The 273657-nt window shown below is 56.6% G+C and overlaps 70 protein-coding genes across 70 annotated transcripts; 40 read left to right on the top strand and 30 right to left on the bottom strand.

Moving 5' to 3' along the window:
- Positions 1-1276: 1276 nt before the first annotated feature.
- JKF63_07270 (uncharacterized protein) lies at positions 1277-3019 on the top strand (the record flags this gene model as incomplete). The annotated part of the gene is made up of 1 exon (XM_067903210.1): positions 1277-3019. One exon carries the CDS (start codon positions 1277-1279, stop codon positions 3017-3019), a length of 1743 nt encoding a protein of 580 aa, XP_067759765.1.
- Positions 3020-3910: 891 nt separating this feature from the next.
- JKF63_07269 (uncharacterized protein) lies at positions 3911-4435 on the top strand (the record flags this gene model as incomplete). The annotated part of the gene is made up of 1 exon (XM_067903209.1): positions 3911-4435. One exon carries the CDS (start codon positions 3911-3913, stop codon positions 4433-4435), a length of 525 nt encoding a protein of 174 aa, XP_067759764.1.
- Positions 4436-5982: 1547 nt separating this feature from the next.
- JKF63_07268 (uncharacterized protein) lies at positions 5983-6507 on the top strand (the record flags this gene model as incomplete). The annotated part of the gene is made up of 1 exon (XM_067903208.1): positions 5983-6507. One exon carries the CDS (start codon positions 5983-5985, stop codon positions 6505-6507), a length of 525 nt encoding a protein of 174 aa, XP_067759763.1.
- Positions 6508-7780: 1273 nt separating this feature from the next.
- On the top strand, positions 7781-8422 carry JKF63_07267 (uncharacterized protein; the record flags this gene model as incomplete). Its single annotated transcript, XM_067903207.1, has 1 exon — positions 7781-8422. The coding sequence occupies one exon, from the start codon at positions 7781-7783 to the stop codon at positions 8420-8422; it is 642 nt and encodes a 213-aa protein (XP_067759762.1).
- Positions 8423-9311: 889 nt separating this feature from the next.
- JKF63_07266 (uncharacterized protein) lies at positions 9312-11879 on the top strand (the record flags this gene model as incomplete). The annotated part of the gene is made up of 1 exon (XM_067903206.1): positions 9312-11879. One exon carries the CDS (start codon positions 9312-9314, stop codon positions 11877-11879), a length of 2568 nt encoding a protein of 855 aa, XP_067759761.1.
- A 509-nt stretch (positions 11880-12388) lies between these two features.
- On the top strand, positions 12389-14263 carry JKF63_07265 (uncharacterized protein; the record flags this gene model as incomplete). Its single annotated transcript, XM_067903205.1, has 1 exon — positions 12389-14263. The coding sequence occupies one exon, from the start codon at positions 12389-12391 to the stop codon at positions 14261-14263; it is 1875 nt and encodes a 624-aa protein (XP_067759760.1).
- A 783-nt stretch (positions 14264-15046) lies between these two features.
- On the top strand, positions 15047-17170 carry JKF63_07264 (uncharacterized protein; the record flags this gene model as incomplete). The annotated part of the gene is made up of 1 exon (XM_067903204.1): positions 15047-17170. The coding sequence occupies one exon, from the start codon at positions 15047-15049 to the stop codon at positions 17168-17170; it is 2124 nt and encodes a 707-aa protein (XP_067759759.1).
- A 2785-nt stretch (positions 17171-19955) lies between these two features.
- JKF63_07263 (uncharacterized protein) lies at positions 19956-22310 on the top strand (the record flags this gene model as incomplete). The annotated part of the gene is made up of 1 exon (XM_067903203.1): positions 19956-22310. One exon carries the CDS (start codon positions 19956-19958, stop codon positions 22308-22310), a length of 2355 nt encoding a protein of 784 aa, XP_067759758.1.
- A 1086-nt stretch (positions 22311-23396) lies between these two features.
- On the top strand, positions 23397-26582 carry JKF63_07262 (uncharacterized protein; the record flags this gene model as incomplete). Its single annotated transcript, XM_067903202.1, has 1 exon — positions 23397-26582. One exon carries the CDS (start codon positions 23397-23399, stop codon positions 26580-26582), a length of 3186 nt encoding a protein of 1061 aa, XP_067759757.1.
- Positions 26583-27666: 1084 nt separating this feature from the next.
- On the top strand, positions 27667-29946 carry JKF63_07261 (uncharacterized protein; the record flags this gene model as incomplete). Its single annotated transcript, XM_067903201.1, has 1 exon — positions 27667-29946. The coding sequence occupies one exon, from the start codon at positions 27667-27669 to the stop codon at positions 29944-29946; it is 2280 nt and encodes a 759-aa protein (XP_067759756.1).
- A 1802-nt stretch (positions 29947-31748) lies between these two features.
- On the top strand, positions 31749-32195 carry JKF63_07260 (uncharacterized protein; the record flags this gene model as incomplete). The annotated part of the gene is made up of 1 exon (XM_067903200.1): positions 31749-32195. One exon carries the CDS (start codon positions 31749-31751, stop codon positions 32193-32195), a length of 447 nt encoding a protein of 148 aa, XP_067759755.1.
- A 1139-nt stretch (positions 32196-33334) lies between these two features.
- JKF63_07259 (uncharacterized protein) lies at positions 33335-38424 on the top strand (the record flags this gene model as incomplete). The annotated part of the gene is made up of 2 exons (XM_067903199.1): positions 33335-33442; positions 38065-38424. The coding sequence occupies 2 exons, from the start codon at positions 33335-33337 to the stop codon at positions 38422-38424; spliced, it is 468 nt and encodes a 155-aa protein (XP_067759754.1).
- A 944-nt stretch (positions 38425-39368) lies between these two features.
- JKF63_07258 (uncharacterized protein) lies at positions 39369-43151 on the top strand (the record flags this gene model as incomplete). The annotated part of the gene is made up of 1 exon (XM_067903198.1): positions 39369-43151. The coding sequence occupies one exon, from the start codon at positions 39369-39371 to the stop codon at positions 43149-43151; it is 3783 nt and encodes a 1260-aa protein (XP_067759753.1).
- Positions 43152-44977: 1826 nt separating this feature from the next.
- JKF63_07257 (uncharacterized protein) lies at positions 44978-45970 on the top strand (the record flags this gene model as incomplete). The annotated part of the gene is made up of 1 exon (XM_067903197.1): positions 44978-45970. The coding sequence occupies one exon, from the start codon at positions 44978-44980 to the stop codon at positions 45968-45970; it is 993 nt and encodes a 330-aa protein (XP_067759752.1).
- A 1008-nt stretch (positions 45971-46978) lies between these two features.
- Positions 46979-47581, top strand: JKF63_07256 (uncharacterized protein; the record flags this gene model as incomplete). The annotated part of the gene is made up of 1 exon (XM_067903196.1): positions 46979-47581. One exon carries the CDS (start codon positions 46979-46981, stop codon positions 47579-47581), a length of 603 nt encoding a protein of 200 aa, XP_067759751.1.
- A 647-nt stretch (positions 47582-48228) lies between these two features.
- On the top strand, positions 48229-49248 carry JKF63_07255 (uncharacterized protein; the record flags this gene model as incomplete). The annotated part of the gene is made up of 1 exon (XM_067903195.1): positions 48229-49248. One exon carries the CDS (start codon positions 48229-48231, stop codon positions 49246-49248), a length of 1020 nt encoding a protein of 339 aa, XP_067759750.1.
- Positions 49249-52945: 3697 nt separating this feature from the next.
- On the top strand, positions 52946-56518 carry JKF63_07254 (uncharacterized protein; the record flags this gene model as incomplete). The annotated part of the gene is made up of 1 exon (XM_067903194.1): positions 52946-56518. The coding sequence occupies one exon, from the start codon at positions 52946-52948 to the stop codon at positions 56516-56518; it is 3573 nt and encodes a 1190-aa protein (XP_067759749.1).
- A 782-nt stretch (positions 56519-57300) lies between these two features.
- Positions 57301-57792, top strand: JKF63_07253 (uncharacterized protein; the record flags this gene model as incomplete). Its single annotated transcript, XM_067903193.1, has 1 exon — positions 57301-57792. One exon carries the CDS (start codon positions 57301-57303, stop codon positions 57790-57792), a length of 492 nt encoding a protein of 163 aa, XP_067759748.1.
- Positions 57793-61193: 3401 nt separating this feature from the next.
- JKF63_07252 (uncharacterized protein) lies at positions 61194-68936 on the top strand (the record flags this gene model as incomplete). Its single annotated transcript, XM_067903192.1, has 1 exon — positions 61194-68936. The coding sequence occupies one exon, from the start codon at positions 61194-61196 to the stop codon at positions 68724-68726; it is 7533 nt and encodes a 2510-aa protein (XP_067759747.1). The 3' UTR covers positions 68727-68936.
- A 283-nt stretch (positions 68937-69219) lies between these two features.
- On the top strand, positions 69220-70023 carry JKF63_07251 (uncharacterized protein; the record flags this gene model as incomplete). The annotated part of the gene is made up of 1 exon (XM_067903191.1): positions 69220-70023. The coding sequence occupies one exon, from the start codon at positions 69220-69222 to the stop codon at positions 70021-70023; it is 804 nt and encodes a 267-aa protein (XP_067759746.1).
- Positions 70024-70744: 721 nt separating this feature from the next.
- JKF63_07250 (uncharacterized protein) lies at positions 70745-71647 on the top strand (the record flags this gene model as incomplete). Its single annotated transcript, XM_067903190.1, has 1 exon — positions 70745-71647. One exon carries the CDS (start codon positions 70745-70747, stop codon positions 71645-71647), a length of 903 nt encoding a protein of 300 aa, XP_067759745.1.
- A 1411-nt stretch (positions 71648-73058) lies between these two features.
- Positions 73059-77840, top strand: JKF63_07249 (uncharacterized protein; the record flags this gene model as incomplete). The annotated part of the gene is made up of 1 exon (XM_067903189.1): positions 73059-77840. One exon carries the CDS (start codon positions 73059-73061, stop codon positions 77838-77840), a length of 4782 nt encoding a protein of 1593 aa, XP_067759744.1.
- Positions 77841-78563: 723 nt separating this feature from the next.
- Positions 78564-79427, top strand: JKF63_07248 (uncharacterized protein; the record flags this gene model as incomplete). Its single annotated transcript, XM_067903188.1, has 1 exon — positions 78564-79427. The coding sequence occupies one exon, from the start codon at positions 78564-78566 to the stop codon at positions 79425-79427; it is 864 nt and encodes a 287-aa protein (XP_067759743.1).
- A 6666-nt stretch (positions 79428-86093) lies between these two features.
- JKF63_07247 (uncharacterized protein) lies at positions 86094-90812 on the top strand (the record flags this gene model as incomplete). The annotated part of the gene is made up of 1 exon (XM_067903187.1): positions 86094-90812. The coding sequence occupies one exon, from the start codon at positions 86094-86096 to the stop codon at positions 90810-90812; it is 4719 nt and encodes a 1572-aa protein (XP_067759742.1).
- Positions 90813-92073: 1261 nt separating this feature from the next.
- Positions 92074-93408, top strand: JKF63_07246 (uncharacterized protein; the record flags this gene model as incomplete). Its single annotated transcript, XM_067903186.1, has 1 exon — positions 92074-93408. One exon carries the CDS (start codon positions 92074-92076, stop codon positions 93406-93408), a length of 1335 nt encoding a protein of 444 aa, XP_067759741.1.
- A 1082-nt stretch (positions 93409-94490) lies between these two features.
- Positions 94491-95789, top strand: JKF63_07245 (uncharacterized protein; the record flags this gene model as incomplete). Its single annotated transcript, XM_067903185.1, has 2 exons — positions 94491-94829; positions 94872-95789. The coding sequence occupies 2 exons, from the start codon at positions 94491-94493 to the stop codon at positions 95787-95789; spliced, it is 1257 nt and encodes a 418-aa protein (XP_067759740.1).
- A 558-nt stretch (positions 95790-96347) lies between these two features.
- On the top strand, positions 96348-99395 carry JKF63_07244 (uncharacterized protein; the record flags this gene model as incomplete). The annotated part of the gene is made up of 1 exon (XM_067903184.1): positions 96348-99395. The coding sequence occupies one exon, from the start codon at positions 96348-96350 to the stop codon at positions 99393-99395; it is 3048 nt and encodes a 1015-aa protein (XP_067759739.1).
- A 5015-nt stretch (positions 99396-104410) lies between these two features.
- JKF63_07243 (uncharacterized protein) lies at positions 104411-112264 on the top strand (the record flags this gene model as incomplete). Its single annotated transcript, XM_067903183.1, has 1 exon — positions 104411-112264. The coding sequence occupies one exon, from the start codon at positions 104411-104413 to the stop codon at positions 112262-112264; it is 7854 nt and encodes a 2617-aa protein (XP_067759738.1).
- Positions 112265-113276: 1012 nt separating this feature from the next.
- JKF63_07242 (uncharacterized protein) lies at positions 113277-114278 on the top strand (the record flags this gene model as incomplete). The annotated part of the gene is made up of 1 exon (XM_067903182.1): positions 113277-114278. The coding sequence occupies one exon, from the start codon at positions 113277-113279 to the stop codon at positions 114276-114278; it is 1002 nt and encodes a 333-aa protein (XP_067759737.1).
- Positions 114279-115765: 1487 nt separating this feature from the next.
- Positions 115766-116338, top strand: JKF63_07241 (uncharacterized protein; the record flags this gene model as incomplete). Its single annotated transcript, XM_067903181.1, has 1 exon — positions 115766-116338. One exon carries the CDS (start codon positions 115766-115768, stop codon positions 116336-116338), a length of 573 nt encoding a protein of 190 aa, XP_067759736.1.
- Positions 116339-117289: 951 nt separating this feature from the next.
- Positions 117290-117856, top strand: JKF63_07240 (uncharacterized protein; the record flags this gene model as incomplete). Its single annotated transcript, XM_067903180.1, has 1 exon — positions 117290-117856. The coding sequence occupies one exon, from the start codon at positions 117290-117292 to the stop codon at positions 117854-117856; it is 567 nt and encodes a 188-aa protein (XP_067759735.1).
- Positions 117857-119168: 1312 nt separating this feature from the next.
- On the top strand, positions 119169-121733 carry JKF63_07239 (uncharacterized protein; the record flags this gene model as incomplete). Its single annotated transcript, XM_067903179.1, has 1 exon — positions 119169-121733. One exon carries the CDS (start codon positions 119169-119171, stop codon positions 121731-121733), a length of 2565 nt encoding a protein of 854 aa, XP_067759734.1.
- Positions 121734-122341: 608 nt separating this feature from the next.
- On the top strand, positions 122342-123769 carry JKF63_07238 (uncharacterized protein; the record flags this gene model as incomplete). The annotated part of the gene is made up of 1 exon (XM_067903178.1): positions 122342-123769. One exon carries the CDS (start codon positions 122342-122344, stop codon positions 123767-123769), a length of 1428 nt encoding a protein of 475 aa, XP_067759733.1.
- A 767-nt stretch (positions 123770-124536) lies between these two features.
- JKF63_07237 (uncharacterized protein) lies at positions 124537-127116 on the top strand (the record flags this gene model as incomplete). Its single annotated transcript, XM_067903177.1, has 1 exon — positions 124537-127116. The coding sequence occupies one exon, from the start codon at positions 124537-124539 to the stop codon at positions 127114-127116; it is 2580 nt and encodes an 859-aa protein (XP_067759732.1).
- Positions 127117-131079: 3963 nt separating this feature from the next.
- Positions 131080-134208, top strand: JKF63_07236 (uncharacterized protein; the record flags this gene model as incomplete). The annotated part of the gene is made up of 1 exon (XM_067903176.1): positions 131080-134208. One exon carries the CDS (start codon positions 131080-131082, stop codon positions 134206-134208), a length of 3129 nt encoding a protein of 1042 aa, XP_067759731.1.
- A 4537-nt stretch (positions 134209-138745) lies between these two features.
- JKF63_07235 (uncharacterized protein) lies at positions 138746-139054 on the top strand (the record flags this gene model as incomplete). The annotated part of the gene is made up of 1 exon (XM_067903175.1): positions 138746-139054. One exon carries the CDS (start codon positions 138746-138748, stop codon positions 139052-139054), a length of 309 nt encoding a protein of 102 aa, XP_067759730.1.
- A 1033-nt stretch (positions 139055-140087) lies between these two features.
- On the top strand, positions 140088-141176 carry JKF63_07234 (uncharacterized protein; the record flags this gene model as incomplete). The annotated part of the gene is made up of 1 exon (XM_067903174.1): positions 140088-141176. The coding sequence occupies one exon, from the start codon at positions 140088-140090 to the stop codon at positions 141174-141176; it is 1089 nt and encodes a 362-aa protein (XP_067759729.1).
- Positions 141177-145786: 4610 nt separating this feature from the next.
- JKF63_07233 (uncharacterized protein) lies at positions 145787-147583 on the top strand (the record flags this gene model as incomplete). Its single annotated transcript, XM_067903173.1, has 1 exon — positions 145787-147583. One exon carries the CDS (start codon positions 145787-145789, stop codon positions 147581-147583), a length of 1797 nt encoding a protein of 598 aa, XP_067759728.1.
- A 2404-nt stretch (positions 147584-149987) lies between these two features.
- On the top strand, positions 149988-151064 carry JKF63_07232 (uncharacterized protein; the record flags this gene model as incomplete). Its single annotated transcript, XM_067903172.1, has 1 exon — positions 149988-151064. One exon carries the CDS (start codon positions 149988-149990, stop codon positions 151062-151064), a length of 1077 nt encoding a protein of 358 aa, XP_067759727.1.
- Positions 151065-151691: 627 nt separating this feature from the next.
- On the top strand, positions 151692-152642 carry JKF63_07231 (uncharacterized protein; the record flags this gene model as incomplete). The annotated part of the gene is made up of 1 exon (XM_067903171.1): positions 151692-152642. One exon carries the CDS (start codon positions 151692-151694, stop codon positions 152640-152642), a length of 951 nt encoding a protein of 316 aa, XP_067759726.1.
- An 8985-nt stretch (positions 152643-161627) lies between these two features.
- On the bottom strand, positions 161628-162689 carry JKF63_07230 (uncharacterized protein; the record flags this gene model as incomplete). The annotated part of the gene is made up of 1 exon (XM_067903170.1): positions 161628-162689. One exon carries the CDS (start codon positions 162687-162689, stop codon positions 161628-161630), a length of 1062 nt encoding a protein of 353 aa, XP_067759725.1.
- Positions 162690-164989: 2300 nt separating this feature from the next.
- On the bottom strand, positions 164990-171271 carry JKF63_07228 (uncharacterized protein; the record flags this gene model as incomplete). Its single annotated transcript, XM_067903169.1, has 3 exons — positions 164990-170343; positions 170374-170985; positions 171049-171271. The coding sequence occupies 3 exons, from the start codon at positions 171269-171271 to the stop codon at positions 164990-164992; spliced, it is 6189 nt and encodes a 2062-aa protein (XP_067759724.1).
- Positions 171272-173044: 1773 nt separating this feature from the next.
- On the bottom strand, positions 173045-173599 carry JKF63_07227 (uncharacterized protein; the record flags this gene model as incomplete). The annotated part of the gene is made up of 1 exon (XM_067903168.1): positions 173045-173599. The coding sequence occupies one exon, from the start codon at positions 173597-173599 to the stop codon at positions 173045-173047; it is 555 nt and encodes a 184-aa protein (XP_067759723.1).
- Positions 173600-174114: 515 nt separating this feature from the next.
- Positions 174115-176697, bottom strand: JKF63_07226 (uncharacterized protein; the record flags this gene model as incomplete). Its single annotated transcript, XM_067903167.1, has 1 exon — positions 174115-176697. The coding sequence occupies one exon, from the start codon at positions 176695-176697 to the stop codon at positions 174115-174117; it is 2583 nt and encodes an 860-aa protein (XP_067759722.1).
- Positions 176698-178274: 1577 nt separating this feature from the next.
- On the bottom strand, positions 178275-180191 carry JKF63_07225 (uncharacterized protein; the record flags this gene model as incomplete). Its single annotated transcript, XM_067903166.1, has 1 exon — positions 178275-180191. One exon carries the CDS (start codon positions 180189-180191, stop codon positions 178275-178277), a length of 1917 nt encoding a protein of 638 aa, XP_067759721.1.
- A 490-nt stretch (positions 180192-180681) lies between these two features.
- Positions 180682-181599, bottom strand: JKF63_07224 (uncharacterized protein; the record flags this gene model as incomplete). The annotated part of the gene is made up of 1 exon (XM_067903165.1): positions 180682-181599. The coding sequence occupies one exon, from the start codon at positions 181597-181599 to the stop codon at positions 180682-180684; it is 918 nt and encodes a 305-aa protein (XP_067759720.1).
- A 985-nt stretch (positions 181600-182584) lies between these two features.
- JKF63_07223 (uncharacterized protein) lies at positions 182585-183931 on the bottom strand (the record flags this gene model as incomplete). Its single annotated transcript, XM_067903164.1, has 1 exon — positions 182585-183931. One exon carries the CDS (start codon positions 183929-183931, stop codon positions 182585-182587), a length of 1347 nt encoding a protein of 448 aa, XP_067759719.1.
- Positions 183932-185623: 1692 nt separating this feature from the next.
- Positions 185624-191335, bottom strand: JKF63_07222 (uncharacterized protein; the record flags this gene model as incomplete). Its single annotated transcript, XM_067903163.1, has 1 exon — positions 185624-191335. One exon carries the CDS (start codon positions 191333-191335, stop codon positions 185624-185626), a length of 5712 nt encoding a protein of 1903 aa, XP_067759718.1.
- A 1020-nt stretch (positions 191336-192355) lies between these two features.
- On the bottom strand, positions 192356-193786 carry JKF63_07221 (uncharacterized protein; the record flags this gene model as incomplete). The annotated part of the gene is made up of 1 exon (XM_067903162.1): positions 192356-193786. One exon carries the CDS (start codon positions 193784-193786, stop codon positions 192356-192358), a length of 1431 nt encoding a protein of 476 aa, XP_067759717.1.
- Positions 193787-194641: 855 nt separating this feature from the next.
- On the bottom strand, positions 194642-195409 carry JKF63_07220 (uncharacterized protein; the record flags this gene model as incomplete). The annotated part of the gene is made up of 1 exon (XM_067903161.1): positions 194642-195409. The coding sequence occupies one exon, from the start codon at positions 195407-195409 to the stop codon at positions 194642-194644; it is 768 nt and encodes a 255-aa protein (XP_067759716.1).
- Positions 195410-196017: 608 nt separating this feature from the next.
- On the bottom strand, positions 196018-199908 carry JKF63_07219 (uncharacterized protein; the record flags this gene model as incomplete). The annotated part of the gene is made up of 1 exon (XM_067903160.1): positions 196018-199908. One exon carries the CDS (start codon positions 199906-199908, stop codon positions 196018-196020), a length of 3891 nt encoding a protein of 1296 aa, XP_067759715.1.
- Positions 199909-202610: 2702 nt separating this feature from the next.
- On the bottom strand, positions 202611-203582 carry JKF63_07218 (uncharacterized protein; the record flags this gene model as incomplete). The annotated part of the gene is made up of 1 exon (XM_067903159.1): positions 202611-203582. One exon carries the CDS (start codon positions 203580-203582, stop codon positions 202611-202613), a length of 972 nt encoding a protein of 323 aa, XP_067759714.1.
- Positions 203583-204897: 1315 nt separating this feature from the next.
- On the bottom strand, positions 204898-205677 carry JKF63_07217 (uncharacterized protein; the record flags this gene model as incomplete). Its single annotated transcript, XM_067903158.1, has 1 exon — positions 204898-205677. One exon carries the CDS (start codon positions 205675-205677, stop codon positions 204898-204900), a length of 780 nt encoding a protein of 259 aa, XP_067759713.1.
- Positions 205678-207439: 1762 nt separating this feature from the next.
- JKF63_07216 (uncharacterized protein) lies at positions 207440-208516 on the bottom strand (the record flags this gene model as incomplete). Its single annotated transcript, XM_067903157.1, has 1 exon — positions 207440-208516. One exon carries the CDS (start codon positions 208514-208516, stop codon positions 207440-207442), a length of 1077 nt encoding a protein of 358 aa, XP_067759712.1.
- Positions 208517-213808: 5292 nt separating this feature from the next.
- JKF63_07215 (uncharacterized protein) lies at positions 213809-217601 on the bottom strand (the record flags this gene model as incomplete). The annotated part of the gene is made up of 3 exons (XM_067903156.1): positions 213809-214073; positions 214170-214424; positions 215989-217601. The coding sequence occupies 3 exons, from the start codon at positions 217599-217601 to the stop codon at positions 213809-213811; spliced, it is 2133 nt and encodes a 710-aa protein (XP_067759711.1).
- Positions 217602-222354: 4753 nt separating this feature from the next.
- JKF63_07214 (uncharacterized protein) lies at positions 222355-223659 on the bottom strand (the record flags this gene model as incomplete). Its single annotated transcript, XM_067903155.1, has 2 exons — positions 222355-222948; positions 222979-223659. 2 exons carry the CDS (start codon positions 223657-223659, stop codon positions 222355-222357), a joined length of 1275 nt encoding a protein of 424 aa, XP_067759710.1.
- A 1258-nt stretch (positions 223660-224917) lies between these two features.
- On the bottom strand, positions 224918-225394 carry JKF63_07213 (uncharacterized protein; the record flags this gene model as incomplete). The annotated part of the gene is made up of 1 exon (XM_067903154.1): positions 224918-225394. One exon carries the CDS (start codon positions 225392-225394, stop codon positions 224918-224920), a length of 477 nt encoding a protein of 158 aa, XP_067759709.1.
- Positions 225395-226237: 843 nt separating this feature from the next.
- On the bottom strand, positions 226238-227236 carry JKF63_07212 (uncharacterized protein; the record flags this gene model as incomplete). The annotated part of the gene is made up of 1 exon (XM_067903153.1): positions 226238-227236. One exon carries the CDS (start codon positions 227234-227236, stop codon positions 226238-226240), a length of 999 nt encoding a protein of 332 aa, XP_067759708.1.
- Positions 227237-227991: 755 nt separating this feature from the next.
- JKF63_07211 (uncharacterized protein) lies at positions 227992-229008 on the bottom strand (the record flags this gene model as incomplete). The annotated part of the gene is made up of 1 exon (XM_067903152.1): positions 227992-229008. One exon carries the CDS (start codon positions 229006-229008, stop codon positions 227992-227994), a length of 1017 nt encoding a protein of 338 aa, XP_067759707.1.
- Positions 229009-230218: 1210 nt separating this feature from the next.
- JKF63_07210 (uncharacterized protein) lies at positions 230219-232000 on the bottom strand (the record flags this gene model as incomplete). The annotated part of the gene is made up of 1 exon (XM_067903151.1): positions 230219-232000. The coding sequence occupies one exon, from the start codon at positions 231998-232000 to the stop codon at positions 230219-230221; it is 1782 nt and encodes a 593-aa protein (XP_067759706.1).
- Positions 232001-232647: 647 nt separating this feature from the next.
- Positions 232648-238281, bottom strand: JKF63_07209 (uncharacterized protein; the record flags this gene model as incomplete). The annotated part of the gene is made up of 1 exon (XM_067903150.1): positions 232648-238281. The coding sequence occupies one exon, from the start codon at positions 238279-238281 to the stop codon at positions 232648-232650; it is 5634 nt and encodes a 1877-aa protein (XP_067759705.1).
- Positions 238282-239406: 1125 nt separating this feature from the next.
- On the bottom strand, positions 239407-239886 carry JKF63_07208 (uncharacterized protein; the record flags this gene model as incomplete). The annotated part of the gene is made up of 1 exon (XM_067903149.1): positions 239407-239886. One exon carries the CDS (start codon positions 239884-239886, stop codon positions 239407-239409), a length of 480 nt encoding a protein of 159 aa, XP_067759704.1.
- Positions 239887-240261: 375 nt separating this feature from the next.
- JKF63_07207 (uncharacterized protein) lies at positions 240262-241038 on the bottom strand (the record flags this gene model as incomplete). The annotated part of the gene is made up of 1 exon (XM_067903148.1): positions 240262-241038. The coding sequence occupies one exon, from the start codon at positions 241036-241038 to the stop codon at positions 240262-240264; it is 777 nt and encodes a 258-aa protein (XP_067759703.1).
- Positions 241039-242033: 995 nt separating this feature from the next.
- On the bottom strand, positions 242034-242837 carry JKF63_07206 (uncharacterized protein; the record flags this gene model as incomplete). Its single annotated transcript, XM_067903147.1, has 1 exon — positions 242034-242837. One exon carries the CDS (start codon positions 242835-242837, stop codon positions 242034-242036), a length of 804 nt encoding a protein of 267 aa, XP_067759702.1.
- A 2457-nt stretch (positions 242838-245294) lies between these two features.
- Positions 245295-246728, bottom strand: JKF63_07205 (uncharacterized protein; the record flags this gene model as incomplete). Its single annotated transcript, XM_067903146.1, has 1 exon — positions 245295-246728. One exon carries the CDS (start codon positions 246726-246728, stop codon positions 245295-245297), a length of 1434 nt encoding a protein of 477 aa, XP_067759701.1.
- A 1126-nt stretch (positions 246729-247854) lies between these two features.
- On the bottom strand, positions 247855-248358 carry JKF63_07204 (uncharacterized protein; the record flags this gene model as incomplete). The annotated part of the gene is made up of 1 exon (XM_067903145.1): positions 247855-248358. The coding sequence occupies one exon, from the start codon at positions 248356-248358 to the stop codon at positions 247855-247857; it is 504 nt and encodes a 167-aa protein (XP_067759700.1).
- A 3774-nt stretch (positions 248359-252132) lies between these two features.
- Positions 252133-253467, bottom strand: JKF63_07203 (uncharacterized protein; the record flags this gene model as incomplete). Its single annotated transcript, XM_067903144.1, has 1 exon — positions 252133-253467. One exon carries the CDS (start codon positions 253465-253467, stop codon positions 252133-252135), a length of 1335 nt encoding a protein of 444 aa, XP_067759699.1.
- A 528-nt stretch (positions 253468-253995) lies between these two features.
- Positions 253996-254217, bottom strand: JKF63_07202 (uncharacterized protein; the record flags this gene model as incomplete). The annotated part of the gene is made up of 1 exon (XM_067903143.1): positions 253996-254217. One exon carries the CDS (start codon positions 254215-254217, stop codon positions 253996-253998), a length of 222 nt encoding a protein of 73 aa, XP_067759698.1.
- Positions 254218-255257: 1040 nt separating this feature from the next.
- On the bottom strand, positions 255258-257504 carry JKF63_07201 (uncharacterized protein; the record flags this gene model as incomplete). The annotated part of the gene is made up of 1 exon (XM_067903142.1): positions 255258-257504. The coding sequence occupies one exon, from the start codon at positions 257502-257504 to the stop codon at positions 255258-255260; it is 2247 nt and encodes a 748-aa protein (XP_067759697.1).
- A 4453-nt stretch (positions 257505-261957) lies between these two features.
- On the bottom strand, positions 261958-264990 carry JKF63_07200 (uncharacterized protein; the record flags this gene model as incomplete). Its single annotated transcript, XM_067903141.1, has 1 exon — positions 261958-264990. One exon carries the CDS (start codon positions 264988-264990, stop codon positions 261958-261960), a length of 3033 nt encoding a protein of 1010 aa, XP_067759696.1.
- Between the last annotated feature and the right edge of the window lie 8667 nt (positions 264991-273657).

Raw genomic sequence — 273657 nt, 5'->3', positions numbered from 1 at the left:
CTCACTTTGCTGCCCCTCTGACCTTCTTTCGCCTCTTTGCTCGTGTATGTGGTGTGCCAATCTGCTCTCCCCGCACACGCGCCCCGCTTCACAGACAACGTCACATGTATAAACACCATCGTATCCGCGCTCGCTGTTGAAGCCTGAACTATATCCCCATTCGACTGCCCCGTGCCGACACCCCCCCCCCACCACCACCACACCCTTGGACACAGTAAAACGCGAGATATAAACCACCCGCCGATCATACCAGGGGGGGAGGGGGGGGGGCCTACGGATGCTCGCAAAGCAGAGGCGCTCACGTGGCCAACGACCAGTGGCGCGTTGGCGGTCGAGTTTGCTCACACTGTGCCTTCTCGCTCTCCTGGTCGGTGGGAATACGTGCGCCGTCGCCGCAGCGCTGCCCGCGCCGCGTCGCATCGAGCTCTTCAAGCGAGGCGTGACCACCGTGCCCTTTGAGAATAAAGGAGTGGTCACACAGCGTGTGGTCCACTCTTTCCGTATCCCGTCACTGGTCGAGGTGGATGGCGTGATTATCGCCATCGCGGATGCCCGCTACGACGCTTCGACTGACTATACCTTCATCGAAACGGCTGTGAAGTACAGCGCGGACGGCGGCCAAACGTGGGAAACGCAGATCGCCATCAAGAACTCTCGGGTCAACTCCAAGCACTCACGTGTGGTCGACCCCACCGTTGTCGTCAAAGGGAAGAAGATATACGTCCTGGTGGGGAGCTACAACGTTACGACCATAGTGTGGAGCCGTTAGCCAAACGGAAGGGACTGGGAACTCACCCTCTCGCGTTTCCACTCACCTTGTCTCCCTCCCCCCCCCCCTCCCCACACCCCTCCGCGCTGGCGGTGGACAAAGGAAGGCGGTAGGTACCGATGGGTTGAATGGCATACCCCATTCTCACGTAACTATGTTGTTCTTTCCAGGTCTCTGCTCATTCTGCTCTTCCTCTGTGTTTCCGCTCTCTCTCTCTCTCTCTGTCTCTCTCTCTGTTGTGAAAGCAAACATTTTGCTTGTGTTGCTCCGCATCATACACCTCACCGCTCTCGTACACCACCATCTGCAGACGTGTTGGCGTGTATTTTTTTCCCCCTTTTCCCCCTCCCCTCCCCCGAGCGCACCTCTGCTTCATTTCTTTTTGTTTTTTTTTTTTTGCAAGCGTCCCTGTGTGCACTTTGTTTTTTTTTTTGGTCGCCTTAGTTTGACGTGGGTGGGTGGGTAGGGGGGGGGTGAGGCGAGGAACCATCCGCTTTTGATGTACACATGATCCCTCGGCAGTCCAGTGGTGAGCTGTACGAGGTTCTCGGGCTCGACACGCATTGTACCCCAGCAGAGATCTCTCAGCGGTACCGCCTCCTTGCCCTGCGGTACCACCCCGATCGCAATGCTGGTGCGACCGTCGCGGAGTTTCAGCGCATCGAGGAGGCGCACCGCGTTCTCACCGATCCGCGCCAGCGTCAGCTGTACGACACCTTCGGCCGCAAAGGAATGAAACAGATTGGTGAGTGTGGCGGTGGCGTGTTGAGTAGTTTGCTGCTGCTGCTGCTGACCTCGTGCGGATTCGCTGCAGGATGTTTTGTCGTCGGACTCGTGGCTGTAGCGTTTTTTACGTCTCTGCTCATCAGCTGCTACAAAATTGACGCGCCAGACAAGTGGCCCTCGTGGGGTCTTATTCTACTTCCTGTTTGGTGTATCCTGCCGGCGCTTGTGCTTATCAGTGTCACGGTGTTGGTAGTGAGCCTGCGTCATGGCACATACATCCTGCTTATCCCCAGCGTACGTCTTCTTATCATCCCTCTCATCGCAACAACAACAGCCGCCGCACTTGACCATCGTATCACCCCTATAATGGCCTTCATTCCATGGACGATATGGTGCGTCTTGGGGTCAGTGAGTGACCTCGTCATGCTGGTGCCAACTGTCTACACCCGCACGCACTCCGCCTTGTTCAGTGAGGAGGAGGCAGCCGACAGTAGCGGCAATTACGGCACAGGCGTACAAGACAGCGATCCGCTGCTGCCACCGGGCGGCCACCGCGCTGGGGCTATGAGCACCACAGAGTCAGAGACAACGAGTCACAGCCGCCTCGAGTGCGGCGCGGGCAACGACACCGCTCACTCTCAACCTTGGAACACGGGGCGATACTGGCGTCAGGTAACAGGGCTGCTGTTCGAGACCGTGTGCCTCTATGCCTTCCTTGCCCTGGCATTCCAGCGCGCGCTTCAGCGCGAGGCACGCAGTGGTCTCGGGGGACCACGGCCACGAAGCGAGGTCACTCGTGACAGTGGCACTGCGCCTTCTGTGTTGAGCTTCTGGGTGGTCCTCACGCCGCTGATTGTGTACTTCGGCGTTAGTACGCCCATCGCCGCGCTGGAAGGCTACTTTGTGGACTCAAAGGTCGCCACGTCACTCTCCTCGGAGACGCCCGTCGAGGATGACACGGGCACAAACATGGCAACCCCATCGGCCTCGCAGGAGCAACAGCAGCGGGAAGAGAGGCACTGCCGCCGTTTAACTAGCAGGGACCGTCTCACAAGCGCCACTCTTCGTGCCCTCCCGGCGGCTTGTGGGCTTTACATGACGTGCATGTGGGCAGCGAAAGCGGAGTACGAGTACAACAAGCGCACCTCCGGACCTGATCCGTCAGCATTCCTGGCGTTTCTCCCACTGCTTCTATTTTTTGGTGTCTTGGTTTTGCTTGTTTGCTGTGTCGTGTGCGCAGTGATGTGCATCGGCACCTCGTGTGTCGTTGCAGAAGAAAACACTGCGGCCACTCCCGTTCCCACTGCGACGCCATCACCACGCACCAATCTTCGCGCAAGCAACACTGCCGCTGCAGTTGGCGACCGTCAGACAGAGCAGAAGCCCGTTGCCGGTAGCACTAGGGACAAGGGCTACAACAGCACTCTGACTCGAAGACCGTCGACGACGACGACGACGACGAGGCCTTTAAGCCTACATTGTGGTAAAGAAAAGAGGATGCCACAGATTGAAGAAATCGATTAGCCCTTTTTGAAGACAACGCAACGACACACACACACACACACGCTGTCACCCTCCCCAGTGAAGGAGCGCATTACTCACATCTTTTTTACTCGTGTGCGTGTGTGCACATATGGTTTGCATAGTAGACGTTGTTGTTTTTGGTCTAGAGGGGCGGGGGGGAGATGAGGGTGGGTGAGTGAGTGGGGTCTTGATGAAGATATCCCCCATCCAAACATCCTTTTGGCCTTACCCCCTACCCCACGTGTCTGTGTGTGCTTTTTTTTTGTGGAAGGGGGGGGGAGGGGGTGATCCCAGTGCGAGAAATGAGAAGGTGGCGGAGAGCGTGTCGAACTCATCTACGGCAGGCAGTAGTCGTGGTGACTGCTCCAGGCAGCTCACCTCAGGTACACCCCACACGATGGTTACGATGAGAAGGCCCTCTCGCCCAAGTGCCAATGTCTTCATATTCGATGTGTGTTGGAAGTCTCTGTGTGAAAATAAGCTCAGAGTGACTTTTCTGCAGGCGCGGACGTGATCCCCCCCCCTGCACCACCGCCGGTTTCTTTGGATGCCACCACACTTACACAAACACACTCTTTCCTTTTCGGTTTTCTCTCGCAGCGCCCTCCCCCCTCCTTGCGCATTTGAACGTCTGCTGGTCCGCTTCTTCCCCTCGCTCCTCCCTCCCCTCCCCCCGGTCTCCCACCACCACCAAGAAAAAAAAAGTACTTATGATAACATCGTCCCCCACCCCCTCCCTCCCCTCATCTACCCCGTCCCCAACACACGCACGTATCATCATTTAAAATCGTATCGACGTAGGATTATTCATATATATAATTCACCTGATCACACACACTCACACAGCACCACCACCTCCACTCAACCCACCCACACACGCCATATATCGCCATGTCTGTTGAAGAGGCCCAGAACGCCGCGGCGCTGAACGACGACGAGGTCCCGACGCTGGAGGCGGCCGAGGTGCCGCAGACGGCGAAGCAGTCGAAGCGCTACGCGAAGGCCATGGCCAAGATGGGCCTCAAGCCAGAGCCCAACATTGTCAAGGTCAACATCCGCAAGATTGGCTCCCTGTCCTTTGCCATGGTGCAGCCGGAGGTGTACCGCTTCCCCGGCACCAACACCTTCGTCATCTTTGGCGAAGCACAGCTGGAGGACATGAGCGCGCTGACGCAGGAGGCGGCGGCACGCGCTGCCGTGTCTGGCGCCGCGGCGGCGTCTGGCGATGCCGCTGCGTCTGTGCCGGTCGCGAAGGAGGAGGAGGAGGACGGCGAGGAGGTGGACGCTGGCGATCTGGATGAGAAGGAGATCAACGTGGTGATGAGCCAGGCGAACGTGTCGCGCAGCAAGGCGATCCGGGCGCTGAAGAACAACAACAGCGACATCGTCAACACCATCATGGAGCTGACCATGTAAAAGGGTGCGTGGGTGGGGGGGAGGGGACTGCAGCGTGGTGACCGGCGTGCTGTGAAATAGGACCGCACGCTTGCGCACACACGCAGAGGTCGCGCGACGCGTGCATACACCCTTCCCCGCCACCGATGCAGCTGTGCGAGATGCCATGTTCGCCACCGCAGGCACACCACCGAGCCACGGTTTTATGTTGTGCATCTCTCTTCTTATGACTGTTTCCTTCCACCTCTTGTTGTTCAGGTGGTGTGTAGCGCATGAAAGAGGGGTGCGCGAAGCGGGCGGGGGCAGAGAATTAAGGCGAATCAGAAAATGCCCACACGTACACACGCGTCCAAGAAGAAGCGAGGATCTAATCGAGATGTATGCAGCCAGCGCTCTGCGTGTGTGTGTGTGTGTGTGTTGTCTCATCTTTGGCCGCATCATCGCCCCCCCCCCTTCCTCTTCGGGTCTTTTCCAGTTTCCCTCCTCCTTTTGTGTGTGTGTGTGTGTGTGTGTGTCCTCCTCATGCCGCTCTTCTAATATATATTTATATATTTCGAGTCCTTCAGAATGTCATTTGCCTTCCTCCCTCCCCCTCATCCCCCCCCCTCTTGCCTTTTGTTTTGTCACTGATGCATGGCGCGTGTATGCACGCGCAGAACATGGTGCATGTATGTGCGTTCTGCGACTCCCTCCTCTCCCTGCACACATCGCCGCCGCTGCCGTCCCCCTCCCCCCTTACATATAAAAGTGCCTTCCCTCTGTGTGTACGCTGAAAGAGAGAGGGAGGGGGAGGGAGGGAGGGGAGGGGAGGGGGGACGTCGTGAGTCCCTTGAGCCTCCCTTTTTGAAAAAAAAATATATATCTTTTTTTTTTGTTTGTTTGTTTCAGGGAAGGAGAAAACAAAAGAAAAATGATCGGGAAAGAGACGACGACCGGAACAACAACAAAGAGGAAATTAAATTATAAAAAAAAAATTGAGGTACATAAAAAAAAAGCGCTGCCGCCTCCCCATCTCCCACCACCACCACCACCACCACTCTCCACACCCCACGACCACCCTCGTGCCTCTGACCCTCTCTTTTTTTTTTCTGTAGGTGTTTCGACGTCGTTCTTTCTTTTTCTTTTCGAGAGAGATGGCGATCGAACGTGATCTATAGAGCAAAGACCACAGGAGAGGCGCGCACACAGACACGAGAGTGATCATGCCTCCATTCCTCTCGAATGCCTTTCTTCCACCACCGCTTTTCCCACCAGCTTACCTGACGAGTAGGGAAATAGGGATGGTGTTGGCACGCGGGAGTGAGGCGCCAGTTGTCGTGACAAACATCTCGCTCCATAAAATGTGTGTGTGCGTGTGTCTTTGGTCTGCGTGAAAAGTGACCATGTCTTCGTTGGCCTCTGTCCCACCACGACCGCCGCCACCACCTATGTGCGCTCCCTCCCCCAATCCTCATATGATTCCCTCTCTGCCCCTGCCCCCCCCCTCTCTCTCTCCGCACCTGATCACACACACACTCACACAGCACCACCACCTCCACTCAACCCACCCACACACGCCATATATCGCCATGTCTGTTGAAGAGGCCCAGAACGCCGCGGCGCTGAACGACGACGAGGTCCCGACGCTGGAGGCGGCCGAGGTGCCGCAGACGGCGAAGCAGTCGAAGCGCTACGCGAAGGCCATGGCCAAGATGGGCCTCAAGCCAGAGCCCAACATTGTCAAGGTCAACATCCGCAAGATTGGCTCCCTGTCCTTTGCCATGGTGCAGCCGGAGGTGTACCGCTTCCCCGGCACCAACACCTTCGTCATCTTTGGCGAAGCACAGCTGGAGGACATGAGCGCGCTGACGCAGGAGGCGGCGGCACGCGCTGCCGTGTCTGGCGCCGCGGCGGCGTCTGGCGATGCCGCTGCGTCTGTGCCGGTCGCGAAGGAGGAGGAGGAGGACGGCGAGGAGGTGGACGCTGGCGACCTGGATGAGAAGGAGATCAACGTGGTGATGAGCCAGGCGAACGTGTCGCGCAGCAAGGCGATCCGGGCGCTGAAGAACAACAACAGCGACATCGTCAACACCATCATGGAGCTGACCATGTAAAAGGGTGCGTGGGGGGTGGGGGGGAGGGGACTGCAGCGTGGTGACCGGCGTGCTGTGAAATAGGACCGCACGCTTGCGCACACACGCAGAGGTCGCGCGACGCGTGCATACACCCTTCCCCGCCACCGATGCAGGTCAATCATGATCTTATGGACGCGCTGCTAGACCCTACGGGCACAACCTTGGGTCACCACGGCGCTCACGCACAGGACATCATTTTTTTTTCTTGCAGCAGCTACGCTAGCAATGAAGAAGCTAAAGCGAGTGGTGATGGCGTACAAAAAGCTCAAAGGTAAGGTGTGTATAGTTGTATATATGTGTGTGGTTGTGTGCGAGTGATCAGGGGAATCCCTATATTCCTTGCTCGCACACACACACACGCACATGCAGACATAAACGCACTTTACTGGGCATGGATGACAACAGCGACCACACCGAAACCCCCTTCCCGTATTCCCACCGAAACGGGGGGAGGGGTGGAGGCGGGAGCGCGGTGTTGTCTCATCGTTGTCAGTTTTGCTGTTGCGCTCTCCTCTCGTTCCGCTTCTTTCACTGCCTCCTCGTGTTGTTGTTGTTGTTGGTTCGTTTTTATTTTTGTTTTTTCATGTGTTTTCATTTCCGGCCAGAGAAAAAAAAGAAGAAAAATAAGATAATATATATATATATATTGGAATAAAGGTTATATATATATATATCTATATCCCCGACCAGGAGATGTAGGTATGATGTGATGTGCCTCTGCTGGACACCACCACGGTCACCGTCATCATATCGCTTGTGGGCATGTTGGTGGTGGTGGTGCGGTAGTCAGTCTGAAGGACAGCAACAAAAGAAGGGTGGGGGAAAAGGGGAATGTGTGTGTGTGTGTTGGAGGGGGGGGAAGGGGGGGCAGCGGCAGCGGCAGCCACCTGCAGTGCAAGGAAAGTACATGCTGGAAGCACCAAGCGCGAGGTTCGAGTGGTCTGTCATGGTATTGGTATGGAGGGCGCTCTCGTCGCAAACCAACCCAGGCACATCGTGGTGGCCTGCTAGTACACCTACTCTAAGACATGCGCCCCCCCCCCACCACCACCACCACCTTCGCCGCCGCCGACCTCCCCTCTCCCGTCCCTCCCCCCTATAATGTCATCCTCATCATCAAAAATTCGTCCCCCCCCTCCCCCCCTTTATGTCACCCGGATAGAGATTGTTCATCTCACACACTCTTGCGTGTACCTCCGCCCCCGCGCTCTTCACTTCTCTGAAGGCTCCGTCAAGACAGCCAGTTCCAACAATGGCCCGCCGTCCGTCCCGCTGCTACCGGTTCTGCAAGAACAAGCCCTACCCGAAGTCGCGCTTCTGCCGGGGTGTGCCGGATCCCAAGATCCGCAACTTCGACATTGGTCGCCGCCGCGCCACCGTCGATGAGTTCCCCGTGTGCATCCACGTTGTGTCCCGCGAGCTGGAGCAGATCGCGTCCGAGGCGCTGGAGGCTGCCCGTATCCAGGCCAACAAGTACATGGTGAAGCGTGCCAACAAGGATGTGTTCCACATGCGCATCCGCGCCCACCCCTTCCACGTGCTGCGCATCAACAAGATGCTCTCGTGCGCTGGTGCCGATCGTCTGCAGACTGGTATGCGCGGTGCCTTCGGTAAGCCCAACGGCGTGTGCGCCCGTGTCCGCATTGGCCAGATCCTGCTGTCCATGCGCACCAAGGAGGCGTACGTGCCGCAGGCCTACGAGGCCCTGCGCCGCGCCAAGATGAAGTTCCCCGGCCGCCAGATCATCGTGACCTCCAAGTACTGGGGCTTCACCACCATCCTCCGCACCGAGTACGAGGCGCTGCGTGACGCCGGCAAGCTCGAGCAGCGCGGCATCCACTGCAAGGTGATTGTCCCCAAGGGCAAGATCACGATGCGCAACGTGATGGCATAAGCGCTCGCAGCACCGTGAAGACGCGGAGACCCGGGAGAGGAGTGAGTGTGTGTGTGTGTGCTCCAGCAACAGCAAACCATGAAGAGGGAACACGAAGCCTCCCTCATCTTCCCCCGTTACAGCAACTCCCCTTTGTCAGATAGGCGCGTGCGCGCATGCCGAATCTCATTTCCTGTCCTCCGGTCTTGGGTGGAGGTGGTAGGTGGGAAGTGGTGAGGGGGGGATGGGGGGCAGAGTGTCCTCTGCCCACCTTTCTCGTCACTGGCAGCTCTTGAGGCGAGATCCCCCTTTGACGATCCTCTTCACGTGATCTATTGAGCTGTGTGTGTGTGTGTGTGTTTTGTGTTTGTGATCACACCCCCACATCCCTTCTCCCCCTTTTTCGTTTTTTATTTATTTGTTGTGCTTTCCCCTTTTTTGTTTCTTTTTTTCCGTTCGAAAAAAAAAGATAAAAAAAAATAAACCTGCCAAAGGAGAGGATGGAGAGAAAGCCAAGGTGAAAGGGGGTCGTGATGGGGGCTATGTTGTTGCTATCATCATCGTGACGCCATCCCCTCCACTCTCCCACCCACCCCATTATTTGTCTGCAGACACGCTCTGGATGAGTGTGTGTGTGTGTATATATGTATATATGAGTGTACGTACGCATGCAGAGACGCATGCCCTCCCCTTCCCCAACTTGTTTCCACTACGTTCTCGCACTGTTTTTATTTCGCAACATCCCCCCCCCCCTCCCAGAGACACGCACACACACACAAACACACAGTGCACCACTGATCTCCACAGGGGCGGAGGGGGGAAGTGGTGACGGTTTCGAGCTTCTCATATCCTTTTTTATCCATAGTGCAGAGGGGAGGGTCGTCGAGCTCGCTTGCCCGCGAAAGCTTTCATGGCAGCTCTAAGAGAAACACTGACGCCAGCGTTGAGCGACGTCACGGACGTTGGCAAGAGCGACAGCGACCGGACCAACAACACCCTGAATAGTCGAAGCAGCAGTATAGACTCCACACACGCTGTAGCAGCCGCGTGCGCCTACGACACGGCCACCATCGCCATTGTACCTGGTCTTGTCGTGCCGCTCACAAGCGTTTCCACAAAAGGTGGTTGCGCGGCTCTAGCATCTGCCATTGCCTCTCTAGAAGCGCTAGCTGACACGGTGGATACGGTGCTGGATCGGCTGGACAGAGCAACCGCGGCACACCAGCGACGTATCAACGCTGTTCAATACCGCATATGCAACTGCGCCGATTCTATTAGCCGCTTGCAAGGGCGACACACGTCAACGCTGTTGGAAAGCAAACCACGCTACCCTCAGCCTGTGCTTTTTAAGCCCAGCAGCAGCCGCAGCGGCGGCGGCGGTGTGAACACAAGGGCGACCAAGTCAAAGTGGGACGCACAGGACAAGACGAATGCCGCCCCGGCCGTAATCACTGGTGTCCCTTCAGCGATCAGCATGGCCCACACATATCGATTCCTGCGTCCACGTCGCTCGTCCCCGCTGCCACCAGTCGCGCCTAGCTCTTGTAGCGAGTCCTCCGCTGACGACTTGGACGACGACGACGGCCATAACGCAGTACAGCAACCCTCCTACCAGATGCCGATGCGCGTTGTTCCAGCGGTCTCTGCGATCGCCGACTTCGAGAATGCAGGCGTCACGCAACACCGCATGCCATCTCGTCGTGATGACAACCGCAATGCTTTTGGTGGACCTGTACCGCCCGTGAACGCTGTCGCTGCCATGCGACTGGCAGAGTCAATGCCACTAGAAACCGCCCTCCTGGACGGTGACGACAATAGCGCCGCGATAGCGGGGCATGGAATCTGGAGCGATGCGACTGCCTTACACGTGAATGGGCGGTGCCCACCGGCCAACGCAGCCTCGCAGCAGCAGCAGCAGCAGCAGTCTTCCTCCTCCGCACTTGCCTGGCAACCTCACTCGCTGCCGACCGTTCGGAGCGGGCAGACTATGCGTAACGCGAACGAGATGTCCGATGCGTTTAGCGCTCTCGTGAGCTTCCCGGCGCACAAGGTAGCCTACCGGCATCTCCTTGCACCAGCTAGCAGCAGCGGTGGCGATGGCGGCAACAGCAGGCGTAGCGTCATAGCGCCCACGCAGTGGGGCGTTCTTGTTCACAGGGACACGCACAGCACCAAAGGGTGTACGGTGGGGACAAAGCTAGCGACAACAACGCGGCTTCAGAACACCAACTCGGTGGACATTCAAAGCGACTTCACTACGTCACTGCAGACGCAGCAGTACGCCTTTGTGCCTGGCGGTGACGCGGCAGTGGCGTCATCGCGGGCTATGTTGCGAGACATGCCACGGAATCTGCCGCTGGGGCATTTGGCCACGGTGCGCCGATGGGACCAACGCGGCGGCAGCGATGTGAGGAGTCGCACTCCCCGCGACATGCGCACCCACGACGTTGGCGAAGAAGTCGAAGAACACGACAACGGACTGGGGCTGCAGCCTCACACATCACGTCAGGGCCCGCGCGACCTCGAGACCATAGCCCCTGGCCGCCAGCAGCGACGACGCCATCGATACCATCGGCGTCCTTCTCTCCGCGACGACAGCACCGCGTCAGAGGGGAGTGACGACGACGCAGAGGCCAAGGCTAGCGTCGAGCGCCGTGTGCATGAAAACGCCCGAGTGGAGCCAAGGCGCCACCGCCAGTCTCGCGAGACCAACGCCAAACCCACGCCCACTACGCCATCTGCATTGGCTGCCGCGCCTCCGTCGCTGGGACCACCACCACCACCACCACCACCAGGGGTGACACGCTCCACCACGGCGCCACCGCCGCCGCCGCTCCCACCAGCGGCGTTGCTCCAAGGCAAAGCGAACCCGCCAATGTTTCCATCCGCTGGTGCCGGTGTTGGCGTTCCGCGTCTAGCACCACCACCACCGCCGCCGCCACCACCACCACCAGGGATGACACGCTCCACCACGGCGCCACCACCACCGCCGCCACCACCACCACCACCAAACCCTCCATCAGAACTGAAGCCTGCCGCTGGAAGTCGTCCTCCACCGTCTCCACTGCCACCGCCCAGCTCGTCGCCGCTGACAGCGTGTGTGAAACCGGGCGGCGCCCCGGCAGCCGCACCCGTTGCGCCACGTGTTCCTCCTAGCTCTTCACCACCACCGCCACCACCGCCACCACCACCTCAGTCACAGAAGTCCGCCGCCACAACTCTCACCAGGATGCTAGGTGAGCGCCGTAGGGCTCTGCAAGGCGACGAATCAAGCAGCAGCAGTGACAGTAGTCTAGACAACACTGATAGCCGCGGGGCTCGAGGAAGACACGCAGACATCTCTGATTCGCTCTTCTTGTCATCTCCGCGTGCCAATGCAGCAGCGCGTGATCGTGAGATGGGCTCGGCGGCGCTGCGGTTGCGACCACCGCCACAGCTGTCCGGCAGCTCCTCATCCAGTGATAGCAGTGACTGGTGAAGAGTGCCACGAGCAAGCAAACTTCGGGTGGGGGAGGGAGGGAGGGGCACCTCTTAGCTCACCCGCTCCCTCCCCCCACCCCCCACTCCTTCTCTGGATTTCTGCCTCGGGTGTGCGAAACTTGGAAGCACGCAAGAGACTAAGGTATGGTAAAAGTCCGGAGGTCCCACCAAACAAATTTGTATGTGCGTACACACGTGTATATGCATATATAAATATATATTTACATATATTTATGCATATACACCAAAAGGGCAGCATTGGAGAGTAATATGCTTCCACTGAACGGCTGATCCACACCCATGCACACGCTTTGCGAGCTCAAAGGTGGTGAGTTGGGTCTCCCTCCCCCTCCCCCTCCCTCCCTCCCCCCACACACACTTCATCGATCCTCTCTCCATCTGCTGTGCACATGACCCACATACATTGTGTGAAACCAGAAGTGACAAAACATCTCCCCCTCCCCAATCCCTTCCGCTTTACTTTGACCTCCTCCAAGACAGCCGGCAATGAAGACGTCCGCGGCGTCCAGTCTTGTGACGGCCGCTACCGAGTCGCGTGCGTCTTCCGCGGCACAGCAAGGGCCCTCCAACGGTGCAACAACGACAAACGTCACCGCGGCAGCGGACGGCACAGTGATGCTGACGGCACCGCTCGGACTGCAGGCAACGCTGCTTTCTCAGCCCTTATTCTTCCCTTCATTCGGTGAGGATTTTGGTGACATCACGGAGGAGGGGGATATTCTTTTCTCCGTTCTTGGTGATCCCTGGAGCCGCGTGCGGTGCGGCCAGCCGTTGTGTGGTCGCTCTACGTCTCCGTCAAGCATGTCACCACAGCAACAGCAGCGGCCCACCCGCAAGGCGGCTGCCGTGGTACCAGTGAACCGTTGCTTCTCCACATCCCTGTGGGTGCAGCCGGTGCTAACACTGCCACGCAAAGTGGGCGTGTTGCTAGCCAGCGAAGTATTCCGCGCCCTCCTGTGCTTCCACAACGCTGCCAACTACACTTTGACGCAAGCACACTTTCACATCGGCGTGACTCAACCTCAGACACAGCTGCAGCGTGGCTTACTGCGCCAGACTGTGGCAACGCTCCCACCCAAGTCACACTACACTGTGGTGGCCTCTGTGCTGCTTAGAGATGTGAGCGCATACGCACTGGCGGTGGTGGTGGACTACGTTGACCCGAGCGGACGACAGCGGCAACTCACGTGGAACAGCTCGTTCAACACAGAGCAACCGATCAGGGAAGCACAGCCGAGGTGTTTGCGATATGTCCGGCCAACATGGGCGACGCTAAAGAACCAATTAGACGGCGCCGACGACAGCGGAGACTCCTCGCCGCGCTTGTCGACGTCCCTGGGCCAGTACGCTCTGTATCAGCTGAGCATTGGACTCAAGAACATGTCAAGTGTCCCCCTCTGTCTTGCTGCCTCTGAGCTGGTCCTGCCCAGCCTCACCCATCACTGCGGTGCGACCGTGTTTCGCGAGGTCGCAGCAAACGGTCGCCACACAGAAAGCGTCACCGCGCCAGTTCTCCTCATGCCGGGCGATACACACACGCTGCTCTTCACCGTCGGCATTCTCCTGGAGGAGCTGCGACATGCCACGGTGGTCCATGGTCGCGGCGGCACCAAGCGACGCCTTCTTAGCTCTCGACTTGCATCCCTCGGGCACGTGCGGTGGACGTGGTGCCGCGCAAATGGCGAGACGGGCACGATACAGAGTGCACCGCTGCGCGTCGAGCAGCTTTTCTCAGAGGCGGAGGTGGAATTGGGTGTGACACACATCACCGCTGGATCGGCAGACCACCCCGCGACACAGCCACCACCGGTGACGGCGTCAGCCTACGACGACGGTGGCGTTGCTTCAGCGGATTATCACCGCTACCTGCTTCACGAACACATGGCATCTACGCCTCTCATTGCTGGGTCGCCGGTGACGGCACACTTCAAAGTGCTCAACCACAGCCACGTGCATCGCTACGACCTGGCGGTGAAGGTTCGTGTGGAGCGTCTAGCACCGCATTGGCTCTACACGGGACCGACTGTGCGTCTGCTGGGTCTTCTAGGCTCTGCAAGCAGCCTATCGTTTTCTCTGACGCTCCTGCCCTGGCAAGCAGGATGGCTTCACATCACACGCGAAGCTATTGAGCTCTTCGATGCTCGCGCCTCGGATGTCGTCCGATGGCCGCCATCTGCCGAGGCCTTTCTTCAGCCTGTTTCCGTTGAAGGTGGGATCTCTCTTGGCACAGCGACCAGCGACACAGTAGACGGGAGCGGTGAGACGACGTTGATGGGAACCGCGCCGGCGATTGCTGCAGTGGCAATGAAGGCCCTCCCAGCCGTTGATGGGGACACACTGTGCAATGTGTTGGTTCTTTGAGGACGGACAGCGCACATGTCTGTTCGCTCGACAGGTTCCCCCGTGTGTGCCAGCATGCAGCCATGAAGCCAAGCAAGAAGGTGGACATATGTGTGTACACATATTTATACATATATGTGTATTCACCAGGTTAACCGTAGCGATCACGCGCATCGTGCTGAGACAAATTCGCATGTGTCGGCTCTCTCCGTGTGTCTGCCCCGCTCTATGACGGGCACTATTGCAGTCCATCTATTTACCCCATCCCCTACTCCCTCCCTCCCTGGTGTGTGTGTGGGGGGGGGGGGGGCTGCTTTTGGTCATCTTCGCCCGTCAGCGATTTACTCTATCGCTTCTGCGCCCCCATCCCTTCTCCGTCGGGGTGCACCTCTTGACCTTTACCCTGCTTACACACTCTGCCTAACTCGATATCGTCACCTCTTCTCCGCTACTCTCTCTTTTTGTGTGTGTGTGTGTTTTGTTTTTCACGCACTGCAGCTCATCCCCCACTTTGATTAACGTTCGCTTGAGTAATAGCAGCACCAGCAGTAGCACCCTCTCCCGGTACTATCGCTGGCTCACATCCACCGCTCACTGGTGCGCGACCGACAAGACGTTCCCGATCATCTTCGCTGTAGCATCGTCGCGGTTGCAGTTGGTGCGTCTTCTGCTGTTTGTCACAACGGTCAGGGTAGACGACGTCAATTTTTCTCGGCATTGCCACGGCGGCTGCAACAGCAGGAGCAAGGCGTAGTGACATCACAGATTGGGGAATCGCAAATAAACGGCAAGTCACGTGCGCGCATGGACTCCCCCACCTCAGTGACAACCCCCACAGTGGTCTCTCGCAGGGTCACCGAAGAACAGCGAAGACTTTCGAGCAATACCCCAATCCGCAGCAGCTATGCGAGGTCCGACACTGGTAGTAATGTTAGCGACCACGTGTACCACGGCAACCGACACCTGACGCCGTTCTCACCACCACCGAAGGAAGGCGTCACGGACAAGACGACACCAAGCAACGTCGTCGATGTCGCTACTAGTCTCTCGCTCGCTTCGGTGGCCGCAGCAGCTGAGCCGACTCAGCGGCGACACACTGTATCATTGTCGAACGGTCCTGTACATCGCCTGACCGTCTCGCCGTGGGACCACGTGGATGACGTCATTGGTGACTTTGTGCGGGAGACGACAAACGACGAGGACGTGCCACCAGGGCTCCTCCAGTTTCTTCAAAATAATCCGACGCACCGGGAGCAGCCGCAACCCCAGAGTGACCAACTGGCGTATCCGACGTCGATTTCTTCTTTCGGTAAGAACGCGACACGTAGCGCCTCTCTGATGGCGCCACCCCTGCAGTCATCCATACGGCCCCCGTGCGCCTTCGACTCCGCCTCCGCCTCCTCTCGCAAGCTGGACAAAATCTCAACGGCAGTATCGGCACCGATGGCATCCAACGGCAACGACGAAGCCCACCATAAACACAGAAGCAGCGGCAGCAGCACTAGTACTAGCAAGGGCACAAAGCCCTGCTGGTTAGCGGAGGCCGTCGCCCCAGGGCGCCCGAGTTGCTTCGCGAAGGGAGACGAGAAAAAGAGCACAACTCTCCGCACCATTGTCGGTGGTGGTGGTGGTGACGACGACGCCAATGCAGGGCTAAGGAAACCGACAGCGACGACCACAGCAAAACAGATTGAAGTACACGGCCTTCCCCCGCGTCTCTTCGGTAGCGACCTGATGACCAGGCCGTCAGGCCAGCCTCGGGAAGCAAAAGAGTGGCGGCAACCAACCGTCTCTGTCTTGCAACCTCGATACATTACTCTGACAAACGTAAGCGAGGACATCTGCGGCGTGGACGGCGGCGGTACTGCGGCGAGCGCAGGTGGATTTGCCTGTGGCACCTCCACAGCCTCTTCTATGACGAGGCCGCTACGCGCACCCCCATCGGCGCCTAGCATCACCATCCTAAGCAGGAACCCCTCGCCGGCCATCTTGAGCGTGCACAGCGGTAAGCTGTCCTCACCGCGGGATGGCGTGCTGCAGGCTTCAGATGGTGCGCGCATCCGAACGGCAAACGGCAACAGCAGCAAAGCATCTGTGGATCGCCTTCACGATGTGACTGGGGGTCAGCTGCACCTTCAGCAACAAGCAGAGCAAACAGATCAGCGGCGGCTCAGCACGTACAATCGCAACATGGACATTACTAGCGCCAATCGCATGGAGGCTGCAGCAGCGGTAGTTGGGTCCGGTGGGAGTCTCCTCGTCGCGGGAAAGGCTCTTCATCTGACCCTGTCTGCTCCCATCATCCGTTCACCCCCTATCTCGATGGGGGCGGTCACCTCAACAAGCGCGCGCTCCACCGCCCCCGTCCCCGCCGTGCAGCTGCTGCATCAGCAACAGTGCCACCACGAGGCGGAAGAAGAAGAAGAGGCGAAGAACCCCCCCGGCGGCCCAGCGCCGACGCCGGTGTTGAGGCGCCCCTCTGGATGTGCCGCAACAGCAAACAGCATGATTCCCAGCACCACCAGTAGCACTGACACTTCCTACGCAAATGTGACGCACGCTTTGGCCACCGCGTGCGGCAGGTTAGCGCCCACATCAACTAGTGTAGTGAAGGGGTCGTGCAACGGTCTTGGGCTGCCCCGCAGCCACAGAGTCCAAAGCGGAGCGGCATGCCATCATTGCAGCAGTGCTACCAAGCTAGCTGATTTTGAAGCGACGGCAATTAACCTGATTGACGTCGCCACTGCTGCGAGTGTATCTGATCGGCCATCGTTGTGTGGGGATATCGAGCCGTCGCTGATGGCCGGCGTAACATGGGCGGGTTCGTTATCCTCGTACGCACCATCGGTGACCTCGCCCACCGGAGGTACGCTCACGAGCACTGTCAACTACGGTCAGAGTGGCGTGAGCAGTTCAATGACCACCTGAAGTACAAAAAAAAAAGGAAGAGTGAAGAAGCGATGGAGGCCATGACGGTGGCGGGCAGTAAGCCGGGGAGGGGAGAGAGGAGAGAGCGGTACCTCCCCCACCCCCCCCACCCCACCCCACTTCCATCATCCGCCACCGGTCTCCCTTCGCATCCTGCCGACGTCCTAGAGCACGACCCTCAACTCTGGCACAAGCCGCCCGCGTCACACTGCTGGTTGAGATTGAAGAGGAGAAAAAAAAAACACAAAAAATTATACACATGGGTAGAGTTCGTGTACCCCTGGTGCCATATTATCTATCACCGCGTATGCGCCACAAGCAATCTTCTCGAGAGTCTCATGAATGTCAGTGCGAATGGGGGGGGGGAGGGGGGGACCACATGTACGCCTTCCTCGAAGATTGCATGTGAAGCGGCATTACTGAGTGTAGCATGGAAGGGGTAGTGATGGTGAAGAGGAGGAAAGGGGGGAAGGGGTAGAAGCTTGAGGGCCGCTCTCAGCACCCCACCACCACCACCAAAGGCATCGACGCACCAGGGAATCTCTCCCGACGGGCACGCGATCCATCTCCCCACCTGTGCGCTTCTCCCGCTCACCAGCTTCAGTCGTCAGCTGTTATCATTGTCAAATGCTGTAGCGCCCGAGTTTGCAGGTGTGGACGTTGAGATCTGGCAATCGCCCTCTGATGACAGCAGATACGACCGAAGCGATTGAGATGGCAGAGAGCAAGAAGCCTCGCTCCTCCACACCCCCCCCCCACACACCCTGCCGTTCTCAGCGGCGAAGCATTGGTCGTGTATTTTTTTTTTGTATGCGCTGTGGAATACACCTACGCGCGCACATTAATCTCAGATACAGGCTAAAAAGGCCCGAAAGGCCACCCACCCCCCCCCCAACCCCCGCCGCCCTTCTCTGCCATCGCTGCTGCCGCTGGGCGTACTTGTGTCTTGCTCAACTCTCGTTTTTTTTTTCTGGAGATGTCATATGCTTGCACCATCAAACTGCCTACCCGTGTGTACGTGTGTGAGTGTGTGTGTGTGTGTATGCCTGCACGGAATTATACGGATCGACGAACACCGTGAGCTCGTCTGCTGCTTATCTTGGGATGCTACCCTCTCGGCAGGTTTGGGTGAAGAAGAAAGGGAAGGCCAGGTTACGGCGTCGTGTTGCTAACTCGTACAGCGAGTGGGCTGTTTCTTTTCGTTGCTGATGCGACATTGGTGACCTGCATGTAAATTTTATTTCCTTTGTCGCGCGCAGGTACGGATCGGGTGGATCTCCCTGATCACATGCATGTGCATCCCTTTTTTATATATTTTTTTTCAAGTTCTCTTCAGCTCCACTCTTTTCATGGGCCGCGTCTCTTTACCCTTCCTTCCGCCCCCCCCCCTCCTCCTCCTCCTCCCTCTGACCTCCTTTCTCCTCTCCTGTCTCTCTTTCTCGATGTTTTGTTGGCATGTACGTGAAAGAGATCGGAGATGTAATGTCTGAATGGTCAACTCGGGTTCGGCGAACCGCAGTACAATGTTGCTCGTACCCGATGCAACTGTAATATTTATATTTATATTTGCATGTGAAAGGACAAAAAAAAAAGGGGGGGGTAAGTGAGGATGGTGTCTCTGTCCGTGTCTGTGTGATGTTTTCTTTGGTTTGCTATTGATCTCCTCCTCCCCTCCCCCACCTCCCCCACGGGTCCTCTTTTTGGAAATGTACTCCCGTGTGTGTGTGTGTGTGTGTGTGTGTGTGTGTGTGTGTTTCTTTGTTTTTTTTTGTTTGTTTTTGTTGTTTCTTCTGGGTTTTTGCCTTTGTGCTGCGACGTCCTCTGATCAATTTCGCATATGACGCGTCAAGTAGTAAATCAGGGGTAGTTGAATGCACTTGAGTGGGTCTCTTTTGCGTTTCTGAGCTCTTTTTTTTCTCCTCCTCCCCTCACCCCCCCCCCGCCCTGCCACCTGTGCCTCTTTCACACACACACGCACACGTCTTTCCTGGTGTAATACATTGGTTCGGCTGTGATGCGTTCTGCGTGGATAAGCGTGTTCATGAAACGTGTGAAGCAGAAACGAGAGCTCAGGGAGAAGCCGAAGGGGGGAGAGGAGAAGGGGGAGGGGGGGGAGGGGAGGGAAGAGAAGAGTTTATACAAGACGCGCGCGCACACCATCCTGCCCCCACCACCACCACCACCACCACACTCCACCGTGCGTGTGTGTAGGAGGGGGGAGGGGAGGGAATAAGTGGCGGTGGAAAGGTACTTGCAGTAAACGGAAAAAATAAAGTAGGGGCAAAGTATATATATATATATGTGTGTATATGTATGCATATATATATACATCTATATATATATATATGCATATCTGTACAAGGGGATGTGATACTCAGCCTTTGAAGGAAGATGAGAGAGGGAAAAAACATGCGCAGCGCACAAAAAAAAACGCTACAGCCTCCCTCCCCTCCCAAAGCCGCTCTCTCTCTCTCTCTATATGCATACGCTAAAATTGATGTTATGATGGCCTTTGCGTGCACCAGTTCCACTTTTTCTTCACGCCTCCCCTCCCCCCCCCTCCCCCTTTCTTCCTACACACACACACACACATAGACGCACACGCGCACTTCGGGTTCAATTGCCCTCTCCCCCCTCCTTTAAAGAGGGAGTACCCGCCGCCCTCGTGTGCTAGAGAGAAAAATTGGTGAACAAGGGCGCTGCACACGCGCCAGCTGCACCCTCCGCCCCACCCCCGCGCGTGCGCAGGCAGCCGCACCGACGAGCCGCACAATCTCCGTGTTTCATGAGCGTTGTTAACGGTGGCGCAGCCGCGCCGTCGCTGACCCGCGAGCACGTAAATATTATTCACTCCGCCGAGGGTAAACGCTATAAGCTCAATGTGCGCACCCCGATAGGCTGCCTCACGTTAGGCAAGGTGAAGCAATGCCTCGCCGCCGCCAGCTCGTGCCCCATCCCGCTAAATGACATGGTGTTGCATCTCAACGGAGTGCCACTAAGCACTGATGATGACCTCTGCGCCAGCTTCGGCATCGGCAGTGGCGCCACCCTCTCCGTGGAGGCGCGGCATCGATCGGATACATGCAGCAACGCAGGTGACGGTAGTGAAGGCGCATGGCAGCTCCACAGTCTGCGTTCGCACGTTGCGAAGGGCACACGATCGCCTGCCGACGCGGCAGTCACCGATGGCACCTCGCCGCCCTCACTTTTGTCGTCGTTCCCGATGTCTGATCGGCGCAGCTTGTTGGAGTTGCAGACGCTTCAGCAACAGAATGAAAGGCTGCAGAGCGACGGTGTCGTGAAAAACGAAGTCTTGCGTCACACACTGCACTACGCCGATGCAGCAATGGAACACGCGACACGGCGTCGTTGCCAACTCGAGCGGCAACGTGAAACCGCTGACGAAGCGCTGCGTTGCGTCAAGGACAAGGAGGCTGAGGTGGCACGCGAACGGGAGCGGCTTTCCATTCTGCGGGCACAGGAAGCGGCCCGTGCGACGAAGCGCACGGAGCAGCTAGCGGAGCGCCGCGAACAGCTCCGCGCCGAGCAGGAGGCCACCCGCGCTGTGGCGATGTTGAAGCTTGAGAACGAAAAGAAAAAGGCGCTGCTTGCGCAGCAGCAGACGCTCCTTGAGGCCGAGCGAGAGCGGGCGCAGCTGGAGCAGGAGTGCTTTGAAGCCACAACCAAGGCGCGGGAGCTTGAGCTTCGGGCACGCGAGATCGATATAGAGCATCAGCGGCTTGCTCGCATTCGTGAGGTGCGAGCTCTGGACCTGGACCGTCGCCTGGCTGTCCAGCAGCGACTCCGCTATTACGCTCAACTTGGTGTCGAGGCACCGCAGGCGCTTCAGCGCGAGGCGGCAGCGCTCTTGCCGACTGGAAGAGGAGAGGATCATGATGGCGACAGCAGCTACTGTTTGACTGTGTCGCAGGGGCATCACCGCAACGCCACCCTGAGCACCATGGGGCCTGAAGGACGAACCGGGAAGTCCGTTGAGAAGGTTGGAGACACCAGCAACGGTGGTCTTGTGCGCAGTCGCCGGTCCCCCTCGCCTCTGCAGTCGCACGCCAAAAACGGGATTGCAGCGGTAGTGCCAGCGCCGGATAGCAGCTTCTACGATGCACGCGACAACGCTGATGCGAACCTTCGTCGTCTCGGCGACGATCTCGGCCTTTGCGGCACTTTGCATTTTGATGACACGAATACCTGCATCATTGGCATCGATGGTGAGTACACGCTTCTCGTAACCTACGACGCCGCGACAGAGCGGCTTTACCTCTACTCCACCCTGCTGGCGTCGCTGCCACCGATTGTGCAGGCCACGGTGGAGAGTCGAATAAAAATGTACGAGTTCCTGCTGGAGGCATCGCTGCTGGGGCGCGAGATGTGTGGTGGCGGCGTCGGTGCCTCGATCCGCAACGATTTCGTTCTCATGTCTGCCAGCCTGTACATGCCCACGAGCCAGCCATGGTCGCTGTGCACACTGGTGCCACAGTTCCTACACTGTCTCCGACACTGGCGCACGAAGCTAGCCGAGTTCTTGGAGACTTTGGAGGCTCAAGAAGGCTACGCCCAGAGCGTTAGCAGCAGTGCGGTTGCACCAACACCGCCAGAGGTGTCACCAGAAACACCGCAGCAGCATCCGCACACCTCCGCCCCACCCTCAAAATTGCCCCTCATGGCCCGCAGCGCACACCACCCTGGGTCACCTGCGATCCGCGTTGTCGGCACCCACCCGCAAAGCTCAGTGACCTCACCATCTCCATCACAGGGCTCCCAATCAATAGCGGCGGCGGCGGCACCACTGACGTCGTACGCCGGATCCTCTAACAGCAACGTCATGCGTGCGACTCCGGTGCTGGGACTTGAGGTGACAAGCACAGTGTTGGCCAACGGGGTGCCGACGCACTACAATGGCGGCGTCCTCGTAGTGAACACCGCGGGTCCCTCGGTGCTTGCCGGTGTGCAGCCTAACGACTTCATCGAGGAGCTGAACGGCGTGCGCATCCGAAACGTGAGCGACTTTCGCCGTGTGATAGAGGAGAAACTGACGCCCGGCATGCTTGTGCCGGTGCGCATCAACCGGGATGGGTTGGCAATGGTGGTGACAGTACGCGTAGAAGCGGCGTGGTCTCCGTAGCGAAGCAGTGGAGCGCACACCCTTCCGATCGCCGAATTGTGTGCGTTGCGTATGCTAGAAGGGGGGTAGAGAGAAGTCTACCATAAAAAAGGGAGTGAAGGCAGTGACAGGCTGACCGGTGTCGGTACATGACGGCAAATGATCTTTGCCACAGCAGCCGGTCTGTCTAGGACACGTTTATCGCATCGCTGGTGAGGGGCAGCGACCACAGCTAAGCACCACCACCACCAAATAACCTGACTTCTTCCGATATGTACCCCGCCCCACCTTGAATCGCAACGCATAGATCAACCCGCTGTATATGTATATATAAAGGTGGCGTGCTGCGTTGGGGAGGGAGGGGGGGGATGGGGAGGAGAGAAAGGGAAGGGGAATGGGAAGAGGAGGTCTGCTGCGACGAAAGTTTGGTCCCGGCACCGGTGCACATCATGCATACACACGGCCACCACCACCACCACGAGAGAGAGAAAATAGAATATATATCACCTACCGTATCCCCCCCCCGCCTACAAGATAGGGGGGAGGGGGGGGGGGGGCGGAGCGCTCGAAGTGGCTCATCTTTTGGTCCACAATGGCACCTGCGCTCCCCAGCGCTCGACCCCACCCACATGCATAATCAGTTCTCAACACGCGCAGTCTACGTGCTGTGTGTGTGTCTGTGTGTGTCTGTGTGTGTGTGTGTGAGGAAAGGGGTCTGGGTGCGCATTCCGAGACAGGCGCACCCACACACAAAAAAAAAAAAGAGTGGTCACCTTGGGCATTATTGTTCACCTCTTTCCCTCCCCCTCTTCTGTCCCCCGCCCATTCTCCCACCCCCCCCCACCACCACCTGCACAGCCATCCGTGGGGAAGGGGGAGAGGGAGCATGCCAGAGACCTCTTTTTTTTTTCTCTTTCGCCGCCTACGTGTGTGAAGCTTATATATTTTTATGTTTGTCTCTGTGATTGTGTTGACACACACTCACACCACACCACCACACACACTCACACCACCACCACAGACACACACACACACACAGGGGCGCTTGGAGAGATACTTATTCACACTTGATGTCAGACAACGTGGCACACCTCCCAGGTCGTTGTAATGCACCATCGCCCGCGCAACGACGACACGTTCACACGTTACGCAGCGGATGCAGATGCTAGTGAGGAGATCGATGGTGTGAGCGCCACGACTCGTGCTTCATCTATCGAAGACGCTAGTGGACACCCGTCCCACGCTGTCTCACTACAAGAGCCATGCTTGCTGCAATGTGGGTCTCAGCATCGCCGGCGGCCGCGCTCGACATCCGCATCAGATTCGAACTCGTTGACACCGCCGTTACAGGCACCTCTCAAAAGTGTGCGCGGCGGTCAAAATTATGCTGGTGAGAACGTGGAGCGTGTAGAGGATACACCGCTGACGGCCGTTACTCTTAGCAGCATCACAGCTGTAGGTGGTAGCAGCGGCAGCTTCAACGCCTTGGATGGCACGTGTGTCAGCTCACCGCTGACGACAGCCCTTGATCACAGCGGCACTCATGTCCCAACTGCTGACGACGGTCAGGTGCATCAAGCCGAGGGCATACCTGAGCTGTCCTGGAATCCGCACACACGAGCACATCCTCTACAGAGCGCCAGACAACGCAGCGGCGTCGCCAAGAAGGAGGAGGGTCCCGGCCTCCGGGGGCAGCTGGGAGTGGAAGGACAGCCGCCGCCTGCCTCACCGCACCTTTCACCGCGGCAGATGTCCCCCTCGGGGGACCACTCGTACACTACTGACATTGCTGCGACATTGGCACACCTTCTTTGCCGCTACCTCCCCCGGGAGCCGCCATCATCATCGCCCGTAGCAGCGGCAGCGCCAGGGCCTTTGCCCACTGCAGATGTCGACGGGTGTACCCGTTTTCTCACAGTACGGTGGGGTCGCCGGAGGCGGGAAGTGGCGACGGCGGCACCCCCGCCGTCTCAACCCGATAAGTATCGACAACTGTCCACAGAAGCGCGCTCGTGGGCCGGGGCCCCCCCTTCACCTCGTCCATGCCCTCCCACTCGCCCGCAGCAGACAGCCGCTGCGCCCACCATTAACAATCACGGTGCCTGCAAGAAGCCACGCTGCAGCAACTCTGGCGATCGCACCACCAATTTCTACGACACCCATAACTTGCGAATGCCACAAGAGCACGAACATCTGTGGAAGCTCCTCACACACTACCCACGTGACGCGAGTGCCTGTCTCGCATTGGGCCTCGGCGTCTGCGCGGTGCTGGATGTCATGCGGTCAGCACCACCACCCGTACTGCCCGCGGCGGTGCTGCATGACATTGCAACGACGACAGCGACAGAGATCCATGCATTTCTACACGCCTGCGAAGAGGCGTGGCAAACTGCAGGCGGTGCATCGGTAGAGTCCATGGCCGCACTGCTACCGCACGTCGAGGGCGTCGAGGATGCCACGTGCCAGTGTGGATGTTTGACTGCAGGCCACTTACTCGACCCCGCACTGTACCGATTTCACCTTCTCTACTACCTCCACCACAATCGATACCCCCCATTCCAGCGGCAAGACATCGTCGACGGCCGAGTCGCTGAGTCGGTGGGGAGGGATGCTCAGCACGATGGTGAACGCAACGCGCTCGAAGAGGCGAGGGCAGCTGCGTTCAGACGGCCGCATGCTGAGAGGCAACCGCTTCAGCACCCACGATGCGCCACCCTTGCTCACCCTGGCAGGTTGTGTGCTCCCGGATCAGCCCCTGAGCATGAAGCCTCTCTCAATACCGCCCCTACTCTTCCTTTCGGCCCTCCGTGTGCTCGAGGTACCTCGCCGACGGTGTTGCTGCCGCTACTTGCGCTTCAGACGCTCTCAAGTTTTGTAGGGGCCTCGAGCAAACGTCGGAGTTTGGCGATATCTCGCCAGCGACGGCGATGGAGGCTGCGCGAGGCAAGGCGGAGTGGTGGGTGCTCTTCCCCCACGCCTGTGGGCTCTACTGCGGCGGCATCCTCAGATCTGCAGGATATAGAAAGAGCACCCATGGCAAAGCAATCGCAGACGAGGAAGAGCAGGGGCAGCAACAGAGAAGCAGACCAAGCCAACTACTACTCCCACTTCTGCGATGAGACGGAAAGACTATGGGCGGTGATGGCAAGCGTCTTGCTTGCTTGGAAGCAGCTGGAGCAGTGTGTCTCCTTGTCTGTGCTGGTGCCAAGGGCGGAAGTGATTCGGTCACCAGTATCGCGCACCCGCAGGCGCGAGCCACAGACACCGCTCGCGCGCGCCGCTGCGTCAATGCGGCCTCGCCGCACTGCTGTGGAGGAACTGCTGCTTCACTCCTCCGCCCACGATACAACCACGGAGCGGGCAGCGCTTGCCCGCTTGCGCCTCCGAATTCTTTCCGTGGTCCCAAAGTCCCGACATACGGCGAACTCAAATGTGAGCGACGACGTCGCTTCCTCACTGCGCATGATGGAGAGCTTTGTGTACAGTGAGCTGCAAGGTCAATTAGCCCGCTTGCCGCTATGGTGCGCAGTGGCGGTGGAGGTTCTACACTTATACATTGAGCAGCTTCGCCATAACCACAGGTTGTTGGAGCAAGGAATACAGAGGAGCAACGGCACTGCGACACAAGGAGCCGTGGGCCGCGATGACCGTGCCGCATGGACCTCTCTGCACTCGAGTCGAACACAACAAGTTGTGCTGTTGGCCACGCGCCTCATGACCCTGATGTGTATGTTCACCGACGACGCATCGGCGTCGGCTTCGACAGCCGAGAAAACCGAGTCTCCGCCTGCGCCACCGTGTCAAACTCGCAGGAGGCACCGAACCTCGCCAGAAAATTACGGTGCGAGGGCCAGCCGTGAGCGGGGTGACTCGCAGCCACCCCCAGCCTGTGACGCCCAGACCGCATTGGCTTCAGCGGCAGCAACGGGCGCTTCGTTTGGGAATGTGAAGGTATCGTTGCTACTTTTGGCAACGAGTGTGACGCAGCTCTCTGCGGTCATGTACCAACACCCGCTCTTCGGGGTCGCCGTGGCCGTGGTCGGTGGTGGGGTGCCGCTGCACTGGGCCGAGGCCTGCGTAGCACCGCGCGCGATGAACGTGCGCTCTCTCACAACAGTACCACTACCGCGCCCCCCAGCAGGGAGCAACAGTGGCGGTGGCAACGGGGTGGATGCATGGAGTGTTACCCCTATTGCAACGGTGGCGGCAGCTGACGCTGAGGCACAGGCGGAGCTGCGTCGTTTGGTGCAGCTTCTTTTCAAATGGCTGCGAGAGGCGACGAGGCGTCCGTAGCGGAACCAGAAGGTTGCTCCATATCATCTGCTTTCTGGGTGGCGTCCCACGAAACCAAGGTGGGAGAGAGGGGGAGGGCGATTGCCAAGGCCACCACCGCTCTCCCCCCCTCCCCTTCATCGCCTCCCCCCACACACACACACACACGCACATGCGCGCGCTCGAGAAAAGGAACACGTGTAGTTGTTATTGTCGATGACAGCTCTCGCACACACATATAAATGCTCTCGTGTTTTTTTTGTTTTTCGTATATGTTGTACACTTGAATTCTGCTACAAGTCCAGCTACGGTGCCTTCTTTTTTCACTTCGCTTTTTTTTGGTGTGTGTGTGTGTGCGTGTTGTTGTTGTTAACTCTCCCCTCTCCACCTCCTGTCCCTCTTCCCTTCGTTTTAGCACCACACACACACACACACATAAAAATGATTCGAGCATGACGTAAAAAGGCGAGCGTGTAAGTTGGGGGGGTAGAGCGAAAAGCGAACAGTACGCTTGAACTACCTGCGCCCCCCTCCCCTCCCCTCCCGGGGGTACACACACCCACACCCTCCTCTACCGCTCTACTCGCTGAGCAGGGCACACACCTCTGGAATGGCAATGTATATCATTCACAATCGACATGTGAGCTTACTCACCTCCCTCCCCACCCCCCTCCCCCCTCTCGATCTCTGTTTATCCCTTGCTCCATGAACTGTCTTTCTATCACCATCGATTGTATGTCTCACGTGCATGTCTGTGTGTGTGTGAACATAACACCACCTGTGAAGAGGTCCGTCACAAGGGGAGAGAGAAGATACGACAACGAGGAACACCCTGCTCTCTCGTGTGTTCACTGAGTGTGGTGTGTGTGTGTGTGTGTGTGTCGGTCTTTCTGTCTACTAGCAGGCACCCATTTTACCCCGCCGGCTCCAGTCGTTTTTTTTTTTTTGGAGGAGGGGAGAAGGGGTGGGGGGAGAGAAGAAAAAAAGTGTTCAAGAGGCGGAGGCGCATCACGAACTCGAGTGGTGCAGAGCGCACCAAGTCGAGGTGCTGTGCCACGCCAAGGAAAAAAAAAGTTCTTTTTTTTCAAAAATGAGGGCAGTTAAAATGCGGCATGAAGACAAGCCCCAGTCTGGGGGCGACGTCGATGTCACCGGTGTTGTTGACGCCGCTGTCCATGGGACGAGAACGGTAGCAGCAGCAGCAGCAGCTCCGGCAACGCTGACTATGACAGCGGCGCATCGCGGCACTGTTGCCGGCAAACGCAACGGCAAGAGAACAATGGGCCGTGCAACGCCTAAAGCGGGAAGTGCTACTATTGAGGTCAAGGATGATGATTCCCCCGAGGACCCCCTCGCCGTCGCGCTGGCGCAGGATGCACCGCTGACATTCACGGCCTGCGAAGACGCGAAGGTCATAGCCCGGCTGCCCCTACGCTTCAAGGACATGCTTCCGACAATCTGTCACCAACTCGAGTTCCGGCAGCGGCAGGCCACGCATCAAACCTCCGTCGATGCAGAGCGTTTTAGAAGCAAGGAGAACCCGCTAACATCCCCGGCATCGTTAACGGCTGAAGCGACCCATTACCCTGCGCCGCCGTACCAGCACGCGCACATGTCCGACATGGTCATGAGACTGCTTCCGATTGCGGTGGGCTACACGCGCAGGTGCAAGACATCTTTTATGCACGCAACGGAGAATGAGGAAGACTCCACAGCAGGCGACACGACAACACAAATGTCGATGAGCGTCGAAGAGCACCGCCAGCAGCAGTCGGCGGACCAGGCGGAAGAGGATGCCGTGGGAATCGCGCCAGCGCTGACGCAGAAGACAGAGCACCAGATCTTCCGCACGCAGACGACGGAGAAACTCCTAGACTACCTCTTCTCCTCTGCTCCGTCGACAGAGGGTGCCGGTAACGTTGACCACGACGAGGCACGGCGCGGTTTTACAGTGGCCGCGTGTCTGAGCGGCTTACGCGAAGTCTCCTCCAACACCGTCGAGTACACTGACCTGCTGCGTCAAATGGTCGCTCTCGCCGACGCGCGGCGTGGCGCTGAGCCGAAGAGTGCGGTAGGAGAGGCTGAGGTCAAGCTGCCAGCATACGTTCACGACTTACTGGTAGGGGTGGAGCCAAGTGAAAACGTGCCCGCCGCGGCTACTACCATCCCCCTCTCTGAATCCATCGCAGCAGCCTCCAGTGCCCAGCACCCGACGACCACCTCAGGTAACACCAGCCACAGCACCGCCGATGAGGCGTCTAGGGCACCGTACACCAAGGCTTTGGCAGCGGCTGCCGTCCAGCGGATGCCGGTGGTGTCGCAGACGCTGCGCTCCACCTTGGATGCAGTCCTGCCGCCGCGGCTGTTCATCTACTATTCCATTCACCAAGAGAAGGCCATGGCAGTGCAAGAGCAGCGCCAGGCTGCCAAGCTTCGCCTCGAGAGCCTTCGTCGTCACATGGAGGTGCATCGGAACGATACGAACGCGCGTGCAGAGATTGAGGCGCTTAGCTCGGCGCTTGCCGTAGAGTATGAGGAGACGCTGGTAGGTGCCATCGTGGTGATCCTCCAGCGGACCAGTGACGTGCAATCGCCACGCAACTATCTTGCGCATCTAGAGCGAACACTTGACGATGTGCTGCGCGAGGTGAAGGCGCGATGCTGCGGTCGCCCACTGAAGCTCACGAGCACCTCCTCAATGAAGCAACGCCCACAGCATCACACCGCTTCACCCCCGACTCTCTCCAGTGGGTCGAAGACGTTGCTCGCTCCTCCAGGGAAGACACGAGAAGTGAAAGAAAACGTTCATATCCTTTCGTTGCCAAATAACCCGGTCTGCACGCGCACGCTGAAGCCGCTGCCAGCGCAACCCACACCCACGTCAGTTAGTGGCGGCGGGTCGGCGACCGTTGCTTCTACCTTGAATGTTCTGGAGGCGAACAAGGAGCGGACGCTAGTGCAGCTAAACCTGCTCGGTGAGGAGCTCCTCCGACAAGTAACCGTTGACCTTCCGGAGCGCGGCATTCTCTTTCGACGCATTCTCGACGAGGCGCAGCTCTCTATCGATGCACGGGCCATCCTCGCTCGCGAACGCTTCAAAGCCACGCAAGAACACCTTCTCGATGGCCAAGATGTGCGAGAAGCGACAGAAGCGCGACGCGGTACCCTTGAAGGTGAGGTGGCAGAACTGCGGTCGCAGCTGGCCTACGTGACAGCGCGCAGGGTGGCGCTGAAAGCCTGGGTAGAAGAAAAAAAAGCAGCTGAGGTACAGGCGAACCGTGAGCGGGTTCACTTCGAGACAAGTCTGCGGGAGCGACTGAAGGCGCACACAGAAAAAGTGAAAATTGCCCAGGACGCCGCGCGCCGTGGCTCCTTGACAGGGTGATCTGAGAGGGGATGCTGGAGTGGAGTGGAGTGGAGTGGGGGGGGGGGGGGGGCGGAAGCGAGGACCAGGGAGAAAACGCATATGAGATGGACACCAAGCGGCAGCTGCCCAGGACACGTAGTATTCAATTGTGGTCACGCTAACGAGAGCGCATGTTCGCCAGCGTTTTTCTCAGCCCAGATTTTTTTTTCTACGAGCGGCTCAATTGCCTCACCCCACCCCCCACCCCCCGTAGACCAGCCCAACTTCTGCCTTTACGAAGCTCCCTTTGTGGTTGGCCTGCACGCGTCCGTTTATGTGCAGGGTTCCTCTCTTGAACCACACACACACACACACACACACACACACACTGTCCTTCAGCCACACCAGTGCGTGCTGTTGTCGTTTTGGTGGGGAAGAAGAGGGGGAGGGGGGAGCTCCGCTGCATTCACCTCCACCTCCACCCACCCCACCCCCGCTCCCACTTTGATGTGTTGGTGAATCGTGGGGCTGTGATGAGAAATAACTCTCCTGTGAGGTTGTGTTGCTTGTTTGATTGCTTCAATGTGTGTACATATACATGTGTGGGTGTGTATGTGTGTGTGTGTGTGTATCTCAGCACCTTTTGTGGTGGTTGTTGGAGGAAGGGGGGGGGAAGGGGGCGATGTCGATGACGCACGAGTCCCACGACAGTCACTTGTTACCCCTCCCCCAAAAAAAAAAAAAGCTGTGTTGCCATGTTGTAAAACTGCTGCTGTTCATGGTACCGATACACAGCCTCGGGTGGCCTGCCCCCCCTTCCCCCCCCTCCCCCCCTTCTACTCTTGATATCTGTCAGGCCCCAAGGCGATTCCTTCCTGAGCTCGTGACCCTCCCCCAACACATACACTGTCATCATCCCACACCTATTCACATAGCGACACTTTTTTTTTATGTATAGCCCCTACCCCCTTTTTTAGGGCATGCGCGCCCAATAACGCTCGGGTACCCTCTCCCACCCCCGATTCCAGACTACTATTTGGGTGGTCTTCCTTTTTTTTTCCATGGGAAGGGGGTAGGGGTTCGATGTTTCCTTTCGACTCCTCCCTGATCCACACATACACACACACACACGTCGCACCCCCTCCCCCCCCCCTTCAGCCCACTCCTTTTCTCTGTACCACGCCGCCGCGATGTTTTCTTGTAGAGGTGGTGGCAGCCATGCGTAAAACAAAACAAACGGCAATATAATACAAGGGGGGACCACACCACACATGCACACACACCTCCCTCCCTCCCCCACCACCACCGCGTTTCACAGGCTTTGGAACGTTGGACGGGGGGGGGGGGCACAGGTGAAGGTATCTGCTCCCCACCCCCTTCCCCAGTGGGGGAGGGGAGGGGTACCGGGAAGGGTGTTCGGAGTAGAGGTGAAGTCGTGCGCTGGAGGAGAAGAGCTAATGTTTATATGGCACAAGTGCACAATGTGTGCCGTCCTCCCTCCGCCTCCCCCCCCCCACCAAGACTCACCTCCGACCTCCTCTGTCATTGCTTTATGTATACCCCACCACTCCCATCCACTCTATCTCGACCGTGCCCGCCCTTGAACAAAATGCCTGCACGCCTATCATCCAATTCTTTGCTCTATACACTACATCATTTTTTTTTTATCTCAGAGGTACTCGCAATAGCAAAGAAGCACCAGCCGACCACAGCGATTCGGCTTTGAGACCACCCGCCCGCCTCCCTCCCTCGCCTCCTCCTCCTCCTCCCTTGACCCCCCTCTGTGGTGGGTACATACATATATATATATATATATACACACACACAACCACTCGGGCATCATGCTCACGACGCGTATCATTAAGGAAACAGAGAAACTCCAGAAGGAGTGTCCGCCCGGCATCACAGCGACGCCGACGAAGGAGAACCCACGCTACTTTATGGTTACCATCCAAGGGCCGCCTCAGTCGTGCTATGAAGGCGGTCTCTTCCGCTTGGAGCTCTTCTTGCCGGAGGAGTACCCCATGAAGCCACCAAAGGTACGCTTTCTCACACGTATCTACCACCCCAACGTAGATAAAGTGGGTCGTATCTGCCTCGATATCATCAAAGATAAGTGGTCACCAGCCCTTCTCATCAACAAGGTGCTGCTGTCTATTCAAATTCTCATGTCAAGCCCCAACCCAGATGATCCGCTCGCGAACGACGTCGCGGATCACTGGAAGGACGATGAGGCTGGCGCACTGCAGACAGCCCGCGAGTGGACCCACAAGTACGCCAAGCCGTAAAGGTTCCAGAAAACGTGAGAAGGGGGAGGGAGGGGAGGGGAATCACCTCTTCACCACCACCCGCCCCCCTTTACACATTTTTGCAAACACACAGAGATAAAAAAAAATGTTCACCCGTGCCAGGCGACCGGATCAATCATGGTGTTTTTTTTTTTAGGGGGGAGGGGGAAGCCTGTTTTGATATTGCTGGCCTATGTACCATTCTAGAGGGAAGTCTGGATATTAGGCCGAGAGAGGCGTCCCCGGCCCGCTCTCACAGCCCCCCACCCCCACACACGCACACACACAAGTCTCCCCCTACTCTCCCTCTCGTTACACTCCCTTTTTTTTGTGTGTGTGTGCGTGTTGGGGGGGGGGGGGGTTGCGGTCTTTTTTTTTGCTTTGAGCTCATTCATGTTCTGGTGTGTATGTGGATGGAGGGGATCAATGCGGGGTAATGGTTTGCCTGGATGTTTTTTTTTTGCTTGTTTTGCCTCTCTCCCTCTCTCTTGCATGTCTATCCTCTCCCGTTTGGCCTTTGTGTGTGTGTCTGTGTGTGTGTGTGTGTCGACTTCAAGGAATGGGTGGGTGTGAAGGGAGGGGGCGGGCGGGGGGAGGGGCGGCGGTCTACGGAAAAAGAAAAGGCACGCAAACCTCTCCTGAAAACCATCCATGACACTTTTCGTGCAAGTAAGTGGGCGGAATCGTTTATATAGGCACATGCAATGGGGGGAGGGGAGGGGAGGGGGGGGGTAGTAGAGGGCGAAGAAGGAAAGCCGCTTTCGGTGTCTTGAAAGGCCCTCTCCGATGAGCGTGTCTCAAAGTACTGCCTGTGCACTCGTCTGTGTGTGTGTGTGTGTATATCAGCACACCCGCCCTGATCCCCCCCCCCACACATCTCTTGTGTCTTCTTCTACTTTCTCCTGCACCCTCGTCCATGCGTGTTTTCCCATCCCCCCTTTTTTTTCACGGAGGTGGATCGGTGCTCTTGCTGAGACGAGTCAAACCGCTCCACACTACCCTCACTTACACACGCGCGCGCGCGCAGTCAAGCCCATTACACCTACACACACATCCTCCTCCTCCTCTCTATCCACGCCCACATCATAGCCATTCTCGTTGCTCCCTGCTTCCCTTTGCCCACTTGGACTACCGACATAATGGCTCGCTCCCGTGCCGCCCCTCGTACCAGCAGTGGCAGCAGCCACACAGCTGCCGCCCCACCCAAGAAAGCGGAACCGATGCATCAGTCAACGCCGACACCGCAGCAGCCAGCAGTTACGAACATCTACGTTCAGCGTCCAATGGGTGGCGGTGGTGGTAGCGGCATCCTCGGCACGATGGCGGCCGTCGCCGGTGGTAGCGTCCTTGGCCACGGCATCAGCAACTACCTCTATGGCCAGAACAACCAAGCGCCGACGCAGCCGGCAGAGGCGCAGCAGCTGGCGCAGGCCGCGCAGCAGCAGGGTCACGTCTGCACGCCGCAACTTGTGGGTTACTCCAAATGTATGGAGGCAAACCCCGAGTCCACCGAAAGCTGTAAATGGGCGTGGGACTACTTCACACAGTGCCAGAAAGAGCATCCGATGCAGCCTACCCAGGCGTAGGCGCCGCTGCGATCTGCATAAAGCGGGCGTTGGCGTGCATGTGCGTCTCACACCACCCCATCTCACGTCACACACACGCACACGCACACCTTCCCCCTCCCGCACGTGGTTGCTCCTATTATTATTTTTTTACATTTGTTTTTGACTGTTTCCGTAATATCAGGGTAACGGAGGAGGTGCAAGTAGAGAAAGGCCTTGCTCTCTCACCCGCTTCTTTTGACCAGCGCCACCCACGCACCCACCCACCCGCCTCCACCAGCCACCCCCTGCACACTAAAATCGTCGACCTCGACCTTCAACGACCGAACACCCAGGGGCCCTACACCGCATGGACGCAGACAAGGCGAAGCAGGCGTAATGGAGAGAAAGGGAGAGGGAAGGCGAAAAGGAGAAAAAAAAAGAGTCAACACCAAGAAAAATATATATATATATTTATAATGTACATTGAACACCTGTGTGCTCCTTACATTGCTTCCTCCCCATTGTATTTGGATGCGTATCTGTATGTGTGGTGGTGAGTTGTCTCGTGTTTTTTTGTGAAGGACACGGAGATGCTGAAATGGAGTACGGACCAACAAGAAAAAAATGCCGCGCATCTGCGTACCGATCTCTATTTGAAGAAGAAAAGGAGCACAACTGCGCTGTGTATGACGAAAAATGCCACGGCGACTCGCCAGCGAGGGTTCACCCCCTCGCGTCCTTCCTGTTCGCCAACGCCTGCCTCTCTCTCTCTCTACCCCCTCTTCTCCCTCCCTCCCCTTTTTTGTTATTGTTGTTTTTCACTCGCAGTTACAGTGTGGGTACACACACGCCACCGCCACGCCCCTCCCCCTCATTTTCTACCAACATTATTTTTTAAAAAGGGGGGCACTCATATATATTCACTTGTGTTTCTCTTCTCCCCTCCCGCTCTCCTCTCCTCTCTATTGCAGAAGTGCCGTGAACCGCTTGCACCGGACACAGCGCACACACACACACACACACGTGCATGTGTGCTCTCTCTCTCTCTCCTCCCATCAACAGACAAAAAAAATCAACAGGGGAGGGAGGGAGGGAGGGGGGGAGAGGAGAGTGAGGCAACCAAAGAGACGTTTATATAATTGAAAAATTCCATTATTCGTTTTTTTGATTGCTTGCATTTGTGTGTGTGTGTGTGTGTAAGATTACACGCTTCTCCTCCCATCCTCCTCCTCGTTCCCGGCGCGCGCATCGACTTGAGACTCCGCAAGAGAGAGAGAGAGAGAGACGCATCAAATTTGTGAAAAAAAACAAGCGAGAGAAAAGGGGGAGAGGGGAGATACATACCGAGAAAGCATCGATTTCAAAAACAAACGACTTGTGTAATACATTTATATATGCATATTTCTTCTTCACGAACACACCTGCTCAATTTTTTTTTGTTTTCTGTTTGTCACATCCCTTCGTGCTGTGCCTCGGGTTCACTGTATTCTCTTTCCCTCCCTCCCTCCCTCCCTCCCTTCTCTCCATTAGCCAATGTCCAACTTATATGGGGGCGCCCCATTGACTCCAACTCCTGGCACGCAGCAGTCGCCGCCCATTCAGATAAAAACGGGTTCACAGAGTTTCTTTAAAGCACTACTGAGCCCCTTTCGCGGCGCCTCGGCACAGCCCCAGAACGCTTCGAGGGGCACTGAGCTCGGGGTTCATGAACACGTCACTGCCGCCGCGCCGCTTTCGGACGACGACTGTGTCCTTCGCAACGGACAAGGCCCCATGATAACTGCGCCACGAGCCCTATACGAGAGCACCACAGCAGCGTACCACGGCAGTGCAGCTGTCACACCGGTGCCCGTGCTGCAGCTTCAACACTCTTTTGATGCACTTCCATCTTTCCTCCGTCGCAGCAGTGTGGCCAGCTCTAATCACGTAAGCGGTAGCGACAATGTCTTGGGGGGCGACGCTTTTCGTTTGGCCCGCAACCACAACAGGGCCTCACCGCCGCCGCCCACGGAAACCGGAGAGGGCGTTGATAATAGCAGCCTCACATCCACGTCCTCGTCGGCCTCGTCTTCGTTTCTCAAGTCACTCTCGGGTCACCATCTCTACACCAAAGCGTTGGCGATGCGGCCGGCCTCGAAACGCTCACTGGCACCACCAACGGATGGACACGCTAATCCCTCTGGGGGGTACATCGCCCCCTCCGTGCAGCCAGGGCTGTGTGCGCCACAGATGCTCGGCTACCGCCAGTGCCTAGAGGTGAACCCGGATATGAAAACAAACTGCACTTGGGCACTGGACAGCTACATGCAATGCCAAGAAGATGCACAGTTGTAAGAAGTTTTGTGTGTGTGTGTGTGTGTGTGTGTGTGGTGAAGCAGTGGGTAGCAAAAGGGAAGAGAGAAAGAGGGAGGAAAGGGGGGGAGGGCGCGTGCACGGCACGAGGTAGCGCGCCACCGCCCTCCTCCCCCTCCTTGCACCCTCAATGCCATGCCGAAAAAAAAAATAGGTGTCATCAAGCACACCGACACCAAGAAGTCCACGCGCATGCCAATGAAACGCAATTCGGCGACGGTGGTGCCTTTACATGTCTTTCTTCTTGTTTTTTTTTACTTGCAAGTGTCCACACAATGGATGCAGCATCTGTGCACGCTCAGACATATCGAGAGAGAGAGAGAGGGAGGGGGGGCGTGGTGGTGTGTGCGGATGGTGCTTGCACCGCGTTCTCCCATGTGGGCATTAAAAAAATGCTCATGTGTGGCCGGCATTCACTGCGCAAAAAAAGAAGCACAAAAGAGGAAGAGAATGTGCGTGCGTATGTCCGAGTATGTGTATATAATATCGCGAGAGGTGAAAGAAGGAAGACTTGGGGGGGGGGGATGGTGTGGCATCGTTTCGAGAGACAATATCTACCGACAGCCATGAAGGCGTGCATACAGATATATGTGATATACACTTACACTCATGTATGTGTGTGTGTGTGTGTGCACCAAAAAGCCTCACCCCCCCCTCCCCTCGATCGCTCTCTCGAATAGAATACATAATGGCACAAATCATGCAAGTGCACACGCACACACACACACGCACATGAACACCTCGACGTATTTTTTTTTTGGCCAGTCATCTCTTGTCTAGTGTTCACCAATTGCCGTTTACGCGTCGCACGGACTCACACATTCTGTTTGGGCACCGCCTGCTGTTTGACTTCTATATTAATTGCTGAGAAGAATGGAGAGCGGTGATGTATCCATGGATCATACGGGAGTAGCCCTTGGGGCGGGAGGGGAGAGGAAGGGGGGGGAGGGGGAAGTGCCTGCGCTGAGAACAATACGGGGGGGGTGCAGATATCCCTCCCCGCTCTCTCTCCCTCCCCCCCCCCTCTCTCTCTCCATTTCGCATGGAAAATTTGTGCGACGGGATGAGGGGGAGAACCGAAAAAAAGGGGACGGGGTTGCCCGAGCATATGGGCTTCTGCTCATACTTCATGTGTGTTCAGCCTACCCCCCCCTGGCGGGGTCGTACCCTCCCCTCCCCCGTCTCGTCGCGGTACTCATTTTTTTTTCACGATCACCCATTTATTCCGTATATTTGCCCCTCCTCTTTCTTTCTTCGTCTTTTTTGTTTTTTTTTTGCTTGAAGTCTCCCCTGGCCAACATCCCCCCGCCCTTCCTTGCCAATGCCGAGTCAGTTGCTGTGATGGTAGGAGGGAGTAGGATGTCGACAGGCGCCAGCGATGCTCAGGGAGATTCACCGCTACTGATATCGGTCAGTCTGTCCGTGGATGACGTTACATCAACGACAACCTTCGACAGCGAACATGTCTATACAATGAGTATGATGAGTGAAGTGATAACGTGACTCGAGCGTCTCTCACCCGCGCCCCACCCACCCCTCACTCTTTGGTAGTGGCTAGGAGGGGGGGGGGGGGGCAGTGCTCTAAAAACGTGCCTACCCGATGTGCACATGCGTGTGAGACTCTCACAGGGAATGGGGTGTTCAGTGCCCATATCCGTGGACCCCACTCGGCAACTGGCCATCGCTGTCTCTGCTTGCATGCAAAGGAGCACCTCGACATTTTTTTTCGTGTGTGTGTGGGTGTCCTCTTCCTTCCTGTACTTTCAACGCTATCCCCCATTTTTCTCATCCTCTCGTCGTCCTCCCAACCCGACCAGCACACACACACACACAGAGATACAGATACAGACACGAGAAAAACAAAAATAACATTTCCATACGTGCTTTAAGCAATGCCTCGTGGTGGTGGTGGTGGTGGTCGCCGAAGCTCCTTCAGTGGGTTTCGCGCACCGCAGCGCACCGCACCGCAGGCCACCTCGCACCCACCGCCACCAAACGGCGCCACGAACATCTACGTTCAGCGTCCAATGGGTGGCGGTGGTGGTAGCGGCATCCTCGGCACGATGGCGGCCGTCGCCGGTGGTAGCGTCCTTGGCCACGGCATCAGCAACTACCTCTATGGCCAGAGCAACCAAGCGCCGACGCAGCCGGCAGAGGCGCAGCAGCTGGCGCAGGCCGCGCAGCAGCAGGGTCACGTCTGCACGCCGCAACTTGTGGGTTACTCCAAATGTATGGAGGCAAACCCCGAGTCCGCCGAAAGCTGTAAATGGGCGTGGGACTACTTCACACAGTGCCAGAAAGAGCATCCGATGCAGCCTACCCAGGCGTAGCATCGATTGGGAGGAAGGGGAGGACTCGTTGGAGGAACTGCTCAAACGAACATGTTATCCCGCTCCCTCTCAGCGCCACCTCTGTCGCACTTGTGTCACTACAAATCACGGTCAAATGCTGCATAAACGTCAGTGGTGGTGGTGATCTCCGCCGGGGGGGTGTCTCTACCCCTCCTCGCAAGTTTTTTGCTGATTCTTGGAGGGGAGGAGGTGGGGGTATCGGCGTTGGTGTGTTTGTGTGCTCGTGTATCTCGAAGTACGTTCGGGTGCCCCCTCACCCGCTCTCATGATACCCCTCCCCACCCCCTCACACACTTTCTCACGTCACGCACGCCCTGCCACTCACACCTACACACCGCGTTTAACTTTGCTGCTGTTGTTCGTATACGTTTTCGTGCTTGTTCAATTTTTCCCCCCTCCCTCCCCCTTTTTTTTTTTGATCCTCGTGAAGCGATTAGCCTCTCTGGGCACTCATCTAGAGGAGGGGGGGGGTGAAGGTGCACTCTCAGGTCCTCCCCCCCCCCCACCCCCCACCCCGAACACACACATCCAATGCATGTTGTTGGTGCGATGTTGTTTAAGTATCAAATATTTGAGGAAGGAGAGGGGTAGAGGGACAGGGGGGAATCGCATATATATATATATATAAGCCGCAACGTCGCGCATGGAATCTCGCGGGGTCACGATCCCCTCCGCCCCCTCTCCCCTTCGTTCCCCGGGCCGCGGAGACAAAGGCTACACCGTTCCTCTTCCAATATTGCAAACTCGTCTCCGTCTGGATGCCTCGTTGCTCTCACCACCCTCACGTAGCAAGGAGTGTTGGGCTTTCTTTCTCCACACACACACACACACACACCACTCCTGCACACCCATTGGCGTTCATGAATGTTTACAGTTAATAGAAACCCACTTCCTCCCACCTTTTTTTTTTCACGGTGCTCTCGATGAGCAGATCGGGATACGAATGCAGTAGCACGAGCAGCAGCAGCAGCGTGCAACCTGTGCATAAAAAGCATCGCCGTGGAGATCTAGATGGCGTCGGGGGTGTTGGAGATGACGGCGTGGATGACGCGCATGTGTGGGCTGTGCTTGTCGCGCAGAACATGCCTTCAAGGGAAAACGGGTTGTGGATGTACGTTCAGCACTCCAGCTGCGCGGTGGCAGAGGCAGACGCGCTGAGGAGGGGCCCAGATGAGAAGTTGAGAGGCTCATCGTCCCTGCGCCACCCGGGGGAGAAGTGGCTGTGGCGGTGTGTACCACCGGCATTGCGGGAGCGGTACTCTCCAGCGTGCTTCAGTAGCGGCCACACGTGCCTCAGCGCACCGGCCGCCGAAGAACCTTGGGAGAAGAGTGGGAAGGCCTCGCTGCCGGGGGAGGGAAAAACGGTGTCCCTCGACACACCACCCCGCCTTCTCTTGCCTCTGTGTGGAACTCGCAGCAACAACGGCGCCGTCAGTCTTGGTCGCATCGGCGTCAACGACATTGTCTTCCCCACAAACCCCTGTGTCAGCGGCGTGCACTGCATCATCGCCATTCAGCCAGGAAGTGATCGACGTCGCGACAGTGCTGCTGTGGCTGTTGGATCGACAGAAAACGAGGAGGCACAGAGAGCCTTGTACAAGGCGACGGTAGCCCTGGACAGGGCCGTGGCACACCATCATGACAGCTCTCTACCAGCAGCGGCAGCGCCGTATACACCGCCACCACGCAACACTGCCACCAGCCGAAACCCTGTCGCCGAGCAGCAGCAGCAGGAGGAGCAGCAACCATCAATCAAGGCCCACATTATCCTTTCTGACTACAGCACAAACGGCTGCATTGTCAACAGTGAGCGAGTAGGCAAGGGCGCATCGGTCCGTCTGCGCGACGGTGATGTCGTTGAGCTTATCAATGCCGGCCCGCGACACACAGCAGACTACAACCTTTCCTTCGTATTCCTCACCGCGGACACGTTTCTGCGTTGGGTGTCCGAGCAGCAGCACAAGGTCAAGACCATGAAAAATAGTGGTCATGGCGCCGCCTTGGCGAAGAACGCGCAGCCGAAAAGCCACGATGTGCGGACAGGGGCGCGACGGCGTGCGCTGCTGTGCAGAGCGCAGTGGAACGTCGAGGCGCAGGTTCGGCGCATGTACGGCCACAGCGTTGACGAGTACTACTCGCTTGATCGAGGACATCCGCTGGGCCGGGGCACGTTCGGCACCGTGTACCGTGCCGCCTTGCGCACAGATGCGTCGGGCTCATCATGGCCGCCGGTGTCGCCCCCACACGCTGGGGCTGTTGGCGCGGCGGGAGTGCCACCGAATTGGGAGCACATGTTCAGCGACCCCAACATGTGTACCCGTACAGCGAACTGGACCGACGTGAATGAGCTACGGGAAGCCTACATACGAGAGAAGGAAAAGCAGGCGCCAGTCACCGTGCTGCGCGTATCCGCGTCGGCAGCATCGACTGCGGAAGCAACGCTCGAGACAACAACAACAACGAGGTGTGGCCCACAAGTGTTCGCTGTAAAAATTATTCGAAAGCAGCGCATGCTGGTTGAAGCTCTTCGGCAGATGCAACAGCGGCAGCAGCAGCAGCAGCAGCAGATGCTGCATACAGGAGAAGACGGAGTGGTTGGAGATGAACCAGCGCCGTCGTGTATACACGTAGGGACCGCCCCCACACTGGGCACGGCGGGGGCTGCAGCAAGACCGATATCGCCTGCAGAAGTGATGGTGATTGAGCAGCTGTTGCTCTTGGAGACACAGCCTGACGACCTGGCTGAGCAGAGACGCGAGGAGTGGACAGCAGGTGCACTCGCCAGCCTTCAGCTGGCCGACTCTACTCCCGCTATCCTGTCACCGTTGTCCCCCTGCAGTGCACTTTGCAAGTCGCAGCACAAGCAGCGAAACGGCGACGCCTCAAATGAAGAAGGGACGGCACAGCCATCGCGGGACCTGCAAGAGCGTGAGCAACGCCGTCGTGAGCTGATCCGCTGCCTCCCTGAGGAACTCCGTCGGACATACGAAAAGGAACTCCAGCACCGACGCCGTCAGCAGTGTGAGATCAACATTCTCCTTGCAGTGCATCACCCCAATATAACTGCCTTGTACGAAGTATTTGACCAGCCAGATCACCTGGCCCTGGTGATGGAGCAGGCAACTGGAGGGGAGGTGTGGGACCTGCTGCAGACGTACAAACAACGTGAGCGCCGAGGACCAGCAGGCGCCCCAAAAAGTGAGCGTAATAGTGATAGTCCTTGTGATATCGGTGTAAAACGCATCGGTGATGGCCAATACCACTCGAACACGGCCTCGGCCTCGGCCACGTACGACGACGTCAACCTCGTCTCAGTCGGTGGCCCACTGCCGGAGTTCCTTGTGAAAATAATAGTGGTTCAAATCATTGAGGCAGTGCTCTATCTACACACAATGGGTATCATCCACCGTGACTTGAAGCTCGAAAACCTCATGTTGCATCGTCCCTGCGACCGCTACGCGCTAAACGCGCTGCAGCTGCAGATGTTGCTTCATCAGCTCCGCGTCTATTCAAATTCGAATCGTGCAAGTAGCAGCACATGCATGTCAGCTGCGCACGCGTCTGAAGATGGTAGCGAGGCAACAGAGTTTACGAACCCGTTATCGGTGCTTCATACCGTGCATGTGCCACGGCACTTGTGGCCAGTCGTGAAGGTCATGGATTTTGGCCTATCGCGTGTGCTTGATCAGCTGCGGACACGTCCGTCCGAGTCCACGGGAACGCTGCACGGCCCCATAGGTGAGACCTCTGCGAGGCCTCAGAAAGTTGAAGGGATGTCAGCTGCAGCAGCAGCCACAGAGACGATGTCGGAGCGGGTACTGCTCATCTACTCTCGCAACAACGCCACGACAAGCTGCGGTACCCCCATTTATGCAGCCCCTGAAGTCACCATTCCGGCCCTACGTCCGGACAAGATGGGGTACAGCGCAGCAGTTGACATGTACTCCGTCGGCGTCATTGCATATGCACTACTGACGGGGCGGACGCCGTTCCCGTCAGCTAAACACCCGCGGCGACCAGACGGACCACCTGTCGTGGACTATGACGCCCCTCTGCGCTTCGACAGATACCGTCGCCGCCCAGCAGCGCCGAAGAGTGCTACAGGCCGTGCTGTACGACCGCCGCTGCCACAACAACAATTGACCCGCTCGCTCGACTGTTTCCCTCCTCCTCACGTATGCCTACCGTCGCTGTCGGTGGCAGAGTCGGTGCGTGTGGCCCTGCCACAAGTACACACCGAGCCGTCCGCGGCGCCATCTGCTGCCTCAAAAGAAACGCAGCAGTGGCACCGACACACCGAGGCCATGGCAGCTTGTGTACGTCATTCAGAACAAAAAAGAGACCATGCGAAGAACAGTGTTGGCGGCAGCAACACAGCCGAGCCGGCTGCCGCGCTGTTCGACTCCACAGTGGAGCAGCTGATAGCGTCGCTGACCACGTATGCAAACGCGTGCGCGTCGAATGGGATGGAAGTAGACCTCGATCGCCTTGTATACGTCTCAACAGATGCCGCCGCAACGGGTTCAGGGGCCAACGCCTCTGCGGGCTGGGTCATGGCACCCGACGGACACGTCGTGGATGTCCCTCTACCACCCGTCTCTGGGCTCGGCTCCTCCTTTCTTCGCGGACTTCTCGAGAAGTACCCATCGAGACGGCTGACAGCTTATGAGGCGCTGCAGCATCCGTGGCTGCGCGAGTGCGTGTGATTCGTGAAGCCATGAACAGAACTAGCTCGTGGTGTCAATGGAAGATTGTTTTGGGTAACACGTTGTTAAAAAGGCGGGGGCGGGGAACAGGACAGACAGACGCACTGCCCCGCTCCCGCCGCCGCCGTGCTGCGGTCGTTCTCCCCCACTCACTGAGTGACGCCACGAGCAAAGAAAAAAAAAAGGCATCGCCATGGAAGTGAGGCACAGCGCTGCCGCTCACGGACGCTCGTTGTAACGCACTGCGCCCCCCCCCCCCCCACCCCCCCACCCCCGCCCTTCCCGCACCCTCCAGCGGGTCAAGGTGTGGAATATTGGTCAGCAAGGGTAAGTCGTTCTCTGCGCCTGCACTCTTGTCTGGTTCTCCAAGAGGTACGAGCCATTATCGACACCCATGTCCTCCAGCACACTCATCCACCACCACCACCACCGCCACGACCTTGTCTGACTGCCCCTTGCGAAAGCCTTTTGGTGGACCGACTCCCTCCTCTGCCCAACCCCGTCCCCCCTCATAGGCCTCATCCCCCTCTAAAAAAAAGAGCAGATTTACATATATATATATATGCAATATACATCTTCTTCTCATCGAATCCCAGCGACAATACCTGTTCGTCCGCAAACAAAAAAAAATCGAATTTTTTTTTCTTCCACCAACACCCTTCGGTGCTCCTCCTTTGTTATGTTTGTTTTCCCGGGTGTCTAACGTGGTTGAGCTGGTCAAGTGGAGGTATCCCTGCCGCCCTCGAGTTACAGTTCTTCCCCCGACAAGTCTGACACCTGCGTGATTTATTTCACCTCTGCTTGCTCTGAGCTACACACAACACACACACACACACGCGCGCGGTCATATCGCGCTCACTTTCTAGATCGTCATTGTTATCCACCGCGTCTGTTTCGATTTCGATCACCCCTTTTTTCCTTGTTTCCGTTTGTTTTTTCTCGTCTGCTTGCTTTTGAAATACGACGGTGAGCTCTCCCTCCCTCCCTCTCTCCCCTTCATGCATACACACACACACACACAACGCATAACCGCCCTCCTCGGACCTTCTTGAGTCAAGCGCGCCGACCCACTGGAAAGCGCGTGTCTCGGCGTTTGTCCTGCAACCTCACACACACACACAAAGAGAGAGCCCGTTTTTTTCACGTGGAGCGCGGAGCTGTGAGAGACTCTCACAGCTCGCATGAGCCCGAAGAAGCACACAGAGACACGTGTACATTTCTGTAGCGCACACTGGGTGGCGACGACGACGTTACACGTCAGTAACACGAACAGTCTTACCTCTTCTCTTCGTTTGTGTGTGTGTGTGTGTGTGTGTGTGTGAAGAAGTACTCACAATCGTCGCACGGCCTGGTGACGCTGTGTGTGGCCCTCATAGTCAAGAAAATAGCTCTTTTCCCTTGTCTGTCCTTCTTGTGTTCAACCACTCTCCCTCGGTACGTTGTGGTGTCTGCGACCGTTAACCTCTTTCACTGCTGCTGTTTCTTCTCTCTTCGTGTCTTTTTTTCAAAACTGCTTTTTTTGTTTGTGTGTCTCTCCCTACCTTATTTTGTTGTTTTTCTGTTGTGGGCCTCTTTGGCTGCTGCTGTTGTACGTACTTGTGTGTGTTCCGGTGGGGGAAGAGAACGTGTGTGTGGTGTGGTGTGCTTCTTCGCCCGCTCCGCCTTCACCACGGTGGTCTTCCCACACCCCTTCCACCTCCGTGTAGTGGTGACCCGCTCCCGGGCGCTGTTCTCCACGGAGGGGGGAGAGGGGGAGGGGGGCTCTCACGTGAGAAGCCGATACGCACATGCGCAGGGAGCGAGAAGGTGAAAGGGGAGGGGGCAGGATGGAGTACCGGTCGCGACCGGTACTGACGTTTGCGCAGGCAAGGTACGCCAACACGTCTCACCACCCAGCGGCATCCGCATTCCCAGCCGGTTGTCACGTCCTCGCGAGTCTGTCAACTGGCGACTCCGTGGCGATGGACTTCGTGTACGTCGCAGCACCGGCATTGGCACTTGCGATGCTGATTTTATGGATGACGCGGTTGGTCGTGATGCGCCTCGAGGCACAGCGGATGTGCCGCTACGCGACTAACTGGGGAACACTGCCGCACTACATCGAGGTCCAAGCGGTGGCGGCTACCCTGCGACCGAAGCGTCCCGCCCCATCGCAGGAGGCAGCGAAGGGTATTGCGCCTGCGGCAGCCAGGGCAGTGACTGGGGCTAGAGTTGCCATGCACTGCACCATCTGCCTCACCGCCATTGTGGACCACCCCGTGGAACTACTCCCGTGTGGTCATCAACAGTTCTGCGCCCACTGTCTCGTGCAAATGTGGCAGTGTTCCGGGATGTATCGGCAAATGCGGTGCCCGCTCTGCCGCCAGCCCGTAGAACTCATGTGCCCCGTGTCTGTCACCGGTTCGAGGCCCTCCATCGATGATGTGCTTCTAATGCAGAAGTACAACGGGGGATTCTGTGGCGCAAAGAAGCTGTCGCTGCTGGACCGATGCGTGCTGCGACTGCGTATCATGACACACGCGCGTCTGCTACCCATCGTGATCGGCCTCCGCATTGCCGTTCTGCACATCACCATGCTCACCTACATGCTTTGGCCGATTCACTTGACAGAGGTGGCGGATACTGTCGCACAGCAGACTGCCAAGCACGATGCGCCCTCGTCGGCCATCGCAGTCGCGTGCAGCAGTGCCGTACAGGCCTTGACCACTGTGGTGTACACCCCCGCGGCGTACGCAGATGACATCTGCCTCGCAGCAGTCGGCGTCATCCTCACAGGTCACTTCCTGCAGAGCGCCCTCTTCCACGATCTCAAACCCTGACCGCCATCTCTGGAGAAGGGCGGGCGAGAGGAAACAAGCGTGAAAGTAAATACACGCCCCCGTCGCGCACACACGCAGGCACGCACCCCCCCCCCTCCCTCGACAAGGGCCCCCGCGACAACGGCCATCAGGAGAGTTTTCCCCGCTTGCCCTGCGCCCTCCCCCACCCCACCCTCCACTACAAGTGAGCATGCGCCACGAAGTCGGATGAGAGTGCGAAAGCTGCCGACCCCACCCCCGGAAGAGGGGGGGGAAGGGAAGGAGACGTGAGCACAAGGGTTTTCTTTCCGGGGTGAGGGATTCGTCCCTTTTTCCTTCCCTTGCTTAGCCTTGGTCGGGTGGGCCGCTGCTTACCGGGGCGCGCCTGCCCGCGGGGAGACGGGCGGGGGCAAAAATAAGCGCCTGCGCGCCTTTCGCAGGCGCGCACGACGGGCGCCCGGGCCGGGAAGCGCGCCGCCCGCCCTGCGCGGGCCGCGGAGGGCGCCCGGCGCCCATTGGGCCCGGTGGCGCACGCGCCGGCGGGGCCCCCGGCGGGCAACGACCCCACCCACCCACAGCCCGAGACACACACACACGAACCGACCCGCCGCCCACCCCCGCGAGGACAACCACGCACACACAAGGCGCCGCGACTGCACGCCGCCCCTGTCCAACCAGCTTTGACAATTTCAATCGTCACAACGGTACCGTGCACGCGGCAGTTGCAGTTAGACTTAAAGTACTGAACACACCTCACTATTCGCCTTTAGAGCGAATCAAGCCATGAACGCTTAAAGTTGCTAAAAGCTGATACCGCAAAAATGTCTCCGAAAAAAAAATGTATTTTTCATGTTCTCATCTTCGAATCTTGCACCACTCTAAACAATACGAGCGGTTACGTTTCATGCGAGGGCTTTTCACTTGAATCCCTTCTCTCTCCACCCCTCACCTCTCATAACAAAAAACAAAAAGCACAAAGAAATCGACTCACATCAGCTAGAACACCAAGACCATTCTTCAGTCGCCAAAATGACGATGAACTTCGGTAATATGACCCTCGGGGGTGCCATGGCCACCTTCGGTGGTCAATCCAACCCGATGTGCAATTACACGAGCCCTCTGGCTAAGAAGTTCGTGTACAAAGAGGTCAATAAGGTATACTACCCGCTCCGCCGTCACGTGTTCCGCACCAAGGTTCGCACCGCCGCCGAAATCCGCTTCCACGAGATCGTCAGGCGTTACATGAAGAATAAAATGACCTTCAAGAACGGCTGCTATGCTGCTACCATCACAAACACCGTAGAACTGGACCACATGGGTAGCATTATCCCGAAGGACGAGTACGAGGTCAAGCGCCTAACCAGCTACATGACCAGCAAGAAGATGAGCAACGACTACAAAAAGCACATGCAGGAACTCTGGACACGTGTGCTGTTCGTGTGTGAATCAACAAATCTGGTCGGTGTTACGGAAAACGCAATGAACCAAAACTCCCGCCCCGGCACGGATGAGGAATTCATGTCCCTCATTTGGTATTGCACCTTTGTCACGACGATGATGGCGTTTGTTGTGACCCTGTTTATCTGGTGGTACCGTTACGGCCAGGCCCCTCAATATGCTGAGTTTAAGTAATTGATACCATGCATTGTCATACGCGCACCAAAGAAAAAAGTCCTTTCCAGTTTTTTCCCGTTTTTTAGCTCGTGATTCTTAGCAAATAGAAAATTACAAAGGCTTCTCGTCATGGTTTTCGGTTGTCCGCCAAAGTCAGAAAATGAGTAACATTTGCAATCAGGGAGTCAGCACGTTGTGACTTTTGATCAGCATACCCTTGAACACCGTCTATTGTTTCTGAGGTCCTTTTATTTTTCCTAGTCAATTCCTTAGGTTGATGTGACCCAAAAAAAAAAAGAAATTAACAAAAAAAGAGAAAAAAAGATAATACTGAGATATCTTTGAGAAAAAAAACAACTTCGACAAGCTATTGCTGAGATGGCCGCCGATACAGGCACCACAGGTCGCACCTGAAACAATAAAAGCAAGATGAAGGGGCCCGAACCACATCTGATAGCCATGCCTCGTCTCTCTTCCTATGTAGCAGTGATCTCCTTTCGGTATTGAAACATAGCTTCACATCTTGACACGAACGCTTGCTATCGTCCACATTTCTCTGTGTCTCACGAATTCCCCCACATGGACTTTTGGTGCAAAAAAAAAAATTGCGATTCCTCTTGAAGACTACTAGCATCTCTCCCCAGAATCACGTAGCGGTGCTGATAATGGGTTATGAGAGAGATCAAGTGATAGCGTTGCTGCAGGAGTTTAGAGCAACCCTGACTCCAAGGTTTGTCGACAGTGGCGAGGCACTCACATATCTGGCGTACAAAAATGAAGTTCTTGAAAAAGCAGTGACTCTTCTGAGCGCAGGGGGTCTTGAACCCACTTTGAATGACGTACAACCTCTTCGCGTCAATCATGAGAAACTTGCCGCCAATGCTATTGAACGTATATTTGATACGCACACAGCGCTACTGCGATCGAAACTAGCCGAGGCTGAGAAAGCGGCAAACATGTGGAAGAAAGTAGCTCTTTTCGGGAGCGCTGAAAAGGAAACATCTGATCGTCACAATAGAGTTTCACGATCCTCCCTATGTGCACCACTGCAAGCCTCAGTTGCCACGCAGACATCTTGTGCAGATGAGGATACCGCTGCATCTGAGAGCGACCACTGCACACAGCAGTATGCGCGCGTATGTGAGGCTGTGAAGCGATGGCTTGAGGGTTGGTCCACAGAGGTGCTGGATATACTAGATGAGAAACTCCAGTTTTGCTGCTCCTCAGAAATTCTCTTCAGCACCTCTGTGGATCGAAAGCAGCGCGAGCATCTAAGCGACTCCCCTCGCTCTGATGAGGTCATGGTGACGATGGCTAGTCGAATCCCAAGGTGCCCTGAGCCTCGCCCGAAGTGTAACGCAAGGATCAGCAGTGGAAATAGCTCACGCACGAAAAAGTACAAACTAATCGCCTCAAGACCATCGACTTCTCCAGGATTTGAGCATCGTAAACATACTGCTTATGAATCAATCCTTTCCCATATACGCGAAGCCTCTCCCAGTGTAACGTCCTTGGCTTTCTCAAAGGCTAGTTCGTACCCATCTCGACATCTTCAATCGGACTTACCCCTATATATTATGCGACCAATAAGCTCGGCGACGCACACAGGGCAGCTCCGTGGCAAGCATCAGGCCTCACTCTTGGACACCTCATTTGGTCGGAAATCATGCCTACCAGACCTGTGACATTTGAATTTCGTGTCGATTTGTACGCTCTGTATCCTTTTTTTTTTCCATTCTTGATGATGATGATGCTATCGCCTGTAAATCTCATCTATATCCCAATGGAATGAAAAACAAACACACAGAGCCCCGTTGTAGCCCTTCGAATGAAAAAGCCTCCAGTCCAATATTTTGTTGTTGATAACACAGCCGCTCTACATTATATATATATATATATATATACTTGCACCGATGTATACCGCGCCTGTTTTTTTTCTCTCTCTCCCTTGGCTCTCTTTTCCTCCTAGCCACCCTTGTTTGCTTTTCTTCGCCTTTACTCCTGCTAGTTTTGTTACTCGAAGTGAGCATCTCTCCCCCCAAAAAAAAACGAGGGGGTAAAAGAACATCGGAACCTGTGCGCATTCGCTTGCGCGTTGATGTACTTTGAGCAAATAAAAATGACCATTACTCAGCCGATGTTGATCAGTCTTCTCGGTTACAATCCTGGGAAGAGTTTTTTCATGCCACGAGAGTGACTAGCCCCTTGAACAGTATCATTCTCGAATGGCACGTGCTTTACCTACTCTCTTCCCCCATTGCGCTGATAACCCTCATCTCGCCCTTCGCTTACCTATTGCAACTCCATTCACCCTGTGTGCGTTGACCTCCTATCGATCTTTGCCTCGCAGCATACACTCATGATCACAATGAGCCACAGTTACTTCACGGTGTATCGTTAACGGTGTGTGTGGGGTGTGTGTGACGACTAAGAAGCTCGTTGCGTTCAGCCGACTCTGCTTCGAAAATAACCCAAGAGAAAAGAACTACTACTACTACTACACACTCGTGTTGAGGGACCTCAACAAGTGCCAAGCTGCTACGTGCAGCTACGAGGGTACCCCCTTCAAGGTGTTCCTACGATGTCAATGTGAACTGAGGCGAGCGCACGCCTATGGACCGCAGGATTGTGAACGAATCCCTCACTGCTGAGGGTTTCAACGACGCTACAAACTGCCTCCCCAGTCATATGATTACCGCTTTGTTTTTTACCGGAAAAAAAAACGGAAGCGCTGACCTTAGCCGCTCCCTCGCCAACGTCTCTTGTAGCACGCCCATTGCGAATACTGTCCGAGCGCCTCTCACCGGCGTTGCAACTTGGCCTGGAGCTGGCACAGCAGAGGGTGCCTTGGTCTGCCATGAAACCAAAAGAGTTCGACCCTGCTAGCCCTCATCGAACATCGCTCAAGGGCACGGAGGGCGAACGTATTCCCCGGCGCAAACGGCAGCGACTGCGGCATCCCAGACTTCGATGGTTTGCTGTCAAGTGAACTCCCCAGTGGCTGACGACAACAGCGATTGACGCATTACGGAACATCCTGGACCATTGATTGGGGGGAGGTGGCACGCAAAAAAAAAAGGGGGAGGAAAGAAAAAACAACATGAACAAACTCTGTCAGGCTAAACTTGATTGGGGGGTGTATCAGCGTACCCCGTCGGTAGATTGGATTGGGGTCGATGCAGCAGTGTGTGTGTGTGTGTGTGTGTGTGAGCGGGGGGGATCCTCACTCTCCCTTTGCGACAGGAAGAGGTCGCATATGATTGCACATTTTTTTTTTCCAAATTGCCTTTACCTCCCTCCCCCTGACAATGCACCTCCTTTGTTGGCGGTGGCGAGACCCCCCCCCCCCTCCCCACGCACACGCTGCTGCACAGACCGCGCACATGATAACAGTAAATACTGTGTGCGGGAAGGCGCCCGAGTGCCACACCCTCCAGCACATGCAACGACGATGACACGATCAAAGCAGAGCCAGCACCCGCGGTAAACACGGTTAACCGAGCGTCTTGCATCGCCGGTGAGCAGCGCACACGTACAGGCGAGTGATGTTTTTTTTTTTCACCCTTATTCTGTTATTGCTATCCTCTTTTCTTGAACAAAGGGAGGGGTCGTTGTCGTTGTACGTCCACGCACGCACAGACCGAGCCCCTCCCATATTTTCTTTTTTTTCCTTGACACATTATCCCCTCAATCTCTGTGTGATGTCTATTCTCGATTACACACACATACGCATGGTCTCTGTGTATTTTTTCCTGATGGTGTTTTTCGTTTGACAACGCCCCGTCATATCACGGGGGGGTGTTGGCGTCAGGGCCCAGCTTACCCCCGCCTTTCTCCCCTCGATATTTATTCTCTCTTAGCCACGGTGTGTGGCTGCGGCTGCTGCTGCTGCCGCCTTTGTAGCCCTCGCTTCCTCTGTGCGTGCGTGCGTACACTAAATCACAGCACCAATCGTTCAACTACCCCCCTTCCCCCTCCCCCCGCGCCATGCGCTGTATGACACTACCTCGCATATTTTGCCTCCTCGAGTCCTACGCGGAATGGGTGGGCGGGTGAGTGTGACGTGGGTGGCCACCCACGTCACACCATCGTTTTGTACGTGTGTATGGAGGGGAAGGTGTGCTGTAGTGCTCAGCATTCCATGTCAAGTACGCAAAAAAAAAAGGAAAGCAGAGCTTTCCGTTTGTGTGTGTGAAAGAGAAAGGGTAGGAAGGGGAGGGGGGCATACCTTGAGATGTTCGAGCTCGTTCACACACGACTGTGCGTAGGTGTGTGTGTGTGTGTGCAAAAACAGATCTCGGATCCGGATGTTGGGGCAACACAAATGCTTCATTGGGGGTTCTCGGGGGAAACCGTGTACCAAGAGCACCACGCAGTGCCAACCTTGCTCCTCCGCTCTACTCCTCCTCCTCCCCCCCCCCTCCTGCCGTGTTGTCTATAAGCGTGCACCACCACCGCTAGGACTGCAGCACCTCAGTCCTCTTTACGTCTGCCTCATCCATCGCTTCACTCGTCCACCCTATTTTCACTGGTCTTCCCCCCCCCCCTCTATCGCTCCCTTCACTCGACCCAACATCCCACACCCGTCACCTCCATCTCGGTTGTTCTCTACGTGTACATATATATATATATATATATATTTTTTTTAATGAAGCTCTTGGCAGCTGAACCGCTCGGTGTTCGCACCTCCACCGCCACACACATACACACTCACACACAATATTCTAGAACAATTGTGTGTTTGTAGACCATTTTAGACCGGCTGGTGGCCGCTCGGGCACACAACCTTACACCGCCGATAGCTCGCCTCTCCTCTCTCGCGCTCGTTGGCGTTTGCATACACCTCGTCTTTAACGCACTCACGGACGGGCGAAGAGACACTCAATTGCAGGGCAGCTCTCTTTTCCTGGTGGTCTGTCTGTGTGTGCGTGTGTGTGTGTGTGTGTCGGTCTGTCTGAGGAAAAAAGGGGGGGGAGTGATCCTCTGGCTCCCAGCATTTCCATTGTTTGGCGTTGCTCACCTCTCTCGCTGCGTCTTCTTCCCCGTCTGCTCGCGTCCGTATCCGCGGCGATGCCTTCTTCTCCACGGAGGGTGCAAGACGGAGTAAAAGGTAATGGTGGCGAGGATCGCATAGATGGCAAGCACAAGTACATAATGGAAATGCAGGGCAGCAGCGCAACGAGCGCTGAAGAAGGGAACGTGGTACAGGCAAGCACGTACGCTCTCTGGGAGCAGCTCTACTCACCAGCTAGAGTGTCGCTTACTGTGGAGCGCCTCTTGTGTCTCCGCCTGTCTGAGACTGGCAACGGCGAATGCAACAACGCCCATTGTCGCCGCTATGGCGCCAATGACCTGCGATGGGCGGGAGTGCATTCCAGGGAAATGGCCACCCTGCCCGGTGCATCCTCGTCGATGGCATCAATGCTGCCGCCGACCGCCCAAAAGGTGACGGTTGCACCAGCAGGGCAATTCTCCAGTGTCACAACCAACGCCACCATTGCAGTGGCTATGGTAACGCCTCTCCACGAAACCAAAGCAGGTGGTGGGGGTGGGGAGGAAGAAGAGGCGCAGTGGGCCTGGAAAGAGAGCTCTCCCAGTGTCACAGTTGAACCCACCGAAGAATGTGTTTCGGTGGGTGTGGTACAGGCCGTCGCGTCAAGGCCGCTACCCGTGCCGTGCGGCATCTCCGTCTCGACGCTAAGCTCACCTCCTGACCGCAAGGTGTACGCTGGCGCACCGGTCGAGGCGCTTCCCCAGTCAAGGGGACTTCCTCAGCAACAGCTGATGACGAGCCCGGCGGAGACTCCAGCGCCGTCACCGCGGGACGGGACACACACATGCGCCAAGGTCCAATCAGCCAATGGTGTCGGCTGTGGGCATCCCACGGAGCCTCCGATGGCAGCCACGACAGTCTCCCACCATGACGGTACCATGGTGTCCGTGTCCGTGTCCTCTCCGCAGTCATCGACGCTGCGATGCTCCGGTTGCAAGCTAGATGTAGACACTGACGGAGATGACGCCGGCCGCACTGTGCTGCTGATGCCGTGCTGGACGCGTGCCACATCCACCGCCTCACTACCTGACTGTGCACTCCCCGCATCCACCTCAGACCTCCCGCACCCATCCGTGTCGCCGTTGTCGTGTGCGTCGGCGGCGCAAGCGGGTGAGATGAGGAAGGCAGCGGTAGCACCTATGAGTCTTGAGCGGGACGACTGCGATGATTGCAGCAGCGAAAACGAGAAGGCCGAACGCGGTGGCGAAGCGCCGTTGGTAAAGGCAGCATTTCCTGCATCAACTCCTCTCTCCACGCACCCCCCATTCACGTTGGCGCTCAGTGTGACGATACAGAAAAATAATAAGTGCGACAGCCCCGTCGACGTTAGAGCCTGTGATTATTTATCGGAGCCACCCAATTACCAGGTGGGTGATGAGGAGGGCCGTGGCGGCGTGGATCAGGCAGAAGAAGAAGAAGAGTTAGGTGCACAACAGCAACAGGAGGAAGAGGAGGGGGAGGTGTTATCTGGTACACGGCAAAATATTACCACGGGAACGTGGTCCCACCACCACAGCTCACCAAACGCAGACCGGTGCGCCGAAGGGGGCCGCCACGACGAAGAACAAGGTGGAAGCGGTGACAGGGATGACGATGGGGCAATGAGGCTCCTGTCCCTCACCACATCTCCATCTGCTAGATTTTTTGAGGAGGGGCACCCATGCTCTGGAGAGGGTGGCGGCGATCATGCAAGCCCTCCGACGCCGTCTTCGGCGCAGATTGTGGAGCTCAACGATACCACGACCACTCTTATTGGGTCGGAGCAACCGCGCAAGTTCAAAGAACATGACGGGCGTGAGTCACGGCTTAATTCGTGGAAGGGCCGTAGACTCGTCACCAGCGTGTCGACGACGTCGGTAAGCCCGGTAGTGGACCGCGACGGACTTGTCTTCAGCCCACAGCGCCAGCAGCAGATGCGGTCGCGGGCGCATCGCTGTCGCTCCTGTGAGCCGAGTCAAGGGGGCATAGAGGAGTGTGCGCACCTCACTCCGGTGCCTGAATCACCGCAGCAGTCGCCGCCGCGGCTGCTCTCACCGCGATGGTTGACACCCCACCAGCGAGATAACCTTCAATATGACTCACACACCCCACCAGCGCCAGCCTTACTTTTTGTAGCAGTGACACCGCCGCCTGCCCCCTCAGCCGTCTCTCTCACGAGTAGGATGGACAACGCTGCGGACGCCACAGATGCAATCTGCGCGGACCACGACCCTGTAGCAGACACCGCCCTGGTCCACGACTCGCCACCACGCGAGATTAACCGGCACGAGACGACTACAACTACGACCACCATCCCGAGCACCACCCTAGAAGGCTGTACGAGCGCTGCTGCACTGCGAGACACCGAGGTGCCGAGTGCGCCGGCGGATGTGACTTGCCTCGCCGAAGCTGCTGAAGACGGCCGGGGCCTGACGGCTGTGGCCGTTGGCGTTGAGAACGAGTCTGCTGACAGCGACGCGGAAGCCGAAGCGAAGAATGCGGGGGCGTCGGCCGTGAAGGCGTCACTATCGTGCCAGCGATTTTTTCCGGAGCGGTGCGCTCGCCGTGATGAGAGCGTCACTGCGCAGCACCCCCTTGATGCCGACATTGCGGTCTGTGGATCACTAAGTGTTGCGAAGGCGGCGGGCGACAGCGGAGAAGTGACGTGCATGGCAAATGCTGTCCCCGCATCCGTGGCGAACGCCCTGGTTTCCATCTGCTCGACCACCGCCTCCCCACAACCTCATGCCAACAACCCCTCATTCTGCGCATCAAAGCCTGAAGAAGAACTACCACAGCAGCAGCAGCAGTCATCACTTCTGCTGGAGGATAGAGCGGCACGGCGCTCGGTCTCCACCATGGACTTCCGATGGGCTGACGAAGCAGATAGTATTTTGCGCTGGCAGCAGCAGCGGCTTCGCTCGCTACAAGTCGGAAGAACTGCCGCGCTCACCGGCGTTGATGCGTGCCGCAGCCCCAGCGCGAGTCGGTGCAGCCCATGCAGCGACCCTCTGCGCTATGCCATGCTTTCTCAGGATGGAGGCAGTGCCCAAGATAGCCAGGACGGCAACGGCGCAAGACTGGCACGATATAATGGAGGTTCCGAGGCCTCGTATAGCGTCTCGCCTCAGCCACCAGACCCCAGAGCGCCTCACTCTCCTGAAAAATCGATGATGGGGCCCGGAGGTAGAGTGTTGACCGCAGAGGTGGTGGAAGTCGCCCTCCCCTCGCATCGCGCCAACAGCAACGAAGAGTTGCCGTGCTTCAGCGTGGGTAGAAGCGGTGAGGCACCGGCTAAACCCGCACTGGCCTCTCCGTGCCCATTTTCGCCCCCGGCATCAGCAACGGCAGCGGACGACTCACCAGTGGTGCGCACGGATCGCTTCAACCAGCACCAATCCTCGCCTCTCCAGTCGTCTCTTAAGCGTGTGCGTGAGAGGAACGGCGCGGATGACAACAGCAGGAGTGCTCAACAGGTCGAGCGCCGACACAACACCGGCGACTGCGTTCGCCGACGTCAGCGTCCTCGAGGAGACGCTGCTGTGATGACAGCGACGAGGGCGGTGCCGAGTGTCTCACTCACGAATGTCTTTGCACTTCCGCGCAACATCTCCATGGGGCCTGGCGCATCCATCACTGCCCCTCCATCCACCAACTCGGACCCGCCGCTGCCGCCAATACGACCGCGCGCTGTGAACTGCGCCAACGCCTACCCATCGGCTACTCAGAAAAACAAGATCACGAAAGGAAAGGCTACTCATGTAGGCGTTACATCATCACCTGCCATCACTGCTGCGGCACCGGCGTCACGCGAAAATGTGGCTGCCAGTGCATACAAGATTACGCGAGGTGTGGCGCGCCACGCGCCGCCCCTCCCAGCGTCGCCTATGAGAGGGGGAGGTAAACACCAACGCCACCAGTAGTACGGCAGGGCGAGTCGGAAATAAACTTGTTGAAGAGACGTGTGACCAATACCGTAGCACTGCTCGCAACACACACACACACACATTTTGGGAATGTCTGATGGGTTTCTATTGCCCCTGCCGTCTCTCTCTCTCTGTGTCTGTGTGGTGTGTGTCTGTGTGTGTGTGTGTGTGCTACTCTCTTTCTCGTTTTTTTTTCTCTCTCTCAGCGTGAGCAACCTATGCCCTGACGCATGGACACTCCGCTCATAGATGACATCGACGTACAAACATACCAACCGCAAGCGCAAACTCCGATGGTGTTGTCATGATTCCATGTAGATCAGCTGAGAGGGTCCTGTCTTGCCCCTTCTCCTCCTGCTTGTGTGCATGAGTTGAGCCAGTGCATGGCTTCCCCCTTCTTGTTTTTTTTTTGTTGTTCTTGTGCGCTCCAGCACCAGTGTTTTCGCGGATGTGAACCCCCCGCTCCCGCCCAGACAGACACACACACACACACACACAGTCGACCGATCCTTGTGCTGCGCTCAGCTCTAAAGGAAACGACACAAGCACAGGCACCCAAAGAAGTGGACAGATCAAGAAAAGAAAACGTGACACATGCCTCCTGTTGATCCGATACACCCTCACCAAAGCTTCATCCTCGCCCCGTACCCCCTTCTCACCATACTCACGTGTGTACACATATATACATACATATACATATGCACATATCCTATCGATCACACGCAACAACCCAGCCGCCCTCCTATCCCTCTATCCCCCCCCCCTCCTCTGGGTGAAACATGTCTGAGTCCTCTGCCTACGGCAAGAATCGTGGCGGCAACGCGATGCCGCCGCCTCTGACGCCAGAGGAGAAGGCCGCTCGAGACGCACGGCTGCAGCGTGAGCACGAGTCGTACATTCGTGGCATCGCAACGATGCGCTCGCTGCCGCGACTTCGGTCCACGATTGCCGGCGCGGGCGGAAAGACGAACACAAATACGCGTATTGCAGAAGAACGTGAGGAGGTCCGCCAGCAGCACCTCCGTGCAGCAGCTGCTGCTGCTGCCGAGCAGCAGCAGCGTCGTCAGAACCATCAGGAGAAGGTCAAGAAACTTGTAAGCGCACAAGCAAAAAAGCGTAGCCGCCGTGCCTCCAAGAAGATAAGGAAGAAGCAGCGACTGGAGGAGAAGCTGCGTAATGGACTCGTCTCGGACTCGGGCTCTGACCAAGAGGGCTCTGCGTCGTCGTCGTCGTCGCCAAGTGACTCGGGCGGCGACAGCGATAATGAATAACAATGGTTAGAAAAAGAGCGCTGCCGGCACAATAATAAAAGGGGGAGGGGGAGGGGGCGACGTGTGTGCAGGGTATGTACGTACTCTGCTGTCCTCGCTCCCCCGCCCGCCCCCCCCTCCCCCTTTCTCACTCACTCACTCGCACGCACGCGTGCACATAGTGGAGACCAATAATGAGAGCGCTGGCTCACATCAGCCGCCCCCCCCCTCTTCCTCTTCCTCCTCCCTACCTGCACCTTCCACTCCGTATTCTTTCTTTTGTATCTCTCATGTAGTAGATTGGCGCAGAGACGTGGAAGCGTATTGAAAGGGGGGGGGTGGTGACGGTGAGAGTAAAATAGAATCGGGGTGACAGCATATCGTTGTTGATTGCGTCTCGTGTACAGTACCGCCTCAAAGAAGAGGCATGCCAAACAGAAGAAGAAAAGGGAGGAGAAGCATACGGTCGACCCACTCAACAAACAACGCGTTTGTGTGTGTGTGTGTGTGTGTGTGTATACATATATACTGCTCATGTGTTGTGGAGTATCTACGCTCCGTCCATCCCACCCCTCTCCTACGATGTGTGGTGCGCCACAGCAGCCGGCGACTCCGGGGCGCTGGATCGTACACCCTTCCCCCCCCCCCCTCCACCGGTCTCTGTGTGTGCCGGGGGGAGGGGGGAGGGGGGGGGGAGGTGATGTAATGTGATGTGCTACGGCGACGCGACCACACCTCTTTCTCTTTCTGCGTTCCCCGCAACGGTTCTTGTTCTGTGTGCTCGGGTCTCGAAGTCTGTAAGCGTACGTGTGGTGCCCACTGGGCCCCCTCTCACACCCACACACACCCGACCCCCTTTTATTGCCGCCGCCCCCCCCCCCAGACCCTCAACCCCCTGCTCACTTGGCCCATTGGCACCACACATCCACAAGCAGCACTGCATCAAATACAAAGCATACATATATATATTTTTTTCGTGTATGTATTGGGGTGGTGGTGGTGGTGACTGGAACTCGACGCTCTACCGGCCCCTCCCCACCACCACTGCGTAGTTCACCCAGGAGAAACAGAGAGTTCCCCCCACGCGGTCACACACCGCATTCAAAACCGAAGACACATCAATTAAAAATAAATGTATCTGTATACATAAATACACATACACACACTTTTGAGAAATATCAACGGTATCTTTTTTTTTTGTCGTCTCCCTCCCTCCCCCCCTCCCTCCCTCCCTCCCTCCTCCTCCTCCTCTTTTTTTGGCTATCGGCTTTCTTTTCGTTCATGGGTGCTGTTTTGTGGTCTGCTTGCTTGCCTGCCTCTCTCTCTGTCCACCACCCCCCCACCCCCCAACCCCCCCCCCCAACAAAATTGTGTGCGCTTTCTCATCTACTTTGGTTGTTGCGAGAGGTGCATACAAAGGAGCACGTGTAAATGCGATAAGCATATACACACACTCTCTCACCCCCCTCTTCCTCCACCTGAATATATATATATATATATATCTATATAGGTTTGTTATTGGCTGTCTTCACTGCCTGTATTTCGCGTTCGTTCTTTTTTTGGGGGGTTGCGGTTGGCTTATAGCACGTTGGTCGAGTACGCATACCTTCTCGTTCCACAGCACGTGCGTTGGTGTCCCCCTCCCTACCACCACCACCACCACCACCACCGCCTTCCCCCCTCCCTCTCTCTCTCCCTCTCTTTCCATAATACACTTCACGCGTCTCTGGTGTGTATTTTAAACTTTTCAGTGCTCGATCGTCTCTCCGTTTATTTTCCTTTTTTTTTGAGTGTTTGAGGAAGTGGTGGTGGTGTTGGAGGGAGGGAGAGAGAGAGGGGGGAGAGCAGTGAAGTTTGTAGTTGAAGCATTCGGTCTGCCTCTGGAAGGATCACGTCAAACTTCTCGTTGCTCTGCCCCTCGATCTCTTTTTGTTGTTGCTTGTCAGACCCCGACGTGTCGGGGAGTGCTTTTGCGCCTCCGTCTGCCGTCAATCTGCTGTTTTTTTTTTTTTGCGCGCGTGTGTGTGTGTGTGTCGGTGTGTGGGTGTGGGTGTGTGTATTGTGGTGGTTATGCGTGGGATGTGTACGTACCTCTACATGTGTTTGTACGCGGACGCCATTCCGACTTCCCCGTGCACGGGCCAGCTGTAGCCCATTTCTTTCGTTCTTTCTTTTTTTTTGCCCGCCTTTTCTTTGACATTAGTCGCTCGGGCTCCCGTCTACTCTTGTAGGATTTAAACACAACCCACGCCACGCCACGCCAATCCCTCCCTCCCCCCCCCCCCCCCACACACCTCCTCCACCTTTTTTATTGTTGTTGTTCGCTCCACGAGCTCCTCCTCCCCCTTCCCCCTCTCTTTATATCTGCTGCTGCAGCTCAACGCAACTGCGCAGCACGCAAGCGGTGAATAATAATAACAAAAAACAACAACAAAAATTAAATAACAACACAAAACACAACACATAAAATGGCGCTATACGTAGCTCTGTGTCTGGTGGCTCTCGTTGGCTACGTCTTGGGTGGTCTTGCCGTGACATATTTCTTTGTGCGCTTCCGCTGTCTGCAGTGTGTGCGTCAGGTGCAGCCTTGGTACTGCCTGGCGCACTATCTGTGCTACGGTTGCTTTATCGTCTACCTCCTGAGTGCCGTGTCAATGAGACGCCTCCGCTGGAGTAAAGATGAAGGCGAAAGCGAGGCCTCCGTATGGGGCTCCTCTCTCCCCCAGACACTGCCGCGGTCGACAAGGATGTCAGCTGGGGCAACGCCACCACCGCAGCCGTCGCCAGCGTCTAGGCCGTGGCAAGTGTGTACGCTACTAGGCCATATGGTGATCGATGCTTTCCTGAGCCCATGGACACAAGCGGCATCAGCACCACCACCTCTGACGGGCAAGACAACCTTGGTGGTGCCCACTCCACGTCTCATTGAGCCTCTCCTGCAGGTCATCGCCTCCACGGCACTCTTCAGTAGCTTTTCTCTGTTGTGCAACGCACGGTGGCGCTATGCAGTGACCACTACAGCGGAGAGGCGGCCCGGCCTCTGGAAAGCCGTTGTGGCTGCCGCCGTCTTTGCTACAGCTACGGCACCAGCGCCGAGGAGTGGTACAGCGGCGGCGGCGGCGCGAATGGCGGCTGCAGGGATGACTCAAGGCCGCACCACCACCACCACCACCACCTCTTCCTCCTCCTCCTCCTCCTTGGAGAGAACGGATAGGTGCGACGCGTCTGTTTCTCCCTCGTCTTCCATGAGTCGAGGTTCCGCTTTGACACCGGACAGCTTTTTCCAGGGACCCCTCGTTGTGCCGCGCCGACGTCGGGCACGTGTTCCCTCGTCTGTAAGCAGCGTGCGTGGCGGTGGTGGTGGTGATGGTTCTGAAAGCCCTCGAAGCAAGCCCGCCGACCGTGGTGTGAGCACGACCACCATGGCCACCACCACCACCAACATTACTGGTGCGAAGGTCTTCAGCGAGCAAGACTGCTTTATCGACGCTGCTTCCCCACATAAGCCGAAGCGTGGCTCAGTCAGCCACAGTATAGCAGCCTCAGTGGCTGTGCATATGAACGTTGCCCCGGTGGAAGAAGTAACGGTCATTGACAGACGGCGCAAGTTTGGGTGGCGTATGCTGCGTCATGCACGGCTGCACCGTCAGCGGCAGCGCGTCGAACGTCTACCCAATAACGAGTACGAAAGCGACGATGGCGGAGGGTTGTCGAGTATCTTGGAACTCAGGATCCCGGGCCACTATATCATTACTTCGTCCCTCACCAGGGTCGGTAGGGAAGTACGGAGCACAAGCCGTTGCCTGTGTCGTCGGCTGCTGCCTCCCTTCCGGTGGCGTCCGTGGCTTTCCAACGCCCAGGATTGCGAAGACCGAGGTGCACTGCCCGGACAAAACACCTATGCCTCCGATGCTCATGGAAGCCATCTGTTTTATGAGCATCACCGTCGCTTTCACGGACTGCTGGCACCCTTCTGGTTGAGCGACGCTGTAGTGGTTCTGGTCACGTTTCTGCTCTTTGCTCTGCTGGCGGTGGCTCGCGTCACCATCGCTCTGGGGGTGGTCTCTGCCTGGGCAACGATGGAAGACTCAACTGCGGAAAGAGAGGATGGGCGGATGATGTATGGAACATGCAGAAGTGGTCGGCGATGGCTCACAGCCACCACCGTCGCTACAGCAGTTCCATACCCAACAGAGGGCCTTGTTGGGGTTCTTGGATTGCTGTCACTCGCTGTGGAATGGCTAGCTCTGCGGCGTTGGGCGAAGCTGTTGGGACAGCTGCTTTTCTCTGTGTCTGAGACCGCCGCAGCTGCGTCAGGTGACACCTCCGGCACTCGTAGTAGTAACCCTCTCACGGCACACGAGCAACACCGTCCGCTGCGGCGCTCCTCGCGAAAGCCAAGCGGCGGCGGCGTATCTTGCGGCAACAACCGCAACAGACTCGGTCTCTCGTGTAGCCTCTTCGCCAACGAGCTTTACTGTACGGAGACCGCAGAATCTGTTGCAATTGGCGCAACCATGACGGCCTCCATGGCCACAGCGACGGCGGTGCCGCCGATCCGCTTCCGCCATGTGTTGACGGTTACTTCGCTCATGTTCACTCTACAGCTTTTTCCCGATGCTGCGTGGGCGTGGGCGGCGGCGGTGCTGCTAACAACAGGGAGTGCGATGGCCAGCCTCGTCGAGGCAGTGGTGGATCCGCTGAGGTGGGTCTCCACCGAGTACCGTCATCTTGTGAACCGCTCGTGGTGGGAGCTCTTCTTCTCTGTCTCCTTCACCCCCTTCTCTCTCGACTTACTCAACGTGCACGGGCAGCACGTCATGAACTCGGTCCTGGCAACGACCGCGGGGTTCCTCAGTGGGATGGACCCGCCAGCGGAGGTGGGGAAAATTGACTGGCTGGCGAAGCGGGCCCACACGAACAGGTTGGTCACCAGCCCTGACGTGGGGTCGTCGTTTGGCAATCGCCTCCGCCGCTATGCCCACGCTCAGCGCAACGTGCGTGTGTCGGGAGGCAGGGGAAGCGCACACACGCTGGGAGTGGCGCGCCATATCGGGGTGTCCCTCCACGGTAACGCTTCGTCTCCGTCACGCTCATCAGTCGTAACGTCCGCTACACTGTTTGGAGAAGGCGTCGGCAGCGTGGATTCGGGCAGTGGACTTTATGGGTGGTATGCATCAGGTCCAGTTGGCGTGGCAGGCGGTGACGCAACCGTGGGGGGGACGTCGGTGTCGCCCATGGAGTTCTGGCACAGGGTAGCAGCGAAAGTCCTGCAGCAATCTGGCAAAGCGACCGGCGAAGTGGCAGGTGTGGCGGTGCCGGGCAGTGACCCTTCACGCGCTCGTGAGAGTAGTGAATTTATGAATGGCCTGGGTCCATCTGCGGTCGGCGAAAGGCCTGTGCTGGCTGGCGGACGAGGGTACTGCACTGGCAGCGCCAGCGGCAGCGGTGAAGGAACCAACACTGGGGCGATTGGACTCCGCAGCCCAGCGGCTGCGACCGAAAGCACGACTCCAGCCAGACCCAGCAAGAGCCTCCTTGGTGTCCCAGACGACCCCTTCAGTGGGACCACTGCCGCCTCTGCCATGCTTTACGCTGTACCGCGTGTCAGTCCTCTGGTGATGCTCTCGCCTAGGCGGGGTATTGAACACCTGAATCCCGGCCATGCCGGCTTCACCCCCGAAAACTTGAAAGGGTCGATGCTCTTGACACTGCCAAGTGTTGCACGCGTGGGCGGGGCCACTGGGGAAGCAGAGCTGGATCCGGAAGAGCACCTCTTCTCGATGGAGCGCGTCGTGCCTCGTCAGGGGGCGGCGGCGGCGGCGGCGATGAGGACACGGCGACGGTATGTCTCACCCGCGATCGCTGTCAACTCGGAACCTTTCGATGAGGAGGGACACCACCTGAACAGCGGTGGTCCTCTTGCGACTGTGGTGGTGCCAAGCGCTTGCAGCCACGTCAGCCACCGCGGCGACGCGGGCGGCTGTACCGGCGAGCCGTTTCCGGCGGTGCAGCCGTCCACCCGCGCTGTATTTTCGAGCACATCCTTCGCGGGAAGGCTCTCCTCTCTCGGCGCCGCCGCAGCGCGTCTGCTGGTCAAGTGCGGGGAGGGCCTCCAGCGCCTTGTGGACTACGTACGCTGCCACAGTCACAACACGTCTTCTTTGGAACGCGTATCGGCAGTGTACAAACACTTGTACGGGATGCGAATGGATATCAAGGAACGCGGTGCCGTGCATTATGCAGCCGTGGCCAGGTTCGTGTACAGGGCAGTCCTCAGCCGCATCGGCGTTCATTTAAACCTGTCGGACAAGGCAGGCTACGCGCCGCTGCACTCCGCTGTGCACCACCACACCAAAGCTCGCCTGTCACCACATGTAACGTTCGAGTCGCCGAGTGGTGCCGTGCAGGGGGCCCGGCATGGCTTGGGCATAACGATGGCGACCACCGTACCAGTGCAAGCCACCCACATGGACAGCATGGAGGCGGACTCCAGCGCTGTGGCGCGCAGCAGGACGACAGTAAAAAAGAAAAACCCGCGCTCCAGGGACGACTTAAGGATGAGAAGTATATTAGGCCACTCGCCTGTCGTCTCGCCAACCCCAGGCCTTGCGTTGCCACCACAGCGGCGGCCGCCGCCAAAGGAGATCTGCAGCCCGGCGGCAGCCGCTGTACCGAAGGAAGAGCACGAGCAGGACATGAATGGTGCGCTGGTGCGCCTTGGCGCACCAGTCAACCTCCCCACCGCAACGGGTGTGACAGCGCTGCACCTGGCTGTGATGCAGGGGTCTGTAAGACTTGCCAGCACTCTCCTGTGTGAAGATGCGAATCCGCTGGTGGGCGTGGAGCTAGAGGCGCTCTCACTCCCCTCGCCAATCAGCGCCGCCTCGTGGAGAGAGAGCGACAGTGACAGTGAGGAGGTCGACACGGAACATGTCGACAGTACTGTTGCACAGCTCCGCGAGTTGGTGGGCCTGCTGATCACCAACGCGAGTCACTCCACTACGAGAAAACATCCCGAATCGCCTTTGTTTCTAACTGTGAGGCTTGACGAGGAGTTGGCGGGGGTGGCCAACATGTGGCGCCACGCCCCTTCGCAGGCCAGCACGGCCCAGGTGGTGCCCGGGCCCTCACCTGGCATGGTGTCTGTCGCCCTTTTGCGGGAATTGCCGCCACCAACGCTCCTGCCTGCACCTCCAGGATCCCCCTCACCGATTGACATGATATCGGTTGCAAATGTCTCGCTGTCGTCGCGAGGGCAAAGCACACCGCTGCTGGCACTGCTGCCTGTCGATGCTGGAAAAACGTTCAGCGGCTTTACTGGGCACTCCGCCGCTTCCCTCGGTCTCTCCACCTCTACCGCACCCTCCTGCAGCGCCTCGTTGGAATCGGTGAGGCATCTGCCGGAGGACAGCCCGGTGGGAGACGCCGCCATGACGCCCCTGTTGTCGGCTTCTGTGGCCTTCACCGCAGCAGCCGCAACCACCATCAACTCTCACGTCAGCACCGCGCACCAGCCAATCAAGCGGCCCTGGTCTCCGGCCATGGCTCGCGTTGCGCATAACAGCGTTGCCTCCGATACCCCCACCACCCCCGTTGCCACCGCACTTGCCTCGCCATGGACGCCAACGCGGCAGTTGCCGTGGTGCGACCTCCACGGCTTCAGTCCACTGCACAGCGCCCTGATCCATGGCGACGCAGGGATGACAGGGGCCCTGCTTCTAGGGCAGGGCTGCGCCGAAGCCATCGCAAACGACCATGCCCCAACAGCTGCACCGCAAAAGGCCATGGAGGCAGAGAGAGTGGGCCGAAAGGCGCTCGACTCGGACATGCAGGGGCCACCGATGTCCCCTCAGGTCATAGCGGCATTCGATGGTGCGACCAGCAATTTCTGGGTTGGCGAGGCGCCTGTGCGGCAACACCAACCCGTGCTGGATCACACCACAATGCCACTCGCTGAGAAAGCCGAGGGGCGTCCACAGAATACGGACGTGAGTGAAAGAAAAGCAGCGGCAGCAGCAGCGACCCTTTCCCTCGTCCCCTCCGCCGGACCGACTGCCTTCTGGGTCTTGCCACTGCGCATGAATCTGTTTCACCTGGCGGCCCTGGGCAACTCGACGGAGTGCCTCGCGTACGTGCTGTATTGGCGTGGTGCACCAGACTACATTCCGTGTGAGCTGAACGTCGTCTTCCAGGACGAGCTGCAGGCTAAAGGTGGCGGCTCCCAAAAGTCAACGACGGCGACGCCGGGCACGCAGCGGCGTCGCCGACAGCACCACCGAAAGAAGAAGCGTGGGCGCGCCTATCGCAGCAGTCAGGCTATGTCCAACATCGCTGGGTTAGCCGAGGCGTTGGCGGTGCCTACCAAGGCGAATGCGCTCAATACGGAGGAAGACATGGTGCCCGTCTCCCCGAAGACCAGCAACACAAGCACAACGCGGGTCCACCACATGGTAACGTGTGGTGCGGATGCCACCGCAGCGGAAGCAGGAGCTCTGTTGCATAAATTTGGAGACCCAGGCGATGTATGCAAGCCGTTCTCCTCTCTGCTGCCTGCTGCGGCCGCGACGAGTGCGGTAGCCGCAGAAGTCGCAACAGCACTGCACGAGTTGCCGGAGGCGCCCTCAACAGGCTTGCGCACATTCGACTCCGCCGAGATGGCACTCAAGACCCACGGTGACGGCAGGACCTTCAGCACCACCCCGTATTTTTTCCCCAAGACGTGGAGCACCGGCAGACTCTCTCCTGAAACCCATGAGGCCGCCTACGCAGCAGCGAAGTCAACACCTTCACAGCGAGCGCGACGCATGCGACCGAGGCAGCAAGCCTTCATGCACGCTCTTGCCACGCTACTATACACGGACATTCGCCTTGATGCAGTGCGACGACGAGTGCGCGCGACGGTGTTTGGCCGCGGTACCCTTGGGAATGCGGCTTCGCCCGCAAGTGCTCATTATACGCGTCGTCGGCCACCACCACGCCCGGCTCGCACGGGCAGGGTACCGAACGGGGGCAGCACTAACAGCCACCAAGACGTGCACCACGTCCTTGCAGGCCCCGTTGTACCCCAAGCTGTGCACCGGCACGGGAAAGGAGCGAAGCGGCTTCGCAGTCTGCGCTATCAGCGCAGCCGTGCCCTGCAACAGGCGCTGCTGATCGTGAATCGGGGTCGACAGCATCACCACTGCCGCATGCCGCACGCCGCAAGACTTGGTCGTCTGACGACAGTAGCGGTGGCTTCCCAGCACGATGGACAAGCGTCGGGCATAGCGAGTAATAATGAGCTGACAGCCATCACAGCGGCCCTGGGCACCGTGTATGCGCCGACGGGGACTAAGGGCAACGTCTGCAGTAAAGACGGAGGCAGCTGCTGCCGCCGCGGCTCATCCCTGGCAAGCGCCTGTGCGGTTTTGCCATCGCTGCAACCCCACTGTAGTTCTCCTCACCCAACCATGACCACAAACGCCACGACTGACAAAGAGAAACTCAACTCCAGTGGAAGGCAAAGGCAGAGCACGCTGTGGCTGCTGCGTACACTCAGTGCAGAGCTCAACGCCGTCGATGCCCGCGGACTGACCCCGCTACACTACGCCATCGCCAACCGAAACGCACGCATGGTGTATCTGCTCTGTGCGTATGGCGCGACGTTTCTCTTCGCCTCTGAAGAGACGATGACGCATTTCTTGAGACACTCGGCAGAAGCCATCGCAGCGGCGGCGGCGGCGGTGGGGCGCCGCAGCGGCGGTGACAACAGGGCGACCTCCGCCACCGCTAGCTCCGAGCATATCGCACGTCAGAGTGGGGCTCTGTCGAGCACCACCGCCAACGCCGCCGCCGCAGTCGGAGACAGCCTCGCTGCAGCAACCCAGAGTACGCTCTCAGCGTTCCCACCGGCGTCTGCGGCTGCAGCGATCGCTGCGGCCACTGTCGCCATCTCCTCCTCGGGAGAGCGGTACTACGCGCGGCTCACACCGACGACACGGGCAGCGCTGCGGCAGGTTGCCAAGACTAGTAGTGCAGAGTATCTCCTCGGGATATCTGCTCAGGAAGAGCGCGAGGCAGAACGGCAGCAACAGCAGCTCCTCTGCACACCGCCTGTGCCCGAAACGGCGGACACGCCAAGAGGCAGCGCCCAGCACACCGGGTTGCCGCTCTTGTCGTTGCCGCCCGTTGTTCCCACCACCACCACCACCACCATGGCGTGTGGTGCCACCGGTGGCAAAACGGGCTCGCTGACAAAGGACAACGTACACTCGACGTCGTCGCCGATGACGAAGACGGCTTCGCGCTTCCCAACGCCCCCCTCACCGCAGCCCGCAACGATGGCCGCCACCTTGACGGCAGCACTGGGCATCATCGACGATGCTCGTGCTGCTGCCCGCCCCATGCCGACCTGGCCAGGTGCCTCCCTGACCGGTGAAAGGGTCCCTTCCACCACCGAGGACGGCGCCAGTGTCGATGGTGCGGACGCGGACGCGCTGCCCGTCCAACTGCAGTCATGGCTCATCGATCAGGACATCCAGACGCTTCAGTCGATGATCGCAGGGTATACCAGGAGCAGCAGCAGCATCAACGGCAGTGGCGGCGAAGGCCCTGCCGCACGCCCCCACTCACCCCCTCAGCGCCTGTACGCTGGCCTGAACCTGGATGAAGCCCGTGATGAGACAACGATAGCAGCAAACGCGGTGGCCGATACGCCCTCCATACAATACATCAACCGAGAACATCCACTACATTTTGACACGTCGTCGTCCGCCGTCCTGACGCCCGCGGCTGTGTCGACCTCCGACCTCCCCGCTACTGTGGAGCACACGCTTCTGGAGCCGCATGATGTGTTTCTCACGCACGTCGTACGCAACCCAGTCAAGGCCCACAGTATCGTGTGCGCAGCGGTGGAAGGGACGGCTCTGCGCTATCTTTTCCTGGACGCCGTCACCTCTGGTAAACATCTGTAGTCATCTGTGAGAAAAAAAGAGAGAGATGGAGCAGCCGCTGAGACGAAAGATGTCTGTGTGTGTGTGTGTGTGTGTGTGCTGAAGAACAAGTCATTTGATACGAGATCCCCCCTTTTGGATTCAACTCGCTTTGAAGGGATGAAGAACCCCTCCCCTCCCCTCCTTCCCTCCCCCTCCTTCCCTCCCCTCCCTCCATCCATCCCGATCTAGCCCAAGCCAGATACACAATCATGCGATACACGCTCTAAATATAGAAGCTCCCCTTTGAGTTGAGGTTGTCATTGGCCGATCTCCATCTCCGCCCCGACCCCCACCTCTCTTCATGGCAAGACGCCCTTCACGCCACGCCACGCCACGCCACTCCTCCCCCTCTCCCCTCCCTCCCGCTTTGCTCCGAGTCCTCCTCATCAGCCACAGCTGCAGCGAAACATCAAAACAAAAACACTTGTGTCATCACAAAACCTAGAGAACAACAGCAACAGCGAAAAGGAAGATGAGCTGGCTCAAGTCCGAGCGTCCGGTGACGCCCATCCACATACCCGACCCTCGTCGTGCATCTATTCTAAATATCCTCCAGTCTCCAGAGGTTGCGCTCAGCATGTTACTCATAGCCGCCAGTTACTATTTTCTCGCGGGTACCACCGGGAGCACACCACTACAAGGACCCGAGGGTCTCTGGCGGGCGTTTGGCCGCAAGAGCCGTGCTCGCATGCAGAGTCGTGAGGCGGCGCTGCTACCAGACCCCCCACTGGTGATTAGCTTCGACATGCTCACGGTTGTGTTGTGCACCTTCGCCACGAACAGCCTCCTCGCCGCAAGCAGCCGTGCTCTAGCAAAGGAACAGCGGCGTGTAGACGACGAGGCAGACGCGGAGTGGCTGGCGGCCGTCTCGAACCCAAAAACCCGAAAAGACCGGCTAGCGAAAGATGCACAGGAACTCGCCGAGAGGATTCGGTTTTGGGAAGCGAATGACGAGCGCCGCAAGGCTGGTCAGACTCCGCTTCGCGATCGCATCAAGAAGCCCGACGTCATGGCGGATGAGGTGATGACGAACATCATTGTTGCCGTTTTAGTGACGATCAGCCTCGGAGTCGCCCTCTCGATCTTCACACAGCAGCCAAACGTAATCCACGGTGTCGGAGTCATGGCAATGCTGGCCGTGTTGTTCGGTGGTCTCATTGTGTGCGGGGTAGACCGATACCTCACCAGCATGCGCGCGTACTGCAACTACGTGAACTTACTTTGCCTCATCGCTATGCTGGTGCTGCTCGCCCGCGCAAGCGTGCTGGCCAATTGAGCAGTGGAGTGGTGTACCTTCCCGAAGCTTTTGTAACACTCTTCTCTCCTCCCTCTCTTCCCCTCCCCTCCCCTCACCCCACTTCAGCCCCTTTGCAGAGGAGGGGGAGGGGAGGGGAAGAGAGGGAGGAGAGGGAGCGAGAAAGAGAGAATCAACGGGGCTGTTCCGTATACTCAAGGGTTTGCTTTTATTTTTTGTTTAAGTGAGTGATGCTGCATTGTCGTCTTGGATCTTGAGTGACACTGACACGTGCCGCGAGCCTTCACACGCCCTTGACTCGTATCTCGCCAACGACCAGACATCACAACACAACTCCCTCCCACCCACCCCTCGCAAAAAAAAAATAAGAAACATCACACAGACACAGAGCGAACCCTCCTCTCACATCCTTCTCCTCTACACCACCCAACATGGATGATCAGTAAGGGGTTTGTGCGTGTCTGTCTGTCTGACTCCTTTCTCTATATCCCCTCTCCCCCCCCCCTACACACACACACACACACACACACCACTACCACCACCGTTTTCTTCTACCTCTCAGCCTACACGCGCACACGCACGGACTTTACAAACAACAGCACGCCACACAAACTGAAAAGACTGATCATCCCCGCGCTCTCCACTATTCGTACGCTCAGCGACAAGCCGACTCGCGAAAGAATAACCTGTGAAATAAAACAACAACAACAACAAAAAAAAAAAACATTATCGACAGAGCGAGATGCCTGGCCCTGGTCTTCTGCCTGATGGTTGGTTCCGTGAAGAGAGCAATCTCTGGCCTGGGCAAGCGCAGGGTCTCAAGGTGGACAAAGTGTTGTACGACCAGCCAACTGAGTTCCAACACTTGACCGTGTTTGAATCTGACCCGAAGGGCCCATGGGGCACCGTCATGACCCTCGACGGTGCCATCCAGTTCACAGACTACGATGAGTTTGTATACCATGAGATGCTTGCCAACCTCTCGCTGACGTGCCACCACAAGCCAGAACGTGTGCTCGTCATTGGTGGTGGTGACGGCGGTGTCGTGCGCGAGGTGCTGCGCCACAAGAGCGAGAAGGAGGGCGTGGTGCAGTCCATTGAGCTGGTCGACATCGACGGTGCTGTGATTGAGCAGAGTAAAAAGTATTTTCCGCAGATCGCGTGCGGCTTCGAGAACCCGTGCGTGACGGCGACTGTTGGCGACGGCGTTGCCTTCGTCAAGAACGCGCCGGATAGCACGTACGATGTCATCATCATTGACACCACAGACCCGGAGGGGCCGGCGTCGGAGCTGTTCGGTGCGGACTTCTACAAGAACGTGATGCGCATACTGCGGCCAAGTGGCATCGTCTGCAACCAAGGCGAGTCTATTTGGCTTCACCGTCCACTGATCGAGAGGATGATGAGCTTCCTCAAAAAGGATATTGGCTTTGCCACCGTCAAGTACGCGTTGATGTACATCCCCACCTACCCGTGTGGCAGCATCGGCACATTCGTCTGTGCCAAGTCCCCCGATATCGACCCGACGGTGCCGATGCGGCCGGTGGAGTCACTCGGGTTCGCTGACAAGTTAAAATACTACAGCAGTGACATGCATAAAGCGGCCTTTGTGCTGCCGCGCTTCGCGGCGTACCTGAACGAGTAGCAACCGTGAACGACAGAAACGAGGAGCAAAGAGGGAGGAGGAGAATGGGGAGGAGGGGGGGGAGTCGGTTGCGTACTTGCCGATAACGCGTCGAGCATGCAGTGTCGCTCGCGTTGCCCCACTGGTTTGTTCATTACATCAATGGGATGATTCCTCGCTGCTGTTCCGCTACAATGGCCCCCTCCCCCTTTTTCCTGTCCCCCTTGAAGGGGGGGGACATATATATCTATATATATATATATATATATTTATATATACGCATACGACTAATCCACATTACTCATCCCTTGTTCTCTCTCCCTCCACCACTATGCGTGTGTGCTTGCGTGGATAAAGGCATTGACCACGACCACTCTCTCCCCGCACTCCCTCCCCCTACCCCCCCCCCCCCACACACACAGTGAAAAGGCGGGGGAGGGAGGGAGAGAGAGGAGGGGAAAGGCGTACGTCGATCGCATTGTAACATCAGCCGAACAATACGACATTAACCTTCAGTGCTGAGGAACCCCCCCCCGTCTTGAAAAAATGTAGGTGTATGTTGTACGTGCTGGTGGGCAGATAGGGGGGGAGAAGAGGGTGTATGCGGCGGGCACCCCCCTATCGTGAGGAGGGTTGCAGCGGGAACGAGTCAGCCTGCACTCGGCCCTCCACGCGCGCCGCCACTTTATCGCGCCCCCCCCCCTCCCACCCTCCTTCATTATTCCCCTCTGATGCGTCTCCCCTGCCGAGCTGTCCAAAGGACATCGTTATCACTTTTGCTGGTCTCTCTCTTTTCTCTCTCTCCAAACCTGTTCGTGCTTACCACTAAGAGAAGCCTACATCAACCCTGACGCAGTTGCCGTCCTAGGCTTCTTCAGAGCTGAAGTCAGGGTAGCGATACGTCTCTCTGCGCGCACGTGTGTGTGTGTGTGTGTGTTGGGGGAGGAGGAGTGCGCGTGCGTGCGTGACGGTGTGAAGATTGTTCAGTCCCTTCAATATTTTCCTTTTTCATTTGTTTCCCCTGGGCATCTGCTGATACACACACACACACACACACACACACACACAAAGATTTGGGCACACACACACACATATATATATACATGTATGTGTGTATAACATCCTTTTCCCATCTGTTTTGCTCGTCTGCTCCTCCCCCTCTCTCCCTCCTCCTCCTCCCCCCAAAATACTGTCTTACAGTGCCTCTGTGGTGCGTACTCAATCTCCACGCAAAGGAGGACACACGCGCATGTGCAGAAATCGCACCTCGGACACACACACACACACGCATATTTATTTATTAATATATGATTGAGTGACCTACCGACGGGCTCCCACTCACGCTCACTCGCTTTCCCTCTCCTCTTCCTCCCCCCAACTCCCCCCAACTCCCGTTTTTTATTTCTATTCGCATTGCTCTTGATTGTGTAACATGTCCAGTGGAGCCCGTAGTGTTAGTGGTGGCGATGCCATTGGTGGAGGCGGCGGCGTTCCGCTCATCACGCACCTTCTCCTGCTTCGTGCCACCGTCCGCTTTAGCGTGACACCCCCCGAGCCATCAACCCTCTCGGCTGCCGAGACGGCTCTCATGACGCCAAAACTGCGCGTTGTCTCGCTTTACACGCAAAGGTCAGCATCGACCTCCACCTCGCCACCTCACCCCATGACCGCCACCCCACAGGAAGAAACACAGTTTTTAGAAGCGCACCCCTCGCTCAGTGGCCTGCTCAGCTCTCTCGCTGCGGGCCGTCTCGCGGAGCGCGTTAAACTGCGTCGCCTGCAAACCAATATTCTGCAGACAGCTGTGAAGCTGATACGGGTAGCGGCACTGGCCTCTTCCACGGAGGCTATTTCTGCATCGGGTAGCGTTAGCAGCAGCAGCAGCAGCAGAGGCGTTGATACCGGCCAGCTGCACGGCGTTGTCGCTGCTGCTGCTGCGAACTTTGTCGAGGACGCCTCGTGGAGCAGCACAATCACGTCGCATCACCAGCAGCCAAACCCATGGAGTCTCCTCCCTGTCTCTGCGGAGGGCTGCTACCTCACCGTACCAACGCCGCCCTTCGTGCATTGGTGCCAGGAACAGGCCATGCGCGGTGGTGCGATGCGGTACGACGACACTGTACACTACGCAAGCGTCGCTGAGGATGGTGGTTACATGCATGGCTACGCCTTCATTCTCGAGGGAGACGAATTCACAGGCCGCAGCGGGATCGAGGAGGCAACAACAACAACGGCGGAAGCGGCCATGGCTTCTTCGGAGGGTCAGGGCTTGGAGGCGTCGTTGCGTAACGACAGCGACGAGGAGGCAAGTGTTCTGCTGTGGTGTGTGCTGAGTGACGCGCCAGTATACAATTTTATGTGTGCCCTTGCGCACGGAGCCGTAGCAGCGATGTGTTTTGTCGCTCAGCGTCTTTTCCGCGAGCGCGTCGTGCCCACGGCATCGTCGTCTGGTGCGAATCCCTCGCTTCCCCGCGACATCTACACAGCGCTCCTCGATGACGCGATACAGGACAGAGTTGTACGACCTCTGGCGATGGAGTTGCTCACTCCTGGTTCCGTCAGCAGCCGAACGTTGCCTGGGGACACTTTCTCAGTCCAGTTGCCACTCTCGGGCGGAAACAGTGGTGCCGCCGATCCATCAATCCCACTCACGTTCTCTGTGCCGGATCGATTGACCTTCCATCGTCCTCTTGACCTGCTTTACCCCCACGCCGACGTACCGCTTTCGCTTCTGTTATTGAGCTTCAACGAGGACGCTCTGCGTGTGCTGCAGTCGCTTCTGCTGCAGGAAGAGCGGGTGGTTGTGCTGGGTGCCACTCCGCAGCATGCGTCGGCGTGCGTCATCAGCTTGCTGGCGTTGCTGAGCCCTCTCACCTGGGTCTCCCCGCTCGTCCCATATCTCCCCCCGCATCTCACCGCCGTGACTGGGCTGCTGCAGTCACTGTTGAAGCCCTCCTCGGAGCGAGAGGAGAGCAGTGGTTTTCTGGTCGGTAGCACCGCGGCCATTCAGCCCTATCTTATTCTCTTTTCCTCCTCGGCCAGCGAGACGGACATGAACCCCGACAGTCACAACCACACGGGCACGCGCAAGTCGCGGGTCTGGATCGCTGACGCTCGAACCGGCTGCGTCGGTGTATGCCCGGAAGAGCCAATAGCACGATTCTCGAGGGCTGATGCACCACCACCACCACCACCACCGACCGGATCCCCCTCCAAGGTGCCAGCGACCACAGCAACGGACAAGGTCAGCGTCCTCACGGCTTGGGTGAGTCGCGCGCACGTGAGCTTCAGTCAAATCGCGCCCCACATCAATGAGGACAGCAGGCACCGAAGCGTGGCCAGCCTCTACAAGGCCCTTTGCAGCGACCTGCGCGCCTTGGCGGTGTCGAACGTCATGGGCGCAGCACCACTCGATCTTCTGCCTGTCTTCAGCGATGAGCTTCGAGACACGCTGCGCCGCGTGGCGACCGCTGAGAAGCGCCGCCTTTTCCGGCATAGTCTGGATGCGGTGGTGCAGCACGCGCAGGCTCGACTTGAGGGTCTCGAGTCAATAGCAGCGCGTCTGGCACGAGGACTTCGACAAGCAACCACGACTGCCGCTGCCGTGGGCAACATATCTGTTGCGGCGACCTGGAACAACAGCTTTGCAGCTCCTGGCACCTACAGGGACCCCGAAAGTGGCGACGGTGGACTTACAGCAGTGCGCGCCACCGACGACGACGACGACGACACTGCGTGGCTGCGCACCACTACAGAGGCTCTCACGCGACTATACTCGCAGTCTTTCTCTAGCGCGGACTCATCTGCAGCGATGTCCGTCGCTGCCACCCCCGTTCCGCAGTTCTCGACATTCTCTTCCAGTGAACTCTGGCAAGTGCATGTGGGTGTGTTCGATTATATGGTGAGTCGTTTCACAGGGGCCTACCGCCGAGGGTTGTCCACGACGACACTGGGCAGCGGCGGCGCCAGTGAGACGGGACCGCGCCGCCCCCCAAAAATCGAGTCGTCAGCGTTCTTGGTTCCGGGGATGGACAACCGCTACGCACTGGCGGAGCGCGTCGGGAACACGCACATGTTCAAGCAGTTTGAGTGCCTTGTATTGGAAGCAGAAAAACTGGGGCTGCGCCAGGTCCTCTCTGGCGCTGCTCAAACGCGCGTGGGCGGGATACAGCTACCTCAGCACCAAGGCAAGGGTTCGGAAGGCCATCCTGCGCTTACCAACGCCCGCTCCCTGGCACTCTTTTCCCTCCTCTGCAGCCGTGCTCGCCTCCACCACGCGTATCTGTACGCTGATGTGGCCTCCGTGGACGCAGTGGGAGACGTGTACACGTCTGTGGTCACGCGCTGGTTCGCGCACCGACGCGGCTCCTCAATGTCGGTGGTGGTGCCGGGTCCCGTCCGACTCCTAGCTGGTGGCTTCGGCAGAAGCGACAACGGCACTGTGGGGAGTGCGGATGCCGATACAATGCACCTTGCCTATAACAAGAACGGCCTCGAAGAGTACCGCGACTCCTGCAGCAGCAGTGATGGCGGTGGTGGGAGACGCCTTCGTGGATTCCTCTCGAAGGTCGCGAAGGTGGTGAAGAAGGGCATCAACAGCGCCGGCGGCAGCGGTCACGGTAGCAGTGGGCGCGCGCGCGAGCTTCCGAGGGTGTACCTCCCTGCGGCCATCGCCTGTATGCACACCCTCAGTGTCCCCCTCTTCTCGCAGATGCCGGTGCCCCCGCACTCGTTCGCCATTACGTACTCGGAAAGCACACCCTTGGAGAGCAACAAGGGAGAAGCGAGTGGTCGTTTGGGTCGCCATCGGCATCGCCGTCAGTGCGACGCACAAGCATACCTCGCAGCCTGCACATCCCGGCCCCAGCGAATGCAGTGGGTCCGGCAGCAGCAGCAACAACAGAGCATTGCACTCGACGCGGACTTTACTCTGCATGACAGTGAAAGCAACATACGGGCGGTGGACCTCAGCGGTGGCCGAAGAGCACAAATGAGTGACCTGGGGATCGACTCGGCTATGTTTGACGCCATCACGCGCACCGAGAGTGACCCCGGCAATGGGCGGGGTAAGGTCGGCATCGGTGCAGATGCACCGCTTTGTGAATCAGATCTGCGAGCAGCGTCAGAGGCCTCTCTCTACATCTGCCGTGCCCTGCCGCTCGACATTGTTCACAGCTTCGACGCGTACGAGCCGCTACTGCGTCCTGTCCCCTCAAAAAGTGCAGACACCCCATCAGTGAGCTTTGGTGGGGGTACAGTAGGGCCAGGGTCTGCGGAGACCTACATGCGAGTAGGGCTCCTGTGTCCATTGTGCATAAATGTGTGGCGTGAGATAGAGGCGCGTGCTACGCGGGATCTGCTGGAACAGTCGTGTCCGCACACCACGAAGTCACCCGCGGCGTTGTCTCCCACGTCTCCTGCGCCGCCAGGACTGCCGCCGCCTCCCAGGTCTGAAAAGCCGGCGGAGACACCAACTCCTCAAGACTCCTTGTGGTCCTTCCCAGCGGCACCGCAGCTAACAGCCCCGCCAGTGACGACCGAGCCCACTGTGCCGATGGAGGCGTCGGTGCCGTCAGCGTGGGGGGTCTTCACCAGCGGGGTCCCGCAGGACTACATCTCTTGGCGACCTGCCGAACCGAGCAGATGTCACGGTGTGGATACGCCGCCGCAGCAGCAGCAGCAGCAGCACCCGCCAGCGTCTACCCGCACCTCCACGGTCGACTCGTCGCCGCGGTCCAGAGCGGATCGGTCAGCAGCACCCCTTGCAAGCAACAGCACTAGCCCTAGTCGCTCGACACCGCACCACCACCACGTGTGGGACGTCAAAGGGCCATTGGTCATAACGAGTGTCCAGTCAACGCCAATGAGGACGACTGCAACCGAATGGGCAAATACGCAGACGGCCACCTACGACTGCTGGAGTGACAGTGAGGGCGGCGTTTGGAGTAGCGGGGCACCGCTGGCACCCCCGATGATGCTGAGTGGGATAAAAACAGCATCGCCCCCCAACGCATTCGCATGCTCTCCGACCCCCGCCGCCGGTGTAGCGCCGACGCCTAGCACCGTAATGGACGACCTATTCGCGGAACACCCAGTGTATCCGTCAGTGCACGCTGCAGCCCCAGAGAAGAGCAGCCAACAACCGGAGCAGCAGATAAAATCGACAGCAGCAGCGCATCATCTTCGAATGCAATCCCTAAACGACTTCTTTTAAAAAGGAAAAAGGAGGGGACGTCATTGACGTGAAGAACACAAAGCTGCAGGTGGTGTGGCTAAGGTCGGTGTAGAGCTGTGGTTGTTAGGGCTCCCGCGCGTAGGGCGGTATACATACACACAGGTTGCCGCGTTTTTTTTTCCTTTTTCGTTGTGGTTTACAGTGTGTGCTACTATGCTCCTGCCCCCCTCCCCTTCCCTCCCACACACGCACACACATACATGTTTCACATGTAGAGCATCGCAGTACCTAAAAAAAAAAACGGGGAGAGGGGGGGGGCGTCGGGGTGTGAGACGGATGGATGCGGGATGTTAGGCAAACCAACCGAAGAAACACTCTCGAATCCCGGACCGGCCAAAGAAGTTGGCTTTGCATATGTGCACATATGTTTTCCTGCATCTGTTCTGTGTTGTTTGTTCTCTCTGCTTCATCTTTCACTCCCTCTTTTCCCTCCTCGTTCTCCCTGGAACGATCACCGACGGCGGACGCACATCCCAGCGTGTTAGTCGTCCTCCTCCTCGACCTACCACAACGCCTGAACAAACTGCAGCAAAACCGCACCAGCAGCCCCGAATTCCGCTCTCCCTCCTCCGACTCGTCATTCACGCACACACACACACACACACGAAAAAAAAAAAAACATTTGTGAGGACCAATTAAACTGGGGGGCGGGGAACAGAGGAGAACGCGGTGGCGTTGGTTCGAAAAGGGCATCCTCATCGAATGGCCACCGTTTCTTCTTCACGAGAGCCCCTCGTGCCGTCGATCAACTTCTCTATGGTGTGCCCTGGTGTGTACCGCAGCGGCTACCCAACAAAAAAGAATTACTCGTTCCTCTGTGCACTGCGGCTGCGCAGCGTATTGTACCTCTGTCCAGAGGCGTACGCAGAAAGCAATCTCAAATTCTGTGAAGAGAACGACATTCATGTCCTGCGCTTCCCCACAGAAGGCAACAAGGAGCCCTTCAGTGATATTTCGGAGCCACTGATGCACCGCATCCTCAGCGCCATCTGCGACACTCGCAATCTCCCCCTGCTCATACACTGCAATAAAGGTAAACACCGCACGGGTACGGTCGTGGCATGTTTGCGTCACCTTCAAGGCTGGTCTTTGGTGTCCATATTTGAAGAATACAAGCGCTTTGCCAGCGATAAGGCCCGAGTTGGGGATCAGCAGTACGTGGAGCTGTATCATCCCATTGTGAAGCTGACCCCACCGTTCGTGGCGTCGTGGGTGACGGTGACGCCACGTGTATCGTTTGTGACATCCGATCGCGAACTCATGGAGGCGGAGACGGCACAGCTTGGGTACAGCTTGCTCGCACCGGACAAGTACCTCAAGAGCAATGGCTACTGCGCTGCCAAACCAGTAACGAGCTCAGCGACGGCTGCCGCGACCCCAGGTAATGGCCCGACGCCCATCACCGCCACATATAGCCCTTCAGTTACAGGAACTAAGCAGCAGCAGCAGCAGCAGCCGTCGCAACCCTCCACACCTGCTAACTCGATGAGCTCTGGCAATGGCAGCCACCTCTCAACAGCCCTCGTGGCAACTACAGCAGCAGCCACGCAGGCTCGGGAGAAGTAAAGTGATAGGGGACGCATCCGCAACCTGCTTCTCTGAGCCCTTCCAAGACACAAGCCAACGCTCCGCGGACGACAGAAAGACGCAATGACTGGCCGATGGGGGGGGAGGGGGAGGGGGAGGGGCGCTTGGCTCTTTCCTCCTCCCTCTTCCCACCCTCCCCTCCCCCCGAGTTGCCCCTGCCTGTGTTGGGTCTTTCGCTTTCACTTGTGTATAGTCTTCACGCGTGCATGCATTCAGAGCCGCTGTGTGCTCGTCCTGTGGTGCTTTATGTTTTTGCTTGTTCCTCTTCCCTCCCTCTCTCCCCCTCCACCCCACCTTTTACACACACACACACCAGCTTGCAATGTTTCTGAAGAAGGCGGCGTCCATGCGTGAAGGAAACCGATGAAGAACAAAAAAAAACAAATCTCTCCAGTTGCAAGCTCAACCACCACCACCACCACCCCTGCCGCGCCCTTGTCTCTCTTTATCTCGATCTTTTTTTTTTCCTTCTCTGGATACTTTCGCAGTGCATGCAGATGTTCACGCAGTTCGTTAACACCAGCAAGGAAGAAGACATCAGTGGCGAAGAATGTCCACCACCACCGCCATCCCCCGTCCCCCCACCACCACCCCCCCCTCTCGCATCTCCTCACCGCACTCCCCCCTTGTCGGTCTCCCTCTCCAATATATGCGCCTCTCTAACCTCGTCTGGTCAAGTCTTACTGGGCAGAGAGCCGACCGCGAGTCTCGGTGGGATAACAACAAGGGGACACTCAACGGCAGAGGGGAGCAGCATCAATCCACTCTCAGATGCAGCGGCCCCTCCACGCGGAACGGCGCAAGCCCATTTTTAGGTGCGGCTGCAACGGATAGAAAATCCATCAAGACGGCGATTAGGGGCTCCGTGGGCTCTCAGTCGCTACCTCACACACCCCCTCAGAGCCCATCCGTCCCTCAATTATATATATGAACGACATGCTGGCCAGGGAAGGGAGGAGGGTCGGGGGATTACGGGCGTCGGCCACTCAACGCTGTGCACCACACGCCGTACTGGTGTTTGGATGTCTCACCATCTCCCCTCGCGCGTCTACACCTGTCCCATTTATTTCTTTTTTCTGTTACTTGTCCGAATCACCACTCCGTCCCCCTCCGACATACACACGGGCCAATCCAGTCCCCCTAATCGACACTTTTTTTTTCCCGTTCACCCACCACAGACGTTCTGCACTCGAGATTTAGAACGACATTTTACCCCACCATCACCTTGCTGTGCACTTTGAGCAGATCTCTTCTGTACGCAACCCCCAGCAGTGCACCACCATGAGCGCCTATCCTCATCGCCTTCCCAACCTCTAATGACCACCCGTGACTACTCCATCCACACTCGTGGTACCAGTGTGTGCGGACATGCGGCCGTCCATGCATATGATGCGACACATATCATAGCAGTTCATTGAAGTTAGCCCTTCAATCTGATCCGTGTAGATGAATGATCGCTTACAGTTCCGTTCTTTTTGTATGGCTGATGCAACACCCCCTCACACACTTACCCCGCCCCCGCCCCGCTGTCGCAGCCTCTGTCGTGTGCCGGCGTGGCATCTGCTGTTGGCGGTGCGGTGTGGGTCCATGCGGAAGCGTGTCTGTGCACCGCCGCCGCCCACGCACTGTCCTGAGCCCGTGGCGAATGATGACCTTTCCTCGACCGCTGTCTGCGCTCCCCCTTTTCTGAGGAAGAGGGGGGGCGGCCAATAGACGACCACCGCGCCCGCGCGCGTGTGTGTGCTGGCCGAACAAAACGCATCAGAGAGTGTATTAAATGGACGGGTGTTCCACTCGTGAGGGTGGTGGTGTGTGTGTGTGTGTGTGTGTGTGTGTATGTGTGCTCACGTGCTTGTGTAAGCAGACTGTGCAGACACCCACATTAGTTGTGCAGCCTGTGATAGCAGTGACGGAGATGCAAGTGTGGTGAACACGAGTGGAGAGGAAGGGGGAGGGGAGGGAGGGGAAGGGAAGGCGGGTGCGGACATGCGGCCGTCCATGCATATGATGCGACACATATCATAGCAGTTCATTGAAGTTAGCCCTTCAATCTGATCCGTGTAGATGAATGATCGCTTACAGTTCCGTTCTTTTTGTATGGCTGATGCAACACCCCCTCACACACTTACCCCGCCCCCGCCCCGCTGTCGCAGCCTCTGTCGTGTGCCGGCGTGGCATCTGCTGTTGGCGGTGCGGTGTGGGTCCATGCGGAAGCGTGTCTGTGCACCGCCGCCGCCCACGCACTGTCCTGAGCCCGTGGCGAATGATGACCTTTCCTCGACCGCTGTCTGCGCTCCCCCTTTTCTGAGGAAGAGGGGGGCGGCTAATAGACGACCACCGCGCCCGCGCGCGTGTGTGTGCTGGCCGAACAAAACGCATCAGAGAGTGTATTAAATGGACGGGTGTTCCACTCGTGAGGGTGGTGGTGTGTGTATGTGTGCTCACGTGCTTGTGTAAGCAGACTGTGCAGACACCCACATTAGTTGTGCAGCCTGTGATAGCAGTGACGGAGATGCAAGTGTGGTGAACACGAGTGGAGAGGAAGGGGGAGGGGAGGGGAGGGGAGGGGAAGGCGGGTGCGGACATGCGGCCGTCCATGCATATGATGCGACACATATCATAGCAGTTCATTGAAGTTAGCCCTTCAATCTGATCCGTGTAGATGAATGATCGCTTACAGTTCCGTTCTTTTTGTATGGCTGATGCAACACCCCCTCACACACTTACCCCGCCCCCGCCCCGCTGTCGCAGCCTCTGTCGTGTGCCGGCGTGGCATCTGCTGTTGGCGGTGCGGTGTGGGTCCATGCCGAAGCGTGTCTGTGCACCGCCGCCGCCCACGCACTGTCCTGAGCCCGTGGCGAATGATGACCTTTCCTCGACCGCTGTCTGCGCTCCCCCTTTTCTGAGGAAGAGGGGGGGCGGCCAATAGACGACCACCGCGCCCGCGCGCGTGTGTGTGCTGGCCGAACAAAACGCATCAGAGAGTGTATTAAATGGACGGGTGTTCCACTCGTGAGGGTGGTGGTGTGTGTGTGTGTGTGTGTGTGTGTGTGTGTGTGTGTGTGTGTGTGTGTATGTGTGCTCACGTGCTTGTGTAAGCAGACTGTGCAGACACCCACATTAGTTGTGCAGCCTGTGATAGCAGTGACGGAGATGCAAGTGTGGTGAACACGAGTGGAGAGGAAGGGGGAGGGGAGGGGAGGGGAAGGCGGGTGCGGACATGCGGCCGTCCATGCATATGATGCGACACATATCATAGCAGTTCATTGAAGTTAGCCCTTCAATCTGATCCGTGTAGATGAATGATCGCTTACAGTTCCGTTCTTTTTGTATGGCTGATGCAACACCCCCTCACACACTTACCCCGCCCCCGCCCCGCTGTCGCAGCCTCTGTCGTGTGCCGGCGTGGCATCTGCCGTTGGCGGTGCGGTGTGGGTCCATGCGGAAGCGTGTCTGTGCACCGCCGCCGCCCACGCACTGTCCTGAGCCCGTGGCGAATGATGACCTTTCCTCGACCGCTGTCTGCGCTCCCCCTTTTCTGAGGAAGAGGGGGGCGGCTAATAGACGACCACCGCGCCCGCGCGCGTGTGTGTGCTGGCCGAACAAAACGCATCAGAGAGTGTATTAAATGGACGGGTGTTCCACTCGTGAGGGTGGTGGTGTGTGTATGTGTGCTCACGTGCTTGTGTAAGCAGACTGTGCAGACACCCACATTAGTTGTGCAGCCTGTGATAGCAGTGACGGAGATGCAAGTGTGGTGAACACGAGTGGAGAGGAAGGGGGAGGGGAGGGAGGGGAAGGGAAGGCGGGTGCGGACATGCGGCCGTCCATGCATATGATGCGACACATATCATAGCAGTTCATTGAAGTTAGCCCTTCAATCTGATCCGTGTAGATGAATGATCGCTTACAGTTCCGTTCTTTTTGTATGGCTGATGCAACACCCCCTCACACACTTACCCCGCCCCCGCCCCGCTGTCGCAGCCTCTGTCGTGTGCCGGCGTGGCATCTGCCGTTGGCGGTGCGGTGTGGGTCCATGCGGAAGCGTGTCTGTGCACCGCCGCCGCCCACGCACTGTCCTGAGCCCGTGGCGAATGATGACCTTTCCTCGACCGCTGTCTGCGCTCCCCCTTTTCTGAGGAAGAGGGGGGCGGCTAATAGACGACCACCGCGCCCGCGCGCGTGTGTGTGCTGGCCGAACAAAACGCATCAGAGAGTGTATTAAATGGACGGGTGTTCCACTCGTGAGGGTGGTGGTGTGTGTGTGTGTGTGTGTGTGTGTGTGTGTGTGTGTGTATGTGTGCTCACGTGCTTGTGTAAGCAGACTGTGCAGACACCCACATTAGTTGTGCAGCCTGTGATAGCAGTGACGGAGATGCAAGTGTGGTGAACACGAGTGGAGAGGAAGGGGGAGGGGAGGGGAGGGAAGGGAAGGCGGGTGCGGACATGCGGCCGTCCATGCATATGATGCGACACATATCATAGCAGTTCATTGAAGTTAGCCCTTCAATCTGATCCGTGTAGATGAATGATCGCTTACAGTTCCGTTCTTTTTGTATGGCTGATGCAACACCCCCTCACACACTTACCCCGCCCCCGCCCCGCTGTCGCAGCCTCTGTCGTGTGCCGGCGTGGCATCTGCCGTTGGCGGTGCGGTGTGGGTCCATGCGGAAGCGTGTCTGTGCACCGCCGCCGCCCACGCACTGTCCTGAGCCCGTGGCGAATGATGACCTTTCCTCGACCGCTGTCTGCGCTCCCCCTTTTCTGAGGAAGAGGGGGGGCGGCCAATAGACGACCACCGCGCCCGCGCGCGTGTGTGTGCTGGCCGAACAAAACGCATCAGAGAGTGTATTAAATGGACGGGTGTTCCACTCGTGAGGGTGGTGGTGTGTGTATGTGTGCTCACGTGCTTGTGTAAGCAGACTGTGCAGACACCCACATTAGTTGTGCAGCCTGTGATAGCAGTGACGGAGATGCAAGTGTGGTGAACACGAGTGGAGAGGAAGGGGGAGGGGAGGGGAGGAGGGGAAGGCGGGTGCGGACATGCGGCCGTCCATGCATATGATGCGACACATATCATAGCAGTTCATTGAAGTTAGCCCTTCAATCTGATCCGTGTAGATGAATGATCGCTTACAGTTCCGTTCTTTTTGTATGGCTGATGCAACACCCCCTCACACACTTACCCCGCCCCCGCCCCGCTGTCGCAGCCTCTGTCGTGTGCCGGCGTGGCATCTGCCGTTGGCGGTGCGGTGTGGGTCCATGCCGAAGCGTGTCTGTGCACCGCCGCCGCCCACGCACTGTCCTGAGCCCGTGGCGAATGATGACCTTTCCTCGGCCGCTGTCTGCGCTCCCCCTTTTCTGAGGAAGAGGGGGGGCGGCCAATAGACGACCACCGCGCCCGCGCGCGTGTGTGTGCTGGCCGAACAAAACGCATCAGAGAGTGTATTAAATGGACGGGTGTTCCACTCGTGAGGGTGGTGGTGTGTGTATGTGTGCTCACGTGCTTGTGTAAGCAGACTGTGCAGACACCCACATTAGTTGTGCAGCCTGTGATAGCAGTGACGGAGATGCAAGTGTGGTGAACACGAGTGGAGAGGAAGGGGGGGGAGGGGAGGGGAGGGGAAGGGAAGGCGGGTGCGGACATGCGGCCGTCCATGCATATGATGCGACACATATCATAGCAGTTCATTGAAGTTAGCCCTTCAATCTGATCCGTGTAGATGAATGATCGCTTACAGTTCCGTTCTTTTTGTATGGCTGATGCAACACCCCCTCACACACTTACCCCGCCCCCGCCCCGCTGTCGCAGCCTCTGTCGTGTGCCAGCGTGGCATCTGCCGTTGGCGGTGCGGTGTGGGTCCATGCGGAAGCGTGTCTGTGCACCGCCGCCGCCCACGCACTGTCCTGAGCCCGTGGCGAATGATGACCTTTCCTCGACCGCTGTCTGCGCTCCCCCTTTTCTGAGGAAGAGGGGGGGCGGCCAATAGACGACCACCGCGCCCGCGCGCGTGTGTGTGTGTGTGTGTGGAGCGGAGGAATTCCTGGACAAAAAATTACACACAGACGTGCAAATTGGTGAAGAGGTTGTCTCCAAAAGTGTGAGCACTGAATGGTGTGTTCATTTTTTTTACGCCTCAGCGCGCCGCTCTCTTTTGTGTCTCCCACCCGGCTGACGGCGCTCTCCTCCCTGTCTCGCTCACTTCACTGACTGTCACTTCACTCCTCCATCTTTATACTGTTGGTTTTGGACCGCTGTGCCATTCTGCCGTGTTGGGGACGGTGGGACGGGGGGGCTGGTGGACGGAGTCAACACCACCACCACCACCACACAGGGAAGCTCACAGAGATACACACACACAGAACCCATTGTACCGTCAGAGGAGAGGGTAGAGTAAGAAGGTGTGGACTACATTCAACGCCAAGTGCAGGCATCTCCTCATCTTTTTTTTTTGGCTCCAAAGAAGCACTTCGCCGCACATACGCACACACACGCTGGGAACAACAAAGTGAGATTACAAATATCACAGGCACAGAGGGACAACAAGAGAGAGACATTGCGGTAGACACCGTCACTTAGTAGCTGTGTGGTGTCAACTGCGCCCCCATCCCCCTTCTTCACTTTGTCGTATCCAAGCCCCAATCATGACCGACACGATCCTGCGCACCAACTATGCCCTCCTCCTCTTCTACGTCCGGGAGCAGTACTGGCACCATGCAGAGGAGGTGTGCCAGTCTGTCATCCACACCACAGACGACCACCTGTTTCGTGTGTGGCGCGCGCTGACGCTTGATCGGCAAGGTATGGCAAACGAGGCCCTTCGTGAGTACAAGGCTGTCGAGTCGCGCCGCAGCACCGCCGTACCGGCGCTCATGGGCATGCAGTTCATTTACAAACAGAACCGGGACCAGGAGGGCTTGGGGCAGACTGAAGCGAGGCTCGACGCTCTGGAGGTTGCAGACAACATGGGGGGCTGGGTACAGGCAGCTGCGCTGTGCTGGGCAACCGGTGACCTCAAGACGGCCAGAGACATCCTCCTCAAGTTCACTGACAACGAGGCGGCGATGGCGTACCGAGACGAGTACACGAACTTCTCCACCATTCGCGGCTGGGTAGACCTACTCTCAGGTCGCAGCGCGCTGCTGGAGAAGGCGGGGTCGCTCTTCTCGAGTGCGCTGAAGATGGAGGAGGTGCAGTACTCCTTCTTCCAGGCCGGCAGCGATGTGGACGGTGGTGGGGGAGGCAGTGCGTCCAAGTGGACTGATATGAACGCCGCTCTTGGCTATGTGGCCTTCCTGGAGCGAAAAACACAAATCACACGGGCGCAAAGTTTGCTGGACCGCCTTGTCGTTCTCTACCCAAACTGCAGCGTTCCCCCGCTGGTGACCAAGGCCCGCCTACTCATGCACGCCGAGGACTGGGATCAAGCGATTGAGGTGGCCCGCCGCATCCTCGCCCGAGACAAGGACAACGTCGAGGCCCTCACGCTCGAGGCACTTTACGCCTTTGGAAAGGACACCCGCTACGACGCCGCGGCGGTGCGTCTGCGCCGGCTGCTCGAAGCCGTTCAGGTCAAGGAGCCGCGCAACGTGGCGCTGCTGCACCAATACGCGCTCGTTTTTTCACGCCTGGCCGGTGATCGGTTGGATCTCTTGAATGCCACAACGAAGTTCTCGGAGCTGGCGTGTGCACTGGAAAGCCGCAACGGAGATGTGCTCTGCGGACTGGGGTACCAGCAGCTGTATCGACGCGACTACAAAGCTGCATCGGCGACGTTCCGAAAGGCGGCAACACTGACGGACAGCCTAGCCCCGCTTTTAGGTACTGTCACGTGCCTCTTGCACCAAAACGAGCTGGAGGAAGCAGCAAAGCAACTACAGTTTTGCAACGAGCTGCAGCCGGCCACACAGCGCAACGCTGAGCTTTGCCTGCTGAACGCAGAGCTGCAGTGGCGCCGACGCGGCGTGGAGGAGGAGACGACGGTGCTGCGGTATCTGGACCAGGCCGCCGATGCGATCAAGCAGGATGTCAATGCGCTGGCGGGCTGTGGAATGGAAATGTACGTTCATCTCAACGCACCCGTCGCGCTCAGTGTTGCTCATGCGTACTTGATTCACTGTCGCAACGAACCGCCGGACCCGATGTTCAAGCAGGCCGACGTGGTTGGTGAAAAATGTGGACGTCATCTTCAATTTATCGTACAGCGCCTGCCAGCCTGCATGGAGGCCCAGCTCATGCTGGCCAAGGTGTGGTTCATCACGGGAGAGGTGCGCAAAGCACAGGATCTGCTCAAGAGCACGCTTCTCGTCCAGGAACAGCCGCTACCGGAAGCGTTCTTGTTGTCCAGCCAGATATGCCAGTACATGGGGGATGTCAAGCTGGCCAGCCGAGCTCTTGAGCAGGCACTGACCCTCAACTTCTCCATACAGGAGCAGCCCTTGTATAACCTGCTGCTTGGCACCGTGCAAAGCTCCACAGGCAAGTCGACGGAGGCCCTCAAGTCGCTGCAACGCGCCCTCGACGCGGTGAAGAGTGCCGCCACCACAGCCCCTTCGGGCAATGAGATACAGTCGCTGAGTGTGCCAGAGCTAGTGACATTATACCTTCAGCTGGCGCAGGCGCAGCTGCGCGTACGCGACGTCGACGCGGCGCGCACGACGCTAGCGGAGGCGGCACTCAAGTTTCGGGAATCCACGCAGGTGGGGCGCGTCGCCATTGCACAAGCCATGCTGGCCGCGCGCACAGATGTGGATAAGAGCATCGAACTGCTTCGGCAGGTGCCGAGCAAGAGCCCGTACTACATTGCCGCCCACTCGCAGCTTGGGAAACTCTTTCTCTCGCAGAAGCACAACGTCGCCATGTACATCCGCTGTTTCGAAGAAATGGCGGAGGCGGTGCAGTCGGCGCAGAGCTACGTGGAGCTTGGCGACGCCTATTCGACAATCCAGGAACCGGAGAAGGCAATCGCGGCGTACGAGAAGGCCAAGGCACTTTCCCCATCCAGCAACGAGCTATCTGTGCGCGTCGGCCGCGCTCTTGTTGCGTCACACGACTACGCCAAGGCGGTCCGGTACTACCAGGACGCGCTCACGACCGATCCGTACCTCTCCGCCGTGCGGGCCGATCTTGCCACGCTGCAGTGGCGGCTGGGCCGCATCGATGAGGCGCGCGAAACAATCCTGCAGTCGCCTGTGTACGAGCTATCCTCGACGGGCGCTGGAGAAGAAGGGCTGACGCCCACCGCAGCAGCGGCGGCGCCTGAAGAAGCGGTGGTGACGGCGATTGAGCAGATCAACCTTTACCTCCTCCTGTACAAGGTGCTGCGTGACCAGCCATGGACGGTGCCGCTGAGCGCGCAGGGCACAGCCACCGATACCGGTGGCGCTGCAAGCCGTGATCACGGCGATGTAGCTCTCGCGGCTCTTCGCACTGCCCGATCGCTGCAACGGCGCCTCCTCGATCATCATTTACGTGCCGAGACAGCCGACGTGCACGCCGAGCAGCGCGTGGTCATGGCCGGCATTTGTGCGGAACTCGGCGCGCGGTGCATCTACAGTACCCCGGCCCCGCCGCCGGCCTCAGTCATTATGACAGACAAGAAAGTGGAGGCTGCGGCGGCGCTGGCGATCCAGTCCGCCATTGCTGTCCGCCTCACGAACGCGCGTGAGTACCTGCAAGAGGCTATCACGTACGATGAGTCCAACGAGCGTGCCCAGCTCGAGTCGGCGCGGCTCTGCTACCGCACCGGGGATATGGACAAGTGTGAGCAGTACTGCACGACTGTTCTACGCATGGATGGTGGCAGCACAGGCAATGGAGAGGCAGTGATACTACTGGCGAACCTGTACACGCAGCAGGGCCGTACCGAGGACGCTCGCGCCATGTTCGAGACTCTCCTGGAGAAGAATCCTCAGCACTACGAGGCTTTGGTGTACTACCTCGTCCTGCTTTACCACGCCGGGGCGTTGACCGACGCCAAAAATACGCTCGAGCGGGCCGCGGCGGCAGCCACACCGGCGGGCCAACGCGCAGACCCGGGCCTGAGCTACGCACGCGGCCTCTACGAGCATTTTTGCAATAACAACCCCGAGGCGCTTCGACACTTCAACTTGGCCCGTCTGCCAGCCGACAATGCGTGGTGTACGCGGGCCCTGGTGCGCATGATTCGCATCTACCTGGTGCCGACCACCCAGGATCTTTGGGTGCGAAGCGCGAACCCAGCGGGGCAGGCAAACCCACCGCCTACCGCAAAACAACAGCATTCCTCAAACAAGCACGCCTCGGCGGCAGCAGCGACTGCGACTGGTAGTACAGATCTGCACGATAACATTCGCTTCGCGGAGCGACTTCTGTTGCTGCTGCCGGTGCATAGCGAAGAACGACGCATTCTTCAGGCCTACTGCACAATGGCGACGCGACGCCCAGCGGAGATCGAGACCGCCATGCATCTCTTCCTGGAGTGTATCGTGTTCGCAGAAACGGACGGCGGGCCCAGTCTGAAAGACGCGAGCGGTGTAACGGCCGCGAAAGGGGGCGACGGTGGCAGCCTGAAAAACAGCCCCGCTGCTGCTGCTGCTGCTGCCGCCGGAGCAGCGAAGTCGTCGAGGAATGTCATCCAGAACGACTCGGATGACGACGACGAAGACCTCCGGCTTCTCGCCGGCATGCACGAGGCCGCGGCGCAGCGCAGCAACAACAGCAACAACACCGCCACACTCGCCTTCGCGCTACAGTGCAAAGTAGTGCATCCGGCCGCGTTTCTTGGGCTGGCCATGTGCCTGTTCATATCCGGACAAGAAACGGCGGCGCGCAATGTGCTGGCGAGGCTGTGGGCCAGCACAGATGTCAAAACGACGGTGGCGGAGGTTATGAAGCATGCGGGAAAGCAGGTGGACAAGAGTAGCCACAACACCGCATCCAATGGCGGTACCCCACCGCCAGCTCCGGCTGTCCTCTCTCCACCGATGGCTCTCCTCACTTGTTCCGAGGACGACACGATCGAGCGTGCCATGCTGCTGCAAGCGTACATGGACACCCATGCAAACCACTTGGAGGACGCCCGGCTCGTGTTGCAGCAGGTGCTAGCAGCAAACCAGGGCTGCGGAGCCGCCTGGAACGCTCTCGGCGTGATCCATGAGCGACAGCAGAAGCACAAGGAAGCCTCGCGATGCTATCAAAAAGCATGGGAGTTGGTCCAGGAGTCCGACCCGGCTGTCGGATACAAGCTGGGCTTCAACTACCTGCGCGGTGGCGAGCCAGTGAAGGCGATTGACATATGTAAGCGCGTGCTTGCACATCACCCCACGTACCCGCGCATCGAAGCTGACGTCATGGACATCGCCTACTCGATGCTTCGACCGTGACTGGGTGCTTGGAACAGGTAGTGCGAGTGGACGTGTGTGATTCCCCCTAACCAAACGCAGCAGAGAAGCAGCCCTGTAGTGGTCAGTCGGAACGGGAGGGGGGAGGGGGGGAAGAGGAGGAGGAGAAAAAAGAGGGGGGAGCTGAGTTTCACCGTCTTCTCTCGAGCTCGAATAGATCAACATGTGTTTGCGTATTTTTTAGTGTGCAGTATGTAATGAAGGCAAACGCTTACGGGCTGTTACTGATCTGCCGCCACCACCCCACCCGATGGTGGTGCTGTTGACGGCCTATGTGAAGGTCTCTGCCCCACCCACTCCGTCATTATTATATGAGCTTGGGGGAAAAAAAAGTAGAAGAAAAAAAACAAACCACCTCTACCTCTCAGCTTCAAGCGCCGTCGCTGCGTGGAGAGGAGGAAGGGGGGGGAGGGGGAGGAGGGGTGAACACACACGCACTCACTCACCCCTCACCCCCTTCCCTCCCTCCCGCCTCTCTCGCACAGACGACAAGGAGGGGAGGGGTGAGTGTGTACCAGAAGAGAAAAAACGGATCCCTTGAAGGATTTGCAGGATGCGGGAGTTCGAATATGATGCAGCTCGTGAGACCGGGCAAGTCAAGCCCCCCCCCCTTCCTCCTCTCTCTTCATTCTGCTCTGCTTCCTTCATGGACAGGCTTCAACGCCCACTCTCTTCAATGGTGATGAGAGAGGCTGTGCTTTTACGGCTACTCGTGTCAGTCGGCTCAAGTCTTCCCACAACACACAACACAACACAACCACCACCACCATCACAGGCACACCCATACACGTACATGCTCACAACTTTCCTCTCTCTCTCTCTCTCGCACCTGCTCCCTGGGTTTTTTTTTGTGCTGGGTTTATTATCGTTGTTGTGGAACGCGGATGCTGTTGTGTCTCCACCCGCCAATGTCGCTCTTTGGAGTGCACGTAGAGGTGTGAGTATGCGTTAGCCTCCACCTCTCCAAAACGGAGTGTACACACACACACACACACACGCACGCACACACGCGGGCACACGTCTAATATTGCATCGACTCCTCTCCTTTTTAGCAGTCCTTTTTTTTTGGTATTTTTTTTTCTTTCCTCGCTCGTTTTCCTCCATCACCACTCCTGACAACCCTTTGCGTGTGCGTGTGCGTGTGTGTGTGTGTCTGTCACTCATACGCGCGGTGTCCTGGCATCATCGTGAACTGCCGCGACGGCAGTGAGACACCCCTCTCTGCGCTGCTGCGATCGTCAAGATGGCGGGGGTCCCACTGCCGTGGCGGCAGTTCACGATCGTGCCAGGACAAAACATCGATCCACTGCTTCTGTGCCCCCTTTGCCACGACCCTTGGATTGACCCAGTGGAATTGGAGCCATGTGGAGACATATGTTGCAAGCAATGCATCGATGCAGCCCGCGCGCAGCAGGCGGCGCGGCCCAGGATAGTGGAAGCCCTCCAGTGCCCCATCTGCCAAACGGCTGTGCAGAGGGAAAAGCAGCCCAACCGCGTGTTGCTCAACGCTGTCATGAGGGTAGAGGTCGAGTGTCAGTACTGCCACTGGCGAGGGTCGCGTGAGTCCTCGGAGCACCACCACACATGTGAGGAGGTGAACCGAGCAGGGCAGAAGCAGCAAAGCCCCTCAACCGCGCCAACTAGCGTTGAATGGTTTGTCTCAGCAGACGCCATCACAAAACCTGACATTGCAGTTGATGAGGCGCAACCATCTCGGCCCCTCCTGAGCAGGCCGCCAACAAACTACGGTGGACCGCGTCGAGCGCAGCACGAAATCGAGGACGGCTACACCCCCATCGGGGACAACCCGACATGGACGACGGTGCGTGCCAACTGCATATCGTCGCCCGGAGAGGGCGCTGGTACCTTGTTCAAAGACACACCCGCTGAGACGACATCAGCCAGCTGCTCAGATCACATCTCATCCCCGCCTCGGCTACCCCCCGCGGGGGTTGCAGCGAACCCGTCAGAGGAAACAGCATATGCAAGTAATCAGGGTGGTGGTGGTAGTGGGTTGCACACTAACCGCTCACCCGTCGTCCTCACCTCTACCTATTCCCAAGACCTGCTGCCGCACTACGGGCTCTCGCAGATCGATTGCGATCAGCTGATCGGCGTCTTCATGATGTTCGACGACGACACGGGCCAGCTGAACCGTACACAACTGCGAGATTTGTGTGTTTGCATGAATTTTGTCCAACGCGACGAGGACATGGACACCATATTCTCTAGCATGGATCGGGGACGGAAGGGGTACGTCTCTCAGGACGACTTCATCACTTGGTTCAGCAGGCATCAGCCAGACCCGTCGTCCCTCTTTGGGCTGAGTCGATTTGAGTACATGGATGCCATCCTGCAGTTTCGCGCCGCTGATCCCGAGTACAAGGGCTTGATCGATGCAAGTAGGTTCAGAGCCCTGTGTTTGACGTACAAGCACGTCCAGACGCCCGAACAGGCAATGCAGTACTATCGGCTCTGCGATCCCCAACATACAGGATATGTGAGCCTCCGGCAATTCCTGCAAACGCTCAAGTCCATGAAGATCAGTCGCAATGAAAACGTCGACGCACATGACTAGCGCGAGACTCAGCGGTGGCGGGATGGGGAGGGCGGACTCACCATCACGGGGAGGGGGATCATTGCTCCTAGAGTAGAATCGAACGTATCGTCACAACGATTGGCTTCTCGAGAGGCGAACAGCTGCGCTTCTCGAAGAGTGGCGTTGCGGTGCTCTCGAGGTAAAAATGGATCACCCAAAGCAACCAGATGAACAGCGCGAAGCGGATGCGCCATACCACATTGCCGCACAGTCGCAAAACAACAAAAAGGGGGGGGAGGGGGGCAACGACCGTCATACGGACCGCAAAGTCATGTAGACGAACCGTGCCGTACACGCATGCACGAGAGCAGAAACGATCGAGGATCACTTAACTTGCCAATCAAGTACGTGCCGTACATAACCTGCCGTGCCATTGTTAAGCCGTGTTTCCTCTTCTCTCTGCGACTCTCCTCTCCTCCTCCTCCTCCTCCGGTTGCACTTCTCGTATGATAGAAAGGGGGAGGGAGGGGGGGGGAGGCTGCCTTTATAAAGTTTGGATGGTGCCGCCCTGCGGGGTTTCGTGAACGAAAGCACGGCCGCAGTCAGATATATATATATATATATATATTAAGCGTCTGAGTAAGGGAGGGAAGGAAGGGGGTAGCAGCTGTGCAACCTCTCTCTCTCTCTAAACGCTTGGCTGTCAGCAGCGGCTTTGCCTGTTCAATGTACGCTTTAGTTTATATAATTAAAATGTATGCGTCTTCTCCTTTGACGTGTGCATGTTGTATACATGTGTAACGATTGCTTCGATTGCTTCTTGTGTGGTAGACACGTAGATGGCAGCATCTCGTTTTTTTTTTTGCGCGTGTGTGTGTGTGTGTATTGGAGTGCCTGCATCCCCTCCCCCCCCCCCCCCACACACACACACGCGCACACACACACAGCGTTCTTTCTCTTTCCCCGCCTCGCAGGCTCTTATCATAAAGTGTTGAACAAACAAAACTATTAAAAAGTAGCATCATCAAACAGCAGCAACCCCCCACCCACCCCCCTCCCCTTTTCCCGTCTGGACAAAAAAAAATGCGCCCAACGAAGCGTATATACCTGAGATGGATGTCATGTCGTGCGCGTCGGCGCTTGCCCCTCCCTTCATCCCCCCTCCCTTCATCCCTCCTCCTTCATCTGTCGTACCGAATCCAAGGCTGCGGCACACACCAACGCGCACAACCGCGCTCGCAGCACGTATTTCTCCTTCAGGGGGGCGGGGGCGGTTGCGATCACACACACACGAAAAAAAAAACGAGATGCTGCCGTCGCTATCGACCCCTTTACCATCCGCAGCAGGGGCCGCGAGAAGCTCTGCAGCGTCGACCAGCACACCGGCACCATCATTCTCGGCTTTTGTGCTGGAGCGCGTCTCACGGAACCCCTTCATGATTAGTGAGACGCCACGCTCGTTGCGCCTCTCACCACCACCACCACCGCAGCGGCAGCAGCAGCAGCACCCGGATTTAACCTCGGGTGATATGACAGAAGATGTAGCGACGACACCCACCACGCTAGACGCGACACAGCGCCTGGCGATCGCGCAGACAAGCATATTGGGCAGTGCAGCCACCTCGAACCCGGCGTCCGCGCTGGCGGTGACGGCTGTGCTGCAGCGGGTTCTCGTTGACACACCTCTGCTCCCCATCGGTGGCTGCCATCTCCTCCACGAGATCGTCTGGCCGCACTTCCTCTGTAGTGCAGAAGCGGCAAAGCAGGTGGGCTGCTACCGCAAGGCACTGCAGCTGCACGATGCGCGACAACTGTTATCCAACGCAGACTCGACTGCATCACTGCAGGAGCAGCAAGCTCCTCGCACAGAGACGGCATCATCATCAACCAGTGACGGAGAGCTGAGTAAGACAAAAGGCCGCGCAGCTGTTGACATCTTTACGGCCTCGCCACTGGCGTCGTCGCCGGCAGATGGCCAGCAGTGGCGCGGCGAGGGTGACGGCTCTTCGCTCTCCCCCGGCACTGCGAGTCCTCTCCAGACACCAGAAGAGCTGAGCCTAACCTTGACTCGAAGTACTCTTGAAGCGCGTATGGAGCAAGCTCGTGCACGATTGGCGGCGTCTCGAAAAGAGCTGCAGCGGGGACTAACCAAAATACGTCGACTTCTGGACGGTCTGCGAGCGTACGATGCGGTGCCGCTCGCGGAGCTGGCGCGGCAGCAGCAGGAGACAACACGTGCCCTCTTCACACCGGTAGCGATGAGAAGGATGGGTGATGCCCCAACAAAAAACGGCAATAGTAGTAGCAGTTGTGGCGTCCTCGCTGTGGATGCGGCGGCGGTGGTGATGCCGCAGGGTGCGCCAGTGGTTCTCGGTGAAGCGAACGCGGTGGTGGATCGTAAGCGGTCACGTGAAGCGTAGCACCTTGTTTTCTTTTGGTTGTCCGTATCGTGTGTGCCTGAGAGTGTGTGTGTGTGTGTGAATTAGAAAAGAGAAAAAAGGGGGAGAGGTGCCTCACGAGATCACAAAAAAAAAACTCTCAACACACAGAGAATAAATCTTTCCTCCTCCCCCCCACCCCACCCCACCCCACTCCACTCTCTCTCTCGGGAGCGGAGGCATTACTAGAGACAGCGAGCGGAACGCATCGATGTGCGGGATGGTGGTTAGTACGGTGCCGCGGCGTGTCTCACGCGGTCTCGGTCACATGAACCGCCTCTCTGTCTGGTCTTCCCATCCCATCCCCCCTCTCCCCCACCCCCCTCCCTCCCTCTCTCTCACCTACTCGCTGTGTCGCTAAGGAGTGAACATTTTTTCGTAGAGTATAGCTCCTAATCGCCACACGCGTCGTTGTAGCAGTACAACACCAACGTCGTGTGTCTGTGTGCGCCGTGTTGCTTGTCACCGCCCTCGCTCCAACGCACAAACCATCTATTATAATCAGATCCCACACCACACCACCGCCACATACACACGACCATGCAGGTGTTCCACGGCGCTATTGAAAAAAACGGTGGACCGCTCCCGCTCTCGTACTATCTGCAACCCGATGTTGGCAGCACTCCCGACACTGGCGCAGCGCAGGGCCGGGACAAGCCGATTGACCTCGACCACACCCGCGTAGACCGGCGCACGTTCTTTGAGTGTCTATTGAACGATGCAGACTTTGCGATTCTCACGACATTTATGATGAGTGGCGTGCCAGTCAACGCTACGCGAGGCGAAGACGGCGCGACAGCGCTACACGTTGCCGCGGCGGGTACGGTGGAGGCGCTAAACAAAGTCACCTTCGACAGTGGTGACAATACGTGTGACTTTCTGGCTGGAAGCCATATGGGTAAAGAGTGTGGTGATTGTGCAGAGGATGAGAGCAGAGGCAGCACGAGCCACATCCTGCACCTGTCTTCCCAGAACCAGCTGATCGTCTCGTTTCTCATCGACAATGGCGCCGATATAAACGCCGCCATGCGGAACGGGCAGGGACAGACACCGCTCATGGTGGCCGCAGCACGGCAGAACACGCAGGTGGTGAAGCTGCTGCTGGCGAAAGGGGCTGACCTGAACGTGCAGGATGCGCGAGGGCGTACGGTACTGAGCTACGCTGTTGCCTACCCGCACTTGATGGAGACGCTGCGGGTGTCGATGGGTGAAGAAGCCTTTCACGAAGCGGCGGCGCGCGAGCGGTTACTACATACGGCGTGTCGCTCCCTTGGCAACATCTATGCGGCTCTGTATCTCATTGAGCAAGTAGGCCTGGATGTCAACATGAGGGATGACTGGGATGCTCTGTCATCTACTGCGTTGCCAGCGACGGGGCTGCCCAACCAAGGGTGGTCGGCTGGCGCCGGGACCGTTCGAATTGATCACGGCGACGACTACCCTGCTCACACAGCTAGCACACCGTCGACACTATTCGCATGTGGTGTCACAAATGGCATGCCCCGGGCACAGTGGCCCACGCACCCCTCTGACAGTTCGATACCGCTCACGAACAACAACGGCATATCGACAGCGTTTCGGAACTACAACTCACCCTTTGGTTCTGCTGACGGTGTAGGCCTCGCCACAACGGAAGCCGCCAACGCGGACGCTTTGCACGGCGGTGACACGCCGCTGCATTGCGCAGTGATCACCGGCGACGTGGCCCTCGTGCGGGCGCTGCTCGAAAAAGGGGCCAACGTCTACGCTGCCAACAACAACGGCGTCACACCACTGCAGCTCGCCCAGTCACCGGCCTCGCGGGTGCAATCATGGAAGCAGTACTGGAGGGACAAGCTTATTGTGTTGCTGCGGTCCAAGTCCGCCAGCGCTGCTCGCCACCGGCGTGATGAGCGACAACAGCAGTGTAAAGCGAGTCTCCGCGACACGCGGTCGCTTCTGAGGGCGTATAGTCGTGCGACCACCACACAGTCACGAGAGAAGGTGTTGCGGGATGACTCGGCGCGGACTCTGTGGCAGCTGCTCACTCCAAAAAATGTGCTGCAGCTCCTCGCCATTGCCACGTTGCCACATGGCTTGTTCTACGGCTGCTGTTGCATCACCGACAATTTTTTTGTATTGTTGGCATTGCTGCCGCTCATGTTCACTTGTTATCTGCAGATGAAGCGGCGCAATAGCCGTAATGCCAACAGCTGCCGCCTCACTGGTTTGGGCTGGTGGATCGGTTTTTTGGGTGTACAGGGAATCTGTTTTGGGTTCTTCTCAGTGAACTACTACTACATGTACTACAGCGTGCTCTTGGAGGACCACAAAATGCTTAGCATGTGGCTCGTTCCCGCCATTGTTGCAACCTTGGCTCTCAGTGTGTGCGTCCTATGCCTCTCTCCTGGCATGGTGACGAGCACGGAGGGACAGCGCAAGGGCATCTACGCGAGTCTTCGGAGCGTCAAGGGCGAATATCCTAAAGAGTTGCTGTATGGCGCGGATCTCCGCACAATGGTGCGCAAACCACTGCGTGCGCAGTACTGCCCGCAGATTGGGCGCGTCGTCCTACGCTATGACCATTATAGCTTCGACATGGGCGGCATCGCCATCGGCGGTGGCAACCACCGCGCATTTGTTTGGTTGCACGTCGCGCTGCTCTCGCTGTTGAGCTGCTTCTACCGCTACGCATGCGAATACAGTCGTCTCATGAGCCAAATCGCTCAACTGTCGCACACATTAGGGGGCACGGCCGGTAACGATGAGATCGCTCGAAAATACGAAGCCGTTGTGTTTTCGACAACCGGACGTCGCTTTGCCTACATGCACATCCAAGTGGCCCTGCCCTTGGTGATGCTGGCCATTGTGTTTTCCCTATGGAAGCAGTTCTGGGCTATAGCCCGAAACCTGACCTTGTACGACGTGAAGCATAGCGAGGGGGAAAGTAGCCTGTACTGCTTCACCCTGGGAGAGAGAGTATACAGCCTGTTCGACTATGGTATGTGGGCAAACCTTTGCGAATTCTTCGGTTGCTCCTCGCTCACGAAGCAGCTCTACCGAGTGCCGCAGATCAACCCATACCTTCAACAACTCGTGACAAACCATCAGCGGTGGCAGTTGTCGAGCAGCAACGCCTGTAGCAGCAACCACTGTCATCATCAGCATCAACCTGAGTCGCACACAAGAAATGCTGGGCACACACCTGAAAAAGCAGCAGCAGCAGCAGTAGCAGCAGGCGGTGCCACCGAGATCGTCACCGGGGCAGAAAAAACGGCGTGTCCAACGGATTGGGGCGAGGTCGGCCCCTCCCAACCTCAACAGACGTGGCACTCAGCGCCACAGGCCGAAGAGGGGGTTGAAGAGAAGCATGGCGCTGATCAATACTGCGGTGACAACAACTCAGCACTGTCGATGCAGATCTTTCAAGAGATGATCCGCGTGGGATCCATCAATATTAGCCGTAACGACGCTGCAGCAGCCGCAGCCACGCCGCGCGCTGGTGCCGATGAACAAACGCAGCGGGAGTGGGATGCAGCGATGGATAAAGCGAGGGAGATGTACCGCTTTTATGTGCAGTCTATCGGCGTCGCAGGCGATGATTACTAACGGAAAAAAAAAGTCGATACTGCCGAGAAGAGGAGGAGGAGAGGTGTGGGGGAGGGAGGGGGGGGAGGGCACACCGTTAATAGCTATAGTGGAGGCCTCACGATGGACAACGAGCTATAGATACCCGCTAAATATCGCCCCCCCCACCCCACCCCACCCCCGCCGCCGCCTATACACTGGCCTTATGTGTGTATGTATACACATTCGGACTAACGGTTGCCCCGCCCCTCCTCTCCTCTCTCTCTCTCTCTGCCCCCCCACCCCCTTATCCCCCATAGCGTGCACCAGTATGTGTGCGTAATGCATTCAACGGCTACAACATGTAAAAAGATGATCTGATGCACCACAGACGCAGAGGGAGACGCGCATACGTCAAGATGGATACAACCTCCCCCCCTTCCCCCTTCCACCCCCTCAATGCTGTTGCATCACATATCGCTGCCATCTTTAATCGTGACAAAACAGCACGTAATCACACACGCGAAAGATTCTGTTTATATACAATATATATACAATATATATACATAAATATATATACAAGGCGTAGGAGATGATGCTGCCTTGAGCCCTCCCCCCCTTTTTTGGGGCTGCTACCAGACAAAACTCTACGGAAAATAAAGAGCTGCGCGCTACCGCGGGCCTTACCGATGCGGCAGGTCGCCATGCCTCCTTGTGATTCATGACTATTGTTGCTGTTGCTGCTACACACACCTCCTCCCCCCTCCCTCTTTCCCTTGGATATATATATATACACACACCTCATCACACACACACACACTCGTACGCCCTCCCCCCCCCCAATCTGCGCACGCACAAAAGAAAAGCGAGGGGAACATTCGCTCGAATCCCCCACATATCTGTGAACGGCCTATTCCCCTCACCTCCCCCCCGCCCTACACCTCCCCATCCCCCTCCACGCACACGCACACACACACACACTCTCTCTACGTGAAGGGGTTGGGCGCGTGTGTTCATGTGGCGGAAAGACAAGCGAACAAAGACAGCGCCGCCTCCCCCGACCCTCCCTCCCCCGCACCTGTAGGGGGTGAAGAAAAGAGAGAGAACAGCAGCTCGCCATACTATATATATACAGATTATATTATTATTATTATATATAGTTTTTGCTTTTTTTTTTCGCTTCACGTGCAGACACGTGAATAAAAGACAAGGGGGGGCGAAAAAAGAAGAGGGCAAAGGAGGAGAGAAGAAAAACGTGTGTCTGTCGCTTTGTTTATCTCCCCTCCCCCTCCCCCCCTCCTCTCACACACACACACACACGTATATATATATATATCACCTACCGTACGTAAACCGAGACCTCACGAACAAGAAGGTCGCTATAATATATATATATATATATATAGATGTATGCAAGTGGTGGGTACGGACACTGACACACCCACAGACAACCTTACACAAGTAAAAAGATCCTGGGGAAGGCACACCCCTCCCCACCTCACCTCCCCCCACCACTCCTCCCCTCCCCCCTCCCATTCCCAGAAGCCTGTGTGTATATATAATTCTATATATAATTATATAGTAGTTTCTTTAATTTGTTTTTCCTCTCCTCATCCTTTCATTGTCGTCGTCGTGTGTGTGGTGGTGGTGGTGGTGAAGGGAGGCATTGTGTGTATATATCTATATATATCTATATATATCTATATATATATATATCTTCCTCTCTCCCCCTCTCCTCACATTCAAACGAACACACAAAAATAAGGCCAAGGCCGGGAGGGGAGGGGAGGGGGGGAGGTGAAAAAAAGTGAGGGAGTAAACCCCCGACAACCAGCGGCACATACACCACGAAAAAAAACAAACATATCAATCTATATATATAAGTCCTTTGATCAAAACTGGGGTGACCACTCACACCACCACAGCAACAACAACAACAACTACAAAAAAAAGCGAGAAAGAGGGGGGAAGCAACGACAGAACAGAAGGACAGAGAGGGATACACACATTTTCTTCACACACGACGGCTGTGTGGTGGTCGGGACGAGAGGTGACAAAGGCCCTCTGTATTCTTCACAAACGCAGAGAGTATATACGCGCATTACTACACTGAAGAGAAACGAGTGAAAAAAAAAATAGAATATATATATATATATATATATTACAAGGAAAGAAAAAAATATCAAAAAGGGGGGAGTAGCCGGAGGCATCTTGTGTGCCTCGCTGTCTGCCACTTTTTCTCACCCCCCACACGAGTGCTCTTATCTGCGTTTGAACTGTGAGTGCGTGTGTGTTCGCGCGCCTCTGTGAACTTTGCAGTAAACACGTCGCACCTCCTTACGCCGTTAGAAGGTACGCTATTTCTATGCAACTTTTGATTTTATTATTTTTGTGTTCATTCCTTTGCTCCTCTCTTCCTCCCTCCTCCTCTTCCTCCTCCTCGGAAAAAAAAAACAGGCGGGGCGTGCGGTTGACTGTGCTGGCATCACTGGATAAAACTGGGTTGTTGTGGTCCCTGACGGCACCTCCTCCCCCCATCACCACCACCATCACCCTCTCCTGCTCTGTTGATCGAAGGGGGAAGTAGTGGAGAAAGAAACCATCTCTGTTCTTCGCGCGTGGCTGTTTGGAGTGTGTGTGTGTGTAGTGTCTTTGGACGCTGTTTCTGTTTGAGTCCGAGGAGTAATAGTGTAGGGGGTGGTGGGTGGGGGGGAGAAGAAACAGACACATCTATTGCACCACTCTACAGCCGCTCCCCCTCCTCCTCCTACCAAACACAACATACGCACAACACGGCTCTGTATATGTGATACAGGCGTTTCGTGTGTGTGTGTGTGTGTGTGTGTGAAAAAAACGGTTTGCGTCTATCATCGAATCACCCGTCTCTCTTTTTTTTTCCATCTTCTTTGTTTTTTTTTTGCTTTTTTTTTATATTTGTTGTTGCCGTTGCTTTGTTCTGTTTTTTTTTTCCACTCCTCCTCCTCCCTTTTTTTCTCTTTTTTTTGTGCTAGTGTTGTCTTGGGTGTGGCGGTGTTCTGTTTCGTTGTTTTCTTTTTTTTTATTGTTGTTGTTGTTGGCTGTTGTGTGGAAGAGAACAAAAGAATTGTTCTGTGTAATTGTGGTTTTATATTTTTCCGTGTTAGTGACTCCCCCCCACCCCACCACCCCCTTCCCTTCACTCCCCCCCTCCCTCCCCTTCCCCGAGCAAAAAAAAAAAACATAATCTTTGACAATCTAGTTTAAACCAAAGAAAAATGAGCTCGAATAGGCCCTCTCATCCGCCTCCGCAGACCTCAGGGGCATCCACGCGTACACAACCCTTGCGCGTCACACCAGCAGCGGGAGCACCTTTATCGATGCCAGGGGGGCCGCATGTAGTGGACCCCTTGCAGACAGATGGGAGCGTTGTGCCGCACGTAGAGCCCTCCATGCGTGACCGCTTTGCGGTGCTGGATAGAAATTTTAGTCAGTCAAGCAACGGCCCAGGCACCTCATCGTCAATGCCCCTGTCGTCTGCTGTGACAGTGGTGATGACGCAGAAAGGCGGCATGGGTGCAGCGGCTCTAAGGAGTCGAGATACCTCTCCTGCATCGTTATCGCTTCTCACATCAGCGAACAGCACGCCCGCTAAGTCGGTTCCTGCCCTGGCAGTGGGTACCTCGTTGTTGGACCGATTGAAGCCGTCGCTGACGCCATCGGATGCACAATCGACCGCTACATTGACCACAACGGCTTCCGCGGCTGCTCCTGCTCGTACTTTAACTGCTTGCAAAGCAGATGTGGCACCAAGCCATCGACCGGAGTATGCAGACAGTGTTAATGAAACCTCTGCGGGTGTTGCGAGCGTTGCCTCCACCCAGGCCCCCGGAACATCACCTGGCAAGCTCTACCGACCGCCACACGCCCGGTGCAACAGTGGTGGTGACGACAGCAGCCCCAGCACCGCGACCCTTATGGGTGTAGGCAGGATGGAGTCCGGTGCAACCTCGACGCCATCGACCAGTGCCGCGGCTGTTGCGGGATCGACGGCACCGCCCGTTGCTTTGACATCTACATCGCCACCCCCGTTGCGCCCCAGCGTGAATGCAGTCGAGTCGAAGCCCACAGACGAATCACCACGTTCTTCGGTCAACAGAACTAACATGCGGCCACCCGCCGCACAATCGCGGGATAGCGCAGCTATCACGGCCTTCCGTCTGCGCGACGTAGCGGGAGCGGCAAGCCTCGCAGGTGGTGCGGCATGCGATCGCAGTACCGCCACCACGCTCGCGCCGGTGATCGCGGCAGCAAGCCACTCCGAGGCAGCCCCGACGACGGGAGCGTCGTCATGTTTGGCCACCCCGCAAGATGGCGGCAGCTTGCCACTAGTCGCATCGCTGTCTGCCGAATCTGGACCAACGACCTCTGCGGTGGGGGGACCAGAGACGACGACCTCCCCTGCGGCGCCCCCTCAGCCGCTTGCAATGTGCGAGGATGGTCAACACAAAGAAACCACAGCAACAGAAGTGGGTGAAGCCGAGTCATCAGTGACGCACTCTGCCCCACCTGCTTCAACTGTGTTGGAAGAGTCTGGTGCTGCGGGTAAGCAAATAGAAGAGACGGAGTCTTTGGTGAAGCCCTCTCGTTCAGCAAAGCGAAAACATAAGATAAGGGCGGCGGCAGCAGCAGCAGCGGCGGCGGCGGCGGCGGCGGCAACAACAGAGGCTGAGGCAGAAGCAGACCAAGAGCCTGGAGCACAGGTGGAGGTCAAAGCGGAAGCAGAACGCAGTGAGCCCGTGTTTGCGCTCCCACAAGGCAGCTCGATAGCTGAAGCCGGTGGTAGGACCTTGACAAGGACCGTCTGGGGCACACGCACTTCTTCCTCGCGCGCGGCGTCAATCTCGACTAGATCATCAGCAGCGCCGAACACGAGAAGTGTGAGCCGCCGTCCCGGTTGGCAACCCTCCGCCACGTCGTCTGGCGCAGTACCAAAAGCGCAGGTGGATGACGGTGCACTTGACGGGACCGGTGACACAGAGGTAATCGGCGACAGTGGAAGCGTTGGACCGCAGCTGTCGATGAAGGGCAAAAGCGACAACCTGCCGGCCCCCTTGGCAGGTCCGTCCTTGTCAACGAGCTACGCAGGACAGATGCCCAAAGCGACAATGCCTGGCCTCAGCGACGCTGCCGGGCAACCGCCTCTCGTGGATGTGGGAACGGCCGGCGCTGGTGCAATGCAGATCCGCTTTGGTGGTGGTGGTGGCGGCGGCGGCAATCCAACCCACATGAATGGCTACGGGTACCCCCAGCTGCACCATCCTCAGCAGTCAACTACACAGCAGCACTACGCTGCATCTTCGCTTTTGCAGCAACAGCAGCCGATGGAAGCCTACAGCTACTACGGCCCCTCGTCAATGGCTTCCCTTCCATATCAGCAACAGCAGCAGCAGCAGCAGCGTCCGCATTCACGGCTGCCCACATCTAGGCTAGACTCCAGCGCTGCGGCGACGGCCACTACCCCCAACACTAGCTGCAGCGGTATCAGCGTCCAAGCCCTGCCAACCTCCGTCGCGGCAAACACATCTTTGACAGGTGCTACGGCAACCATGTTTGAACCCGTCACCACAACCATGAGCTCGAGCTCTGGCAGGGCAACCCCCTCACCCCAGCGCGCACCCGGACTTCACCGAGGCCGCGGTGCGGCGGCAGCAGCCAAAGCACAGGTACAAGCAGCAGCAGCTGCTGGACATGTATCTCCGTCCTCGCTTCTGCCGCTGCGCAGCAGCCAGATACCGATTCTTGGTCTAGGTACTTCGCCGACGGCGAACGCGGAGGGATCGATAGGGGCAGATACCGGGGCTTCGTCTGCCACTACCTCGACTGCGACGGCTGGAGGAGCCACACACTATTCCGTGCAACGCGCAGACGCACCAAGTAGTAACCCGAACGCGAAGAACAACGCCATGGGGATGGGAGGTACCTGCAGCCCAACGCTCAGCATGGCGCCTACGATGTCGCGACACCACCACCACCGCACGCTGTCGCTGGGACATGTCCCGCTCGCTTCTGGGCAACCCCCACACCAACAACTCCACCACTTCCACCACCATACCACAAACCCTCTAGGGGGTGTGAACCATGACGGTGGCGGCGGTGGCAGCATAAATACTACACATCCCGCCGACATGGAAATGCCGTCCTCCATGATGCATGGCGCAGTGCCGGAGCATGTCCCCGCCACCAACTCACCACACATCCCGCCTCGATCGCAGGGCGGGGCCTCGGCAGCCTTGAGCTGGGGCAGTGGAACCAACCACGGTTACTCGACGACTGGAAAGCAGAGGGGTGCGACCAACAACTCTACGTACAGTCGTGGAAGTAACAGCAACCGTCAAAGCGGCAGCCGCCATGGCCACCAACAACAGCAAACCATGTCGGTGATGATGAACAACTCAGGCAACTACATGAACAATATGTATGGGAATCTGTCCGATCTAAACCCACATAGTACCGGACACATCGGGACTAGTGGCTGTGGCGTGATGCTCATGCACCACAACGCACTCGGCGTTGAGGGTGGCAACGCAGGGCAGCAACCCCTGCAGCAGCACCACCACCACCACCCTTCGCCGCAGCAGCAGCAGCAGCAGCAACCCCAGATCCCGTACTATGACTTCATCACTGTGCTCCCAACGTTTGTGGCGACATGTCTGACGCTTCAGCCAGAAGACGAGGCGATCCGAGAGCAGCTCTGCTGGACCATTGAGGCTGTGCTGCGCAAACACATTAACCAGAATGCAGAAATACGCGTCCACGGCTCCATCACGACAGGGCTGGCACTCCCATCGAGTGACGTGGACCTCCTCGCCGTGGGATATCAGCCGATGGCGCCACTTGAGGCGCTGCAGCGGCTATCGAAGGCTCTCCTGGAGTTGAACGAAGAGAGCAAGAATGACGCGCTGCGTCTCCAGGAACTTATTGAGGCCGAAGCGCAGCACCGCCGGCGGCAGCTGATGGGAGAGGAGAAGGAGCGAGCAAGGCAAGCAGCACTGGCGGCGGCGGCAGGAGCGAAGGTAGTAAGAGCGGCAACAACTCCCGGCGAAGATGACCACCGAACCAGAGAGAGCCGCAGCAGCTGCTGCGGTAGCACTGACGACAGAAGGTGTACGTCAGTGAGCCTACAAAACCTCCACGAAGGGGACCCCGATGGCAAATGCGGGGAAGGTGAAGTGAAGGCCAAGGAGCCGGGGACGATGTGCGACACCCCATCGAAACGTCTCGCGCGCTGTGGCGGTGGCAGTAGTGCCAAAAAGTCACCTCTGGATGCGACGGTGACATCGAATGAGGTGCCGGGGATGGACGAGGTCGATGAAGCCGCGGGCTCACCACCTGACCGAGACTTGTCTGGTCACACACAGTGCTCTCACAGCACCCCTCGAGATGGCAAAGCGACAAGGGTGCTTCAGCGCAGTTGCAGTCTTTCGCCGTCATCGCCGCCGACAGACTCGAGCACGGAGTGCTCCTCTACATCTCCCTTTCCCCTGGATACACGTAAAGTGTTTCTCACAGCCAACACCACCGTCGACAGCGAGGCCGAGTTTGTTTGCCTTCACTCCGAGTCTGGCACAGGCCTCCGCTTCGGCGGCACCGTCCCTGGCGCCGGTGCAACTTCGACTTGCAAGAGAGGCGTGTGTCACGAAGGCAATGCAAGCGTAGGTCCCCAGCCCGAGCCTGATATGGTGGCGGCGGATTCAGAGATCTACGACACTGTAGACGATGTAGAGCAGGCCGAACAGGTGTTTCGGGGCCAGATCGAGAAGGACTACAGCTTCAGTACAACAGTAGACCTTTCGGGACTCTTCGCTCCGTCGATGAAGTCCAGCGTTATGCTACCCGTCGTACCACCAACACCAACAACAGCAGCAGCGGCAGAAGCAGAAGCAGCAGCAGCGGGTATTCTGGGTGTTGGAGTCCGCAGCACTAGCAGCAGCAGCAGCAGTGGCTCCGTGCGACAGCGATCGACGACGCTGCTGCACGACAACACCTCGTTGTCCTCCTCGTGTGGGTCTTACCCGGAGAATGGGGGTGCACAACTTAAGGTGGGGACTCTGCTGTCACAGCCGGTGATGGCAGTGGGGCTGAAGGTGGGCGAAGATAACAACGCAACGCATGCGCAGATACAGCCAGAGGGCATGGCAGCAGCGGACGAGCATGGGTCAGCCACTGAAGCGGTGATGGAGAGCTTCAATGTGAAGCCTGCTGGGGGCGCCGGATCCGCTACAGCAGCCGAGGCGGATGCGGCGCACGCAACTGCGAAAACGGTTGGCCCCAGCAAGGCCGCTGCATCTTCGACGTCGCCGGAGCCGCCCACGGTGGAAGCAACCGGAGAGAAGGCCGCCACCGCGTCGTCCGATGCAGCGACCCAGACCCCACGCGTCCGGAGTGTTGCTGGTGGCGTGGGGAAGGGTCACTTCACCTACGTCCCCGTTTATGAGGGGCCGCTGTTTTTTGTCCAGTCTATCACGGCAACCCGGGTACCGGTCATCAAACTGACAGATAAGGCGACTGGCACGAAGGTGGACATCACCTTCGCTGGTGGCGAACACTGGCGGTCCATGCAGCTTACACGATCGCTATTAGAGGTGTTTCCGCACGCCCGCACACTCATATTATTTCTCAAGTACTGTGTGCGCAGCCTCGGTGCCGGTGAGAACGAGCCTGGTGGGGTGACCTCCTTTGCTATATATCTCATGGTTCTCCACTTCTACAACGAATGCCGCAAGCGCATCCTCCTCCTCCTGCGAGAGCGAGACGCCGCGGCCTCGCCACCAGAGAAGAGAGGCTCTGCAACAGGGATAGATGCCGGGGAGCCGCAGAACTGGGGAACGGAGGAGGCTGTGCAACGTGGCGATGCCGGAAACAACAGTCCCTCGTCCCTTGCAACCCCTTGCGCCGCTGCCGCCCACCAAAATGCACCACCAACGATGGGCGCCGCACCCTTAAATCTCGGGCTGCTAGAGTACATGCTGAGCGAGTATCTCGCGCGAGTGGAGCAGCGTCATGAGCAGCTCATCAAGAACACACAGAGAAAGAAGAGAGCTCCGCTAGACAAGAAAGGCAGCGGCGATGCGGTGGAGTCCTATCACAGTGGCACAGACAGCCAGGAAGCGGCGTCCGCGCTTGCTCGGGGGTCCCCATCCCCCACAAGAGTGGGGACGGGGGCGTGCGCCACCATCAAGGCGGTCTACGCCAGCAACGACAAGGAGCGCCTCCGCGCGATCCGCCAAGCGATACTGGGCTTTGTCGGTGACCCAGCAACGGAGGCAGCGGCGCGAACGTCGCCAACAACGACGGACGCGCCCGCCGCCGCCGAAGAGAGCGGCACCGAGCGTACGCAGGAGCTGCAATCGATTTTTTCAGCTGCTGAGGAATGTGTCCCCGGTGATGGTGTACTGGCAACTCTGAGCACCATCAACCGCAACATATCGACCCCTTCGAATGACCAACAACAACAGCAGCAGCACCAGCAGCAGCTCTCCCGCCTCATTGAAAATGCAGACAAAGGCCTCGCCACTGGTTTATCCACTATCAGTGATGAACCACTAGTGCCTGTGACGGAGGGCGCACCTGGACGTCGTGCGCCACCGCCGCACCACTACATACTCAAGACAGTAGAGCCGCAACCACACGAACAGGTGCTGAGCGGGGAGTCACGCCTTGGTACCCCCTGCTCTGAGGAGGCGACGGGACGTGGCGAGAAGGCGTTGGTGGTAGTGGACACGAGCACGGTGCCTCTGATGGAAGCTGCTAGCCAACATACGCGCGCCAATGTGACGGCGGCCGCAGACGCAACGAGGGCCAGTGAGAGACCTGAAGTATCGACATCGATCGCCGCTGCTACTAGTCGTGTGGATGATACCAATCCGGAGAAAGTCTGTCAGGACTCTGCCCAGCCAATAGAGATGGGGACAACAGGCACAGCGATGGTCTTTGTGGACGGCCGAGACAAGGCTGGCATCGGTGCATGTCGAAAGACGGAAGCGGAAGCAGCAGCAGCACCACCACCACCACCACCATCAGCCCCAGCCCCCGCCTCTATTGGGGCCTTTGATGTGCACAACGACGGCAGCGACAGCAACGCGTTTGATGCGTTCGCCGTGGACTTCCTGCACCGGCAGGCCAACATATCCGACCTCTTCCTTGACTTCTGCCACTACTACGGCTGCGCCTTTGATTACGAGGCGAGCGGCATTTGCTTCACCGCCGACGGCGACTCCAAAGTGGTGGCCAAGCCGCCCCTTTGCGCCCGCCGCGGACAGCATTTCTACATGACATCTCCCTTCGACCCCGAGTACGACTTGACTGCACGCATGACGCACATGCGTGACTTCCAATGGTTGTGCTGGTGGTTCGCCGAATGGGGTGCGGCGCGACAGTCACCGCAGTACTACGGCAGCTGCAGTATACAATACGTCCTTCAATGTCTCTCACCCATGTCCGCAGATGCGGACTGTCAGGCAGTCCATATGGCGCTCATGAAGCAAGCTCTCGCCGCTACACCAAGCCCTGCGAGCACCGCCGAAGCGGTGGCGCTAGCGCGAAACCGCAACGTCGGCCACGGTACGGACGGAGAAGAACCCAACCACGGCACGCACGCCCCCATGCACGCCTTCCAAGAAAGCATTGGGAGGGACCAGCACATGAGGGTCACACAACCGCCCCAATCGACGTCGAGACACTCCTACACAACGTCTATGTCAGTGGGCGGCAACGTTAACATGTACGGCGAGCAGCAACCACAAGTCCATGCCATGGGAACCAGCGTGGCGGCGGCGCCCCCGATAAGCCCGCACCTGCACCCGCAGCAAGAGGTGAGTCTGTCCATGTCGCCGATGCATTTGAATAGTGGCACTTGCGTAGAGCACCATGACAGTCGCGGCGGTGCAGCAGTGGCGCAGAGGTACGCCACCGCGCCGTTCCCTCACTTGCAGAGCATGATGCTGTCACACGACTGGCGAACGCAAACCTACCAGCAGCCTCCGCAGCAGGCAGGCCTTATCAGTACGAACGCCCTGGACCCAGCCACTTACACAGGCAGGGGCGGCTTCAGTGGTGCAACGCAGAGCAGCGGCGCCTCCACCGCGGTGAAGAAGGCCAGCCCTTCGGCCCTCCGCCATCAGGGCAGCAGCGGTGTATCCACGACGACGACGCCGCACGAAACAGCGGCCACACGCGATCCCAGCAATCACAGTGGAAGCCTCTCAACGAGCGAAGCCGGCGCCAGTGTCGCCACTGCAGCTGCACCAAAGCATCCTCACGGACGCCGTCCGCCTCTGCAGCTGCCCTGTGTAGCCTCTCGCGAGGCTGGTGACGGAGCGACCAGTCACTCCGCCACAACTCCGATGACGACAGAAACGGCTGTGGCGCACGGCTACCCCGATAGGAGCGACGACGTCGACGGAGGCGGGGGCGGGGGCAGCGACATGACCTCAACAACTGCCACAGTATCAGGCAATCGGACCTCTGCCGCCCCCTTGGGAGAGAGCTTGGAGGGGACGTGGACGAGCAACAGTGCCGCCACCAACACGACTGCGAATACAATGGGCGGCAACAGTCTCCTCGACCGCGTCGAGGAAGTGCGGGCGTCTGGGGAGGAGGAAGGCGAAGAGGAGGAGGACGAGGCCAGTGTGTACGATGGTGACGGTGTGTACGGCGGTGAGAGCGTCGCTAACACCACCGACTACCTCGACAATCAGAGTAGCTACCGGGGTGTGAACGCAGCCATGCCGCAGCACTACCAGCCACAGCTGGCTCCGCGTGACGTCCAGGCCCCCCGATTTGGAGAGCAAGGCGTTGATCCCCTGTACGAAGCTTACGCACCGAGCATGACACGCACTGGGAACTACGGCTACACTGCCCTACAACACCAACAAATGCCGTACGGTAACGAGTACATGATGAACCGACCTCTCAGCGGTTACGTCTCCCCCCAGCAGCAGCAGCAGCACCAACAACAACAACAACAACAACAGGAGCAAGCAGCAGCGGAGGCCGCCGCAGCAGCAGCCTTCTACTACCAAGCGTTCTCCCAGCAGCAGCAGCAGCATCAGCAGCAACCGATTATGTGCGGCACTGGCAATGGGTTTGTAAACCCTGTTGGCTCCTCCCCGTCCTCCAGCTACCCTTTCCAAGCCGTATACTACGACGTGCCGCGGCACCTATGGCAACACCAACAAGAGCAGCAGTATCACACGGTGAGACATTGCGACAGCTCCGCCGATAACGGCTTCGCCGCCTCCACTACGGCCGACCAAGAAGGAGGCAGTAGTCAACGCAGTGACGGCACCTCCAGCACAACCGCAACGACTGGCAGCACGGGACGGCACCAACAGCAGCAGCAGGAGCAACAACAGCAGCAGCAGACATTCGCGCACACGCCTTACATGGGTTATCCAAATGTTGTCTTTGGGGGTGTAGGCGGTGTCCAGCAGACCGCTACAACTTGGCCAGGCAGCGGTTGTGGTGGCGGCTGTGGAACCCCTCAAACACAGCACACGACTACAACGGTGGTGCTCCAGCCTAAGGCGAGTTATCCAAACGCCGCCGTAGCGACAGCGACAGCGACAGGGTCGTCGGTGAACACTAGCAGCAGTGTCGGCGTTGGTCTCAACCCAAGCGAGCAGCAGCAGCAGCAGCAATCTTCTTATAAAGGACGTCGACGTCGCGCTTCGCAGCACCACTCAGTCAGTGGTGGTGGTGGAACCTCTCAGCAGCGTGGCCAACAGCAAGCCATACTGCCCTACCAACAAACGCAACAACAACAGATTAACTTTGAAGTCGGTGTCGGTGAAGGTCTCGCGAATGGTGCCGGAAGCAGCGGTACAGCCGGTGCTGAAGCAAGTGGAGGTGCCGGTGAAGCAACTCAGGTGTGACAGAGACATGGTACTGCAGCCGTGCCGTCTCGCAACGCCCATCCACACACCCCACCACCCCCACCACCACCCCATTGAGAGGTGCATCACGCGGGGCAGACACGTGAATATGCCGGTGGTGTGTGTGTGTGTGTGTGTGTGTGTATTGTGTGTCATAGATGCTACACCTAAACCAGAACAGTAAGGATTATATACACAGAGAGCAACCCAACATTTTTTTTTGCTAAACATTTGGAGAACAAAACACACAAGAATGGTGCGTGAAAGAAGTGTGTGTCTGTGTGTGTGTGTGTGTGTGTGTGTGATGGTGGTGCAGCTGAGGGTTGAGGAATCGGGGGGAATGTCCGGCTCGACCATACGATCGCCTCCTCCTCATTCTCCCCGCGCGCGCCCACACACAACAGCTACACACAAGCACACTTTTGAGAGAAACCGGCGTGCGCACGCAATCGGATGCCAACAGTGACCTCAGTGGAGTCGAACACCCCCAGTCCTTTCCACCACCACCCCTCCAGCGCCCTACTGGAGGTGGAGCCACGGGCAATGGGGGTGGATCGTCCTTCCCTATTGGTCCACGTCGTGCGTCCGCGCACAATCCCCGATGTGTGTGTGCGTGTGTGTGGAGTGGCATTAACATTAGGGGGAGGGAGGGAGGGAGGGGGGCGGCTCAACATCTATCAGCAGCTCTCTCTCCCCACCCCATAAACACACACACACACACGCACACGCCTCATTTCTGTGTACCGCCATATTTTGTGAACTCATTGAAATCCCATGCGCTCCCAATTTCTGGTGCATACGTGTTTCCTCTTCCACTCTCCGTTTCCCTTCCCCCCAATCTGCCCGTCACTGGGGGGGTGCGTGGGGACCTCTCCCTCCCCGCCTTCCACAGTTAGCTCCGTCACGCTCTTTCTCAGTGACGCTGGTGGAAGTACTCACCTGCATACAACAACAACAACCAGCAGCAGCAGCAGCAGCGACACCACCGCCACAACTCATCGGCAGCTGAACAATGGCCAAGTCCAGTCGTTCAAAATGGAAAAAGATGCATCGGCGCCAGCGGTCGCAGGAGGAGGCGACTAACACACTGAAGCGCATTCGACAACTCAACAAGAAACTCGAGCTCACTGTCAAGGGTGGCATTAGCGCTGTCCCGCCTCAGGAGCCGGAAAGACGGTTTCACTTTCTCAACCCGGAGCTAGACTCGCGTGTGCCCAACACGCGCAAGGACCTCAACAACAACTATCGTGCTGAACTCAATCACGTTCACTACGACTACACAAAGCCGCTGAAGCTCGCCCCGCCCAAGACGAACATGTACGGCAAGACAGATGTGAGCGCGCCACACCCCATGACAGTGAATTATGAACAAATCGATGCCGATGCCCCGTTGGCGGGTCATGCGCTGACCAAGGCCGACATGGAGCGGCTTACACGTAAGCAAGTGGAACACGCGAAAGCGGAGGCGGCGGCGGCGGCGGCGGCCTGTGCGGAAGAGGATGTCGATGGGAAAGATTATGGAATCGGCAGTGATGATCACGAGGATGAGAATGAGGATGGTCCGGAGGAGTACATCTTTGGTATGGACGACGTCGCGCCGCGCCGCGCCAGTGGGAAGCAAAAGATGCGTGCTAAAAAGGAGACTGGGTTGGTGGTGCCAAAGGCGAAGAGGAGCGCCGCATCAGCCCCCGCTGGTGCTGCCCCGTCGCCCAAGTCGGTAGAAGACTCTGGCAACCGCATGCGGACAGTAGGATCAGCAGCAGCCGTGATGGCCGACGACGATGAGGCAACCGATCACCACCGCCACCGGGATGATGGTGTGGCAGCGAACAAGATCACGAGCATGCAGACCATTCGAAAGAAAAACGGCACCATCGTCTCCACCAGCGGCTCGTCAAAAATGAAGAAAGTAGGAAAGCAGAGCGGCTCGAGCGGGGGCACCCGTGTTGTCAGCAGCGGCAGCACGGCAGCGCAGAAGGGAATGAGCAACGTGGCGAAGAGCCACAGGAAGTAGTCGTTTGTGGTCTTGGGCAGGCTGCCGTTTTTTTTTGAGCTCACGTCATGCTTTTTTTTGGGAGGGGGGGGTCGTAGACGACAGGGAAAGGAGAGGGAGAGGGGGGGGGGCTGTTCTCATGAGCCCTCCCTCCCGTCAAGTGACGTGCCTTTTTTGTGTGCGTGTGTATGTCAGTGTGTGCGTGTGTGTGTTTATCGTGGCAGAGGCCTCCGTTCATGTCTCCGGAAACGTCGATTTGGACTATCCTTTCTGCACCTCGTGGATGGCTGGCGTGGTGTTTGCCTCTTATTGTGGCCCTTCCCTCCCCTTCCCTCCCTCCCTCCCTAACTCTCCTCTTCCAAGTGTGTGTGTGTGTGTGTGTGTGTGTGGAGGGGGGGAAGGAAGGAGAGAAAGAGAAGGGGGGAGGGGGGCAGGGAAGTCGCGGGCTACATATGATAAAGACTTTAAGTGTCTTGATTTAGTTTGGATTTGTTTTTGTTCATGAATGCATGTTCGCATAAGTGGTCTAAGCCCAAATATATATATTGTGTGTATGTCTGTGTCAGGTGTGTGTGTGTGTGTGAACTGTGTCTTCAACGGGTAATCAATCGTACGCGAATTAAATATATACACACACACATATATATGCATATATGCATACACACAGGCAACAAAAAAAAAACAGAAAAGACGTAAAGTGTGCGTGTGTGTGTGTGTGGGTGGGTCTGGTGTGTGTGGGTGGGTGAAGGTTTTTTTTAATAACAGCACCGTCACTCCCCCCCCCCTCCCAGACACACTACTATATATACATGCACACACACACCCACACACAGATGTGTGTATGTAAACATATATACAAAAAAAAAGTCTCCCGCAATTTCGTGTTGCTGCAGCTAACATGGGTGCCACTCATTGTCCTGTCTCTCTACCACACACACATATATATATACATATATATATATATATATGGTTTTCCTCTCATTCTTGACAAACAGGGGGGCCGCACGTCGAGACAGAGTGTCACGCACGAGTTCCCTCCCTCCCTCCCTGCGCGTATGTGTATGTGTATACTCACTCATATCACCCACTTGTCACGCGTCTGTCTCGGAGCATCTCCTTTCCTCCATACACACACACACACACACAAAACTCAAAAAAAACACAAAAAAGAAAAAAAACGAGCAGTAGTAATGGTGCCTTGCTGATCTCATCACCATTTACATCAACTCTTTTCCCCCTCCCTCCTCATCCCCCTCCCCTCCGCTCCCCTCCCCCTCTCTCTCCTTCTCTATCTTGAACTCTTCCGTCAGTTTTCCCACCTTTTCTTCTTGAAGGGGGGAAGGGGGACGACACGCATCTCTTCCTTTTGCCCGCCGCTGCCGCCCCCACCCACCCCACCCCACCCCCTCACACACATACACACAACCAACCAACCAACCAACACATCCACACATTCTTTTTTTTTACTTCTTGTTTGCTTGCTCGTGTGAAACGAAAAAAAAAAGAAGATGGGTAACGTAATCTCCGGCTGGCTCGAGAGCCTCTTCAGCAACAAAAAAGCTAGCATTGTTATGGTGGGCCTCGATGCTGCTGGAAAGACAACTGTTTTAGATAAACTGAAGCTCGGGGTCTCTCGGGAGACGGTGCCGACGATTGGCTTCCACGTCGAGACGGTGGACTACCGCAACGTAACTTTTCACCTGTGGGACGTTGGTGGCCAGAAGCGATTGCGTAAGCTCTGGAAGATGTACTATGAAGGCGCTAGCGCCGTAATCTTCGTAGTGGACAGCAACGATCGTGCGCGTGTCGATGAAGTACGTGAAGAGTTGCAGGCACTCTTATCAGAACCACTGCTAGCAGGCGCAGCATTGCTGGTACTGTGTAACAAGCAGGACTTGCCGTATCGGCTAACGCCCGCGGAACTCGTAGACTGCTTAGGTTTTCGTGACCTGTCTGGAAACGGACTGGGCCGTCTCCTGTGCGGCCGCAAGTGGTATGTGCAGGGATGCTCTGCGCATACGGGTGACGGCTTATACGAGGGCCTAGACTGGATGTGCACTCATCTCCCAGACGACATTTGACCTCAACGAACTGGAAAAGTAGGGAGAGTGCAACGCTCTTGGAGAAGGAAGAAATAAAAGCGCGCCAGAGAGATTTCAAAGTGAACTCGCATGGCTGATCCTTTTTTTTTGCTGTTAAGCTGGCTGGAGTGGTTGTACTACCCATCACGTTCGTGATTGCCCCTGCCTCCTCCTCCCACCATCACCATCACCACCACCACCACCACCACACACACACACACACACACGAGCGCACTCATGGAAAAAAAATGCTCTATGGGGCACCTCTTTGCGCTTGCGCAACTGCCCCACTTTTCTGCCACGATGTGGCATTGGGGAGGGGAGGTGTGTGTGTGTGTGTGTGTGTGTGTGTGTGTCTCTCTCCTCTCTATTGTTGTACACCTTTACAACATTTCTTTTTTTTTTTCTGATCAGCCAGGCGCGCACCGTGTTGCAGATGCTTTGGAAGATAGTTGCTCCCTTTCTGTGAATTCTGATTCAACCCGATGTGTGCATGTGTGTGTGTGTGTGTGTGTGTGTGTGTCGAGGATTTGGGGGAAGAGGGGGAAGAGGGGAGAGGGGGGGAGGGGGGGGGGGCACGGAGTCGTTTCGAAAACTGCTCCGACACTCCTTGTAAGCCCCTCCCTCCCTCCCTCCCTCCCCCCCACTCCCCGAAAAAAAAAAGCTTTTTTCTCGCTCTTTGCACCTTCCTCTATGGGGGGATGGTGAGTGGAGTGGCTACACTGCTCATAACCATCTGCCACCACAACCGCATCCGTGGTTGGTGACTCCCTTGCCTAACTCATCTTTTCCCTTGCCCTTTGCCCCACTCTCTACCCTCCCTCCCCCCCCCTTCCGTCTGTCTGTCTGTCTGTCTGTCTCCACACCCAGCAGTGAAGTCGAACCCGTCTCTCACCTTTTTTCCCGTAACCTCTTCTTTCGCACCACACCTCTCCTAGGAAGAAGAAGAAAATGGTCGCCGAGAGCAAGGCTGCGAACCCCATGCGGGAGATCGTCGTGAAGAAGCTCTGCATCAACATTTGCGTTGGTGAGAGTGGTGATCGCCTGACGCGTGCCTCGAAGGTGCTTGAGCAGCTGTGCGAGCAGACTCCGGTGCTCTCCCGCGCTCGCCTGACCGTGCGCACGTTCGGCATCCGCCGTAACGAAAAGATCGCCGTGCACTGCACCGTCCGCGGCAAGAAGGCTGAGGAGCTGCTCGAGAAGGGCCTCAAGGTGAAGGAGTTCGAGCTGAAGAGCTACAACTTTTCCGATACTGGCTCCTTCGGCTTCGGCATCAGCGAGCACATCGATCTCGGCATCAAGTACGACCCCTCGACCGGTATCTACGGCATGGACTTCTACGTCGTCCTGGGCCGCCGTGGCGAGCGTGTGGCGCACCGCAAGCGCAAGTGCAGCCGCGTCGGTCACTCCCACCATGTCACCAAGGAGGAGGCAATGAAGTGGTTCGAGAAGGTCCACGACGGCATCATCTTCCAGGCGAAGAAGAAGAAGACGATGATCCGCCGCCGCCGCCGTTAAGCTGCCCATGTAGTGAGATGGTGAGAGAGTAGAAGCGGGGGGAGGGGGGGGGGGATGGGGAGAGAATGTTGAAGGGAATGGAAGGCTCGAGACATGGTACACGTTTTGCGTGTCTGTCTGTGTGTGTGTGTGTGTGTGTGTCCCAAGTCTTTTGTCACGGAGCTTATCGCTCACAGAAGCAGGGCGTACACCACCCGCGCGAACGCACACCTCGGTGTGACGGTTTTCGTTCCCCTCCCCCGAACTCCTCATGCACACCCTACTAGCACCGTGTCCCCCCACCCCACCCACCCACCACCCGCCTGCCACAGTAACGCATCGCTGCATCCCACTCTCTCTCTCTCGCCCCCCTCGCTCTCCACACCCAAGTCCCCTTGATACGTGGGTACTCATTCCTCCCACAGGCACGCGCGCGCGCTCATTCGAGAGGGGAAAATGGGAGGAGAGAGAGAAGGGGGGAGGGGAGGGGAGGGAGAAGGGAAAGAGAGCGCACTGAGGGGGAGGGAGGAGAGACATGTGCGACTACACACCGACATGCATGCCTACAATGTATACGTGTGTCTGTACGTGTGCATTGTATGCATGCATGTCGGTGTGTAGTCGCCCATGTCTCTCGACCCCACACACACGCCGCGCCTTTTCTCTCGTAATTGTGCCTTATTTTTATGGTTTGTTTTTATTTATACTTTCGCACAGAAAAAAAAACAAAAAAAAAGAGGGAGAGAACGACAACAAAAAGGGCCGAAAGAGGAAAAAAAAACAGCCCGCATCACTGCGTCGACGACATCACATCAATGCCACAGGTGGAGGGAAGGAAGGAAGGGGGGACAGCGGTGTGCTGATAGTGGATGTGTGTTCGTCAAAGTTGATCATGGAAAAGAGCAGGAAAGGAAAACGTCATGTGCGGAGACACACAGGCGCGCCCCCTTCTCCCCCAAACTGCTCGAAGCGGAGAACTCGTCGTCGTCGTCACAGCCCGCCACCACCGTTTCCCTCTTCCTCCCATTGAGATCATCACTCCCACGTGCTCTTCTCTGTTTTTTTTCTTTGCTCAGCACTCATTCATTATACCCCGGACCTGTGTTGCTCTTCCTACTAAACACGAAACTACCAACCTACAAAGTCACAGCGTTGCGCGCGTCATCCAGGGTCATTCTGCCTGCCTGCCTTTGTGTGTGTGTGTTTTTTTTATCACTATCGTCCCCCCATCCCCCCACCCCATCCCCCCCACACACACACTCACTCACTCACCCCTCACAACCTCCTCCAGCAGAGAGAATACCGTTTTTTTTTTGTGTGTGTGCGTTACATCATGCCCTTCTGCAACGTTTCCATAAAAGAGGCGCAGGTCTTGTCCGAGTTTGCCGAGGGGCGGAAGACGTCGCGTGAGACGGATACGTTCGCAGAGGGCAGCGCCGTCGATATCGGCACCCCCTTTCTCGATGCGGTGGTCGACGTTGTCGAAGCGGTACTCCTGCGCCATGCCTTGACATGCGTCCGCAACAAGGACCGAAGCGTCACGATGTCCTCAGAATTTTCTGCTTCAATCCGAGGGGACGGCATTCTCAGATGTCGCGCACCAGAAGCACGGCGGATGTACCCGTTCCCGTCGCTCTTCCTGCACACGCCGCGAATGTTTGTGCACCTTCACAGTGGGCAGTTTGTCATATCTGATCCTACGTCATTCTCAACGAGCGACAGGGTGAACGGAGCACGTGGAGTGACCTGTGCCGACGGTGCGCATGCCCTCAGCAAAACCTACTGCACATCTGGCATGCCGCCCACGCCCCTCCTATTCAAGGATGCGTGTGTCGGTGCAGATTCACAATCGAAGCCGGACGAGCGGGGCGCCGTGAGAAACGCGAGGAACCGCCAGATGCAGCCAGCACCGTTGCCGTACGATAGCTTCGCCCGGTTCCCATCGCACCTGCATCGAAACGCGTCATCGGTGCTGCACAACCCGTCCTTGGATAGCGCGCGCCCGATGGTGAACCTCTCGCTCACGCCGACGCCAATCAACAGGAAAGCAGCCGCGCTGGTGGGTGACAAGTCCGGGCGTCCCTCGTCGCTGCCGTCGGTGCAGGAGATGGTGCAGGTGGTGCTACAAGGTGAAGCCGCCATGGTGGTCACCACCGCCCCTGCATTGCCCGACAAAGGTGTCGCGGCCGGAGTAGCCGACACCGCAGCCCTCGGTGAAGCACCGCTGCTTTTCAGTGCCGATGCGACGTCGTGTGTGATGGTCGCGTGCCGGGTGACGCTGCACGAGAAGTGGCAGCCGCTGATCGCAGCCGCCACTGCAACTGCAGCTGCGCTGTCGAAAGCGGCGGTGCCTGATGTTGCCCGCCCAGCAGCGTTGAGAAGTGGTGCAGGTATGCATCGCTTCTTGAGTGCATGCGGGCGCACCGCCTCCGCCGCCATGGCCCATCTCGACCGTGAGGACGGTGTGAAGGAGATGCTGCACCAGCTCGTGTGGGATAGTGCAGTGCCGGCGTACCTGCACGCGGTGCACCAGCACTATGCCTCGTGGCTGGACACGACTACTTGCGTTGGAGAAGGCAATGATCAACGCAACGATACCGCCTCCTGTGCGAAGGCCGTCATGGCGCTAAAGAGTGCTCTGACGCGGCTGTTGGTTGCGTACGCGCAGCCGACGGATCCGACTCCCGCACACTGCCCACTGCCCTTGCTTCACGTGGACTGGTATGTGGTTGGCTCTATCCAGATGCGCAAGAGCTCTGCGCCGGTACTCGAGAAGGTGTTCCAGCAGTTCTTTGCCGCCTCGCGTGCGTCCACCCCCAGCACCCCGCACGTTCTTGCAGAGGAGGTGTGCCTCAACAGCTTGCTCACGCCGCCTACGAGCTCGGAGACTGCGCCGCCGACTCCGTGTACGCTCAACGTTACCCACCGCCTCCGCGAAGATGGTGTTTGTTTTTGGTCCTTCAACACTGCTTTCCAGCCGTGGTCTCTCGAGTCGGATAGCAGCCGGCACTACCCCTACCCCATGACATGGGGGCTGCTGCTAAGCGTGGCGACAGGGCACAGCTGGCCTGCCACGGTGCACCCCAACACCCGTGTCTACCCACTTCCCGAGATCCGAGGCCTCTCCACGGAGGAGGGTTATCGATGGGTGACGCCGCTGGTCTCCGATGCGCGGGGCGACGCGCGCCCCTCGTCGGCCGAGGTCAGCCGTCCCGGCGGGTTGCAGCTCGTGACCAATGCCGTGGCTTCCTCTACCGTTGCTCGGCGCGCGAAGAAAAGTGCGGCGTCGGTGTCGCCCTCCCTGCGGTTGTGGTCCCCGCTAGACGTTTGTGACACGCCATCAAGCGGTGCGGAGCCCGTTTACAGTGCAGCCTCAAGGAAAAATGTAACGGCCAACAACTCAAAGCCGGTGACAACCACCGTAACGTTGGCGTCGTACGTGCAGACCGTGCTCACCCGGCAGGATACATGGTGGACACGGGTTCGACGGTGCCAGACGACGGTTCCAGTTTCGGATGACTCGCTATCAATCCACGTGCTGACGACACCTCTTTTACCACACAAACGGGTTCTTCCCTTGATACTACGTCGCCGCACCCCGCTCGCCCCGCCGCTCCTTGCACCATCAAAAAACAAGCAGGATCACAAGGAGAAGAAGATCGACAACCAGCATGATGATGATGACAGGACAACCCTCGTGCACTGGAGCGGGATCAGTGAGAGACGGGCGCGCATGCTGCTCTCACGCTCCAAAGAAACCCTCTTGAATTGGTCCACAACCCCCCACTGTGAACCGCCAGATTTCTGCGACCACGCACGCGACCAGCTCCTCTGGCGATCAAGGGTTCGACCTGCACATGTCTTCGTCAAAGGAACCGATGGTCTGTACATTGAATAACTCAGTGTCCTGATCTTAAAGAAAAGGAGGGGAGGGCGGTTGATAACCACCACCTGGGCCCACGGTGTACCTCCGACCCTTCCCCCACCCCACCCCACCCCCGCATTCTCCCCTCAATCCGGCCACGCACTGTCATGGCTGCAAGAGTCTCGCGTCATATTTATTTTTCATTATTCTTCTGGTTTTGCCCAGACACAAACACATTTTTTTTTATTTTATCCGTTCAAATTGAATAAACTGTAGTTGAGAAAAAAAAATCGTTTTTTTGTATGTTGTTTGGGGCACCCCTCTGCGTGTTCGCGTATAACCGTGCAGCCCCCCTCCCCCATCCCCAATTTTAGTTACTTCCCGCTCCTCCTCCTCCACCACTCTGTTTTTGCTTTGCAGAGCTCCTGGCGCGCGCGCATACGCACACACACGCACGCACACTCATAAGCGCACGTACACACAGCCCGTTTCAATCTCCTCCCCCTCCTCCTCCCCCCCCCCCCCCCCACCACACACACACACACTCGTACCATCCACACCGCTGCCTCTGGGCCCTCCCCTGACCCTCCATTCCCTCCGTTTTCTTTTCTGGACTAGTTAAAGCACCCAAGACAAGGTCGATGTCCTCGGAGCCAACGACGGCGGCAGTGAGCACGACAGCGCACAAGGCCCCGGCGGAGATCACCCAAGACAGTCCACTCTACGCGCTCTCCCCACTCGATGGCCGCTACAAGCGCCACACGGCCCCACTGCGCGCCTACTTCTCTGAGTATGCATTGTTCAAGTATCGCGTGCAAGTGGAGGTACTCTACTTCCAAGCCCTGTGCAAGGAGGTACCAGCAATCACCCCACTGCGTGGCGTCACAGATGCGCAGTTGGCTCAGCTGCGAGCGACCACCTTTGAAAATTTTACGGACGACGATGCGAAGAAAATCAAAGAAATCGAAACCATCACGAACCACGACATCAAGGCCGTGGAGTATTATCTGAAGGACAAGATGTCCGCGTGCGGCCTCGAGGCGGAGAGGGAGTTCATTCACTTTGGGTTAACGTCGCAGGACATCAACAATACGTGTATTCCAATGCTCCTGCGCGATGCGCTGCGCCACCACTACGTACCCGAGCTTGATCGACTGATTGGACTCCTTAAGAGCAAGATGTCCGAGTGGGATGTCCCGATGCTCTCCCGGACGCATGGTCAACCGGCGAGTCCAACAATCCTAGCGAAGGAGTTTATGGTGTGGATTGAGCGGCTCGAGGTGCAGCGGGGGATGCTGCTGAGCATCCCGAATACGGGCAAGTTCGGTGGTGCAACCGGTAACTTCAACGCGCACCTCTGCGCCTACCCCGGCGTGGACTGGCGAGACTTTGGGGATGTCTTCCTGACCAAGTACCTCGGCCTGCGACGTCAGCGCTACACGACGCAGGTCGAGCACTACGACAACCTCGCAGCGATATGCGATGCGTGCGCGCGGCTGCAAACAATCTTGATGGATCTGGCAAAGGATGTCTGGCAGTACATCTCCCTCGGCTACTTCAACCAGAAGGTGAAGGCCGGTGAGGTGGGCAGCAGCGCGATGCCACACAAGGTCAACCCTATCGACTTCGAGAATGCGGAGGGAAACCTGGGTATGAGCAACGCTGTCCTCCGCTTCCTTTCGGCGAAGCTGCCCATCTCACGCCTGCAGCGCGACCTCACCGACAGCACGGTGCTGCGCAACCTTGGCGTTCCGATCAGCCACGCCCTCATCGCACTTGCGTCTCTACACCGCGGCATCGAGAAGCTGCTGGTTAACAAGGAAGCCATCGCCGCCGATCTGGATAACAACTGGGCTGTCGTGGCGGAAGGCATCCAGACCGTGCTGCGCCGCGAGGGCTACCCGAAACCGTACGAAGCACTCAAGGACCTGACACGGGGTAACGCGCACGTTACTCAGGAAACAGTTCACGGCTTCATCCAGAATCTCAGGGGCATCACGGATGAAGTGCGGCAGGAGCTACTGGCCATCACACCCTTCACATATGTTGGCTACTCAGCGCGCTTGTGAGAAAGACCAAGAAGGAATTTTTTTAAAAAAAGAAAACGAACGCGCGAGAAAAGGTGAGCGAAGATCCTACATAAGTGTGTGTGTGTGTGTGCCCCCGAGTAGGCATCTTGGGAAGAGGACGGGAGGGCGAAAACGTGACCGTATGCGCATGCATCACACTGTGACGCCATTTGTACTTCTGGAGTAGACGATGAAGCACCCACCCACACGCACACACACACACACATATATACACGTACATGGAAGAGAGGGGGAGGCACGTGTCTCCAATAGAGATCAGCGCATTCCTCGCACCCCCTTCGCAGAAGTATCTCGACCCATTTTTCCCCCTTCAATTCTGCTCTCTCTCTGTGCATGGGGGAGGGGAGGGAAGGGAACACAAAAAATGGCTTGGGAGATACACTCGTGTGCTTCATGAATCACCCACTCATCTTCTCGCTCTCTTTTTTTTTTGGTGTGTGCAACCTACACAAACATTCCACGATACACACACACACACACACACACACACACACACACTCCCAGTTCCATCGTGTGATTCGCTACCACCAGTATTCTTTTATTTGACCTTTCCACACACACACACACACACGGTTCCTGCTCACAGGCGATCGAAGCAGACGCACTGTCACGTCGATCCGCTCATCAAGAACAACATCAACGAAAAAAGGGGGAATAGACAACCAAAACAGATAACGAACCCACACAGGTGTGCCCTCCCCTTCCTCCCCCTTCCCCCCCTCCCCCCCCCCCTCGTACCCGCCTCCATGTCGTACCCACCAACAGAGGCGGACGTCCTCAGCAACGACAGCCTCTTCTCCGACTCTGTCGACTTCGACGCAGCAGAGAAGCCGGTCGCCGCCGAAGACGTCTACGCCATCGCAGAGGTGAGCGAGGAGCCGATTCATCCCAACGGTCATGGCACTTTCGAGAATGATGACCGGATGTACACCGGCGCAGGGTACACGGAGGAAGAGCCAGCTGTACCGCCGCCGCCAGTAACAAATGCCTTCATGAAGCCACGCAAGAGGGCCATGAAGTCGCCACAGAAATGGGTTCCGGTGAAACTGCAGGTACCCAAGGGCGACACGGAGGACGAGTTCGATATTAGCACCGCGCAGGCGCCTGTGTACGAGAGTCGAGCAGATCCCCCAGCTGCTCAGGGTGGTGGTGGTGGTGGTGGTGTTGATACATCGAAGCTGCAGTTCCTGAACGGTGAGCCTGACGCCCAGGGTGATGTGATGAACTGCTTTGAAGAGCCTGGGATTCTTTACCGCATCGTGAATCGTCGGAACAAGACGTGGGCCTTCTACAACGACAGTCGCGCCTTCGAGGTCCACGTGGTGTGTACGATCGGCAAGCACAGCAAAATCACACCGCTGGAGAACGCCCAGATGACAATCGACCAAAAATCCGGTGAGTACGTGGTGGAGGTAACGATCTACCCGGGCGAGACAGAGCCTTTTATCAGGGGCTTCGTGAACGGCTTCGCGAGCAAGCTACGCGCACTGCCCTTGTCGCAGGAGTACTTCAGGAGTCGCAGCAACGCACAACACGAGAAAATTGTGCAGGTGGAGATGGACGCCATTCGTGCCATCGCGGGTAACGAGACAGATGCGGAGAGCATTCTTCAGATCTGTTTGGCAAACAACCTCCCGTTTGTAGACCTCTCCTTCCCACCTGTGCAGTCGTCCATCGAGTCTGGGGCGTCAAAGCCCTTCAAGCCGCTGCCGTGGGCTCGACCGCACATGTACGTGAAGCCAGAGATGCAGGACCAGATTCGGCTCTTTCGCAACCCCATCTACCCCGGGGGTCTCGAACAGGGTGAACTGGGCAACTGCTGGCTCACCTGTGCATTGGCCACACAGGCCGAGGATCCGATGGCAATTATAAAGATGTTCCGGCACCCCAAGGGTGCCGATGCAGCGCGCAGCGAGCGCGCCATCGGCGCGTACCGCGTGTCGTTCAACAAGAATGGCCTCTGGCGCAGCATCCTTGTGGATGACTACTTCCCTGCCGTCGCCGGTGAACCCGTCTTCACGCACAGCAGTGACCCGTGCGAGCTGTGGCCAGCCATTCTCGAGAAGGCATTTGCCAAGATGCACGGCAGCTACGCCATGATCCAGTCCGGTGACCCGATGCATGCACTGACGGACATGACGGGCTTCCCAGCGATGCGCTTTGAAGAAATGGTGACCAATGCGAAGGAAAACAACGGCCGCGCCCTGGTGCCCAAAATTGTGGAGTGGCGACAGAAGGGCTACCCGACTATTCTCACAACACCCGGCAAGGCGCCGGCGATCTCGGCGGACACGAAGAGCTCACCTGACTTCTCCGGCGAGCCAGAGATGGAGAAGGCGTTCGCCGGCACGGGCCTACTGCCCGGCCACGCCTACACTGTGCTGGACATGAAGGAGTTCAGCCATGGACAAATACGTCTGATTTGTCTGCGCAATCCGTGGGTGTATGGTGGCGGTTGGACGCAGTCGTGGGGTTGGGATGCCCCAGAGTGGCGGCAGCACCGCGACATTGCAACCGCTTGCGGCTTCGAGAAATGTAAGGGCGACTCGAGCGTCGTCTGGATGACCATCGAGGACGCGCTGAAGTACTTCATTGGCGGTGGTGTACTTTTCCGTGCGTCCGCGGCGCACGACGCTCGCGTGCCGATCACCTTCGCTGACCGCATACCGGGCACCGTCTTCCAGGTATCGGTCAAAGCGCCGATAGACGTGACCTTCATCTTATCGAACATGGACCACCGCGGCATGCACGTTGACGAGGTCGGTGCCGCTGATTTTGACCCGAACAATATGGACTACCCACCTGTGATGCTCTCGCTCGCCGCCCCCGTGGAGAAGGAGACGGATGTGTACCACGTTGTGCAGAACACCTCGGCCGACATGACGCAGCCGTCAGACAATGCGTGGTTGTTTCTGCAGGCACGCGAGATCTCTATGAAGTGTCGCCTGGAGCCGAATGCCGCACCGTACCTGCTCATACCGCGCCTCATGGAAGATGTCGTGGCGGCCGGCAATTGTGAAAGTGAGGACATGCGTGATTTTGTACACCCCATCCACTACCTCAACGACTACGCCCACCTCTTCCCGAACTCAGCCAAGGCAAAATCAAAGGAGATTGCGGTGACCGTCGGCTTCGAGGCAGAGGAAGAGATGGGCGCCGATGTCCTCGTAAAGTTTTGCAAGATGAGTGAGAGGAACACAGTCTTTGACAACTTTCCAAAATTCCCAACGGACGACGTGGTGCCGCAAGAGGAAGAGTTGTACTTCCAGACAAAGGCAAGCTACTGCGGCTACGCGCAAGAGAAGAGCGGCACGGCTTTATATTAAAATCACTACAGGCCTTCCCCACCCTCCGTCCTCAACCCATATCGACTATACGAGTGTTCCTTTCCTTTTCCCCTTTTTTTTTCTTGGGCGGCTTTACGGCTTTTAATTTTGGAGGGAGGGGGGGGGGGAGGAGGAGACAAAAAAAAAACGGAGGTGGGCGGGCGAGTGAGCCAGCGCGGAGGGGTACGGGTAGGGGTAGGGGAAAAATATAAAAGAGAAGTGAGGGTGGACACACACACCGAGACAGCGAACGAGAGGAGAACAAGTAGTGGGGAAAGGTGATCTGGGGGGGGGGAAAGAGGGGGGGGCGCTACTGCTTGCTCTGGGAGCACATCATGGCTTCCGGTGACGCTGCTGGTCTCCCCAATACACACACACACCTCCGCACACACTTGCATGCACGTATATATGGGCTCCAGGGCTTCACCACATATACTGTATATCAACACAGACGTACTTCTCAACCCTTGAAACCCTCTGTTGCAGGTGGGAAAGGGGAGGGGAGAATGAAGTTGTCCTCCAGTGTTCTCGCTCGGGGGGGGGGGGGAGGGAGGGGATAGGTCGACACGCCCTTCCCTTCCCTTCCCTCCCTTCCAGACTCGTCGTCGTCTTATCGCCTTTTCCTCTGTCACTCCTCACCCTACCACCACCCCTCCTCCCTCCCACCCACGAAAAAAAAAAGTGTCATTGTATTTTCTTTTTTATTCTTCTTCTATTTTGTGTGACTGCTCCCTCTCCTCTCCTCTCCCTACAAACATCTGTTTGTGAGGATATCACGTATGCATGCATGCATGTGTGTGTGTGTGTGTGTGCCTGGGGGGTTGGGGGGAGGGGAGGGAGGGAAGAACAGCCCACTGTCTATTGCACTATTCCCCTTCATCTGTTTTTTCATCTTCAATTTCTTTTTTCCCTCTTGTCGCCATCCCTCTTGGGCGTGGTTATTTATGTGTGGTTGGTGGAGAGTAGAGAGGCTCACTATAATTCTTTTTTTGTTGTTCTGAAGCTGCTCTGCCCCCCCCGTCCCTCTCTCTCTCTCCTACTTGTGCGCGTGTGTGTCGCTGACGACACCGTCACATATTCTCTCTCCCATCATCTCCTCCTGTTGTGGCGGCATCCCTCCCTTCGCACTTCCGTGTAATGTGCCTCCTCAGCCGTCTTTTTGTGGCCAATTTTTTTTTGTCTTGACAAAAATCTTTTTTTTTCATTGTTGTTCTCCTCCGCCCTCCGCCCTCGACCACCCCCTTCCCTTCTACCCACCCAATCTCCCTCCGCTCCCTCTCATCAGCCCACAAGTGGTGGTGTTCATCCGGGGAGACACGGTGACGAAGAGGCGGGTGATGGCTGAGATAAAGAGAACTGGCACGATGCATGCATGCGTGCGTGTGTTTTTTCTATTCCCCAACCCCACTCCTTCATCCCCCCCCTCTCCCCCTTTTCCCGGCTGTGTATATCCGCTGCCTTGATCGCTCTTTGAAGTAATCGAAGTTTGACTGGGGAGACAGGCAGACAGTGACACACACACACACACACACAATCCTCCCCACGGCGAGCCGGCACAACAATATATATATATATGTGTGTGTGTATGGATGTGTTGTGCTTGAAGCAGATTTCCAATCTCCTGCCTGCTCCAACTACATCTGCCCCACTCCCTCCGGGCCTGCCACACACAGACACAGACAGGGGGGTTCCAATATTTTATGTAGGGGGGAGTGGGGACATCTCTTTTTTCTTGTTTTCCGTGTGGGGTGTGAGTCATCCACTGCGTATTTTATCCCTGCAATGTACCCCCTCCTCCTCCTCCCCCCCCTCCTCCCCCCCCCCGCCCTGCCCCGCGTTACGCGCCTCGCATCACCACCACCCATCCATCCATCCATCCCCACACAAGACACAGAGAAAGACACACACACACACTTTTTTCTTCCAAAACTCCTTTCTGTGCTCTTTGTGTTGTCCTTGAGTTGGATTTTCTTGTTGTTGTTGCTTGGTGGAACAACAGCTGTGGTGGCAGGAGGAGGAGGAGGAGGACAAACTGTTGTTTGCTGTGAGGATCTCGAGTTTTTACTGAAGGCGGATCCCCCCCCCCTTTTCACACGCCTTCCTGCGCCCCACAACGCTGCTTCTCTGAAGCTGCTGGCATATGTGTGTGTGTGTGTGTGTGTGGTCTCCATGACTGAGTGACCGAGTATCCTGAACGACATCGCCCCCGTCCAGAGACAGACATACACTTGTACATACATACACGAGGCGACGCATCCCGTCTCATTGCGGTGCATGCCAAAGAAAAAGGGGGAGGGATGAGACAAATCTATGCAAACAAATACAACAAACATGAGAGGCAACAATGAAAAGGGGAAAAAGGAGGGATGAGACAAATGGAAAAAAAAACCTGCTGTTGTGCGTCCTCAACGAATTATGCGGGTGGACGCCTCTCGCTGTCCTCCTATCCCCAAGACACACACACACACCACCACCACCACTTCCTCCTCCCCTCCCTCTGGCGCGTCCCCCTCTCCCTCCCACCCTCTTCCTACCACCACTCCCTCTCTTGAAGTTGTTTTGTTCAGCACGCAGTAGTACTCCCCGTATTTCATCCATCTTCTTTGTCATTGATATAACCCCACCCCACCCCCTATCCCTCCTATTCGTTCTCCTTCCACGCCAGTATCGTCGCACGCACAGCGCTCTTTCCCTCTCTCTGTTTTGCTTTTCTCTCAAGTGGCTACTACGGCCATCGCTGGAGACGGACACGTACCGCCTCTCCTCATAAGCTGTGTTGCTCCCGTCCCTCCCTCCCCCCCCCTTCTTCCCTCTTCCCCCTCTCCCATCACACGCACACACAAGAAAAAATCATATATTCTCTCTCTCTCTTTTTGTATATATATAAACATATAAATATATATGAAAAGCAGAAGAGTGGATGGGAAGAGAAGATACCACCACTACCGCCACCATCACCGTTACACGGCATTCCCCACGGTGCCTGAACCATTTAAATATACATCGTCATTAAGTCACACACACACACACACGTTCCTCTCCCTTGATCTTGCAGTATCTCGTTGCGTCACGCTCAATTTACAAGTGTGTGTGTGTGTGTGTGTGTGTCTAGAAGCTGAAGAGCGATTAGGGCGTCAAGGAGACGTAGTCACCGAGTAGGGGCACCGATACTATTGGGTAGAGCAGCACGTTATGAGGGAGGAGGAGGAGGACGGTGCAGTAGCCGCACCCTCAACAAATAGAGAAGAAAAAAGTTATCCACGACACCCCCCCCAGCAGCCACGAAGGCATCAACAGCAGCTGACAACGGTATCGCCCCTTGCAGGTTGCGAGCCCCTCCCTTTCGCAGAAACAACGGCATTGGGTAGTCGAGGAACTCGTGTCGATAGTAAGAGCGGTGATGATGCACAGCCGCGCCAACCACGTCGACGATCGCGCACAATCCACATCACGCTTCGCAAGACGCGCTCCGGCAGTCGTCCAATAAATGCTCAGCGAAACGGCTTGACGAACCTGAGCCGTGACTTCGGTGTTGCCTCGGCGGCCGCGGGAAGTGCCGGAGGGCCCACGCCCAACAGACACCAATGTCCTGGCAGTTTTAGAAGTACATTGGGGATGTCCGGTGAACTCCTGTCGCCCACCTCCGCGGCAACCACAGCCGCCACCGTCACCTCACCAAGCGCAGGAGGTGCCATAGCGTTGGCCCCATTCGCATTTCCCGCCGCTGGCGGGTTCGCCTCGCCTCAGCTCACCCCGCGCCGTCACGATGCAGCGCCAACGTCTCCGACCCTCATGGCCAGTGGCACACATCGAGCGCGAGTGTTTGAGGACGTGGCCAACAGAAACAGCCACACTAACAACAATGGCTCCTCCTGGCTGACGAGCTCACCTCATTACATCCCGTACGTCCTCCACGCGCATGGACGCAGCGTGGACGGCACAACACCCGCCGCCGCCCCAGGAATGAGCACGCAGACAGCGGCCACCAATGCGAAGTCCTCATCGTCCTCTTTTGTGATCGGCGGCTGCGGCGAACCATCCCCGGGAAGCGGTGGGTCAACGGTGCGCGGCGTCGGTCAGTTTAGCATGCTTGTGCAGCCGAATCACCCGCCCAACATGAAGCAGGCCTTGGCCCCACCAAACATGCGCGACAGAACGGTGGACCTCGACAGAGCGGCGGGCACAGCGGTGCATCACAGGCGTTTCTCGTTGAGCTCGATTCCACGTCGGACAAGCAGCTCTACCGGCAGTCCTGGACGGCCCTACTATCAACCCTCCGTCTCCAATGTGCAGGCAATCTCGCAGCTGAGTCACGCCAACGTCTACAACAATCGTCTGCGCAGCCATAGCACGAGCGGTCACTGCACTGCAGTCGGCACCGTCAACGACAACCACAACCACTACCGCCACGCAGCAGCATTGCCGAGCCTCGAGAACTTCGTGTTCCCCCCTCCGAAGATCACCTCCGCGTCGCCCCAGCTGCGACAGCAACCGCCGAACTCGCCTTCTTCAGTACACGCCGCCCCGTCTGACCGGCAACCGCAACATCGTGATCGCTACAGCACGCGCGGCTCCACTGTGGGGCCTCGCCCTCGCAGTAGAAGCTGCTGTGTCAACGGTGCTGCTGCGGTTGTTGCCACCGCTGTGGAAGTCAAGACGCCCAGCGCCGGCGAAAATACCGGCTGCATCGGCAACACCGTCTCGCTGGCCTCCTCCAGCCCCAGCACAGCGACGCCAGTCGTCGGCGTCAGGCCGATGACAGCCGGAGGGCTCTGCCCCAGCACTCCTGTCATCACCTTTGATCCCAACCTGAACAAGGCGGCATCCTCTTCGGCTACAACACTGCAGATAAGCACGGCCAACTCACCACAAGTGCCGCACTCTCTCGTGTACGCCGAAAGCAGCGCCGTTAAGGCCACGATGACGCCACCGACGCCACAGCTGGTCAGCCCCCCAATAGATGCAGCTGCAGTGGGCAGTAGCAATGCTCGGCGGAGCAGTCGTACTACCGCAAACTCAAATAACGGTGTCCACCTCGGGCGCCGGCAGAGTGTCTTCTCAGACACTGTGAACAGCCTGAACAACTCTATGGACAGTGTGCGGTGCGACAGCTTGCTGAGTGCGTCAAATATGTCCATGGCTGACACGCCAGACCGCTCTATCCGCAGGAGCGTCACAGCGTCCGGTCGCTACGGTGGCACGGCCGCCTTCACCTCCTCGCGCCGATACAGCAAAGACAATGTCGTGATTGAAGATAGGACAGACGACGAGGATCGCCGCCATCGCGGTCACTGTCGCCGCTGCAGCACAACACTCACGAACATCATGACGGAGGATGAAGACGAGCGGCCACAGTCAGCGCAGCTGTCAACTATTGAGCTGCTTCGTGGTAATCACATGAGGAGGGAAAGCGGTGGTGGCAACGTCGCAGCTGTTTTGAGTCGTGCCCGCGCAGCACGTGCGAGTGCGAGTGTGACAGCAACGGCCGCACCCGTAGCAAATAGCGGTGGCGCACCAACGACTGCTATTGAACGCTGGCGTGCGCTTGGGCAACAAAAAAAAAAGGAGGAAGAGGAACAGCAGCAGCACGTGTGGAAACACAGGTTAACTGCACGGCAGTGGCGTGAAGCGTTTCGCAGACTCCAGGATAATCGCATGCGTTGGCGCGTGCAGGGCTATATTGGACGTGGCACGTCCGGCGTTGTGTACGAGGGTGTCCTAGAAAACTCCAAGCACACGCCTGTGGCGGTCAAGGTGCTAGAGGTCGGCGTTCCCTTGCCGGTCGAAATCGCTGACCCCGACGACGACGACGACGACGTTGGCGGTGGTGGTGATGGTGGCGGCAAGAGGGGCAGGCAGAGCGGTTACACCAAAAAGCGTGGCGCCGCGGATGTGGCGAGCATGTCTCCCTCCCAACAGGAAGTGCTCCTTGTTCTGCTACGAGAGGTGGAGATGATGGAGAACCTGCACCACGAAAACATCGTCACTTGCCTGCGCTGCCAAGTCACACCACTGCAGGACCGATACTTGGAACTGCACCAGAAACAGCAACAGACACATGGCGGCGGCGGCGGCGGCGGCGGCGATGTCACTGGGCTCTCCGACGCGGTCGCGGTTGGGGGAGGCGGTGAAAAGGTCGATGTGAGCCAGTGCAACGGTGCTGGCCATCGCAACGCCGGTAATGCCTGCAGCGGTATCCCATCAACCGCGAACCGGTCACCACAGCACAGTGATGCCGCCCGTACCCCTGTTCAGGTGGAGATCATTATGGAGCTTTGCAGCCAGGGAACTCTTTCAAATCGAGTTCGTCAGGCGCCCAGTCGTCAGCTCCCGGTAAAGATCGCTCGACGGTACTTGCGTGATGTGCTCAAAGGACTTGCCTACCTGCACCGCAACAATTTTATTCATCGTGACGTGAAGGGTGACAACGTCCTCATCAGTGCCTCCGGTGTAGCAAAATTAGCAGACTTTGGGTGCTCGCGGCGCATCATGCTGACGAACAACGCCCACGACCCCATCGATAACGAGGGGGCCACTAGCAGCATTGGCACCACGCGTACTGCCGCCACGGACTCCCGCTCCGCGACTATTGTGGAGTATCAGTGGTTTGACACGACCGGTGTGGCGCAGACCATGGTTGGTACGCCCATGTTCATGGCTCCAGAGATCATTAAGGCCTCGGAGCCGCTGCCAATGACAACGTCGACTGTGAGCTCTTCAGCTTCACCGGCCGCGAAAGCCAAGCTGGGCGGGCGTGAGGGTGACAATCATACGCCGCCGCCAGCGCCGGTGGGCTACACCGCCTCGGCAGATATTTGGTCTTTTGGCTGCCTGGTCCTCGAAGTTTTCGGTCGCACACCGTGGCCAGCGTCGGGGAACGTCTATCACCTCATGAAGCAAATTGAGCAATCCGTTGCCGAACTCCCACCTGGGGTGCCAGATGACACACCAACAGAGCTGCTAAGCCTGCTGCGCTGCTGCTTCCACCGAGACCCTCACCGTCGCAGTACGGCCCGCACACTACTGCGTGCGCCGTGGATGACGTGTGAAGACGAGGCACTGGAGGAGATGCCACCACGTAGACGCCGTTAGACGCCACAAGCGAGCTCGTTTGAACTTTTTTTCTCCCCCATTATTTAGAGGGTGCAGCTTTGTCTGTTTACCCGTATCGCTTTTTTTTGTGTGTTTCGAGTGTTGGAGGCGCTGAATGGAGGGGGAGGGGGAAGAGACAAAAACAAAATGGTGTTGTGGTGCTTCGTGAATGTCAAATATCAACTTTTGTGTCTCGTTTGCACGCACTCCTCCGTTCCCCTACCCCTAACCCCCTCATGGCATCCATTCACTCACCCATCCTCCTCCCTCCCCTCCTTCCCCCTCCCTCGCCCCCCCCCTCCTCCCTCCCCTCCCCTCCCTCATTACAATTTCGTATTTTTTCTTGCGGCTGTTGTCATTTTGCTGTTTCGGTGTGTCCTCCACGCTCCCCTCGGCAGTACACACTAAAAGCGTGACCGTTGTGCTATAGTGACGGTGATGATTTAGTGTGTGTGTGTGTGTGAATGTTCACGGCAGATGGAGATGTATCTCCCTTCAGCCCATAAGAAAAAAAAAAAAACGTCGACGCTTCATTTTATTCTTTTTCACTTGCTTTTTTTTTCCTCCTTCCTCCTTTGTAAACAACATCCCACCATCATCCTCTTCTCGGGGACCACCATGGAGCACCACAAAAGCAGCAGCAGCAGCAGCAGCACCTCTCCATCATCATAACGCGGACGCACACACTATTTTTTTTTCTTTCTCCTCCCTGTGTAGTTCAGGTGAAAAGAGTAATGCACCATGTTTTCTGTGGTGACGGTTAGGTGGATAATACGAGGGAGCCCCGTGTGTGTGTGTGTATGTGTGTGTGTGTGTATAATCCTCCTGCAGCGTGGGCTCACGTCATCTTCGCGTTTCTGCTCGTTCTGTTTTTTTGTGTGTGTGTGTGCGTCTCAAACTTGTGCTTTTTCTTTTTTATTATTTCCTTTATGATCAATATCGTGCTGCGTCCATCCATTCTTCTCTGTCCGTCGATCAGATTATATGCATGCCTGCGTGGTTGGTTTGGTTGGTTGGTACTTTTATAGTTAACTCATGTTGCCCATCCAAACACAGTAACCCCCATCTCAGCACCCACTCAGAAAGAAAAATAGAGGAGAAGAGTGGATAATGAGTGGCACACGCACGTCACGTCAAGTTGGGCCAGCGCTCACGCTCGAGGGTGTTCCCCCTCCCCCCCCCCCTACTGTTGGTTTTACAGGGGGGGAGACGTAAAAAAAAAAGGGCGGGGTGTACACTGTCATCAGGCATCACCACCCACCCACCACACACCACACACCTGCCCACTAGCCCAAGGAGGACTGGAAGTAAAACTGCAATGAGAGATGAGTGAACAAGAGAGATGATATGATGAGGGTATGCCAGCGTAAAGAAAAACAAAAGCTTTGGACCCCCCCCCTCTGAGAATGAAGACTTTTTCGCATCGCCCTCCGACGTCTGAGCATACGTTGTGCATGAGACGCACGCCCCTCTCCTCCCCCCCCTCCCCGCTGCTAAAGCATTCCTTCTCCTGCTCCTCCTCTTCCTCCTCCACACGCACTCCCTTCCCTTTCGCATCCTGATTCCTGCCTACCCGGATGTTTGTGTGTGCGTGTGTGTGTGTGTGTGTGTGTGTGCGTCGAGTGGGAATGGAGGGCGGATGCCGACTCTATTAAGGCACTGCCATGTATCCTCGACCACAAAAACAAACAAAACCCCACATATGTGTACATGGGATATGGAAATATATATATATATCTTCTGCAGTCGCCAGTATTGGGATCCCCCCTCCCCCTCTGCCAGCCCCTTCCACCCATCCACCCAAGAAAAAAAAAGACCCATGGTGCAGCCAACACAACGAAGGATGTGCCACCGGTGACACTTGCAGTCGCACATGACAATCCACTTCACCACAGGAACCCATCCCACCTCACTCTTGTTTTCTCTCTTTTTCTCGCACATACGTTTCCCAGTCTTTTGGTGGGTCTGTGTGTGTGTGTGTGTGTGTGTGTTTTGCGGGAGTGTGGGCTTTGGTGCCGTCTCTCAGCCTTTGACAGTGTACATATGCATTGAAAAGGGGGGGAGGGGAGAGAGAGGAGGATTTCACTTCAGTTTCCCCTCTCGTAGTGTGACATCCCCCTCACCCCTTTGTTGTTGTTGTTCTCTCTCCCCCCTGTTATCGTGCATTTTTTTTTTTGAGGGAGTGGAGTGGGGGGTTGTATTCGTCTCTATCCTGAACCTCCACCTCGCCACCGCCGCCGCTCCACCCCCCCCCCTCCCACCCCTCCCACTCAAACACACGCACACACACGCGCATGTGTGTATACTATTATTCTTTATTTCTAGTTTTCCCCCATTGAAGAGGTAAAAATAAAAAAGATCATTCAAAAGGGGGGTGGGAAGGACAGGAAAGTGAGCCAAGTGCAAAACACCGCGTCGGCCCGCATCGCCGTGACTCGGCACACCCTCGCCTGCGTTTCCTCCACACAACGCCGTACTTGGGGGTGGTGTCATGGTCGTCTGCGTCGTGTGTGCTGAGACGGTGGGACCCACCTACGCTGTGGTGCTTCTCGTTATCGTGGCGGCGCTCGCCCCCGGGTGCCCTGCAGGCATCGCGCGCTGAAGGCGGATTCACGACGAACACCGTTGTGTCATGCCCATATGGGTAGACCCTTTATTCTCCGTCGGCGGCCACCGCAGCGAGCGCCTGCCGACGCGGGCGGAGTCGGCCTGCACTGCACTCTTTTTTTCACCGACGGCGATGTCCCCCTCAGCGCGTATGGAATCACGCTATGGCCGTACGCCCGTGAGGCCTCTCTACATGGGGGCTGTTATACACTCGGCAGAGGAAAATGAGTTACTCAAACACTTGCTTGCAGACGCTGGCGATGCACGTAAGGGCGACGATGTGGTTGGTTGTGCTCGGTGGTGTAGCGGGGGGGGTACGGCGTGGTGCAGTGGTATGCCAAGGCGAGCAGCATCAAGGGCAGCGGTGTAAACACACCACAACAGCGACAGGAATTGCGAGGTGGGCTACGTATGAGGTGACGGAGGTGTCCGTTGACCGCTTCATTCGCCCATCGCCGCGAGCGCCTTAACATCTGCGGCATCGTCTGCCTTTGCGATGCAGCGCGACGTTTTGATTGCCGAGCACTCCATCAGCACCGTGCAGTTGGCACTCCGTCAAAGCAGCGGCGTCTCTGGCGTTGGCAGGGTCCTGTCGGCTCTGTCGCCTGAGGTGGGCACCGTTGTCAGCCACGTGTGATTCTCCTCCTCAGCTGACTGCATGGGAGCACAGGTTCCGTTCCAGCTCCTCGGCTCAGAGATTGCCATTCGGCACATCCCTAGGGCGCGCTACACGCAGTCGCTCTCGCCGCAGCACACCGCCGTCGAACGTGTAAGCGGGGCAACATGCCCCTGCCGTACAGCGTCTTCAGCCACCAGTACGCCAGCGTTTACCCGGCGCGTCTCTTCTTACTCCATCCCCCATCTACAACACATACGAGGCACCACCGAGCGTCCTGACGCACTCCCAACCCCCGACGGAGCACTATGTGTGTATCGCAGTGCAGAAAACGCCAGCGACGACGACCGACGTTCCGGAGACGGCCACAGCCTCTCGGCGTCTCCTGGCCCTGCGGCGGGGGAGGGGGGCAGCACCACCTCTCTGTCGGCATTGCGCATTGCACAGAGAACTGGGCCCCCACCCTGCGCACCACGCTGAATACCGAAGACATCGAAATTGGCGAGGTCGTTTTTCGGGAGGCAAACGCAGACGCTGCCGCCGTGGCGGTGCGCGTGCAGTGCCTCTACACAGGCGCCGATGCGGACGCCAGCATCACCTACGCGCCACGGCCGCAGACGCACATCTATGCGTCGACGAATGCCTTCGTTGGTCACAGCGCAGCAAGCGGGCGTCGCCTTTCCTGCTCTAGCAAAAAAAAAACGGCAACAAACGTGCCTTTCGTGGCCGCAGCGGTGGCCCTTGTCCGCACGAGTCTGTACGGCGCACGCTGCGACGGTTCCGCAGCGGTGTCAATGATCTTCACGTCTTTCTACGGCACCACAGCGTCCGGTGCAGATGTGTGGAATGTGTCCTCGGCGACCGACGCGGCAACGGCGGCCGCGCGCAGCACCGGAGCGTCGATTTGTGGTCTGTCTCACTATTGACGGGGAGCACTTCTACAGCGCAGAAGTAGCCCGGCCCGCCAGCAGTGCGACGACGGTTACGTATTTATCCTTTGGGGCGCTCTACCTCCGCTCCATTATGCCGCCAAAGGGGCAGTAAAAACCAGCGCGAACGCCTCGATGCAGTCTGTGTCGACGCCGTTTCTCTGGATGTGAGAGGCATCCATGGCGATGGAGTTGCTTGCCCGCCATACCTTCACTATTCCTTGGCGCTCTTCCAAGAAGCGATGGCCTCCGCACTTGGGGTCGACCCGACAGTGGTCGTTGTTCAGCTGCACATGTCCGGCTTCATGGCTCTGCCCAAGGATCATCCCCGCCTTGTTCCACACCGTCGACTGAGAGCAGCCCACCAACGGCTGAGGTGGCCCTCATGCTCAACGCAACGGTGATGCCGTCGCCGTCTCCGCAGTCAATACTACTGCAGACATACGCGTTGGTGCTGCGTATTAGCGTGGGCTCGGTTGCCGATAACCTCGTAACCACGTCAACCCTGTCGGCTGCGCCTGACCTGCTCTACCATACTGTGCAGATTCTGCGAAGCGGCGTGAGCGGTCCAGCCCTTCTCGCCACTTTGGCGCGTGGCCCTGACGGCGTCGGCACCGCGTCGTTGAGCTCGCTGACAGTAAACTTTACGCTGCGCAGCGGAGTTGACCTACACGCTGCACGGGTGGCGTGGTGACGTCCCTTCCTGAGCATCCCGCACCCTACACTAATCCCAGATCCGGCTCCGGTCGCGGAAGACGACGACAGCACGCCAAAGGTCCAGTGGTATGCCGTCTTGTTGCTACTCCCCGTGCCCCGGTGGCCATGGTAGGCGGGTGCCTACTACGTCTACAAGAAGTACCTGAGGCCTGCCGAGGAGCTGAACAGAGCACCGGTAGTCGTGAACGCCCAGTAGAAAAAAAAACTTTCCTTCTCTCTTCCCAGCGGGGGGGGGGGGGAGAGCATACACGTGTAGGTCTGGTTGACCACCTCAGGTACGCCCTCCCCCCTCCTTCCCTTCATCTTGAGGATAGTGGAGGAGGGAGGGAGGGGAGGGGGCATTGTTGACTGGCTTCCGTACTCTTTTCTATGCCTTGGAGTGATGATCCCCGCTCTACCGGCCCTCATCACGTCATGCCGCTCTCTGTGAGATGTGAGGGAGGGGGGGAAGGGGGAGTGGTGGGACACACCCCGCACTCCTCTGCACATAATGCCATTGAGAAGATAATGAATGATTCCGTGCGGGGTGGAGTACAGAAAACACTTTTGTTCTACCCGAGCCACATCCCAACCGCGTTTGCCGGGAGAACAGAGGACATCGTCCCCCCCCCCACTGAGTGGACAGTAAAATGAGGAGTGTGGGAACCCCCACCCCTCTCCTCTCCTCAAACCCCCACCCCCCACCCCCTCACTCACTCCCTCGCTCTCTCTCTCTCACATCTCCCCTCTGCCCCCACACCCACTCACACACACATAAACACAAGTGAGGAAAGGATATCTTCATATGCGTAACGTTAGTCGTCAATCTTTTGACAATACAGACACGCAAACACTCCCAGTAGCGGCGGCAGGTCAATACGGCACCGGCCTTTGCCCCACCCCACCCCCCTCCACACACACACCCCACCCCCTTTGTGTGTGTGTGTGTGTGTGTACCCCTCCTCCCCTTCCTTTTTCCCTCCCTCTCCCTCCTCCTCCTCTCATTGATAACATTTCTTTCTCAGGGCGACATGTCAGAGACACAGACTCGCAAGCGGACGGAGTCCCTCTCCAAGATTTACTCCAAGAAGCCCATTAGCGAAGGATATGCCCTCTGGGATCGCGACTACCTCCTCGCCGCGATGCGCGTCTTCACATTCAAGGCAGAGGGAGCGCCGCCGTTTGTTTTGGCACCGTATCTCGACTCCGTAGCGGAGATCACGCTGCAAATGCAAGACTTCGAAGACGCCGCAGAGCAGTTCGCCATTGCCGCCAGCAAATATCAACTAATCGACCAAAAAGTCTTGGCAGACCTCATGCGCTTCAAGGTGACGGAGGTCTCGGGCAGTGCTGAGATCGCGCTAGAGCAGGTGCAGGCATACCTTGCAGCCCAGGACCCGCAGCTCAATGGTGGCATAGAAAATTCTACTCCACAGACCAAGTGCGCTTTCGCGCGCGTCTACGCGTACCTGGCGGACCTCCTGCTCAGGTCACTGGACGAGATGCAGCCCTGCGGGGCAGTGCTGACGCAAGCACGCATGGCGGCGGAGCTCGCCGTGCAGCTTGGCTGGGACCGAGATCACTCTGGGTGGCTAGTTGTTGGTGATGTGCATGCTGCCAGCGGCGACTACGAGAAAGCGAGGGAGGCGTACGGTAAGGCGCTCCAGAAGTGCCCACACTACGCTAAGGCCTTGGAGCGCCAGATCAGCGTGCTGCAACAGCTCGTTCGTGCCGCGGAGGACAAGGCCGACAATGCCAGTAAGGCTGCTCTCAACGTGGAGATCTTGTCGCTGCTGAATCGCAGCATTGAGGTGCACCCGCTGGCGAACACGTTCCGCGAAAAGGCGTTCTTGCTTAGTGAAATACAGGGGGATGAAGCAGCGCTGGCCTTTGTAGCCGAGACACTCGAAAACCCTCCACAGGAGGAGATTGATGTGATTGGCAGCTCGGCGAAAGAGATGAAGGCGACGCTGCTGAAGGCGCGGGCGGCCATCCTGGCCGACGGCGACCAGCTTGAAGCGGCGCTCGAGGCGGCGACACAGGCGCTGGAAGTCAACCCAGGTGACGAGGAAGCCAAATCGATTATTCGCGACCTGCACGAATCGATGGCAACGGAGTAGGAGCGAACCGATCGGCGGTGAAAGAAAAAACAAAAGGGGGTGTAGCCGCGGTGGGCAGCGCTGGTTGTCTCCTCGACTTGTCACCGCGCCCTCTTCCCCCCCCCCTTCCACATCCTTTGCAAGAGTTGCCTTCTTGCGTGAGGGGGGGGGGGGAGGGGGCGCATGTGCCACCGGCCCAGTGTACCCGCTGCACACACACATACACACACCTCGGTAGTGGCAGGATGCTGCATCTCCCTCTCAATGTGCGTATGGCAACCTCTCGTGTTGTGCTTTCTCTCTGAGTTGCGGAGGTTGTGTTTCCCCTCTCGCCTGCCCCCTCCCCCCTCCCCTCTCCTCTCCCCCCCCCCTCGCGCCGATTTGTTGGGATACGGCCCGTATGTGTATGCCTGTGTGTGTGTGTGTGTATACATGGACGTACGTCTCCTTTGGATTTTGCTTTTTTCCCTCTTTTTGGGGGAGTGTATGCAGTGTGGTGGTCGTACGGATTCCTCAGATCTACGCGTACGTTTATCTACTTTCTCCCCCCTCCTCTCCTCTCTCCCCGCTTTTCTGCTGATTTCGCTCTGGAAGAAAAAGGAGAGGAAAGGGGGGGACGCTCACGAGTCATCGCCTGTGCGCCGTACCCTCCCCTCCCTCCCCTCCCCCCTGGCACGCTTGTACGGCAGAAGATGGGGGAGGGGAGGGGGGGGAGATGAGGGAGACAGAGTGTTTCCTCCTTTTTTGTTCCCTCTCTAATGGGGTTTCGCCAGCCATCCCGTAACGATACGACACGCCCTGGACCATATATATATATATATATGCACACAGACAGACATGCACCTGGGGGAGAGGAAGAGGAAGAGAGATCTATTGCATTGTGTGTAGACGCTGCATCTCTCTCTCTCCCTTCTTCCGCAAAAAAAAGAGGAGGCGGAGTTCGTCCTCTGCGTTGCTGAATGATGCACCTCTTCCTCCCTCCATCACACCTGCCGTTCCTTTCTGTCTTGAAAATGTCTGTGTGAGTGTGTGTGTGTGTTTCGTGTTTAACCATATATTCAACGCACGTGTATGCTTTAGTGTCTTTGCTGTACATGATCCTCTGTTTCTGCCTTTATGTGTTGGTGTGTGTGTGTGGGGGGGAGGGAGGGAGGGAGGGAGGGGGAGGGGAGGGGAGGGTGTTTCGTGTGTGATGGTTGGTTCTTTTTTTTTCCTTGGGGGGCATTCCAGCTGGCGCGCTTGTGTTGATGTATTAGACACCGGCACTCACTTCGCTCTCACTCGATGTCCCCATCCCTTCACTCAAGTACAACCTCTGCCCCCTCTATTCGTGTTTGTCAGCCGAGTGATCCCCTTGCTTCTTTCTTGTCTGCCTGGACCACATGTGTGAGCATATTTGTGTGTGACGGTGGCGTTTTTTTTTTCCAGTTATGTTCAGGCTTCTCTCTTTCTCTCTCTCCCCCTCTCTCTCCCCTTTTTTTTGTTGTTGTTGTTTTCTCTTCAAAAATGAAATACCCGAAGAAGAGTGAGCCCTTCAAAGCAAAAACACACGTCTGAGCGCCCACCACACCCCCTCCTCCCTCCTCCCCTCCCTCCCCCCTCTCTCTGTTCTTCGAACAGAACTATTGAAAGCGAGAAGAATGAGGTGTGGTGGGGGGAAGAGTATGTATATATATATAACGACCCGCGAGTGCAGCGTGATCTGGTAGTCGCCATGTGATGTATGTTACACATCCTCACCCCTCTCGCGCGTGTGTGTGTGTGTAGGAGGGAGGAGGGGGAGCATGACATCTATGAGCATTTTCCTGGAGTCATCGGAGACGATGTGGATGACGAGGGGAAGGGGGGAAGCCGCTGTCTTGCTCTTGTCTGTCGGTGAACGGGAAAAATGACCTCTGTGTAGGTGTAGGTGTGGGGGGGAGGTGGAGGTGGAGGGGGAGGTGGACCCCACACACACATGCGCGCACGAGAAGGGCCCTCAACAGCCCTGGCAGAGTCAGGCGTTCCCTCTTCTGACGTTGGGGGGTGGGGACTGTAGAATACTTCTCCGCTGCCACAAGCCACACAAAACACCCAGGCGGGCGGGGGGGATATGTGTGCTCCTCTCCAAACATGTTTCAACTCCCACCTCATCGCCTCCGCATGCGCTTCCCCCCCCCCCCCGCCCCCCTGGCCGTCCCCTTTCTTGTTCCTCTTTTTTCTTCGCATCGCTGGGATGCTCTTTTGCGGCGATGACACCCCACCCTCCGAATGCATCCCGATTTACACCCACACAACACACGGACAGTCCAAAACTTATTCCTACTCCCCTCCCCTCCCCCCCCCCTCAATCTCTTTCCTATTGCGCATCAACCCGCACGCCCACACCATCCTCATGTGCATGTGGACTCACTGAACCCCCACCCCTAACACCCGCATGTGATTGCGCTCATAGAAACGTTTTTTTAACCATCGTATCCTTTCTTCTTCCCCTATCACCCGCTGCTGATCACTTTTATTTCGAGCATCTGCAGCAGCAGCCATAGTAGTAGTGGTAGTGCACACACATACACGCACACCGAGGTTGTCTTTCGCCGTCGTATGTGTGGGGTGTGCGCTCATTTGTATTTAAATAAAAACGAGAATAAGAGAAAGAGAATAAGCGAGCAAGTGTGTGTGTGTGTGTCTTGGCATAGCGTGTAGCTTACAGTGTACACTATTATATATATATATATGTCAAATCAAAATATGCAATCAAGCCTCTCAATACTCTTGAATAGTACTGCACATTTTTTTTAACTTGCGTTCGCACACACACACACACACACACACACAACTCCCCTCCCTTCTTATGGTGTCAACTCCCCCCCCCCTCCCCTCCCCTTCCTCCCTTCCGCCTCCTTCCGCCTCCTCGCGGTTTCCTACCGGCTTGCTGCCCAGTCCGGGTGAGAAAATCTTGAGCACATACATCCTCTTTAGGCCCATGCTTTTAACCCACTCTTCTTCCCTGCTAAGCGTTAGTGATCTCTTTGTTTTTTTTGTGTGTGTGTGTGTTTCACTTTTTTTTTGGAATGGGGGGAACGGAACCTAAAAAAATGCGCAAGGGCTCACGCCATGCAGCCACCGTTGCTGCTGCGTCGCCGTGCTCACACTCCTCAAGCAACACCATGGTCTCCTCGCCTACCTCGGCCACTGTGAAGACCTCAGGGACTGTGTTTGGAGGCAGCTCACCGACAGCTGCGCCTGGGTGCAACCAACAGCCGTTCTTGCGCCGCCGTGTCAGCAAGGCTTGTCTTTCACCGTCTCCCTGCCAGACTGACATATCCCAGCAGCAGCGGCCGCAGAGGCCAGAAAAGAAAGGCTCTCGTCGTCACTGCAGAGGTGAGGAAGACAGCAGTGGTGGTACTGTTGACGACGTTGGTGTTGCCCCGGGAGTGAATATTGTAGAGAATACAGCGCACTACGCAGTCGGCCCACAAACGCAGCTCACCATAACATTAAGTGGAGGTTGTCCCACCACAACGAGCCGCAATAACAACGACGACGAGGCGGACATTTCTTTCTCGGCTCTGCGGCAACCCCAGTCATCTGATGGACCTGGCAGCGCGAAGGTCAGGTGTGACTCCAAACCGCACGCAGTACGAGGCTGGACAAGTACGCCGATTCGACAGGAAGTTCAGCTGAAGCAGCGCGAGCGGTTGGAATCACGGCAGTACCACCGTCGTGTCACTTCGAGGAAAAACAAGGTCTCTCTCGACGCCATCGCTGCCGAGCACAGGATAGCCAATGACGAAGACGACACAGCGGATGACCGACGCGCAGCCGCTACAGCATGCGCAGAGGCAGGAGAATCGCAGAACAGCTCATGTAAGCCGCACAGCGGCAACCGTGTATCGTCTCTACCGCTGACACCAGCAGTGGCAGCAGACGAAGGGCCTCCGCAATGCAAAGGTCCTCCGCCAGCTGTTCGCAATCGACGAGCCCCAGGGCAGTCTGCGAAGAAGGCGACGGCGACACTGTCGAGGAGGAGGCCTGCAGCCAAGGACGGCGGCAACCGCACCCCGCACCGTCGCTACCTCAGCCCAGCACACCTGGTAGCGTCGTCTCCGGCGGCGTTGCAGGCGAGCTCCATCGACAATGCCAGCAGCGACGTCGCTGTCAGTGAAAAAGGACAGCCCTCGCCCAGGTTACCGAAGGCAGGACATACCGCTGATGTGGCCATCTCAGCAGCCGCCTTACGCCCGTCGCATCACGCAGTCAAAAGGCAATCTCGAAAGTCAAAATCTGCGCCAACCGCTGAGCAGCAGCAGCAGCAGCAGAAGCCAGCAAGATTGAGTGCAGTAACTGCGATGCCGCCAGTGACCGCCGCCGCCACCCCCTGCGCACTCCCACCCCCGCTCCCTTTCGTCCCACGGGACCCCATCCCCGCGGGTCATCTCTCGAATCATGACACCCAGGCCATCGTTGCAGAATCCGACGCCCCCGACTCACCAGCGGCCCTGATGCGCCTTGCTGAATTCCACTCGGTGAGTGGGTCCGTAATGGATCCGTGTGTGTTTGGAGGAGCAGCCCCTCCACTCGCTTCTGCAGTGCCTCACGGTGGCCAGGTAAATGGCCAAGAAATCGCATTCGCGCACATATCCTCAAAAAGGATGATGCCACCGCAGCAGCAGTCTGAGGAAGAGAAGCAGCTCAGTCGCCGTGGTCTGCGATTTGGAGCGGCCCCCTTCTGCCCTGGGGTCACGGCAGTCCTCGACCTCTCCGTGACCTCCCCCACCGCCCCTAGTCGCAACCCTGATGCTCATATGAGCATGGTGACGACAGACGTCCCCGACATGGTCAGGGCTGGGAACGGTGATGCCGTGCTTTCGGAGGCCGTTCTCAGCCACAGCCGTGGGGGGGGTCGCATGGGCGGACACAGTGCCTTCGTGATGGAGCCGGCGGCAGCAGCGAGTATACAGTGGATGTCCATCACCACCGCCCCGTCTCATCACTCATCACTACAACCATCGTCGATAGGACGGGATGACCTGGATGGCGACAGCACCAGCACCTGTGCAAACCTTGTCCCTTTCAAAACACCCGCGCTTGGAGTTGTCACCACTGCGAGCAGCAGCAGCAATACAGAGATGCAGAATGTCAGGGCTGATAAGCCTGGAATTCGGCGCAGCGCACTGATGGTGACGAACACAGCTACGGGTGTGTGCATCTCGCCAGCTACCATGGCCACTACACCATCCGGCTCACCGACCGCTATGTGGAACTGTAGCGGCGGCAGTAGCAATAGAATTCACTCGCGAACGAGTGGACGCGGGAGTGGTGAGAGCTCTCTTGCTGCTACGGCCACCACCACCGCCGCCACCTCTCCCACTGGCACAAGTTATAACACCGGCATCTGTTCGGTCAGAACACCTCAGGGCATCGTTGTACACGAGTTCCCTCAGGCACCGTTCCCGACCGCGAGCCGCACTCCAGAACCACACCAACAAAAACAGCAGCAGCAGCAGCAGGTGCTGACGCCCCTCAACTGGACTGTGGGGGGGTTTCCATCCACTGCCCTTGGACTGTCTGTCGGCCTTCAGGACTCGGGCTCCTTTTCTCGATCGCAGTTGGGACAACAGGCACAACAGCAGCAGTTTCCGCACGTCATGCACCACAACCCACAGCTGCTGAGTGAGAGTGACCTTGACCGTGTCCAGCACAATCGCGTGGCGGTGTCTGATGTTGTCGCCAAGGACGAAGGCACTCTTGTTGACACACTCTTTGCCGACGTCAACGTGATCGAAGATGATGAGAGTGAGCCTGACGGCGACGACGTGCTCAGCCACCGTGCCGGTGGTGAACGCCGCATCATGCAGCCCGCCGCGTCGCCCGCAACCTCCGGTGGGGGCTCCCCATTTGCGGCCTCGTCGCCGAATACCCGTACGCCGTACTTGGCAGGGGGGCCGCAACTGCAGCACCGCGTCGGGTCCTTCCCGAACGGGGCGCGGATGGTCAGCAAAGAGGCCGCCAGACAGATTTTTGGTGGTGGTTACTGGTATCCTACGAGCCCGTGGGCTGGCACCGAAGCAACTAGTCGGGGTAGCGGCAGCGGCGGCGCTGAGACAGTACCGTACCGCAGTGGTGGTGATGCAAAGCCCGGCGCTGCCGCCTCCACCACGGGCACGGCAAACATGGGCAATGGAAACAGCGCAGCGATGCGGCGTGGGTTGACCACCCCACCGCACCCACATCGACCCTTCTCTGCTAGCTGCGCCAGCGTCGCGTCAACGATATCGCTCATCGACCCGAAGCAGCCACAGGCCGACAGCGCCGCGTATGACATGATGGGCGAGGACGATGAGTGGGAGATGAACAGCAGCGCCTACGCCGACAGTCTAGACGAGGCGCAGATCCAGTGGATAGAGGAGCAACTCAGAGCAACGGAGAACCCGGCAGGATACTTCTAGCAAACGAACCCACCCACCCGCCCACCCGCCCACCACACACACACACACACTACGTATCCCGCTTTCCCATCCAACATCAAACGTTATCCACCAGAGTAATCCACGTACGTCTGTATACGTTTTTTTTTTTAGGTGGTGATGCGCTGGAGAGAGAGAGGAGAGGGGAAGGGGGGACGTTTGGGCGGTCGGGGGTAACCCCCCCCCCGCCCTCCCCCTCCCCTCTCCTCTCTCTCTCCAATGAAGCGGGTAGGATGTGTTTTCTGTTTCCGTCCTCATTTCCGTGGATGATCGAGAGAGTACACCTACTTCAAAAAAAAAATTCTTATATATATATTAACTTTTTTTTTTGCTGCCTGTGTGCGCTGGTTGTCTTCTTGTTGCACTGCCCCGTCCCCCCCCCCCTACCCATTATCCAAACCCCCCCCATCACCACCACCACCCTGTGTCTCTGTGACAGTCTTTGCTTGCTTTTTTTTGGAGGGGAAGCGGTCTAAAGCGACACAATTCACCCCACCCTCACTCTTTCCCATGAACAACAAGAGCGGGGGGCAGCAGTGAGCGTATGTGCACCCATCAACACACACACACACTCTCTCTCTCTCACCTTTACGAGGTTTGTGTGTGTGTGTGTGTGTGTGTGTGTGTGTGTGTGTGTGTGTGTGTGTGTGTGTGTGTGTGTGTGTGTCTTGTATATATTTTTTTTTGGAGTCTAAGAGGAGGGCCTTTCTATTTTTCAAGGAGAAGAGAGAGAAGAGCGGCGCAGTGCATTTGTGGCAAAGTGAAGTCGCTGCTTAAACGTATGCGTGTGTGTCAGTGAAGAGCGGTACGTGTGCCCACGGAGGGGACTGAGCGACTGCCTTACTTGTACATGCTTCTCTCGAAGCAAGTCGTGTGTCTGTAGAAGGCGGGAGGGGGATCTCCCTTCCCCCCCCTCCCCCTCCCCCCGATCACACCACCGCGCGTGCCCTCTGCCTTTGCTCTTTCACCTCACGAGTTCGCACAGTGTTTTGTTGTTGTTTTTTAGTTTTTAATTCTTTCTCGTCTGAACTGCTGCCTCTGCTCCATTTCTTCTCTCTCAAACTTTCTCGCTCCACCACCACCAGTCTGACATACATACACATTACGCTCTCGACGAGAGTGTTTCGTGAATCACCCGCCCTCTCCCCCCTCCCCCCACTCTCTCTCTTTCTGTCCGCAACGTGCGCATTATATTCGCTGGTGCCCCTCCCTACTTTACATTGCCACTTTAATCTTGTTCTTGCTACTTTGTGGGTTTCCATAGCTGTCGTGTGGCGATGGAGTGTGTTCTCCCCCCTCCCCCTTTCCTCTCCCCACCCCACCCCACCCCCCACTTCACTCTCATTCCACTCACTGCGCTCGTCTTTTAAAACGCGCTCCTCTCGTGTGATCGCCTTCTGCCGCCCTTCACCAAAACGGGTATTCTCGCTCTTGGTGTGTTCGCATGCATACACGTGTATACATGTAATTCAAATGTATACCCCCCATTCTCCTTTCTCTCCATTCTTTTTTCTTTTCCTTTTTTTTGTGTGTGTGTGTGTCTGTCGGTGTGAAGAAGTCACTTGCGTGAGAGAGCGGTGGGCTGGTCTGAGGGTGTAGCGGGGGGGAAAGGTGGGGGGCAGCGGGAAGAAGGTGGGGGGGGAGGCACGAAGCTCCTGAACAAGTGGGAGAAGCGCACAGCGAACCAACAAATCAGAGAAACTAAAATTTATACATTCATGCACATACATTTTTTTATGTATGTGACGAAAAACAGAAGCGTCACTAGAGATTAGTGGGAAGAGATGTTTGCTGGAGAGGGGGCTCCCGCGTTGGATAGACTGAAAAAAAAAACCTTTGCACTGGCAGGAAGACACGCACGCGACCACCTCCTCCTCTCCCTCCCCCTCTCACATAGTCACCATATGTTTAGCTTTCTGTTCTGTCTCTCCGTCTCGCCGTCCGCTCCGCACGGCCTCCAGTCCACGGCCAGCATATCCTCCCCTCCCCCTCCCTCCCCCTTCTCTCCTCTTTTTTTTGTTTCCCTACCGGTCCACCTCTTTGATTAAGGCGTGCGTACAAGAACATACATGAGAGGATTAGAGTCTGGGAAGGGAGACTATATATATATATATGCACACACGGACTTTTAGATCATACACGGGTACGCATGTCTACTCGAGATCATCTCTCTGGCCACACTACGACCGTCTCGTTATTGAACATCGTCATTTGGCTCTAGCTTGCACGATTGCTGGGTAGTGAAAAACGATCTCCGCTACGTGTTCAATCTGTGCGCACACAAACGCAAACAACGAAAAGTGAAGCACTCCTCTCTCCCCCCCTTCCCCTCTAAAAAAAAAGGCAGAGAGAAGCTCGTAAGCAGCACCCCCCGCCATCTTTCAGGATGAGCCTGTACAACGTAGAGAGCGACTCCGACGGCGAGAGTAGCGTTGAGGATTTTACGCAGTCCCGTGGTGGTGGTCAGCCGGTGCCCTCCTCTTCCCCCTCCGTATCAGACGCTTCGCTTTACGCAGACCTTGGAAATCTGCCCGCTCCCATCCTCAGCACACCACAACTTGCTTACTGGGTTCGAAAATACAATCAGATGGACGTCGGTGGCTCTTGCAACACCGTCTGGACAGTGAGTAGCGCTAAACACGGCAACGGCGTCCATCATTTGATACGCCACCACGACCTTAACAGTTTTTGGCAATCGGACGGTATGCTGCCGCACGTGATCCGCATCCAGCTGGGCCAGCTCACCCCGGTTGAAGCGATGGCGGTGTACGTGAACAGCGCAGTGGATCAGAGCTACTCCCCGAGGGTCATTCGGGTGAAGGCGGGAACGCACAACGGCGACATGACGGAGGTTGCCAAGGTGGACATCGGCGCCGGCCAGGTGTGCGGTTGGGTGCTCATAAAACTGTGTGAGAAATCAGGCGACGAGGAACTCGAAAGAGGTGGGAACAACAGTGGTGGCAGCAGTGTGGGCATCAGCGGAGATGCGCCGCTGGCGCAGCGCCATAGCCAAAGTGGACATTCATCTCAACTGTACGGCGGTGCACCGCGAGCGACCCCCTCGGGTCCAACCTCGTCGTCCCCCCCAACGATACCGTATAGTGAGGTGGCTGCAGCACTGGGGCGCGGCTATCACGCGGCCATCGCCGTCACGCCATCATACCAGTCGTCGTCCTCCTCCCCCACCGCAGGAACGCAAACGTCTGCTGCGATGCCGATGAACGCACATAACCCCAGCAGCGCCGCGGACCGCTGGCTGTGGTGCACACTAATCGACGTCTGCATCTGTGAAAACCAGTTCAATGGACGCGACTGCCATCTGCGAGGGATTCGGCTCATGGGGCCTCGCTACGAGGAACAGGAGCGGGTGAGCAACGCAGACGCGATGGACACGGTGGCGTCCTCGCGCGGCCTGCGAATTAGAGAAGTGAAAGGAGCAGCAGATGAACTGCGGCTGCGATGATGACGATGGCCATGACAAAAGGCGGGGGAAAGGAAGGGAGGGAGGCAATCCAAGCGAGTGCTCACAAATGTCAACGGTTGTTGACGCGCGTGTATGATTGCACGTTTTTTTTTTTTTTTTTGTGTGTGTGTGTGTGTGTGTGTCCAGGTAGGACTCTCTCACCCCTCCCTCCCTCTTCCCCCTTCCCCTACCTCAAGTCTTGCCTTAGACTTGGAAAGGACAACAATACCAAAAAAAAAAGAAGTGTGTGGTGTATGACTGACCTTACGTTTGCCGCACCGGTCGTGCCGCTTCCGTGCATGGAGAAGCAGGGGGAAACCACTTCTCTACCCCCCCTCTCCCCCCCAAAAAAAAGGGAAAGTGAGGATGAGTGGAGTGAACCATCGCGACGAAGAAAGAGCCGCCAACACACGCGTCCTTTTCCCCTCTCTACTTCATCTCGATCCTCTGCCCATCCCACCAGTAACCGCTATCCAACACACACACACACACACAACTCAACACGGGGGAGAGGGGGGAGGGAGTCGCCATGAACCTCTTCGAGGCGATCAGACGTAGCCGAGAAGAGTAAAACGCTCATACATACGCCGGTATAAAACGTATAAAATAGGCCACTGGGTAACTTTTATGAGGCTCCCTCCGTCCTTTTCGTGCGGCGGCTGCACTCACACGCCACCGCGACGTCCCGCCGTCCTCTGCACTCTCTACTTGGTCGCTCTCACTTTAGTTGTGTGCACCACTACGTCGACGCTTGCGTTCATCTACACGGCAACACCGGCCGCCGCTCAGCTACCTGCTTCGTACGCGGCAACGGACTCTGGGAATAGTCCATTGCAGGGGCTGTACGCTGCATGCAACCAGCAGGCCTCTGGCATGTCCGACCACATGCTCCTGACAGTGCGGGGCGAGGTGACCAATGTCCTACGGAAAGCGGCCAGCGGAGGCGTGCTTTACTTGGGCGGCTACTACGATCCGGTCTCAGACACGTGGAAATGGTGGGACGGGCGGTTCGGCGGCTACACGTTCGCCATTGGACCCACTGGTAAACTTTTTTCTACCCAACACGGCGGCTGGGCACCGGGCTACCCGCAGCTCAATGCAGACGGCTCAGTCGGCTCCCTTCGCTACGTGGCCTTTGACGGATCGCGCATGGGATGGACCAATGTGGGTGGCGCGGAGGCGCTGAACGGCGTCGCCTGCGAGTCGCGCGACGAGATGATGAAGACCAGCAACAAACACTTTCCCTGGTGGGCTATCTTTATCATTGTCATTGCTGTGGTCGCTGTGATGACAGTGGTGCTCTTCTGCTGCTGCTTCTTCTGCAGAAACAGCAACAATAAGCCACATCCGTATTACAGTGAACACGGGGACTTCACACACCGCGGTGCCGCGGCTTCGAGCCATGGCAATAGCCTCGGTTCCTCCTCAGCCACCTCATCCCTCTCGTCGCGTGAGATGAGCTACTCTCCCTCCAGCAGCAGCGGCGCCAGCAGTAAGTCCTTTACCTCTGACAACTCTGGGACGCGCCGTTCGCGAGATCGCGATGATTGTGACTGGAGCTTCTCCGAGACCCCTTAGCCGGCTCTTGATGATAGCAGTGAGCCCCCACCACCCCCACCACCACCACCCTCCCCCTCTCCTTCCCTCTCACCTTTCCCGTAATATTGGAGTTGTACTGTTCTGTAGTGTGCTCGCCACGTTTGAAGTGGAAAAGAGGGAGAGAATGAGAACATTACGGGGTTTGGAGGTGTGCCCGCATCCTTCTGCGTCTACCTGTGACCACAGGTGCTCTGCGTGTGTGTGTGGGGGGGGGAGGAAGGAAGAAACCTGTGCGAGAGGGGGATTGGGGGAGGAAAAAAATGTGGCTGCCTCATCGCTCGCACCCCCATCCGCGCAGTCTTTCTTGTATCGTCTCCTCTGCAAGCATGTACGTCGCTTCTTGGACCGAAAACAATTTTGACCCACTCCCCTACTCCCCACCCCCACTGTTTTTCCCTGTCTGTTATTGCCATATGTCAGTGTCTCGAGATATCGCTGCCTCTCCCCTTCCCCCCCCTCTCTCCCTCTTTCGATGAGAATATGTCTGCCTCTGTGTATGTGTGTATTTTCTGTAATGTGCATATTCTTTTTTCTCCTTTGTGTGTGTGTGTATTTCTCAGGAATGGTGTGCCTTTGCGCGGTGATGCTGCTTTTCTCCTCATGCGCATCCATGCATTCATTCAGACACACACACGCGTGTGTGTGTCTGTACGTGTGTGTATTGCTAAACCCCTGTGCAACGATCTGTTTTCTCTTTATTCCCTTTATATCCTTCCCTGGACGTAAGACGTGTGCGTGTGTGTCTCTCCGTCTGTCTGTCTGGTCCCATCGCGCCTCTCTCTAATATACATATATATACATATAAATATAGGGTTGACTGCTGCGTTATTTTTGGTCTTTTCTGCATCCTCCACAGTTGCGACCGGTCCTCCCACTAATGAACCTGCGTGAGCATCTACATTGAAGCAAAACACAACACACATGCGCGCGCGGGGGAGGAGGAGAGGGGGGGGGGGGGGCACTTGGCTTGATGGCCTCCTTGAACATTGTGCCTTTCTCGCTTCGGGCTTGTCTTCGTGGTACCGCACACCCCACCCCACCCCACCACACCACCCCTAACTAGAGGATTAGTGAAGGGTGTGTCGACTGGAAAAAGCAAAGGGTGAATATACTCATTTTGAGTGTGTGCGTATATGTTTCTTTCTCTCGCACGAGAACATACGCAAACCCACCGCAACAGCTCGGGAAAGAGGAGTATCTCGGTGAAGAAGAGTGCTTTCATGGCTCCCCGCTCACCCCCCCCCCCTCCCTCCCTCCCTTCCGACGGTGGTTGTTGGTTTGTTTTTTCCTACTCACTAGATGTGGTTGCATATTTTTTGGTCCTCGCCATCTCCTCATTGCACTCGCTGTGTGTTACTCTTTATATCCATATGTGTGTGTGTGTATTTTTAACTAATGCGTCTGCACGTGCGTCTGGTCAGTGCATTTGTGTGTTGTTGTTGTTGCCCGTCCTCCCAGACCCTCCTCACCACCACCACCACGACACTACCCTTTACCGCCGCCTCGGGTGACATGCGTGTCTTACCTCCCCCCCGTCGGTAGTTTGCACGCGCGGGGGAGCGGAGGGAGCGCTCAGCACGAGTGGGGGACGCGCTGTCCAGTTGGCCCCGCCATGCCTTTCGATCACGCCCCCCCCCTCCCTACCACGCGCGAGGGAGCAGCACCCACCATCACAAGCACCCCGAGGCCCTTTCCCCACCCGCCCGTCCCCTTGCCCCAAAACGCGCACGTGGTGCCGCTGGTCGTGGGCGCGCGCAGACACCGCGGCGCGGCGCGCCGCCGTTTCCTCCCGCGCCTGGCCCAGGGCCCCCACCCCCCGCGGGCCCTGGCAGAGGGGGCGGCGGGGCCGGCCCGCCCCGGCGCCGCGCCTCGGGGGGGCCGCACGCTGGAAAGTGGGCCCGCATATCGGCACCATACATATACACCCATCCGCGCATCACCCACGGGACCACCCAGCGAAATCGAGGCGAAGGGGGGTTTCGCTGCTGCGTGAAAAGGGAGGGGGGCCGTCAGCATCCCACGCCGCATGATACCCCCGCCTCGCTCCAGCACCTCGGTATTTTTTTATCTCAACTGCCGTGACAAAATGGCTGCGTTGCCGCCGCCAGTCTTCACCTCAGCAAGCCGTTCTGCGCTCATGGTGCTCCCCTTCGCGGCTCCGACTGCCCATGCCGACGGGATCGCCCCTCACGAACAGAATCAATCTGATGCCCAGCAAAGGATCGGGTGAGATTCTTTGAGCCGCGTCCAGGGAAAAAGAATACAGCACCATGCCAGGCGGCTCTGGAACACAAGGGGGGCGGGGGGCCCCCAGGGGCCACGAGAACAGCCCCGCCACCGACACAGGCCCAGGAAACCGCCCCCAAGCACGCGCCAACCCGCCCGCGGGACCCCCAAGCGGGAAAGCAACCCCCCCCCCGGCGCGAATTCGTTCCTTCCCGACCCAAAAGAAACCGACCCAAATAGACCCACGCCGGCTGCCAGGTTTTGCATATGCCTCTCAGAATTCCAGATAAATAGCAGTAGATAAAAAACAGATGGGAAACGAGGTCAAGAGGGCACCGTTGCCGCTGCTCCCCCCACGCAGCTGAGTTTCAGAACCGCACACCCCATGTGAGAAAATTTGCCCTGCCAGGAGGGGGCCTCCAACCCCCCCCCTGGTGAACCGTCATTTTTCCTATCACGGCTCGCGTTGGCTGGGCAGCAGTTGCTTTTTAGAAGGCACCTGGGTCTTTTCCCCCGCGGTTTGCACCCATGCCCTCGTAACAGAAATCCCCCTGAACATCCATGGCCCCCCTTTTACTCCCCACCCCCCCCACCCCGGGCGCGAAGCGCAACAGAGGCCCGCGGCCCGTTCACTTTTTTTTCGAGAAAATGTTAACCTGAATCTGCTATTTTTTGCTGTTTGCCTGACACTCCGTGAAAAACGCCATCGCCTCGTTCCGAATACACGCGATGTTCTACAACATAGGTTATTCTAGGAATTTAAAAGGCACCGATCGCATAGCCCCCGTGTTTTATTCAGTTCTCCAAAACGGAAAACACGATCCCCAGCGATTTTTTAAGAAGCGGCGCCTTCCCCCATCAACGCGGGGCGTGGTCCCGTCGAAGGGGGCGAGCGGAGACCAGGATTCGACCCCTATGGTGGATTCGCGCACCCCACAATCCTCCAGGCAGCGGGCGGGGGATGGAGCGATGATTCCGCTTTGGATGGAAACATTCTCCCCCACTAATCCCTTCCAGGAGCCATTTCGTCGGCATACAGGCGCCCCACCCAGCGAACCCGCCATAAATGAGTTGAGAAGGTTCGCCAAATGAGCCGCAATGCGAGGAAAAATGCCAAGAAGCGGGAAAATCGAGCACACGTATGTTCTGCAGAGACAACTGACAGAGAAGCCGATGCCGCAACGATGGAAAAAATCTTGTTTCTGATCCATTCCAAAAGATAGAGATTCAAAAGCTAGCCAAGCAAACCCTAGTAGTCGCGAACAAAGGTGGAGTCGAATGCCCAAAAGCGAGAGCACAGCAAGCCGCTGGAGGCACATCTTTCCCACACGCATGATTGAAACAGAAACAATCAACAGACTTGAGGAAATTCCTCACAAGAACGAAACAATAACCTTTGCAGAAACCCGAATCTTAGCGACGAAAATGTCTCTATTTTCACAATGAGAATTCAGGCGAAACTTTTTTTCAAGACGAGCCAAGAGCAGATTCACGCCATTGGCTAAAGAAACATTCGGGCGCCAGCCTCGTCCCAAAACAGCCTATCCCCAGACACAAAATCGGACCCACTGACGACTCATTGGCGTACATCGTCTTTAAACAACACACACGGGTCTGCCGAATGCGTCCCGGCACGCATTCCCCTTTCAACAGCCAGGGTGCCAGCCACAGCGCGCCCCCAAACAGATGGGCGTTCAGCGACCACAGCAATTCATGCGCGCCCAGTTGGGAGGGAAATGCCTCTGCGGGGGGTGCCCCTGCTGCGTTTTCCCTTTGGGGGGGCCCCCCGCCACCCAACAGAAAGCGACCCAAGAACCCACAAATTGCCGTTTTATCCCGCCAAAATGCAAACACGACTCATGGATAACAGAAAAAGAATCAAGACTAGATGTTCTGGCCAAAGGCGCTAAAAATAGACTAGGGAGGCACCAAAACGCACACGCCACCACCCCAATATTTTTCTTTCATACAATTGCATTGTGGCACCGCCTTCTCCCGAAGGCCCCCCACGCCCTCTGGGGATATTTTTTACCCTTTATTCCACGATAAACCCGAGAAACCAAAGCCTCAGCCTATCCGATCGGCCCCTGTATCCCATGACACCGTCACACTAAGCCTCCTGAACGCCAATCCTCCACAGCAACTTAGTTTTTGAGGGGGGCACAGATGGTCAGCAAAAACTGATGAATGCATAACGCTTTGCGCTGTTTAAGAAAAGGATGGTGTTTGGCGAACAAATTAGCCGCCAAACCGCCACAGTCTATTGCCAAATTGTCTTGCGGAGACTTGAGTAACACTGCGCCCGGTGCTGACACCAGAAGCGCCGTTAGAATTCGCCATCGGCGGAGCAAAGTCTCGAGATGGGTGAAAGAGCTTTTCTCAGATGTGGTTTGGCGGGCATATTCTCACCGCGCTCAAAAATAAAACATTTTCGGTGAAGTGCACGGATCCATGTTGTAGTGGATAGAATAGCATATGTTAGGCCAGCGATTCATGTAGCCCTGAACCGCTGCCCCCATTTCGAACACCAGTGCCCAAATATCATATTAGCCTTTTGCGCTTCTCTTGTTCTTTGTTTTTTTCCCGTTTTATGGATTCGAGAGCGCAGCGCAGAGCAATTTGTGTTCTGAAATCGAGCAGGATAGTGCGAACAGAAGAAACACACATGCACATGTATGTCCATTCGGTTAATTGTAACGGTTGTGGCCTTTTCCCTGTGGTAATCCCTGTGTTGGAAGTATCCCGTCGGTGCTTTCGATTGTGGTGGTATGGGTTTTGGTGTCTCTCTCCGCCCACCGGTCGTGCTCAATTCTAATCGGCGTTGTATGGTTTTATTGTTTTTTCCTTTGTGTGGGAAGGAATGTTTTTAGCACCCTAACAGACCTCTCCCTTTCGGATTCTGTGTTTCACCGCGGCGAGCACGGTCAGCTCGTTTTCGAGGACGGGCCCTAATATTGGGCACCCTGCCCCGCACCGGCTTTTTCACGCACATTGGCGTAAGCCTATGAGTTTCTCATCCTATTCCGCACCGATTGCGTTTCTATTTGTTTATGGCGTCGTCTCTTGCGGAAGTACTTGCACATTTTTTCTGATCTCCACAGGGCCTGAATGTTGTAGTATGGGGTGGGGGACGCCAGGTTTGTTAGGGGGTTAGGGGTCATGCGACTCGTCCCCTCCGTGCCATTTCAATGTGGGGGCCGGGTGGTTATTTATCAATTATCATGGCTATTTTTTTCTGTTCGCGGCCCCCCCCCCCACTAAGCGCCCAGTGCTTTCCATTTCCATTGCAAAACGGGTTGCCAGGAACGCGTGCACCCTAATTATGTTTCTCCCCCTTTGATATGTTTTTTTTGCAATTTTCACTGTCTGTCCCCAGCGCCGTTCCCAGAATAAGCCGGTGGAAAACGAGATGTCAAGCCCCCAATTCTCCTGAAGACTATTTTTTTTTTACAGCGGTATTTGAGGTTGTTACTCGCCCTAGATTGCGGTTTAAACTTCTTTCGCCGTTTTCTTCGGTGCGCCAACTTCGTGTTTTTTTCATCCAGTGAACCTTTAGCCCTGCACCACCCCACTGGTATTTTATTGTGGCAGCTTGATCCCAAAGAAGTTTCTTCGACTCGCATTTGAGAGTCAAATTTGGTTGGTGATTCTGCCGGTGGGTTTTGGCGTCCCCGCTGAGCGGTTGCAACGCCACAAAAACACGCACCCGCCAACCACGTAGCGCCGGGGGGGGGGTTGTAGCCAAAATCCGGCGTGGCATCGGGGCGGTGAGTGCGCCGTAATGATGGTGGCGCTCTTCCCTCTCCAGCGTATTCTTAAATCTTTTCAGTGGAGCACAAGTTTAAACACGCCTCCCGTTACTCGTTAGGCCCGTTAAGGCCATCTTGCGTATGGCCCTCCTCGCTTTATGGCGGGGGCGTCTTTGGTGGGCGGTGGTGGCTATGAAGGTTCCCTATGCTTTTGGAAATGCGACAATTGATTTTCCAGGATGGGCTGGGCTGTTCTGCGGCCTCCGGTGCCGTGGGGTAAAAGTCTTTTGCCCCCATGCGGCCCTTTTTGGCGCCGGCTATTTGGGGGTTCCCGCTTTCTGGGGATGAGCGCCCCGAGCGACTTACAGGGGAGCGTGCCGTGCCTTGGTTTGCGGCGCCGGCGGCGAAGCAACTCGCTAGCCTCCGAAAATCCAAGGGGAAGCGGAATGCTGCCCCCCACGGTTGCACTGAGTCTTCTTTTCCTTAGGGGGTGGGCTGCGTTTTTTTGATTCCAAGTCCCCATTCTACGGCATTGCGGGGTCAGGCTTTGAAAATTTCCGCCCCGGCTTCGCCCTTTTTTTGGCGGCAAGGGCCAGGATTTGAAATCGGGCGCGGCGGGGCTGTTTTTGGTGATTGTCGAATGCCGGCAGGTCGTTGGTGGGGGCCTTGTTGTGCGGGGGGTCCCGCCGGCGGGGCCCCGGGGTCGTGCCCCCCCAGGCCCCCGGGAAAAAGCCGTTACAGGGCACCTCTGCGCACGGCCGCCCACACAAACGCGACCCAGCGCGAAGACGGCCGCCCTGCGGGGCGGAAACGACTCGGAGCACCAAAAAACGGCGCCGCGAATGGGTGAGCCTTTTAGGCGCTGCGTCCACTGGGGTCATCCCTGGGTGGTCGCGAGCTGCTGCGCCGGGTCGTTTTTTGTACGACGCAGCTCCGTGCAAAACGCAGGTGGGTAGGTATGGTTGTTCCGTCTGGCTGGTGTGTTGGAAACTCTTTTCTTATCCCAAGCCACGGCATTCTGTCCGCGATGCGGAAGCAGCCAGCGCCGATGAGCCAAAATATCGAGGACGCGTAAAACTTCCCCAGGTCATCGCCAGAAAGCCCCGGGAACTGCACAAAACAACGCATTAAATCGAGCGGTTTAATACCCAAGGAAGGTGGTGTCGCATTATGCGGGTGTTGCTGGTGGGTTGTAGTGCTGCCTGGGTTCTTACCCTGGAAAATGTTCCGGCAGAAGTGAAACAATCCTTCCATATGTTTTTTTAGCGGAGCCGCGCCTTGCTGGATCCCGCACGTTTCAAAGAGCGTGGATCCCAGCAGTAAATACTGAAGAAAGACTTTCACCCAAAATATATCAGTAATATCCATGTGTGCCTTCTGAAAGAGCAATTGGGATCTTGTACCCCTTAAAAAACAGAGGGGGCATTTGATCGTTTATTTTGTGGATTTGGCTGTTCCTCGGTAACTTTTGGACGCTCGTGGGGTCGTTTCGTTGTAGTCGAATTTGTCACCTCAACGGTGCCCCTCGAAATTTTGCTTTTTCATGCTGCGAGGTTGGTACCTCTTTTTTTGTTGTTTGCTGGTTCGAATATGGGCTTCTTGTCTTTGTATAAATTTTGCTGCGTGTTTTTCCCTGGGGAAACGTGTTTTGCTCGGTTCTTCATATTTCCTTGGGGGCGGATGGCGTAGCCGGGCTGAGGTTATGTCTTTTTTTTTGGAAACGTATATCACATGCCTTTGCTTTGGGTGGGTGTTGGCAACGGATAAAAAGGGGTTGAGCTGTTTTATTTGAACAAATGCCGATTGAGCCAAAAAAGCAGACGCGGTGACGCCCTGGTGCTTACGCATTGGCGCCCCAAAACCCACCCGGCCATGCCACTGCCCCCCAAGGTCTCCACCCCATCCCCGTTCAATTCTCCGGTGCCGCGTGTGGGTGGAATTTTGTGGATGATCGGATGTGTAGCCGCACCCACCCTCCAATATTCAGAGCTGAGCCTTCGAATTTGTGGTTAAAAATACCCTCGGTGCAAACCACGCCTCCCCGTTGGCGGTTTCGGTGCGCCGAAGCTTCCATGGGGAGTTGAAGGTTATGCGAGGTGTGGTTTCTAGGAGAGCGCGCGGCCTGGGGTGGGTGGGTGGTGCCAGCTCGCTTCTGGGTGAGTAATTTCTAAAGCCCCAGGGGTGGTGGTATTCTATTGTGAATGGGGATTCCGCTGTCACTGTTTGTGTGGGGATATTTCCCAAGCGGTGCAGCGCCGCATCCGGCCTTCTCGGAAATACCGTGAAGCCCGGGTGCGGCTATGGGCCCAGGCTGGTTGCGCGGGGCTGCGGGTTCTCGTCGTGGTGTGTGTGCGCGCTCGGGGGGGGGGGTATGGGCCCCGCGTTGGTGGTGCCACCGAGGGTCAGCGCGTATGTTTGCGGCTCGGGAAAATTTTTTTTTTGCAGCCCGTGGTGTCTGCTGCCTGCTTTTTCCTTGCTCGTGTGGGCTACACGGTGGGCTCTGGTCCAGCTGCGGTCTTCTTGGTTGGGGCTCCCATGCCTTTCCCCGCGCGGGGGGTGGGTGGGCCAGGCCGCCCCCGCCCTCGCCACGGCGCCGAGCCATTTTTTTTTTGGGCGGGTGTTCATGGCGTTCTCGGCCAGCAGGGGCCCCCTGCGCGGGCTGGGTGTGTGGGGTCGTGGTGTGGTGGTGGGGTGTGGTTTTTTTTTGGGGGGTGCGCAGGGGGGGGGGGGTGGTGGTGGTGGTGGTGCTTTCGGCGTTGTGGGGGCATTTGTTCCCCAAGGGCCGGGCGCCTGAGGGTGGCTACTGGTGTTCTCGCGGTGTGGAGTGCTGTCGGTCTGTTTTTTTTAAATTTTCTTTCCAGGTGGGTGTTGATGCGATGCCGCGCGTGCCAGCGCACGGCGACCCCGAAGAGAGAGCCACGGACGCGGGTCGCAGGGGGGGAAAAGCTGTGTGCGTTGAGAGACGTCTCTCACGAACGCCACATCGGCTTCAAACGGCGACCCCATCCGCCTCGTTGTCCAGCATCAGAAGATCTTCCGTCATCGCTGGGTCGAAGACGACCGGGAAGAACGGACCGCTGATACGTGCGCCGGCGCGGAAGCGGGTTGTGTGCGGCAGCAGTGGGCCGTCCTGAACCGCGTATGTTTCTTCGCCCATGTAGTGCACGCAGCAGCACCGCGCCGCATCGAGGGAGCGGTTGCCGTGCGTCGCAAACAGCGTCCTTGGATGGATCAGCAGCGCCTCGCCGCGGCGCAGATCCACCGTAACGGGCGGCGTATCGGCGAGCATTTCCTGTTCGTCATCGGTCGTGATGTCCCAAATCGTGTTTAGTTGCTGCGCTTCGCTTTGCGTGGGGTCGTATGGCACAGGCGGCAGCAGCTGGCCATCGCGCCAGCGGTGGCTGCCGGGAATTAAACAGGGTGCGCCGCGGTCCTTGTTGAGGGTGTCGAGCGCGACCATGATGCTCACATGGTTCACCGGTGTCGTGTGCTGCCAACGGACGGAGTTCTGTTGCCACGGCACACACGGTCCAGTGCGGGCTTCCTTCATGAAGACCTCGTCATACCAGAGCCGCACGAGGCGATTGCCGAGCGCCTGCGACGCAGCGACGGTCAGTGTCGGCAGGTACACAAGGTCGTGCATCCCCCAAGCGCACCGCCACTGGCCTTGACAGTAGAAAAGTGGACCACCGGTCAAGTCGGCGAGCGAGGTGGCGTAGAGATGCTCCGACTTGGGGTGATGCTCTACGTTGTTCGCGAGTTGGTTTACTTCGTCTGCGAGAATGTCAACCTGTGGCGGGTCCAGCACTTGCAGCGGCAGCTTCGCGTACCCGAGCTGATGATACTGCTGGATCACCTGTAGCGGCACCACAAACTGCCTGTATTCATCCACATCCGGCAGGGTGCCATATAGGCACCCCAGCGCACCCGCACAGTCTTTGAGGTCGTGAGGCAACTGGCCACGCAAGAACTTTAGCACATACGCCTTGTGTCGTCGGGATGAGAGAAGCGCGCGGTTCGGCAGCACCGCGGCGTGCCGTGCGCGCCACATTTAAATGGGAAAGGGGGTGGGTGGGTGGGTGTCGTTCGTTTTTTTTTTTGCTTCCCTATGCGAATGAACGATGCCAAGGGCGGAGGAGAAGCGAAAGCGCGTGCGCCTGGGAGTAAGGACACCGGTGGCGCATGCAGTGGCGGCAGCAACAACTGCAACAGCACCCACGGCGTACTGTCCGCGCCCTCAGCGCTTCTGTCTAGGGGGGATGTGTGTGTGTGTGTGTGTGTGTATGTGGAGGGAAGCCAACAGGAGGGGGCCACAAAGGGTGGTGTGGGGTACACACAGACGGGACTGTTACCTATTAAGAGTGGACGGAGGCGTACAAAAAATGGTTCAAGAAAAAATATGTGGAAAAGTGGAGAGGGGGCTCATGGATGATGTCGCGAGGATGGCTGGGGTGGGGGGGGTGGGGTGGCTACACACACACACACACACGCAGGGATGCATACGGGAGAGAGGAATATCCCATCCAGGTTCTCTTGCACCCGGCAGGTTTGATGGGCGAAGGCCTCCGGATGTGGTGGTGGTAAGGGGGTGGGGAGGCAGCAGCGACGTCCAAGCACACAGACATAAAATGCCGAGGCAAACGGTGGAGGGTACTCCCCCCCCTTTTTTTTTACAATGCTGAGTTTCACGTTAAGTCACACCAGGTGCACAATTTTATCTCTTCCAGCCAGAGGCATCTTCCCTCCCTCCCCCTTCCCCTCAAACACCCGAGAGTGGTGCGGGGTGCTTGATGTGCAGGTGAGTTTAGCGGCTACAACTCACAAAACGAGCGAGCGAGGGAGCGCAGATAAAGACACACACACACACACACACAGGGACGTCACAGACCCCGGCCGATCTTCTCGTATTTGCGCTTCTTCCACTTGGTGAAGAATGTCTTTTGAGTGTCGGTGCCGTTGACCACCTTGCCGGACTTGTGAGCAGCCCGTGCTCGACTACGTGCCTTCTGCGCCTGATTCATGCCTCGCGACAAGACGCGCACTTCATCAGCCGGCGCAGCTCCACCGGTGCGTGGGGTCTTGTGGGGATTGACGGCAGCCTTGTAGGCAGCGGTGGGAGCAACTTCCTTCTTTCGGCGTTTCATGGCGGTAGCCTTGTCCTTCTCGTGCTTCGTGAGTCGTCGAAGCTTCGCCTTCTTGGCATCAAACGTGTTGAAGACGGCGGCTGGGTGGAGTGTCTTGATTCCATGCAGAAAGGCATCAGAGGGGTGGACCAGGTTGCGCTCCGGCCGGAGCGTATTGTGGAACCAGCGCAACTCTGTTGCGTCATCAGGGTGAATTGAGTAGAGGAAGGCCAACTGTGGGTCGGTGTCATCGTCCGCCACTTCTTTGCGCACCTCCACATTAGTACCTTTGACGCGCTTGTGAAGCGCCTTGGGTGCAATGTGGGTCATCTCTCTCACCCGACGGAAAGGGGGGAGAGGAGTGCAAGAGCAACTGCTTGCCAGTGTGTTTCTACAGCTTTGTGTGTGTGTGTGTACGGACGAGGAGGAGTTGTAGTGGTGCGAGGGGAGGGGGGATAGAGGTAGTAGAACATAGAGCTGGATCGTCGCAGAGGGAGGCGCCACCCGTCCCGCCCCCCCCCCTCTGCTGCCGCCTCCGGTTGCCAATCCTTGTCGTCGAACCCGATGTGGCACAACGCTTTAGTTTTACCTGTGCTGAAGATCAGCGGAGTGTCAGTGCCTCCTATGCAATACACAGACAGCCACCAGTGGTGGGGGTGCGGGGGTGGGGCATCCCCCGTGAGTAAGGAAAGGGGGTATCACCATTTTGTATCACGAAGGGGGACCATAAAAAAACGAGGAGGAAAACGAGAAGCATCCAAACAAAATATCCCGCCCCCCGGGAGGGGAGGGGAGGTCGGAGGGGAGGGGGAGGTGAAGAACAATCAAAAAGGCGGATATAGAAGATAAACCGTATAACACGTAATGGAGAAGTGGCGGTGGTGTGTGTGTGTGTGTGCTTTGCATAATCGAGTCTGCTGTTCAAACTCCCTTGGCCCTCATCACGCACACACACACATACATACATACACACACACACAGATACACACACGGACAATTGGCTTGGGTGAAAGAACGTGCTTGTACATTTTCTGAACAACTGCGAAGCTAAAGTACAACAAAATGCGTGCGCGTGTGTGGGAAGGGGAGGGGGGGGGAGAGAGGGTAGAAGACGACGACGCAAAGTAACGAGGGGGGAAGGGAAGGATGGGAGAAGGGGGGGGAGGGAGGGATGGAACGGGGGCGCATTGATGTGTGCGCCGCCCCCGTGCCGCGTGATGCTCGCCCGCTAGGGGTGCGCGGGGAGGTACTCACTGAAGTGTAGAGATTCCCACCACAGCGCTTCGCTATGATTGATGTTCTTCTTCGCCACGACGAGCACTACAGGCTCTTTGGATGGGGTGTAGACGATGGAGATGTGTACGTTGGAGCAGCTGCGCTTCGCTGCCTCCTCGAGCATCCCAAGGTTGAGATCTTCGAACAACGACCCCGTTTGAGCGGAGTCGTCGTTAGCGAGCAGCGCCGCCGCCGACGAGGTCGAGGTTTCCGATTGGACCGAGAGAAAAGAATCCTCATTCTCGCCAACACCGCCTGCGCCGTCACCACCGCGGCACCCTGCTGCGGCCGCGCAGTAGGCGAGCATGCGTCGCCGCTGCTCGTGCTCGACCATGAAGCGAGAGTATATGACACCGTCTGGGGTGTTACCCAGAATTGGATGCAGGTCAACCGTCAAGCATGTCCAAGGACCGATTACGGCGAGCGGTACTGCAGCAGTGCCGGAGTTGTTGCTCGGGTTGGCGGGGCTGAGCTTGTTGGTGGGGGTAACTTTGCTGGTGGGATGATGGCCGTCGCGGGTATTCATGGGACAATCATTGTCCAGAATAACCGACTCACTCTGTGACACGCCACAGCTGTCTGTCGCCATTGCGGCGGCGACGTTTGGTGGCTCCATGTCGCGCGGGTACACCACTGCCCAACTCGTCATTGCGAAGTCGCTAATCTGCTGTAGCGCTCGGGTGCTGGTGAGGAAGCCAAGAAGCTCGACACAGCTCCACCGCCCAGGGAGGCCCCACTCGAGGCCGTTCTTCCACACCGTTTCGACCCCAGACAGCGGCAGGGACGGCACGTCAACCATCTCCTCCGCGATAGTCCGGTAGAGTCGAAGGACCATACTGTGCAAGTCACAGACGACCTCTTCAAGCTGCGCGGGCGTCAGCGCTGAAAACCAGTTGCGCTGTTGTTGCCATTCGTTTGTAATGGGTGACGGTGTCGGGTCGAAGGGTGGTTTGCAGACCATGTCCGGGCACGCGTTGTTGTTCACCGGGCTGGTCACCGACTTTTCAAGACTGGGCGTGGCGGCCGGCTTGTCCGCGTCACGCGCCGCTTCGCACGGAATGCGACCCAGCCCTTCCCAGACGGTGGACGCGGAGCGGTAGTTGAAGTCCGCAAAGAATGGGATGGAGAGCTGGTGGAGCAGCACCTCGAGCAGCAAGAGTTGGTGGGGGTCCACATGCGTGCAATGTGCGTTGGCACAGGTTGTCTCCGATGTGCTCGTCAGCGGCACCGTCAGTCCGCGTTGACGCAGCGTTCGAGAAACGGCACACATCATCTCGTAACGCTCTGCTGTCCACGTGGGGTTCTTCTGCATTTGCGGTAGAAATTCAACTGGCAGAACCATGCTCAGTATCATCGCCAAAAGCCGTGCCACCATCCGCATCGCTGTGACCGCCAGGAATGGTGGCGGCATGCAGCTTCGTTTTTCCATCGGTGGCGTTGTCGTACCCCTCGCACCCCCAAGCTGCGGCTGTGGTGCATCACGTCCAGGCATTTGACATGCCAATGGTGTCGACCCGGGCGACACACCACCAGGCGCCGTCATTGGTGAGCGCTCGACGTGCGAGGCTGTGAGGCGGGTGCTCGGGGTATCCGAGCGAGGGAGGTGGTCTAAATACCTGTTCCACTTCAAGAAGAGGTCCTGCAACATTGCCACGGTGCGTCGCACTCGCGCCGCGGCGTCTTTGCCGGGCTCGAGGACGCGGGCCTTGTCCGACTCTGGTGGAACACCGCCACACTCCACCACATGATACAGCCGCAGCGCCAGCTCCCGGCACTGATCCGAACAGTAGACGGAGTCGCAATTGCCAGGGCATTTGACCGGTTTCACAAGCTGTTGTCGCCCACAGTATGAGCAGCACGAAGGTGCGGACGGGATGATGGTAAGCCTTTCGCTCACCCTGGCGCCATCGCAGTTTTTGCAGAGGGGGGGTGGGGTGGCAGCGGAGCATGCCAACGCCGATCCTGGCGGGAGCAGGCCCCAGAGGGGCATCAGCACGGCTGGGCGCTCCATCAAGATGGTCTCACCTCTCTGAATGCCACGGGTGGCGGAGAGGCGGACGTGACGACAGAAGTAGCTCATCGGCACGGTACCCCACTTCATCGTTGTGTCAGCCGATGCAGCCAAGAGGGAGAACATGGAGTCCCGATCGTACATCAAGTCTTCCACCCTCACCTGCTGGCCTGAATTCGATCTCGGGACAAGGATGGTGCTGGTGCGGGGGTTGTTGTCTTTGCCGCCATCGCCGATCGATGTCTTGGTGCCTCTTGGCTGAGTGATCGACTGCAGGTTTTGCCGCCTCGTCACGTGACGGCGCTTGCGAGGGATGGGACACGGCAGTTGACTCACTGGTTTTGGGTTCATGCTGGGGAAAAGTGTCCTAAGGAGGAACAGACGGCGGACGCACACGTCAGTGCCGGGATGGGAGGTACGGCTGGGTTGATGGGGACTACGAAGCGATGAGCGCGAGTCCAGTGGCCTTGTAGGGTAGCGGTGATGCTGCATCGGTTCCGCGCTGCCGGTGTCTGCGCGTGGGGCGGTGGTGGTGGTAAGTGGCATCGGCATCCGTAGCAGTGGTTCGTCGAGGGCATGGAAGGTCATGCCGTAGCCACCTAAAAGCAGCGGGCACACTTCGTATGGCAGCGAGTCGGCTTGAAGGCGCGTGGCAGCGGCCGTGTCGGTGCCGGCAGCTGGCACGGCGCGCCACGACTGCCTGGCACCACGGTGGCGGATGTTGTCCTCTGCTGCTTGTGGAGTGAAAGGGGGCGGGGAGTGATGAGGGCGGTCAGTCGCCGTTTTTACAGCGTCATCGCTTAAGGCGGTGATCGGCAGCACTATAGACAGGGGCTTCACGCTGGCATCCGCGGTGGGGATGTCGCGGAGGTGATTGCGTAGCATCCCCTCGCCTCCGTTGGGCAAAGGGGGTAAGAGCGACACGGTGGTGTCGTTCGCGGTGCTGAGCTGCAACGGGCTCGTATTGCCGCCGTTGCACAGGCGCAACGTAGACGTCGGGAGTTGCTGACGCAGAAAGAGAGACGTGTACGACACCATCACCTGTATGACGCGACCAAGACGGAGAAGCAGCGGCGATGCGGCGCGCCAGCGGTGTCTCAAGTACCCTGTCAGGGCATCCAAATGTGATATGAATCCGAAACTGATGAGATTGGCCGCAAGGATCTCGTAGGTAGGGTTCACATGATCCCTGGCAGGGCAGGATCGCAATGCCCTCTCCGCATCGTGCAGACTGTCTCGGAGGTACATCGGGGAGGCGTGGAAGAGGAGGTGGCTGCGCACGGTGTACAGGATAGAGAGATCGCGGGCACGCGTTGGGGCTTTGTGGTTTGGGGTGGTCGTTGTAGGTGGCGGCCGCGGCACCTCTTCCCCACCGAGGCCCTTCTCCTTTTCGAGCAGCTCAATCGCTTTGTTGAAGATGTGAAGTGCACTAGCGTAGTCGTGACCCTTCGCGCTCCCCACCGTCGAGGACAGCGGTGTGACATTCAAGGACAGCCCTGCGGACAGGCCCGCCTCATCGGTGCTTTCGTTGTCGGTGTTGTCAGGGCAGCGGTAATCACGAGAGATGTTCGTTGAAACGGCAGGGCTGTGCCGCGCGGCGATGGCGCGGAGTAGGGGGTGCAGGAGGCGCATGGCGTGGAGGCGCACCACAATGATCGGCGTACACATGGAGGTTGGAAGTGTGAGGATGGCCACAACCGAGTCGTCGTCTTCGGCTACCACGGGCTGGTGTGTACCTAACAAAGCTGGCCGCTGCCACTGCTGTGAGGGAGAGGCTGTTGTTGTTGTATTAGTCGGAGCAGTGTCGTCCTCGAGGTGCAGGGCCTCTGCAGTAGCAGCCGCAGCCGCTTTTGCGGTCTTGTTGGGGCTGCCCGACGAGTGGTGGTGGTGCGGCTCCTGCGCTCTCCAGCTTCCGTGGTGCCAGTTGCCGTTCAACCTGTCGGGCAGCGCATGGTCGCTGTGACCGCTAGGAGGAGGAGACACGTGGCACACGGGGTCGAAGAGTGACACAGCGACGGGGTCGCCGCTTCTCCGTTGATTCTCGTTGATTTTGTGCACGCGGTGGTGTGACTCGCCGTGGGCGAGGGGCGTTCCGTCCTCGAAGAAGTGAGGCTCACTGCTGCCTTTGATGTCACCGTGCAAACCCGCTGGCTCCGTACCCTTTGCAGCCACCGAGGTCATCTCAACAGCGAGAGGGAGTCTGTCACACGACAACCGCAGCTCTGAGGAGGGACCACACCGCAACGGGGAGACTGTATTGGCTTGAGTGGCACCCGATAACATCGGTTCCGCGCTGTCCACGGCGTACTCGGCTCGACTAATGATCCTCGACGCGTTGGTCGGAGCCGAGGAGTTGACGCCCACTTTGCCGTGGCCACCGGCACCAGCGGGAGTCATACACATCACCGTCGCGGCTACTGGACCAGTTTGACGGCACATCTGCAGAGGCTCTTCGCAAAACAACTCATGCTCGTGCGGCTGGGTGGAGTTGGTGGTGGTAGTGGTGGTGCAGTCCACATAAGTCAGTGCCATTCGGTCAATCTTTTGCTCCACCAATGAGTCCGTCAACTGGCCAATCGCAGTAACCGCGGTGCTGTCGTCTGCAAGGGAGAGGGATGAGCAGGCACTGAGCGGACGAGGGAAGGGGGCCATCGCCTCCGGCTGCTGGAGATCTGGGGGAGGGAAGCGCGGGGGGGCTGTGCTTATAAATGTTTGCGTGAAGGGGGGAGTCTCATCCCTGCCACCATACGTGGCCTCTGAGGTGGCGTCGTTGGTCGCCGTTGTCGCTGGTTCTCGTTGGCTGCACTTTCCCCTGCCACCGCCGGCGTAGGATGTCTGAGAAGGGCTTCTGCGAAGAATGGCGGTTTCTGCCGTGTCTACAATCTGGGAGCCAGCGAGGGAAGAGGCCCCTCCCTCCGTGAGGAAGGGCATGCTGGCTGACTCGCTCGCGTTATCACCACCTGCCGCCAAGCCTGGCGGCATGTCGCGCTGCGCACACCACCTCCGTTCGACACTATAGCTGGTCGATTTTAGTAGATGCGCCGGTATTCGAAACTCAACAACAACCGCCGTCTCGCCGCTGCGGCGCAGCACGACACCCTCGACTGCGTGTTTGAGGAGGATGCGGATAATCTCGTATGCTTCGCTGCCGAGTCGATCGATCCACCAGAACTCGAGGCGGCGCGTGCCGGGCCTCAGAGACACACGGGTCCCTGGCACCGGAGTCACCATGCTGCGCCACCAGTGCGGTAGCTGGGAGCCGCGATAGACGGTTGGTGTGTCGGCACCGTCCTCGTCTTCACTGGTGTCTTGGTCCAAGTCGTCACCGAGGGCATCCTCGTTGATGATGATGTCATCGTGGCTTTTGATGGAGCTGATTTGATCCAGCGCGAGGGAGGGGGAGGACGAACTCAACGAAGCCGACGCATCTACGTTGATGTCGTTGTCTGAGTGAGTGCGATGGTGGCGCTGAGACTGCTCCAACGGTCTGCGACCGTGCAGACGCGGCCGCTCCAGACCAACAAAGAGGTCGGTGAAGGAAGAAGGCACCAGCAATTCTATCCGCTGCGCAGGCGGCATAAAAAAGTCTGCACCCCCGCGCGTCTTACTCCTCCCCGAGGCGGAGGGGTCAGGCTGCGGGCTGCCTGAATAAGTAGCGGGCAACTGGGTGGGGTCGAATTGCTGGTGTGCAAAAGAAGAAGCCGTGGCGTCGTCGTGATCCTCATCGAGGCCTTGCACGGTTTCTCCCGACGCACGCACACTGGGAGAGGACTCGGACACCATGCACAGAGATACGGGCTGCACTGTGTCCGTGGCGGCCTCGCCTCTCCTCCGCTTTGGCCCATGCACACCGCCAGGTGTGCACGGCGCGTTCCCCGACAGCGGAATGGGCAGCGTTGGAAGAAGCTCCGCAAGTGACGGCCTTGAAAGCTCTGGAGCTGTGCTAAAGGGAAACGAAAAGATGGGCAACGGCAGCGCCCTCAACAGTGCATCTCCCTCTCTTACCGCCTCGTCACGGCGTTCGCGCACATAGTCAGGTGGTGCAGCGGGTGCGGCCCCAGGCGTGATACCTGAAGGGAGGCCACCCAGCATCAACTGCGTCCATGTATGCTCAGGCGACGGCACGTGCAGCGAGTCCTGCGTGTTACTGCTGCTGCTGCTGCTGCTACGCCCATCAGCAACCGCCTCGCCTTTCTGCGAGGGTGCCGGGCGAGGGTAGGGCATTGCGAGTTCTCTGTATCGACACTCCCCCCCCCTCCCCCCTTTATCCGTATGAGCGTTCACACACTCGGAGTGTGTCTGTTCCCTCTAACCACTGCGTTGTGGCTCTTTTTTTTTCTCTCTTTGCCTATGCGTCGGCTTACGACTTGCGGGTAGGGTGAGGGAGCCTGTACAGCGGACGACGTCTGCGTTGGCACTGGTGTAATCTCCACCTTTTTTTTTCCCGTCAGACGCAAGAAAAAAAAAACTAGAACCCCCTCCCCCTTGCACCCTCCCCTGCCTTCTTGTGTACCTCCTCTGTGAGGTGTGCACACCGCGCTTCGGAGCCGAAGATGACGACAACGATGATGTCGCAGTAATAGTGTAACGTAGCGCACACACCATCAAACACACACGTGAAAAAAAAAGAGGAGTGCCTGTGTCTGTATAAAAGACAACTTGGCAACTCCCACCCCCGTCACAAATATCCCAAGAGAGTAGTGGTGGTGGTGGTGGTGGTGGGCTGCTGTTTTGTAGAAGCACTCCTGCAATCGCTTTCGCTTCCCCTCCCTCCCCCCGCCCCTGCTACACACCGACCCAAAACTAGAGCGACAAGAGGTGGAGGACGAAGGCTGTGTGTGCTGCAAAAAACGAGCAGAGCGTGGAGTTGTGCTTTTCGTCTCGTTCTCCCCTCCACACGCACACAAGTCAGAATGTCTGGAGATGGTAAACTATGTGTGTGTGTGTGTGTGTGTGTGTGTGGAGGGAGGGAGGGAAGAGAGGGAGGGAGGGAGGAGAGAGTTGTGTGTATAGACACCAAAGGAAAAAGATAAGAGTGAAGAAAGAAACTAAAGCAGTGCGACATCTGTCCGATACGCCCCTTCTCCCCCTTTTACAGGCGCATACTTTTTTTTTTTGGGGGGGGGGGATTGAAGAAAAAAAAGTGAGGGGCCCAAGGAGGAGGAGGAGGAGGAGGAGAGGGGGAGGTGCAGTGTGAGTGAGTGTGGGGGCAGAGGGGAGATGTGAGAGAGAGAGCGAGCGAGGGAGTGAGTGAGGGGGTGGGGGTGTTTGAGGAGAGGGGTGGGGGGTGGGTGGGGGTTCCCACACTCCTCATTTTACTGTCCACTCAGTGGGGGGGGACGATGTCCTCTGTTCTCCCGGCAAACGCGGTTGGGATGTGGCTCGGGTAGAACAAAAGTGTTTTCTGTACTCCACCCCGCACGGAATCATTCATTATCTTCTCAATGGCATTATGTGCAGAGGAGTGCGGGGTGTGTCCCACCCCTCCCCCTTCCCCCCCCCCTCCCTCACATCTCACAGAGAGCGGCATGACGTGATGAGGGCCGGTAGAGCGGGGATCATCACTCCAAGGCATAGAAAAGAGTACGGAAGCCAGTCAACAATGCCCCCTCCCCTCCCTCCCTCCCTCCTCGTTTTTCTGCGTATGTTTGCCCTACGCAAAGAAGATTACCAGAACAGACACACCAAGTCACCAAGGAGAGAAAAAAAAAGAGCGGGCAGTCAAGAGGGACGGTGGCGGGGATACACACACACACACACAAGAGAGAGAGAGATCAACAGCAGCAGCAGCGAGGGAGGGCCTTGTGTGTGTGTGTCTGCATGCAGGAAACACGCAGCCTACTTGCCCTCCATTTTTTTCATTTCTTTGACTTCAAACCCAGTTGAATACATGCATAAATATATATATATATATATCTGCTTGTCTGTGTGTGCGTGCGTATCTTTGCGAGCACATCCTCCTCCAGGTCTTTCGCGCTCGCTTCTCTTCTCGGTGACTTAGACATTCTCGGCGATCCAAATCAAGGCCTCACGCAGAGACTCGCCTGTGGAGGCGCTGCAGCCCATGAGTGTCCACGTACGGTCATTCAGTTTCCCAAGCTCCATGTACTCGATCAGTTCGGCTGGTGTCACTGCCGACTCTATGTCTTGCTTGTTGGCCAGGACGAGAAGAGTCGAGTGCTGCAACGCGGGCTCACTGTGGAGGAGCTGATGCAAGACTTCCTTCGCTTTAGGAAACCGCGCGGTGTCCGAAGCGTCGACCACAAACAGAACGGCGTCTGTATGGTCGTAGTAGAGCTTCCAAGACGCTCGAAGCTGTTCTTGTCCACCCAAATCCCAGCAGGTGAAGCTGATGTTGTTGTTTGTTTGCGGCCGCGTGATGGTGAGCGTTTCTGTGTTGCCCCCGAGAGTCGGCTGAGTCACAATAAAGTTGCCCAACTGAAGGTGGTACAGGATAGATGTCTTGCCGGCGTTGTTCAGTCCAAGTATGAGCAGCTTGTAGGACCGGTTCGCCGTAAACATACTCCACAGGCTGGCGAAGAGCTGTCCCATTTTTTTTTGTTTGTTTGTTTGTGGGTGGGTGGGGCCTTGCCTGCCTGCGGGTGTTGCGAAGAGCGTTTTTTCATTAAAAATATGCACGTGCCGTTGTACAGGAGGAGGAGGAGGGGGAGGGGGAGGAGGGGGTGGGGATGCCCTTGGCGAGAACATGATCAGGCAGGGTTCAGTAGAGGGTCGTCGACGTGGAGATAGAGATTACGTGTGTGTGTGTGATGTGCTATTGGAGAGACGGCACACAGCTGTTGTTGTTGTTCTGAGAGGGAGAGAGTTATGTCAATCCCCCTCTCGCCCTCCCTCGTGTGACCTTCCTTCAAATTTTATCGATTCTCTCCAGACAGTCGCATCACGGATTGCGTGTGGGATTCATCTCACATCACCACGTATGCGCATGTGTGTGTGTGTGTGTGTGTGCGTGGGCGTGCGCAGAACCCAGTAAAAATTAGGGAGGAAGCGGGGGATTGGGAGGGAGGGGGGAAGGGAGGGGAGGGGGCAACCAGAAGTTAGACGACTTACGCGTCAAGCTGTGATACAACCCCTCCCATCCATAGGCGCTCGTAGTGCCGCTCATCGCCGCCGGGTAAGACACGCTCAATCACCAGCTCCAACAAACCTTGCGTAGGCTGCACCCGAGCAATGTGGCATTCCACCACCGCCCCGACACGGACGTCATCGCGGTGGTGGGCAATCGTATGCGCCAGCTGCACCTCGGGAATATACACGTCGGAGACGTACGTGAACTCCGGGGTCTCTTGTCGCCAGCGGGCAACGGTGTCCAATTGCAGCGATACTGGGCGCTGTACCGTACTCGAGTCGGGGGGCACCGGCGCCAGTGGCAGAGAAAGCAGCCGTGACATCTCTGCCGAGGAGCACACGAAGCGACTGTACGCCGGTGCCGCCACCACGCGGCGTGTCTCACCGACCAAGCACACATAGGTTCTCTTGCGATGTGCGTCACCGTTAGTGCCCTCACGAGTCGCAGCGCCAGCGCCGGTTGAGGCACGCTCCAGGTCCTCAAGGTACCGCAAAGTCCAAAAACGGGTGCTGTTGTCCTGGAGCAGACTGGCACGTTCCTGCTTCAGGCTGATCATCGAGCATAGAGAGGCTACGGCGTACTCGGGAATGTATTGTTGAGGGGCTATCACCATGACGGCGCGCGCGGCAGATGAGGTGGGGGCCGTACGGCCCATACCACTACTGCCGCCACCGCTGCGCTGCTGCCAGAGCCACGTCTTCAGTTGATGATGGACGAGCATGTCCGCATACCGACGCAGCGGACTTGTGCTGTGGGTGTAGAAGGTCGTGTCGAGCCCGGCATGATGCAGCGGCGCGTGATGATAGATGGCACGTGTCACGGTGCTGAGGCGTCGCACAGAGGATTGCATGGCTTCGGCCAGGAATGTGTGCGTGGCATCGAGCGAGGTCAACGTCCGGACCCCCTCCGGCTCTGTGAAGTACTGTGCCACAATATGATCGCTAGAGAGGGCGCGCGTGCCGCGGAACGGCATCGCGATGTGATTGGCCTGTGCAATGCGTGAGCACACCTCGTTTGCGGCGATCATCAGCTCCGCGACGGCGAGGCGGGCATCTTGGGTGGAGATGACCTGGTCTGTGACCGAGACCACATTGGTGCCCTTGACTGTGATGAGCGGGTCTGGCAGGCTGAAGTCCACCGGTGGCGTCGCCGCCACCTCATCTGCGCCCTCCTCACCCCCGGCCTCGCGCCGGAGCTTCTGTCGCTCCAGTCGAACGCGCAGTCGAAGACGGGCACAGCGAAGGATGTAGAAAAGGTTTTCCTTGTCTTCACGCGTCACCCACGCCGGTGGGGGATGCACTCCTCTGCCGGCGCACTCGTCCATAGGAGGCGACCGGGATGGTGCCTCGTTTTTGTCACGCCCAGACGCCACGAGAGCGGCGGCGGCGGCGGCGGCGCCGACGACTTCCTTGTTTCCCTCAGTGCCCTCCTCCAAGTTGATCATGTCTTGCACCTGGTCGTACGTGATGCGGCGAAGCTGGTCTAGCCACCCCACGGCGACCGAGTAGTTCTTCACCTCTCCCGTGCATTCATCGATCTGGAAGATGACGTTGAAGGTGCGACAGGGCCTGTCGTCGCGCAGCGTGGCTGCCTCAATGATTGGTTTTGGGAGCATAAAGAAGACTCCCTCCGGCAGGTAGGTGGTGGTCGTCAGCCGCCGCGCCGTCACCTGCTCCAGAGTGCTGTCAAAGGGGCAGTAGACAGTTGCGTCAGACACGTACACAACAAAGTACTTGGCGCCCGTTGCCCCATCCACATAGACACCGATGGCATCGTCTACCTCGCTCGTTGTGGCTGAGTCGATGGCGTACCCGGGTCCCACTCGGCGCTCGCGTATGGCGTCAAAGGCGTCACCACCGTCACGCTGTCGGCTTTCCGTAAGCAGCTCCGCCATGAAGGCGTGTGCCTGTGGGGGGTAGTGCAGCTCCCCAGCGTACGAGACTCGATTGAGGTTATCCCCGGGTTCGATGTATCCGATAAGTTCAAGCAGGGTGCGCATCTGCACCGGGTCGGAGATGCACGCCGGGGCACCAGGGAGGCGCGCCAAGACGTGCTGCAGCATCTCCAGGGCCGTGTCGGAGAGAACACCTTCGCCAGCAGCGTAGCGAGCCAACAACCGCAGAATGCGTGCCTCACTCACTGCATCGAGGGGTCGCACCGGTAGCTTCCAGATGGCACTAAGGACTCGCTGTGACTCCAACAAGGCCGACTCTACTAACCGCGTGGTCGTCGACGATGCGGAGGATTGCGACGACGGAGCGTACCGCAAGGGGTCATAGCGCTGTAGAAGAACTCCGAGAATAAACTTACGTGTCCAGCTGACGTCCAGGTACGTTCCACTGAACTGCACCCCAGCATTCGCGATGATCGGGCGCGGCGCCCTCGACGAAGAGGAGAGTTCTGTGCGCTCCGATGATCGAGGGCGGTTGCCCAGACTCGTCGACGTCGTCTTCGACGAGGTGCTGCGACGTTGCAGGACCGCCATCGCGCCCACTTTCGATATCGCCAACGCTGCGGCGCTGCGGGTGTCAATAGATGGAGAAAAAACTCGTCGCCACATGGTTTCTTGGACAGGGGAAAAAAAGGGGGTGGGGGGGGGGGGGAAGGGAAGAAAGAGCACGAGAAAAGAGGGATGGGGCAGTGGTCGACTTGTGAGGCTAAGCAGGGGAAGGCTAGACCGCGCCGTAGGACACCAGAGGAGGGGGGGGGATAATTACATCGAGAACTCTTTACACTTCCCCACTCCGTAACGGGGGGGGCACACCACCCCTGTGCTTCAAGAGTCACTCTTTTCTTTTCATATGGCTAAGCGGTACCGCTACCCCCCCTCCTCTCCCTCCCCTCCCTTCCCTCATCCACCACAAACACCCCACGCCTCCCTTTATATATCAGTGTATGGCTGCCAGGCGCACCACCGAAACAGCCTCACGTGGTGCGCTCGCTTTTTACTGCGTAATCCACACAAGATCAAAAGCTCATCCCCCCCTTTTTCGCCGTCGAAAGAGAGTCGGAGTGACGTGTGTGAGAAGGGAAAGAGGGGATGAAGGGAAGAGGTGTGGCGCGGTGCGAGACGCTGACGGGTCCCCCTCCCCCCCTCTTTGCACGCAGCAGGCCGTTGAGGAGGGGAAGTTGTTGATTCATTTCTTCGGAGAGCGGATGTGGTGGATGGGCTCGCATGGCACACATCCCCTCCTCTCATATGGGCCGCAGCGGGAGGTGTGGGGGGGGGGGACGGGAAGAGTCACACAACTTTTTTCTCCCTTTTCTGTCTTTTCATTTTTTTCTCAAATTTCATTTTTTTTTGCCACAGAGAGGCCACTCTCTCCCCTCTCTTTATAATATATAATATTATATATATTTCCCCCGGGTCTGCTTTTGATGTACGTGTGTGTGTGTGTGTGTGTGTGTGTGTGCGGTGTGTTCGTGACCACCCCAATTCCACTACACCGTACCTCACCAAAGAACACACATGAATGCGCACGCACGCATGGACAAAAGAAAGTGCAAGCAAGAAAAAAAAAAACACTCCAGCAAGTCACAATAAAAATACGAAAGGAATGGATGGGTGGTCGCGGGGGGGCGAAAAAAAACTCATGAATTACAGAAAACGTGAACATAAAAAAACCCAAAAGGGGGGCGGGGGGAACGTCGTGAAAAACATAAAAAAGAGGTAAAGAAAAAATACGCGTTTTTTTCTGGTTTCTTTCGAGAGAAGTGAGTGATGGTGGTGGTGGTGATGTTTTTTTTTTTTTGGGGGGCAGAAAAGCCCCGCCCCCCCGCCCTCCCCCTCGCGTGGGTGCAGCACCTGGTTAGACCTTCGCCTACGCATACACACAGGCGCACCCGAGAACCGCGCACACCACCAAAGCATCCCTCGAAGGAATGCGTGTGGTGGTGGAGGAGGAAGGGGAAACACACAAAAAGCAAAAAAAAACAAAAACAAAAACTACCGGACAAGTCAAAAAGAGGGAATCGACACCCGCGGATGAGGGGCGATTTTCAGGGTGGCAGCTGAAGCGCCTCCACAAAAAAAAAACAAAAATAGTTAAGTGACGAGGGGTGGTGTAGGTGGTGGGTGAAGAAGAGAAATAAAATAATAAAGAGAATATCTCTTTTGGTGTATATTGGCATGCTCGCCTAGGCCTCAATGAGGGTGTCCAGGAGGGCGTGGAGTGCGTTGGTGAAGTTTTTGAGGGCGTTGGGGGTGTTCGGTTTCCAAATGGTGTCCATCGTGTAGACCTCCACGTTGACCGTGACGGCGCCGGCATTTTTGGCGTAGACGGCAATGCCGGTGCTGTTGGTGCCGTTGTTGATATAGAGACGGCCCGTGACGGTCTCGAGGCCCTTATCCTTAAAGACCTCCACGACGCTATCGTCGACGAAGATGTGGAGCTCGAAGCCGTTGGGCGTGGCGTTGGCGAATGGCGCGCGACCGTGCAGTGGCGCGGTGCTGCCGATTGTGCCAGAGTGTGTGCGACCGAGGTACAGCAGCGGCTCGCGCACGGTGCCGCTGACGGCGCTGGTCTTTTCGCTCATAGTGTTTGTCTTCCAGTACAGCTTGCAGGTATTGTTGCTGGCCCAGGTGTAGGACTCGCACAGCCGCATCCTGTTGCATTCCGCACTGCAATTGTCGGCCGAGGAGTTCGTGAGGATCTTGATTGGGGGGTATGTCTCGTTCTGACGAGTGTTATTCGAGGCGTTGGGGCCGCCGGTGGGCATGCGGACGGAGACGGTGGTGTACTGGCTGAGATTCGCGTTGGCGCGGATCATCACACCCACCTCCGGCACTTCGCTGTCGTTGGCGTAGGTGGCGGTGGCGGAGAAGGTTGAGGGGTCGGCGAGCGTAAAGCGGGCGACGATCTCGTGGAAGAGTGTGCTGGCGCCGCTAGCGATGACCTGCGTTGGGGTGCTGCTGACGTTCACGGCATGCAGTTCAACAAGTTTTTCGAGGCGGAGGCCCCTGGTCTCTGGCACCGGCTGCGTCTTGATCTTCTTCTCGACGCTGTCGTATTCCATGGTGCGCAGCATGTTCTGCACGCCGGACCAGCCGTTGGCGACGATCTGGTCGTCGCTCAGCTCGTCATTGCACCAGCCCCAGATAGTGCGGCGTTTGAGGATGGGATCATAGAAGGTCTTTGATGCGTAAAACGGGCCGTAGTCGACGAAGGTGAAGCTGCGTTCAGGGTCCTCGACGAAGACGTACTGGTGGGTGGTGTTGCTCCGTTCGTAGGAGCCGTAGATGATGTAGTCGCGGTGGGCGGGCATGGTGGAGACCTTGAGGTAGTGCTCACCCTTCTCTTTCAGTGTGAAGAAGTCAGGACACTCAAACATGTGGTCCAGATCGTATTTGTAGACGTAAAGGCTGTGCGAGAATGTGTATCCGCTCTGGAAGGTGGGGTCGTCGGTGGAGAAGACGACGACGTGCGCGTTGTCACCCTCGGTGTTATTGATGCGGGCGGCAAAGGCGATGTGCCACTGGCTGGAATTGGCGGGGTCCTGCCACCACTCCGTGGGGTCGCGAAAGTTGTCCACACCAACCAGTCCGGGGATCATGTCCGCTGACAAGACCACGTTGAGTGCGCTCTTGACGAGGTTGTCCAGGGTACGCTTGCCGCGCAGGTCGGACTTGGGGGGGTTGGCGATGCACTGGCGCTGGGTGTTCTCCGGCTCAGCGCAGGTGTACACCATGACTGGCTCACTGAAGTTGTTGTTCATCAACGTGCCGGAGTAGGCGCCCCACTTGTCGTACCACTTGTCAGCCCACACGGCGACTGACGACTCGGGGCGCGTCCACTTGACGTAGTCCTCCGACGTGACGTGGTACCAGGCAATGTCACCCCACAGCGGGCCGTTGGGGTTGTACTGCATGTACAAGTGGACTTTGCCGGTCACGGGGTCGCGGTATGGGCCATTGGGGTCGTTGATCCAGTTCTTCGGCGGGCGGATGTGGTAGATGGGCTCGTATGGCACGCCGTCCATGGCGACCGCTGCGGCAGCGGCGGCCACCGCCACGAGCAACAGGATGACCCCGCGGAGCACGGAGGCAGTTGTCATGGTGAGGCGTGTGTGGTGTGATTGTGTCCTTGGTGAGAGCGCAGCGGTGAGACAGACGTTCTGCAGAGAGAGAGAGAGAGAGAGGGAGAGGAAGGGGTGGGGTGGGGGGGGGCAGTGGACTGGATGGATGCCATCGCGATACTGTGAGGCATGTGGAGCAACACGTGGACTGGGGAGTTCATTTGATGTCTCTTCTCTCTACCTGGGTAAATACAGGCGCAGGAGCGTGTGTGTGTGTGTGTGTGTGTGGCGCAGGCAGCGAAGACAGGTTGGGGCCTAAACACGGTATTTCAAGGGAGCGGTGGGGGGGGAGGGGGAGGGGGAGGGGGAGGGGGACGCGGATGGTGGGAGGTGCGTACGTATCGGTGTAGAAAATGCGGAAGGACAGGGTTGTGTGTGTGTGTGTGTGTGTGGCGCAGGCGTGGCTGTTGCTATGGGGGAGAGGTCGTCCTGACTGAAGCCCGACAACGAGTTGTGCACACAGATGGATCTAGTGCGTACGTGTATCTGCGTCCAGCTGATTGGCGCCAAACCGACGCATCTTACGAAAGTACGCTGCCTTTTGCCGCAGCATCGCGAGTTCACTAGGGGTGTACTGCTCGAGGGCGTTCGTGCCCTGATCGCTGCTCTCGAGCAGTCCCATGAGGGGATCTTCGTAAAGGGCACGCTCGAGGATGCGCAAGTGCTGCAGGTATTGTCGTGCGATGCCGCGCATTTGCATGATTTTTTCCATGTATTCGGGGCTGAGGTCGTTGATGAGGCGCTCCCGCTTCCGCTCAACGTACTCGATCCAGTCATTGAGATGGTAGTAGCGACGAACGAGGAACGCGTCGTACACCGTCTTTACCGTTGGATGAAGGTTGGCGTAGCGCTTATCCAGCTCAATGGCGATGCGCTCGCGGTCTCGCCTGATGCGGGCGATGCGGTTGTGGAACTGCGGATGCAGGGGGTCATCATGCAATCCCTGCAAATCCTCTGCGAGACTTCCATACAACTCGTAAACGAGGCCGAGGCATTCGTAGAGGAGGTCGTGTCGTGCGTTGACAGCGGGGTTGTTGAGCTCGACTGTGGCCGGATACTGCATGTGCCGCTTCAAATAGGTATCGCTGTATCCATTCCATTGCTCCGTGTTGAGCCACTGCTGTTGATCACCCTTGACGCGGGGCAGTCCGTCAACCCCGTCCGGCTGCACCACGTGTGGGTTGTGGAGGAATCGATGGAATTGGTCGCTGGCTTGATGACGTCGTGGTGTGCAGAGCGCACCGCAGCGTCTGCTCATTGGGTCGGCGGAGGCTACAAAGAAGTAACCGAAAAATGTGTGCCGGATGAAGGCGCCAAAGTGCCGTCCGGGGTTTGGCCCCGAAGGATATTGGTGCCGCAAAGGCCATACACGCGTCGTGCCAGCCATTACATAGCGCACCCCTCCCCTCCTCGTCAAGGTCCGCCTCCTTACCAAAGAGGTGGATGCTGGTGAAGACACGTATGCCTGCATAGTCGTCCTATAGGTCGGGCGCGTGCAAGAGCCGCTTAACTCGCTGTCCCATCAATCAAACTATGTTGCCTCCTCACTGGCTAGACACACAGTGTAGCGTTTCAAAAAAAAACTTGAGGAGGAGGGAAGGTTGTATGGGTGTCTGTATCCCCGTGAATATCTCCTCCCAGAGACCGGCACATCCGTCACGAATATGCTTCAGCAGCAGCGCTTTTCCAGCGAGAACAGAATACGGCTGCCCCTCCCCTCCCCTCCTTCCCTCCCAACACACACACACACACACACGAGGGTGGTGGTGGTGGTGGTGCTCGCGGGGCGGCGGTATTTGAGTGCTCGCATTCCGACTTTCAAAATTTGAATTGTTCTTCTTTGGTCCGATAGGGAGGGGGTTCCCCTGTGCTATACTAACGCTTGTGTGCGTGTGTGTGTGGTGGTGGGGAGGTGGTGAAGATAAAAGAGAGAAGGGAAAGAGAGGGGAGTTGAGGGGAGGAGGGGGGCGCTGATTTTCACTGACTCTTCCCGCCGCCCTGGACAACTCCTCTCTCCGCTCCACTCTACTCTCCGCTCTCTCTCCACACACACACACACACACACAGACGCACACAAAAAACACTTTTTTTTTTGGGGGGGGGGGAGGGAAGCGAGAGAGCAACACCCAAGACAAACGCGAGAGGTCGCGTGGACGACAAGGACACTCGCCAGGACTGCCTTTTCCCTCCTTTCTTCACTCCCTCCCCCTCCCCCCCCCCAAAAAAAAACGAATCAGGTTCGCCATCATTGCACCTTTCACCTCCACGAAGTGCAGCGGTGGTTCTAGCAGCCGTGTTCTAGGTTCCTCCTTCCTTTTTTTTTTCATAAAAACAGCCACGCATCCACACATAGTAGCGCGCATGGGCAGTTGCTATTGTTGCTGTTTCTCGGCGGCGTTGTGGCGTGGCGCGTTGGGTCGACGGAAGAAGACCTCGCGGTGCCCCATCTCTTTCGACTGCTTGGCGTCGTAGAAGGACGAGTTGATGTCATCAAATGGCGTGTAGTACTTCATTGACTGCGGGTTCTCGGTCGTGCCGGCAGACTCCCACATCTGTTGCAGCATGTCTTCCCAGACGGCGCGCCCGATGTTCCACCCCGCCTGGTCAGAGCGCGGGCGGCGCCACTCACCGTACTCTCCGACCATGCGCAACACTGCCTTGCGCGACGCCAGCGGGGCGTCCCAGGCGTTACTAAACGCAAACTCTGAGTCGCCGTCCATCTTGAACCGCTGTGCGCGGAAGATGCCGTGGCCCTGTGCGATGGTCATGCTCTCCACCACGTTTTGGTGTACGCGCATGCGAGCCTCGCGCGTGTGCCGCTGTATCCAACTCGGCAGGAAGAAACCTTTGAATTGAATGCCGCGCGCGATTGCGTCCATGTGGGCGATTTGCATGGGCTGATGGCTTGTGTTGCCGTACGTGACGCACACGCCGTTGTCACCAAGCAGGTTGACGAGGTTTGAAGCGTACCCGCCACAGGTGTGGTTCAGGAGGAGTTTTGGCGGTGGCACGTCAGAGAGCAGGCGGCGCATGTAGTTTGTGCGTGCGTAGTTGTATGGCACGACCGCGAAGGCGCCACGCAGTTTGAAAAAGGCAAGCAGGTGGGCGTGCTCTGTACGCCCTAGTTGCATCGTTTGAAAGAGCTTCGCACCCTTGGCACGCAGGTAGCCTTGGCAGATCTGCGCGATAGACGAGGAGGCGCCGGTTTGCAGCACCACATCGTTCGGCTGTATGCTTACGAAGCTATGTGTGAGGTGGTACGCCGTGTGGAAGAGAGAGAGCGAGGCTAGGTACTCGATGTCCACATCAGCGCGGCACGGTACCACATCGAGATTCTCCGCATCCGTCACAATATGCGTCGCCCAGGTGCCGACCGAGGGGTTGTTGATCCACACCATATCTCCCTCCTCCAACGCTAGCTTCGCGTTGGAGCCGATCTCCTCAACCACGCCAACGCCCTCGACACCAGCGACGTGCGGAAGACTTGTCTTGGACACCGCAATGGGCCCCCCGTGGCCCTCGATAAGATTTTTGTCATGCCGGTGGACTGGCGCCGCTAACATCTTCACTACCACCTGCCCACTCGTGCGGTCAAAGGGAACACGATACCGTTCGTATTGCAGCACTTTACTTGGCTTCCCATGGCGGTGGTAGCGCCACCCCGTTGCCGCAACCGTCCGGACACTGGGTAGGGCGCAGAACTTCATTGAGCTGCGCATGGCCATCGTGCTGAGTTACTGGTGTGGGTGGGTGGATGGGTGGGGGAACAACCAACCACACACACACACACATCAAAAAAAGAAAATGGGGCGCTACGAAGAATGGGGAAGCAGAGGCCACACTTTTATATTTTTACTTGGCCAATATCTATCACCACCACCACCGGAGACCCAAGATGCCACACTCTAGTACTGCACGGCACTGCACTGCCCCTGAAGGGGGTGTGTGGGGGGCAAGGGGAAGTCGGAGTGGGGTGTGTGGGTCAGGGAATGGCAGAGAGATGGACGAGTGCCGTTGCTGCTACTAATACTTCTACTTCTACTCCTGCTATACGTATGTAGACGTACGCGTGGCACTGCAGACTATAAAAAGACACACACGCTAACTGGCGCTGAGCAGCAACACGGTAAAAAGGGTGTATAAATAAATATATTTTTTTTTTTGGGGGGGACGAAGCGTGACCCCCTCGAGGCGAGTGAGCACGCGAGATTGGGGGAGGAGAGGGGGGGGGGTCGAATTAAGGACACTTACCTTGGACCCAGAGGCATGTAGATGCGAGTGACACAAGATGGCGCACTGGAGGTGAAGGTCGATGTATGAAGACGACGCCCTCTCGATCTTCCTGAGCGTATATTTATATATCAACGCAGATTAGCCTAACCATTAGGTGAAAAGGCACAACGCGCGTGTGTGTGTGTGGCGTGTGGGATCGGAAAGGGGAGGTGAGCAATAAGAAGGGCGGGCCGGGGTGGGGCGGGGGAGGGGGGGAGGAGGAGGGCGAGGGGGACGAGAGATTTATGAGCGCATCCTTTGCCTGCATTTCATATAACCGTTTTGTTTTCTGGAGAGGAAGCAGTGGTGTTTGTGATGGCAGAGCGTGAAGGGCGGATGCCTGAGTGTGGAATGGGGGTTCGGAGGAAAGAGGGGTGGGGGGTGGTGGCTGGTACAGTGCGGTGCACCACCTCTCCTTGTTTTCCCTTGGTTCCCCATACTTGTCCCCATATTGTTTCTCTTCTGGGTGAGAGGGTGTGCGGTCCTCCTTGGGTAGTGTACACACTCCATCATCACCCCTCTCTCCCCTTCAAGCACAAGAAAGCGGAAGGCTGTTATTATGTGTGTATTGGTGTGTTGGTGGTGACTAACGGACTGGTGTATGCCTCCATCCACTTCCAGTTTCGGGCGATCGGATCGGGGGGGGGGGGGGGAGGGAGGGAGGAGAGAGAGGGGGAGGGAGGAAGGGAGGAGAGAGAGGGAGGGCGTTGGCCCCCCCCCCTCCCCCCGCCGCACTCCCCTATTTGTACATTGGTTTACCTTTTTTGTTGAAAAATGATAATATCCCTCCCCCTGCGCCTCCCTCCCTCGAATAAAAAAAAACAAAACAAAAATCGAGCATTATTTCTTTGTTGTACATCGTGTAGAAACAAAAGTGTCACACACACACACACACACACAGACGAGTTCATCTATGGCCTTCACAGAGGAGCCAGAGGCCTTCCTGGGGGACGCGCAAAGTTGCGGTAGTGGTAGCGGCAACGGTGAGAGGCGGGGCAGGGTGAGACACACTCTTGCTGAGACTCATGAACGTCGTTTCCTTGGCCTCTGCCACCACCGCCGCCGCCCCCTTCCCTTCTGTCTCCGCCTCTGGTCTCTCTCCCCAGCGCTTACCGCTGGGGGTAGTGCGATGAGGGTTGTCATTTGTGCAGTGGCATTGGTGACACGGAGGACTGTGAGGTGGAGGAAATTTTCGAGACACCCAACGGAGGCAGCTGCGGTGGCGGCTGCCCCTCGACGCGCGTCACAGCAGGCGATGGGCTGGCAGCCGCCACACCCGCCTGCTGTGACGCGGGGGTGCGCTTCGACGGCGGCTGCGGCTGCGGCTGCGACGAGGAGGCTGCAAGGTGAGTCGGAGGGTAGGCGATGGACGGCACGCTGTTCCTGCTGGAAGGTATAGAGCCGCCGTCGTCCTTTGGTGCGGGCGGTTGCTGCTGTGGGCTGATTGCGGCTGAGCCTTGAGTGCGTTGACGCACTTCCTTCTGCGTTATAAGACCCTCCAGCTCACTTAGCCTGTCGTCGATCCGCTGGCGCCGCATCTGTGCAGCCAGCTGGTCGCGTTCCTTCTCCTCTGCGAGCTTCGCTGTGAGAAGGCGATTCTGCCGATGGAGGTCACCAACAGAGTTCGTCAACTCCAACAGCTGTCGCTCCATGCGCGTGCGCTGCGCCTCCAGCTCCACCAAGTCCGCTTCCTTTGTGGTTGTATCGATGAGCCCAAGAACACTGAAACCGGTGCTGCCGCTGCTATCTTTTTGGGCGGCGGTGCCGCAGGCCGCCGCCAGCGCGGTCCTGACATCATGGTCGCAGTCTCCCGCCGCAGACGCGCGGACAACACCGTTGCTGTCTGTGGCGGCGCTGCAAATCTCTTTGCACTGCGCCTCCATTGCGAGCGTCAGAAGCGCGCGGTGGAAGTGTTGGCCTGAGATGTACTCCAGAAAGCCGACTTCTGTGTGATAGGCCTCGAAGCGGTACGCCACGCGAACGTTGGACAGATGTGTCTTCGCGATGTCGTTGCCGGCGCTGCTGGATAGGAAGTACAGGGGGCCGAGTTTTTCCTCCTTGAACCCTGCACTGAAGTTTGACAGCAGAACGCTGTTTCGGGCCACCTCGGAGAGGTCGCTTGGACTCAGCTTCCATATCTTGGAGGCGATAGAGTATTCCTCCAGCAGCGGCTCCTGCGTGTGGTGGTAGAGCAGCGGGCTATCGGTGCCAAGTGTGACGCGCAGCCCTCGCCTGAAGAACACGGGAAAGGGGTTGTGCAGATAGTTCAGTTGGAGCTTCGTGTTGTTGCTGAGGGGGCTCATCGTCACACCGATCTGGGCCAAGTAGAAGAGGTACTGCAGCGGCGCGCTGTCGGCGAGGCGCACGCCGTAGTTGATACTACGCGCCAACAGAAACCCACCAATGAGGTGGTCGACGCTGCCAGCCTCACCGCAGCTGGGACGGAAGGAGAATATTGAGAAGCGGCGCCGCTGCCTGAAGTGGTTCAGCGAGCGGATGTTGGCGTACAGGTGATAGAGGTAGTAGTTGTAGGGCGGCTCTTCTTCTGTTGTCCACTCATGTGGGGCTCGCTTTGCCAAGTGCAGCGGCATGTCCGGCCGTCGCTCATCCTCAACGCAGTCGAAGGCGGCGATGTGGTTCACAAAGTGGAAAAGGCGTGGGTCGCTGTTCGGGTGCAGCGAGATGCGCCACAGGGGCTCAAAAATATTTTCGAGGTACTCGGCAAAGTTTGAGACTCGTCCTGCTTTGCGGAGAGAGCTGTAGATACGAGGAACCTGGACCACCCACTGATTGTGCGAGCTATGCATGCCGTGGGTGTCGAACCAATGTGACAGCAGAGCCCACTCCTCAGCACTGGCGCCATACACAGACAGGCGGCTCTCCGTGAAGGTGTGCTGATCGCGCGACAGCTCCTCGAAGGTGCGCTTGGTCAGCTCCGCGAAGTACCGGCCGTTCATCTGATTGTTGGTCTTCAGCAAAAGCGTTAGCAGCTCGTTATGCTGCTGCTCCTCGCCCGCGAAAGGGTTATGTGGCGCGCCGCCGTCGCTCGACGTGGCACCAGCCTCCACATTCAAGTCGTCCACTGTCAGCGAGTCGGCCGTGATTTGCAGCTCTGAAAGCAGCTGGCGCAACGTCTGCGGTTCTTTGCCCTTGGGGTGTGACACGATATCATCGCCGTTGTGCGTCGCCTTGTCCACGATGAAGGCGAGCAGCTGGCGAGCCGTCATGCCCGTCTCCATGCGATTATTGTTGTCCACTTTTGTCGACTGATAAAAGTTTCGGTTGTGCGACGCACGCGCCGCCGTGCTGCAGAGCTCACGACTGTGATTCACCGCGGTGTGCAGTTTGAAGCGGTGCTCCAGGAGCTGCAGCCTTCGAAGAGCGAAGTCACGGACGCCAATGTGATCAATGAGGTTGCGTATCTCTTCCACGTGATTGCAGAAGTCTGCGTAGCGGTACATGTCCTGCGACAAGCGCGGGATTTGGTGTACTTCATGTGGCACAATAATGCCCTCCACTGTTTTATACTTCCACTCGTTCTCATCAAACTGCAGGTACGAATGAGGGCCAAGCGCAGCCGAGGAGACGACGGTGCCATTACCGGACGTGCGCCCACCGCTCATCTCTTTTTCATGCGACGCCGGCACGTTCTTCTTGAAGGCCCAACTCATCGATTGTGTCGGGTGTGGCAGCACCGCCTGTGGATCGCGAATCAAGGCGGCTAGCCAGCCAGCCTTGACGTCACTGCTCTTCACGCTGTCGCCACCGCCGGCGACGGCGCTGGAGGACAACTGGGGCGGCAGCGGTAGCGAGCTGTATTGGTGGCGAAGCTCCAGGGCACGGTGCAGCGCCTGCACCAGTTGTGCATTTTGAATCTCGCGGTCGAAGGGCCCAATGATGACGGCGCGCGGAAACTCAAAGGCGGAGTCCAGGACAGTGTATGGGGCCTGCATCGGAGGTGCACCTGCAGCCGCGCCCGTTTGTCCAGCCGGGGCGATTGTGGCGACTACATTCGAGCTCAACGGCAGCGCCGTGGTGGGGCGCGTCGATGCTGTGGCCACGTCGCGGCGGGTCCCGCCTTGAATGTCCTCAGGCGACAACCAGGGCTCGGCGGGTTGGTGTCCCGCGACCCCCACCACGACGTTTGCCGAAGGGCCAGGCGGCAGCTGCAGCAGCAGCTTCCGCTCCGCTGTCCACGACTCGTGACGCATCTGCAGCCGCGCCGTCGGTACGCTGGTCAGCTCAATCGTGTTTGCCCGCCAGCCGTCGCGCAGGAACCCTGTGCCAACCCACAGCCCCTTCACCTCGTCATCAAACGAAGACATGCACACAGAGTGCAGCGCCATCTCGCTAATGTCGGTAGGTGAGAGACGGTGCACCTTCGCAGCCGCCGTGTACTCTTCCAAGAGAGGCTCATGTGAGGTGTGATAATACAGAGGATCGAGTGTGCAGAGCGAGACGCACAAGCCGCGCCACAAAAGCTGCGCCACAGGGTGCTCATCCAGGTTCGTGGTGCCGAGGCTGCTACGGGCGATAGGGCACATGGCCACGCCGATCTGATCAAGACCATAGAGGTACTGGAGTACCGGCTGCCGGCCCAGTGCGACGGCATCCACGACGACGTCGGCGATGAGGTAGGACAAGAGTAGCAGACTCGCGTTGTGCGCGGAGGACGCATTTGACATGGTGGGGCTTGATGCCACGACACGGAGTTGCAGCACGTTCAGCCCACGGCGCCGGCGCAGGGCGTTGAGAGAGCACAGATTAGCCCATATGTAGTAGCAGAGGTATGTGATAGAGACGGGCTCCGTGTACGGTGTGTCAGCCGGACGACGCTGCTGACCAGAGCTCATCGCATCCCCGTGCAGCGCCGTGGCATCGCCGACGGCGAGGCCTCCATTCTTGTTACCACTGCTTTTGCGTCTATTATCGTTGTTGCCTGCCGAGGTGTTGCCCATGACTTCAGCGTTTTCGTTGCCCGTGAGGAGGATCGCGCCGGTGTGCTGCAGCAGCGTTGCGAGGTCAGCATACTTTGGGTCCTCAGGCGCCAGCGTGGCCGTGAAGAGAGGCAGAAATATATTGTCGAGCAGTTGCTGATAGTTGTCATAGCTCAGCACCTCGTCAGGACCCGAGGCGGAAGGAGAGCCCTGAAAAGTGGTGACGTTCCCGTTACCCATGGAGCCGGAGGTGCGATGGCGAGAGGCGTGCATGTCGTGGCTGGTGACCGAGCGGCCTTCACGCTCCTCACCGCCGTCTGGGCCGCCGACGTGCATGCCAAAGAACGAGGAAGGCTTTCCGCCGGCCCTGCCGCCGCGGCTGCACCAATTCGTGACTGGGAAGGCCACTTGGAACTGATTGCTGCCGAAGCTGTCCAGTTCGTGTGTTCGCACCCACGCGGCGGTGTTCTCCCACTCCTGGGCGAGCGTGCCGGTGATCTCGAGGACCATTTCTGTTGCCTGGGGACCGCTTGTTCGCAGTTCGTTACGCTGCAGGCACGACTGCACCGCACCCGCCAAGTACGCCCCCCCTCGTTGCGGATGTTGGCCAATGGAGAGAAAAAGGCGAAGGAGCGCGGCGCTGTTGCGGCCACTGCCGTTGAGCGACGGGTCAAGGGCGTTGTAGTAGGGCAAGGCGCGACTCACCGAGGGCTGCAGGCCGAGCCCTTCCACCGTCAGCAGGTAGGGATCAGGGAAGTCGAGTAGTTCGCAGACGCGAGTTAGCGTCAGCTTCTCCCCACGCGGCGTTTCCACAGTGCTTCCACCCGCACCGATCGCTGACAAAAGACTTCCTCTTGGTGTGTTGTCAGAGACACTGACGATATCATCGCCGTGTTCGTTGATGATGCGATGAATGTACTCCACTAACCAGTGGGCGTTCATCGCGGTGGAGACACCGACACAGGTGTCGACGCGGCAGGCGTTTGCGAAAAGACCGCCGCCCCGGCGGTAGCGGTCGCTGTTCTCCTCGACGTCCGCGTTGTAGAGGCGGTGGAGGTGATACTTCTCCTCCAACACAAGTAGGCGGTACTTGCTCGCTGCAACGCAGGAGGGGTGCTGTACGCATGCCGCCAGCGCGAGCACGTCGGTATGGAACTGCGTCCACGAAGCGATCGAAGTTTTTTCGTCTGACCAGTGGAAGACACCGTCCACTTGTTGGAGGGTGGTGGGCCACGTCATGGGCAGTGGTGAGTGCTGTTGCTGAGACGGGGGTTGGGTCAAGCTCGAGCCTGCTTGGAGGGAATGTGTGTTGCGACTCACCTCGGAAGCCCCTGTGGCGGCGCTGGCAGGGTTGCTGACTGTGCCGCTGCCGTTGCCGACACCGACCACCTCACACTGGCCTTTGTCAACGCCCTTGTACGTCTTGCGCATGCGCATTGCGCCCAGCAGCAGCGGTTGTGCGGCAGCCATCTCCACCCCACCGTCGTCGCCTGGCAGCTGCAGCGTATATACATGACTCACTGCAGGGGTGTTGCTGCTGCTGCCCACTGTCGTCGTACCACTGCGCGCTACCGGCACTCCACCCCATAATGGGTGGGACGATCGACGGTGCAGCCGACTTGTCGGTCGCAGACGTGACTGTGTTGACGCACCGCCAGGGCCAAGGGCGGCGGAGGTAGTGGAGGTGTTGGCTACGAACGCGTTGTTAGAGATGGTAGAGAAGGTTGGGCGCCGTGACGTGAGAGACCCCCCTCCAGCGGCGAGCATGCGATTGCTGTTGTGGGGAGCTCCAGCGGAGCCGCCGCCGTTGTCGTCACGATCCTCTGCACAGGTGATGGAGATGCTGCGCTTCCGCCATGTAAATCGAGAGGTGGAGGCGGTGCTGTGGGTCTCTTCTCCACTATGGGTGTTCATGGTGCGAAGAACAGCCCGAGGCGAAGCAAACAAGACAAACAACAACAACAAAAAAACGCTGCTGGAGGCTTCCCTGATCTCTCTATATATACACTTGTATGATTACATGTGTGCTTGACCATTGCATATACACCAACGACAAGCCCCATCGTAGCCAGCCAGGCAGCCATACACCATGCAGACGCGTCGAGGAGGAGGATAAAGAGGTACCGGAGAGGGAGAGGGGAAGGAAGGAGTTGATGCAAGACGTGAGGGGAGAGACGCATTGCGCAAGGGTGTGTGTGTGTGTGGTTGGGATAACGACAAAGCCCGCCGAGTAGTGGCGGTGTAGAGTTACATGGCGAACACTGAACCGATGCGTAGTCCTGTCCGTTCCGACGACGTTTTTCTTTGCTTTTGCAGTGAGGGCGCAATGAAGCTGCGCGCGTACGTGTGTGTGAGTAATGAGCGGTTGCTGATCGGCCGGGCTCAAACGCTCAAGTGCGTTTTTTGGTGCTTCATCGCCTTTTTCATGCTTCGATGACATTCGTGAGTGGTGTGGGTGTTTTGTTTTGGTGTCCCCCCCCCTCCCTCTCCTCAAGACCACACCACCACCTTTGCAGAGAGGGACGGGGGGAAGAGTTGGGGGGGGGGAGGGGGGCCACAGCAGGTCAGGTGAACCAGTAGAAGAGGGGTGATGAGCAGACAACGTGCGTTTCTGCCGTGGCCTTTGTTTCTTCACCACCATGTTCGTCCTTCTCCCACCCCCATTTTTCTCTGTTCGCGTCTGTCCATCTCTCCCCCCTCCCTTCCTCCTAGCTCCTCTCTCCCCCCTACCACCCCAGTGAGTTGCGCACCATCTCCAAAAAAAACAGCAGCAACACACACACACACAGACAGACGGACAGACAGACAGACGGAAATAAAACGAGCAAACACCATCGATTAGTGCCCCCCCCGGTCAAGGCGGCAGAATGCAGGCAGGCAGGCAGGCGGGAGGGGTGGTGGTGGTGGTGGTGGTCTCTATCCGAGCCTCATTCCCTAGATATCGGTTACCCCCACCTCGCCTAACCCATGCGTCATGTACCGCTTTGGCTTCTTCGCATGCGCCGGCACCGACTTCATGCCGCCACATGTCGGGTCGATGTCGATCGGAGACTCCCAGACAGATCGGCCAGTCAGCAGCACCTCGCGGTCCAAGTAGTCCACCACGTTTGAGTAGTTGTACTGCACCACCTGTGCAAGATGTTTCTTTGTGTAGAGGTCGTACTGGTACTTCCATTCTGGCACGTTAGGCCACTTCATGAGCGTCTCCTCCTGCGCCATCTCGCATCGGAGGGCCTCTTGGTAGATCGGATCCACCGCGGCAAACGGCTGCGCAGCGGCGGGCACCTCTTCTTCCACCGACAGCACGGCCGCACCGTCGATGGATTTTAGGTCAAGGGACTGCACATAGGCTAGACCGTCCTTTGTGTCGTAGGTGACACGCACTTCCCAGGGACCTTCGATCTCATCGGGGTGCACAGGACGTGGCACGTCCTCCGCCTTGGTCACCCGCGGCGGTGTGGTTGTGATGTTCGGAAAGTATCCAAGTTGAATGACGGCCTTGCTAAGAGCAGAGCGCTGCTGATACTTGATGTGTTCGAGTGGGTTGCGTGGGGGCGGGGGCCGCGCCTTGGGTGGCGGCACCGGCAGTTGTGCTGCCTGGAGAACGCCGTGTGCACCCGCGTCGCCGTCCGACTCGGTTGCCAATGTGTTGGGATGCCCACTATATGTCCCCGGGGCAAGCTCCACCAGCGTGTAGTCGTAGAGGCTCGCAGACTTGGAACTCCCCGTGCTGCTGCCAGGCCACTTGTAGTACTCCTCCACATCACTCCGTTCCGTCATGTACTGCTGCCACAGCTGCTCTGCGTCGCGCTTCTGCGTTAGCACTTCCTCCGGAAGCTGCATCGTCAGCGTCACAATGCCCTTGTGCGCCTCGAAAACGTCGAAGCGGCCAAGCAACTCTCGCAGCCGCTCCTCGTCGACGCGGCGGCTCAGCACCAGCTTCACAGTGCTGGTCGGATCATGGGCCCCGGGTGGGGGCGGCGGCCCCGGAGGGTAGCGATAGATGCCCTTGGCGAGGCGCTCCTTGAAGATGCGTACCGCTTCCGCGGTCGCCTCCGCGTCGCGCTCCTTCACCGCTCTCCTTACGTTATCCATCGACTCTTCCACCATTTTTACTCGCGATGGCGCCGGCATGGCCCCGAGTTCTTCCTGATGCCTCAAATAGTGTTCCTTGACGGTGCTCAGCATGTTGCGCTCCTTCAGCAACGACAACCATATCTGCTGCAGGTCAGCAAGACTCTTGCGACGCAGGCTCTCCAACGGCCACGCACCACCGGGAATAGCCGGGCGCTTGTTGTTGAGGAAGTTCCCATCGACAAACTCGTACAGCGCCGCCACGTTGGCACGCTGCACGGTGCACCGCATCCTCTCTTTGTATCCCACCAACTTGACCCCTGCTCTTTTTTTTTCTTCTCTTTCTCTCTCTCTTTCAGTGTGTGAGTAGAGGGAGGCGGGGTGCGGCGTCTGTTGCTGCTACGTTACAACCCCTCACCTCCCTTTTTTTTCTCTCTCACCCCCCTCTTATATATCAGGCACTTAGTTAGGAAGTCGCGCAAGCAGGTGGAGCTCTAACGTTGTTGTGTGTGCGGGGGCAACGCACAAACGGTTTCATGTGTGATTTGGGGAGAGGAGGAGGAGGAGATGGGGTGGGGCAAGGCAGAGGGAAAGAGTTTGGGGAGGGGGTTGATGATGGTGGTGGTGGGCCGGACGGGAGAAAGGCGAGTTAATAAAACATAGGGAGGCCAACAAGGATCATCTACCTTCGCGCACGCATGTATATATATATATATATATATACATACACACATGCGACCCCCCTGCTCCTCGTGTCTGGCCTCCACCTTCTTGCCTTTGGCGTGTTATGCACAACGTTTCCGAGAGGGAGAGGCCAGCGCTACTCTTTTTCTTGTGTACATGTGTGCTCGTTGGCTCCTGCCCTCCTGTTCAGACCCCGTCTGTTGTCAATGAAGCAATGTCATACTGAGATACACACACACACACACACGCACACACGCAGCAGAACCGGCTGTCACGCAAGTGGTTTGACAGCTCAGGTTTTTCGTTTGGTTGGTTGGGATGGAGGGCGGATCAGGGGTAGTGTGTGTGTGTGTGTGTGTGTGTGTGTGGGCGCGTGCGCAGCGGAGAGCACCTTGCGAAGGTATATAGCGTGTGCTTCGGTGGCACACGCACGTCTCGCCGCTGTCACCACCGGTCCTTCCGCTACGCAAACATGCGCTGCATCATTTTTTTTTCTTTCACCGCCTCTTCCTGACGACCTTTCTGTATCGCGTTCGTCAGTTGCACCACTGCTGTATCCAGGGTGTCAGCACCACAGGCACACGTCGCTTCCCCATGTACTGTCGTTGTCAACGTATGAAGATCCGCTTCGGCCAAGGCCCAGTCGGAGAGCCCAATGTAGCAGGTGGCGCGACGCAGCAGCGCCTTGCCAGCTGGGGTGTCGCTGAAGCGAGCCGGGGTGCAACGCTGCACCCCGGCATCGAGGGCGGCTCGCAGCCTGGGTTGCTCCAGCACGGCAGTCGCACACTTGACTCCCTCTCGATAACGACTCAGCTTTATATGTGCCAGCGCGAGGTTGTTGATCGCAGTGGCGTACAGCTGTGTGATTTCTTCTTGGCGATTGAGCAGCGCTGTTTCCGTCAACGTCGATGCCGTCGATTCGTTGCCAGCAACTCCTGCCGCCACCGCCGACTTCGGTTGCTTGCGTTGTTGCTGCAGCATTTGCACGAGCCCGCTATTGCCGCCAGCGTCACTTCCACTGCTGTTGGAGTGCCCGAGGGCAGCGGGGGACGCTGACTCGATCACATCCGGTGGCAAGTACTCAGCGAGGTACAGGCATACCCGTTTGTACTCAAAGGAGGCTCTGCGTGGGTTCCCCGCTTGCAATGCGGCGTTGCCTGCAGCCTTGGCTGCTTGAGCTTGCTGCAGACAGTAGCTGGCCTTGTCAGAGGAGCGGGAAGCGTTCAACATCACACTCATTTCGTTATCTACAGCGTATACGTGCGTGCATGCATTCCGTGAAATGTCTGTATATGTAGCGCTTGTTGCACCCACTCAACACCCCCCACCTCAAAAACTCTGGGTTTACTTCTTCACGAGGATTTGGTTTTTTTTACTTGTAGGATGCGCGTACCAGCGGGGGTGGGGTGGTGGTGGTGCAATCACGGACACTCATAGCTCAGCAGATCGGGAGTTAAAAGGGAGGGGGAGAAGGTGGTGGAGGAGGAGGAGGAGGAGTGCGGTGACAACGCCAACTGTGTGGGTGAGCGAGGGAACAGGGGTTCCACTGCTACGGGAACTGCTTACCCACCGTCCTTTTTTTTTTCCATGAGTACACAATGAGCCCTTCGGAGGACGACAAGCCCCCCCCCCCCCCCCAAAAAAAAAACGGACTTTAGAAAAAAAAACGAGCGTTGGTTGTATGTGTGCACATGTGTGTGAGGGATCGATGTCGTGCGCACGGATGAGCCGAACCAGAGAAAGAGACAGGCGTGGAGAGATGTCTCCTCCACTCACCATCGCCCTCTCCCCCTCCCTGCTTCAGTCTTGAGGAGAGTGTGTTCACGTCAGCCATGTCGCTATTGTGGTTGTTCCGGCCGGCGCGACTTGGTTTGTTCTGCTTGCCGAAGGGCGAGCAGCGCACGGCTCATGTCGGCTGGCAGCGATGCTTGCACCACAACGCGTTCGGGCACCCTCTTGTCGCTTACCTGGTTGCCGTCGTCTGCGGAGGCGAGGATGTCGACCGTGTAGGCGTGCAGTGCAGCTCGTTGCATACCGAACGTGGTTCCGGCGTGGCCGGCGACTACCCCAGCGTGGTAGCGAGCGTCACCAACAAGGGGAAAGCCGAGCTGCGCAAAGTGCTGTCGTATTTGATGCCGCCTGCCGCTGCGCAGCTCCACCTGCACATAGGCGACACCAACAGACGCGAAGTACTCGAGCACACGGTAGCGTGTGATGGCATGCCGCTGGTCCTGCAGAGCGGCGTGTAGGGTGGCGTAGTGTTGATACACATGCGTAAGAGAGGAGGAGGGAGAAAAAGAGACGCTCGATGGCCGCAACAGCGTCGAGGGGACGCGAGATGCGGAGTGCACATTTTCACTGCGCTGCGAACACGACTGGGGCTCAGAGCCGTGACGCAGCAGCGCTGCTGGACGACAGCGGATCGAGGCCGCTGTAGCGCCTGCCGCGTACACAGGTGCGCACACAATGGCACTCGCCATCGGGGATAGGAAGGGGGATGCGCTGAAGAGAGGCGTTGTGGATGCACCGCAGGAGGATGAGAACGGAGGCCACCGCTGCACGAGCGCCCGGTACGTCTTGCGTATGTTGTGCTCTCGTGTCATCGCGTCGGTTGCTCTGTGCAGCATGGCAGCGGTGCGGGCAACGAGGACGACACCGCTCGTTCCCACATCAATGCGGTTTACAAGACCCTGCTGACGAAGCACCGGTACACAGCAGGGTGGAGAGGGCGATGGCGGCGATGACAACGGATCAGCGGCACGGTGCCCATCGCTGCGATCCGCTGCTGCAGCGGCCCTGTTCGATCCCCAGGGCAGCTCGCAAGTGAGAAACGGGTAGGCGAGGGACGGGTAGTGTGCGTGCAGGGTACAGGTCACACCCGCAGGCTTGTACACCGCGTGCAGTCCGTGCGGGAGCATCGGTGGGGACGCAAGCAGAACGATTGCATCAGCTGGGAGGGGCGGCCGCTTTTCTTCTTGTGGGCGGTTCGGCGCTGTTGGTGGAACCCCGAGGATGGGTCTATTGCGGTGGTTATGCCAGTGGTCCACGGCGGCTTGCAGGTTCACAACGAAGAAGTTCATGGAAAGCGGAGGCGCACCCGCCACCGAGGCGGATTGGGCTGCGGTTGCGCCTGAAGCGGTGTTGTATGGCTCACTCTTCCTCTTCGAGCCCACATCGTCGCCGCGCACCGAACGAGCGAAGAAGGCCTCCGTCGTGCGTGTCGGGTAGCGGTCAAGGCGTCGCAGCGTGCGACCGACAAGACGCGCCGCAGCGTTGTGCTCCCACTCAGCTGGTGGCAGAGCCAAGGCCGGCGTCGCCGATGTACTACCGTTTCCTCCTCCTGCCGTGCGGGCACTGACCTTGGGCGCGGTAGCAGTGCAAGTGTCTCCGACCCACCAATCACGCAGGGGCCACTCCACTCTATTCGCTCCTGGCGCCGCCACGGCTGTTACTTGCGTTGCCTCCTCTTGTCCCCCTCCTGCACCTTCCAGCACGGCTGTTGGGTTTGTATTTGCCGCCGCCGCCGTCGTCGTCGTCACCACGCGTTTGAAGAAGGACGAATGAAAGATTCCCTTGAAGTAGCTGGCCACTGCATGCTCCTTGTCGTGTGGTGCGGTGAAGTAAAGAGTCTGCGGCAGTTGAGGCGAAGGGGGGGGGGAGGCGCCTGCCCCCGTCGAGGGGAACAAGGCCGACGGTCGTGAGAGCTGATCGAGTCGCTGTAGGAGGATGGCAGTTGCAATGGCGGCCGCGCTCTCTGGCGCCAGGACCACAACCCCTTCCTCTTGCCCCTCTTTTTCGTCCTTCTGCGTTTCTGAGGCGAGCGGGTGCGCTCTCAGGATGCGTGCGAGCTCGCGTAGCGCCGCACCGTTACTATCCGCGATTTGACTCAGTGTTTCGCAGTAGAGAGAGAGATGGTAGTTGCGCCAGCTCTGCACGGCATCACAGAGATGGCAAAACATGTCAGGTGTCACCACGTGAACGTCGATGACGTCGGTGTCGGCGCTTGGCATCAGCGCCGATGACGATCTCGCAAGGAGGCTGGCGGCATAGTCGGAGGAGGCCCACGTGGGTCTACTGGATAGCCCGGCCGCGGCGTACGCCTCCGGCGAGGGTGGCTGAAGTAGGGCGATAGCCGTTTGGGCGAATGTGTCCTCCATCACAGTGACGATCGCGTTTCTGTCGCTGCCAGTGGCGCTGTACTCCAGCTGTCGTTGGCGAGTGGCGACGGCGTGAGCGACCATGCTGCTGCCGAGCGAGAGGAAAAGCGTGTGTACGTAGTCATGCAGAGCTGCGTAGTCGGTAGGCACACTGAAAAAGAGCGCTGTGCAGATGTGCGTGCGTGCGTTGTGCAGGACTGTCGCAATACTCGAATCGCCACTTTTGCTTTTCTCCAACACCTCGCCGAGCACACACAGCGTGTACCACGGCAGCTTTTCCAATGCGTGGCTGCGGAGGAGGTACACGTGTGGCATCGAGCTACTTGGCACCTCACGACAACTACCACCGCCAGCACGCCTCGATGGGCGTCGCGACTCTTGGAAGCGGACGAGCGAGGCAGGGAGGTGGCGCGGGAGGTGCTGGAGCAACCATAGACGTCGCCGCAGGCGGACCACGCACGACGGCGGGATGCCCGTGGCACGACCAGCCGCTACCTCCGTGGCCGCGGCTGCCGTCAACAGCAGCGACGGCTCTGCAATCACACCAGCCCCCGCAGAAGTCTCCTGAGACTCTGCGCGCTGCCCTTCGGCAGTTGTCTGTAGTGACAGCACGCGCAGTCCAGGTGACGGCGGGTGCTGAAGCAAGTGCAACTCTGTCGGTGCCACGGGGGCAAGTGCCAGTCGCCGTGGCAACGGCGGGGCTGTGGTACTGGAGGTGTTCGCAGAGCCTCGATGGGGTTGGGGTCGCCAGAACACGCGGTGTCGACGCCGTACCGACGCCGAAGAGAAGAGTTCCTCCACGGACAGCCGTTGGGGGCTTGTAGATGGGCTGCTGTGCGGTTTTCTCGATGTGGTGGGTGCGTGGAGACATTGATTTTCTTCACTACCCAGAAGACTCTCCAAGGCCGCCCGCCAGTCACCCTCGAGCAGCTGCGCCGCCAGCGATTGGTCCTCCTCTCGTGACCCCACCACCCTCTCACGACTATCCAACCTGTCATCCCAGAGTTCATCGTGGTGCAGCGACTGCTGGGCGTCAAAAGTGTCATTCGCATCAGGGGTACGCTTACTGTGGCGCGAGTGCCATCCTTCAAGCTCCCTGTACCACAGAGATGCCCATGCAGCGAGTCGACGTTCGGCCTGCATCGTGGCATCTTCTCTGCTCTCTTCTGGGTGCGTTGATGCAGCAGCCGCATCCTGCCACACAACAGAACGTGGCACCCAAAGAGCACCGCTGTCGCTGGACGATGTGGAGGCGGCGGCGGCGGCTGTCAAGGCCTCTTTCACCTCCGTGGCGTAAAGAGCGCGGTAATCCGACGTGGCGACCCGCGCCGCGGCAGCGCGTATGTTGTGCAGAAGAGTCGCGTAGTGCTCCAGCATGCGGCGCTCCGTCGACGACATCGCAGCACCAGCGGGTAAAGGCGGGTTCGCGGTTGATATCATCGACGGGTTGATGCCGATGTGATGCCGTGTGGTACGACTGTCGACATCTTCTTTGGCTACCATGTCCGCAAGCGTGGCGGCACTACCACCAGCCCGCGGTGCAGCAGCCGCCGACACGGATTCCTTCACCATTGCATGCGTGCGTGGTGCATGCATATCGCACCACTTGCGGAACGCCTGCGCTGCGCGAAGAGTGCTTGCGAGATGGCGGCGTCTCCTCGCACGGTCAGAGGTGCAGCTGCATGCAATGCGATGAGCACTGGTGTCGAGGCGGGTATCCTCTGTCGAAGCGATCTGGCGCGCACTTGGCCGGCTTCCCCCGGGACTATCGCCACGCCTCTTCGATGTGTGGCTCGAGGGTGCGTGCGATAACGGGTCCGTCGTCGCTTGTGAGGATCGGCCACGATGAAGGGAGGAGGCACGCCGAGTCTGAAGTGCCCACAATGTTGACGTTCTTCTGCACACCATTTGTATTTGACACAGAGACACCATCACTGCATCAAGCGATGCCGAAGCGATGACCGCTGCTGCATGAGCCGCCCGCATGGAACAGTTGCGTGCGAGATTGTGCGGGAGGTAACGCAAGCCTCTCTCCCCCCCAAAAAGGGAGGAAAAAAATATATATAGATTTATAGACAAATATCGATGAATGTAGAGGTGTGCGAGAGTGTGAAGATGCATGTAAACGGCGCACACACCTCTGCCCAATAGACGGGTTGGAGGTTCGAGTTTGAGAAGATGGCACAAGAGAGAGGCGGGTGAGAGAGGATTTTTTTGGGGGGTGTTCGTTTCTTCGTGCATGGTCCTGTGCCTGAAATATGAGCACACACACACACACACACACATACACACAAACACGTGCATACAGGTTTATTACATCTATCGTTTCTTATGTTCCTTCACCAGCGTGGAGGAGGAAAAAGGGAGAAAGAGGGGGGCCCACGCGGGGTGAACATCGTACGCTGAGACCCTTGGCGGGTACGGATATCTGTTCCCGTTGACCCAGCTTCTCGGAGCGTGTGAGACTTACACCGTGGTAATGCCTGACGATGGGGGGAGGGGGGGGGAGGGGGAGGAGGAAGGCTGCACGCCGTTTATAGAAGAAGCATAGATGTCCGTATGTGACGTGTGGACATATAAATATATATATTCATATATGCACACCCACGTGAGTTGGGGCGTGTGGATGAGGCCATCTCTGGAGACATGGGGAGGTGGTAACGACGGGTGCTGGTGGTGGTGAGGGAGAGAGGGGGCAACATACGGTCACTGGAGGCCCTGTCGCAGAGCATTGAACCAACGCAAAGCAACCCGTCATCGTCCCCGCCGATTGTGTTTGCACCGTCTTACGCCCCGGGAGAAGAGAGCAGAGCTCTCCCTCCTCCCCTCCCTTAAAAAAAAACACACACACACACACACACACGGACAGGAAAATAAAAACGAGTGAAAATATCAATGATTCACAGCAACCAAGAAAAAAAAAACCTACTCGAAGAAACGGAGCGAGTGGTGCAAAGGGGTGGGGGGATCGAAACGACTGTCGCCTCCCCGATCATCACAAAGTGTATGTGACGACAAGTGCAGAGGCCCTACCGTCGTCCCCATTGTCTCCTCCTCCTCCCTCCCCCCTCCAATTCTCGATGCGATCCAATTCGTGTTTCACCCGCCCCTTTTTATCTGCTCCCCCCCCCCAAAAAAAAAACACCACACGCAAAGGAGATCGATGCCCATGAGCTCATCTCAGGCAGATCAGAAAACGAGAGCGAACACCTTGGAAAAAAAGAAAGCGGGGAGGGTGGGAAGGGAAGGGAAAAGGCGGACCGCATTACGAGCGAACCCCAAGCGAGCCGACTAATATATATATATATATACACACACACACCGCCCCCCCCCCTCGTCCTGTTGTCTTCATTTTCTCTCTCTGTGTGAGTGTGTCTGGATGCCGCCTTGCTTGCGCTTACCGCGACGGGTGGGCCGTTTGCAGTGGGTCCGCAGAAGCAGGGATCTGTGTAGAAGCATGAACATGTACACCAAAAGGAGGCGGCGGGAGGGAGGGCACACCGTTTTATTGCTTGACTGCGAGGGTTCATTGCCGACCTACAGCACCACGACGCCCCCCCCCCTCTCGCAATTCGTGTGTACTTTGAACAGTGTGTTTGCTGCCGGTATGTAGTTGAGCCTCTTTTCGTCTGCAGTGTCAACCCGCCCGTCCGCCTGAGCAGTAGAGCATTAGTGTGCACGTGACCGCTACGCAATACAGAGGCGCGTGCGTGTGGGATTCCGAAGGGAAGGGGAGGGGGGGGGGTGTCGATGGCTGATGCGCACCTGTATAGAGGGCCCGCTGACGTGCTGATGCAACAATGTGACTTGATGTGGCGACCCTCCCCGCGCCAGGCGCCACTCAGCAATTTTTTTTTGAGTGATTGCAGGGAGGAGGGGCGGGGAGGGGGGGGGCGCGCAAAGTCGGTAAGCCGCAGAAACCCTATCCGTGTTGAGGAGCCGTAACTCGGTCTCACTCCCCCCCGTTTTTTTTTTTTGAGGAGGTCATTTGCAGTGTTGCGTGCTTCAGTAATGAGAGCCCATTCGAGGGATATTTTACACCTCTCCGCTAGTTGGCGCCACATGACGCGGTTGGTGCTGTCAAGTACTTACGCTTCCACCTTTGTCAATGTACGAGGGAGCGGTGAGGGGATCCCCTCCCTCCCTCCCTCGGCGGGGGTGGGTGGGTGGATGGGTGGGGGAGGGGGGGGGGCAGTGATATATTTGATGCAGAGGAAATCGGACCTCAGATGAAAGTTGAAGAAATGTGGAGGGAGCGACGCGGGGAAGCGCTCTTACGCGTACTCGACATTACTCAGCGGCACCGTCACAGCATCACGCCACGCGCGATCGAGGTAGCAGTACGCGCCATCCAGCGCGGTGCCCTTGACGTCGGAGAGTGCCCCAGTAGCGCGAGACATGAGGCTGTCAAATTTCAGGAATTGATATATCTTCTTGTCCGTCGTGTACACCTGCAGCGCTGTCGGAGACACCGTCGGTGCGGGAGAAAGCATGAAGAAGGGCGCCTGGCCGGCAACCGTCTCGAGCACCACCGAGGGCTGAATGGAGGCGATGCAGCTCAATGGAACAACCTGCTTGATGCCCACGAGACGCTGCTGTTGTTCTTGCTGGGCGCTTGCGTTGGCGCTGGCCGCCTGGCGGGCCGCTGCGAAGGCATCCATGATAGCATCCGTCGTCTTAGCGATGGCCGAGGAGGTCTCTGCGAAAAAACACATGTAGTTTCGTGTGATTTGGAGGTGACCTTTCACCTGATGGCCGCCGTGCATCGCTTTGCACACGTAGTCGGCTAGCAGCACCTCACCCTGTTCCGCGAGCTCTCTGAAGTGCGTGCGAAACCGGTCGCAGTCGTGCTGGTGCTCTAGCTGATGCACCTGCGCCTCTGTGCGGGTCGACACGTCTGTGGCGCCCTTTTCGAGGGTCAAGACCGCCTTTGAGAAGACACTTTTTATGCTAGAAAACATTTCGTTGGCGCCAGTGGTGAGCTGGTCCGTGATGGACGCACTTCCCTGCCCGGCGGTTGTGTGATGACTGTGGGTTTGACCTTCATTAAGATCGTACTGCGCCTTCTGCCGAGCCTCCTTCTGCTTCAGTGCCGCCTTCTTCTCAGCAGCCGCATGGCGGCGCTGCTCATCCGGCGTCGGGTCAGTGCACGCCGGCAGAGGGGCTGGTACGGCACCGCTGTAGTCAAGCGGGATCAGCTCCACGAACACATCCCGTCCCGCTGCGTGACCGTGCTGAGGGTACATTCCGTTGCTCAGAAATGGCGGTTGGGGGGGGGGTTGGACTTTGGCTCAAGAGAGAAGGAAAGACAGAGATAAAAAAACACACAAACACACACAGGCCAGTGTGTGTGCGTGTACGTGTGTGCGTGTGTCGTTACGTATTATCCTTGTTTCACCTCCCTCAGCAACACACACACACACACACATATATATGTGTATATATATAAAGGCAAAGAACGGTATTGCTACCCTATGCGTATGTGGTGTGGGTCGAGGGACGGAGGAGGAGGGGGGTGGTGGTGGTGGTGGTGGTGGTGGTGGTGGTGGTGGTGGTGGTGGAGAGTCGCGCTTGTACGGATTGTGGTTGTGGTTTAGTGTTGACTGGAGATGTAAATAAACAGAGAGAGAGATCGGGGGCGGAGGTGAGGAGACACAGTCAGGTAGCGAGCGAGCGAGATGGGGAGACCGGTGGCGAAGAAGGGGGGGGTGGGGCGGTGCTGGGTTATGTAGAAGCGGGTGAGAGAACACACAGACAAAGGGAAGGAGAAAGGGGCATGCGTGTATATCCCTCTGCCCTCCTTCCCCCCCTCCCTCCCGTCGTTCATCAGCATCTCGGCAGGTATACCCGACGAGGCTCATGCCGGCTCAGAGCTGAAAAAAGTTTCACCTCCCCCCCCCCAAAAGGAAAACGATGGGTGAAGAACAGACAAACGTTATCCCGCGAGCGCACTCGCAGGTGGGAGGGGGGGGGGGAGAACGGGGGTATGAGGAGCACACACACACACACACAGACAACATGCGATCGACAAGAGAGATCATTTGGTGAAGATAGCAGCGGCAGCAAGGCGAGAGGAGAGTGGGGAGGCGAAGGTGGTATAGCGCAGACGAGCGGGAAAAAAATCTAATCTACGAAAAAAAAATAAAAACAAGTGGAGGCTCTCAAACGGCGGTGGCCCCCTATGCCCCCACTCCTGTACACATAAATACTCACCCAGACGAGTGTAGTAGTCCGAACTTGCGACTTGTGGCTCTTCTGCATACGCGGCCTCGTTTCCCCCCTCAGCCACATATACACACAGACACACACACACATGTAAGCAAGCAGAGCAAAAAAAAAAAACACTGGCAAAATTGGCCGTGTGTGTGTGTGTGTGTGTGTAACACACATTTGATGGGGTGGCAGCCCTGGATTGACCCTTCTGCGTCTCAGAGGATAGTGCTTCTCCCTCCCTCCCCCCTCCTGTCAGACACACACACACACACACGCAAACAAAAAAGAAAATATGCACATGTCACCGTCTATATAAACAAATATAAATACACATATATTGATGTCTGGCTAAGCACCGATAAAGCTTACTTTTGACATCCGGCGGCGCAGCGGCGACTGTTCAGGAGGTGCCGAGGACGACCGCGATTCCGAAAAGCGGCCCGAGACACGTTGCTGCTCTTGCAAGTGTGGAGCGGAAAGCGGCGGTGTGTGTGTGACGAAGAAGGATGCCGGTGTGTGGGTGCCCTGCGACGCGAAGTAGTGGTGGTATGCATTCTCTGTGTGGACGACTGTGGGTGCAGCAGCAGGGAAAAGGTTGGCGTTCATATCATACGGCCGCGGGTTTCTTTGTTGCTGCAATTGGCGCACCGGAGTAACATTCGAGGTGCAGATGCTGCCGGGTTGCATCAGCAGCGGCAGTGACGGGGTGTTGGCAGCTAATTGAGCTTGAAACGGGTGTGTGTGTTTGTGTTGTGTCGACGGTGATGGGATCGCGGCCGCGGGCGGGGTGCAGCGTTTTATCTCTTGAAAGAGTGTGTCGTTCACATCTGTAAAGGTGTCCTGGAGTTTCCAGTACGTCTTCTCCAGCTGTGGCACCTTGCGCTGACAAAAGAATGAGAGTATGACCAAGGCGATTAGACCGACCATGAGAGCACTACCCACAACGAGGAGTAGAAGCGAAGTGAAGTTGTTCGCCTTGGCTGCGGAGTCGACGACGACATTGAGAATAGTCATCGGGGAGCCACTTGAGTTTGAGTCTTTGTTGGAGCTTAGGGTGTAGATAAAGCCCTCGCCACGCACACTGTAGTACGCGTAGCCGACAAAGGTTGCATTTGTGAGTGTCGCCATGGTGACCGATACACACACGCGCGTGCGTGCGTACGTGTGTTTGCACAGACTTGCGTACACGTAGATTGTGTATGTATGTATGTATGTGTGAAGAGGGGAATGGAGAGGTCACGGAAAGCTCAACAGAGTAGTGAGGTGATATTAGACAGAGAAGGGGGCCGTGTGTATGTGCCCTGGTACCGCATCACTCAGCTTTTCACGCCTCTCCCCCCCCGCTGATGTTGACCACCGACATAAAAAAATATATAAATATATATATTTATATATATATATCACACATACAGAGGTGTGTACAGATGCGAGGAGTAACACCTCTCTCTCGCAGGCAGTAAAGTCATCGGGGAACTCATGTCAGAGAAACCATACACAGATACATATATCGGCAGACAAGGAAAAAAAAAGCGAAGCTGGAAGATAGGGTCGAGGGCAGCGAGGCAGTACACGCACGGAGGAGCTACAAACAACCGATCAACCACCTTCACCTCCCCCTCCCTCCCACGAATATATATTTATATATTTATGTCATCCGTCGACCAAAACCATCTTTTTCTTGATTAAATCCGTCTCTTCTTTTTTTCCCCCTCTATACGAGTCAACATGTGAGATGTTGACCTCCACACACACACACAAAACACGTGTCATCGTGTGTGTGTGTGTGTGTGTGTTCTCTTCCCATGAAAGGGAAGAGGGGAGAAGGGGAGGGAGAGAGAGAGAGATGGGGTGCGAAAAAAAGCGGAAGACACGAGACAATGGCAACGCCCCCCCCTCCCTCCTCCAAAAAAAAATAAGACACATGCACATGCGTACGCATTATAAATATATATATATATATACACATGCGCGTATATTTCCAAACGAACGATAACAGAGATACAGGCGGGGTATACACACACACACACACACGAAGAAAAAAGAGAGAGGTGGTGGTGGTGTATACACATATGAGGCGGAGGGAGACGCACTAGAGGCACTGCCTACAGCAGAAAATAGGGTCGTTTCACGAAAACACAAAAAAAAGGATAAAGAGAAAAATGCAGAGAAAAACAATCAAAAGAATTCCCATAAAGCATGTCGAGTGAGTGAGTGAGTGTGTGTGTGGTGGGGATGTGTGGGGGTACACACACACACACACACACACACGCGCGCGGTGATAGGCAATCCATTCGAGAATCTCATTCTAAATAGGCGCGCGCCCACCCTCTTGCTATAAATAAATAAAAAATGTATATGCAAATATAATGAGGAGAGGCGGGAGAGAAAAAAAAACATGCAACACACGATTTGACCCCCCTCCCCCCCTCCCCCCCCCAAAAAAAAAGCGCACACGCACGCCAACACAAAAAGGTGAAGATGCACCTATGCGCCATCAGCGGCTACTCAGCCCTCCCCTCCTCATTTGTTATTGGATTCTCGATGACTGGGAATACAGGGGAAGGAAGGTCGGGGGGGGGGGTGGGTGGGTGGAAGAGGAGACCACAAAAAAAAACAGCAAAACCAGCGAATGAGTGGGGTTTAAGTGTGTATAGTCGTGTGTGTGTGCGCACGTGGAGGAATAGGGAAGAACACGCAGTGGGTACACACTGACGTGATGAGAAGGGTGGTGATGCCAAAAGCCAAGAGGTGAGAAGAATATTGTCCCCCCCCCCCCCTCTTCCCGCCGCCGCCTCCTCCTCGGAGGGGGTGGGGGGGGTGTTGGGCGGGGGGGTTTAGAAACAAAAAAAGGGGTTTCTCTTGACGTGTGGGCCTTCCCCCTTTTTTTTCCTTAGTGCACAACCTTCCTGCCGTCATCTTTGAAGTCTTCTTTGCCACCGTTGCGTTTGTCACGGTGGTCTTGGAGACTATAGGTATCGGCCTCGTCGAAGCGGAAGCTGCGCTGACTCACGTAGCGGCGCGACACGGCTCGCCGCGCCGTTTCCAGTTCTGCCCACTCCGGTGCGTCTTCTGGTGGCTCGTCCATGTCTTCACGTTCCTGGCAGAGCGCCACCACAAGGAAAGTGATGAGGCACAGCACAAAAAAGATCACAAAGTATATCGCCCACCACCGATCTTGCACTTGACTGGTTGTGTCAACCATTTCGTAACTGAGGCGGAGTGGCCCTTGGGCTTGGCACAACAGTCTCCAGTCCTTCAGCGTTGCCGCCACCAATTCTGGACTGCCCACGAAGTTGTCTCCGTACGTGAAGCCGCCGCGAGCGTAGGTATCCCCCCACACCGCCTGCTTTGTGTGCACGCCGCCGCGGTAGAGGAGGAGGTTGTGGCCGAGGCGCACATTGGGGTGATACATGGGCGGGTCAAAGGGGAAGAAAAGAGGAAATCCATTGACCTGCCGGTCAAACCCCAGCGCACTCTGTCCCTGGTAAAAAATGATTCCCCTCTTGTCCTCGTCGTTGGGAAGGCCCGAGGTGGACGGCATATCCATCCAGCGCCCCGTGGACCAACGCCAGTAGCAGTTGTTGTTGTCCCCAATCGCCTGGCTGAATGACGTGTCCCTCCAGATATCGGGGTCCCCGTTCGAAAAAGGACAAAAGCCTACCTCGAAGCTTTCCATGTGCCACTGCTGCTCAACAGCGCCACCGAGAAAAGCGTAGTACGTCGTAAATCCCTCCGACTCGAGCGTCTGCACGTCGGCCTCGTGCAGTGCTGCCGTCGCTTCGGTCGCGAGGTAGCCGCCACGGTCCAGACACATACCAACGTCTTCAGAACGCGTGCCTGAGGAGCCGGGTACGTAGAAGATGGAGATGACAGGCACGAAGTTGTACGCACGGACCCCCGCAGTGCCGCCGCCCAGCAGTGCTAAAAGGACGGTGGTCACCACCAAGACGGCACCGTGCGGTGCCATTTTGGAGATGCTGAGCGCAGTGAAGAAAAAAAAAACAGCGATAGTAACAATGACGGTGGTGGTAGAGGGTAAGAGGAGGGGGGGGGCACGAAGGCTGCCTGGCACCGATCCCCCAAAAGATGGTTACTCCTTCTACCTTTCTAGTGCTGCTGCTCTCTCTCTCTGTATTTGTGTGTTTTTATCTCTCTTTTCTAGAGACCCCGGTAACAAATGCGGGGGTGGTGGTGGAGAGGATGAGAAACGAGACAAGGGCGCAGCACGTGCCAGCAATGAATATATATATATATATATTATATTACGCACACACAGACACACGCCTGGATAGGCAGTGATGGGTCACTTTCTTCTTCTCTGCCCCCCCTTCCCCACTTCAATGTGTGCGCGTGTGTTTGTGTACGGTCAGGGGATTTGGAACGACTTCGTGGGGGGTGGAGAAGGCAGTGGCGGCGATACACGTGGTATGCGGTCAAGTGAGTGGCGGGTTGCCACACCTCACGCTCCTCGTTGCGCGCGCATGGGCTCTTGTTGTATATATAAATGTATATAAATTTTAAATTCACGTTGCCGCTTTACACACGCCCAACACGAACGCCATCGATGCCCCCCCCCCCCAACCCGCCCATTACGCCGCTGACGTCGTTTTTTATGTGCACGGCAAAGCTTATCACCGTTACCAGACGGACACACTGGCAAGACGTGGCGATTAGAGGTGAAGGATTGGCGGGGGTCTGGGAGGCGTGCACAGGCGTGTGTGTAGCGCAGCAGATGTGTGTCACCGCGCCGACACAGCTAGACTCCCCCTCCCCCACCCTCAGAAATGGGAGTGGGGTGGGTGGTGAGGGACGCGATCGGAGGTCAGGGTGGGTGTATAGTGCGTGAGTGAGTGGGGAGTCTCCCACTCGGTGAGTGAAGCGATCCCCCCCCCCCCCCCCCCCCAAAAAAAAAAAAGTATAAAGACGAGTGTGTACACATGAGACAGAGGTGCCTGTTTAATTGAGTAGTGAGGCTACTACAACGATAGCAGTAAAGCAGGAACAGAGATAAACACATATACAGAGACCACAAGACCACTCCCTTTCCCCCTATCGCACTCTCTCTGTGTGTGTGATGTATGTGATTGTGGTGGTGAGGACGGGAGGGGGGCAACCAAACAAAAAGATCGCACATGCACACATGAACATACACACACACACACACACACACAGAAAATACCAACAGAGTCATGTCCAGAGAAGAAACCTCGATTTGCCTTCTCTTCTTGCGGCTGTTGACGTGACGAGGGTGGGGGTGGGTGGGGAATGAGGTAAAGTTATCGGCAGCGGCGGCGGCAAGAGGGGTTGGAATAAGGGGACGCACAGGGTGTGTCGCTGTGTATGTGTGTGTGTGTGTGCGTGTGCACGCACCAGCGATTCGTGCACTGTTAGAGCTTTATTGCAGCGCTAAACGATATTCGCCGCCGCCACGGTGACGAGTGTTACCAGGGCTGACATCAGCGGCGCCGCCACCGCGTTGCGTGAGTGGCGCAGGGTGCAGTCGTAGGGGGTGCTGAGGGCGAAGCTGGGGTTGCAGGTGGTGCAGCGGTTGTCGTCCAGTGGGTAGCACTGGAGGCAGTCGTCCACGCTGCAGGAGCCATAGGCCTTGCATTGACCAGAGAACATTAACACCATGGTGGGCTCGCAGACGGAGCAGGTGGTTGTTTTGCCGGGGACGCAGGTGATACACGATGGGACGAAGCAGTTTTTCTCGGGGGTCGGGGTCGGGGTCGTGGGGGTCAGGGTCGTGGGGGTCGGCGTGGATGATGGGCCGCTGGGGCTTGGCGATGATTCCGTGGGGGGGCTGGTTGTTGGATCCCGCGGGATCTCGTCGCACAGGTACGTGTTCATGTTCGGGTAGCCGACAGGGCACTGCACGCACTTGGTGCCGTCATCGGCGGCGCAACGCACACAGTTGGTGAGCGTGCACTTATCCGGGTCGTAGGGTCGACACTTACCGAACTCATAGGCGGTCACGGGGGTGATGGCCGTTGAGTAGCCTTCTTCGCAGTTGGAGCAGACCATGATGGACCCCATACTCCGGCACTCCAGACACTTCAACATTGTGCTATCGCAGGGAACGGGAGGGTAGTCGTCAATCATCTGAGCGGATGTCTTCACGGCCGCTGCGACGGCGACCACAAATGCCAAGAGGATGGTGGCTTCGCTGCGCTTGTGGAGGCCGCTACAGAGGGAAAAGGTGGACATTGCGCTTGCTAAAGGGTAGAGGAAGGGCGTGGCCTTCAGAGATTGGTAGTGCTCCAGGGCCAGAGGAACGCGGTAGTGGGGGGCGATGATGAGAGAAGAGAGAGGAGAGTGTATGTGTGCGGGGGTGAATGGTGGTAGAGGATGAGGAGGGGGGGGGGAGGGGAGAAGAAGAGGACATTGCAGGGGACTTCAAGATGTTAACACATGTACAGACACATTTTTTCACATTGACAGCGGCTTGAAGGAGAAGAGGGGTGGACCTGTAATAGGGATGAGTGAAGGGGCATACAACTCTCATAGAAAAAGAGGGGGAATGGGCTGTTGTGTGTGCATCGGTTCATCTACATACGTGATGTGTGCCTCTGCAGACCTCCTCCCCCCCCCCCTCCCCCCAAAGGTGCACAGTGCATCTCGTGCCCATTTTGTGTGTCGATCCGTGCACATCACTTCCTTTCTCCGTACACGCGCGCGTGTGCGCGTCTTCACATTTCGAGCAGATCGTTGGATCTGTTGTCCCCTCTCACGCATTTTTTCTACACCTCTCTATCGCTTTGGCTCTTGTCACCACAAAGAGAGAGGGGAAGGGGGGGGGGGGAGGATGGGGCCGCACGCCTACACACAGGACATGCACACACATACCGAAAGCAATATAAATATATATATATATATAAAGGAATGCGAAGGGGGGGGGGAGGGAGGGAGCAAGAGGAATGAGAATGAACAAGATCAAGGAGGGATGATAATGATGAGAGGCCGGGTATAAAAAAAAAATAATAAACAACGGACATAACGAACAAAGAACGTAGGGAGAGACGAAAGGGATGAAGAACAGCCGACATCACACACACACACACAGATGCAGGGAGAGACGATTGCATTCATGGAAAAAACAATTCTGCTCCAAAGAGAGCTCAGCCACAGAATAGAATAGAAAATCCAAAAATGAAAGGGTCTCTTCACATGGAAGCAACCGAAGAACGGGGAGGGGGGAGGGGGAGGAGAGGGACTTCGATATCCCCCCTCCCCTTCGATATCCCCTCCCCTCCCCCCCCTCGAATCGGTCACTCACTCACTCACTAAGATAGCAGAGGTGTAAATACAGAAGCGATGAAGGTGCCACAGAAAGGAGTTGGGTGACCCCACGCATACACGTGCGTCCTTCTCTTGAATCCACGGCTAACAGCTGCCGCCGAATAGAGTGTAGCAGTGCACTATGCTGCAGTCTTGTCCGTGAGCTTAGCGCGAGGGATCGCGTTCGAAATGTTGCGAAATATACGAATAAAAGCAGAGTAGCTGATCACACACTTCTTCTACGACCAATTCCACACACATGTATCAAAAAAAAAGGGATAGACGCACCCACGCACACAGGGATAAGTGTAGGGCGCGTGAGGAGGATGTGGAGAGATGTATGCACATATTGTATAGGCGAGAGTCAGGATATGTAGACATGAAACAGTGATCCCAGTCGCCCAAAAGCACTGGTGTGTGTGTGTGTGCAGCAGGTGGCACACGGATATGCTGGCGAGGTTCTGCGTTGATACAAACGGGTCGTCCAGTCGAGCCCCTCCGCGCCCCCTTTTGTGTTTTTGCATGCGTACTGCTACACGTCTTTTCAAACAAGTGAAGATGTGACGTGCTTTAGGACATGGCCAGCGCCATGTTCACCACTGCCATGGCGCCAGAGAGGGCCAGAGAGCAGGTGCGAGAGGCCGCATTGGTGGCCTGCAACGGGATGCACATGTACGAGGCCGTTGATTGGTAGCCCACTACGCAGTTCTTACAACGCCTATTGTCATTCGTGACGCACGTTTCGCAGTTCGCGACGTTACAGGAGCCAATGAGCATGCACTGGAAAAGACGGTCGATTATGTAACCCGGGTTGCACGTCGTGCACACGCTGGGGTTGGTGGTGTCGCAAGTCGCGCAGTTTCCCACGGCGCACGGTATGGCAGCCGTGCCGACGGTACGAGCCGGTTTCTCGATGATGTCATTTGTGGTTACCGATGGGCTTGGCGTACCCGAGGCCATGGCCATCATCAACCCAGTTACGGCAACCAGCAATCCGACGATCAGCAGCACGCGCTTCGTGTCCATCTTTGGCGTGGGAGGGCGAGGGGGTTCGGCACAGCGATGCTTCACGATTAACGAACAAACGTGTGTAATGAATATGTAAGCGTTGATGGCAGAGGTGAAGACCCGTGTGGAAGGAGGGGGCCAGGCTGGAGGAGCGTGGCACAAATGGCGGTGGTAGAGGGGAGCGGATGAGGCGAGCAGTTATCCACTACCACTGCTACTGTTTTCATACAACAACCGCACACACACACACACACACAGACATCCCCGATTTCAGGAAAGTCAGCCACCCAAAGACGAGGAGGACAAAGGGAAGAGGGAGGCGGCCACTTTTACCCCGTCAGTGCACTCAAAAGCGCCACCGAGGGGTGCGAAGATGCGCTGCAGTCCTGCTCAGCCAACCGCTCACACGGCGGCGATGACGGGGGTGAGGGTGGGTTTACTTTGTACTGGAGAGGGGTTTGATGGTTGGCGTGAAATGTGCACATGAGGGTCAGACGCCGGAGGCGACACCGAAAGCCTCATCCACCCCCTCCCCCTCCTCCTCCTCCCTCCCCCTCCTTCCGACAGCGACGCCTGGAATGGCGGAGGGAGGGAGTGGGAAGGGCGGTGTACTAACGGTGGGCGGCAACAACAAAAAGTAAGCAATGAGAAGGTGGCACCTCCACTCTCTGCACACACACACACACAGACATATATATATATATATATAAATATATTTAAGCCTGTGGAGTGGGGCTGTGACAGCGGCGGGCCCAGCCAAGCAAGCGACTAACAAGAAAAAAAAGATCGTAAAGAGCGGTCTCGGCAAGAAGAGATGCTGAGAGGGGGGGGGGGGGGGGGCGGCGTGGATGGGGCTGGCGCCACCCACGAGAGACCAAATAAGGAAAGAATAAGACGGGCATGCGGTGTCCGTGTGTGCACATATTGAGGAAAGATGGGAGTGTAGTTGTTCACATGCTTCTGAGTGCTACATTCAATGTGTGGCGACCGAGGCGAGCAGCACCGCGACGACCACCCATAGCGAGTGGGGGGCAGCGGCGCCGTTGACGACTTTCTGCGGGACACAACGGTAGGCCGATGTAGTCAGGTACCCGTCCATGCACTTGAGGCACTTGGTGCTATCCGTGAGCATGCACTGCGCGCAGTTGGACACGTAGCAGGCCTGCACGGGCAGGCAGCTGCCACTGGAGACGTAGTAGCCAGTTTCGCAAGAGGAGCACACGGTGCTGTCGCCGTTCCGGCACGTGGCGCAGTGCTCTACTTGGCACCGCACGCATTCACCATTGACGAGAACGTATCCGTTCGCGCACTGAGAGCACGCGGCCGGGTCGTCGGGGCAGCTAGCGCAGTGGGTGATGAAGCAGGTGCTTGGGGAGAAACAGTAGCCATTGGTTGGCGTGTATCCCGTTTCGCATGTGGTGCACCTCGAGTTGTCGTTAGCTTGGCAGGTGGTGCAGTGGCCTACGCGGCAAGCGTTTGCGGCAGCTGAGCATCCCGTTGCACTCCACGCGTTCCCGGCAGCGCACAACTGGCAGTCGTTGGTATCACCTGTGTAGCACATATCGCAGCTCTTGACGTTGCAGGCCCCCCTACACAGGCCAGCGCCATCTAGTGTATAACCGGTATCACACTCTGTGCAAGTGGCAGTGGTGGTACTGGCGCAGGCTCTGCAGAAGGCGGCGCGGCACTGTGGATTGGTTCCCGGGGCCTGGCCTCCAGACACGGGCTGGCATTCACTGCCTGATAACCAGTAGTAGTCCTCCGAGCAGAGGAGACAGCGCTTGCCTTCGGAGGCGGCCTGACATATGTCGCACATTGGAGACAAGCACTGTGTGCAAGTTTTGGTGGCCGGATTGAGCACGTATTCGCTCGCACAAGCGTCACACCGTGTGGGGTCCGTGGCGCATGACGTACAGTGAGTCAATGCAGGGCAATTCAGGGTTGCCGGGGAGCACTGCAGAGGAGAGACGGTCCCTGTCGGGGGATCTGTACAGCACAAGCAGCTGCTAAGAAAGGCGTAAGCGAGGGTGCCTGCTGTGGTGCACCGCGCCACTTCGCGGCATTGCTTGGTGGTGTAGGTGGGAGTTTGTGCCGCTGCCAGGCTCGCTATCAGCAGTGCCGAGGCCAGCAAGGTGGCCACTGTCTCCCTGCAACGCATCCCCCGACAGCTGAAGGCAAAATAGAAACTGTGGGATGTCTCTACACACCGTGCGTCAGTGCCTGTCAGCGTGTGCGCCGGCGTGGAGAGGGCTTTGCGTTACTGCAGCTGTGTGTGTGTTTCTAATTTCCCTTCTTCCCTGGGAGGTGATGGAGGGCACATATAGGGCGAGAAGAGCGGTGCAGGGGCTGTGGAAGCGAAGGAAAGGGGGACGAGCAGAAGTGGGGGGGGGTGTGGGAGAGGGAGGCGGCCACTTTTACCCCGACAGTGCGCTCAAAAGCGCCACCGAGGGGTGCGAAGATGCGCTGCAGTCCTGCTCAGCCAACCGCTCACACGGCGGCGATGACGGGGGTGAGGGTGGGTTTACTTTGTACTGGAGAGGGGTTTGATGGTTGGCGTGAAATGTGCACATGAGGGTCAGACGCCGGAGGCGACACCGAAAGCCTCATCCACCCCCTCCCTCTCCTCCTCCTCCCTCCCCCCCCCGACAGCGACGCCTGGAATGGCGGAGGGAGGGAGTGGGAAGGGCGGTGTACTAACGGTGGGCGGCAACAACAAAAAGTAAGCAATGAGAAGGTGGCACCTCCACTCTCTGCGCACACACACACAGACATATATATATATATAAATACATATATATATATAAATATATTAAAGCCTGTGGAGTGGGGCTGTGACAGCGGCGGGCCCAGCCAAGCAAGCGACTAACAAGAAAAAAAAGATCGTAAAGAGCGGTCTCGGCAAGAAGAGATGCTGAGAGAGGGGGGGGGCGGGGGGCGGCGTGGATGGGGCTGGCGCCACCCACGAGAGACCAAATAAGGAAAGAATAAGACGGGCATGCGGTGTCCGTGTGTGCACATATTGAGGAAAGATGGGAGTGTAGTTGTTCACATGCTTCTGAGTGCTACATTCAATGTGTGGCGACCGAGGCGAGCAGCACGGCGAAGACCACCCATAGCGAGTGGGGGGCAGCGGCGCCGTTGACGACTTTCTGCGGGACACAACGGTAGGCCGATGTAGTCAGGTACCCGTCCATGCACTTGAGGCACTTGGTGCTATCCTTGAGCATGCACTGCGCGCAGTTGGACACGTAGCAGGCCTGCACGGGCAGGCAGCTGCCACCGGAGACGTAGTAGCCAGTTTCGCAAGAGGAGCACACGGTGCTGTCGCCGTTCCGGCACGTGGCGCAGTGCTCTACTTGGCACCGCACGCATTCACCATTGACGGGATTGCTGTCATCCATGCAGGTTCTGCAGATGTTTGTGTCACCAGGGCATCTCTTGCAGCCTGTGACACTGCAACGCACGCAGACGTTGGTGGTGGTAGGGCCGTAGCCATCGTTGCACCCCAGGCATTGACCGAAGGCGCTACAACTGTTGCAGTTGGGGTCCGTGCACGGGATCCTAGTCAGCGCGCATGTCTGGTCGGGCTGGAGCTTGTAGTGCTCCTCACAGCGGGCGCAGGTGGTGTCGCTCGAGCACGCTGCACAGCCTACTGAGCAGCCCGTGTAGGCGTAGTTCGTGTAGGGGTCTTCCATAGCAGTACAGAAGTTGAGATTCGGCATGTCGCTACCGCAGGTGCATTTGCAGGTGGTGGTGACAGCGGCCGTGGGGACGCAGGCCGCTGCGCAGCCGGTGCTCGGCACCACAGTAATGGAGGGGATGCTCTGGCCGATGCTTGCGGCGGTTACGTTCTGCGCCGTGACGCTACCTGTTATGATAGCACCAATGCTGTTTAGTGTCACCACTCGCAGTGTTGCTCGTGAGTTGGCTTTCACACTGATGGCGGCATTGGTGAGGCTGCTGGTGGGCGACACCACATTCTCGACAAGGAACAGACTGTTGCCGATGTTCACACTGGCGGCGACTCCACCAGCTTGCGCAGCGCCAATCAACGGCGCGCCGGCTGCGTTGCCGACACTCGAATATGAGATACGTAGCATGCTACGGTCTAGCACGCTGGTGGAGCCGGTGAGGAACACGAGACCCTGTGAACAGCCTGTGCACTTGGCATAATCCACGGCTACTGCGGACCTATCCAGGATTCCACCTGAACCCACCATTTCCACCAAGGAGGAGGCCTGCGTCACGGTGTTGCCGACCACGAACAGGGAGCTGGTGATCTGGATGGTGGCCGGGGCGCGCACTACGCTCTGACTCAGCAGTGGGGCGGCCCAGCGGAGTGTTGAGTCCATGACCACAATTTTGAGTCCATATGAGTAGATGGCCGTGCTGGCGTCGAGAAACGGCCTCCCCGCGGCGATGGTGCCACTGGCACCTGTGATGGTGAAGATGGATTTCTGAGGGAAAAACATGTCCACCACGATGTACCCGTTCGACACACGCAGATTTGACAACTGCAGGTTGCCAGCAGGCAGGGTGATGTCGTCTGACAGAGCGGTTGAGGCGCCTTGGATCCTGAATGCCCCGTTTGTTAGTCTGCAGGTTTGGTACGACTCCGGCGTGCTGCCGGACGTCCACCCGACGAAGCTGAAAGATGTGCCAGCGATCTCCTGCGAGTCAATAAGACACGTGCCGACTGTAGCCAACAACGCCAGGCAAATCGCCACCGCGACGGTATCGCGGCGGCTGCGGCTGGAACAACGCATGGGGTGGGGTGGGGGTGGGGGGAGGAGGCGATCAGGAAACGAAAACACCCATACACGCGGGAGAGAGGGGCTGAGGGGGGGGGGGGAGGAGAGGGGAGAGTGAAGTCAGGGATGCAGGATGAGGGGGAGGGAGCGAGAGAGCGTTACAAACCTGCACAGAGCCGATTAGTAGTAGTAGTAGTAGTAGTCATATAACCCTGCCGATGCCCCCTTCCTGGGGGTCATTCCGTTTCGTGTCGGCCGCTGGGCCAAAGAATTTTATCGATATGTTTGGCGTGTGCCCTAACCCCCTTTTTTTTCTTGATGAATAGTCGGCCTCCTCCTCGACTACCTACCTGGGCTTCGGGGATTTGTTGGCCCATGTCATTGCCTAGGATCAACCTATGCGCGCGTGTTTTCTTGTCGCATCCGTGTCCCTTTGGCCAGTTGGTGTGTTGTTTCGGCGGCGGCGGCGGCACATCACCCTGCCAACGAGTTTCAGACTACTCATACGTCGCAAAATCATGGAAGGGGGAGGGTTGGGAGAAGGGAGAAGGAAGGGAGAAAAGAAAAGCGTTACCTCGGTGGTGAAGTAAAGCCTCGAGGTCGGGAGGGGAGGGGGAGGGTGAGGGGGGAGGAGGGTGAGAGGAAGGAGGTTCTGAATTTAGGCCCTTCACACTTCCTGTTCGCGCGCGTACACGACAGCTTTCAATGCTCTGAGTGTGTGTGTGTGTGTGTATGCGACAAAATTATGTGACCTCGGTGCCTCCTGGGTGGTGGTGGTGGTGGTCGAAAGTCCCGAATAACCAAGAAGGGCAGAGCACATCCATACATGCACACACACACTCAGAGCATTTTTACACCGTGGTAATGCCTGACGATGGGGGGAGGGGGGGGGGGGAGGAGGAAGGCTGCACGCCGTTTATAGAAGAAGCATAGATGTCCGTATGTGACGTGTGGACATATAAATATATATATTCATATATGCACACCCACGTGAGTTGGGGCGTGTGGATGAGGCCATCTCTGGAGACATGGGGAGGTGGTAACGACGGTGCTGGTGGTGGTGAGGGAGAGAGGGGGCAACATACGGTCACTGGAGGCCCTGTCGCAGAGCATTGAACCAACGCAAAGCAACCCGTCATCGTCCCCGCCGATTGTGTTTGCACCGTCTTACGCCCCGGGAGAAGAGAGCAGAGCTCTCCCTCCTCCCCTCCCTTAAAAAACACACACACACACACACACGGACAGGAAAATAAAAACGAGCGAGAATATCAATGATTCACAGAAACCAAGAAAAAAAAAACCTACTCGAAGAAACGGAGCGAGTGGTGCAAAGGGGCGAGAGAGGCGCGTTCGCTATTGGTCCGGCCGTTATACACACGCGTAGGTTTTTCAATCTCCCCTGCATATATACATATATATGTATAGTGTGGATGAATGCATGAATGTAGAGAAGTCTGTTTTTTTTCTGTGTATGTTGACGGGGTGGGGGATGACAATGAAGAGACGTGCACTGAAGGAAAAAAGAAATAACGAAAATGTGCAGAATAAAGAGAATGCCATGGAGTTGATGATCCCCCCCCCCGCCCCGCCCCGACACACACACACACACACACACCCAAGCCAAACTGATGAACGGAAACGAAAAGGTCGCCAAAAAAGTGGTGGCGGTGGAGGAGGGTGCGTGTGTGGGTGGGTGCACGGTAGGTTTTGCATCAGAGACAAGGAAGCGACATGCTCGAGAATGTAGTGTGATGCGTTATGTGGAGGAAGGGCGCGCCGGCATCCGAGCCACACCTAGCAAAAGGCAGATAAGAGAGGCACAAGGTGACCGCGCAGGGGAGAGGGAGGAGGGGAGGGGAGGGGTGGCTATAGGCCAGGGAAAAAAAATATGTTCACATTTGCACAAGTGTAACAACAAAAAATAAAGAAACATGCGGGAGATGTGAGGTAATCTTCACAGAATGTGAAACACATATTGGCACACAAACGTGCACACACACACACACACACACACACGACAAAAACAGCGTCCTCAGGCGACAATTGGACTTCTGCCCACCGCTGATCTCGAAGCATTGCAACGGGTGTGTGTGTGTGTGTGTGTGTGTAGAAGAGCAGGTAAAAGGTGGGGAAGACTGGGAAACGAAGGAGAATTCTACACATGCGCGCGCGCGCGCACACACAAGCAGGCCGCAGAAATGCGCGTATTGATGTACGCGAGTTTATTTGCACATGGTTAATCTCAGCAAAAAAGAAGGATAAAATCAGTCAAAACAACAAACGAAAGCCCCACAGATGTACAAATAAGACACATCACACGTGCGGAGTGGGTGGGTGGCATTGAGGAAATGAGTATAATTAGATGAAGGCATCAACACCCAGATAAACACCAGACGTATATATGAGAAAAAAAAATAGCAAAATACATTTGTTTCTACGACACGCTGCGCACCATCCCCCCCTACCCCCCCTCAAACGCTTTTCGCTTGATCAAGGAAACGGCTTCACACAGGTGCCTTACCGAGGGAAAAAAAAGATGAAGTCCACTCATCCCGCTTACATGGGGTAGAGGGCGGCCGCGACGCAGACGGCTGCGGCGAGAACGGCGGTGCGCGCGCCTGCGGCGGCGTTGACGTTTGGGATGCAGGAGCCTTTGGATACATAGTAGCCCTTTTTGCAGGTTCTGCAATGCCAGTTACTGCTGGGGTGACAGCTCTTGCAGTTTGCGTCGACACAGCGCTGCGGGCGCGTCGATGTTATTGGGGGCCAAATGGTGGGCGGCGATGTGATGGGAGGCGATGTGGTGTGTTTGCACGTATTGTCTTCGGCAAGAGAGTAATCCGGCGCGCATTTTGTGCACACTTTGGAGGGGTTGATACGGTCGCAGGTGGCGCAATTGGACAGCTCACACTTCAACGTAGGGTTGTAGGTCTGCGTTGGGTCGTCGACGGGCGTGCAGGAAGGCGGCATGTATTGCGGGGAGGAGCACGTGCAGGAGCAGGGCTCGCCGACGGTGGGAATGGGGCTGGTGCTCACGATGTTGCCGGGAATACACCTGGCGTTGGCACAAGTGCCCCCGCTGACGCCCTGTTCGTCGACGATGACCGACGCCTCGAGACCGTTCTGTCTGTAATCATTAATGGTAGCGAGCGCCGAGTCCTTGATCTTGCACCCACCGGTGATGACCCTCGACGTATCGTCTACGTCATTGGGGATGCCTTGGCTCGCTGAGAGACCGGTGCTGGGCCCCTCCAGGCCGAGGAAGGAGGCGATTGAGTTATCAGATACAGTGAAGGGGTACACCGCCTGGGAGTCGCTGGCGCCTGTGGGGAAGGAGAACAAGACACCGGATTCCATGACGCTGCTGTCGATGATGTAGGCGGAGTGGTTGTGGACCCTTGTGCTGCCGGCGGTGCTCAACAAACCCTGACTGGTTCCGGAGACCACACTTTTACTCACACGGAACAAGCTGGCTCCAGTGACGACGAGCGGGGTATTTATGTCGACGAGCATACCCGAGCACGAATGGCAGAGGCTGTGGTCGACAGCGAACATGCTTCTGTTGCTGACAGTGAAAGGCGACTGGGTCTGGATGCTGACCACAGACGCGCCGTGGCTGACAGCGGTGCCGAGCACAAAAAGGGCAGCGATGTTGGTGATGCCGATGTTGCTGCTGCCGGCGCTGATGAGCACGGCGCTTCCGGTGTTGATGGTGGTATCCGGCCACATGACCGTGGTGTTCTCAACGGTGACGGTGACGTTGTTGCTGAACGCGAGGCCGCTGAATTCGAAGAGCGACTGCTCGGAGGCGAGGGTGCCGGTTGTGGAGACGATGCGGATGTCAGAGTTGCTAGGCATGGCGCCGGAGAAGGTGATGGTGGCCATTGTCACGACAGTGGACGCCATGCTCATGCCCAGCCGCGTTGACCCGCCGTCGGCGGAGGCGCTCTGGATGATGAGGCCGCTGCCGGACACCTGTGAGCCCGACACCTGCAGCGTCACCACAGCGTCCGTCGAGGCGTACATGTCGATGTTGATGATGTCGCCGTCAAATGATTTGTCCAGCATGGTGACGCTGCTTGTCACTGTGGTGGATTCAGCGTGCACCAGCACGGTGGCGAGTGCCAGCAGGGCGCACAATAGCACTAGCGCGCAGCGGCGGGGTGCAAGGGCGGTCATTGTGAGATGAGGGTCGGATGGGGGGGGAGGGGGAGTGGAGGTGAGGCGTGGTGCCTTTCCCTTTGTTTTTGTTTCAGTCTCTCTTCGTGTGTGTATGTTTGTGGATTAATGGGTGGGTGAGTGGGTGGAGACGGGGCCGCCAGTGTTGCTGTGCGCATATGCACGCTCGCACGCACGGCGGTGGCACAGTCGGGTGTGTATGGTGGTGTGAGGCGAGAAGGATGGGGAGGCGGCGGGATAGGCGGGTGGAGGAGGTGAGGTGAGGGGAGGGTGCTTGGGGTGAGGGCGGGGAAGCGTTGGGAGAGTAAGGCGGTGGGCTTCATCCCTGTAGAAATGAGGATTTCCAGAGCCGAGCGTTCGCTCTCGTGGTTTTGTTGCCGCCTGGGCAGACTTTTGGGGGCGGAGAGGGGGGTGCGTGGTCGGGGAAGGGGGGGGGTCGAGTATATTTCCATGAGGGGGTTTTGAAAGCAAGATTGTTGATCTAAAAACTCCGAGGAGTGGAGGGCGGGGACTCGCAGAGGTGGTCTGGACGGTGACGGGAGTGGTGATGAGGTTTTTTTTTGGAAGGGAAGTCAGTGCTTTTGGGGTATCAAAAGGCGATTCGCAGGTGACGTTGTACGTAGTCGAGGAAATCGACGTGTCCACCGCCTCGGATGACGCGCAGAGTGCCACCGTCAAGGGTGAGGTGGACGACGGTGTTGATGACGTGGGGGTGACAAGTGGGAGCGGCATTGGTGTCCTTCTGGCCGGTGCCATAGATAATAAAGTGATCGCGGTGAAGAACGGTGGTGTGGCGTTTCGGGGACCATGAGCGAGCGCCGTCGCGGTCACCTCGACGTGCTGCGCGCTCCATGGTCTTCACTTCTGCAGGAGGACCGATGATGAGGCGATACACGCAGGGCTGAAGGCGCACCATCGCAAGGCTGCGCATTGCACTCGAAGAATCAGCGGTCTTTTCCTGGACCGTGTTGAGCCGGGCTTGCACATCCCGTTGCAAGGCAATAACCATTGTGTGCACAATATCACCCAGAATGGCATGGGTGGGACGAGGGGCCAGTGCTCGGAGAAGTCGGCAAGCCATCGAGTGCATGGGGCACTCTTTAGTGTCGATGCTGCCCACTTCAGCCGATGTACCCCCCCCGCCCCGGCGCCCTTCAGGGATATTTCGACTGCTCACCCCATCCGGGGAAGAGCCAAGATGATGTTCACCCACTTTCAGGTTGCCGTGTTGCAGAGTGGAATACGAGTTGCCGTGCTCTGCACGTGTCTTCGCTGGTACAGAGGGATGTTGTTCGGTTGCTCTTTCTGTTCTGGAATCGGGGGGTGGGGGTGTGGACACGTTCCTTTTCGTGCGACTCCGTGCTGCGGCTCTAGAGCTACTTGGCTGCGCGCGCGCTGCCGCCAAGACCATGGGCGAGACAGCAGCGCTTGAGGTGCGCTGGGGTTGTCTCGGTCGGGTTTTATTTGTGCTCTTACTTGTGCAGCTACGGCCTTCAGGCTTCGAAGAGGAATACTCGAGAGACCCCATAAGCTGTTCTCGCACATAAGCAAACAACTTGTCTTCGTCAGCCGTACTCAGTGCAGCCACGTCCTCCAATGCCTGTGAGCTGCGCAGCGCTCGTTGAGTTGCCACCAGGCGATACGCCCGCCGAACACCATCCAACTGTGCTCGGAGTTTAACATTTTCCTGTTCCAGTGTGGCTGCTCTTTCTCGCTCTCTTCGGATGGTGTCCGAGGCCTGCATCAGCAAATCGACGAGCGGCACCGCCTCTGTATTCTTGTCGCAGAGGTCATTTGTTTTCGCAGTTGTTTTTGTGCTCGGGGATGCGTCCGGCGATATGAGCACCGTGTGATGATCCAGCGGCGACTGCTCTCTGTTGATGCCCTTGTGCATCGCTATGGAGGTAGGCAGAGCAAAATCTAAACAGTCAGCGTGCTTGTGCGATACCCAATCTATGTATGCTCCTTTCCGTTTGCATGCGACGTGCGGAGATGTATATGTGTGCGTGTACGTGAAGAATAGATGTGGGGAATGGGATGCAACTGAGTTCCAGAGAAGTAGAGTGCACATCGGAGAGCGCGTGTGCCATCCATCACCAAAGGCACCAGATCAGAGAAGGGAAGGGCGGAATGAAGTGAGGTGTGTGCGATAGGCACACACACACACACACAGTCATCACACACAGTCAACACCAACATTTGCTTGACGTATGAGACACATCTTTGAAGAGACGATCTGTCTCTCGAGAAGGATAGGGGGGGGGGTAGTCCAGGATATTCGCAGTGCCCCCCCCCCTCCTCCTCCTGGAATGAGAGTGTTTCTCCCTGATGGCTGTGTCACACTGTGTACACATAAACACATAGACAACACACGCGCATGCTCTGCTTCACGCACATCAGACAATACAGACAGGGGGGAGAACACTGTGGAAAGATGGTGAGACAGACAGAAAAAAATGAACGCAGAAGGGAACACATAGCTCTTGTTCCCAAGCGTTGTGTGTCTCGTGTGTCTGTGTTCTGTCGGGGAAAGGGTGAGATGAACAAGACGGAGAACGTCGAAAACTATATCCTCCTGACGCCTCGACCCCCCCCCCCTTCCCCCCAAAACAGCGCCTGATATGCATCAAAGTGCACGAGCACGACGCCGGGTGTACAGTTCGAGTCCTTCCCTACCGCCTCTCCCCCAACCCCCTACGCATTCATGGCCGCAGACGTCCCTTTGGCTCGCTCACTCTCTTCAGCGGCCGTAAATTCATGTATTGAAGTTCCAGCGACTTTTTCCCTCGCTGGAGGAGGAGAATGAGGAGGTGAGGGGATCAACAACAGCATGCCCTGCGTTAGCTAACACAGCAAGGGGTGGGGGGGGGGAGGGGAAAAAATAACACGTGAAGTGACAAAGGGTGAAGTGTTTGTGTGTGCTGTGAGGGGAGGCGAGTAGGGATGCTGGGGTTACACAACACCCCCACGTTTCCCGACTTACACACACGTACACACACACACGTACGGGCTGACGGTCCGCTGCTCCGCAGCAGTATTCAAATTCGTTTCTATTCCTTGAATGCCAGAGGAAGCATATAGCCCACCCGTGTTGCTTCAAAAGATGACCGCCACCACCACCCCCTGCTGTCGCGGTATCCCTGCCGCGTGTGCTACAGGGGACGGCCACGGCCGGGCGGGAATGCATTTTCAGAGGGCCCCTTAGTCACTTTGATAGCGCGTGTCACCTTTTTGTTGTATTCCTTCCGCGCCTGCCCGGTGCGCGCCTCCTCACGGCGCATCTGTGCCTGAATCCGCCAGCGGTCCTCAGTAGACACCATCATCCGCCCAATAGTCACAGAGGGGTGTGATGGGGATGCATGGGTTGCCGCGGCCGCGGCGGATGGACCACTGGATCGTGTTCCGCTTTCCTTGGCAGCTGCATCGCTCGGCAGCAACACTCGCCACGTTGTGTCACAGGAGCGGGTGAAGGCGTTGGTGTCGCCGTATGAAGCAGGGCTCAGAGCTTCGGTCGCACCGTTTGTTCCACCGCCTCCCTTTCCACCAACAGTGCCCTGTGCGGTGTTTTGGCTAGTCGGCGCGTGGAGGTTGGCGTTTAGATATTTAATGAATTGACTAAAGTCTGGCATCGCGTTTTGTGTGACCGACACGTGGGTACCCGTGTGTTCTACGTGTTGGTCTTCAAAGAAGGATGAGTGAAGGGAACGAAGCGCGATGTGCAAAGCTACTTTGAGAACGGAGAGAGGGGGGGAGGGGGTGGTGGTGGTGGTGGAAAGGACCGGCAAACACACACCTGATTTGTTGTAGAGCAGATCGGTGGCTTTGAGTGAAGGCCAAATTCGCCTGCCTGTGTGTGAGTGTGTGTGTTTCTACCGCTGGTGTTAGCACTCTCTTTTCTTCTTGTAGTGCCGTGTAGCCGCGTGTGCGTACGTGGGTCCGATGGGGTCGTTGTGCAGTGCGCCCCAATAAAAAAGATGAAAAAAATGTCAGTATGCGAGAGGAATGGGGGAGAGCCCGGGTGGAGAGACTTCCATGAAAGAGCCGTTATCACTGAACTCTTTCCCTCACACACACACACACACACACACAGACAGACGATACGACTGCCTGCTCGCTGGCAGAGAGACCCGAGTGCGGGGGTAACGCGCTGTGGGCCAGGGATATTTTCTCTTTGCCCCCTCCTCCTTTTTTTTTCAGTTCGGATTAGGTGTCTTCCCCTCCCCTTCCTCCCCCCTCCCTGCGCAATTTGTTCTTCTTTCACTCGTTCTCTGGCATGTCCTTGGACGTGGGTCATCTGACGTATACAGAAGCGGGGCAAAGAGACAATCGCACCACCGGGAGGGGGAGCGAGGACAAAACCTGGTGGAAGCGCCTAGTTGAGGAGGAGAGAAGGAAAAAAACAGGGGATGACGATTATTCATTTCCACCTCAAAAAAAAAAGGGTGTGCGCGTGCGCACTTGTTATGTTTGTATCACGAGGGAAAATAAGCCTCGACGCGAGCCTCCATCTCTGCGCGAGTGGCGTCGTACTGCGCTTCGGAGATGCATGAGCTCACAGCGACAGTGCGCCGAACACCTGCCGTCGTGTCCGTTTCACTAGAAAGCCCCCGCACCCACACCAGTCCGTTGAGGCCGACAGCTACCTCGAAGGGGACTCGGCTCCCCAGCAGATGGAGGAGGTAGGAGGCAGGTACTTCACCACCACCGTCCTCGCCTTCCGTGCGGTTGCGCTTTCGCTGCTGTGCGTGGTCTGGAGAGTTCTCCATGGGTGTGAGGAGGCGACGCACGTACGACAGTGGAAGCTGCAACGTGCGGCCGCCGCGCAACGGTCCGAAGACGGCCTCTCCGGATGTCCAGTCTTTGGGGGGAAGCCCGACCTCTGCCGCCATGCAGCTCACCTCCACCTCATTCGATGTGTCAAACGCACCGCTGCCCGCCAAACATCGCGCGCCATCGGCGTAGTTGGATGCACTGCGAGGCTTCACGTAGCAGTACACGACATCGCCCTCCATCAGTCGCGGACGACTCACCTTCGTGGCGCCGTCAAACGCTAATGCGTCCAAGTAGGCCAGCGTTGAGCTGCCAATGTAGCAGTAATAGCAGTGCTGGCTCACCTTGCGGGCGATGACGGCAAGCACTGGATCGCTGGCGCGAGGGGCATATCGTCTACTCGCCGGGGTTGGAACGGTATACCGAGGAATGTGTGCGTGCAGGTGATGGCTGCTGCGCCGAAGGGGGGCACAGTACTCAGAAAGAAAGACGTCGGTGAGCGCTTTTGGTTCTTCACCGGCGGCGGTGGTGGTGGTGGTGGACAGGGGCTGGGCAAGCAGTCGAAGACCACCGCCGATAGCCAGCACGGCTTTGGGTTGTGCCATCAGCACCGGTTCTCCCGGCAGGCACACATGTCCCCTCAAAGGAGCAAGTTCTGTGATTCCTTTACTAGGGCCGGAGCTGGTCGATAAGGTGGCCATGGCCTTCACGTTCTTTTGGACTATGTCAACGCTTGTGTGTACTGAGACCAGTGTATAATGTCAAGGAGCACGCTCGAGGGGGGTGGAAAGGCAAAACGGGCACAGAAGGAGGAGAATAAGTCATGCAAAAAAGGGCGGCTGGGGATGTTGGAAGTTGAGACAACAAAATCCAAACGTGGTTGGGCGAGCGCGCGCGCGTATACAGGCGGTGTGTGTGTGTGTGTGTGTGTGTTGATAGGCACTGGAAAGGATGTAGGAAAGAGAAGAAGGCGACAGGGAGGCAGTAAAACACAGACGTGAGTACCTTCGATATGCCTTCTCCTCCTCTCCTCCCCACTGACCCCCCCCCCCCGAATCCCCCTTTTGGTTCAACTACCAAAACAACGACGTCACCGTATAGGCAGCGAGGCGACAAGTGGGGCGCGTCGCATTGACTGCCACACACCTTCGGATGACAGAAGCTGAGTTGCGTTGTGTATGACGGCTGGACTCGCGACTCGCCAGGTATGTCACCTCTTTCTTCCTAGTCTCTTTTCACCCCGCTCCCCGCTCCTCCCCCCCTTTCAACAGCCGCGATGCAGCGCAGGCCGTTGTGGGAGGGATGACGCACGCGCGGAGAGGGGTGGGGTGGTGGTGGTAGTGGGGAGAGAAGCACACAACGAAGCAGCAGGAGGAAGCAGGGGCGATGCTTTGGGTTCCACAAAAGCATACGAGAGAGAGAGAGAGAAGGGGGCAGAGGTGTCGCTGGGAAAGGCTCAAGGGGAGGAGCTGATGGGACCCAAGTCCCGCCGCAGATCCTTGAGTTCTTTCTGCAGTTTCATCATGTGCGTCAGCCAGGGCGGTGAGGCGGCCGCGTCGTCCTCTCTTTGCGTTGCAGAGCCCCCCGTGCTGCGATGGGGCGTGGAGAAGCGAAACCGGCCCAGGGATCGGTCCACCGTGAGAGGCGTTGGAGTTGACACCGTTGCTGTTGCCGTCGCCATAACCGCTCGTGCTCGCGGTGACGGTGTCTGCGGTGTTGTCGCTTTGTCTCTCCAGGGTCGAGACATGCCCACCGTCATCTTCAGTTTTTCCTGCGAAGGCTCGCGCATCTGCTCGACCTGCTCTTTGACCCGCAGCAGCGAGGCGGTGACGGGGTTTACTGGCGTGGCGGGAAGGATACGGTTGTACGATAGACGTGCCGGGTGGTGAGGGGCGACAGCGACGAGTGACGGGGCGGCTGTCTCTGCTTTCTTCACCCAGGCACATAGTGCACCGACGTGTTCGCCGATGGTCGCCTCAGCCGGGCAAGTGATGCCAACCACCGCCTGAGCCTCTTGCACAGCGCACCACACCGCCTTTCTCTCTTCTTGCAGCACCCCCCTTTCATGCTGCGCGAGTTGCAGTTCGTTTGACAGACGGTGTAATTCTTCCTCCAAGGCCGAACAAGAGGCGCGCTGAGAGACCAGATCGCCGTTCATTGCTTGGCATTCTTGATGAGAAGCACGTAGCTGCTGGGCAAGGGCGTCGCTCCGCTGATCCTCCATGGCGGCGGCGCGACGTTGAAGCGCGGCTACACCGATCACATGCGCCTGTACAATCGCCGCAAGCGAGTCAGCGCTCTCCACAACCAACCTGGCTCGCGCAGTCGGCTCCTCGGCCTCGACAAGGGCAGTGCGCGCGCACATAGCGAGAAGCGCTTCCGCGACAGAAGCCCACCCGCTGAGCTCTTCCACGGACACTAGCGAGGCGTCGCTGCGAGCGCGATCCCCTTGCTCTACCATGCAACTCAGCATTTGCGAGTGTGGCTAGGCGCACCTTGGATGGAGAGGGGAGTTTTGAGGTTGATTAGAACCAGACGGTTCTCCAGAGATACGTCACTGTCGTCGAGGCGTGGACTGACGGATATTTGCAGGGTTCTTCTCATGAAGAGTTTCCCGGAGGAGGGGGGATGGATGTAGAGCAACCCGAACAAACAGGATCCTGTGAGTGGTGACAATGGAGAAAAGGTTTTATATATACACACACACACACAAATAATGATGATGGGGGCGAGGAGGGGGGCGACGGTTAATCGGTGAAGGTTTGGGTGGGAATAAGATTGTCTGTGACACCACCTTCGCTTCCGTGCGATTATCGTTTTTTTTTTGACCCTCGCACCCGGTGGTGATGCTGTGAATCCGATTTCTTTTGTATACGCACCGAACCTGCACGCGCCCCCCCTCCGCACATGAGGGGCGGTGCAGATATACGACGCGAAGGGGTGGAGGAGTAGAGTAGTTGGAATGGGAAGACATCACCACAGTGTGTGTTGGTGTGAGTATCAATGAGTTTGTCCTGCATAGCAAACACCAGCGACATTTGGACATGAATTAGCGACATCCGATTCCTTGAGTGGGCTATACAGGGGGCGGGGGAGAGAGGGGGGCCTGTGCCCGCGCTCTCCGCCATTGGGTGTGCTGTGGGTCTCTTTTAGGATAGGCAAGAGTCGAGTACAAATTGGAGTGAATAGAGGGAACAAAGGAGAGAAGGAGGGAGGGAGGGAGGGAGGGGGGGAGGGAGGGAGGGAGAACTTGACGAGTAGACTAGCCCTCCCCCTCCCCCCCTACATACACACACCAAAAAAAAAGAAGTCGGGTGTTAGTGTGACGAACAGAGAAAAGAGGGGGGGGGGGAGGGCGGCGGCGGCGGGGAGGGTGGAAAAGAGGGATGCCACGTCACTGGGCCTAAACCGCGCCGTATCACGCAAACAATGTACAGCGTTCTGCTTCCTCCCCTCGCCATCCACCTTGGCGTAACCCCCCCCCCCCCTCCCCCCCGCGCGCGATCAAAAGCAAATGGGATATATATATATATATAATAGTGAGCGTAAAAGGCGCGAGTTACATGCAAATCATTCGAGAGAGAATATACAAAGAAGAAGAAATGGTTTCAGGAAAAAGCGGCGGCAGCAACAGAAAAAAGAAGGAAGGGAGGGTTGAGGGGAGGGGGGGGGGGGGGGGGTGTTCATCCTTTACTGCGCGTTGCTCGCGAGTTGCGGCGCGCTGCTGGACGTTTAGTGACGGCTGCGAGACACGAATGTCCGCTTGCTGGGTTGCACCGCTGTGTCTTGGTACGCTTTCGAGCGGTGTCGTTATCTGCGGCCACAGGGCGACAACGCTTGCGATTTGGTGTTCTTGCCGTGCTTGGCAGATTGTCTGGTAGACTCACAGTGTCTTCGTTGTGGGCGGTGACAGGGGCATCGTCGTCTCTTGTCGAAATCACCTCCGCCTCTTCGACCCGCGGGGACACCACGATGGACAACGGCGACGGTGTGTCGGCGGCATCCCAGGTTTGCGCAGATGCCGCGTTCCCGACCAGGCGTAGGTGGGGCTCAAAACTCATTAGGGGGATTCGAGGAGTGTGCTTGTAAACCAGTGCCCCAGCAGGCTGGTGCAGTGGTTGCTGCGGTAGTTGCAGCTCGCCCCAGACGCACATGGATTCCTCCCGCTCCAGGCCTTGGTGCCGGCACTTGCTAGGCGTTGTATAGTGATAGGCAGAGTGAACGACAAACCCCACTGCCGTTGATAAGCAGAGGAATTCCCACACTGTTTCGTGCAGGAGGAGCCACCACGCCTGCCCGGACCACCACTGCAGCAGCGGAACGCCAACGGACCCGGCGACGGTGAATAAGGTGGCCGGCAGCCGCGCAGCTGCCGTTTGCCGGAGGCACGTGAGGATCAGCACGCCGGAAATGCTCCCAAGGATCCAAACAACACGATTTGAAGAAATATGTTGACGGGTCAGCAAGTGGTGCAGGTCGTCCATCTGCCGTATAAGTCGCACCACACCGCGCGTTTGCGCCTCCACCTCTGCAAACTTCATTTGGGATTCATGGCTGAGGGCCTGAATAGAGGTGAGCGCTTCGGCGGCAACCTCCTGCACGCGCGTGTGCAGGTCACCGAGCGCCACATCGGTGCGAGTGCTGGTGTGCAAGATGTCGTCGGTGGCCCGCTGCAAGGCCTGGAGTGCCGCTATTTGGCCCCTCTGAAGATGATCCAAGAGGTCGCGTAAGGATGACGCGGCTTCGCGGGACTCGTGTTGAAATTTCTGCGAGTCTTTCATGACGGCCAGCACCTCCGCGCCAGAGTGCTGAAGCGCAGTCAACATCTCTGCGCTGCGCTGCATCTGAAGGTGCATGGCCGCTACCGCGGCCTCGGTGCGCTGTTGGTATACTTCCTCCTCCAAGTAAGCGCACAACACGTCGGCATGAAGACGATATTGAAGGAAGGCCGCGTAGGCGCTGTCAGACAAGTCTTGCACACACTGGCGCACTTCACTGGCAGACAGCTGTGTAACCTCGGAGGCACAATGGAAACTCGGATGTGCGCGTCCGTCACTCCTCGCGTCACACGTAGCCATGAGGAGTCCCAGTCGGCTGCGCATTGTGTCCTCGCTTTGGACCTCGGAGCATTTGGCGTGCAGGAGTTGCAGGGAGCGCTTCCAACACGGACTCAGCCGCCCTTTCGCCTCAAACTCCTCCAAAAGCATACGGGCCTGCACTCCACGTTCCTCTGCACTGTGTAATAATACACGAGAGGGTACAATCACATGCATGTCGTCTGCCTTCACCAGTTCTGATAGAGGCAACTGTTCAGGGCGCTTCACGTGAAGAAACTGCGGCCAGGCAAGTGCGCAGTGGCTTAGCAGGATTGTAGTGGCTACCCATGCCCACATAAGCAACACACACCATCCCCACCTCACACGTGCGAGGCGAGGTGAGATGTTCAAAGGACGGATTCGATCCATGACTTGTTCGTGCCACATGTTCGCGAGGGTGGAGAGGTCGAGTACTTGAGCGCAGGATTTAGAGAGGTATGGAGAACAGAGGGGTGGGGACTGGGTGTCACTGCAGTGGGGCGTCTCCTCTTTTTTTTGCGCTTGATGATGATGTATGTCTTTAAAGACGAAGAGAGAGGGGCAGGTGGGTGAGGAAGGGAGGGGGGGGGGCGGTGCTGCTACTACTACTACTACTACTACTACTACTACTACACACATACAGAGGAAGAGGGGACTCAGCTACACGGTGATCCTTCTTGAGGTAGCCTCAATCGGGTCTCTCGATGAGGGTGCGTCGCAGCGAGGCGGGGGGGAGGGTAACACTACAAATTATGAGAATGTTTTTATTATTATATCAGAGGAGAGGGGGGGGGGCAAAGGTCTTCCCTGACGTCCCCTTAAACGAACGTCGTTTATGTGCGTGTATATGTGTTGATGTTAGCGTGTGTACATCCATATGCTCGCGTGTTGCCGAATAAGACATTGGGTTCTCAGAGTACCTGACTTCACCGTGTATCAACCGCAAGGGGTGGTGTGTGTGTGTGTGTGTGTAGGGGGGGGGGAGTGGAGAGCGTACGAAATGCCAAACGCACTTGTGTAGGTGCTGGGGCGTGTACCTACGCATCATTCTGTTCATGCAGCTCCGACGTATTGCCGTGGTGTCCGGCCGCATTGTGCTTGGGAGGCAGCGCTGTGATTTGGGTTTTGGAGGGGCACACCAGTTTGCGCAGCACCGCCACATGCCCGGCGTCCATGGCTCTCCACACCTTCGACTCGGTTAGCATCTTCCACATTACACCAAGTTCGCGGCAGCGGCACTGCTGCATTTCGAGCTTCCCTGCTTGCGCCACTTCCCGCCACAACGCACGCGCCTCATCGACCCTCACGCCCGCAGCTGTGAGGACGGTGCTGCAAGGTTCAGATGCGCGAGGGGCACCCAAGTCCGACTGCAGCGCCTCTTTCGTCCACTCCACGAGTAGTAGTGAAGCTGCATGCGGTAATGGAGTAGACAAACCGGTGCGCATTGTCCCTGTCACCCACTGCATCCATTGGCGCAGCAGCGGCGATGTTATGCATGCATTGGTCGCACGAGCGGGAACCGTTTCGGTCACAGGCGTAGATTTGTGGGCCACACGCCGGGTAGCAGCAGCAAGGTACTGCAGATCGAGCTTTGTTGGTTGCTGCTTTGCAGTGGTAGACACAGCGCTCCACTCAAACGGTAGCCGATAGCCGTGCGCAGGCGTACTGGGAGCCTCGAAGAGCTGTGTGTGGAGCACCTTGAGCTTCTTGAAGGCGCTGGTCATGACCGCTGCGATCGTGACAGCAGAATGGGGGCGGCGAAGGTAGCTTAGGGTGTCCTCGACAGGCACACGACCGGGGCAGAAGTGTGACATGTACGCATGAGTGGCGAGCTCGGAAACAGCGTCAGAGTAGACCGGCTGGGTTATGTCCGGGCACTTGGCCCGCGCCTCAGCCAGAGCCGGTGCATAGGTTGCAAGGCAGCAGAGCTCCAGTGGGCCGAAATGCATCTCCGGCAGGAGAACCCGATGAAAACGGCTCCAATAGTGAGCGATGTCCTGCCGCGTCAACTGGGGTGCGGTACTCAGCTTCGTCGGGAGCCTGCCGTGGCGCCGCAACAATTCCTCGCAAAGCTCCCCTTCTGCCACGGCTGACCACCGACACCCTGCCAGCTTTGTTGCAGGTTCTTGGCACACCCTCCAGAGCTCCTCCGCCGTGGACAGTGGGAAGAGGCCGTCGAAAACGTGCTGCACCATCCATTCCGCCGCAGCTGTATTGCACTTGGAGGGATCGAGGTTCTGTGCTTGCCTCGTCTCCGTCCATTGTGAGAGCAACACGAGCAGCGTTGCGTTTTTTGAGAGGTATTGAACGAGCAACGCGTCAGCATCACGCACGGCGGAGACGCGCTGCAAAATCTCCTGTTTGTAGAAATAGAGGAGGGCCTTGAGCTCATGTGCCTGAAACCTGCCCCCCAGGTGCTGCCGTGCGAGAGATTCTAGCTGCGGCGCTGAGGCGAGGAGCAAAAGTGGGGCCACTACAGCCAGCGTGTCCAGGTCTTCTGATGACAGCGGGGGCAGACCAGGTGGCAGCCACGACCTTGCCAAAGGTGCCACCGACAGCGCCGTCCGCTCCTCACTAAGAGAGGCCACCAGGTGAGAGGAGGCTGTAAAAGGGGATACCTGTGACTCTGCAATCGCGAGCTCAGCCTCTTGCACGCGCTGCTCGCCAGCCAATCGTCGCAGCTGCACTACGATTTCGGCACACAATTGCGTCTCTGCCGCCGTCCATGCGCATAGAGTAACGCGAGAAGATGAGGAGTCGATACAATCAGCGAAAAGAGAACAAAGAGCGGACGTTGCAGACGTAGGCAAGTCCATTTGCATCACCATCCACGCCACAACTGTGCCAATCTCGTGAGGTAGTGCACCTTGACGCCCCATCGCTCGCAGCAGCTCGTGTATGCTCGGTGTCATGGCAGTAGCGCAAGTTGCCCAGGGAAGAAGAGGAGCTTGACTGGTTAGTAGTATCCACGCTTGCACTGTGGTTCGCCACGGCGCACAGCGGGCTACGCAGAGCATGACGCTGTTCAGCACATCCGCGCAGAGGTACGTATCGCGCACCTCCATCATCATCATGGACTCTTCCGAGAAGAGACCCTCCACGTTAGGTGAGGCGGACGCCACATGCAGAATAGCGTCTAGCGCCTCCTCCCACGCCTCAACGCCGATGAGGAGATCCAGAGCACCCCGTGAGTAGAGTTGAGGCGTCACAGTGTCTCTACCGACTGCGTCCTGAACCTTTCGTCGACTTTGGCAGAGGGCGGCGCGCTGGTTGGAGAGCCGCTGAGAGTTCCAATGGGCGGCCCGCAGCCACGACAACTGCGTTGCTGAGTCCACGACGGTTTGCAAGTCCAGCGCTGTGCTTTCCTTTCCCGCTTCCTCAACTCGCGGCCACAGCTCAAACTCCTCTACCCATTCAAGTGCTCCAGAGTAGTTCCCACGATCGGCGAGCGCATGGGCTACAAAGGCGGCAGTAGCGGCAACGTCTGCCCTACACGGGCTTGATGCCGTCTTGCCGCGTTTCAGGAGGAGGCACTGCCGAGCTGCAGCAAGCAGCGTCGTAGAGAACGAGCCTGCTTCGAGAACGAGGCGTAGATACGAGGGCCCCAGCGCGACGTTTTGCCGTGCCGCCTGAAGCAACAGCCGTTGCCCTAACGACAGAACTGCCGGCATAGCATCGGTCGCGCAGGCGGTGGCTGTCGTGTAGAGCTGCGTCACGGTCCCTGACCACGCTATCACTGCCGCCTCGCTCGTCGAGGTGAGGGGGAACAAAGACGTCGCTGTTTGCAGCGCTACTGAAATCGCAGCGCTATCAAAGCTCAAAGAAGTGGCATCCATTGTATGGTGACTAGATGACTCGTCGCCGAAGCCGAGTGCGGAACTGACGAGCCGCGGTGCGACGCATTGCACGTAGTCGGGAAGGCACGTCGCGAGCTGAGCATCTGTCTTGTGCAACGCTGTGGAGTCAAGCGGGAGTTGGCTACTGCAATGGTGATGCGTGGCGTCGTACCGGCGTACATAGTCGGTGGCAGCCGAAACCAGCCGAAAACCGTCCGCTGCCCGCTGGGTGTGTACCAAGGCCAATCCAGCATAGAGAGAGAGCATCACCGATGCTTCGCGTCTCCGGACGCCACTGCCGTCGCTATTTGCCCCCTCTTCCCCTAGTGCGGCCACGTTCCACAATTCCTCCAGCGGCATTCCCAGCTCTCGTCGCCGGCGTCTCGCATAGTCGTAGACGCGTAGCCCAGCGTGAGACCATGTTGTGCATGTCACAGGGGCCTCTGGCGCACCAGTGCACTCCAGCACCGCATGCGCCTCCGCGACAAATCCCTGGGCCAAGAGGAGAGAGACGAAACTGTCGTGGAGGGACGTGGGCAGTGGCTGTTCAGCAATCGCACCACATACCTCGCCCTGCCAATAGTCCCATGCAGCTCTCGCGCGTTGTTCCGTAACGAGGTTCTGCAATGCTGCAACCTTGACGCCCCTCTCACAGCGCGCCAGGATGCGCCGCTCCTGCGCCGATAGCGGGAGAGGGCAGCGATTGAGCAGCTGAGGCAATACGCTCCATTCTTCACGCCTCGCCAAAACGGGCACAGCCTGTGTCCGCAGCGCCTCCAGTGAGGCGCCCCAACACCACTGCAGATGGGCACTCAGTAGCAACAACGCGTCCGCGTAACCCGAAAGTCGCTGGGCAAGCGCATCCGTGCGGCGGAGTGCAGACCGCAGCGTAGCAATCGAAACGCCACGTTGCAGTTGGTGACAGATGTACCACACAGCGAGGCACACAAGCTGGGCGGAGGAAGAGGGGGACGAGGTGGTGGCCAGAAGAGCTTCGCCAGCAGCGCAGACAGCCTCGCACACCTCCTCAGGTGTTCCTAGCGCGTCGAGAGGCTTCAGGAAGCTCAGCAGCCGCACGTCCACCAGCTCATCAGTTCTAGAGGTCTCCTTGCACAACATCAGCCCGACACAGCGCTCTGCTGGTGGTACGTTGACGTGTGTGCTGACTGTACGGAGCAAAACACACAGCGCATCGGGCTTGCCGGCGAAACCGGTGAAAAGAGTTTTCAGTGTAATATGACGACTGGTGGGGGACAGCTGTTGCACCATCGCGGCACTCAGTGAGTCCTCAGCCTTTGCCAGCTGCGCCGGCAGGAGGGAAGCGTGCCGCACATAATGCCACACGGATGATGTGTAGACGAGCTGACGAGCTGTGTTGGCAGGGTACGCGACATCGCTGTCGGTGAGACTCTGCACCACGTACTGCCACAAAGCGAGGGGATGCGGTGTTCCGCTGTCCTGCATCTGTCGTACTCGTAAATGGGGGTGCGGCAACAACTGCACAAGCCCGTCGGCGCACCCTCCAGTGGAGACCAGCGCGTGTGGGCAGCACTGAGAAAGAAGTAGAACGACGTTCACCCACCCCACATGCCGTGTAGAAGCCCCTGGTTCCCCGGGATTTAGAACCCCGGAGACGCGGACGGCATCGAGCAATTTCTTTGCCTCCTCGGTTGTTAGATGACACTTCGCCAAAAATCGTGCAGCCTCGGGCACGGATATTGCAGCTCGCTTGTGAAGCTCTGTCAATTTCGCATGCGTGGAGGTGCTCGTCGCCCACCACCACCCGGCTCCATCGGCAGGGGCTGCGGTGTGTCGCGTTACATTCAGCAGCTCCGCCACGGCTGCCTGCAGTGACGCATCCTGCTTGCCACTAGCAGCAACATCTAAAGCCATCTCCCAGGGAACAAACTCCTGTGGTTCTGCAATTTCTGAAGTCCCAACACGCTGGACAGCCACGGCGAACGCGTACACATATTTGACAAGAAGCGGGCCGGTGAGCTGGGGAAAGCCTGACCTCAGTGCTTCTGCGGAGCACCAGTCTCCGGTGAGAGAGAACGCCTCCATAAGTAGCGTGGCTTCCTCCTCGCTGTACCGAGATTGTGAAATGACACAACAAAGAGTAGCAGAGAAAGTCCATCGACGGAACAGGGCCGACATCTGTATGGACTCCTTTGCCCTTTTAAGAGCGCGCAGGGCCGCCTCACGGTGCCGTGGACGCCACACCACGTGCTGCGTGGCGTCGGCCAGCATAAGTGGTACGAGTTCCTTCAGCACTACTGGATCGAGGGAGTTGCTCGAGGCCTCCACTCCAAATGCTGATTTTACGAGCAGCAGGTCTGCCGCAGTGTGATAGAGGGCACTTGTCGAGAGAGCGCTGGTTGCCACTTGCGTCGTGAGTTGTACGCTCGCTCGCCATCCCCCACCGCGCAGTGCTGCCAGAAGTGCCAGCTGATACGTCTCTGCGAGGGGCACACAATGACTGTGAAGGGCACCTAGGAGGAGACGAACTGCGTGTTCCCACTTGCCACTCTGCACAGCGCGTGCGATCACTTGATGTACCTCAACGGGTGATGGTGGTGCAAGAGAGGCGTCGGCCCTCGGAGGTGAGCTTGAGGCAGCGGCGTCAGCGAAGTGCGCGACTGGAGTAGAATGCCATGACGTTCCACCGATGGAGGCCGTGAGGGAGGTGGTGGTGGTGGTGCACGTGCGGAGCTGCACCAGAAGACCCACAGTTAGCACGTCATCTAGACAATAACGTCGCATGAAGCGATTCTGCAGTGCCATGCGTCGTCGAGGCGAGTGCATAACGACACGAATGGCCTTCGGCATCGGCATCAGCAAGAATAGGGGGTGTGAGGACCTCGTTGTCAGAGTAAGGGATGCCTGACGTGTGTGCTGGGCTCACGTGAGACGGTGATGTGCTTTGGTGCCAGCTGCACTTGTACGTTTCTGCTCGCGTTAGTGCGCACAGACACACTGTACAAAGCAGATACGCCACAACTTCCAGAAAACGGTGGCACTGTGCGGTGGTTATATCCCCTCTCTCCCCCCCACACACACACACACACACCAGATACAAAAAGGACTTGTGACTGTTGTGAGTCTAGTCCAAATGTAGCAGAGGGGTGCGTTGACTTAATTGCGACACGACGGCAGAGTTCGGTAGCCTTCAGATTGTCGCGGGTGAGTTTGAGCACATCAGCAGCAAAAGTTTGAAGCGCAGCGCACACGCGCCCCAAGTAGTACAGGGGCTACAGACACTCGGATTATCGACACCAGCACGTCCACACACTTTTTCTTTCGTCCACACACAAAAATTAAGAAAGAAAAGCCAGCGCCCCAAGTTCAGGTCGTCGCTGGTGGGGATCGACCGCACGCCTCGAGCGTTGAGGCGATGAGGTCGTCGCTGTCGCTACTGTGGCAACAGGAAACCGTCAAGCCTGGCACAGAGGGATGGGGATAGGGAAGGAATGCTAAATGATGTGTGCAGCACGGTCCCACACAGTGCGCACCCCTCTTCTTTCCTTCAGTAAATGACCCTCCACGGAGGAAGGTGTATGTAGGTAGAGGTATGGGATGATGAAGGGGGAGGGGGAGGGGGGGGGGGGACGCATAAGGGTGTTGCTGAGATGTTGCAAAGTTGAGCATGAAGTGAGATGCAGAGAGAGGAAGGGATCCAAAAGTGCGTGTCGGGGGTCTGACATGAACATGGAGGGGCAAGAGATGTAAACTTGACAACGACGAGATGTATACCACAGGCTTGTGTAAAACAAGACCGGCAGGGGTGTGTCGCTCCATCGTCTTCTCTCCATTTCTTCAACCCCAACTCAAAAGCGCGCACACATACACACGGGCGCGGGAGGTATATATATATATATATATATGTACAGATATGCTTGTCAAGTGCGGTGATGAAGTTCTTCAGTTTTGTTGTATCCTTGCCTGGCAGCTTTGTTGCAGCTACAGTACAATTTCCTCGACCTCTTCAATATTTCCTCTGGCTTGTGTCCCCCCCCTGGTGCTCTCCAGGACTGAAGAGTTGCCATGATCCATGACGATATCGTGCAGTCGTCTCTGCTCTGCTTCCAACATTGCTTCAGACAGTTTTCGGAGCTCGTCACGAATGGAACTCAGTTCTCGTACATGAGTGTCAAGCTGCTGCATCTTTTGCTCTACCTCTTCTCTCTCTCGACTAAGGGCTTCCACCACTGGTGCCAGGGTCTCGCGACGGTATAGCAAGAGATCAAGCAGCAGCGCGCGGTAGTCCTCGGAGGTTGGAGCGGCAGATGCGGTTGCCGACGTCCCTGAGGCCGACTTGTTCTCATTCGCTCCTGTCAAGACGGGGAGGTGGCTGATACCGCGGCCAACGGCACTTGAAACAGTCGTTGCCCTTGCCCTCGACGCCACCCACGCGCCGATTGGGGCTAAACAGCGCCACATCGCTTGCCAGAAGATTCTTAGGAGGGCGGCAGTCAAGTAAAAAGAGAGCGGACGTGAGGGAGTACATACGTGTGCACATGCTGAGAGAGAGGGAGAGCTGGGGGGGGGGGCATGCGGTGGTCATGGCACTGCGATGGCAGTGGTGGTGGTGTGGAGAGTGAAAAATGGGGAAGAGAGGAAGCTACAGCGTACCTTTCCCCGTTGCCACAAGGCGAAGTGCGCAGAACCCCACCCCACCCCCTATACGCGAGTCTAGCGACAGGAATCGTTGAAGGCGCTGCCGCCACACCTCATTTTATTCTTTCCACCTCGGGTAAGCAATTAAACGTGTTTATGTGAGAAAATGACTCCCTTTTCGCAGAGGAGCCGCATCGATTATGAAGATGTGGCCTCCCCAGCCGCCGACTGCAGGTGAGCGTGATCGGGGGAAGGTGGAAACACCTCATACGTATACATCCTGTACATGTCACTGTCACCTAGAAAGTGGTAGGTGACATTGTTGCCCCAGGCAAAGGTGTGTACGGGATTCTTGGTGGTGTAGTGGAGGCGCATGTGCGGGATTTCCCAGGTGATCTGCACAAACCTGCGATACACACGCATGCCAGGAGCACCTTCGACGCACTTACTTACTTCAATGAGCATGCGAGCAATGTCGTCTTCCATATTCTCGTTCGCTCTGTCTGCTTGCAGTGCGTCCATGGTACCCTTGTCAAGCACCACATCGAAGAAAGGACCCCACTGCTCTCGCACGCGACTGAGATCCCGGATATCAGCAACTTCCCAGTGTACGTCTTCCAGCAAATGGGGAGGGCCATACTTGGTCTTCATATGATCGATGACTACAGCAGAGTAGTCTGTGGCCACTTGTACGAGTCGATAGGGCCTCAAGTCCTCCGTCGGATATTTGGCCTCGTACGCAGCACGAATGTCAGCGCAGAGGCTGGAGTTCCCAGTACCCAAGTGCAACACCTTGAGTGTGCCGTTGAATTCGTTTGGGCTGTTTTGGGCGTGAAAGACCGCTTCAATGGCCTCGAAGGCCGCTGTGACACACGCAGCGTATATGGAGGGAAACCAGTCGTAGTGTTCCTCCTCCGTGTAGCGTCGGTCCCAGTATTCTTGCTTGCTGTACTCTGCATTTTTAGTCTGCATCATCGCAACCTCGATCCTCTTCGCGTGTATCTCCGAGGTGGACTGTGTGTTTGTTTCCAATGGCTCCATCAAATGAAGAAAATTGAGCAAAGAATGGAGAACGTAAGGAGGACGACACGAGTGTCAGAAAGAGAGAGAGACGCACACTGCACCGCCCGCCAATCGATTGGTACATGCGCGCACACAGAGACGCACGACAAAGCGCATAGGGGCTATGGGCCAGCCGTCGAGATGGCGAATCGATTTCCGCAAGAGGACAAAAAAAAAAGCAGGTGTTCATTTCTGGCTGGCGTGATTTTTTTCTCCCATCAAGCTCATGTTATAACTTTTGCTGGCAACGCCAATGTGAAACTGTCCTCTTCACCTTATAGGCGCTCTCGCTAGTACAGTCTGCGCATTTCTCGTTCCCCCTCTCTCTCTTTGCGCTGTGGATGGCAGTGACACCACTCTTTTTGGTGGACGGAGGATGGGAGAGATCGCGCAGGTGCACCGGGAGGAGGACTCGACTGGAAGCCGTACGAGGGGTGGGGGTTGTAAAACAGACGCTTTGCCGGGAGGCAACACGTTGAGAGCCCCCGAAGAAAACACTTGGCTACAGTATGAGGCGCCATTCCATTTCTCTCTTCAAACATTTTACTTCCGTTTCCAGGAAGAGAGAGACTAGATGTTTTCTTCAGTTCCCCCGCACACCATCCGGTTGCGGCTCACACGCCATTTTGCACATGCACATACACACAAATACACACTCTATCCAGTTGCTCTACAAAGAACGACAACAGCTTCGCTTCTCGAACCTCTCCACGGTCCATTCCCACGAGTCTAAATAGTGATCGCCCCCCCCCCCCCCCCAAGTGTGTTGCACGGTCGCGAGAGGGGCCAGAGGGAAGGGGGGATTGACGGGGGGTGGGGGGTGGGGACGACAAGGGTTTCAAAGACATGCATCGACGTCTGCAGCAGACACTATGGCTGCAGGGTCACCTTGGTTGTGCTCACCTCCTTCAAAAATCGAAGTTCTCAGCGTTCAAAGCCCAGGGAAACTTTTTAAGAATAGTGGCGGAGAAGATTTTGTTGATCGGCACGCCCTGTGCCTTTGCCCACGAGCACACGATGCGAGGGTCGATGTAGTTGATCTTACTGGTGCCGAGCGATACGGCTTTGTTGTCATCCTTGATGCGGATAGTGCTCTCTTCACGGTTCAGTCGTTCCCGGTAGCGCTCGAGGGTTTTTTCAATATCACTGGGGAAGGATCGCACCACTGGAGGTCTCGGAGGTACCATCGCGGGGACCTCCTCCTCCTCCTGCGTCAGAACATCCGTGTTCACCAGGCCTTGGGACTGGGCAATGTCGAACAGCGTTTCCTCCTTGTCCGACACCTCCGATTCAGCCGACGAAGAAGCGCGATTGTCGACGTCGGAGGAGTAGGATGAAGAATCCGAGTCGGAGCTGTCATCTGTGCTGGAGTCGTCATCGGATGATGAGGTCGTGCCACTGGAGGACGAAGACGAGCTGGGGCTGCGCTCGACGCGGCGCACTTTTGGTGGGGGGGCGGCCATCGTCTTAGCCGACGCCACAATTGTCGTGACGGGAGGCGCCGTGGTCTCCATTAACTTCGGCTTAGGGGACGTAGCGTTAGCTGCTTCAAACTGCTGAGGGCGCTGACCAAGCACGCCAGCGGCAGCCAGGGTTGCTCGAACGCTGGGCAACATTTTTAGCTTCAGTGCAGACATATCAATCGGGCTTTTCTTGGCGACTACTGGTGGTACCGACAGCGGGGCCGCCGGGGGACGTTGGAGGGGTTGCATGTCACACCGGCGACGTTTGTGTTGGGATTACCTATAATCTCCGAGGCAGTCGCAGAGACACAGGTGGCCCTGCGGTTGTTCTCTTTCCGCGCTAGAAAAAAACGGGGCTTTTGGAGAGGTGCTCTACTTTCACGACGGTGATCAAGTCACTATGATGTAATCAAGCGGTGACGACGACAAGGTAGCGGCGATAAATAGGGCAACTGTGTGGGTGTGTGAGCATGCACACACAAAACAACGTCACCACACGTGAAGGGGGCGAGAAGTCCAGAAAGGAAGAATGAACAAAAGAGGAAATACTGCACGAGAACCCCACCTGACACTATTTGCTTTTAACCACCTGAGGAAAACATGAGGGGGTGGATCACATCCAAATGGGAATGGTTGGAGTCGTGCAGTCCACAAGAGACACTGGCCTCCCCCTCCCTGCCAGGTCCTCCTTTGACACTACGCATCCACGCCTCGGATCGCGAGCGTCAGAGGAAGCGCAAATAAACATCCTTTACGTTCCCCATTTCACAATATGTCGCGCGTGCGGTTGTTGGTCTATTCGCACAACATACCGCGGAGATTCGTAAACACTACTAACTCGTATGTTCGGTTGTGTGTGTGTGTGTGTGTGTGTGTTACGGGGATTGGGGTGGGAGGGAGGGGGGGGGGAGGGGCATCCACTACACCGAAAAGAAAAGAGTACATACGTCAAAGAAAAACATGAGAAAAAAATGCTTGTCACACCATCTCACTACCCAACCTCCCACTCCATGATGCTAGCAGCGGTTGTATATTCACACATACACACACGTTTCAACTGTGAGACGCCACACAGCGCTACTGTGCCCCATGTCCTAGAAGTGTGTTCCCTGTAAGAAGCGCCATGTTTCTCCTCCTCATACATCGTTTTACACCAAATACATTTTTGGACGCATATACATATATATATGTGTGTACGTGCAGGTCGGCGCTGGTTAAAAGGAGGGAAGAGGAGGGGGAGGTGCAGCACCAAGACCAGGGTGGTATCGTGTCGTGCATTCGTGTGTGCTACTGTGCTTGGATGTGCCCCACTCTCTTCACCAAGGCATGTATCAAGGCGCAGGGGCTTAAAGCCGCGCTCACACACACACACATATGTTTATTTACACAGACGAAATGGCTTTGAAGGCAGGCTCGCCTTCTTCTCCCCTCTCCCCCCACTGTTGTCCTAGAATAATATCACAAATGCGGGAGCTTCCGCGTGATACTCGAATTGGCAGGGTGAGGAGGCACGATATTCTACGCTTTGCCGAAGTCACCTAAGCCATCGAAGGGATGCAAAATGAGGACGCTAGGGAAAAACAAAGATATAAGCATTTTTTTTCTAGGGCGTGGGGAGTGAAGAAAAAGGAGGAGTGAAATCGGCACAGAGATGCCCGAGACTTCGTGCTGTGTTTCACAATACTCCTGCAGTGCACCTACATTATCTCACGTCTCCGCCTTTTCTTTCGATCCCCCCTCGCCCTATCTGTATCCGTCGTTTTTCTAGACAGATCTTTTTCTTTTACACGAGGGAGTGAACGGTGGATTGGGGAACAACGCAAAACAAAAGCCGCAACAACCATATGTACATTATATATATATATATATATATACACGTGGATGATGGAGGCATATTCGCATATATAAAAACATATGTAAAGGAGCACACAACCTTCACTCCCCACCCAACACAGCACAATACACACACGGGGAGAATATTTTCATGCGGAAAGCACACATAGAATAAAAGATATAAACTAAACGACTCCCCCTTCGAAAAAACAATATATATATATATATGTGTGTGTGTACGAAAAAAAAAAAAAAACATTTTCTTTTTCCTACTTTGGGTGGTGCATGAGAGTTGTACAGGTAAGCGAATCGGGGGAGGGGGGGGGAGAGAAAATTTGCAGCCACGGGATGCGAGTGAGCACGAGGAAAACGTACACAGTGCTCACGTAATGACAGAGAGAAAGAGGAGTGGGCTCGAAAAAAAAATCTAAAAAGAGGGATGCACGAAAATCTCTTTAATAAACGCGGCGATGGTGCTCTGTGGGAATAGGAGATGATACGAGCGCTGGTTTGGAGGTGCAGGTGTTACGTTGCGCAGATGTAAATGTGCTTTGCCAACGCACAGGCACCTCCCCAAAAAAAGATAGCCATGCAACACTTCTCTGCAACCCACCATGGGTCAGTGTTTTCACAGTTGGTTTGGGGACGTCAACAACGACAAATATATATGCATCAAATGATCTTCGTCTCGATGTAGCGCGCGGCTTCTGTTGTCGCACGCGAACAATAAGCCCAAGGTAGAACTGTCACTTAAGCAGTAGTTTCTCGACCGCATCCCTTGCCTCTCCAGACTGCTTCCTGTAAAGGACCCACGCTCGTACTCCGGGGGAGGAGGGAGCCGCTAGAGTTGCGGCACGTGAGGAGCCTGCTCATCTAGCGCAAGAGGAGCAAGCTGTACGGGTCTGGTGAATGATTTCCGCTTTCTTTCTCGGCGACAGTGTCCTTGATCCGCGCCAGGCGCTCCGCCTCCAGTCGCTTGCGGCGTTCTGCCACCTCATTCTGACGCTCTTGGATGCGCTTTTGCATTTCCCTCTGCATCTCCAGCTGCTCCTCGGCTTTCTTCTGCACTCGCTCCGCGGCCTGACGCTCTCGGGCCAACTCGCGCTCGACATGCATGAGGTCCCTATTCTCCTGAATGATCGCTGCGCGTTCCTGCGTATCAATTCGACGGGCCTCACGCTCGTTGATTTCCTCGATCATGAACGTCTCACTGGGCGTCAGAGCGCGACTCTCCGAGATGCTCGCGCTATAAATTTTTGCAGCACTGTACGGCTGGTCCAAAGTGGGCCTGGACCCAATAGACGTACACCTCGAAAAGCGCCCAGGGGACCTGAGCGACGCGATGGAGCGCCCAGGGGATCTGTGCGACGCGAAAGAGCGCCCCGATGTTGCATAGAACTGCCTAGCATGCTGGGGGCTTCGGTGGTGGCCATCACTTTCATAGCCCGACATCGCCGTCTTGCGGCGTTCCTGCTCGAGCAGACGCTGCTGCTGTGCCTCAAACTGACGCTGCATCTTCACTTCCTCATCCATCGACTTTGACGGCCGTGCAGCCGCTCGCTCCACGGCGGCGGGTAACGCAGCGCCCTCGTTGCCTGCCTGCGCTTGGCAGTTGGCGACAGAAACGGGCGTGGGGCCACTATGGTCGGCCCCGAACCTCGCCTTGTAGACTGGCTTCAACCGCAGCATTTGGGCACGGCGACGCTTCTCGAAACTTTTGTAGCGCAGTTCCACAACCTCGTTGGACACACCAGTTCCCTTGAAGTGTTCCCTATCGTAGTGAGCTAGCTCGCTAGGGTTCACGCCGTACTCTTCACACAGTGCCACACTACGCGGTGTGTTTACACCCTCCCGGATAGGTGGTTGGCGTTCTACGTTGCCGATGCTCACCTTGCACACAGGTTTCTTCTTCCGAGGAGCCACCCGTTTCTCAACTACCTCTGCCTTTCGCTCTTCAGGGTTTCTTTTCTCCTGGGCCGCAGAAGACTGCTTCGTATTCGTCGGCTTGTCGACATCACGATGGCGGGCGGTTTCCACCAGCTCAGCGGGCCCTTCCCCGGTGTACAGCGCTGCTTCTGCAGGCCTACACTCTTCCTCGTCATCCTCCGCTTCATCAGAGTAATTGCCCAGGGGCACAGCGGACGGTTCGCACATACCACGGTGTTTTTGATCGCGGTACTCTTCGTCCCCCCCCTCTGCTTGTTGAGACGCTTCCTGGAGTTCTTTCTCCCCCTCCAACTCTTCGTCCATGGCGCGGTATTCAGAGTGCGGGAGCTGCTGCTTCCCAATTGTGTCTGAAAGACTCATTATGATTGTCCGTGTGTGCGTGTGTGTGTGTCGACTATGTGCTTCTCCCAAGTAGTGTGATATGAAAAAAGACGAGTGCAAAAAAAAAGCTCGACGACAAGTGAAGGAAAAAGAAAACAAACGATGAATCGTCCTAGTCCTGCGCGTACTACTTGAAACACACACCCTTGTTTCTGCACTGCGGCAGAAGAAGAGCCTATGCGACCAACTGGCCCTCGACGGCGCAGACGTGAGAGAAAGGGGGAAACGAGAAGGTATGATGAATGCGTGTGTGGTAAAGTGGATGACTCGCACAGAACAACACAATAGTGTAGCGGAACAGAAAAAAGGTACTATAGCTTCGCGAAAAAAAAAAGAAATCGGAGAGGTACACGAGTGAGACGAGAGATAAAAGAGCGAGATGACGCACTTTGCTAACGTAGCGCTGGCTTGCTTTTGTCAAGTTTCCTTTGATGGCTATTCACTGGTGGTGCGGAGGTTTTCCTTCTGAATGGGACTAGATAGATAGGGTCAGGGTTCGAGGTAGCTATACAGGTATTGTGCTGATGTGAGGTGGAAGCAGGGGAGTCATTGATAGGATGAAATGAAACCACATCAGTGCACCGAATCACCAAAAGCTCGAAAAGTTGCACAAGTTAGGGACAGAAAGAGGAGGGAAGAGAAGAGTGAGTTGATTGGGTGAGGCGGATCATGGCTTAGGGACACATGGTCACGTATTTCGAAACTTCAGGAGTGAGCACAGACAGAGCCCCACATTTGTGGCTTGCTGTAGAGCAGAATAAAATGCACACACACACACACACAGACTCACATGTACGGCGGTTGCCTAACCGGATATTCAGTTTCTCATGCTTCCTCCGCTCCTGACAGCTTCGTGTGTCGTGACCCAGACCAAGTCGCATTGCTTACACCACGCTGCTCTAGCGAACGTATGCTGACATTCCGTTTTCCTTTTATAGTGGCTGCTTGACGCACACAAAGACATTAGGCGTATGTCATCAGGGGGATCCCCCTCCAGCATTGGGAGATACTAGCTCATCTGTCCGCCAGCCACCGACAAAAAACGCTACGGCTACAGTGGAAAAACCGCTTTTGATACCCCCCAAACGCACGTGCGAGCTGTTGCTCAGTTTTTCCCCAAGCTGCGTGTATCAGCGCCCGCCGGCTTTTCCTCCGCTTCAATCACCTCCCACACAGAGTCAACGCTCACTGCGGACACGTTAGAGAAGCCCCACCGCCGCAGAGCAGTGCAGGTATTCACCGCACGTTGCATCTCTGAGGCTATGACAAACAGCTCTGCGCTTTCCACATCTGTGGGAAGAATAGGGCGCGCCGCGCCAGACAAGATGTCGTGTGGATGTAACGTTACTATCTTAGGGGACAACAGTGGCCGTAACCGCCTCTCTGAGGCGCTGCGCACGTCAATCAACAAAGGACCAGAGGGAGTACAACCAGTAGACAGCAATGCTTTTCTCACATCCACTGACGTTTTCGTCGACTGCAAAGACGAGTAGGCATTGATACTACACTCGGGGTCTAGTGATACATAGCCCTTCGTCACGTACGACGGACCATACCGCTTGTTGAGGTTCGACACCTTCCACGCAGTTTTCGGAATCCACTGCGCCATGGCTGTCGGCGAGAGATCGTTCGTACTTCTGTGGAGAGAGGGAGGGGGGGGGTCGATACACATGACTCAAGGCGTGCGAGAACCAGCGGACCAAACGTGTGACCCCCTCCCGGCCCGCTCCCCCACCCACATGAATGGAAAAAGAAAGGAGTGGTTGCCAAAGAAGAAGTGAAAAAGACGCAAAAGTGAGAAAGGAGAGCGAAGATTGAAGTACACGCGATCCGTAACGGTGCGCAGCTGGCGATTTCGTCCGCCGCTCCCACACCACACACCCTCGCGCAGTTGACATTGTCTAGCCAAGAAGCGACGGGGCGGCAGAGGAGCGAGTTGAGGGAATAGTCCAGCGTCTTTCCTCTCCACAGGCACCTTTCCATTGTGACCCTCGCACAGTGAGGCGCGCAACCAGCCCCAGAAAGTGCTACCCATACGACGCCACACACACTCATGTAGTGGGCGCATTGCAAGCTAGACATGGAGACAGGAGGGCCCTACGCCGTCTTATCGATTTCTTTCATTTCATAGGTTTGATATATATATATATATATGTAAATACATGCATATGTTTTCTTTGATCATCCTCTGCCGTTGCCGTGGCTCATCATGCTTGGTGCTTTAGGCGTGAGGCAAAGGAGTACACGGCTTCTCCATTAACATATATTTCACTTTTTTTGTGTGTATGCTTCAAGTCTAGCCGTTAAGATACTTAAGGGACATCATAAGCAGTGGTCGGATTACGGTGCACTGCATTGGTCTTGGAGGAATTGGCTTCACATCCGGGGTAGACCACATGAGGCCGCGGAAACAAGGTCGGCATTCAAGAGAAGATTAGCACACACGTGTGCAGATATGAAAATGAACTGAAAAGAGAAAAAATTAGAAAAAATGACGAGGAACAACAAGACACGTCTCCTGACGGAAAGCGATTTGTTCAAGCATGGCATTTCATGGAGGCAGGTCAAACACACACACGCACACACACACACACACGAAAGCTGATGCCGTCTCTGCTAAATGCGAGAAAGCAAGGGAGTCTGTGAGGAGGGGGGGGGTAGGGAAGTGATGGAGGTGGCACCGGCAACTGATGAAAGACGATAGAACACAGGAGGGAAAACACGGACACTTAGTAGACAGCGTTGATGGAACAAAGGGGTCTCTTTTTTTTTTTTTGGGGGGGGGGGGGGGAGCGAGGGGAAGAGGGCGTGCTCTTAAAAAGTTTGATTCCAGTGCCCTCGCAGCATGCATAATTAACTAACAGGCGAGGAACACCTTTTAGTGTCGTCTTCCATATATTCACATCATCTGTTCAGCGAGGAAGTGGGAAAGGTCTAGATGTTCCTTTCCATTTTTACACCTTCCTCCACACACACACACACACACACACACACACACACTCCACTTGAACTCCTCCTTATCCTCACGTCACATCATAGAAAGAGTAATTGAATCGCTGTGTAAAAAGAAAAAGGAACGTTATATGCATATATATATATATATATAGTCGTGTTTTTGTGCTTTCTGTCACGCTCCTGATTAAATATCCGCTGTTCTGCTACCTCTGTCTGACGATGCGTTCTTCACGCGCAGAACTGCAGAAACAATAACTAGCACAATATATATATATATATATATATATATATACATACATATATATTTATCGAGGAGAATACTGAATAGAGCAAGAGAGTATCGAGCAGGCATACGGTAGGAATGAGGGACGACGGTGAACTTGTCTCATCTCATAGCTTTACCGCGCCGTTCGAGACTTTAGGTCATCTCTTTCATCTCCGAGAAATAGGGAGTGAGGTACACCACTTTGTGCGAAAAGCGAAACGCAAAAAACAAGGGACAAGAAAAAAAGCGTAAAATCAAGAAACGGGGGAGGGGGAGGGGGGTAGGTGGATGGGTGGGTGAGACAAGAAAGAAGGGGTAAGGTGGAGTTAATAGAGAAAACAACAACAAGCGGTAGGGGATTTTTTCACTGAGTTTTCTCCCCTTTTTGATGATCCATTGGGGCAAAAAAAATCGTTTTTCATCATTGTTTCTTTTTTTCTTACACATTGTCGGTTTTCCTCGTTAGCTGCGCGCGCCAGGTAGGGAAAAAGGGGGGGGGCGTAAAGAGAAGAGACTGAAAAAAGGGGAGAAGGGTGATTACAAATAAAACCGTGAATCTTTTTTTTGTGTGTGCGTATGTGAAATGCACCCAATCGCCATCGCCGCCATCCCATCAACACACAAAGACATTCGTTTATATTTTTCGTTTTCTTTGAGTTGTGTTACTAGGGGGGGGGGGTCGAGGGTTGGCCACGTTCCATTTCCTTCTTCTGAGAAAGAAGAGGGAAATGAAAAAAGAACAGAAAAGCGCGAGAAACACACACATACACAAACATACACACAGGAGGAGGAGGGCACACAAGGGAATAAAAAGGGAAAATCGTTGAAAAGGCATATAAAGCAACAAAAAAGAAAAAGGTTGCCCCACAAAAAAAAAACGTTTAGAGAAAATACAAATAGCACATGATGAGCGAGACAATCGTGAGCGATTTGATAGAGAACGAAAGAAGAAAGAGACGGAAAAAGAGAATCGAGATAAAAAAAATCAAAAGAGCTTCACACATACGCGCGCGACTTCTACCCCTGCGCTGGATTTCACCGCTGCTTTGACGCCAATTTTGTAGGAGATCTGCGTCCTCGAGTGTGGCAGAGAAAACAAGTGCATGGAAAGGGCGGCAAGGAACAGGAGAAGTACGCCGCTATATTAGTCCATGGAGAAACAGGGAAAAAAAAAGAGGAAAAAGCAAACGAACGAAAAAGAGACGCGCAAGATGAGGACTGTATATTCCAGCGAGTGTCAAAAAAAGATAATATTGTGACAGAGAAGAGCAAAAAACGTTTTTGCTTCCCTTTCCCCCCATGCCGTTTACAACCGCTGAGAGAAGGAGGAGAGCAAGCGCATTGATATTGATCTCTTTGCCATCCCTGCCCCGCCATTAATTTTCCCCCGTCTACTTCGATAAAGTCATTAAAGAAAAAAAACCGAAAGAAGTCCCTATACTTCATTTCATTCTCCCTCCTTTCACTCTTCTTGAAATCCCTACCATTTTTTGCTCTTTTCGGATTAGATGATTGGCGCTCGTGTCTGTGTGTGTGTGCCTAAATGCACGCAAGGACACACACACAGATACACACACACAGACACGATAACGTGTAATTTCCACTAACCGATTGAAGACAAAAAAGGTTTTTTTTTAGCGACAGTGAGGCACATCGAAGAATATATATATATATATATATATTGCTATTCGTGATAGTGGGTCGAGAATATCAGGGATTGGCGTAATCTCATACCCATGAACGTGCACTAGCCAGACAGGGGCGTATGAGAGTAGCTAGAGCTTGCGCGTCGGGGCAAATTGAGTGGCCAAATAATCAACGGTATAGTAGAAGTAGACGGTTTCGCACGAGCAAGAGAGAGCAACAGGGGGAAAAGCTCTCTCGCGTCATGAAGCAAGGGGAAAACAGGATTGACACAAGTACCAGAGGAAAAAAAAAACGAAAACAAATTGCTGCTTCCAGGGGAGAGGAAGAGGGACACAATCAGAGGGATGAAGAGGCTCTGATGCCGCACGTTTTTGCTCTTCCTTGTTCATTTTCGGTGCTGCGACCACCATCCCACTTTGCCAGGAAGGGGCACAAGGAAAAACATATGAACATAAACGTACCCTTTTATTGTGGATGGCAGATGTGGTGTACATCGTGCTGTGCGTGGTCTTTTTCCTAATTACTGCTCCCTGGGGTGAGTAGAGCGACCAGTTTCGGGCTCATGGTGATGCTGCAAGCACCATCGTTGCCACTCAGTGCGACGCCAAGCCTCTGAAGTGCCATGGCCTGAGATGGAAGCAAGGGGCACTTTGCCCTCACCAGTGCCTTGAGCGCCTCCACCTCTTTAGCCTCGAGCAGCGCGGCGACCAGAGAAAGGGCAGCTGCAGAACGTACATAGCGCAGCGTGTTCTCGCTCAGGATGATGTCACGGTAGAGGTCTGCGGAGCTTTTTGACGTCCTATTCTGCAGCGCTTTTAGGATGGAGAGCGTGTCCAGGTCTTGCAGGAACTTCGCCAGCTGGCGGCAGACGTGTATGTGGCCGCAGTCCTTGGTCCATTTGCAACATCCCTCTATGTTGAGATGGCACACATGCTTCTTCCACGAGATGATGTACAAGCCATCCACGCAGGGCAGCGTCTCCAGCCCTACTGTAAGGCTAAGGTTGAGCAAAGAGAGGTCAAAGAGGTAGGGCTTCTCCTCGTTCTGTGGGAACCTCGAGGCATCGTCAAGACTTAGTGCATAGCGACGTCCCGATACATGAGGTGCGCAGTTAGCGGTGAGCATTTCCTGCGTGTAGTAGCAATTATGCAAGGCGCAGCACAGAGGCTCCGGCGTGGCTCGGCACTGCATCAAGTACGAATGAGAGATGTGGAAACAGCGGCAGCTGGGGCCCTCTGCGCAGCCGAGGCCCTGCGCGTGGAGGAGGCACACAGAACTCTTGCACGGGCGAGTGCTGCTGGACTTCACATCGTTATCATAGAGACTGATGCCCATGGTTGGCTCGCACACGCATGAAGGCGGGACGGGAATGCGCTGTAGTGACGGGTGAAGTTGATCAACAAGCGCGAAGCCCCAAACGTAGACGTTATGCTGCGGGCGCTGCTTGACTATACCTGAAACCGCGCTGCGGCTCACAAGCGAAGACGTCTCGCCCCCCGAGGAAGAAGAGCGCATGGATAGGGAGTTATCGCTACCAGAGTGCGCAAGCTTCGATTTTGGCGTGGTACACACAGAGGCAGCATCAGCCGTGAGCATCATCGGTACGGCACTGCTGGCTGCATCCACAGCGATGTACAATGGTGCAACGGCGGGCTTCAAGTACGCGTTTGCTGAGTACGGGACGTTTTCAGCGCTCATCACCACCACTGGCGGAGCACCGTAGCCACTGAGCATGCACCCGTATCCCGGAGCGGGGCACGGAATCGCCCCGTGCGGCAAGTATGACTGAGGGTAAACCAAAGTCATCGGCATGGCGCCCATCGGCTGATGCACCGGGTGCAGCGAAAACATCTGTGGAAGTAGTAAGGCGGGGGGTGGTGGAGGGAGGGGGGGGGTGGTGGAGCAGGGCAGGGCGATTGCTGGAGTCTTTTTTTCTCCCTGGCGCGAACTTTATGAGGGGCTTAATGGGCAGTGCCTAGCGACAGCTGCTCGATTAGAGACGAGAGTGCAAGGGCCGGCCACAGTAGTGTGGTGGCCGTCAAGAAAGCAGGCAAGCGGAAGGGATGTAGACAACAGGGAGCTGAGGTTAGCGTTCGGAAATGGGGTGACTAGATGCTTGCGCACTAGCACATTTTCATGCATCTCTCAGGGACGCTTACAGCACCGTCAGAAGCACACGAATGAAGAAACAGCGAGTCACATTTGCTGCTAGTACCACATGGCAATAGGGTGATGGATGCGCAGTAGAGACGTGCTCAATAGTGGTGATAACTGAGTGGCACTCCTCGATCGCAAGGTCATCGGCATGTTATTCACGTCAAGGTACTGGCGAACGTACACAGACAGCATTAGGTAAAAGTGCTCCACCCTATTCACGCATCACGCAGCGCTCGAGTAGACCCTGTCACTCTTAGTTAGGGTATGCAACCCCGCTTCTACTACGCGAAATCGATGCTCGATCATGTCAACTTGGGCGCCCATCTCCTTCATCCTCCCGAGAGTTAGTTCTTGTTTTCGGAGAACGTCGTACTGCAAGAGGACGCAAGACGCTGTCGCCGCCACAAAGCCGCCAACGAGGAAGCCTGCGACTCGGGGTCCCATGACGACGGCTTCCTTTTCAAATCTGCACACCACGCACCTGGGCGTACAGGGGCTCCCCCACCCAGATTTATCAACTTTTTTTTTTGTGACGCAGGGGACGAGAAATATACAGTCGTATTGAAGCGCAGTGTTGCTCGCACAGATGTGGGAAGGTAAAATACATCACATAGTGCAAAAGTGAAGTACGCAGTGATGGCAGCATCCTCCATACATAAAAAAGAGGACAAGGGTGATACGGTGAAGAGCTGTTGATCAACATGACAGCAGAACGGCTGCCGCGAGGGTCATACCCTGAGTGGACCGTTTTTTTTTTCGTGGGAGGCTCAGAAAGCAAATCTGCGGCGGGCGACAATACGACGCTTCACTCCCCACCTTTGATCCACCATATTTCCTCAATCACTTCAGATTATCCCCACCCCTTAGAGAGTGCGTGACATGCGGTAGTACACTCTGTTTTTCCCCCTTACCAATCCTTTGCCGAAATTTGGCGCCGAGTGCGCACGACAGAAAATTGCGAAGAGGACAGCTGAAATCTTCATTGTTTTGTTTTTACTGACAAGTTCAAGTTGAAACGATGCAGATGGGAAATGCAAGGCATGGAGGAGAATGAAAAAAAAATGGCGAATGCCTGGAGGGTCTAAGAGATAAACACGACTTATCGACAGGAAACAAGGAAACAAAGCAAAGGAAAAAAAGACTTGTGCGTGAAAGACACACTGAAAAAAAAGGCAAATCAAATATGGAAAGGGAAGTCGCGTGCCTGACCTCACGTTTCTTTTTGCCTGTTTCGTTGATGCTTCAATCTGTTTGCAGTCGCAGCAGCAGTGGCCCTGACATAAACAGCGGTCATGATGTGGGGTGAAATCGTCGTCACCAACTCAGACCTCTAGCCACGTGTGCAGCTTACGCTTGTGGGCGAAGGTTGTGCAGTTCAGATTCGCAGAGAAAAAAAAGGGGGGGGGGAGAAGGAGTGAGACTAAAAACATCGATTAGGATACATAAAGCAAACAGAAATGTCAGCATAAGGGAGCACCGGGCAGCTATGGGACCATTCGAGGTCGATTCTCTCTGTTTTTGCTCTCCGTGTTCACTGGCATTCTAATGGGGGATTTCTGCTGGTACTGTGGGGTGGCCTCTAGGGTTGTGGCTTCCGTCTGAGGCGGTGCTAACACATTCTCGCTTACCGCCGCCACTGACTCTACTTCTGCCATAGCTGCTTCGCGAGAGCAGTACATGTCCATCAAGAACAGAATAAAACCGTCTGTGTGGTCGATCTCGTCCGCAGGATGATTCGCCAAGATCCCACCGGGTGGGCGGCTAGCGATCACCTCGGCAGTGGAAGGCGCCTCCTCCGTTTTGGTGATCAGGAGTCCCATTTCAGCACATTTAGCGCCGCAGCAGTCATCCCCGTACTCCTTCCGCGCGTATGTAGCGATGTAGCGCGGGTAGAGCTGTAGGGCAAGAAAGACAAGCTGCCCGATAAAATCGCGCGCCGACTCCCCTGCACGTTCGCATTTGTCGTAGAGGCGCAAAAAGGAGAAGTAGTGCTCCGATCTACGAGGGCGTGTTACCGAGCTCCCGGCCGCGGCGTAGAGAGGCGACGAAAACGAGGATGGCGGGAAGTGGAAGGTTGCCTCTTCTCGCTTCATGACATTCAGAGAACCCCACGGGGAGGCAATGCTGCTAAGAGTGTCCGACTGCATCATATCGGGAGCCCCCCTCTGAGAGCGTGAGGGGGAAGCGTTGAGAATAGCGCACTGGGAAGCTTTCCGGTCGACACTGTATGCGTGCGTGGCTACTTTCTTTAGTATCTCCATCACATGTGCCGAGCTTGACGTCCACGGCGCACAGGAGGTCTCGATGTCACTCTTGCCAGCGTGATCCTCAGCGCCGGCCGGTGTGTCAACAAGGTCTGCGTTCCCCTCCAGACGATCCTGCAAATCAGTCGGCACAAGGGCAAGGGTAGCGGCCGTAATAGGCTTCAGCACAACGTGTATGTAGTCTGACAACACTGCAACACGATCGGCCTCTGTGACGTGGGGTACATTGATGGGAATACCGTGCCGCTTCATCTCGGATTCCTCTCGATGGAGCTCCGAGAGAAACCACGCACCCATTCGACAGCACTGCGCCTGCGAGCGAAACGCAAAACTGTTGCACGCCATCACCAGCAACGCTGCCATCAGTTTAGGGGCGTCAGCGTCGGTTACGCGACCCCTCAACTCTATGTCGCGCAAAGCAGAGATCAGCGAAGGCCTGCTACGTGGTGCTGCACCTAGCACCACATCGTACAGTGCCTCCTTCACGAGATGGGCGCTGTCGACAGAGACGGCCTCGTCTGGCGTTGAAAAGAAGAAATTATCTTCCCGGACGAGCGCACTAGTCACGACTAGGAGAGAGGCATGCTCGGCGATTGCGACATCACCAAACACGGACGCTAAGGGGTGATCTATGGCGACCAGGAGTGCATCGGAAGCGCCGGGGTGTGCGATATCGACGGCCAGGACGGCCAGAAAACAAATCGCGATCTCTTCGTCAGAGAAGAGGAAGTTTACATTGGGTTCTCTGAGAAAAAGCGACATCATCTGAAGCGCATCAACCGCGTGTATGGCGTTGTGGTAGTTGTTGTCGAGCGGGTAGTACTTGAAGATTTCACCGAGAAAGTGCAAGAACTTTTCTGCGTTGATGCGCAGCGACGTGAAAAAAGAAAAGTTTGCAAAGACACTGCAACAGACAGAAAGAAACAAGCGCTCTTTGTCCTTCATAACACTACCGTCATGCTCACGGACGTTAGTAACGTCAAATTCAATCTGCTCCACCTCATCGATGTACCGAAGTGTCTCAAAGACGACGGCGTTGAGTTCCGCAAACACCTCTTTTGGGTTCTGGAGAGCAGGTGTGGTACGCTGCATGAGGGTGTGGCTTGAGTGCATTGAGATGGAACTAGAGAGTCGCGAGGAGGCGATGTCGAAACGCTTGGCACGCGTGTGCGTGGACGCGCTTCTCTGGGAAGAAAACCGAAGCGGTGCATGTCCGCTGATCAAGCTTTCGAAATAGTTGTGCGCGCAGCTCTTTTTCGGAGTTTCCTTTGCACTCGGTGGGCCCACAGTCCTACGATTGTCCCGCAGCCGCGCAAGCGCATCGCCAACTTTTTCCCTCACTTGCGGCGACAGAGATACATCATCCCTTATCGACGCCAGAACATCGAAAGGGTCCATCTTTGCATCGGCACCACGAGATACTGCAGATTGCTTCAGCGTTGAGCGCACGGGAGGTAGCTGTAGCATGTGAGCGAGTCGTGCCGTAGTGTGTAGTAGCACAGAACGAAATGAGACTAAAAGGACAGGCAGGTGCTAATAAAGAGGAGGGCGGGCCATTGAGATTGACCTTGCACGGTAAGGGTGTGTATTATTGATGTTGAGGAAAGTGTACAGATGAAGATGATGTAGAAGAGTGCATGGCAGAACATAAACCAAAAACACACACAGTGAGAGAAGCCCACAGTGGAGATGCGATAACAGCAACACACATCAAGGAAGAAGACTATGTCAGTGGAAAAGTGCTTCGAGATGATGAGATCTGGTCACACAACAGCTGAAGCGTCTGCGCTCATGCACCGCGCTGCTTGCTTCCCACTAGAAAATTCCGAAGACAGTTGCAACGCTGTCTTCTTCACACCGTAATGGGTGGTGACAGGAAGGGAAAAACAAAGTCTAACTTTTTACTGAAGGCACACCTACCATAAGTGCGATGCGCAGCACAAGCAAAGTATACGCACTAGGCTCAAAGGCGAATCGCTAAAAAAGTGGGGTTCCAAAGAAAACAGAAGAGATACGACACACAAAACAAAAAGTGCATCAACGTCTTTCGAAACGGCGCGAGACAGTTGAATACCGCAGCCCCATTATCATCTTTACTTCAGTCTCTTCACATCTGTATCACCCTTCCCGTTTTTTTTCGCCTGTCGCACACCAACAGCTACAGAGAGTAATTTTTATTTGTTGTTTGGGAGACATTCGTCAGCCTCAACACGCCTTTGCATACTCTACGGTGAGACAGTGGTAATTCGTCACCATCTGGAGGCTCTGTGGGAGGAGGAGGAGGAGGGGGGGGGCACCAGAAGCCGCAGCGCATCATCAGTTAACTTTGAGGTGTCGAGGGAAAACACTCGTCATTGCCTCGATCGGAGCATCAAACTGCGAGAAGAGACACAAACAGAGGAGAAAAACCTCAGGAGAAACTAAGCACGCGTCCACATGCATCTCCTTGTTTCAAAAAAAAAGGGCCGACATAAGAACTCCACGACTTCTATGCGTGGGTGTAACACCTGTGCACTGCGTCCTCCTTACAATATGTTCGTGTAGCTCGTGAAAAGTCTCCGTCTAAAAAGGGTGGTTGGAGTTCGAGCAAGAAAACAGACAGGAAGGGAAGGAAAGCAGCAACAGTTTTGCGACATGGCAAAAAAATCAAAGTAATTAGAGGATATCGAGAACGCGCTTTAAGGGGGGGGGGGAGGAGGAAAAGATGGCACGTAAGAATGGACGACGTGATTCAAAGGAAAAACGAGACACACACACACGAGGAGGGAAAGCGGCATGGATGTCGAAGGATCACAGCTTACACGATGGGAAAAGGGGAACACGCAAAGAACAAGATCGAGTGATGGATGATCACCTGCTGCTACGTCTGGGCAGCACCCGACATAATGCTTCTTGACTAGCCTCTTCACTTTACAGGACGACAACGTCAACATTTTCTTTTGGAAGTGACCCCCCACACACGAGCACCAAGGGCCTCGCTAAAACTGGTATGCCAACAAGGATGCAGGCAGCTTTTCGATCAAAGCTTTCTATCATTTTTTTTTTGGGGGGCGCAAACTGGCACTGAAAGCAGGAAACTTCAAAACAGAAAGCGCTAGCATCTCCCAAATCGATATTTACTCCCCCGGCGCCAGGAAGGGACTCTCTCGTTATACACCTGCATCATCAGTGTGCTCATAACGTTATCAGGCAGTTTTGGCGTACGGGCAATGCTGCCCAAACCCACCCTTCCACTGGAATACAAAGCAACTTTAACAACGAAACAGTGGCACCTGCTTCTTCTCACGTTCATTGTCGAAAATGCTGCCAGCAAGCATCAACGTTCCGTTTGAAGTACTCCTTCCAAACGTCGACGCAGGTTCCTTCTCTTTTACGGACCTTTGCTTTCTCCTCATCGTTCCAAGTCAGACACTGTGAGCACTTCAGACACCGGTCCTTCTTTGGGTCGCATTACTCAGGGCTGCGCGTACTGCGAGAGAAGCACAAATATTAATGATGATAAGTGGTGTGATGAGATGTCCAGCAACGATCAGCACGGACAAAGTGCCAAAGTCAGCGGACGGAGCTGGCAGAAAGAGGCCACAGCGTCTCCATTAAAAAGGTACTCGTCATGGACAACGTCAACGCACCTCCCGTAGACGATACCAGACTTTATGATTTGCATGGCGTGGCCCAGTAAGCTGAGGTACAAGTTTCAGCGCTCGAAACCCTAAACAAGACTAATCCTTGTGAGCGTGGCGCATTAACGCTGCCTGAAATGAGGATAGAAGACAGCAGCTGACACCACCCGAAAAGGTTAGCGTTTATTATCGTCACAGAAATCAAAGGGGGGGGGGCGGTCACGCACAAGACAGCTGAAGTGCTCATGCAGCTGTAGAGCATCTGGTAAGTCGTGCCCGTGATGCTACCATAGAACAGAACCCACAAGTTTCGAAAGACCACCCTCCTCTTTGCCCACAAGACTCCTCACTGCCACGTTTGAGTCACCAGCAATACTAGCTGCTGTACTATGCAGTCCTCAGCACCCGACTTGCTATTTTAGACAACCTGGCAGCCATCTTTCTCTAGGGCTCATCCAGTTTTCTTGGTGGAAACATGCCTTTGATTCACATGGTCATGGTCGTGTGTGCTCACTCTTGTCGTCGTCTATAGGCAACCTGCTGGCGGCCTGCGCCTATGTATACTGCTTCTGCAGGAGCGGGTAGTTCCTGTGGGGGGTTCTGCAGCATTTCCCTCGCCGTGCCAGCTCAATATCAAGTTAGTCGGGACTACCTAGAGATCTGCAAAGATAAAATCCAGGTGGGGGAGTGGTGCGTACCACAGAGCGGGGCCCTGACGGCAGTCACGATGTCACCTAGGAAGCGGGAGACAACTGTGTACGACCCCCTCGGGAAGCCGAGAAACCCTGGAAGTATTACCACGAACGGTCACCGAAGAATTGTGGAAAGCCATCCACTTGATCCTTGCCATGCACTGGTACACAGCAGTCCCCACGCTGCATTTCGCGAAAATCACGTACTGAGACGCGCCGGAGAACTTCATTACGGGTCCCTTTGGGGGAGCACACACTACGCCAAAGGCTACAATGGACCTCGGTCCGAACGTCTTCACCACCGAGAAGGAAATGAGAAGGAAGCGGGTGCACACAACACCCCACAAAAGCCCAACGCAGACGGGATAAAGGTGCCTGGCGTCATCTTTTTATGGACCGACCTGGAGGGGAAGCCGCCGTCGTTGCAACAATCCAGACTTCCGTTACATGAGTGACCGAATGCAGCTCTTCACGGAGGGTGAACGAGGCGTACGAAAGCGCGTGTACTGATATCAGAACTCAAAACCGCAGTATGTAGTGACATAGTGCATAAAGTAGCAGTACAGCGTAGTCGAAGATGGGCGACAAATATGGACGCGAATGGGAAAGAGTTTCAACTGCAAATGTAATGGTGAAGATAAGAGCAGCGGTGATCGGGGCGGGGGCGCACCGACTCAGGCAACAACGCGACACACAAAGCAAGCCGAGGTTTGGAGCACCTCGAAGCAAGCATTGTTCTCCATCATCTCAACGCGTTTTCTGTCGCTTTTGTCTCTACAGAAAGTATCAAAGTGTTTCCTCTTTTTTTTTTAGAAACGCCCATTGCGGTACACGACGCGCGGTTCAGGTCACACCACCCTGGATCTTGAGGGACTCGTCACATGCCGCGAAGAGCAGCGCACACACACATTGAGTATACCCCAATTCAGGAAATCGAACACCACTCTGCCTGGAACTCTGGACGACCCCCCCCCTCACCATGGCGAACGCTGGGTTGTGCGTCCCATGAGCGGAGTAGTGGGCCCAGGCTCCCCCTTCCTCCCAGCAGCAGACGACGGGGATTGGATAAGGCTGCCCCGAGGCGAACCAAGACGTCACCTATCATATGAATAGCGTGCAGATGCCTACCGACTCGTGTCACGTAAACTCTTCGCCATTTACGGCTTTTATGCCGAGATAAATCGTGACGAGTCGCGCTGGCTTCCCACACTGTTAGTGCTTAACTCTGTCGTAGTCAGGAGCGGCTCGGCACGAGTACGCAGACGCGGCTCCTTGGCCTCCCCATTGCCTGGGTAGGGGAGCCTGATGCTGCGCGGAAGTGTCCCCCCGTCATCAAGGAAGTGATGACAAAATTAGAGCTAAACACAAGGGCGGTTGATATTGGCCGCACATGAGCAACTCCGCTCTGTTCTTCTTCTTTTGTTTGGTTTATCGATACATTACTGTTGGTGTTTGCATGTCCGTACACACGCGCACAGATGTACACTTTTTTTCTTTACCCACTATGACTCACATGGTACTATGAACGCATGGCGCAGTACATGCAACAACAGAAAACTGCCGCGCACAGTTCACACGACGTAGTCCGCTAGCAACCGTCTCCACCCTCTAGCGTCCAGTGCGGTGATTGATACACCTCGAATGCAGCTTCAACAGTTCGTCGATGAAAATAACTGGGATGCTCAGCACAAGAACCGTTTTCCAGTCAGTGAAATCTGTGGGAAGCAGCACGTCCCATGGGCTAGCGTTCGCGGCAATAATAGCATCAACGCCGAGGGGGGTGATACCAAACAAGCGTGCGAAAAACGGAATGTACATGATCGTGAGATGTAGCGCAATCGAGGAGCAAATAGCCAATACTAACCACTTGTTCGTCGAAGGCCGACTCACAACGAGCGACTGGTTTTCGCTCAGCGAATTCAGCGCATTGAGCATCTCAACAATCACCAGAATGGACAAGGCGATTGCACGCGCTGTTTGGGGGTTTGCCATTACTACACACTTGTCATTGCTCATGTCCGTGCACATGGTGAACGACAGCAAGTCAGCAAAAGTAAACCCGTTCGTCAGGAACCACCACACGAAACCAGCAACTGTCGCTAGGCCAACGTAGACGCCAACGACCATGTAGCGGAAAAAAAGCCAGCCATCCACAATGGGTTCGTCCACTCGTCGCGGCGCCTGCTCCATGATATCTGGGTCAGCAACATTGAATCCCAGCGCTGTCGCAGGCAACCCATCCGTAACGAGGTTTACCCACAAGAGCTGAATCGGTGAGAGTGCTTCTGGCAGGCCAAGCAATCCTGTGGCCAGCACACAGGCCACCTCGCCAATGTTACTGCTGATAAGGTAGCGGATAAACTGTTTTGTATTGTTGAAAATAGTTCGACCCTCACGCACAGCCTTCACGACCGTAGCGAAATTGTCGTCCGCCAGCACCATCTTGCTCGCCGCCTTCGCTACTTCTGTCCCGGAGCCCATTGCGATACCAATATCCGCCTTCTTCAATGCTGGGGAATCGTTCACGCCGTCACCGGTCATGGCGCAAATAAGCTTTTCGTCTTGAAGAAGATTAACCAGCTGCATCTTATGGGAGGCGTCAGTTCGACTGAACAACACTGCGCTCCGCACCGCCGCCCGCTTCTGCGCTGCGTTCATCTGATCCAGCTCGTGCCCAGTGAAGCTAAGCCCCTTCGTCGACCCGTGCGACATGAGCCCGATTCGGCGGCACACAGCTTCTGCCGTCTCCTTCTTGTCTCCAGTGATGACGATGACCCGGATTCCCGCTGTACGGCATTTCGCGATTGCATCTCCAACTTCCCTCCGCGGCGGGTCTAGCATGCCGCAAACACCAACAAAGGTGAGGTCGCTCTCGACGGCTTCGAACTTCGCTGGGTCAGATAGATCCAGTTGCTTTGGGTCAGGAATAGGGCGAAAGGCGAACGCGATGCAGCGGAGCGCATCTTCTGTGCTGGACATGCGATCTATCTTATCCACTACGGTCTTCATCATAGTTGGTGTGAGAGGTAAAATGTGACCGTCTTTGAACATGATGCGATTGCATCGATTCAGAACCTCTTCCGGCGCGCCCTTCACAAAGAGACTGTGAACGCGTGCATCAGCGGCCGACGTGCAGCACACGCTCATCGACTTCCGAGAACGGGTGAACTCCAGCGTCGTTTTTCTTATCCAGAGTTCCTTCTTTGATAACCTGCACCGGTCGACCGGTAACGGGAGCCCGTCAACTGCATCTTTTGCCGCGTTGTTGTAAAGCTTTTCACTCATGACCAAAAGAGCCGCCTCTGTGGCGTCACCGACTTTTTCCACATCCGTCGAAGACGCGCCAAAAGTTAGTGACGCGTCGTTGCACAGAGTGGCAATCGTTGCGACCATGTCGAGCGCGGCATCATCGCGCAGCACGTTCCCGGCGGAGGTGCCGATGTGAGAAACAGCGGCTCCCACTACATTGAACTTCGAGTCATGTATGGTATACTCACAGGACTTACCAGATGGTTCCATTGTCATCACTTCCGAGACAGACATCATGTTTGTCGTGAGAGTTCCCGTCTTGTCGGAGCAGATAACGGTGCACCGGCCAAGCGTTTCCACGCTAGGTAAATCGCGCACAAGAGCGTTATGTCGAGCCATCTTGCGTGTGCCGAGGGCCAGACACGTTGTCACTACTGCCGGTAGGCCCTCAGGAATAGCAGCTACAGCCAAAGCGACGGCTACCTTCAGCGAATGTATAACGGGTTGAATGTAGTGATCAAACCAGGGCTCCTCGATGTCTACTGAGCGGGTTTTGAGGCAATGTAAGAGGTTGACTCCGAAAACCAGCAGGCAAATGTATCCAATCACTTTTGAGAGTAGAACACCAAACTCATCCAGTTTCACCTGCAGCGGCGTCTTTTTTTCTTCCTGTTCGCGCACACAGCGCTCGATCGAGCCAACTTCAGTGGATGTGCCAGTGCGCACGACAATGCCGCGAGCCTTTCCATACACGACAGCAGTACCGCGGTAAATCATGCTCGATGGAAACCGGTCCTCTTTGCCACAAACGGCTTCGATCTCTTTCATTACGGCTACCGACTCGCCATTCAGAATCGCCTGGTCTACTCGCAGCGCCGTGCTCTCCAGCGCCAATAACCGAACGTCGGCTGGGACGCGATCTCCCACAGAAACTTCGATGATGTCCCCCGGCACAAGGTTTTCTGCCAACACAGTTTGTGTCACGCCGTCACGAACAGCAATGGCGGTTTCAGGGACAAAGTCTTTCAACGCGTCAATTGCTTTGTCAGCGCGATTTTCTTGCCAAATGCCGACAATTGCATTCAGCGTTAAAATCAGCAAAATAATAAACGGCTCCACGAATTCCGTCGCATTGTTTTCCAGTACGGCCATACAGAAACTCACAAACGCGGCAAGAAGTAAAATGCGCACCAGCGTGTCTTCAAATTGAGCGATGACTCGCTTCCAGAAAGGTACTGAGGGCTCCGGTGGAAACTCGTTCTTTCCAAACTCATGAAGGCGTCTCTCAACTTCATCCCGAGAAAGACCGAAAGCCTCCTTCACCTCTAACCGTTTGCACACCGCACCGCCGTCCATCGCAGCCGGATCATCGGGGAGGATAACTTTACTCATTTCCTAGTGGGATTCCTTTTCGGCTCTTCGTGATGCCTAGTATCCTTGATAACAGTTCCCTGCGGTTTGCGAGAAAACAGACAGCGCAAAGGTGAAATACGCAATGAATGAGAAAAGATCACTGATAGCTTTGCGTGACGTGCGCCGAGGGGATAAGAAAAAAGGTTCGGTTAAGAAAAAGTCCAGGTGCATTTCACTTTGTGGTTTGAGCTTTTTCTAGCTGAACCACTAACGATATTTGCGCATCAACATAGCAATGCGGGGTTCCTTCCCTACGCTCCATTGACAGCTTCCCCGCAAGTGACGCTGCCGAATGGCAGACTGTCTTAAAGTCATCATCCGCTGATCTTTCTCAGCCACAGCCCAATTTCTCTGCCTGCTTTTTTCCATCCCCGAAGGGCTGCTGTCGTGATGGTTAAAGAAGGCATGAAAAGGAGTAACAACAACCATTTACAGGTTTGATCTATGAGAGCTCGAAACCCGTAAACAGGCAAAATGTGACAAGTACGAAAAGCTGTTGATCTTGTTTAAGGATTTTTAAATCAGTTATTTCTTCTTTGATAACCTTTGTTTTCCCGCGAAGCATCCGTGGAAAGGGAGGAAAAACTTCTTGCCCATATGGGCAGGTGAGTAGTGCTTCGAAGAGAAAAAAACACCTCAGCACGTTACCAAACTCCAGTACCAACGCCGTGAAGTCAGAGACTCTTTGATGTACCTCTGCCCCTGTAAAACCGTTTCTGGTGCTCATATATTCAAGCACGCCCGTTACCAAGAAGCGCAATCCGCTCATCGGTAGTCAGATTTTCGGAGAGCTTCTCATAAGCGTGACTTCAGAGCGACATGTCAAGGCGAACACGTGTGGAGATCAACCCACCCGACTATCACCCCCTACTCTGCGACAGTCCGGCCTATCCGGTGGGACACAACTCGTGTCGACCGTCGCGATGCATTGCGGCGGCTCCATATTTGAAAAATGTGCGTTCAAGCACGGGTACTTCTCAAACGGACAACAGGCGCGTCGAAGGGGATCGACTGATATTTAGAAACCAGAGACAAGTCTATTACATACCCAGATTACAACTTCCCCTCTGGCTTGTCCCACCCGCAATATCTATATCCACTGCGCTGGAGGCACCGTTTTTTGCGCATTTTTTTCACGAAGCACGTAGGAGTTGTTATTTTTAGCAGGGAATCGCACTTAAATTTGAGAAAAGCGGAGAACGAAATAGTAAGCAAAGGCCCACCGCCTACTCCCTTTTCAGCAAAAAGGACCTCGACCCACAAACCCAGTAAGGGTCTCCACACCAGATGTACAGAGTTCAGAAAAAAAAACTCTGTGAACGATCGTAGCGGCATTGAATAACGTGTCTAAATTTGAGTAACAACACGACAAAAACAGAAAGTTTCGCTGTGCTACTGGCTCAGGACCTGAGAAAGCCACACAGATAACCGAGGACTCTGGGGCAATGCACTGCATCGAAGAGGCAGACTCTTTCACGAAATGAATTCTTACGGTGCGCTGACAAAGCATTCTCTTTCTGAAAGTTCTCCATGTAAGCCAACATATATTTATATATATATATACAGATATGCACCAAAAACATGTATCATGCTATTCTACGCAGAGTCTGCACAAGAGACCAGTCACTACCGCAAAAAGAAACGTGCTTGCCAACTTCCCTCCAGACCAGCACAAGTGCATACTTGGCTCTTCTGATGAATCCCCATGTTCACATGGTCATCTTTGATCAATCAAGTGACTTGTAGCATCGATCAGTAAGCAGACACTTACAGTAGAGAACCAGTCCTTTTAATCAACAACCAAGTCAAAAACAAAGCGAGCCGCGTATCCCTCTCAAAAGACATACCTTCTCTCATGTCCCCCGCAGCGACGGAAGCCTTCCGGTAGCGGGTATACAAGTTCCCGCGACAATCCAATCATCGAGACGGAGGAAAAAATCCATAACACTGTCCCAGCAACAACAACAAGCTCTCGGCTCATGATCATAAAAGAGGTTAAACCGCTAACACTAGAGACGCATAACATACTGAGCACAGCGAATTGAGCTGAAGTTATGCTGACCTGAGCTTCTGTGTATCTGAAAGTTTTGTTGAGACCATCCACACATAAACGCTACAAATCACAGTGAATGAAGTCGCGGTGCTTTCGTCAAAACGCTCATCGTAGCTGGGTTCATCCATGTGCCAGACAGCTTTTCAGAAAATTGCGTCTGGAAATAAAGTGCATGGTCTACGCTAACCTAGAGCGAGCATCTCTCGGAGAAATTTGAAAGGGCCTTCATATATATAACGTACTGTTTCCCAGAGTGAAAATGCTCCCTTGAATGAAGTCCCAGAAATTGAAACTCTTAGCGCCCATTACAACGCGGGCACAACCAAACACACTCTCCACAGCGTCAGTACGATACCCACAAAGCAACGTAGCTGCAAACCTAATTGAGCTTAATCACCCCTTTTCAGCAATTTTTCTCTAAGCGCTATCTGTAGATGAGATCGGTACAGCTTGGCTATTGACCTCACCTGAGCCGGTTCTAGTCCCGATCCTACGTCGCGCAAAATCAGAAGTATCTTTTGGCTTTTCGGACGTTACATGGCGTATGTTCCAGGGTGCTAGACATTGAGCCGAGCGAGGGGGAACTTGGGGAGTGAGTGAACAGTATCCAACCATATAATCATGTGAGCATGATATCACCATTGGATCTGATTTCAAATAGAATGCTGGTAAATAGTAGCGCAGAAATACCTGGTTTGATCCATTGGAAATCTACGGCCAGGAGTTTCGGAGATCTCCCCACCTTTCCTTCCGTTACCATGGATGCAAAAATTATGCTGAGAGAAAAGATTGCGCCAGCATGGATGAGGTTATCCAGGCAGCTGGAACACACCTGTAATACACCGATTTTACCAGATCCCCAGGACACGAACAGCAGTTGCCCGCTTTCCTAGCGTTCAACAGAGATCCGCTGGAAGCCTCGAGCCATCATTAAAGAAAAAAAATTGTGCTGCCTTCCAGGGAAAGCAGCACCACTAGCTGGGTTCATGCAGCGGCAAACCAGAAGCTGGGAACCTAATAAGAAGTGCTTTGGCGGTTGATTTGCTGCCAGGATTTGGAAGAGGGGGTGACTTACATTCTGCAAACACATGCGCTCTGCCAGAGCGGGCGTCTCACGAACTGTAAAAAAATGGGGGGGGGTGATACAGACTTGCTGGTGGCCCCTAGGTGCAATGGCTTCAAAAAGCTTGAAAGAAACTTCCTTGCAACATGTTACGGTTGCCAGGCGCCAGGTCAACTTTGTAACGACTCCAACCCCGTTGGGGGAGCAACGGCACCTCGGAAGTCCTCTAGTAAAAAAATGGGTGCTTTCCCGGGGCTCACCAACATTGGGCTGACCCCGTTTCGATTGAAAATTTGCTACGGAAAATCCAGCGTACACGAATTGACGTCGTTACGAACCGCCGCCGCAAACCAAACCTCATCTCAAGATTCAACTCAACCTTATTTACATTTTATCAATTTGTAGAAAGCCATTGGCATCCCGAGTCGCAAAGACTCATGTTGAGAGGAACTGGTGCTTGGCACTGGGGAAGCGAGGGGATTTGTAACCAAAACGGGCGTGCATGGCCACACGCCAAAGGGATCGAAACAGGCGCAAAAAATAGTTCAAGTACCTCAACCACGCTGTGCGTCCAAGGGCTCAAATCCGAGATTTCAGGTATCACGGACACTGCTGGCTCGCAGTCGGTTGGCTCCAGGTGTCTTCCCGACGCACTGCTATACGGGAGGGCAAGCCGCACCGCTACTGCGGGAACAGCATTTCCACCAGGTAGAAAGTGCTTCGGGAATGGGGCGCTCCGGGAAATGTGCCTCTCATTAAACGGATGCCAAACCCCTTAAACTTTCAGCCCGCCGATCCCCCCCCCCCCCATCTCCGAGCCAATCCTCGTCAACATAAGCTTTTGGTCCTCATTTTTTCTCAACGCGCACGCCTTCCTGCCCCAAAGAGGATTTAAAGCACTGCACGCCGGCGCCGGTTTGCACACAAGCATGCTGAAGGCCCCGTACGCATGCTTCTGCCGACCTGTCCCTGGATTCAGCGAATTATTATTCCCACGTTCCTGGAGGTAAGAAGAGGCCGTCGACATCAGTTTTCTAATTAGAGACAAAAAAAAAGATTCATTTGCGCGACACAAAAAGTTAAGATGATAGTGGTTGCGTTTAGGCGATAGGGTTAGGGTGCATAGGGTTAGGGTGCATAGGGTTAGGGTGCATAGGGTTAGGGTGCATAGGGTTAGGGTGCATAGGGTTAGGGTGCATAGGGTTAAAGTCGTAAAGTTAAGTAAATTAAGTAAATTAAAGTTTGAGGTAAAATTGAAATTAAATTAAGTCAAATTAAAATTAGGTTAAATTAGGGTGGAATTAGGTAAAATTAAAATTAAAATTGAAATTAGGTAGGTGGGTAAATTGAAATTAAGATTAAATTAAAATTAAATTAAAATTAGATTAAAATTAAATTAAGTAGATATTAAAATTAAAATTAAAGGTTAGAGTGGTAAAATTAGAATTAGAGTCAAGTCATGAGGTGAAAGTGCATAGGGTGAGGGTGCATGAGGTGAGGTGCATAGGGTTAGGGTGCATAGGGTGAGGGTGCATAGGGTTAGGGTGCATAGGGTGAGGGTGCATAGGGTGAGGGTGCATAGGGTGAGGGTGCATAGGGTGAGGGTGCATAGGGTGAGGTGCATAGGGTGAGGGTGCATAGGGTGAGGGTGCATAGGGTGAGGGTGCATAGGGTGAGGGTGCATAGGGTGAGGGTGCATAGGGTGAGGGTGCATAGGGTGAGGGTGCATAGGGTGAGGGTGCATAGGGTGAGGGTGCATAGGGTGAGGTGCATAGGGTGAGGGTGCATAGGGTGAGGGTGCATGAGGGTGAGGGTGCATAGGGTGAGGGTGCATAGGGTGAGGGTGCATAGGGTGAGGGTGCATAGGGTTGAGGGTGCATAGGGTGAGGGTGCATAGGGTGAGGGTGCATAGGGTGAGGGTGCATAGGGTGAGGTGCATAGGGTGAGGGTGCATAGGGTGAGGGTGCATAGGGTGAGGGTGCATAGGGTGAGGGTGCATAGGGTGAGGGTGCATAGGGTGAGGGTGCATAGGGTGAGGTGCAGGGTGAGGGTGCATAGGGTGAGGTGCATAGGGTGAGGGTGCATAGGGTGAGGGTGCATAGGGTGAGGGTGCATAGGGTGAGGGTGCAGGGTTAGGGTAGGGTGAGGGTGCATAGGGTTAGGGTGCATAGGGTGAGGGTGCATAGGGTGAGGGTGCATAGGGTGAGGGTGCATAGGGTGAGGGTGCATAGGGTGAGGGTGCATAGGGTGAGGGTGCATAGGGTGAGGGTGCATAGGGTGAGGGTGCATAGGGTGAGGGTGCATAGGGTGAGGGTGCATAGGGTGAGGGTGCATAGGGTGAGGGTGCATAGGGTGAGGGTGCATAGGGTGAGGGTGCATAGGGTGAGGGTGCATAGGGTTAGGGTGCATAGGGTGAGGGTGCATAGGGTGAGGTGCATAGGGTTAGGGTGCAGGTGAGGGTGCATAGGGTTAAGGTGCATAGGGTGAGGGTGCATAGGGTGAGGGTGCATAGGGTTAGGGTGCATAGGGTGAGGGTGCATAGGGTGAGGGTGCATAGGGGTGAGGGTGCATAGGGTGAGGGTGCATAGGGTGAGGGTGCATAGGGTGAGGGTGCATAGGGTGAGGGTGCATAGGGTGAGGGTGCATAGGGTGAGGGTGCATAGGGTGAGGGTGCATAGGGTGAGGGTGCATAGGGTGAGGGTGCATAGGGTGAGGGTGCATAGGGTTAGGGTGCATAGGGTTAGGGTGCATAGGGTTAGGGTCAGGGTGAGGTGCATAGGGTTAGGGTGTAGGGTGAGGTGCATAGGGTGAGGGTGCATAGGGTGAGGGTGCATAGGGTGAGGTGCTAGGGTTAGGGTGCATAGGGTTAGGGTGCATAGGGTTAGGGTGCATAGGGTTAGGGTGCATAGGGTTAGGGTGCATAGGGTTAGGGTGCATAGGGTTAGGGTGCATAGGGTTAGGGTGCATAGGGTTAGGGTGCATAGGGTTAGGGTGCATAGGGTTAGGGTGCATAGGGTTAGGGTTAGGGTTAGGGTTAGGGTTAGGGTTAGGGTTAGGGTTAGGGTGCATAGGGTTAGGGTGCATAGGGTTAGGGTGCATAGGGTTAGGGTGCATAGGGTTAGGGTGCATAGGGTTAGGGTGCATAGGGTTAGGGTGCATAGGTTAGGGTTAGGGTTAGGTGCATAGGGTTAGGGTGCATAGGGTTAGGGTGCATAGGGTCAGGGTGCATAGGGTCAGGGTGCATAGGGTCAGGGTGCATAGGGTCAGGGTGCATAGGGTCAGGGTGCATAGGGTCAGGGTGCATAGGGTCAGGGTGCATAGGGTCAGGGTGCATAGGGTTAGGGTGCATAGGGTTAGGGTTAGGGTGCATAGGGTTAGGGTGCATAGGGTTAGGGTGCATAGGGTTAGGGTGCATAGGGTTAGGGTGCATAGGGTTAGGGTTAGGGTTAGGGTGCATAGGGTTAGGGTGCATAGGGTTAGGGTGCATAGGGTTAGGGTGCATAGGGTTAGGGTGCATAGGGTTAGGGTGCATAGGGTGAGGGTGCATAGGGTGAGGGTGCATAGGGTGAGGGTGCATAGGGTGAGGGTGCATAGGGTGAGGGTGCATAGGGTGAGGGTGCATAGGGTGAGGGTGCATAGGGTGAGGGTGCATAGGGTTAGGGTGTAGGGTTAGGGTTAGGGTTAGGGTTAGGGTTAGGGTTAGGGTTAGGGTTAGGGTTAGGGTTAGGGTGAGGTGCATAGGGTGAGGTGCATAGGGTTAGGGTTAGGGTTAGGTGCATAGGGTGAGGGTGCATAGGGTTAGGGTTAGGGTTAGGATAGGGTTAAGGTTAAGAGTTAGTGAAGTTAGGGTTGCAAAGTTAAAGTTAAGATTAAGATTAAGTCAAATTAGAATTAAGATTCAAGATTAGAAGTTAAGTTCAAAGTTAGAATTAGGGTTAAAATTTAAATAAATTAAAATTTAAGAATTAAAAGTTAAAGTTCAAATTAAAATTAAAATTAAGGATTAAAAATTAAAATTAAAATTAAAATTAGGTCAAAATTAAGAATTAAAATTAAAATTAAAATTAAAATTAAATCAAATTAAAATTAAGTAAAATTAGAATTAAAATTAAAATTAAAATAGTCAAAGTTAAAATTAAATTTAAAATTAAAATTTAAAATTAAGAAGATTAAAATTTAAAATTAAAATTAAAATTAGTAAAATTAAAATTAAAATTAGAGTAAGTTAAGAATTAAGTTAAAATTAGAATTAAAGTAAAATTAAAATTAAAATTAAAATTTAAAAATTAGAATTAAAATTAAAATTAAAATTAAAGTTAAGTCCAGATTAAGAGTCGGGTCAGATCAAGATCAAGTCAATTTAAATTAGGAGTCAAGTCCAAATTAAGTCAAGTCCAAGATCAGAATTTAAGTCCAAGTCCAAATTCACGGGTCAAGTCAAAATTAAAATTAAGGTAGTCCAATTAGTCAAGTCCAAATTGAAATTAAAATTAGAAGTCAAATTAGGTAGAATTCAAGATCAGGTCAAGTCCAAATTAAAATTAAATTATAGGTTTGAGGTTAGCGAAGGTTAAGGTTGGGTGTAAGGTTAAGGTTGAGTTAAGGAGTTAAGGTTAAGGTTGAGTTAGGAGTTAAGGTTAGGAGTTAAAGGTTAAGGAGTTAAGGTGCGAGTTAGGAGTTAAAGGGATTAAGGTTGTAAAGGTCTGGTTGAGTTAAGGTTGAAGTTAAGATTTGGGTTTTTAAGATTAAGTTAAAGTTAAGAGTTGGGTTGGAAGGTCATCAGTTGGAGATTAAGTTAAGGATTAGAGTCAGTATTACCTTAAATTGCTCAGCAGTGAATACAGTGTTGTTACCTCCCGAAAATACAGAGAAAGGGAGAAGTGATCTAGGGCAAACAGAGATTTAGCCTAGTCACACTATTATTACAATCCTTCTCAAGCACGGGGCCCGTTATTCATCATCAGTGAACTAATCTTGCTGGCCGTGCATGCGTGTGAAGAGACGTGATTCACGGATAGGCTCGCCACGGCCTGGGGTTGGTTCTACGGTTTGCTCGGCGAAGAAAGGGAAGGCTTGATCCTCTCAACTGTTGTGGTCTTTATTTTATTCGCAGGTTTTCGGTGCTATGGTGTGCGTTTTCTGCGGCACGGGGATCTTTGTAGTCCGGGCACATAGTTTGGTAGCATGCCCCTCGTTTTAATCTACGCCGCAGTGACAATGGCCCGCCTGTGTTTGCGGTTTCCTATCGTGATTAGTATGTTGTTGCCCTTTCTCTCTCCCCTCGTTAGATTCTGTTGGTGGACTCGTTACATTGGTATCGAATACTCTTCCGTCAGGGGGGTGGGGGGAGGGGGTCCCCCTCCTTTTTCTTCTTTGCACTCACTTTCGCGTCCTGGTGTGCTCTGCAGATTGTGTGTGTCACATGGTCTATGCTTCTTTTTATGTATTCATATGTTTATATATACATTACATACATAAAGTATATATGTATATATATAGTGCATACAGACAGAATTTTCAGCAATATTAA

The sequence above is a fragment of the Porcisia hertigi genome, chromosome 4 (assembly GCF_017918235.1).
Source record: "Porcisia hertigi strain C119 chromosome 4, whole genome shotgun sequence".
Taxonomy (NCBI): domain Eukaryota; phylum Euglenozoa; class Kinetoplastea; order Trypanosomatida; family Trypanosomatidae; genus Porcisia; species Porcisia hertigi.
Note: the sequence above shows the minus strand (reverse complement) of the source record. Positions and strands in the feature narration are given on the sequence as shown.